The sequence below is a fragment of the Leuciscus leuciscus genome (genome assembly GCF_965113295.1).
Source record: "Leuciscus leuciscus genome assembly, chromosome: 14".
NCBI classification, from domain to species: Eukaryota; Metazoa; Chordata; class Actinopteri; order Cypriniformes; family Leuciscidae; genus Leuciscus; species Leuciscus leuciscus.
Window position 1 is genome coordinate 31520514 of NC_138738.1, and position 288358 is coordinate 31808871.

General features: G+C 38.6%; 8 protein-coding genes and 2 long non-coding RNA genes across 17 annotated transcripts in view; 4 read left to right on the forward strand and 6 right to left on the reverse strand.

Annotated features, from left to right (window-relative positions):
* Window positions 1–8697: 8697 nt before the first annotated feature.
* gulp1b (GULP PTB domain containing engulfment adaptor 1b) lies at window positions 8698–102341 on the forward strand. 2 transcript variants are annotated; one of them, XM_082136070.1, is made up of 11 exons: window positions 8701–8946; window positions 66024–66107; window positions 87628–87689; window positions 88250–88321; window positions 89163–89261; window positions 92444–92581; window positions 92672–92788; window positions 96455–96541; window positions 98788–98920; window positions 99292–99386; window positions 101618–102341. In XM_082136070.1, the coding sequence occupies exons 1-11, from the start codon at window positions 8892–8894 to the stop codon at window positions 101687–101689; spliced, it is 1014 nt and encodes a 337-aa protein (XP_081992196.1). In that variant the 5' UTR covers window positions 8701–8891; the 3' UTR covers window positions 101690–102341. The 2 variants fall into 2 exon arrangements, with proteins under 2 accessions (XP_081992197.1, XP_081992196.1); XM_082136071.1 differs by lacking the exon at window positions 66024–66107 and having other exon boundaries at window positions 8698–8946.
* LOC309513630 lies at window positions 63639–65556 on the reverse strand. The gene is made up of 3 exons (XR_014211496.1): window positions 64830–65556; window positions 64140–64204; window positions 63639–63881 (listed from the first exon to the last, which is right to left on the reverse strand). It is a non-coding gene; the product is annotated as an uncharacterized lncRNA (long non-coding RNA).
* Window positions 67515–72755, reverse strand: LOC309473862. Its single transcript, XR_014197122.1, has 2 exons — window positions 71086–72755; window positions 67515–70893 (listed from the first exon to the last, which is right to left on the reverse strand). It is a non-coding gene; the product is annotated as an uncharacterized lncRNA (long non-coding RNA).
* A 77-nt stretch (window positions 102342–102418) lies between the features above and the next one.
* Window positions 102419–135717, reverse strand: col5a2b (collagen, type V, alpha 2b). Its single transcript, XM_082136068.1, has 54 exons — window positions 135426–135717; window positions 126084–126296; window positions 125897–125913; window positions 125739–125771; window positions 125559–125591; window positions 125290–125343; window positions 125006–125095; window positions 124008–124085; window positions 123858–123902; window positions 123687–123740; window positions 123476–123529; window positions 123232–123285; window positions 121726–121779; window positions 121470–121523; window positions 121315–121359; window positions 121184–121237; window positions 120725–120769; window positions 120240–120293; window positions 120000–120098; window positions 119874–119918; window positions 119583–119681; window positions 119398–119451; window positions 119141–119248; window positions 118963–119016; window positions 118724–118822; window positions 118486–118539; window positions 118114–118212; window positions 117172–117225; window positions 116930–116983; window positions 116705–116758; window positions 116126–116179; window positions 115934–115978; window positions 115739–115837; window positions 115497–115604; window positions 115094–115147; window positions 114921–114974; window positions 114348–114401; window positions 114203–114256; window positions 114015–114122; window positions 113886–113939; window positions 113705–113758; window positions 113375–113536; window positions 112152–112259; window positions 111888–111995; window positions 111748–111801; window positions 111559–111666; window positions 110985–111038; window positions 109861–109968; window positions 109724–109777; window positions 109515–109622; window positions 108860–109184; window positions 105093–105280; window positions 104757–104999; window positions 102419–103249 (listed from the first exon to the last, which is right to left on the reverse strand). The coding sequence occupies exons 1-54, from the start codon at window positions 135514–135516 to the stop codon at window positions 103103–103105; spliced, it is 4500 nt and encodes a 1499-aa protein (XP_081992194.1). The 5' UTR covers window positions 135517–135717; the 3' UTR covers window positions 102419–103102.
* A 3289-nt stretch (window positions 135718–139006) lies between these two features.
* On the forward strand, window positions 139007–144208 carry pjvk (pejvakin). The gene is made up of 6 exons (XM_082136623.1): window positions 139007–139331; window positions 139947–140142; window positions 141065–141206; window positions 141296–141413; window positions 142680–142823; window positions 142916–144208. Exons 1-6 carry the CDS (start codon window positions 139121–139123, stop codon window positions 143215–143217), a joined length of 1113 nt encoding a protein of 370 aa, XP_081992749.1. The 5' UTR covers window positions 139007–139120; the 3' UTR covers window positions 143218–144208.
* Window positions 144209–146248: 2040 nt separating this feature from the next.
* Window positions 146249–156175, reverse strand: senp2 (SUMO specific peptidase 2). 2 transcript variants are annotated; one of them, XM_082136621.1, is made up of 17 exons: window positions 155693–156175; window positions 155109–155164; window positions 154881–154987; window positions 154700–154778; window positions 154427–154511; window positions 153787–153946; window positions 153599–153705; window positions 153431–153519; window positions 153199–153256; window positions 153025–153103; window positions 152246–152392; window positions 151623–151754; window positions 149553–149759; window positions 149237–149316; window positions 148958–149042; window positions 147754–147849; window positions 146249–147661 (listed from the first exon to the last, which is right to left on the reverse strand). In XM_082136621.1, the coding sequence occupies exons 1-17, from the start codon at window positions 155854–155856 to the stop codon at window positions 147596–147598; spliced, it is 1797 nt and encodes a 598-aa protein (XP_081992747.1). In that variant the 5' UTR covers window positions 155857–156175; the 3' UTR covers window positions 146249–147595. The 2 variants fall into 2 exon arrangements, with proteins under 2 accessions (XP_081992747.1, XP_081992748.1); XM_082136622.1 differs by having other exon boundaries at window positions 153787–153943; window positions 155693–156174.
* Window positions 156176–156633: 458 nt separating this feature from the next.
* On the reverse strand, window positions 156634–162127 carry cUnh21orf58 (chromosome Un C21orf58 homolog). Its single transcript, XM_082136624.1, has 10 exons — window positions 162037–162127; window positions 161017–161228; window positions 160803–160860; window positions 159706–159779; window positions 159175–159357; window positions 158834–158945; window positions 157884–158020; window positions 157605–157789; window positions 156944–156990; window positions 156634–156828 (listed from the first exon to the last, which is right to left on the reverse strand). The coding sequence occupies exons 2-9, from the start codon at window positions 161068–161070 to the stop codon at window positions 156945–156947; spliced, it is 849 nt and encodes a 282-aa protein (XP_081992750.1). The 5' UTR covers window positions 161071–161228; window positions 162037–162127; the 3' UTR covers window positions 156634–156828; window position 156944.
* A 290-nt stretch (window positions 162128–162417) lies between these two features.
* Window positions 162418–219902, forward strand: pcnt (pericentrin). 6 transcript variants are annotated; one of them, XM_082190251.1, is made up of 54 exons: window positions 162418–162636; window positions 166610–166783; window positions 168142–168336; window positions 169477–169626; window positions 170056–170151; window positions 170242–172185; window positions 172382–172570; window positions 173146–173241; window positions 173344–173487; window positions 174293–174548; window positions 174653–174732; window positions 174851–175085; window positions 176534–176634; window positions 176725–176836; window positions 177037–177283; window positions 178414–178492; window positions 178769–178985; window positions 179610–179815; window positions 180027–180460; window positions 182733–183336; window positions 183449–183691; window positions 184692–184844; window positions 189547–189693; window positions 191736–191896; window positions 192031–192212; window positions 192777–192994; window positions 194124–194286; window positions 194412–194603; window positions 195278–195510; window positions 195644–195763; window positions 196345–196365; window positions 197839–198075; window positions 198274–198441; window positions 199460–199612; window positions 200288–200449; window positions 201422–202417; window positions 203711–203881; window positions 204794–205294; window positions 206271–206373; window positions 206484–206656; window positions 206736–206930; window positions 208470–208640; window positions 208761–208944; window positions 209033–209255; window positions 209347–209497; window positions 210129–210827; window positions 211913–212083; window positions 214344–214499; window positions 214916–215077; window positions 215310–215536; window positions 217342–217427; window positions 217532–217679; window positions 217978–218160; window positions 219429–219902. In XM_082190251.1, the coding sequence occupies exons 1-53, from the start codon at window positions 162589–162591 to the stop codon at window positions 218153–218155; spliced, it is 12855 nt and encodes a 4284-aa protein (XP_082046377.1). In that variant the 5' UTR covers window positions 162418–162588; the 3' UTR covers window positions 218156–218160; window positions 219429–219902. The 6 variants fall into 6 exon arrangements, with proteins under 6 accessions (XP_082046377.1, XP_082046378.1, XP_082046379.1 ...); XM_082190252.1 differs by having other exon boundaries at window positions 217978–218108; XM_082190253.1 differs by having other exon boundaries at window positions 179610–179809.
* A 2667-nt stretch (window positions 219903–222569) lies between these two features.
* Window positions 222570–235527, reverse strand: atg9a (ATG9 autophagy related 9 homolog A). The gene is made up of 16 exons (XM_082190257.1): window positions 235390–235527; window positions 235026–235087; window positions 234462–234615; window positions 233578–233621; window positions 233382–233446; window positions 233093–233242; window positions 232838–232979; window positions 231850–232598; window positions 231534–231687; window positions 228580–228759; window positions 228218–228457; window positions 227767–228002; window positions 226555–226672; window positions 226131–226335; window positions 224542–224684; window positions 222570–223773 (listed from the first exon to the last, which is right to left on the reverse strand). Exons 3-16 carry the CDS (start codon window positions 234562–234564, stop codon window positions 223765–223767), a joined length of 2538 nt encoding a protein of 845 aa, XP_082046383.1. The 5' UTR covers window positions 234565–234615; window positions 235026–235087; window positions 235390–235527; the 3' UTR covers window positions 222570–223764.
* Window positions 235528–244571: 9044 nt separating this feature from the next.
* myo10l1 (myosin X, like 1) overlaps window positions 244572–288358 on the forward strand; it is a 60815-nt gene continuing 17028 nt past the window's right edge. The window contains exons 1-14 of the mRNA XM_082190143.1: window positions 244572–245260; window positions 265068–265166; window positions 273754–273912; window positions 280287–280474; window positions 281185–281319; window positions 281406–281544; window positions 282770–282854; window positions 282970–283076; window positions 283168–283297; window positions 284103–284221; window positions 284426–284572; window positions 284668–284768; window positions 288005–288071; window positions 288265–288357. Of these exons, the coding sequence (XP_082046269.1) occupies window positions 245240–245260; window positions 265068–265166; window positions 273754–273912; window positions 280287–280474; window positions 281185–281319; window positions 281406–281544; window positions 282770–282854; window positions 282970–283076; window positions 283168–283297; window positions 284103–284221; window positions 284426–284572; window positions 284668–284768; window positions 288005–288071; window positions 288265–288357 (1590 nt within the window). The 5' untranslated portion in view covers window positions 244572–245239. The remainder of the gene's footprint in view (window positions 245261–265067; window positions 265167–273753; window positions 273913–280286; window positions 280475–281184; window positions 281320–281405; window positions 281545–282769; window positions 282855–282969; window positions 283077–283167; window positions 283298–284102; window positions 284222–284425; window positions 284573–284667; window positions 284769–288004; window positions 288072–288264; window position 288358) is intronic.

The following is a 288358-nucleotide window of genomic DNA, read 5'->3' on the forward strand; positions in this document are numbered from 1 at the left end:
ATCTATCTCCATCCCAGCATATCAAATACTTTAGGGGTTTACTTGTCAGAGGAACTTAAATAAGCCAAATTAAATTGAATTACTTAATTTAATTCCATCGGTGTCAAAGTTTAAGATTTTAATGGAATATAGAGTTTGTCAAGATTAGTTTAGTATAGGATATTAATGTTTTCAATGTGGCTTTTGGGCCTACCAGTCAGCCAGTGAGACAAAACATGGTTTAAGCGTTTGGACGCAGCATGGCTTTAGCCTTTAGCATTAGCCTTGGGCACAGCATGGCTTAGCATTGACAATAGCACTTAGCATTAGCCTTGATATTTGAGTTTTAGCCTGTAAATCATATCATCCTGTTTTCCCAAAATGTTCTTTTCATAAACAATGCATCAATCTGCCTTTTTATTTATAAAATCACGTGTTTTCCGATCGTTTACAAACTTAGATTTGTAATTTTGTAATCTTTCTTTCTCTGTTTTCTGTTAGTTTGCTCATTCTCTTCACGTGTTGCTGGTTTCAACAATGGCCGGAAAACATGCGCCTGATTTTAAAACTTTTAGGCTTTACTTTTTTAGCTCTTCATCGATTATTAATTATTTGGAAGATTTTATTCTCACTTGTTTCGTTTCCTGTTGCTTAGGCAAAATAAGGAGATCTTTAAAATCTAATGCACAAGAGTTTTCATTCTTCATCTAGCTACCGCATCACGTTCTAAACAAAGGGCTTTAATTCCGACCCGTAAACAATGCAAACATTTCTTCAACACTTCTATAAAGGGCAGAAAAAGTTTACTTACCATCGCGGCGGAAGAAAGAGAAGATGTTCAAACCTCTTGTTGATTTTAAAATCCCAAATACTTGCTGAAAAGGACATTTCTTGTGAAACTGTTTTGATCTGTTTTGAGATCACGTCCGAGGTCACCATTTTGTAAGGCCCGCTATATTTGGTCCAATCTCCGGTTTGCCAATACACGGGGAAGGTATCACGTGTTCTGTCCTCACTCATGCAAAGTATTGGTTGGTTAAATTTGTAATACATTAATCATATGTATTTACTCGTTAATTCATCTGACTCCATAAATGAAAGGTTTTAATAATATCTGTGCCTCACTAAAAGTGAGCGAATGTTTGACTATTACTTTTAACCATTAAATAAACAATGTCAAACTCAGTTGGAATAATCACATTGTAGCAATTTAATATTTCAGATATCAGAGATCAATTCCACAATCAATTCAAATATCTAGAACATGGTTATACATTGGTTACACCAAAGAATCTTACCCAGCTTGTACCTGAGATAGAGAGAGAGAAAGGGAAATAGAGAGAGAGAGAGAGAGAGAGAGAGAAAGAGAGAGAGAGAGAAACCACCTATCCAATTCCATGTCCAGCCAAGAAGAAGAGACAGAGAGAGTCAGAACACCTTCCTTTATCCTCTGACCAGGTGACATGGGGGATGGGGAAGACCACCCTCAAATGGCTTCTATCCCACAGAAGGGGGGTTGCCTTATCTGGCCTTATCTCTAAACCAGTTTTCTATGAACTTCTATAAACCTTATTTCCCTTTATTTTATCTATCTGGATATGAGATATCTGTACCACTCACTTTGAGACATTTCAAATGACACCAAAAACATAACGGTCAATGTTGAATATTCACATTAAACCATGTTCTTGTGTGAGTTCCTAGTTTCTGAGAGGAAGAAAGGCTGTATTGGGGAGGTCAAATGTTAATCAGCCAGCAGGGCCCTTTTGTCTCATAAATCAGGCCTCAACCAGTATTTTCAGTCTTACAGTATAAAAACCATTAAGTCTATGGAGAGTCCCCACAAAGATAGTAAACCAGACGTGCGAGTGCGAGTGCACGTGCGCGTGTGCGTGTGTGTGTGTGTGTGTGTGTGTGTGTGTGTGTGTGTGTGTGTGTGTGTGTGTGTGTGTGTGTGTGTGTGTGTGTGTGTGTGTGTGTGTGGAGAAAAAAGACATTTCACACAGTAGACAGAACGTAAATTTGATATAAAATGAATGAAAATGTGTTTTGTTGATTTGCAAAAAATCTTTAATATATTTTAATCTGACTCCTATAGTGCTGCTTAGTGGAAACTTTTCTGATGACACACACATTTCCACATATGCACACATGCAGCCACACATACTCACTCATGGTAACAATAATTCAGTAAAGTAAAACCAATGCCAAGAGGGGCACACACACTTCCATAACTGTATATTGTGACAGGAGTGTGGCAAACACCCAAAAGGTGTTTGTAGAGCAGGTGAATCTTACAAATTTCAGATAAACAACAAAAATCACTCCTGATTGCCAGTACTAGGCACTAGGAAGAGATAACATTCTTCAAACCCGGATCTATAATCCATTTGATTCACTCAGCAGCGTTATCAGGCATTTATAATGAGTTAGGTGTTTTTTCAAAACTCATCTAAATTGAACAGTACTGGCTAATGATAATGAAATGCTCTATTGGACCAGGAGAGAAACGTTGGTGCAATTATTTATGCGTTTTTCACTTCCTGCTTTCTAAGCATACATTTAAGATAAGGGGAAATGAAATGCCAATGTTTGAAGGAGGTATTAATCTAAGTACTTGAGAAAGATAAAGTTGCTATTCCACAACTAGAACGCGACGTCCAAGAGACGACACTTCTAAACACTTTGTTTATGATCATTGAATAAATAGGCACAGATATGCATACACACAAACGTCAAAAGATCAAACCCCAAATACAAACTAATTCATATGCAAAACAGCCAGCGCTGTGAATTTATCTTCTTATTTTCCATGTTTCATTCTTTCTTTTGAAAGGGTAACCCCGCCGAGAATAGGTTTTGCTCAGTTATTTATAGAAGACTATGATGAAAAGGCTTAGGGCAAAAAATATTTTCTTCCATCTCTAAGTTCCACTAATACTGCTCTGATTGCACTATAACCGCTATCTGACGAAAGACGTGATTGTGATCTGGCTTCCTGTGTGGCCCTATAAAGACCAGAGGCTTTGGTGTTTTATCACCCCCTGTCTCATATAATTTCCCTGAAGCTCCGTTCCCACTGCCAGAGACAGATACACGGAGGAAACAGGAAGATGAGCGAGGAAAAGCGAGGACTGAAGCTAATGATCTTCCACAGAGTTTAAATGGCATCATTAGCAATGCAATGTGATGAAACTTTCTGACACCCTGCTGCCCAACTCCTCTGTGAAGAACAAATCGATTTTAACCTGACAGACTGATGCTTTTTGTACTGAGCTGAGAGTTAGAGCCATAACAACTCAAGAAATAGATTGGAGTCGAGGTGTAATGTGTGCTGACTGAATTCAACCAAGCTGCAATGGTAAAGTCATCACACAGCTGCCACAGAGAGATAACTACAACTTTGCAAAAGAGTTTGAAGTACTGTTGCATTCCTTGAAAAAAAGTGTGTTAGCTCACAAGGTTATGTATTTCAATTTAAATTATTAAATTTTCTGTATTCATTTTTTCCAACACAGTTGACCGTTCAGTGATGATTGACTTCGAATGCCACCTTTTGCCTAGTCATTGCTTTTCTCTGCCACAATAATGACCTTGAATTATCTCCATTTTGTATATTTCTGTCACAAACTGCTCTGAGACACGAAGGTTGAGGATCCAAATGCAGTGTTTATTGAACAGGGTAATCCAAAGTACAGGCAAGGTCAAACACACAGGCAGTCCATACAAACAAACACAACAAGGCAGGGAACACGGGCAAAAGAGTAATCCACGGAACAGGCAAGAAATCCAAAAACCAAGAGACATGAAACCAGGGAAAATTCTCGGGGAAACCAGGGAAAATGACTTCACAGATGATGAATGATAAAACCAGGCTTATAGGGGTGCACTAAACAAGATAATGAGACACAGGTGAATGTGATAATGGATGAAGAGTCCGGGCAGGGAGTTATGGGAAATGTAGTTTGTAAGGGAATGACAATAGTCTGATGTGGATTGCCCTCTGGTGGCTCTCAAGGCCGTTACAATTACTAATATGTGATTAATTTCCTTAATTTGATTAATTGATTGATACACCAACTAGTTATTCATTTTGATTTATAAAAAACTGATTATCTGTCGATAACAGATATGCAGAACCTATTGTATTTCTTCTTTATTAGCCTGTAGCAATAATATTGCAATAATAAAAAAATCCATGAAAGATAATTTGTTATTATTTATATTTGTATTATTATTGATATTAATAGCAATGTACGTAGTAATTATTGCATTTACATTTTTGTTGTTTGGCTATGTAAATTGCAAATTTATTTGTATTTTTGTATTACTTTTGAGCTTCAAATGCTACAGTATGAGTTTGACAACTGAGAATGAATAAAAGGGTAATTTATGCAAACAATGTGTAAATAAGCAAGTTTTACATGTTAAACAATGTGTCATGACCTTTATCGGTACACCCTATAAAATATAAAATAATCTATAAAAGTAATAAGATAACCATACTACTAAAATATACACATACTTATGAGTTTAGTTTAAAAAATATCCGTCAATCACTAAGCAAAATATCACAAACTAAAATGTGACTGAGGAAAATACATTTATAATGCAAAATGTCCATTATGAGTCATGCATTCATAATGAGATCTGTTGTCTCTCTCTGTTCTAATGATTATCACTCTGATGTGTTTTTAAATGACAAGCTGAGGCAGAAGAATGAGACAGAATCCTATTAGCAGAGTGTTTTAATGGACTTCTTGTTTATGAGGTCTGATACAAATGAAGAGAAGCTGTTAAATGAGGTTGCTCTAGGCGGATCTTTAGCGGGATCAGACAGGAGAGAGACTCATTATAAGACATTCTGTCTGATTTACTGCTGTCTGGCCATCGGCTAACACCAACTCTCCCATGCATGGCTGATTATTTACATCTGTGTCATGTCTGCTCATGTGAATTTATTCGCAAGCATGCTCATATGCATGAGGGATGCTTGATTTAGTTCTCTTTTTAGATGCGATGTGAGTCCATTACAGACAGAAGGATGTGATTATAATCACACATTGTGTTTTAGATGTACATATATTCATAGATACCTGTATGGCTGTGGCCTAACTTTGGCATGCATGAAATCAAAACAGTGAATCCTGGAAAAAAATGCTTAATTCTAAATCCAAGCATCTGATATTATACACATTGGATATGCAAGTCAGACTTCTGCCTTCTCTTCATTGATTGGTTACTTAAACCATGTGACACAAATAATTGATGCACTTGCTTGACAATATATTTGGGGCCATGGTTTAACACAGGGGGGAAAGAAGCACAGTTACCTATTAATTCCAATAAAAAAAATATTGTTGATATATTGTTGCATAAAGATATATATATATATATATATATATATATATATATATATATATATATATATGTATATGTATGTGTGTGTATGTATGTATATAGTTTAAAAATATATATGTGTATAATGTATATATGTATAGTTTAAAAATATGTATATATGTATGTTTTTATATAAAAACAAAAAAATAAAATAAAATAAATCTGCAGAAAAATTTCTGCATGACTACAGCAGACCTTGTTTTTCAGATTTAATAACAGATAAAATAGTTAATTAATTTGGATGGGATTGTTTTCTCCAACAGGCTTAATTGAAGGCAATAAATTATTAAATAAATATAATATTGTCAGTATGTTTATAGATTATCAGCAAAATATACTGTATCATATTGATAACAAAAAATAAATAATTGTTTGAGTGTACAATGTAAAAATTATATGATCAATAAGGTATGACAAGGTTTTACATTGCTTTAACTCATCAAAATAAGTTAAGCAATTTCTACTTTTTTCACAAGTCAGTTTAATGTTATTTAAGTTGAACTGACTTAATCGTCTAAGCTGATTGTACTTAAAAAAAAAATTACACTGTCATTTATTTTTACAGTGTAGCTTTCTCCACATTGATTTTGTGACATTTTCTTTCACAGCTGTTTACTTAAAACTATTTGATTCAAAAAGGGCAAGAACTAAGAAGTGTTAGAGATTGTGGGAGCTTACTTGATAAAAGTAAGATGGGAAAGGAGAAGAGAGGAGGCTATGATTTAGTCATTCTTGGCCCAACCTGTTAAGCCTATTCAAAGTGTCTGTATTTAAATGTGTCATTGCATGGTGAGCTTAGGAGAATTTTTAGAAAGATTTTGAGACTAACCGCACTTCAATGCTTTAAAATAATGAATGAATAATGATTTCCCTGAGCGGGAGTAGATTAGTTATTGTGATTCATTAAGGACTGTTGAAAAAATACAAACACAAAGCCAATACCTGCTGTAATGAAAATAGACCAGGAAACGAATAGAAGAAAAGAGGAAATCACAGCTCTGAGGGCTGTTGAATACACAATTTCATTTCCACGGCTTCAGATATTATACATTACATAACATATGCATTTAGAATTACACCATTTTATGTTTAAAGGTTGTACATGGATGAGTGAATCAGGATGGACAAATCAACAAAAATGCACATTTGCTATTACATAAATATCATAGTCCCTCATAGGCCGTCAATCACTATTTCATTCCTTAAATTGTACCTTTAACTGTTTATTTATATAACAAATATTTGCTTAACATAATTATGCAGTATAATACAAAAAAAATAAAAAACACAGTATTTCAGAACATAAACCGTTGAACATTTGAGTGTGCTGTGCATTGGTAAACATATGTTTTCCTCTCGGAGCGGAAAGTTAAATTGATTGCAAATATGTTGTGGTTGACAAATGACAAATGGAAACCAGGTTTTCGAACATTCTTCCTGAATGGCACACATTATTGATTAGACACACAAGAAGAGACAGAGATTGTTTATTCTAAAAATTAAGAGGCACAGATGTGCAGAGAGATCAAGACGTCACATAGATGCAGGTGAAGGGAGATCACGCACGGATTGCTTTCACACTTTCTGATTAGCAGCTGCACCTGCAAGCCAGTAGTGTTGCTGCTATTGCACCAGATGAACTGTTTAAAAATCTGAACAAAGGTAGATGCACTCTAATAAGTGACAGTTCTAATAGCTCCTAGAGAATGAGAGTCATTTGTTTGGGCTAATAATAATTTGAGCAGTTATATTTAACCCAAGGTGATGTGGTATTTTGGATTTTAAATCTCAGGTATTTGTTCTTAGAAAATGTTCAGGGCTGGTGATTTCTGTGACATTCATAGTACATGCAAATTAGTCCTCCAACAAACAAAAACAATCAAATAATTGTACAGTCTCCTGACGTTTTTATTATACTGCACATCTTTTATAGTCACTTAGTTTAATGTTGCATGGTAAAGTTTAATGTTTTAATGGTGTAATATTCAAAGAATAGATCAACCAAATATATCATTGTAAACTTATCTTCCTGGCGTCATTTTGAACCCCATATTATTTACGTTTTATGAAATGCAACAGGAGATACTAGGCAGAATATCAAAGCTGCTCTTGATGGTGACTAATACTTACTGTAGAATACACAAGTAATATGGAATATTTTATGATATTTTTATAGTGCTTCCTTTTTGGAGGCCGACAGTATAAATTACAGTCCGCATTTCTTATTGTCACAATCCTCAGTCACCTCACACTACATTTCCCAGAATCCCTCCAGGCTCACACATGCACACACTCATCTACATCACACCTGTTCGTATTCATTTCATCATCTCTGTGTATTTAGTGCCTTTATTTTTGGTTGTTGTTTGCTGTTGTGTATGCTATATGCACACTGTTATGCCTGTCTGCTGCTTTGTTTTATTTAATCCTGTTTATATTTGTATCCAGTCTTCGTCTGTCTTTTTTATCGACCTGATTACTGGCTATAATCGCATTGTAGAAGAAACATGGTTGGGAACTTTAAAAGTCAGTCCATATATGGTTGTTTTTAAACCTACCAACATATTTTGCATGCCTATCTTTGTTGAACTAAAACTTTTAATACTTCTTAATATAATTTTTTTTCTTCATTTAATCCTTTTTTGTTGAAATATTGGTTAGTAGCATATCATTTATTAAACTGTACATCTGCAGCTAAATTGTGCAGCATTATATCACAGCTTTGGACACTCTGAGCGCCTTACACCCCTAACCATTTACAGGTATACAGTTGGGCTATCAATATCAAACAACTAAAATAATATTTAGATGAGCTGGGAGGCCAATGCAAGAATTACTCTATATCCTAATTAAAGGACAAAGGTGGACATTGGTGTAAAGAAAATCAATCTGTAACACTTTATTTATCCTTGTTGCACATCATAAATACTGATATATTTACTCCAAACAGGACATATTAAAAGGCATACGGTAATAAAGTACACATGGGCAGGGCAGTGATAAACTCTATAAAGGTTAGAATCCAATACACACAATACTCACACATAAATAAGTAGTCATACCAGAAATTGGTCAATCCCCATTCCCCTTACACATGATCCACTTCACGAAACACACTGTTTCAATCGTTATGGGAATTATTGTAAATAAGTAAAACAATATTGTAATGCATTACTTTTAAAAGTAACTTTCCCCAACACTGCTTCTAAGTTCTAAGACACCATAGAACGCCCAGTTTGATTGAACAGCCCCTGAGGTCTCCTTTTCTGTTTGCACAGAAGATGGAAACTACACGAGGTGAGCAAACGATGACAACATTTTGTCATGTTCAACAGTTGATTATATGTACACTATTTCAGTGATAGTGCGCGGTCCCTTTAATGAAGACAGCACGTCGTACGTTCCTGTGAAAAAAGCGGCGTTTTAAATGCCCGGTTGACGTCATTAAACTTTTTAAGCGGCTCGAGTGCGCGCTGAGGGGAAGGCACACACGCGCGCGCTACTCGCTGCAGATGCGACTGGACGGGTTCAGGTTTGCGGGGAATAACTACAAAATCAACCTTCCTTGTAAGTTAATTTCTCTTTCTTTAAATAGATTATTATTGCGGTGAATATATGGTTAATTGATTTTATTATATGAATGTTTTAAAGAGAGCAGAAGCATAAGTAGTTCGCTTGAGTAGATCTGTTGCGTGCTGTTTACAAAACAGATGTTTTACGCGTCACATTTATTCTATAATTGTCATGCTATATTTCACTTCTGCTATAGAATAGATAACAATCAAAAGGAAACATTAATTTTCTAATATTTTTATGGTAAAACATGTTCATTTACTTTATAGAATGGCAGGTGTATTGGTGAAACTCGTGCATGCCATGCGCGTGTATATTTGATCGCCGTGTTATAAAGTTAACAGGCTACTGTTGTTCAGTTCACCGGGCTTAACTGTTCCGTGGTTTGCTGCACTTTTCTGTTGTGCATTAGCCAAATCTATTGACCCAGAGCTCAGCCACCGACCCCAGCAGTGACACAGACAGAATAATGTTCATAATGATATTGCTGACACTGTATCCCGCGTTTGCTGCCCTTGACAGAGGAAAACGAGAGAACAGCATAATGACATTCTGACATTCTCAGGCAAGCTAATGTTGTTGTGCTTTAATAACTGTGGCTGCCAGACTCTTTTCACAGACTGTAAATCCATTTGCTTCTGAGAATTTCAGTCAAATGTGAACGTGCTAAATAAATGCACCTTCATGCTCCACATATGATTTAATTAAAATTGAAAATGCACGATTAAACCAGGTGAACTAATGTGATATGAACAGTTCACATGAAATAAAAATTCTGTAATTTACAAACCTATTCCAAGGTAAGCTGCTCCTGTCCATACTCCCAATAATGCACAATAAAAGCATCCATTTAGCTTTGTGTAATAATAACAACAAGTCTTCTGGACCCATACCATACAGTAACCTGTATGCAGAACAGATTGAAATAGTTTGTAATTACCAGAAATCGATCCCTCAATTAGTCAAGATACAATAAATGCCGTTTGACATTAACATGCTTGACATGTGATGCATATTTGTGATGGTTAATAACTGTCCCCAGCAGAATAGTGTCAAACATTTGTGATGTATGACAGCTTTCGCATAGATCCAGAGAGACATGCTGCCACTAGCAACTCAAGCGGCCATTTCAAGCACATGATATGTTTATTTTATATCATGGATTATACATTATTTGAACTTATTTAATATGTCATCAGAACTCCATCTGGAACTCCATAACATTCAGGGTATTTACATGCAAGAAAGGTTCAACCATATTGGGCTGGTGCAATGCCAGGGAAGATTTTTAGTCTTTTAGTATTTTCTCCCACACAAATCTATAAATGGAAGTAGATTACAACTATACTTTTATGGTACTTTTTGGAGCTTAATAGCCACTGGTGACTGTGGTGCATCATTTCCATTTCGTAAAATATCTTGTTTTTTGTTTAACTGAAAATAGAAAATCAAATGGGTTTTAAATGGCATAAGGCTTAGTAAATTATAGCAGAAATATCATGTTCTGGTGAACTGCTCCTTTAATTTGCAAAGGTCTTTCGTGAGGATGCATATATTTTTGCCATATTCTTAAAGAGCCATGTGTCATTTACATAGGCAAGACATTTACATAAGGCTTTGAATGCATTTTAAATTCATTTGGAATGATTATCAGGACATGGATAAAAATAAATAAAAAAAATTATTAACACTGATCTGCAGGTGTCGTTCAATTAAAATAGATATTAAAATTAAGAAAATCACATAAATGGTTTAAGTTGTCTTGCATATGCATACTGTATGTAAATACCCTTCACAAGACACCAATGTCTTGCATTTCTTGGACGTGAGATTATTTATGAAATTCCAGTTTAATCTTAGGAGAAAGCATGAGCCCTGTCAGCGTCACATGCTTCAATATCTGTTTCCATACAGTATCTACAAAAATCGATGCTGTAATGTAATGACATCATGATCCTCAACAGGTATTTCTCATATAAGAATATGTGAAATCCTTCTTTGGAGCCATGTCCAGCAGGACATATAATCTACTCATAATCATTGCTGTCAATAATGGATTGCTATTGCTTGATTTGAAGAATTTACTTATCCTGTACTTGAGTGGTTTGTTTCCAATACCGGTGTTTGGTTCTGTTCTTTATTGGGTCTTATGGGATTCGGTTTTGGCATGGGATTTGGACTCAAGAATGGTTATAGTTTGGTCTGATGGCCTTCATCAAATGCTGTCCCATGGTAACCTGATTGCCTTTGTCTTAGGAGAACTGATATGAACACTGTACACTGATTACTTCCTGAAGGAAGCAAAGCACACACTTTTTAGAGAGCATATTCTTGTATAATCAAGTGCTTCTTCAACCCGTAAAAGTGTGAGAATGGTTTTATGAGTATGCAGTCAAAACGAATGAGGTTCAGGAAGAATTTGAGTAAGATTTCTCTTTTAAATATTAAGTGTGTAATTTTTTGATTTTACAACATTCTATGCAGAAACAATTATAAAAAATTGTATGTCTATTTCCCTTAAAAACACTGTGATGCTATCTAAACATTGCAGTGTTCGCTGCACCACTTTTTGAATCCATTTCATCACCTCAGTAAAAAGCGTGTCTGATTGAATGTGAGAAATGTGAATTGAATGTGAGAAAAATAATGCCAAGACAACATGACTTTCTCACAAATTCATGAACCAATGACTCTTAAGAGCTAGTTCTTTTAATGAATCAGCCTCACATACTCATGAGTTATCTGTATGAATCAGTTTGATAAACCATTCACTAAATGAACTGAATTGAACCCTTCAGAGAAGTTACTGCATTAAACATCTGGTTCAATGAAATCAGCAGCTACCATACATGCAACCAAATAATCCATTTAAAATTGGATTGATGGCTCAGTCAGACTGAAAAGTCATGTAAACGATTCAATCCGATTGAGCTTGATACGAATGAAAAGTCAGGGGGTGCATGGTGTAGATCTTAAAGGGGTCACGGATGGCCATTTTCCAAAAGTTGGTATGATTCTTTAGGGTCTTCGTGTAAAGTTTGTAACATACTTTGGTTAAAATTCATCAATGGTTGTGTAAAACACCCTTTTTACCTCCTCAAAAACATTTTGGGATTTTTTTCATTGTATGGTGTTTATCTCCACACACTGCAAAGAAACATTTATATGCAAACACCATATAAAAGTGAATTTTGCATCCGATGACTCCTTTAAATAACCAATTTAACAGGGAATTTCAGTGACAATATTGCTGTGACTTTCTGAATGTGGTGACCTGGCACTGCACATGCACTGAAGTTTTGCTCAGAAAATATGTGAATATATGTGAATTAGATTGCAAAGGTTAGGGTAACATATAAACAAAACTTTCAGAATCTGAAATCAGATTAATTCGGATTGACATAAATTACATTAAGGTGCACATTTGTTTTGTAATATAAGTAAAATAAAAAATAAATGAATTAAAAATGAATAGTAAAATAAATATTAAATGTATAAAAATTATAATAAATGTTACATTCTCACAGAGACATATATTTTAACCCTGCACAGGCTCAAACACTCATGATAAAGTACACCTCAAATGACACATAATTTGAATGACAAATAGGTTGCAATGTTTTGTCTAGCGAGATCTGAGCCTCTGAATTTACCCTAGATTAGGTTTGTTTTTCCTTAGTGCACAGGGAAGTATTTATTGTGTTTGTCAGCAAGTTTCACCCTGAGCATGAGCAAATTAGCAACATGTCCTTAGTTGCCCAATGGAAACATTCCCATGGAATACTAATTTAGCAAAAGTTGAGTGTTATTTCCTCTTTGATAACTACAGCTTTTATCACCACATGTTTTGCAACTTGCATGCAAATTGATATATGAAAATATTTCAAAAGATGACACAAATTCATCCTTAACAGATGTTTCTGGCATTTTGATCTTCAGAAACATAGAAATTACCATATATACGCATTCTAAGCTCTGCTCTTGTTTTCCAGACATTGATTACTAACTCTGCCCCTTAGTTGTAATTGTCAACATCACTTTTGCTTTCTCAAACAGCATTCGGCATGCACAAAATAGAAAAGAACGTGCAATACAAAGACTGAATGCTGAGCGGGTCCACTGCTTCCATTCAGAACATCCAGACAGAGATAATCACTCAATGGCATCTGATGCTTCATTTCCTGTCAGTGAATCAGCATCTGACTTCGTGTCTGCGTGCTGTCTCTTCCAAATTAGATTTGAGTTTTTTGAGCTTTAAATTGTAATTGACTGGAGCAGGTGCTGCATGAGTCTAATGAGTTGTCCATTTGATTCCACTGAAGCGTAGAAACCAATAGGCTTCCGTTTAAACTGAAAATGTGAATTTTAAGTAAAGCAACAAGCGTAAAGCTTTTGTATGAGGAACAGGTCCATTCCTGATTTAGCTCACAAATCCTATGATTCTTTACAAACCTGTCCAGAGTGGTGCCCTATCGATCTAAAAATAAATGAGTAAACAAGTTATGGCCAATTCTTCATTTTTATTTGCCTGCTTAATGTCATTTTGTTATTAGGAATGTTTGTATTGATGCATCTGGGTATGTGTGACTTATAACACAGCCATAATAAGAAACCGTAAGCTTGTGCTTTTACAGATGTGTGTGATTATGGTAATATGCTGTATAATTATATACGTGTGAGGTGAGGTGGCAGGCAAATGACCTGTAGAAAAAACTCTGTAACACTTTACAATAAGGTCTCATTTTTCAACTTTAGTTAATAAAATGTTCATGTTCCTTTTACACATACATTAATAAATGCTGTAGAAGGATTGTTAATTCTTAGTTCATGCTAACTAATGTTAACATATAAAACCTTATTGTAATGTGTTACCAAATTCTCCGAATTGAACTGCAAAAATAATGTTTTAAAAACAGTTTCCAGAACACTTCCCTATCTGTCATTGAATGATGACTGCAGAGAAATCTCTAACCTTAATTTTGGTCACGGCTAGTCTTGAAAAACGAAGACAATTTGACGGTCATCGTAGGAGAAGTCACACTGCAGGACTGTGAGTCAAATCTTCTGACACTGCCAGAATTTTGTCAGAGGTGAACTTTTATCGCAATGGTCATTAATCAGCTGTCGGTGAACATGTCAAACTAACGATCAAGGACTTCAGATTTTAGCCCAGGATCATAGGAGTCTTTTAGGATTTGCAAAATTTGTCTCAGACGGCCAAATCGTGGCCAAAATCGCACAGTGTGCACCCGGCTTTTGTCTCTTCAGCATTCTGAAACAAACAGTACCTCCGTCACTTTTTAGGGTAATCGACCTACGAATGCCTTACTTATAGTTAAGCTGGGATTGGACAAAACGAAATATTTTATAACAAGGAAAAAAAGCAGCACCCTGTAACCCGAACCGGGCCAAAATCCAAGCATGGAGCTCTTCTCCTCGGACAGCACGGCAAATATGCATATGTTATATCTGACAAATTTTATTTTGCAGCCAGTGTCGTATAGCAACTCTCCGTAGGCTTGCGAGGTGGAAAAAACAAACTCTAGTCAGGCCAATCATATCATGTATAGAGTCGGTGGGCGGGCTTAACATAATGACGGCAGAGTTGTGACGGTTCCACGTGATTTCCCTGCTACTTGGCTGCTGCTGCTGGCGAACAGCAGCCTTTCAAATCGACTTTGGCTGCGTCTCTTGAAGACTTGGAGTTAAGCTTTTCTTTGAGAAAAGAACAAAGAACGGCACTGAAGTCATTCTTAAAAAAGGAAGATGTGTTCTGAGTTTTGCCGACCGGATACGGCAAAAGTTTAATCTATCTCAACTAGCTCCACTGGTGGGAAAACGCTCTGGTTGCAGAGGGAATTTGAAAGACAACCGTTTATCCCGCCCCTCGGATTGAGCCCTGCCAATGGTGTGTTCCCAGACCCAACATCTTGATGTGGGTCTGGCTTGTCAGGCTAAAATGTACCAGTTACTCTTCAAAATGTATTTGAATGGAGAACTGTGGCTGTCAAGCTCTCAAATGACAAAAAGCACTACGAACTTGTCATGAATGTAGTCCACACAACTTGTGCGTTGCATTCCAAGCCTTCTCAAGCCATACAATAACTTTGTCTGAGGAACGATTGCATGTCACATGTCTGACCACTATGTGGCAAGTTTAAATACACAGAAGTGTGAAAGATAAATTTGAGCTACAGAAGAGGGGAAGATTAATTTTAGGGTTTGAAATGAACTTTTTCACTCAAAAAGCCAATTTCTCTACTAAATTTCTCTGCCAATATTATGTTTTTTTCCCCGTTATGTTTTACGACAGATACCATACAAATGAAAGGGTAGTCCCATAAACTGAATCCTACCAGTTGCAAAATTCTTTGCAAATATAGCCAAAAACTCCAAAATTAATGTTTAATGATAAACCCATTTAAGATTAGCGGACATGATGTCAGTTCATTCATTCAGATGTTTCTTCAAAAAAGTTTTCTCAGACCCAAGGTGTCTGATAAAGATAATGAAAATCATGCATGATGATAAACATCTTATGCCCTTCGCATCATTACTGTATTCTGATGGCAAATGGTTTCTTTGCTCCTTAATGTTTTTGTGTGTGCACATAGCAATCTCTGATCACTTTGTGTGAGCGATGCATGTGCTTCAGTGAAGACAGAGCATTAATATTGAATGGTGAATCAACTGACTGGACTGCATTCACTGTAAAAAATAAAATCTTTACAAAACGGTCAATGACTGTTATAAAAAAATAAAAAGCTGTTATAAAAAAATAAAAGCAGCTACGGCTGCCAAACAAAAACCGAAAAAATTAAGTAAAATATCCTAATTTAAATGCAGTGCAAAAAACCTTTTACAGAAATTTTCCTTAAATGTTTTACAGAAAAACACTGTTATTTTACAGCTATTTCCTGAATTATTATGATCAAACACCTTCACTGTAAAAAAAGTCAAATGACTGTCAGCAATGGCTGCCATGCAAAAACCGTAAAATTAATGTAAAATATCCTAATTTAAATAAGTGCAAAATACCTTTAAAGAAATCTTCATTAATCTTTTTTAACAGAAACACAGTTATTTCACATTTATTTTCTGAATTTTTTACTGAAAAACATGCAGTTAACTACATGCATGATTTGCTGTGACTATTTGTTACTGCATCAGCAACACAGTTACTGTCTGTTAAATAAAGCAACATGCAGCATATCATCGGTGTTTCTCTGCTCATCCTGGAGTGAAGCTCAGGCTCTACTCTTCAATACAATGGTGACACACAAAACACACCACACAGAAACACTTTACATCCCAACAGAACATTTAAACACTAACAGATCTCTCAGGATCTCAGCATCTTCACTTATTACAATCCAGACTTTATTTCTTTCATACTAACATTCTTATTGAGAATTAACAGTGGTTTAGAAGTTGAAGTTTTATTGAAAAGAATAAAGTTTGATGTCACCATGATGGAGATCAGTGTTTGCTTTAGTTGGGCTCTTGACCTTTTAGTTTTTTAACATAAGCTTTTCTCTGGCTGCTCTACCTGTGTGTCTCTGATGCATATTTGTTATGGTAGGAATCCAAGAGAAACTCAGATCAGGTGATGTTATTCACTTTTTAGTGATAATAGTAATGTAGTAGTTGCTTGCTTCATTAATACGACCTGAAGTGTAATATCTGATTAAGTCGTTAAATATTAGTTGTTCATTTTGCATGACAAAACTGCTATAGAAGATCCTGCAGTGCTGTGATACTCAGATTTGATGAAGTCATTATACAGAAAATGTTTTGACAGGATCATGTAGACTCACTCAGACATCAAGAATCAGCGTATGAATCGCAACAATGGTGACAGTGAAAAAAAAATCTGATCAACTCTGAACTACTATAAAGTCACAAAAAGGCTTTGTTGGTTGTCACCATTGTTGAGATTCATATGTTGATTCTTGATGTCTCTATACTACTAAAAAAAAATGAACCAGCCCACAACTTTTTCTGTATAATATTATTTTATTTTTTTTATTTCAGATTGTTATAATACTGATGCCACAATATTTCAAGGGTCATGTGAAAAATTATGACATTATAGACTTTGAATAAAGCTAAATTCCTTCTACATATTATATAATCTAAACCAATATATTCAGAGATTTGACTGTCATATCAGTGAATCAGATCATCATATGATGACTATAACATCACCAATGAATGACCAAGATCATCTGATAATTTCTACTGCATTTATTGCTATAACAAATGTGTATCAAATACACAGTTAAAGCAGCTGGAGAAAAACTAGAGTTAAAAACTCATGAGCCCAACTAAAGCAGACACTGATCTCAATCATGGTGACATCAAATTTATTTTAAAGTTTTTTACACTTTATTTAAATTAGCATATTTTACTTTAATTTTATGGGTTTTGTTTGGCAGCCGTAGCTGCCAGTCATTTGACCCTTTTTTTAACGATTTTTTTACAATGAAGGTATTTGATCATAATAATGCAGGAAATACCTGTAAAATAACAGTGTTTTTCAGTTTATTTAATTTAGGATGTTTTACAGTTTTTTTGGGGGGCTGACAGTCATTTGACCATTTTTTCATTTAACTGTTTTGTTGCTGTTTAATTACAGATTATATTTGTAATTTTACATACATTATGTAATTTAAGAAAACAGAAAAATACTGTATGAAAAATACAATACATTTCCTGTATAAAAAATGTGAATTACTGGAATTTGTCATTAATGTCACAATACCTCAAATAACAGCTGAACTTTTATTTTACAGATATTATTAGTAATTTTACTGTGTTTTGAGTACAATTTAAAATGAAAGAAAATGATCGTCAAAAAATCTGTTATTTTCTGTCAAATTTGTATATATATTTTTTTTTTACAGTGTACACGGTTTTAACGCACACCTTTCAGCCAATCAGTATTCAGACGGACCATGGCATGATTAATTGTATTGACTGATTTAGGAGAATTTTGGAATTCTTTATTTGGGAGAACACTAATGTGGTTTTTACTGTACATGCTGATTAATTGCCTTAGATGATCGTTTAGCTAAAGAGACAGGGATCTGTTTAATTACTTGTATGAACAGTCATTTGGATGTGATTCACACATCTGAATTAGAGAAAAGGGACAGATTTCATTAAGTCCCATTGTGTATCTCAAGTGGTCTCAAGGACCTGCATTAGTCTTTTTCTGTTTTCTGTGACTGATCTCATAACCGATCAACTGGAGTGAACAGCTGGTGTGGGTTGAATTATTTCATGCATTTATTCTTCAGGAGGACGTGATATGCCCTACCGGGAATTTACTGTTATTTTGATCATGGTTGTGGTCCAGAAATGTCCCCAGTTCTATCATAGGGCTGTCATTATTGCACCATAATTCTGTCACAGACTACATGAAAGGAAGTTATTAAAGCCTGGTGCTCATGGTCACAACAAAATATAAGTGATTTATACAGTGCTTTCTCTTCAGTGCTATAATTAAGCATTTTGACACTCACTGAACCCTCATGAAATTGTTGAATTAGCCTTTTGTTGGATAAATGTTACCTAAATAAACATTATATATTACACTGCTATTTATATTTCATTTTGAGAATGTTTCTTCACCCTGATCTTGAAAAAAAACTGTGTTAATGAACTAATTTCCATTCAGTAAATTGGCAGAAATGTCTCTCCTCCTTTGAAGCTTTGTTATTCCATTTCTATAGCATTAAGATAGATTAAGAATAAGAAGATATCAATAGCAGCTATAGGCATTGGGACTAAAATGGTAATGGTGAAGGGTTTGTAGACAGATAGTAGATTAGCTTCCAGAAAAATGATGGAAAATGGAAACAAAAGGATTATTGTAAAGCTAGTTCACTATACATAATTTATTTTTCAAGTGAAATCTGATCCGTTTGTTCAGGCAATATTTGGCGTATGTACATCGGTTGCTAGTAACGTAAGAGATTTTCTCAGAGCTGTCAGTGTAGAAAGAGAGGAAGGAAGACTGGGAATTTTCCCCTGCCCTTGTCTATCATGACATCTCACTGCATTGTTGAACTCAAGAGACACATGAAAGAACATAAGTGGTTGTTTCACACATTCATGTGTACTTTAAAACTGCTAACTCATTCACTCATTTACTACTCACTAGATAGTGAACATTGTTCGCTATATGAGGAAAGAGAGAGCAAAAATGAGTGTATTTGGTCTATATTGCACACTTTGCATTTTTGTTGTTGTTGTGCATTAATGTTTTATTTTTGTACTATTACAGTTTTTTTCGATTGCTAAACGACAGTGGGCACAACTGGAGTCACATGTGCAAAACTCTAACTACAGTCTGCACAGCAGCAGTTCATGTGGACCAAACTCTAGTTCGTTTTTCATTGCTTGAACACAGTTCCCTTTCGAAAGGGAACTCTACACTACGTCAGAATGACGCTATGGGGAACGCCTCAGGCGTGACAGGTGTCTGAAATCAAATATCAACTCACGGCAATCATGTTGACCGGCGACAGCCCGTGAATCATCAGCTTGATTAACGCGCGACCAGGATGTAAAAAAGGGAGCCTTGAAAACATGACAACATCTTTTCGTCTTCAGGGACTGTTTGTCTGTTTAAGAGAATATCGCTTTGAAGAGGCATTAAGAGCACGCACGGCTCTCGAGAGAGCCTCTTGTGCAAACTGTGAGCGTGTTTCATTTGAAGAAACGCTCCGCTCTCGTCTGACCCTTTTTTTCGAGGGAGGAGGGTCAGCATTTGAGCCCTATGGTGCACGCGATCTGTGAAATAATACTGTTGGGTGCGAGGCATTCACAGCCAGCTCCTGAGGGTGCTGGCAGTGTTCATTGAAAATATCTCTGCGCGCGTGCATCCGTGCACTTTCGGATGTTTCAACCTAGCACCTGTTGACTTTCTTCTCGAGGGATGAAAGCCAAATATATTTTACGGCTCGAATCTCGCGTTTGCCTAGGCAGTGTGTAGATTATGAGACCATAAATAATAATAATTAAGACAGTATTGTCTGGTGATTATGGCTGCAGCCTACCATCCAGACCGTGTTTCACTTATCCAGTGTTTTTGGCTGCATTTAATTCTGAGGAATTAGAATGATACACTGCAGGTGTACTGTCTGGTCTTTTTGTAAAATGTTTTTGTGCGCAAATAACATTGTCTTTTGTTTGTTTCTCTTACAGACCGCGTCTCCTGTATAGAGTGACGGTCAAGGAGTATTTTCCAAAAAAAAAAAAAAAAAAATTGATGTGGTGTTCAGGTTATCAGGTCAGAGGCTTCACCAGGCCTTCCTGAATATGAGCTCCCACATCCTGTGGCAGGCCTCCTCTCCTTGGAGAGTCATTCTGCTGAGGCCTCCATAAATACATGTTCCAACTATATAGTTTGGCAGTTTTGGTCTGTACTCTAGCATGTGTCAGGCTTCCTCTCCTTCGAGAGTTATCCTGCTGAGGCCTCCATGCAAACAGCATTACAGTCGGAGTTGAGGAGTGGCCCCTCCCTCTCTGAGGGGGTGCCTTAGGCCCTTCACTCCATGAGCTCTGATGGTCCTACTATCTGTCAGGCCTCCTCTCCTTCGAGAGTCATCCTGCTGAGGCTTCCATGTGTACAGATGTTGCAGGTAGAGTCTTAGAAGTGGCCCCTCCCCCTCTGGGGAGGTGATTCAGGCCCTTCACTCCTTGAAGCTCTGATATATGTGCCAGGCCTCCTCTCCTTAGAGAGTCATCCTGTTGAAGCCTCCGTATACATAGTTAAGTCTGTAGCATGTGGTAGGCCGCTTCTCCCTTGAGAGTCATCCTATTAAGGCCCCATGCAACCAGCTTTACAGGTGGAGCTGAGAGGTGGCCCCTCCCTCTCTGGGGAAGGTGCTTTAGGCCCTTCGCTCCCTGAGCTCTGGTAGTAAATAAGCTAGTTATCATAGGTATGTGTGTTGGTTTCCTCTCCATTGAGAGTCATCCTGCTGAGACCTCCATATATATACAGTCATATGTGTTAGGCCTCCTCTTATTCAAGAGTCATCCTGTTGAGGCCTCCATGCCAACAGCTTTGTAGATGGAGTTTTAGAAGTGGCCTAGCTATATGTGTTAGGCCTCCTCTCCTTCGAGAGTCATTCTGTTGAGGCCTCCATATATACAGTGGCCATCATAAGGATGTGTGTCAGGCCTCCTCTCCACTGAGAGTCTTCCTGCTGAGGCCTCCATATTCATAGTTAAGCTGTCTATGGTTAGATATGTGTTAGGCCTCCTCTCCATTGAGAGTCTTCCTGCTGAGGCCACCATATACATAGCTAAGCTGTCTATGGTCAGATATGTGTCAGGCCTCCTCTCCACTGAGAGTCTTCCTGCTGAGGCCACCATATACATAGTCAGGCTGTCTATGGTTAGATATGTGTCAGGCCTCCTCTCCATTGAGAGTCTTCCTGCTGAGGCCACCATATACATAGTTAAGCTGTCTATGGTTAGATATGTGTCAGGCCTCCTCTCCACTGAGAGTCTTCCTGCTGAGGCCACCATATACATAGTTAAGCTGTCTATGGTTAGATATGTGTCAGGCCTCCTCTCCACTGAGAGTCTTCCTGCTGAGGCCACCATATACATAGTTAAGCTGTCTATGGTTAGATATGTGTCAGGCCTCCTCTCCACTGAGAGTCTTCCTGCTGAGGTCACCATATTCATAGTTAAGCTGTCTATGGTTAGATTGTGTTAGGCCTCCTCTCCATTGAGAGTCTTCCTGCTGAGGCCACCATATACATAGCTAAGCTGTCTATGGTCAGATATGTGTCAGGCCTCCTCTCCACTGAGAGTCTTCCTGCTGAGGTCACCATATTCATAGTTAAGCTGTCTATGGTTAGATTGTGTTAGGCCTCCTCTCCATTGAGAGTCTTCCTGCTGAGGCTACCATATACATAGTTAAGCTGTCTATGGTTAGATATGTGTCAGGCCTTCTCTCCACTGAGAGTCTTCCTGCTGAGGCCACCATATACATAGTTAGGCTGTTTATGGTTAGATATATGTGCCAGGCCTCCTCTCTTTCGAGAGTCATCCTGTTGAGGCCTCCATATATACAGTTGGCTGTTTTTGGTTTATACTCTAGCATGTGTCAGGCTTCCTCTCTTTGAGAGTCATCCTGTTGAGGCCTCCATGCAAGCAGCATTTGAGTTGAAGTCTGAGAAGTGGGCCCTCCCTCTCTGAGGAGGTGTTTCAAGCCCTTCGCTTCCTGAGCTTTGATTATGGTTGCTAGAAATGTGTTAGGCTTCCTCTCCTTTGAGAGTCATCCTGCTGAGGCCTCCATATATACAGTTCGGCTTCACTCCCTAAAAGAGTGCAGTAGTTATATTCTAGCATGTCAGGCCTCCTCTCTTTCGAGAGTCATCCTGCTGAGGCTTTCATGCAAACGGTATTGCAGGCAGTAGTTTAGAATAAGGGCCCTCTCAATATTGGAGAGTTGTTTTTAGCCTTTCTCTGTCTGAGCTCTGTATTATGAACTTTTCACTTTGAGAATAAGTTCTGGAGACCATGTTGGTGTAAATGTGCAGGCTTCCTCTGCTCTCTAGTCGTCCTGTGGAGGCTGCCGCTTCCCTTAGGTACTAAACAGGTTGTTGGCTTCAGCATTAAGTGTGATAGCCTCCCTGGCATGGGGGTCGTTTTTGGTCCCCCCCGAAAGGGTCAGAGGCCTCAATAGGCTCTCCTGAGTATAAGCACCCACATACAGTGGTTATCAGGTTATAGGCCTCACCAGGCCTTCCTGAATATAGCTAACCCACATGTTGTGGTTATCAGGTCAGAGGCCTCACCAGGCCTTCCTGAAGGTGAGCTAACTCATACTGTATGTGTTTTCACTCAGCATGGTTTTCAGGTTGTAGGCCTCTCCAGGCCTCCCTGGAGTTTAGTTCCAACATATTTTGAGTTTCCACTTAAGGTGGTCTTCTGGTAACAGGTAGTAGGCCTCTCCAGGCCTCTCTGTAAGTGAACTCTCATGAACTTCCTTAGGCCCTCACAGGCCTCCGCAGTGGTTTGAAACACAAACACTGGGTAGATCCGTGGATCGAGTAGAGAAACTCCCCTCGCTGGCAAGGGTTGTAAAGCACTATGCTGAGTTATACTCTCCGGGATATCCCGCATTTCAGTCCTAGGTCCTCAAAGACCTCCTCAGTGTTTTGAAATACAAACACTGGGTAGATCCGTGGATCGAGTAGAGAAACTCCCCTCGCTGGCAAGGGTTGTAAAGCACTATGCTGAGTCATACTCTCCAGGATATCCCGTCTCTGAGATCCGGGCCGAGTGGTTCACTGCCTGCTCCGCAGTTCCTCGGGTTGGATGCCTTCCTAAAGGCGAGTGTCCAGAGGCTCTGTCTTCGGACAGACAGGAAGTGGCCAGACTGTAGTGTCCTATGTAGTGACACCAGGTCAGGCCTGCCTGGTGGCATTTCAGGTGGCACGTTCCCCTGAATAGTGACTGGCTGGGGTTCCCTCGGGTTCCCTAGCCACATTCCCTAGAAGGGACCCCTTCTAAAGAGTGAAGTTGTGGAAAAACCTATGTTTTTTGGAGGTTTTCTGTGGTATCATATAGCTTGGGCTATGACCGTAGGGAGTGCTGTCACTGACAGCCCAGTGTGACCTGAGGGTGAGTGGTTCTAGCGTTTCATTTGAATTTGCTGGTTCTGACAGTTGTCACTGCCATTTGGCATGCACTCCCCTTAGCATGGTGGCGTTGGTATATCGTTCCCCATAGCGTCATTCTGACGTAGTGTAGAGTTCCCTTTCGAAAGGGAACGTCTCAGGTTACGACTGTAACCTATGTTCCCTGAGAACAGGGAACGAGACACTACGTCTTCCTGCCATGCCTCGGGGCCTGCCTGCAACAGTCCCTTCAGACGATAGGATGTTGTCATGTTTTCAAGGCTCCCTTTTTTACATCCTGGTCGCGCGTTAATCAAGCTGATGATTCACGGGCTGTCGCCGGTCAACATGATTGCCGTGAGTTGATATTTGATTTCAGACACCTGTCACGCCTGAGGCGTTCCCCATAGCGTCATTCTGACGTAGTGTCTCGTTCCCTGTTCTCAGGGAACATAGGTTACAGTCGTAACCTGAGACGTTTTCAAAACTCTACACACTTATCTCATGACTTTAACCACAACCTGCACAACACTGTGGATTTACAGCACTTTGTTCAAATGCTAACACACTGCTGTCAAAACTGTGAACCACACATTCAAAACAGAATAGATTTCAGCCTTGTGCCTTTCAAACACTGCTGATTGTGGCCTGATGCTAGAGAGAGGCAGGATTAGCCCCTCAATTATTTGTTCGAATTACAGTATGTCCTTTTAGTTTCTACCTTATTTTTCTCATTACTGTAATTCTGTAAATTACTACAGACTATTGAAGCAAACTGCTCATTTTCATTTACCTTAAAGAATTATGTTCTAAAAATTTAAATAAATCATGTGAAAGAATGTCACTCTTTTCTTTGAAGAAAATATTACTTTGTATGAAGTCACTGAAACTGTTCAAACTGTAAAGATGAAAAATTAGTATTTTCTGTATTGGTGTTTGATGCTAGTGTTTTTCCTCAGTGTGTTCTGAGTGACAGTGTGTGTTATCTCAGTGAGGGTTGTGCAGTGTGTGTTATCTGACTCAGTGAGGGTTGTGTGTAGTGTTTGGCTGCACTGAGCCAGTTTTGAGCCATGTGTTAAGAGTTGTGTTCCTTGGAATGAGTTTTGCAGGTGATGTGAACTGTTTAGCTCAGGTGACTGTTGGTAGTGCAGACTGTAGTAAGAGTTTTGCACATGTAGCTCCAGTTGTGCCCACTGTCGTTTAGCAATCGAAAAAAACTGTAAAAACTAAATGGATTTGCATCAAATTATAAAAAAAAAATGGTATTGTCTGAACAGTGTCTTAGAGTTCTAAAAATAGTCCACCAAAATGACCTTCCCTAAAGGCGGAAGTATGAGAATTTAGTGTCAATCTAAATCCAGGACAGTGTAGAAGAAATATATTAGATCCACAATATAAAGATCCACAGTATGACAAACATGAGTTTTAAAAAATCAGAGGTGCTTATAGGAACACAAGCTGTGCGAGATGAAAGGCATATGGTATTGTCGCTTAAGAATGTACTCAGGAAGAGATTCAGGGAAGGTGAATAAGGTGTCCACCCTGAGACTTCCTGGGAGTGTCTCTCTGGGTGCGGTCCAAATAACATTGTAGACTTTGCCAGGAAAGTCTATTTTTCTCCTGGAGACGCCCATTGCCTCCTCCTTTAGAATGCACTCATTACACTGTTTCCTCTCTAGGAGGAAACAGGAAGCATAACTCTGGGGATAAAGAGAAGTGGAATGAGGCTGAGATTAGCAAAACTATAAACCCTCACAGTATTTGGGCTCTCGTGACAGATATTTTTCATTACTGTTGTTGAGGCAACTGTCACATGTCTTTACTGGGTCAGTTTCTCTTTTGACTTCAGCAGGGTTATTGGTGTTTGCTTGTTTGGTTCAGTTCCAAATGCTTTATGTTGAGGAAGTGCTGTGCAGCTGCTCTCTATTTAACACTTGAACTTATTGTATTTGTTCTATAAAGGGAAACTATGCCAACCACTTAACTTAATCTGCGTTATGCCTCCAGATGGCACAAATAATAAATTATGGAAGAATTATTACATACAGTTTTTTGTAAAACAAAAAGAATTGGACATCTCAAGGGTTATCACTTGTGGTGAGAAGGAGTGACATTTGATTGACAGCTTTGTTGTATAAATGTGTGTATTGTTTGGCTAAAATGATATTTTTGTGTGAACAATAAACTAAAATTGCTAGGCCATCTCTGTTTTCAACAATGCTTTTTAACTGTTTGGCCAAATTTACCTCGAAATGAAGGATTTATGAACCAAACCTGTATAAAAGAATAGGATGTTTGATGATTGCGGCAGCCAGGGACGTCGTTAGGCCTATTTTAGGGGGGCTGAAGCTACCCCAAAATATACCTAAGCCCCCCTAAATGATAATAAGAACAACAATAACAATTCGATTTATCAATAACCGTATCCTCATTCATATTTAGACGCAACAAATGATATCCAGCTACAAAAAATAGCCGAAAAGTCGGAAGTTGGACAGAAGTACAAGAGCTGCCAACTCTCACGCATTCATCGTGAAACACACGCGATTTACACTTTCCACACGCTCTCAGTCACACATCCCTTTTCTCACGCACAGAAAAATGGCGAAGCAAAGAGGACACGGAGACCGACAGACTAGACAGAGCAGGTTACTTTATGATAAAAGAATCTCAACTCTCAGTCAATTTTATTACGAAATTCAAACAATAAATACCGTTTTGGCGTTTGTAAATGTGACGTGACAGATCCCTAGCGCACGTGAACCGATCATCTCTACTAGCTAATAGTAAATAAACACGAACACTGTTGAAAGATACAGTAGTAGGCTACAACTTACCGAAATGTATATTCCTCATACATAATATCGATCAATCAGTTTTTTGGTTGTTTTTTTTATCAGCGTGAAGAGGTCAATAACATAGCTGGAGAACAATTATGTCACGTTTACCTCAGGAAAGCCATTTTATGAACATAATATAGGCTGTAGCACGTAGTTGGCAAGAAAAAAAAAAGAGCTATAGAGTATTTTGCTAAATATGTGTCCTACATATTTATTATATTTTTACTTGTATCATTAAATAAAGTTGTTATTATTAAAAAAAAAACGCATTATATTTAATTTGAGTTATTTTTAACCCCAAATAATACTAGGCTGATACGGCTCTCTGTATGTTTACAGCATTAGGTGAGATTTTTTTTCTTTTTTTCTTGAGAAACATTAACGCCCATCTTGTGTAGCCTACCTAATATTTATCCAAATGAGTGAATATTAATTGAATTGAAATTAATAAAAAAGCGTAGCTTACCAGAAATTGTACCATGCACCATAAAATTTACATATAATTTTACACTTATACTATACTAAAGCCTGAAATTGGCACTTTTTGTGACAGCAATCCCATAATTTTTTATCAAAGATGTGGCTTAACTTCAGAATTTGAACTAAAATCAGTATTCTTATGATTGCTCTGAACATTTCTGACTAAGTTCAACAACATTAAATTACTTATTCATAAACTTAAAAAAATAAAATTAATAAAAATGTAGGTGTGACGGGGTTGAAGATGGTAACGGGGTTGAAGAGACAAATACAGCTAAACATATACATAGTTGTTTTTTACTCAAATTCACTGTAAGATTTTCTATAAACGCAAGTTACAAATACCCTGGGGGCTAAGCCCCCCCTGTCTTCCAATCCTAGTGACGTCCCTGGCGGCAGCAGAATACAGCGTTTTTAGTCGTGGATCCGTGTGAATGGGGATTGTTTTGACAATGGTGTCGTCTGAACGCAGAAAACTCAAAGGAAAAACTTCTCCATTTTAAGCATGTAAACGTACCCTCAGTTTGTTCTCTTTAGTTACCTGTTTCCTTTGTTCTAGTTTCCCGCCACTATCATTTGTCATGGATCTTCATTTAATGAGCACAACTGTTTGCAATTAAATTTGTCACCTTGTGTATTAAAATTCCTCTGTTTCACGTTCATTTTCCGTTATTGTTTGTGCATGGCACACTGTTTCGCTTGTGTTCGTTGTTTGTGCACTGCCTAAGTTTACTTTGTTAATAAATAAATAAAAAGAGTTGTATTTGAGTCTACTTTTCCCTACCTTCATCCCTGGGATAAAACGTGACAATAATACTACTATGATAGACTGGCATGGAAAAAAACTCAAATAATGCCAGTCCCGGTCCAGGAAGAGCTACAGAAATTACATGGGGAAAAATAAAATTGATTTTACTCAGCATACTCTGCATACTCTTATACATCATTGATCATAACAGAATGGTCCCTTGTAAACCGTTCAGCTAAAATGTACAATTCTGTTGTCATTTACTCACCCCAATGACTTTCTTTCTTTCTTTTGTGGAACATAAAATAGATATTTTAAGAAATGTGATTTTTTTTTGTCAATACAATGAAAGTCAGTGATCACCAAACCTGTTTTGTGTGTGTGTGTGTGTGTGTGTGTGTGTGTGTGTGTGTGTGTGTGTGTGTGTGTGTGTGTGTGTGTGTGTGTGTGTGTGTGTGTGTGTGTGTGTGTGTGTGTGTGTGTGTGTGTGTGTGTGTGTGTGTGCGTGCGCGTGTGTGTGCGTGCGTGCGCGCGCGTGTGTGTGCGTGCGTGTGTGTGCGTGCGCGTGTGTGTGTGCGCGTGTGTGTGTGCGCGTGTGTGTGTGCGTGTACGCGCGTGTGTGTACGCGCGTGTGTGTGTGTGTACGCGCGTGTGTGTGTGTGTACGCGTGTGTGTGTGTACGCGTGTGTGTGTGTGTGTGTAATATGTATCAAGAAAGTCAGTTAATGGACTGTGGGCTGTCTCTTTAAAGTTAACTCAGACCTTTTGCTCTTCTGTCTGATAGAAGTCTACAGGTTTGAATGCAGGCACAGTCCAGTGATGTACAAGCCAGGGTTTATTCCAGGTGAACCTAACGCTATGTTTTGACTGTTGACAATCTGTTTAAGTTCAAGGTGTTCAGTTATGAGCTGCAGTGTGTTCAACTTCTGTATTGAAAAGATTAATAATGCATTGTTTAGGATTTGTCATCATGAAATGTATTGCATTTTTCATACATTTCTAATTTTCAGGTGCAGGACTTAGTCAGTGTATGAGATTGAGATGTAAATTCTGAACCAGTACAGGAAGTTGCTGGTCTTTTGGGATTTTCCTGTGTTCCATTAATATTTCTCTGGAGTAGTTTGTTTCCATTTTATGATTAATCAATATTCAGACAGAGACAGTGCATTATCGTATTATGCTTTGAGAGAAAGAAGTAGAGAGAGCCAGAATGCTGTGAGGTGAAGAGCAAATGTGAAATGGAAAAGCATAGAAAAGACAGAGTGCACAGTCAATGTGATATTATGGGAAAAATGTGGAGATAAAGAGCCAGCTGTGCAGTGCATCCATCATACAATAGACTATTATGAACATTTAATGGTTACCTTTAGATGGCAGGTGAAATGCACTACAAAATGTGCACTTTTCAGCTCTGAGTTACATTTTGTCTGGATTTTTTTTTATTTCTTTTAAAAATATTTGAAGGCAAACAAGCATTTCCCATACAATCAAATATCATTATAAAAGAACAGATATCACACAGGAGGAAAAGGTTTGCCATGCATGCCCCCTCATTCCTTAGCATGGTTAGATGCAACTGTTTTCTAATATACAACTATGGTGTTTATTATGACAAATAGTAACCTTAAGACATTTAAAAATGCAACTTGCACAATGTTTTTTCCGGTTTCCTTCCTCAATGCTGTTAAATGGATTTTTAAAATGATATGAAACAGCCCACGCATTCTTTAAATGGCTATTATGCTTTTTCACTTTTTCAACTTTAGTTATGTGTAATGTTGCTGTTTGACGAGGCCTGGTTGGGCTACATAAGAGAAGACAGTGTTGTCTCTATGTTGAAGAGACGCTGTTTTTTTCCACCCCATTTCCAAAGCTCATTTGTTTGACCCTCCTAAGGCTGATGAATTTCGAGTGTAGAGCCTCCTTTTGCGGCCTATTCAGCATCAATTCGTCTTGGGAATGACAGATACAAGTCCTTTACAGTGGCCAGAGGGATTTTGAGCCATTCGTCTTGCAGAACAATGGCCAGGTCGATGCTTGTGGAGGATAAACATTTCTGACCTGCACCTCCAAAATACCCCAAAGTTGCTCAAAAATATTTGAATCTGGTGACTGTGCAGGCCATGGGAGATGTTCAACTTAACTTTCATGTTCATCAAACAATTCGGTCACAATTCTTGCTGTGTGTATTGGTGCATAATCGTGCTTCTACTCGGCACCCCCTTCAGGGTACAATGTTTGAACCAATAGGTGCACATGGTCCTTCAGAATGGTTTGGTAGTCATTGGCAGTGATGCTCTCATCAAGCACAGTAGGGAATGTCATGATATTGCAGCCCAAACCATCACCGATCCACCCTCGTGCTTCTCTCTAGAGTCTAGACACACAACAGTCTGGGTGTAAAGCTTCTTTGGGGCTTGTCCACACCATAACTCCCACAGATGTGGGACAGACAGTGAAGGTGGACTCATCAAAATACAATTTTCACATTGTCCACAGCCCAAAATATGATTTTCAAAATATGATTTTTTTTTTTTTATCCATATCCCCCAGCCATTCTCCAAACCTGTGTGTATATATAATATATATATTTTTTTTTTTTTTTTTTTTTTTCTCTGCAGAACATAAAAGAAGATATTTTGAGGAACCATTTCATCCATATAATAGCCCCTTTCTCACAAACAGTCTTTACTGGTAAATTACCGGTAAATTACCTTTAAGAGATCATTTGTTCCGGGATCACCTGCTTAAACCTTGAGTTACCAGTCCATATGTTTAACCACTATGCCACGCCACCACCTTAATGAAGCACTCTGAACTCTGCAAACTAAGGGTGCATACCATTAGGGAAATTTCAAATTTCAACAAAATTTTGTGGGCAAAAAAGGTCCATTGTCAATAATAGCAATGTATGAAGCCACTTTCAAACCAAACAGCTTTTTGTTTGTCAGTGCTGAGAATTTGTGTGACCAACTTGAATACAAGTGAAATCTGTGTGGGGAACTTTTCTGTATTTACAATCGTCTGGGTTCCTATCGAAATGACTGGATTTCACCTGATAAATTTAGCTGAACAACAGTAAATCTGACCACACCATATAGCCTGTTAACTGTCAGTGTCCTGTATATGACACTTGGCACAACATTTTTATTTCCTTTTTCCTTATCACATATTTCAGTAATCATCATAAATTAGGTGAATAACATATTACAATAGCATTCAAAAGCTTAAACACTCAATTCATCCTGTGAAAACCATGTTGAAATTAGACATATCCTTACCATGGAAATGGTATAGAAACCTTTTTGCAGGATCATTTTTGTGATATCTACTTCAAATTTGGAACACAACTTAGACATAAGGCTTTGATTTTCTTGCAATTAGTCCAAATTATTTTGTAAAATATATTAAAAAAAATTATACATTTTTTTTTTAGTTCAGTAGCCTACATTTGCTTTACAATAATTTCGAACTTCTATAACTATTTTTTGCTTTCACTTCTGCAATAGTCTGCTGAGTTAATCCAGGTATATTCATCAGGCAGAAGTCAGCTTCAAGACTCACAAGGAGTTTGTAGGCCGCCCTGCTTACAGTTACAAAGATCAAAGCAATTATACCCTACACCAAGGTCTAAACTATGTCCTTGCTTCAGGTTGAATGATTGTGATTGGCTAAGAAATGGATAAACAGTAATTTTCCACATAGACTGAATCTGAGTCATCGATTATGCAGCTGACACTCGGACACTGAATTTAGGCACGTCGTGACCTTCCAGGTTGCAGATCTGGGTTGCTGGGCGCCAACATGTCGAAGAAAACAAGTCAGTCAATCTCCAATAATGCCACTTGTTCCTTTACCCTGTAACCAAGAATACTAACACACACTGACACACAGATTCTTCAAGGTTGGATTTGGCCATGTTCTAACTATAAACAGGAGAGTCTTCTCACAATATCCAGATAACATGATCTTTCTCTCAAGGAGAGGGCATTTTAATCTAACACAGTGAAGTAAACACTTTAACTAAAGAAATGGTCACTTAAACTATTGGTTCCTTATGTTTAAACACGTTGAAGACTTTTCTCAAACAAAACGAGCCGGGCTAAATGAGCAAGTACTGTTACTGCCCTTCAGTCAGCTCTCAGATATTTCATACAGACGTTTAAAGAATACATGAAAAGAACATTTTCGATAATCACACTAGTAACTTCTATAACAAAGTAAAATCTCCTAAGGCCAGAGAAGTTATTCAACTCATTTGATATTTAGAAGGGAAAATATTGATTAATACCTTGATTTATAATCACTAAATTGAAGCAGATTCCAGAATCCACCCCTTCACTATTCTTTATATTCCAGAGCTTGCTGCCTTTGTTTATGTAACCACTGGTGTCTTTAGTCAATAATGACTTAGAAATATTGTAACCCTCAGTTTTTATTCAACCCAAATCCAATGAACAGCCCACAGGGTGACTTTACAGGTGTTTTGTACTACCTGTGTAGGGAAGAAGGGTCTTATCTTTCCTGTACCAGACCTGCTCTAGAGAGAAAGGGCCATAAATATATCCCCACCCTCTGTTTTTCTGCTTCATTCACCATTGCCTATCAAGGCTCCACAGTTAGTTTAATCATGGTCTGTAGTTTATTGTCCATATTGATAATCTAAAGTCTACGTGTCCTCCGTTTTTTGGGTATGGGCGCTTTGTTCTCACAGAAGCCTGGGTTGTTGTATTTGGTTTTTGTTCACTGCTCAGCTTTCTTGTCTTCCCTCCGGGTCTTCTCTGAATTGGAGCCAGAGAGGATCTGGTTTGGATTTTGGACGACATTCTAATTTACTAGTGACATACTTACCCCACAAACAAATGCTTGCCCTTGGTATATCTGTATTAGGCAGCACTAAAGCAGAGGCTTTATTGCAGAGCATATGAAAATAAAAGCTGTTGCTTTTGATGTGAGCTGTGAAGTGGTTGAGCTGGCCTGGTTCATTGTCATAATGTCCTCTCCCCTGCTCTATCTATGCCACAGTTGTTTTTGTGTGTGTGCGCATTAGACAGCCCTTTATGTGGCTAGCAAATGCACTGACTTCACAGCCTGCCTTTGTTCTTTAGATGTGCCATTTATGTGGACAAAAATGCATTATTTCGACAGAATATCTCGCAGACTATTAAGTAATGATGTCCACTCTGAAATATATTAATTATACAGTCCCTCATTAAGTGCAAAATTAAACCAGCATTGTTCATGAAAACATGATTAAAAAGCTACATGATGCATTAAGATCATCAAGATGGTATCCACTTGGCTGTTGGGTTGACATAAATAGGTGCACAAACTAAGATGGATGGATATAATTTTAAACCTATTAGTTTCCACTCCCCCCCCCCCCCCCCCCCCCCCAACCCCCCAACCCCCCAACCCCTCCAGAAAATGACAACAACAGTTGGCACTGCTCATTTTAAACCCAGAAAATGGCTGCATGTTGTATACTCGCATGTAATAAAACGCACTGAAAATTCATTTTAGTAAATTGCTTCATTCAGTTGATTCATTTAAATAAATTGATTGAAAAAATTTATTGGAAATACTTGGAATTTTGTCTTTTTGTTAATATACTAAATGGGATACAATACAAAATAATAAAATTTAGTAATACAATATACAAAAAAAATATTTTGTTGAATATGAAACATATCTTGTTTTGGCATATTAAAAGGTTTCAATGGACAGGGCACATGTGAATGTAAGAATTTAAGATTAATAAGGCACATGTGAATGTAAGCTGAGTAAGATGTAAGACTAATTTCTGTTGATCTGTTTTCACTAGATTTGAATGACAGCACTTCTCATTCTTTACAACTTTGGGAACAGTGTCAAACAGAATAGCCAGTATAAGAATGACATAAGTATCCTTGAAATTACTGCATATCTGCACAAATATGTGGCTATACTGCATATCTGCACAAATATGTGGCTAAATTATCGCTTTCACTTCTTTTTGCCAAAAATAATTTGTGAGCATCCTTTTGAGTCATAATTGGAAAAAAAAATTCTCATTCAAAAACTCTTTGATACGCTGCAAAAAAAAAAGAGAACGTTTTACTGGCAAAATGGTTTCAAACATACACATCATTTGTGTTTTTTTCTTATAAAACACAAAAGAGTAGCTTGAGTTTTTAAGCTACTTAACATTGCAATTACTCTTTCCTTGACAAGCTACATGACTAGAAATGCCATAATATCTGAATTTAAGCTCATAGGTTTAGGTGGTTGACTCATTATTAACACATAAATAAAAGCAGAACACAGGCATGTACTGTACCATTTACATTGTGTTGGTTATTTACATAAATGAGATGATGTGCCGGGTATTTGGATGGCCTTTGTTCCAGACCACATTTTATGCTGGCTGATATTATTTTAGGAGCCTTTCATTTATTTATGATGCTAAATTATAAATTGTTGCAATTTGCTTTTTTGACGCAATGATGGTATTGTTGCCAAGGGGATGGCAGCATGCACAGAGACATTTATTGCTGTTTTTGTTTGTTTCTTTTCCTGTGTCACATTCTAGCATGTTTTAACAGTTTTTGGGGAGAACAAACATGCTCATTACAATGAGTTTGTTTCCCTGTTTCTGCCCTTCAACTCATCAAATGGTGCATTGCATACAACTGACTAAAAATACAAACCAACAGAAAACCTACTCTCTGTGCCTTGTTACAGAATGAGAAATGCATAGTTAAGGGCATACCAGGATTAAATGGATATTTATGATACAGTATATTCACTTCTTTTTTTTTTTCGCTAATAAAAATTAAGCAACATTTTATATATCACAATCATTTTAATGCTTTTTTAACTTGCCTATTCATTTTCCTAAAAATCATTTCATTAGTCCTTGTCTTGTTGCGCGAGTATGAGAGCATTAAAGGACAAGTTCGGTATTTTACACTTAAAGCCCTGTTTACAGATCGTATCTGATGAAATAGAATGGTTAAGATTAAAATTCATATCAACTATAGCCTTAGCGCACACTCATTTGCAGGGACAATGTATCTTAAGGGATTATATGCTCTGTTTAGTGTTCTGCTCCAAAAATGCAGCTCTGTGGGCTCTACCATGTTTTTATTTTATTTTAGAAAAACAAAAAAATCATATATGCACCTCGAAATCTAGTTGATTTTATAAAAAATAAAAAAACTATCTTGTGGTGAGAGAAATGAAGGTTGGTTCAGAATATCAACAATGCTGAAAATGAGCTTATATGTGCATGTAAATGGATTTTCATAAGACTGCTGTTGAAAGCAGCTTGGACATGCTCTGTTATTGATTACCTCCCTTGGTAAAGAGATAATATTACACCAGTATAATAAGCACTATTCAGAATGGAACTGTTTCTCAGGGGAAATGTAAAAAAATATTTGCATGGCTCCTTCATTATAAAACTTCACTGGGGTCGAGGGAGTTTTCACATAGGCAATAACACACACACTGTAGCTAAATATGGTTGTAAATATTCTTGTTGTTACATATATACAGTGGGTACGGAAAGTATTCAGACCCCCTTCAATTTTTCACTCTTTGTTATATTGCAGCCATTTGCTAAAATCATTTGTTCATTTTTTTGTCCCTCATCATTGTACACACAGCACCCCATATTGACAGAAAAACACAGAATTGTTGACATTTTTGCACATTTATTAAAAAAAGAAAAACTGAAATATCACATGGTCCTAAGTATTCAGACCCTTTGCTCAGTATTTAGTAGAAGCACCCTTTTGATCTAATTCAGCCATGAGTCTTTTTGGGAAAGATGCAACAAGTTTTTCACACCTGGATTTGGGTATCCTCTGCCATTCCTCCTTGCAGATCCTCTCCAGTTCTGTCAGGTTGGATGGTAAACGTTGGTGGACAGCCATTTTCAGGTCTCTCCAGAGATGCTCAATTGGGTTTAAGTCAGGGCTCTGGCTGGGCCATTCAAGAACAGTCACGGAGTTGTTGTGAAGCCACTCCTTCGTTATTTTAGCTGTGTGCTTAGGGTCATTGTCTTGTTGGAAGGTGAACCTTCGGCCCAGTCTGAGGTCCAGAGCACTCTGGAGAAGGTTTTCGTCCAGGATATCCCTGTACTTGGCCGCATTCATCTTTCCCTCGATTGCAACCAGTCGTCCTGTCCCTGCAGCTGAAAAACACCCCCACAGCATGATGCTGCCACCACACATACCGCTTGGAATTAAGGCCAAAAAGTTCTATCTTGGTCTCATCAGACCAGAGAATCTTATTTATCACCATCTTGGAGTCCTTCAGGTGTGCTTTCATGTGTCTTGCACTGAGGAGAGGCTTCCGTCGGGCCACTCTGCCATAAAGCCCCGACTGGTGGATGGCTGCAGTGATGGTTGACTTACTACAACTTTCTCCCATCTCCCGACTGCATCTCTGGAGCTCAGCCACAGTGATCTTTGGGTTCTTCTTTACCTCTCTCACCAAGGCTCTTCTCCCCGATAGCTCAGTTTGGCCGGACGGCCAGCTCTAGGAAGGGTTCTGGTCGTCCCAAACTTCTTCCATTTAAGGATTATGGAGGCCACTGTGCTCTTAGGAACCTTAAGTGCAGCAGAATTTTTTTTTGTAACTTTGGCCAGATCTGTGCCTTGCCACAATTCTGTCTCTGAGCTCTTCAGGCAGTTCCTTTGACCTCCTGATTCTCATTTGCTCTGACATGCACTGTGAGCTGTAAAGTCTTATATAGACAGGTGTGTGGCTTTCCTAATCAAGTCCAATCAGTATAATCAAACACAGCTGGACTTAAATGAAGGTGTAGAACCATCTCAAGGATGATCAGAAGAAATGGACAGCACCTGAGTTCAATATATGAGTGTCACAGCAAAGGGTCTGAATACTTAGGACCATGTGATATTTCAGTTTTTCTTTTTTAATAAATGTGCAAAAATGTCAACAATTCTGTGTTTTTCTGTCAATATGGGGTGCTGTGTGTACAATAATGAGAAAAAAAAAAAAACTTAAATGATTTTAGCAAATGGCTGCAATATAACAAAGAGTGAAAAATGTAAGGGGGTCTGAATACTTTCCGTACCCACTGTATCTTGTTTTGCCATTGTGTTCAGCATGTTAGTTCTGCCCTTTGACCTAGGTTTCCCCAGTCTGTTTAATTAGTAATTTAATTAACCTGTCGTGCATTAATTATATCATTAGTTCCCTTTGTTTGTCACATGTGTATACATACCCTGTTCTCACATATTCTCGGTTCGTCCTCTTTTGAGATAGTGTTTGGTTGTTTATTCTTTGTTGTTCTCCAAGTTTACTATTAACTATTACTCCAGTTAAATCTCCTTCATTGTGCACTTTGTTAACTCAACCATTCTGTAAAACACTTGTTTAATCATTTTAAACAAAAATGTTATAGTGCTTTACAAAATACAATGTTGGATGGTAATACAAAGAATGTCTACACTACTTATTGGTCAATATGAAGTCTGATACACCCATCGTTTACTTGCAGTAAATGTTTGTTTCCCTTAGAGAACATCAATGAGTCTCATTATTTGATGTCCCGTTGCTAAATAAAAACCAGCAGTTATTCCTTTGGCTGGATTGTTTAGCTCAATCAAATTGTACAGGACCACCTGAACATCAGATTCATTCAGTTTGCTTTTGCCTTCTCCTGTTGCCTCTTGCTCATTCAAATTTATTTGACGAAAAACAAGCCAAATGAATGAAATTGCTTTAATCTGTCCTTGAGCCGCTTTACTGCTGCTCATAGAGGAGAGAAAACGGCCCCTCAGAAATCAATGCCTGACAGTAAAATATGGGCATATTTTAAGTGACTGGAGAAGTTGCAGCATTTCACCAGGGAAAGTCCTTATCATGCAGAAACAGCCATGATGATGAGAGGAAAATTATAAAAATGGATTTAACGCATGCTCAAAGTCACCTGCTAAGATTTATGAACCTACTTCATTATTCCAGGGTGCTTTGTCTTGTCAAGTGTAGGCACTGCCCATGAGACCTGAGCAACGCTAGCGCACCTCTTGGTGTGTGTTCGATTATACACTTGGACCTAAGAAACGTGCCAACCAGTATAGCTCATTGATACACTGTTGATCCACTGTCCTACTGAACGATACACTAGGAGGACTACAGTAAAATGTTAATATGAGCCACGTTAGCTAAGTACACCTCTCCTTCATATAACACAAAGGGCCCTATCTTGCACCCAGCGCAATTGACTTTGTACACCGACGCATGTATCATTCCTATTTTGCACCCGCGCAAAGCGGACTTTTCCCTCCACAGAAGCACGTCGGTAAGTTAGGAAATACACTTGCGCTCCCGGGGGCGGTTCAGCGCAAAGAGGAGGCGTGTTCCGGCGCAAACGTTCTTTCATGCTATTTTGCAGGTTTAGAAAACAATTGCGCCACTAACCAGGAAAAAATAGTTTAAAGTCAGTGGCGCGTTGCGCATGTTTTTCATGCTATTTTAAGGGCGCATGCTTGGCCATAATCAATGTAGCGTGTGCACAACGCGCACTTTGATTCTCTCATCTACACAGAAGCAGCAGTTTTCATTTTTGCAAATCATACATTATTATGATAGATAGATAGATAGATAGATAGATAGATAGATAGATAGATAGATAGATAGATAGATAGATAGATAGATAGATAGATAGATAGATAGATAGACAATTTATTATAAAAGCATACATCTAACTTACACATTTACCCAAATTATCATACGCCTGTTTAACCGAAGTTAATTTGGGTGGGTTTCTCCATCCCCAATGTCCCTGACGAGAATGTCGGTCTCCTCGGCTGTGAACCTCTCCTGGCGCGCGCCTGACAAATCTGCCGTTATAATAGGAATCCGCTTTAGAACAAGCGCGTCTGCTCTTAAAGGGAACGTGAGATGACGCTCTGATTGGTTTATTTCACGTTACGCCCAAACCACACCTATGAATAATGAAGCTACTTCAGACCAACCCCTTTTAGATTTGCGCTGGGCGCAAGAGGCATTTATCCCGCCGGGAAAATAGCAACAGCGCCGAGACCCGCCCACAAAGTTACTTGCGCTTTGCGCTTGACACTTGCGTTTCAGATCGTTAAAATAGGGCCCAAAGCCTTGATATTCTGCATCCCAAGTCCAAAAGGCAAATTTCAACCTTTTGTCTATTGTATGGAAGTGGAACACAAACAACACCTAAAGGGACAGATTGCATCCTGAAAAGTCTTTGTCTGTACTGATTTTGGACGTTTTCTGTATTTCTGCCAATACAGCAAGACATCGTGCTGCATATTCAATGTTGAATTATCCCATCTACTGATTTACACCCTAATTGGCTTTCTTAATAGTCCTTATAATGAGATTATATGCTTCACGGAGCAGCACGTCCCTTTTGGTCTCCATATCTGTAATGTAAAACTCCTTTTCTGGATTAATAGTTTGGTAGCAGAAACTGAATGTTGGAGCCATCCATATCACACAGATGGTTATTTACTTGTTTTTACTTTCCCAGGCAAACAACTAGTGAATTGTGTTTGTCTTTTTCTATGAAATGGGTAATTTAGGACACCTGGTTTGGAGAAAAGTATTGAAACTTATTCATACATTAAACTATTTGCAGTGTCTAGACACTTTCCATCCTGGTCTAACATTTTACACATATATGAAATGATGAAAATAAAAATATTGGTTACCAGCAGATAAATATGGGCTTTAAAATAGGATGTAAAAACACTAACTTGAAAGTAGTGTTGTCACGATACTAGAATTTCTAACTTCGATACGATACCTTGAAAAATATCGATATTCGATACCACGGAGAAAAAGTTTTTTTTTTTTATTATTATTATTTAAAGCTAAATATAACAAGTCTAGAACATGACAATGAGGGATATTTTACATGAACAAAAATGTCCTGAAGTAGTGCACTTGTTCAAAAGCATTAATGCTGGTTAATACATTAACGTTATTTGATGAACAGATTTAAACACAAACGTGTGTGCATTATACGCGAAAACAATACTATTAGTGCTTTTAACAATACAGATTGTGTCAAAGCACTTAACAGTATCAAATTGGAGGATATAGTGTCAGTAATGTATAATAATAAGATAAAACATAACATTTTCAGTTAAAGGCATTTCATTATTGAATTCAAAGATGTCATTCAATAGCTCAGTTTAGTTTAATTAGTATCTGTCAGTGATGCGCGGGTTGATCCGAAATGAGCGGGTGCCTGCGGTCACCCGCGGTTACCCGCGGTTACGAGTCATCCAAAAATATTTTTAATGATATTCGGGTCGCGGTCGGTCGGGTCGTTTGAAATAAAGATGGCAATTAAACCTTTGTAATTTATATAGTAGTATAGAGAGCATAAGCGGAGTGGAGCGGTGAGAATCTTCGCTCATCGCTCACGGAACTGTCCACCCCTCCGCTCCCCCGCTCAAAGCTACATCAGGCCGCTCCGCTCATTATCGCTCGATCAGCGCTCAACGCAGTTTGATCCGCGCTCCACTCAAATCGCCCCCCGCCCGCTGTAGCCTATATCACTGTAGCTTAGACCACAGCCTTACCTCCTAAAGAACTAATGAGCAACAACAACATTTTTCAAATAGAAATGTTTTATTTCAAATGACAAATTAGGCCTATATGTAAGAAGGAATATAGCCTACACAAAGTCCTGTAAAATTAAACGAATAAATGGGCCTAATAATATGAATAACAATTATATAAACAAAAATATAGCCTACATAAAAATTTTAAAAGTAAATTTACTATTAGGCCAGAATTTTGATAAGTTAACTTTTGTGCAACGCGCACGATTAAAATTTAAATGGGCTTATATCCATTGTACACACAAACTGCTGTAAAATAAAACGAATAAATGGGCCTAATAATATAAATAAAATTTATATAAACAAAAATATAAAATAAATATACATAAACGTTTTAAAAGTAGGCCTAGGCTAAATTAACTATTAGGACAACATTCTTATAACTGAACTTGTGCGCAGCGCGCAGGATTAAAATTTAAATGGGCTTGTATCAATTGTTTGCATTTTACGCTGTATTTAATTTAGGCTACACTTTAAGTTACCGTATTCAAATTGCTAACCTTTTGCTTTCTTCCCAGCGTGTTCACATATCACACTGCATGTTTTCGAGAGATGTGTCTTTTTAGATTCCAAAATTAATCTTTAGGCCTACTGACTGAAACGATGTCGTTTTCTTCTACCACATAATAGTTAGTTTTACACCTGTATGACTTCTTATTTTCCTTTTTGAAGTAGCCTACTTTTTGAACTCCATTATTGAGCCGAGTTTTGACTGAAAATAGAATCCATCTTGCAGTCATCAACAGTAGACTGAGTCAGGCTTGACTGAGCATGCTTCAGAATCGTGGTGGTGTGCGCGGAGCGAAATTGGAGCGGGAAATAGGGCGACGCTCCATCCTTTTAAAAATGCCGCTCTGCGTTCTGTCCAAGATCCGCCCGCTTGCTCCCGCTCCACTCCGCTCACATGCAATTTTCTATGAAATACATAGGCCTACACTTTATTGGCTGAATAACTGGCGCGAAGATGACGCACGAGCTCAGTCTGCAGGTAGAGATGGAGGCGGCAAGAGAAAAGGTGAAGACTGGGGAGTGGAAGCTCCGCAAATACACAAACAGAAAGAGCAAAGTTGCCGAAATAATGAAAGATAATGACCAAAGTGCTGGCTTTGTCATGTGTATTTCTTGCTATGCATTTACTAGCCTACTTTTAAAAAATGCGGGTCAGGAAGCGGGTCGGGTACAATATTTTCTTTCTTTTTTTTTGCGGTCCGAGTTGCGGGCGGGTTAGTTGAAAACGTCGGTCGGGTCCGGGTTGTTTATACATTGACCCGCGCATCACTGGTATCTGTGTAATCAAATTGATGATAAGATATGAAGGCAAATTGCAGAATTAAATACTAATTTTTGAATAAAGTTAAATAAGCACAAGTTAATTTACATTTGACCACAGTTAAAATATTTAACGTTACTTGTCTAAGATTTCTCAGTCAGATTATATTAACTTTAAGAATTACGGTGAAAAAACGAGACAACACACACTCATATCAACAACAATACTAGGCCATCTTGGTTAATGTTTCAGAAATGTTAAAATGAGAAGAGTTACCAACCTCTCGAAATTATTTATATAGATCCCGGTGTCGTTCTTTCAGGTGCTTAGCTATATTAGGCCCCGATCACACTAACGCGTTTTTCAGGTTCGAAAACGCGAGGCACACAGCACTCATCACACAGAACGAGCAGTGCGCTGCGTTTGTTATGTTGCTCGGCAACCACTGAAACAGCTGTCCTGTCAGTCAAGTAAACGTCAAATCAGCCTTTTATTAACTTTATTTACTTTCTGTTAACATTTTGGTAGTTACGGTTCGTGAAGTCGTTAAGCTCCTGGTAACCCGCGAGAGCACCACAAGTTTATCCTCCATCATCGCACTCTCCGGGCGTTCAAGCAACTAGCTTTCATCATTAAAACGGAAGGCCCGCGAGGCGCAGCAGGCACATTAACAGCGCGCAGAACGCTCGCTGGAAACCAATTGAAAATAGGCGTCTCTCACTGCAAAAAAACGCGTCAAGTGTGATCGGCCCCATTCACTTCACTTTTGCTATTTAACCAGAGCGAATGAGACGAGTGTGCGTGTGGTGTTTGTCAACGCGCCTTTGGAGAGAAGTGAAAGTGACAGCTCGGCTAGTATCGATACTTCAGGAAATTAGTATTGGTACCGTTCAGATATTTCAGTATCGATATTTATCGAAAATATTTTTGACAACACTACGTGAAAGCATGAATTCATTGCGATTCTACAAAATATACAATGTAAAATGTATGGACCGGTTCCTAAAGCAAAACTTTGGAGAATCATTTCAGTGCTCAATACTTACCATAACGTCTTGAAACTTGATGAATATTTTGATGAACTGATGAATGTCTTCTCTTGGGAATTATGTTTGTTTTGGCTTTCTACCAACGTTTTTTGCCAGGCACCTGTTGCATATGCATATACAGTTCCCTTTCGAAAGGGAACTCGCACTGCGTCGATGACGCTATGGGGAACGCCCTCCACGTGAACCGGTGTCTGAAAAGCTATCCAATCACGGCAATCGATATTGACCGGTGACAGCCTATGACGTCACTACTGGTGCGACCCGGAAGTATAAAAGGGGCACCTAGAAAACATGTCATCCTCTTTTCGTCTTCAGGGACTGTTTTGTTTGTAAGCTTCAACCTGAAAACTTCAAAAGGTAATCATGGCTTGTGAAAAATGCTTCAGGAAGTGTGTGGATCCGTGTCTAAGATATTGACACTTGATGACACACACAACATGTGCGTTTACTGTTTGGGCTCAGAGCAAGCAAGATCAGTTCTTGAGGGAACTTCTTGTGCCAACTGTGAGGTTTTTTTTTTCCTTGAGAAAACTTTTCTCTCGTCTGGCCCTCTTCTCAAGGGAAGAGGGACAGACATCTGTGCCAGGCGATTCAGGTCCCACTCGCGCTGAGGCAGAGCAGAGACTAGAATCGTGTGGTTTCAGAGGGAGCTCGCCGAGGAGTTTGAGAGTTGTTTATCTCTTACGCCCTTTGGAGGCTCACAAGAGTGAGCTGCAGGATGAGGATGTGTTGTCACTAACATCCTACTCGTCACTAACAACGAGTACTCTGCTGACAGCCCAAGAAAGCAGGAGATGGCTGATGAGGGTGAAGAGGATTTACAACCCGAACCCTCACAGCCACCCTGGCCCTCGTATGATGAGTTGTGAGTGTTAGGCTTTGCTGCCGTAGGAGCGCATGAGGGAAGCGACCGCTCGTGGCAGACTTTACGAACAGTTTCTTTCCAGCCATAACGCTCCAACTCCTGTGAGCCTTCCATTCCTGTCCGATCTATACAATGAGATAGGGATAGGCATCTGTGGTTGAAGTTGGATGACATTGGGGAGAAAGAAAGCTTTTCTTCTCGATGCATCAGTGTCGCATTCTGAACTTTTCGGCACCTCTGTCGAGACGGTGATGAGAAAGTTCAGAGAGGCGAAGGCACGCTCAGCTGCATTAAATCTTGCATAACACTGCGGTCCGAATCTGCACACTTCCTACACCCCAGGTGCTTCTTGCATCAGCCCTGAGGCTGGACCTGTGATGAGTGATTCCTTCAATTTGGAACCCTTCTGTAGGTCTGGCGTCGGGTTTGGTAGTAAGTGCGCTCTTTCAAGCTCTTTATAGTGATAGGCCTCCATTATGTGAATGTCGTTTAAGGCCATCACTCTATGGGCAGCAGGTTGAGCTTTGTAGGTCTCCTCCCTTTACGAGAGTTTGAACAGTAGACCTTAGTTCCCTGTTAGAAAGTATTAAGGGGTGTGTTTGGTAGGATTTTTATATGAGTAGAAATAGGGCCCTGAAGTTCCCATATATAGGTAGGCTATGCATTCCCTTTCTATAGGCCTCCTCTGATTTAAAGTCGTCAGGCTTATATAGTGGGTAGTGCCAATCTGTGGTAGTGAACAGGTTGGCCATATTATACGGAAACATTTCTAGTCAGGCCACCGTTCATCGGAGCTTCAAACAGACATTTCTGCGTGAGATGGCTTCCTCCCTATCGAGAGTTTTCTACTGAGGCCACCGCTCTGTCAAGCTCCAGATAACACTACAAAATCAAGCGTTGGCCCTCGTCAGGCCACCTTGATAGCCACCTTATACTAGAGTAGTAGTTCTCCTCTCACTTTATAGAGTCTTTTTGAGATTATTGCTCTGAACTTCAGACATGTAATATTTGTGTGTCGGCCCTCATGGGCCCGCCTCGATATCTGGCTTAGGTTTAGTATCTAGGATTTTTGGTGGCGGTCTGCTAAGAATTCAAGCCTCAAGCCTCTCAGTATCTGAGTGCAGGTTTCTTAGACCATCAGGAACCATTTTATTCCTGTATATCTAGATTTTCCTTGTACTACTAGCCTCCTCTTACTCAAGAGTCATTAGGTGTAAATGCTAGTGGTGTATCAGGGTAGATAGAAAAGCCTCCCATGCAGATATTTATTGTCTGGCCTTTCTATCTAGAAAGTAAGAAGCAGTGTGCTCAGACCTCAGTACACATATAGGGGATAGGGAATGATTCAGACTAGGGATGGGCATTTTTCAAAAATATTGCTTTCGAATATTCGGCTCATAAAAATGTAATATTCGAATATTCGTTTATTTAAATGACGTTTAACGAAAAATACGTTATTTTTGAAGCTTAAGTTTTAAGCTTTTAAGTTTTAAGTTTTAGTTGAAAATTCCCTAACCCTAACTAACACTAACCCTAACAAAAAATATAAAGAACAAAAGCATTTAAGATGAAGCAGCGCGAACGTAAAAAAACACCTAATAAAGCAGACTGCGCCAGATATCGCACAGAACGTACACATACACTCGAGTCAGCATATGATTATCGTGTTTATATTGTTTCACGTTTATGTTGAGAAAAACAATAATATCCACATGCAGGAGCGCCGCCAACAATTTATGCTCGAGTGAGAAAATGTGCTGCGCTGACAGACGTTTCAGAGACTCAAAGATAACGGTGTTCTAAATTTCTAACAGCACTTTGCGTTTTCTGTTCTTCAACCGGTCTCCCTCAACGAAACTTAAATGAAGTACGTCTCAAAATCATTTTGCTATCAGATAAGTTATCATCTCTGATCACTCGCGCTACAGCTGCGCTTACCTGTTTGGATTTCATGTAATTTCTCTTTGTGGTGATGATATTATAACTTAGATTAATTAATTAATTTGATCAAAAGTAATTCCATATTGTAAGATCATTTAATAAGATCATTTTCAAGTAATTCCAAACTTCGCAAGGCAGACGACGACATTATGTGATCAAATACAAACAACTTGTTAACACGCTCCACAGCACCACCCAGTGCATTTAATTATAACTGCGAGTTAGTGCTTGGGATTTATCATGGATTCACTGCACTGCAGTCTGGTTTCACGTTGGTGTCACATGAACTGCCAAAGCGCACACACAGTCTGCTCTGGTCCAGAGACACGACAGCACAGAGCGGATCCTATGCAAGAGTCGGCGCAGACCACAAAACTAATCAGACCCATTTCTGCACAGAATGCTAGATTTTAAAGCGAAATGGAGGATGAGGAGAAACGGTTAGAGATTAGGAGGAAACTGCGGCTTTACCGAGCTCAACGGCTCTGGCCGAGCTGTGATATAAACACTATTTTTGCTATTTGCTATTTTAAAAAGGGTGATGAGCTGTTCGATATGTCCCGCCCTGTCTTCCTGTTTCAGTGGAAATTTACGTCACCACATTAAATAATGTTGCGTGTTTCAAGGCTCTTTGGTGGGCCTTTAAAAAGCCTGGTGCAGACTCCAGGATATGGATTTAAAAGGGATGTGAGAGCCTGCATAGATTTTTGCACATCTATCTGCTGTGTGAAAACATTTCTTGAGTGATGACCTGACCTTCATCTAGGTACTCTGGACGACCCCATACTTGTCCTATTTTAGTACTGGTTCTCTAGAAGCCTACAGTGTATGTAAGAATAAATGCGTGACTGATTGATAGCAATGTCCTTTTTTGCTTAATAGAGCTGCAGGTCATGCATTTTTGAGGCAATGCAGGAGAAATAGCTTGTCCTCTGTCTTAAAGCAGAAACCTGCAGTGATAAATGATAGTGTTTTAGCTTTATATATGAAGGTTATTCATAAACTCATATCTGATCATTTTCTTGTCAAAATAATTTATCTTTGACTTTGCTCAACCTGTACTCCTGAAAGTAGCCTACGGGCAGAGTCAGAGTAGATGTCATATACTGGCTGGCTACATAAAGCTATAATAAGATGATACATTCACTTTATATAGAATTTTCAGGGACATCTAAACAAAACAAGAAAACCAAAAAATATAATAACAATAACAATACACATGCTAAATCGAGGGTTCTCAACTCTGGCCCTCGAGGTCCACTTTCCTGCAGCATTTAGCTCCAACCTTGATCAAACTCAACTACCTGTAACTTTCTATTAATCCCAAAGACCTTGATTAGCTTGTTCACTTGTGTTTAATGAGGGTGGGAGCAAAACTCTGCAGGAAAGTGGACCTCGAGGGCCAGAGTTAAGAACCCCTGTGCTAAAGACTCAGCATATCAATGGAAGTCAGAGTGAGCAGCATGTGTACAATCCATCAGTTAAACAATGTATACGAGTGGGGAAATGTTCATTTATCACTGGGATAAAGAAGAGCCAGCAAAACTAAACCAAAGCTTATACCTTTAAGACAGAACTGTACTTTTATTCATCACACATAAGGGTACCGGGTAGTTCAAGGAACTTAGTTCTATGAACTAGCCACCAGGGTGGTTCCTCGAGAACTAGGGGAGAGCGGGGCACAAAGTAACGCTTTTTGACTTTCTCAGTTTGTGTAAATCTACTTATGGTTCAGAGTATTTATTTTTTCCCACATTAATTTCCCACATGTCTAGTACAATTATGTGTTTTTGTTTTATTAATACAGTATATACTTTTTTCTTGATATACCCCGAAAGAATGGAAGTGAAATGTGACAACATGCCCCATAGGTGGGGTACAAACATGTGTGGGGGCACATTGTAACATAACATATGACAGCTTAAAATGTTATCTGATCTAATAAAAAAAATATACAAAACAAACTAAAATATTTTCTAAATAAAATACAATTTAAAAAAATTTCATATAAAATAATGGCAATTTTTAATAATTAAATATAAACTCATTTTTGAGTTTTGACTACGAACACATGAAAACACAGCTATACAACATAGTTCAAAACAAATAAATAATTAGTCATTTTTGAACATTGACTCTCAGTCTTTATTCACCTTTTTCTCACGTTTTCTCAATAAAATTAATAAAAATATAGAATATAATAGCATATTTCTAATAGGGGCACATTGTAACGCAGTGTGACAACATGCCCCTGCCTGCACAAATGGGATTTAAACCCTGCTAGTGTCTTCTGCTAGTTAGCGATTGGAGATTAAAATAATATCAGATTTGTCTTATTTTAAATAAACACAAAAAATAGAGATGAAAAATTTACTTAAGTAAGAAATTTACTTTTGCTATGGTTTAATAAATGTCTATGGATATCTTCCAAAAAAAAAAACATTTTGGCGGATTTTTTTTTTCTATATAGTGTTGATATGGCAACTAGTACACAAAGTTTCGTCATCCAAGCATGTGCGGAAGTATTTAAAACAAGCGTGTTACAACTAGCCCCGCGTTAGGTTGTGCCCCGCGCTGGCGCGCTCCCCTAATGGTTCCCAAGTTAGGAACATTTCCCTGTTGCATTCGCAACGCCAGTAAGAACTTTGAAGTGACGTTGTTGTTGTTGTGATTTTTATTTTGACGGCACGGCGGACCTTTATTCTGACAGTGCTGAGAACGCCAGCCAGAGCCTGAGCACACAGTGCTCGCATTCTCCGTGTTCATTAGTTTACGATCTGTCTAACAGTCCTGTCTAATACGATATTAGATATAACTTTTATACATAGAAAGTAGACAGTATATGAAAAGGTATTAGCGTATGCCGTGTGGTTGATGTCCAGTGTTGCTAGCTGAGCAGAAATACATAATCATGCTTTGGTTGTGTTGGATTTTCTCCTTAGCGTAAAGTTTAAAACCATCTATCACTGTTTTCCATGTTTGTAGAGTTAGTTTCTGGAGTAAATATATATGCTATAATCTGTGTGTTTACACAGCTTTTTAAAAAATGTTGGGTGCTGATGTTTCGCGTGCGTTCGCCCAATCAGCGTACACTAACATCACTGGTAGTTCCTGTAGTGCTGGTTTAGACCCTACTCTGAAGTAGTAGCTAAATTAGTTCCTCCAAACGAAGTTCCTAGAACTAAAATCATTCCTAGTTCCTGCTGTGCGAACACGCCAAAAAGGGGTACTTCCGCCAATAGTTCTAGGAACTATGAAAAGGTTCCTCCGGTGCTAAAGCCCCTAGGTAGAGTTTGAGGGCTGCCCGGGGTGCTGCAAGGTAATAGTGATTTAGCTTATGTCATATATACAATATATATATATATGCTATCATCCATTTACAAGCATGCCATCCCTGCAGAGATTACCAATAAGGAGCATATAATGTGTGAAAAGATTGAACAAGTGCACCCCATTAAAACTTCATGAAGATTCAGGACTTCAGGCTCTCCCGGTCAAAATCTGATTCCTGTCACGGTTATTGGCATGTGTGTGTCTGTGTGCAAACCATTTCACTTAGGTCCTTGGGAATCACTACACTTATTTCCAGACCAATTTATAATCTGCAGCTAAATGTGATTTGATGTGTATCCTGAAATGGAATATGATTGGAATGAGATTGCTTCCTATGCTCCCTGCTACCCACCTCTATAGCATTTCACGCCTCAACTTTAAATTACTTTGTCAAGAGTGTTTTTCAATTTCAGGCCACGGAGCCGGTTTTGCAAAAGGAATATAATTGAGCCCATTATTTTACATTTGTCAGATCTCTGCGTGTATTTAAATATATAAAATCAACTTCAAACCTTATCCTTTACTGATAACACATTTCAAATTTGTCAAAAAGCTAGTGCAACACTTGGCTGAGACACTCATATAACGTCGGAAGCAAAAATACACTTTAATGGACTTGAATTGTGGTAAGGTCTTGTCAAGAATGCTAATGTGCTTAACTGAAGAAAATTATTTTTTCCTGAATTCTTTAAAATACCTCCTTTGTTAGCCTGTCACACTTGCTAAAATACTGTGGTGAATGGGCTGAACAATCTGTAATGGTGAGTAAGGATCATTGGGATCAAACTAATTTTTACTAGAATTTGTACAGAAACAACAGATTCTTCAACTTTAAGAAAAAACAGGCATATTAGTAATGTGACATTACTAATTACATACATTTTCTTGGTTATGTTGTGTGCACAAGCTGTGAAGTGAATCTTACAGAAGCCCTAAAAAGTATTTGAGTTCTTATGAATGTAACCATGTCATTACATTAGCAAGCAATGTATTAAAAGCAATTATTTGAAAAAGTTTTTGTTAAAGAAAAATAGCTGTAATTTTGTTTGTTTTTGTATACATTCCATTAAATGTAATCCATAAGAAAGAAATATCACAGTTGATTTATATTTTTGAAGTGTTTTTTAAATGTTTTGTCTCACATATCTGCTAGAGTTTCAGATCTCAACAGATTTAATAAAATCAAAAGTGAGAGATTTCATTTGAATAGTTTGAGTTTGAGATTGAATTGAATCGTATCATCAAATTTTTTCCAAGAACAAATTATATTATGCTCTCACTGCATGTCAAAAATAGTCTTGTGTGTCTTTTTTATTTCTCATTAGCCTTGACATCATTCATAATGACTGAGAAGTGCTATAACTAAGTCCTACCTGTTGCATTTTTTGGTGTAAACTCAAAAAATAGATAACCAATAGGCTGTTGATTAATTAAGTTATACACTGTTTCCTCACAAAAGCAGTTTATTAAGTTCCCAGTTTATTTAGGGAACTGAAGCCTTTCCTCCACTGACATCTATTAAAGTCGACATGAAATCAAAATTGACCCTATTGACTTTGTTAGCACATATTACTAGTCTTGTGGTGAACAATTCATCCGTGCAAGTTAATACACAGAATTTTTTTTTTGCCGTGGTAATCTTTAATCAAAATCTGAAAAGTTACTTCCGGTCTGGAATGGCGTTCCTTTTCTGATGACGTCAGTTTGACGGCTTGGGTTGAAAACGCTTAACCACTCCCCTCAAACCGTTAGTCTGCTACTAGCAGAGATGGAGAGGAGGAGCGCTATGAAGTAAAACCCTGCCCTCTGTTCAATATTCCGTTTCACTTGGAAATGCGTCACAACACTGGAGAAAAGTCGCTTGCAACTTCTGGTTCACGGGGACTTTAAGGCTCTGTCTGAAGACCTTGATTAGCTGATTCAGGTGTGTTTAAATAGGGCCGGAGCCCTATGAAATGTATATGAGATGTATATATTTGTAATTTTACATAGAAAATGTAGGCTATGTAAAATAGCCTATAAAATTAGTTCTGAAGGGTTTTCTCCATAGACATAAACTAACTAAATAATTAGGACCATGTGAAATGCGCAGCAACTGTTATTGGAGTTTCTCCTTTTAACAACATGTGTTGCCTTTAAACTTCTGAACTTGGAAAGGTCACCGTGCATCACATCCTCTCTGCCTCGTGTCAATGTTGTGAGATTATATGTGCCATTTTAAGACATAGGCTGTCATGCTCAGGCAAGAGTAATAAATCCTTGTGTCTCATTAAACTAATCCTTCCTGAAATGCACGAGTGGCATTTTTAATGTATAATTTCATGCATATTTTTAACGTTGCTTTTCCCTCTCTTTTTTTTTTTTCTAAGTTCATTCGTTTTTTTTCACATTCACCCTGAATGGAAGATTGTCAGAACTGAAAGATTAAGCAGCTCTTCAAGCAAGAATACTCAGGCTTAGCAACTTTTCTGAACGCAGGCTGTCAAATTGGCGTTCTGTCTTCTGCACATTCTATTTCCGATATTTTCTTACTCTTCCATTTTCTTCTCTGAGGACGATTCTTGATTGACAGCTGAAGTGCTAGCACAATATGAAGTATTTCGAGCTAAGGGTCCTTTGCACTGCAGTTCAGACAGAGCAAAGCTTTGACTCAGATAAAAGGCAGAGATGTGTTTCACTGTTGTTCAGGGCTTCATAGAAGCCACTTGACTCCTGCTCCTGTCATTGGCTGCGTTTACACTGGCACAAAACATTTTTTTTTTATGAATTTGTTGCACACGTGTCAACACAAAAATCCACACGATCACATCCTTTCTGAGCCAAATGTTTTTTTAAATTAGATACATATCCAATATCTGGACATCTGACCTACATCTAAAAACATATGTCCGATTCCCCTTGCAATTCCAAACCACTGCAAGGCTAGGGCGACAAGTTTGCCCACAAAGAGTTTTTTTTTATGTCGAATTATGAAGCAGACATGCCTGTATATGCTTGCACTAAAACTCACAGCTTTTTTTATTGAGGTGGAAACTTTATATATTGGCAAGAGACACACATAATCATTCAGGAGCATAGAAATTTGTATAAATATTGTATAAATAAAACAGTTTTGCTAGTGAAATCATAATGTTTCTCAGCAACAAGGTGCTAACTTTGTGGTTTTGTAATAAAACTCCAAGCTTCACTATTACACGGAGACACTGTAGTCACAGGTAATTCACACTCACAATCTCTCTCTCTCCCTCTCTCTCTTTCTCGTTAATTCATTTTAATTAATTAAAAAACATGTAATTACTGTACCACTTTATTTCACTTTATTTTTTAAGTGATTTGCCTTCTCTAAATTTGCCTTCTGTTGATTGATAGTTTATACTTTTTTAGAAAGTAAAAGGTCTTTTAGCATAATTGCCAAAAAAACTCGCTGTAAAATTGTTACAGATTTTTATAAAGTAAACATAAGAATAACTTTTAAATTGATTGTAATATTTCAAGAAGAACTTTGAACACTTACTGAACGTAAGAAAAGGTTCCGTTTTCAGGTTATCTATACAAAAGAAAAATCATGTTAAAATGTCAATACATTGGTACATGATACATTTATTTGTACATCTCTCAATCATTATAGGCATTGCATTATATGTTTTGCCCCCACTATAAAAACTACAGCGCTTTGATCATAAAACGTACTCGGTTACTAACGTAACCTCGGTTCTCTCTAGAAGAGATATCTTACGCTAGGGGAAAATCCTTTTTCCGCGAGATATTGAAGCCAAAAATTATCCTTAATTTTGTAATAATGCAAAACGCGTTGCAGCAGCAATGCAGACATAGGCGAGACAGCTCGCGCGCCTATTGGCTGCTCTGCGGCAACTGCGGCAGCCTATCGAGCGAGGCCTGGCGTGACGTCAGACCCAATCAGGGCACTTCGCGCCCGCTGCGTCACGTCCCGCCGAAATGGGCGTGGTCTAGGCCTATAAATATCGCTCGCAGGCAGCTATTATCTGGTTTTTCATCATCGAAGCAACCAGAGCGTGTGCATGCACGGCAAGATACGCAGTACTCGTTCCCTCTTCTAGAGAGAACCGAGGTTACGTTAGTAACCGAGTACGTTCTCTTACGAGAGGTCTCTCGTACTGCGTAAGATATCTTACGCTAGGGGACCCAGTGTAAAACGCCGTGCGTGCTGAGATCTGACACCAAAGACCCAAGGGCGAAAGCCCGGGGTACATATAGTGCACAAACACTCAGTGAACTCACAGAGAGTCCGGGAAGAAGGAGGGGTGCAGCCTCACTTTTCCACATAAAGTAGCGTCGAAGGGACGCAAATTTCATCATACAGACAGGGCGGGGTACGGCCTGAACAGATGGGAAAAAAAAATGTGGGTCTTACACAGTTTGCCCAGCTTTAAACTGTCGAAAATTGAGCTGTGCTCAGTAAACGCAGCATTCTGAGCTGAACGCATCAGGTCAGATGATACTGGTAGTCTAGACCGACAGCAGCCTGGCCTGCAGGGCGGGAACCTCTAGGTTATAAAACCTTATAAATGTAGACGGGGAGGCCCAGCCTGCCGCCATACAAATATCTTACAAGGCAATCCCACTCGACCAAGCCCACGAAGAGGCCATGCCTCTTGTGGAATGCGCTCTGACACCCAAAGGGCACTGCATGCCCTTGGAGGCGTATGCCAGCGCTATAGCATCAACTATCCATCTGGATAGGCTCTGTTTCGACGCAGCTAGTCCCTTAGAACGTCCGCTAAACGAAACAAAGAGCTGTTCCGTCTGTCTGAAAACAGACGAGCGAGACACATAAGCTCGTAATGCCCTGACTGGGCAAAGGAGGCTCGCGTCTCTTTCCTCATCAGGGACCGGTAGGGCTGACAGAGAGATAATCTGCGCCCTAAACGGTGTGTTGAGGGATTTTGGAACATAACCGTGCTTAGGTTTGAGTATAACTTTTGAGTCATTGGGCCCAAACTCCATGCACGCCGCGCTCACAGAGAGCGCGTGCAGATCCCCTATGCGCTTCACCGAAGCGAGAGCCAGCAAAAACACCGTTTTGAAAGACAGGTGTTTCAAATCGATTGACTGTAAAGGCTCAAATGGCGCACCTTTCATGGCTTCCAGAACCGTAGAAAGGTCCCATACGGGGACTGAGGGAGGTCTGGGAGGATTCAGTCTCTTAGCTCCTTTAAGGAAGCGGATGACTAAATCGTTCCTTCCTATTGACTGACCAAGCGTTGTTTCTGAGAACGCTGCTATAGCCGCCACATAAACTTTGAGCGTGGAGGGGGCCCTGCCCCCATCCAACAGCTCTTGTAGGAAGGAAAGCACCTCCGTCACATCACAATTTGTGGGTGACACACCACGGGCTGTGCACCAGCCCGAAAACACTGACCATTTCGAAGAATAGAGTCGTCTTGTAGACGGAGCTCTAGCCTGCGTGATCGTGTTTAATACTCCTTTAGGGAGTCCAACATGTACCCGTTGATGGCCCAGACATGAAGGGACCATAGATCCGGGTGAGGATGCCAGATCGAGCCGCGGGCCTGTGAGAGGAGATCTCTCCTCACTGGTACTGGCCACGGGGCAGTACTTGCTAACTGCATCACGGCTGGGAACCAAGGTTGGTTTTTCCAGAACGGTGCTACCAGCAGTACTGAGCATCCTTCTTCCCTGATCCGTTCTATCACCTGAGGCAGGAGAGAGACGGGGGGAAAAGCATAGAGCGGGCGGCGGGGCCACACATGGGCCAGCGCGCTCCTGCTCTTGGAGAAAAATTCTTGACAGTGAGCGTTTTCTTGAGACGCAAACAGGTCCACTTCCGCTCTGCCGAATTTCTTCCACAGCAGTTGGACTGTCTGTGGGTGTAGGGACCATTCGCCTGCCGGAACATTGTTCCTGGACAGTCTGTCTGGTCCTATATTCATGATCCCTGGCACGTGCGCTGCTCTGAGCGAGCGCAGGTTGCACTGAGCCCATACCAGGAGGCGTTCTGCCAGCCTGTACAGTCTCTCGGATCTGATGCCGCCCTGGCGATTTATGTAGGACACCACAGACATGTTGTCCGAGCGGACCAAGACGTGGTGACCTTTTATTTGGGGACAAAAACGCGTCAGCGCGTTGTCTACTGCCAGCATTTCGAGGCAGTTTATGTGCAGGAGCTTCTCCCGTTCTGACCACTGGCCGAAGAACGGTCTGCCCTCGAGCAGCGCTCCCCATCCCGAGGTGGACGCGTCCGTGGACACCACTTTCACCCTCGAGGAAGTCCCCAGGCTTACACCTGATTGGTACCAGTCGTTCGCTTTCCAGGGTTTCAGAGCTGTAACGCATTTCTGATTGACCCTGAGGCGAAGCAAACCGGGTGCCCACGCTTTGCGTGGGACTCGCGCTTTCAGCCAAAACTGCAGCGGGCGCATGCGGAGCAGACCCAGCTGGAGTACTGACGATGCTGAGGCCATGAGACCTAGCATCTTCTGAAATCTTTTGAGCGGGACAGACGCGCCGCAGCGAAAAGAGTTCGCTGTGCGTCGAATGTCTACCGCGCGCTGTTGTGATAGTCGCGCTATCATGGATAGTGAGTCCAGTTCTGTGCCCAGGAAAGATATTTTCTGACTGGGTGACAGGGAGCTCTTCGCCCAATTGACACTCAGACCCAAATCCTCGAGGTGATCGAGTAAAATGGTCGTGTGTTCTATGAGCACTGCGCGAGATTGCGCTAGAATCAGCCAATCGTCCAAATAATTCAGCACTCGCATGCCTCTCATTCTGAGGGGTGCGAGCGCCGCGTCCATGCACTTCGTAAATGTACGGGGTGCTAGGGACAAACCGAACGGCAGGACTGTGTACTGATATGCCTGGCCCTCGAAGGCGAATCTCAAAAATCGCCTGTGACGTGACGCTATCTGTATTTGAAAATACGCGTCTTTCAGATCTATTGACACAAACCAATCTCCTTGGCGAATCTGCACAAGGATTTGCCTGGTCGTGAGCATCCTGAACTGTCGCTTCACAAGCACTTTGTTCAGTTGCCTTAGATCTAGTATGGGTCTGAGACCCCCGTCTTTTTTCGGTACCAGGAAGTATCTGCTGTATAGCCCTCCTTCGCTCTGATCTTGAGAGAGGGGTTCTATGGCCCCTTTTCTCAATAGTTTCGTCACTTCGGCTCGAAGTAGATGTGCTACTTCTGTTTTTACCGTGGTCTCGACGCGCGCCACATAGCGGCGAGGGCGTCGGCGAAACTGCAGCGAATAGCCTCTTTTTATAATGTTTAGCACCCACTTCGAAACCCAGGGCAGCTTTGCCCATGCGTCTGCATGGATAGCTAGGGGTCGAATACGAAGCGCGCTCCGCTCGCTCAGCGATGGAGAAGCTTCTGTGTGCTGTAACACAAGCGTGTCGCTCGTGACATTTGAGGCATGGGGCGCGCTGATGACAGCGGGCAGATTGCCCGCGCTCGACTCCTCTACGGTGGTTAACCGCGAGGGGGAGGGCTGGGCGGTTCCCGTGGGAACTGTCATGTCTATGTGTGGATGTGGGCGCGGGACAGCGGGCACATTTATCACACCGAAAACATCGTTCGCTTGCGTGAAGCATTTTCTGGAACTGGACGAGCGAATAGCTTTGGTGTGAGTCCGGCCGCAGCGGGACTGGAACACCGTCGTTTTCCTAGCTGTGCTAGGACGACTTCGGGGCCTCGGGCTTCACCGTAACCTTAGGTCGCGGGCCGCGTCCTGCGGGGCGGCGACCGGATGAGCGGGAGCGCGGTCTCGCGCTTCTGGCCTGGCGGCGCTGTGAAGTGGAGGCGGTGGACGGTGGCTGTGGCTGTGAGCTCTGAGCAGACGGTTTCGCACGGCCTGCTGCAGAGCTGGAGCGCTTCGGGAGGAAGTGCTTCATAGCCTGAGACGCTTTCTGTACCTCTGCGAATCTCTCCGCGAAATCTTTGACGGAGGATCCGAAGAGGCCTGCGGCGGAAAGCGGGGCGTCGAGGAACGCGGTGCGCTCAGACTCGGCCATTTCCGAGAGCGTCAGCCATAGATGTCTCTCAGACACGGTGAGAGAAGCCATAGTCCGTCCAATGGCTTGCGCTGCGGACTTAGTAGCACGAAGGGCGAGGTCCGTGGCACTCCTTAAGTCCGGCACGCAGATCGCGTCAGGTCCTTCCTCATCCATCTTACGGAGGAGATCGGCCTGGAAGATCTGGAGCGTTGCCATGGTATGCAACGCTGACGCAGCTTGCCCGGCGGCGGAGAAAGCGCGGTGGAGCAAGCTCGACGTCGTGCGGCAAGCTTTAGAGGGTAGGGCCGGCTTAGCGCGCCGTCCAGCGGAGGGCGGGCATAAGTGGGCCGCTATCGCCTCTTCAACCGGCGGCAGCGAGAGGTATCCTTTGTTCTTGGCATCGTCAACGGCGGAGAATGCCAAAGAAACAGCAGGACGCACTCTAGCAGAATAGGGGGCGCTCCAGGACTTGGCGACTTCTTCGTGTAACTCAGGAAGAAAAGGCGCCGGTCTGGACACAGGTGAAGCGCGCTCCCCAGGCAGGAAAAAATCCATCCAGCCGGTTGTGAGCGGGCTGCTCAGGCGAAGACCACTCGAGGCCGAGGCTCGCCGCGGCCTGTGCGAGTACTCGCATGAGTTCCGTCTCGATGGAAGCTCTCTTGCCTGACGAAGTGCGGGCAGGGGGCGCGGGGTCCTCAGAGCCCGCCCAATCCTCACTGCCTGACGCCAGGATAGAGCAGGAATCATCCTCTCCCAGCAGGGCTTCCTCATCCACGATATCAACGGAAGCGGCGGCAGACGGCGGCCGCTGTCCGTCAGGAAGCGAAACAGAAGAAGCCGGGGAAGCAAGCGGGCGAACCGGCGAGCTTTGGCGGCTGAGGGAGGGTTCCGGGGCCCGCTGGGCACGGCGCTTTTTACGGCGCGACGCCGCGGCGGGCGGGGGAGCAGTCTCGGTGAAGACGGCTAGGCGAGTCCTCAGAGTCGCCATTGCCATCAGCTCGCAGTGAGGGCATCCGCCGTCAGCGAGCGCGAGAGCTGCATGTTCCTCACCCAGGCAGGAAACGCAGATCACGTGGCGGTCCCCGTCGCTGAGTGTGGCTCTGCACGAGCCGCAGGAAGGCATCTTTAAAAAGACGCTAGCTCTTTTAGAAATGTGTGTCGCGGCGGCGACACACACACACAGAAATACAGTGTAATAAAGAGAAGGATATAAGCGCCGGAAAGCGCAGCAGGAGGTCGGCTCTCTCTCGACGGCGCGGCTCCTAATCCAGCTCCAGCGATGCGTGTGCTTCGCTTGAAGGATGAAAAATCAGATAATAGCTGCCTGCGAGCGATATTTATAGGCCTAGACCACGCCCATTTCGGCGGGACGTGACGCAGCGGGCGCGAAGTGCCCTGATTGGGTCTGACGTCACGCCAGGCCTCGCTCGATAGGCTGCTGCAGTTGCCGCAGAGCAGCCAATAGGCGCGCGAGCTGTCTCGCCTATGTCTGCATTGCTGCTGCAACGCGTTTTGCATTATTACAAAATTAAGGATAATTTTTGGCTTCAATATCTCGCGGAAAAAGGATTTTCCCCTTGCGTAAGATATCTTACGCAGTACGAGAGACCTCTCGTAAGAGAACGACATATTATGGGGATATAGAGTAACAACAACTGATATTTATATGCTTAGTTTGCAATCACACCAGGCTCTCCCTCACTTTAGGGTATGTTTACATGACAATGATGTGCTAAAAACAGACGACAACATTATCAAAAAGATTCCCGTTTACACTGATCTGCGAAAATGACTAAAAGGTCTGTATTATGCATGCCACGCCAGTAGTTAGCGATGTCACTTTGTCAAGAAACACCACGCAAACACATAATACGCATGCGTGAACATGTAAAACACATGCGCATGACGTCACTGTTTTCACAAATTCACGTTTTTGTAGTTTACACAGAGACGGTAAAAGCATCTTTTCAAAACCTTGCACTTTGAAATCCATTTTCAAAAGCTTGCATTTTCAGGCCCCAAAAAAGTAGCATAAAAAGTTTTCAGTTTTCAATTGAAAACAGTGTCGTGTAAACATACCCTTACGTGGAGTATTGACCATTGACCTGACACTCATCTGCCCTTATCACCAGCACCATAAGTAGCACACACACACACTCAGTCTTTGTCTGGCCTTGTCTGATGCTACAGACTCACTTGCCTCACTACTTAACGGCTAGAATTTCCTGTGAGACTCTACCAACGTTGTTACCTCGATCCAGTCATCTAAGTCGTTATCTATAGTCATCCCACGTCTCCTCTTGTGTGTGTGTGTGTGCTCTGCAAACCTGTTAGACAAGCTCAACAAGCTCAAACTCTCATTTATCTTTCTATTGATCATCTTACCTGTTAGTGGACTGTGTTCCTGCCGCTTCACTAATAAACTCACCTGTTTAAATTGATCCGTCTCTCTACCGTCATTGTAGATCTAAGCCTGTACGTGATATTTGTAAAGATAGATATAAAGTTATAAAAATATCAGTAATTTACATTACAAGCTATTGATCTTACTTTTTGGTCATATAAATTGCAGCAACTGCACCAATTTGCATAATTTTGCTCCGTTTCTTTGTGTATGAACTCCAAATTCTTCTATATGAGCCAATCAAATGTGATACTAAAATATGACAATTAAAAAATAAATAAATCAGACTGTTATTTCATATGGCAAGCTTTACAGGGTTAAAAGAATAAGACAATGTGTATTGCATGGCAACAAGGTGAGAGATGTGTGTTTGCAGTACGTCAATTGCGTGGTGTCTCTGAGGTGTGTTTGTTCTATTGCAAAAGGATCGGCCCTTAGGAATTTGCTTTTTGATATTGAGTGTGTTTGGTTCAGCGTTTTTGACATCCTCAGCCTCCAACGTTTCTTTGAGGCTTTGATCTTGTGTATTTCTATGTCATCTCACTCATCGACTCAACATCAACCAAACACTTCACAGCAAAAGTAGGAATTTATACCACCTATATGACTAAGGGTGGCTATATTCTGAATCACAGAAATCCTGTTTGAGCAAACTCTGCCAGGATGCTTTTAAACAGATGTAAAATATTTTTAGTCACTAGTTTGCACAGGATTGTCATTCAGCACCCAAAGTGTAAGTGACATTACCACTCTAATTGGCGACCTACCTCTGATCCACAACCTCCTCAGGGCATAGTTCTGCCATGGTCACTGACGGGGACTAAGGGAACGTTAACACAACAGTAAAATTTTTCCTTTGCGATTTCACATACAGACAACAACGTTGTCAAAACGATCCCCGTTCACACGGATCTGTGAAAACAATAAAAAAGGCTGTATAATGCAGGCCAGTAGTTGGCGATGTCACTTTGTAGAGAAACACTAAGCACCTATAGACTGTAATATGCACGTAATACACATGTGCATGACATCACTCTTTTCACAAATTCAAATTTTTGTAGTTTAAACTGAGATAATAACGGTATAATTTTGTTTAAAAAATTTGCACTTTAAAACCCGTTTTCAAAAGTTTGTGTTTTCAGGCCCCTAAAACGCTGTTGTCGTATAAATGAACGGCCAAAAAGCGCAAAAAGTTTTCAGTTTTTAGTTAAAAATGGTGTAGTGTAAATGGCCCCCAAGTTTTCCACTTTTAACTTTTAAATTGTTAATTGTTTGGTGGTTTTGTATGTACTTGCCATAGTGTTAACATAAACTACAAGCTTGCAGATAAGTGTTGAAAGTTGAAAAGTTCAAGTTTGGTGAACTTTGACTTGTAAATTTATATGACGACCAATAGTGGATTTAAAGTAAACATCACAGACCTCTTGGCTGAATTCAAAGAACACAAACTGATTGTTGATGGTATATTTTTACAAAGAATTTATTATTTTTTTATTATTATTTGTGACATATTAAGGCCAATTCACACTGCAGTAATAGACGCTGACCAAATTGCAGACACTTCGTCAGGTTTTGTCTGATCAGTGTGTTACGCCTCGCCATCTGTCGCATTGGTCAGCTCATTTGTGTGGTTCTGGAATGTCTGAGAAGTGACGTACTATAATCTGGTGATTGTCCACGTTGGTCACCCTCTGTCGGTTCAGTGTGTGTTGGTCTTTATTTATTCTAAAAAGAAGCATGACATGACATCCAGGTTTGTTGCAGTGTCCAATGAAATTCAAATCCAAAATCTAGTGACCATGACCATGACTTTAATTTTAATCTTTTTTTATTTTTATTAAAAAAAACTTTAATCTTCATCTTTTGTTCTTTAAATGTAGTCAATATTTCATTGTCACATTTATTATTTTAGTAAATTTTACTTTGACTTAAACAACAAATTTATACTAAATATTTATGTTCCCCTGTACGTTCTTCATTGTCTGTGCAGATGTAAATTGTAATATTTATGTTTGAGATATATATATATATATATATATATATATATATATATATATATATATATATATATATATACAGTGAGGAAAATAAGTATTTGAACACCCTGCTATTTTGCAAGTTCTCCCACTTGGAAACCATGGAGGGGTCTGAAATTGTCATCGTAGGTGCATGTCCACTGTGAGAGACATAATCTAAAAAAAAAAAATCCAGAAATCACAATATATGATTTTTTAACTATTTATTTGTATGATACAGCTGCAAATAAGTATTTGAACACCTGTCTATCAGCTAGAATTCTGACCCTCAAAGACCTGTTAGTCTGCCTTTAAAATGTCCACCTCCACTCCATTTATTATCCTAAATTAGATGCACCTGTTTGAGGTCGTTAGCTGCATAAAGACACCTGTCCACCCCATACAATCAGTAAGAATCCAACCACTAACATGGCCAAGACCAAAGAGCTGTCCAAAGACACTAGAGACAAAATTGTACACCTCCACAAGGCTGGAAAGGGCTACGGGGAAATTGCCAAGCAGCTTGGTGAAAAAAGGTCCACTGTTGGAGCAATCATTAGAAAATGGAAGAAGCTAAACATGACTGTCAATCTCCCTCAAATAGAACTTTTTGGTCATAATTCCACTAAACGTGTTTGGAGGAAGAAGAATGAGGAGTACCATCCCAAGAACACCATCCCTACTGTGAAGCATGGGGGTGGTAGCATCATGCTTTGGGGGTGTTTTTCTGCACATGGGACAGGGCGACTGCACCATAGACATGTATAGAAAGGCTAGATAGCTTACCGGCGCTGAGAGCCAATGGGACCCGACGACGTCACACGGCGGCCATCTTAGGACAGGACCGCTCGTCCAGTTATAACATTAAAGTCTATTGTGCATGTAGTGCTGAAATAACTATATTTTGCTCAATTTTCAACCGATTTTCAAACGGCTTGGTGTGTCATAAACGTCAGGGATACGGCTATTTAACTGCATACTTGTGAAAAATTATAGCCACAAACGGCATCAGCACAAATCATAGCCACGTTAATAAGGTTTGTAATAAACCAAACCGTTTGTAAATCCGTCAAGAATTCAGCAAGTTACGAGCATTTTAGTTGGCGTATGTCACTCACCTTCCGTCCACAGCAGCAGGGAGCAGCAGCGCAGTCTCCTGACCTAAGATGGCTGCCAAGTGACGACACAGCTGACTCCGCCTTGAGCCATCTAGCCTTTCCATACATGTCTATGGACTGCACTGTATTAAGGAGAGGATGACCGGGGCCATGTATTGCGAGATTTTGGGGAACAACCTCCTTCCCTCAGTTAGAGTATTGAAGATGGGTCGAGGCTGGGTCTTCCAACATGACAATGACCCGAAGCACACAGCCAGGATAACCAAGGAGTGGCTCTGTAAGAAGCATATCAAGGTTCTGGCGTGGCCTAGCCAGTCTCCAGACCTAAACCCAATGGAGAATCTTTGGAGGGAGCTCAAACTCCGTGTTTCTCAGCGACATTCCAGAAACCTGACTGATCTAGAGAAGATCTGTGTGGAGGAGTGGGCCAAAATCCCTCCTGCAGTGTGTGCAAACCTGGTGAAAAACTACAGGAAACGTTTGACCTCTGTAATAGCAAACAAAGGCTACTGTACCAAATATTAACATTGATTTTCTCAGGTGTTCAAATACTTATTTACAGCTGTATCATACAAATAAATAGTTAAAAAATCATACATTGTGATTTCTGGATTTTTTTTTTTAGATTATGTCTCTCACAGTGGACATGCACCTCCGATGACAATTTCAGACCCCTCCATGATTTCTGAGTGGGAGAACTTGCAAAATAGCAGGGTGTTAAAATATTTATTTTCCTATATATATATATATATATATATATATATATATATATATATATATATATATAAACAGAACTGTGCAAAAATCTTAGAAAATGTTCACACCCAAAACAATTTGTTTAGGCCAGTTGCAGTTGCTGTTCCTTTAGCCATTAATTGTAATAAACCTGCAAAATTACCTTAAAATATGTTCAAGTGCACAAAGGACAAAGGCTGCTTTAAATGCAAAGGGTGGTCACACCAAATATTGATTTGATTTAGTTTATGGCAGTTTATTGATAAATAAATAAAATCTACCGTTTTCTGGCATTATATTTGAAAACATCCTCACTTTACAGCATTTTTACACAAGTGCCTAAAACTTTTCACAGTACTGTACAAAAATTTAACGTAAAATCAACAGTAACTTACTGGCAACAAATATCCAGCAAGCTTCAGTATTTTATTCCACGGTAAAATTACTGTAAATCTGACAACAGTACTTCACAGCATACCGTATAATAACTTACAGCATTTTTATACTGTAAAATTAATTACAGTGCTTGTTTTTGCACTGTATTTTAAAATACTGTAAAGTTACTATGCAGTATAATTGATTATGGTATTTTTATACACAACATATAACCAACTACAATCTGTTACACACTTAAAAAAAGAATGAAAGCTAAAGTTGTGTATGCAAAAAATATTTCACACAGTTACATTACTGATTTTTAGATGTTACGTCAATTATGACAACACACAGAAGTCAGTTTAAAATTCTTTATTAAAATTTAATTCATTAAACTAGAAACACTTCAGACTTGGCAGGGCCAAGCAAAGAGCAAAACTCATCCTCAGCACGCTGCAATCTCGAACAACTGTACACGCTGAAAGAAATGAAAAACATATTCAACACTGCACAGACGTACACAGAGAGATTACTTATGAATTTTAGTGCATTATTCAATAACTGAAAATGACTTACCTCTGTTTTTAATGGAGCAAAACTCATCCTCAGCACACTGCAATCTCGAACAACTGTACATGCTGAAAGAAATGAAAAACACATTCAACACTGCATAGACGTACACAGAGAGATTACTTATGAATTTTAGTGCATTATTCAATAACTGAAAATGACTTACCTCTGTTTTTAATGAAGGAGCAAAACTCATCCTCAGCACACTGCAATCTCGAACAACTGTACATGCTGAAAGAAATGAAAAACATATTCAACACTGCATAGACGTACACAGAGAGATTACTTATTTGAATTTTAGTGCCTTATTCAATAACTGAAATGCCGAGACGCGAGAATTCATTGGGCGGGACTTTCTCTGCCTGTGTATTCACTTTAAATGTGCATCGTACTGACGTTATAAAATGTATAATATGACTAATAACACTGTGGTTGTCCATTCAATTAGTGTAGAACATAACTTACCGGTAGGGTTATGTTATAACGTTATAACGTTATATGTTAACATGTTGTATGAGGCCTCGATCGCGACAGGCAACACACACACACACAGTGTAACGTTAACGTTAAGTTACACACAAGTGTTCAGAAACAAGAACATTTCGATTACTTTGTTCTAAACTTGAAAATAATAACTGACATTAACATCAAACCTTGTGATAACTAGTATTTGGCTAACGTTAACTGGCTAGAATGTTCGCGTTAAAAAGCTAACGTTACCTTAACTTTACCTTTCAAACTCACCACGATTAGGATACTTAACAGTTAATGGTAAAACGAATATCTTCACATTTGTAGTGGTGGAACATTTAGAAATACAAATTTTTAAGATTTTGAATACAATTTTACATCTTACCTGGCTAGTTCTTGCTGGTTCTGCGTGCTCCGTCCTCGAAGTCAGTCAGGATGAAATGGAAAATTCGAGTTTGACGGCTGACGGTTAGATGATTGGTTGCCAGGTGTATATCCCGTGCGATTCGCTCTTTATGTAATTAAGTGTGTAAATCTAAAGCAAAATAATAATAATAATAATAATAAATCATGGAAATCGATTTCTATCTATTTTATATTGCCTATATTATTGATCACTGGATGGGACTACATCTCCCATTCAAACATTTTAGGCTATAACCTTTGAGATTAGTTGGATTTGTGACCAAATCTGGCAACCATAAAGAAAAAAAAAGAAGAAAAAACACTCAAGCAAACTTAAACTTTTTTTTAACTATATTCTAAATGCCTTAATATATGGGTTACCTTATGAAACGATGTATTATAAAATTCCTAAGCTGAAATAACCTCAATAAACCAAAAAATGTCCTCTGTCGGGCTTGTCTGTTGGAATATACTGTCATCAATTTAACAGGAGTATAAGAATTACTGTAATTATTTTCTTCCCCCCACCAAAGAAAAGCATAAATTGACAGCAACTTTCCTGTAAATAGTTATACGGTGACAAAGCTGGAAATACAGCAAAAATAATGTAAAAGCTATAAAATTGACAGCAACTTACTGTAAACTGTTTCTACAGTAAACTTTCACTGAAAATACAGCAATAATACTGTGAAAACAACAGAAATCATTTACAGTGGATAGCTTTGCAGGTAGGTTCCTTCAAGTATCTTGGAGACATTGCAACTGTTCTTCTAGATTTACTCTGACTCAGTTTTTCCTGTTTCTTCATGTAATCACTGATGGACTTGATGATGTGAGATCTGTCATCTTTGTGCGGAGCATACCGGCTGTTGTCAGACTCCTTGTGCATACAAAAAATCTCACTGGATTATTACAATTAATGGCTAAATGAATGTTTGGAAATTAAATTGATATTTCTTACTGACACACTACTGCAAAAGATATAAATAACTGGCTCAAAACCATTTTTTGAGGGGTGAAAATACTAACTGGCCTAAGATTTTTGTACAGTAGTGTATTTTTATTGTTTTGCCTCTGTTATTGACGAAATCAAAAACCCTTTGACAGTGAACATTTCATTGAGAATAACACCGCTTTTTCACAATCATTCTGTTCCTCTGTGCTTTTTCTGCAGGTGGTTTCTCATTGGAGTCCGTCCTCACCACACAGGCACTTCACAAACTCTGCAGAATGAACAGGGCTTTTAACAGGAGAAAGGGTATGCAAAAAGAATAGATTTAATTCCTGCAATGTCAGCTGCCAATTTGCCAACAAGCCTGACTGACTGATGAAGATGAATGTGCATTTATGAGGCTGGTTGAACTACAATATATATATATATATATATATATATATATATATATATATATATATATATATATATATTTATATATAAACTTGTTTTGAGTGACAGAATTCACTGTTACATTAAATTTACCTGAAAGCAAAGTCATTGAAGAACATGTTGGCTAAATGTTGTGTATTTGATTGCTAATTACGTTCGTTAGGTGCACCATAAGGGATGGAGTTCCTAACATATTTTCTTTTGGAAAGTAATTACTTCCAGGCCCAAACTGCATTAAAACTAGCTAAAATCAAGTTTCACCCCCACATTTCAGGTTTTCATAGCTTCATTTCTGGCACTCATCTCTGTTTTTTGTTTTCAATTCCAAAACTCCTCAACACACACACTTTGGATACTTTGAACATCATTGACAGACCTGGATTCATAGGTGACAGGTTTGCCTACTTCCCACAGAAAGTGTGCCTTCTAGGCTAATGTTTTATTAATGGCAGTGACAGAAGAGCCTCTGGACTTGCTGGCATGGTCACAGCCCACGTTTGGCGAGTTTATCTCCAGTCACAGACACTGCACTAGTAGGTTGCTTTGAATATTTCATAGCTCTCTATTGGGATTTGCTCGTTCCCTGAAATTATCGTTAAGTCTAAACAGGCACTCTCACTCACGACTCTCTTTCTCAGAAGGTGATAATGCTGCTTAACGAACTAGAAATTACGTGAGACTTCACATTCATTGACCTTTACAATCACCGAGAGACAGTTTGCTGTGTGTAAACTGTTCTGCTCCATTTGCCCTATTAATGACAAACGATTCAAAAGGAATATAATTTATTTTAGGCATAAACACATACTGTATGAGTTTGAATGATTCATGCCTCCTTAGTACATAAAAGTTCTTAAACTGTTAAAGAATTTATCCATGTTTACGTACTTTTTCCCCCTGCAGCTCAGTTGGAACTCATATTGTAGAATAAAACGTTAAAGTCTCTTTAATATTATTAAATACAGACCTTATTATTTTCCCACCAAAATTTTAAATTGCAGTTCTAAAACCCAATGTATAAATGAACCTGGAATGTGCTAGTGCATCATTAGGCGATTATGTAACTATTGAAACATTTGTGACATTGTAACTGAAATATTCAAATCAGGTAATTAAATCAAAATGTAACTAAATCAGTAGTTTCCGAGTGAGAATTGAATCAGGAAGTGCTGATTTTTAAGGCGTTACTTTACAAATGAAAAAATACTTGCTTTAAATATTGAAAATATTCTGCAAGTTATTTTTATAAATTTTATAAATAATTTTTATAATTGTAACAACTTAAAAACAAGCATGAGGTTATGTGCTCTTGGTTGGTTAAGTGCTTTTAGCTGGTTTAAATCTCCCTGATGGACCAAAACCCCTCTAAAACTATCAAAATCAGGATGACCAGTGGAAACTACCTCGATGGAACCCAGTGTTTCTCGCACTGCGTCGATGATGCTATTGGGGAACGCCCTCCACGTGAACCGGTGTCTGAAAAACTATCCAATCCCAGCAATCGAATTTGACCAGCAACAGCCTATGACGTCACTACTAGTGCGACCCGGAAGTATAAAAGGGCCACCTAGAGGTCATCCTCTTTTCGTCTGCCCCCAATTGACAAGATGTTCGCAAACTATCTCGCAGCTGGAGAGGCATCAGCACTAAAAGCTCCGGTCCTGCCTTCCAAGCCACTCAAGATGACATCTTGATTGAATGGCAGGGCATACGCGGCAGCAGATCAGGCTGGGGCTGCCTTACACACGATGTCTGTGTTACAGGCATACTAAGCATACTTCAGAGAGGCGAAGGCGCGCTCGGCTCCATTCAAATCATGCATTCTGCTGCGGTCCGAATTCACGCCCAGACAGCCAGAGGGGCCTGGCCCATCCCGGTTCGAGGATCAGAGACGGGGCCAGAGGTTCAGCGTCGCCTCTTGCGCTCCTCCTCCTACAAGGAGTAGGTCGCAGAGGAGTTTGAAATTTGTTGGAGACGATTTGCTAGAAGCTTTTTCATCCAGAGTCCCTCAGTATCTGAGCGTAGGCTCTTTAGAGTTTAGATCATCTACAGCTTATCTCTGTAAGGTCTAGTTTTTCACTGGTACTAGCCTTTTCTTTCTAGAGTCGTGTAGGCTAGGCCCGCCTGTGCATTAGGCGATAATGCTAGTGGATGTTAAGGGTAGAATAAATAGCAGCATAGGCAGCAGGCTATTCCTAAGCCTCCCATGCGGGTATATTCTGGGTGTTGTCAGACCTGTCTCTCTGGGAGAGAGAGTTGGAAGCAACGTTAATCATTCAACGTTCTTGAATGATTAATTTATTAGATGTATACGCCAGTCTGTTATTGTAGGGACGTCGACTTCACATTTTCACACTAAACATGACGCGGAACAAAACAAACTATGATTGGTTGCGTTACATGTCAGTCAGTCTTTGGCTGATATTTGTATTCTTTAAATACATAAGTGAATGTGGTTTGTCATTTAAGAAACCTTTATAATGATCATTCATGTTAGTTGATCTATAACGCACAATGGACGCCATGTTAGTATGCACTGTATTTCAGAGAATTGTATCTGTCAACACGTCAATTCATCCACTTCTCCCGAAATACTTTAAAGTGGCTGGTGAAGTGTGAGAAGAATAGAGTAAATTTTATAGTTACCTACACAATGTGTATCTAAACATGTCATCAATTTATAAATGAAAGGATTGTTATTGCCGCTTCCATAGCCACCAGTGTGTTCCATAGCCAAACTATAAATGTTGTTTTGCTAATAATTATGTGTATTTGAATGTCTGAAACCTAAAATAAACCTTATGTGGTTGGAAACGCAGAATAGTTGTGATAGGCTATATAACAGCGCTGAGCGCGTCTGTCTCTGCAGCGCCAGCCAATGCGCGAACACAGATTTGAATTTAGAAGTTGATGATCGCACGATCTGAACGTTCTTATCACTGGTGTGAACGATCGTACAAAGGGTTAAAAGTGGTAAAGGATGGAGCTAGACTCACTGCAGAATGTTGATTGGTTGACAGAGTATCGTCACTTGCGCGTGCTACAAGGGGAATGACAACATAAGAAGCGCCATTTTTTTAATATACAGTTGAAACATAATACTACCGTTATTGTGTCACGAAATGTAGTTTTAAGAGTTTTTCAGGTGAGAATGTAGTTGTTTAAAGCTCAAATCTGTGGTTTATTTTTAAAGATTTATGAAAATTTGGTCCAGGTTGTGAGATCCATTCCAGGCGATCACCGGGCGCTCGGCGCTCATTTACCCCGCCTGGAACAGCCTTTCCTCGGCTGATCCTTCTGACGTTTGCCGCTGACTCTGACGTCTCTGTAGTGGTTAAACATGAGATATAATTCGTCTTGTGTAGACCTAACGGGCGATCTTTGGTCTCGTGAATCTATAATATTTTCCCTGGCCAATCGTTTTGGCTGAGGGCTAAGTGAAATTTCATAACTTTTATATTTAGGCTATTTAACTTTACCGTTGTAACGTTAGACTAGAGCGCTGACTTTGTATGTTTGACTGAATTGTTTGCTTTATTTCTTATTGTATATCTTGTACTTTTTACTTATAATTTTATAATGGCTATTACTGATAAAACTGAAATTTAACAAAAAGAGACAGGGTTGAGTTTTGTATTTTTATTTTTTTATTACAGTGAAGATGATCAGAGTACAAATGCACATATTGCCTGAACCATATTAATACGTTTAATATTTTTAAAATTTAAACGAAAAGAGGAAGGGTTGTGTTTTATAACATATTTCGTTTTATTGTTGCCTAAAATATACATACAGAGATAACCGGAGTAGCAGAGCGAGCTGAGTGGCGCTTTCAAGAACGTGCTGTTCCATTTGCAGAATTACCGGACGCGCGTCCTCGGGAGTCATCCTGAGCCTTTGCGCACTTGGTATTGAGAAACGCCTAATGTCGGTGCTTGATTTCTTGTAACAAACATGCTGAGAAGCAAGAACAAGATCTGCTGTGTGTCATCCATTGTTGTTTATGTCGCTTTCTTCTTCGCGCGAAAATGACGTTGATCGCTTCTTTCCGGCATAGGCTACACCACGCCTATCAAGTAGGGTACTGTTGGCAGTAGAGACGCTAGCCGATTCATGGTTTACCGACCCAAACCGTACCGTACTTTACTGTACCGTACCATACCGCTCAGTGGCAACGAGCCATTAGGTACCGGTTCCATATTAGTAACGGATTTCTGTACACAACCCTAATGATATCTGAGGCTAATAAGTATCGCTATCAAGTAGCAGGCCTTCACAGGCCTCCTTGAAGGTGGCTCCACCATGTTGTGGATTTTATCAATAAATAAGATCATCACGTTTTAGGCTGCTTTTGAGCCTCCCTGATTCTAGCCCAGAGCCTGGTCATCTGCTTGATCTAGCTGGAGGCGCTCCCCTTTTCTAGGGTCCCTTGTTAGAGTGCCCAGCCTCCATGTTGTTTCAAAGCACTGTGTAGATCCAGGATTGAGTAGAGTTACTCCCCTTGTTTGGAAGGTTTATAAAGTTCTATGCTGAGTTCTACTTTCCAGGATGCCTGTCTCTATGATCCAGTTTCACTATTGGTTTTGTGAGAGACTCTGTTTATGAAAACAGACAGGTTGTTGGCAAGACTAGGTCAGTAGATTTGATCAGGTCAGCCTCCCTGGTGGCATATGGGGGTTGACTTTATTTCCCCCTCAGAAAGTGACTGGAAGGGACTCCTTTCGGACCCCCAGGCCATATTCCCTTAAAGGAACCCCTTCCATGGAAGCTGTTGGTTTCAAGCCCTTTAGCAGCCATGGTAGGCTTTTCCTTTTTTGGAGGCCTCTTTGAGGCTTATAGCTTGGGCAGTGACCGTAGGGAATAATGTCACTGACAGCCTGTATGTGACCCGAAGAGGGAGTGTTTTCTTTGCATTTCAGGTTGAAACTGCCAGTTCTAACGTTTTGTCAAGAGCCATAATTGGCATCCACTCCCCTCAACATGGTGAGATTGTACTTCATTCCCCAATAGCATCATTGACGCAGTGCGAGTTCCCTTTCAAAAGGGAACGTCTAGGTTACGACTGTAACCTCTGTTCCCTGAGAACTGCGACACTGCATCATTAGCCATGCCTCTGGGATGCCTGCTGAACAGTCCCTTCAGACGAAAGTGGATGACATGTTCTCTAGGCGCCCCTTTTATACTTCCGGGTCGCAGTAGTAGTGACGTCATAGGCTTTTGCCGGTCAAATTCGATTGCCATGATTGGATAGTTTTTCAGACACTGGTTCATGTGGAGGGCGTTCCCCAATAGCGTCATCGACGCAGTGTCTCGTTCCCTGTTCTCAAGGAACAGAGGTTACAGTCATAACCTAGACGTTTTGCCACCAGGGATGACCTTTATTTAGGTGAAGTTTTGCTATTCTTTTGCAAAAGGTTGAAACTGAAATCATGTTCACAAGATAAATAAGGCATGCCTGGCATAATAATAACTTTGGTAACCGGTTGTATTTTAACATCTAAATGAATGCACATTAAGTGACTTCATCCATGCACTTGCTTTTCACCAGTTGTTTTGAATGCTTACCCTTTATGATTATTTGTGTTTAAACTGACAGTTAATCGGTGGGAGCATTACAAAATGACCTTTAGACCTAAGCTTTGGACAGAGATGTCCTGCGGTGCAGTAACCTTTTCATAGCTCAGTGAGGTACAGGGAAAAGCAAAGGGTAAAGCTAAAAATGGACCTGTCTCCTTTGCACCAAGATTATTATTTTTTAGTTCAAAGACCAATGAACTACATGAACCTGTTAATTGGACCATTGTGATTTCACTTATACTTGCTTTAATATTTAAAAATATTTAAATGACCTAGTAGATCAATGTTATGAATTTTGGAGGTCGCAGGACTTTTTAAGAAGAGACTCTGTACTCTAAATTCTGTGAATAATTATGTTGCTATGTTTTGCCGTAAAAGGTTGTGGTGTCCAGAGTTTTTCTTTTCTCAAAATGTGGTGAAGGTGTTAGGTGTTCTAATAATCGGATGAGTGAAGAAAAACACACTTATCAAGTTAAAGTCACCATGAAAATAATGAACACCATGAATCTACAAAGCTGAAAACATTTCCCTAATGGGATACAACATTAATTTAGGGAAACATTTAACCTTCTATACGTACCAGGCTTCAATGGCCGTGGTTTGCCTTGGATCTCCTTGATCACTGGATCAGTCCCAGAGACTGACCGCTAGTTTGATGGATCCTCAACTGAGGTCAGTGTGAGCAGCTGGCACACCTAACACCCAACCTAATTTACATTAAAAACTAACAATAACAAAAGTCAAAAAATGGCACTTATCTGTCAGAGGCCAAAAGTGCAGGTGCTTGAGCACCACTTGGGTTCTATCTGTGCATGTCCTAACAGAAACTGTTCCAGACGGTGTTGTGTGCTGTAATATACCAACCACCTAAATATAATAAGGATTTCATCAATGACTTTTCTGACTTTTTGTCTGGAATTATGTCAAACTATGACAGGATTTTAATAGTTGTCATGTGGTTTACAATGTTATTTCAGATCACATGCCTGTATTATTTGAGATCTCTCTCCCCTATTATTCTAAACCGAGTGGACCAGCTCGGCGATTTTGCATGTTTAACTCTTCCACTGCTGCTCAGTTCCCTATCAGTCGCTCACGTTTGACATAACGTCAACGTGACAACGTAATTGGGATCACTTCAGGGAGCCCTATCAACTTCGAGTGTCTACAGAACGAGCCAATGACCGTTGGCATGCGTGAATCGCATTACGCGCCCTGCCCCGCAGCGCGGGTATAAACAGGAAGCGGGCGCACACACACATTGTCTTTCACTTCGGAGCCGAGAGGTTGTTACTTCAGTGCTAGCGCTTCCCAGCCGGTCTCGCTGGCTCTTCGTACTATCAGACTCTGCTTTGCGATTCAGTTCACCCGGTGTCCCCCAGCCTGTTCACCCGTGTTCTGGCGGACAATGCCCCTGTGCTCAGGGCAGAGATTGCAGTTCTACTGGCGAAAGACGCAATCGAGCCGATCCCTCCAGCCGATATGAAGACCAGCTTCTACAGCCCGTACTTCATTGTACCCAAGAAAGGCGGTGGGTTACGACCAATCTTGGGCCTGCGTGTCCTGAATTGGTCCCTTCACAGGCTGCCGTTCAAGATGCTTACGCAGAAACGCATTTTCAAGTGCATCCGTCCCCAAGATTGGTTTGCAGCGATCGACCTGAATATCGCAATCTCCCTCGACACAAACCGTTTCTTCGCTTTGCATCCGAGGGACGGGCATATCAGTACAAAGTCTTACCCTTCGGGCTGGCCCTGTCGCCCCTTGTCTTCACGAAAGTTGCGGAGGCGGCCATTGCTCCCATGTGCGAGCGTGGTGTTCGTATCCTCAACTACCTCGACGACTGGCTTATTCTGGCTTATTCTGGCCCAATTGAGAGAGCAGTTGTGTGAACACAGGGACATGGTGCTCAGTCACCTCAGCCACCTGGGGCTTCGGGTCAACTGGGAAAAGAGCAAACTCGCCCCCGGGCAGAGGATCTCTTTTCTCAGTATGGAGTTGGACTCGATCAACATGTCAGCGCGCCTCACAGAGGCCCATGTCCAGTCAGTGTTGAACTGCGTGAGCTCGCTCAGACGCAGAACAACGGCACCATTGAAACTTTTTAAGAGGATCTTGGGGCATATGGCATCTGCAGCCGCGGTAATGCCGCTCGGATTGCTTCATATAAGGCTGCTCCAACACTGGCTTCACGATGGAGTCCCGAGATGGGCGTGGCAGAGCGGCTCATGCCAGGTCCAAGTGACCCCGCACTGTCGCCAAACTCTCAGCTTGTGGTTGGACCCTTCGTTCCTGCGGGCAGGTGTTCCCCTAGAACAGGTGTCCAGGCATTCTGTGGTCACCACGGATGCCTCTGTCACCGGCTGGGGGGCCACGTACAACGGGCATGCTCTGTGTTTAGGTCTGTGGACGGGGCCTCAACTGCATTGGCACATCAACTGCCTCGAGTTGTTAGCAGTACATCTTGCGCTGGACCGCTTAAAAACACCGCTACTCGCGACAGCCCCTCCCTGGCCCATTCCTCTGAGGGATGACCTGCTCTCTCAGAGATGGGGCACCCTATGGCACCCGTCTACCAGACCTCTGGAAACTCCATGTCTGGTCCCTGGACGGGACGCGGAGGTTCTAGGTGACCTACCCCAAGCGGTAGTTGACACCATCACTTCCTCTAGAACCCCCTCTACGAGGCGCCTCTATGCGTTGAAGTGGAACCTGTTCGTTGAATGGTGTTCTTCTCACAAGGAAATCCCCAGAACTTGCTCGATCAGAGTCGTGCTTTCCTTCCTGCAAGATGGGTTGGAGCGAAGGCTGTCTCCCTCCACCCTTAAAGTGTATGTTGCCGCTATCGCCGCACATCACGATGCAGTTGAAGGTAAGTCGCTGGGAAAGTACGACCTGATCGACAGGTTCCTGAGGGTGGCGAGGAGACTAAATCTGCCCGCTCTCTACACCCTCTTGGGATTTGTCTCTGGTCCTTTCGGCACTTCAGAGACCACCCTTCAAGCCTTTACAATCAGCTGAGTTAAAAATTCTGTCCTGTAAGACAGTACTCCTGGTTGCTTTGACCTCCATCAAGAGGGTAGGGGACCTGCATGCATTTTCGTCGACGAATCGTGCCTAGAATTCGGCCCAACTAACTCTCACGTGATCCTGAGACCCCGGCCCGGATACGTACCCAAGGTTCCTACCACTTCCTTCCAGGACCAGGTAGTGAACCTGCAAGCGCTGCCTTCGAGGAGGCAGACCCAGCCCTGGCTTTTCTCTGTCCCGTTCCCGCTCTACATCTGTACGTGGATAGAACGCAAAGCCTCAGGAACTCAGATCAGCTCTTCGTCTGTTACGGAGGCCAGCAGAAGGGAAAGGCTGTCTCCAAGCAGAGGATGGCCCACTGGATAGTGGATGCAATCGCCTTGGCTTACGAAGCCCAAAGCGTGCCCTGCCCATTCGGGTTGAGAGCCCAATCCACTAGGAGTGTTGCTTCTTCCTGGGCGCTGGCACACGGCACCTCGCTGACAGACATCTGTAGAGCTGCGGGCTGGGCGACACCTAATACGTTCACTAGGTTTTATAGCCTACGTGTTGAGCTGGTTTCTTCCTGTATGCTCCCTTCAATCAGCCAGTAACACCGAAGTTCCCGCTTTAGTGTCGGCTTACTGCGCCACTCCCCTCCACATGGAGCGGATACGTGCGCTTTTTTTGCTCCAGTCGAGTTACCCAATCAGGCGAACCCTGTGAGTTCCTCCGCACCCCTTCGGCGTCGGACGCTCTGCAACGTCAGGCCTAGTGCTTGTATGCTTGTGTAACTTATGCTAGGCTGGGTTCCATATGTGGTGATCCCTGCGGCGATCCCATATGCGTATTCTTCCACGATCAGCTCCCTGTGGTGAGCCTGTGTCTTTCCCTTGGCAGAGTCCGCTCTGCCGTCCCTGTCTGGTGTTGCCTCCCCTTCTTAGGCTGGAGCCACCCCAGTGACATTCCATATGTTGCACATCCCCTAATCGGCCAGTCCATAATGTGTATTCTCCACATGCTACCTCCCTTCGGGCAGGATGTGGCTTCCGCAGCGTCCCTCTCCCCTGGAAATATAACGGAACAGCAGTTGAACTCCTCTACACAGGCCTTAGGCCCCAGCCAGTGGCATGTGCTGCGCTGGATGTGGCAGCAACCGTGGCGTTTTCCATGGGATCCCAATTACGTTGTCACGTCAACGTTACGTCTTGGTTACTAATCTAACCCTCGTTCCCTGAAGGAGGGAACGGGAGACGTAACATCCCGTCGCCACCATTGCTGACCATCGCTGTACGGCCGTCACGATCTCGGCTCCTCAGTGAAAAACAATGTGTGTGTGCGCCCACTTCCTGCATATACCCGCACTGCGGGGCGGGGCGCGTGACGCAATTCACGCACGACAACGGTCATTGGCTCGTTCTGTAGACATTCGAAGTTTATAGGGCTCCCTGAAGTGATCCCAATTACGTTGTTACGTCTCCCGTTCCCTCCTTCAGGGAACAAGGGTTACATTAGTAACCGAGACGTTTTCTACTGTTTTCCAAAGTTTAGATGAAACTAATTTTATGCCCCCCTCCTGTTTTAATACCGAGGAGTTATCCTCACTGTTTGATTCTACCTGCCAAAGTGTGTTAGACATTGTTGCACCTTTTAAAGTTATGCGTTCTAAGCCAAAAAGTGAACCATGGTTGAACGATATGACTCGTCTGCTGTAGTATCACTGCTGTAGATACTACTGCTGTCTTTAACCAGTTTGAGCCTGTGTCTTTATTTTTTCTGAAAGATATCATTGATCAAATTAAATCATCCGCCTGTCCTACATATGTTGTCCCTCCACGTTTTTTAAAACAAGTTTTTGAAACTATTGGGCCTAAAATTCTAGGAATTATAAATAGCAGTCTGACCACAGGTGTTGTACCACTGGGCTTCAAACATGCAGTGGTACAACCACTAATAAAATAAATAAAATATAAAATAAAATAAAACCAATCTTAAGACATTAGTTTTCTCCAATTACCGACCTATTTCTAAACTTCCATTTCTTTCGAAATTATTATACAGAAAGCTGTATGTATTACAGTAGCAATCTTTTTTGGATTTACATGGAATTTTGGAGGTGTTTCAGTCTGGATTTAAAGCCCTTCATAGTACAGAAACTACACTTTTAAAAGTTTTAACAACCTCTTATTGGTCACAGACTCTGGAGATTCTGCTGTTCTAATGCTGTTAGACCTTACAGCTGCATTTGATACCATTGATCATAATATTCTGATTTCTAGGTTGGACCACTGTGTTGGTATCAAAGGTATTGCTCTAGAGGGGTTTAGGTCATATCTGTCTGATAGGAAGTTTTCTGTTTGCCTTGGAGACTTTGTGTCCCCATTGGCACCTTTTCCCCCAGGGGTCTATTCTTGGCCCAATGCTGTTTTCCCTGTACATCCTGCCTTTAGGGTCTAACCTAAGAAAGCATGGCATTTCGTTTCATTGTTATGCAGACGACACAACTTTATCTTCCATTGAAACAAAAGGATACCAGCTCTTTAAAATTATTGTTGGACTGCCTCACAGACATTAAAGCTTGGATGGCCATGAATTTTTTTATATTTTAACAAGAGTAAAACTGAAAGAATTGGGTTCCTTACTTCCGTACGTTAAATCCTCATTTAAAACTTCTAGGAGTAATGGACAGTGATTTTAAACTTGAAAAACAGATAAAGTATGTGGTTAAAGCCAGTTTTTATCAGTTAAGGCTCTTATCTAAAGTGAAACCTTTTTTGTCATTTAAAGACTTTGAAAGAGTTATACATGTTTTCATCTCCTCTCGATTGGACTATTGTAATGCCTCTATGCTGGTGTCAGCCATGCATCTCTCTCACACCTGTAGTTAGTGCAGAATGCTGCAGCTAGACTATTAAAAGGGATACGTAAGCGTGATCACATTTCTCCTATTCTGGCCTCCCTTCACTGGGTTCCAGTACGTTTTAGGATTGATTTCAATTCTTTTGTGTTTGCTTATAAATCCTTAAATGGTCTAGCTCCGACCTACCTTTCTGACCTTATACAACAACATGTCCCATCGAGGTCGCTTAGGTCGGCAGATTGCATGCTCTTGGCTGTCCCTTGAGTAAGGCTGAAACATAGGGGAGATCGGGCCTTTTCAAGTGCGGCCCCTAAACTATGGAATAATTTACCATTGTCTGTGAGGCTTTTACTTCAGTTTGAGAGCTGTGTGTTTTTGTCTTGTTTTTGTCTTGTTTTTGTTGTTGTTGTTGTTTATGATTTTGGATGTATAGCAATTTGGTCAACTTCAATTGTTTTAAATGTGCTCTAGAAATAAACTTGACTTTGACTTTGACGTGACTGCCTGCCTGCCTAAGTTTTGTTGACATCCGCCTCATAATTATCTATGCAGGAAAAACACTGGTGTCACATGATTATTCAAATGATTGTCATGACAATGAGACTGTCATAATCTCTTTGATATGTAAATAACATAGTATTAGCTTTTTTTAATTTGTAGTGTTTGTCTAGACAAGCATTGCTATTATTATTGCTGAAGAGACCCATATAAAAGCCCCTTGCAGCTTGTTGAACAGAGATGTACTTTATTATATTTTTTGCCTGGTTAGTCCAATAGTCAGAGTGATCCGACCTATGCACCTACTGTATGGGGTCCCCGGTTATATATTTTGATGTAGAGGGCCCTAAGGTATTTTTATTTAATATATATATATATATATATATATATATATATATATATGTATATGTATATGTATGTATATATATATATATATATATATATATAGTTAGGGACAATAATTTGATTGTATTTAGGCTACCTCATCTTTGTATACATTACATTTATTTCTAAATTGGTATATCTGAAATTATCTCTTAATTTGGCAGCAGTCTACTGAGGGCAGTAAGTATAAATATTGAAATTAATTGCTTTTTTCCCCCACATATTTAATAGTACTACCAAAATTGCTAATGGAACCAGTAAGAAAATTTTAATTGTAAAGCGCAATTGAAATCAGAACTGGAATTGTTTAATTCCTAATGGTTCCCAACCCTGATAATGGGAAAACTGTCAGTCCAACTCTTTCATTGTGCTAGTAAGTTTTGCATAGGCAAGCACAGGCATTTTCTTCAGAAACTGTTAAAATCAAGTTTCATAGGTAAAGACATTTGTGCCACCCAAAGCTGTAAGCAGTTGAGTTTTTCATATGACATTGCTGCAGCAGGGAATGCCTGAGCATTCGTCCTCTCTCTGTCGAGCATTAATTGGTGTGCGGTACGAGAGTTCAGCTGATTAATGTGTGTGTGTGTGTGTGTGTGTGTGTGTGTGTGTGTGTGTGTGTGTGTGTGTGTGTGTGTGTGTGTGTGTGTGTGTGTACCTGCGTGGTGGTGAATGCTGAAGAGCCTGTGTTATAAAGGTGTCAAATAAACAGTGAGAGAGCTGTCTCCTCTTTGGCACAGGATTAGACGGCTTGTCAGCTTCATTATATTATTGTTTTTTGTTGGCATCGCAGTTCTTATACTCTAAGGGCCATCTCTCTTACTCGCTGTCTCTCTTGGTCTCCTTTAGCCTCTATGCCCTTAATCTTTTATTCTGTCTCTCTCTCTTTCTCACCTACAGTTTTTTTAGTTTCTCTTCATTTTTCTAAAGCCGTGCCCTGCTGAGTCAGGTCTAGATCACGGCAGCATGCACTGACCATAGAGCCAATTCATCAACTCACAATTTCACTCCCAGCTCAAGGGAGAAAAGAAAGAACAATGAGGGGCTCTTCATCAACACCTACAAGGGCAATAGGAAATAAAGCACAACATGTCAGTCAGCCCTCTAGGAAGAAAATGATGCTGTCTGTTCAGGGTCTTCCCACCTTACCTAAGTAATATTGGCATACACTGAGGTCCCTGAAGTTCCAGGGGGACCCCTCAAGGAGGTCCATAATGAATAAACGGCCTATACCTTCCAACACGAGGACATGGAACAGCGAAACATGACAAAACTATACCAAACTCAAATTTCTTCACTTTCTGGCTCAATCTAGCTTCCATAAGTTGTGGGAAAAAACACATCTCTTTAACCTGGCATACACATAGAACATTATCAATTTCTATGACTCAAATCAGTTAAAGGATTGTTAGACTGCATAAACTAGGTCAGCCGGAACCGGGGACACTTCCTATTACACCCGATGTGCTCGATACATCACAACAAGAAAGGCATCTATGTTAATATTAGTCTCTCTGTCGGAACCGGGGACACTTCCTATTACACCCGATGTGCTCGATACATCACAACAAGAAAGGCATCTATGTTAATATTAGTCTCTCTGTTTATCCCGAGGTTTACTGTAGTCAGCCGAATCCAGGCCGTATCCACATCAGATGGTGGACCTGTGCCCAGACACGGCCACAACGCATGATGTAGTCAGCCGGATCAGGGCAGTATCCACATCAGATGGTTGACCTTGAACCAATACCTGAACTTAGGCCCTGTCCACACGGAGACGCGTTTCACTGTATACGTATACATTTTTTATCGTATTGGTGTTTCGTCCACACGGATCCGGCGTTTTCGGAGACTGAAACCGCTATTTTTTTAAACCGGGTCCCAAGGTGGATAAATCTGAAAACGCCGCCCTTGCGTTTTCGTGTGTACGGCCAATCCGTATATTTTGCGAAAAGATGATGTCATCACACCAAGTGTCAACTAGTCAGACACCGTTAAGTCACAGCAACTACATTTATGGTTTTTCATATTGTTGTAACGGTAAAAGATGAGGAAGCAATTGCAAGTATACTCATTTATTGAAGTGACAGAACAAGGAACAAATAACAGCTGAGACACAGGATGGTAACGCAGGGACCCCGATGGTCAGATGTTCCAGTGCAGACGGTGAAGTGGTGCGGTGAGAATCCCAGGTGACGAGTAATCCAAATCCAAGGGAACACAAACAGGAACAGGAACAGGGCAGGCACAAACTCGACACGAAGACTGGGAACACAACCGGGAAACCACATACAACGATCTGACAGGGGAAATGAGAAAGTGGTGAGTATTTATGGGGTGATGAGATGAGCTGCAGCTGGTGACGGGAGTGATGAGCTTAATTGTTGATGATCGCTGATCAGACGACCCGCCCACACAATCAATGCACAACACACACATGACAACAGAACACGAGACAAGAAGAAGACAATGGATTTATGAACCGTGACAGTACCCCCCTCCCTAGGAACGCCTCCTGGCGTTCCCAGGCTCCCTTACCTGTCGATTGTAATCATCGATAAGGGAGTGATCCAGAATGTCTCTAGCAGGTACCCAACTTCTCTCCTCCGGACCGTAACCTTCCCAGTCCACCAAGTACTGAAATCCGCGTCCCCTTCGCCTCGAGTCCAGAACACGATTAACCGAATAAGTAGTCTCCCCATCTACGAGTCGCGGCGGGGGGGGAACCGGGGCTGGCGGATTAATGCGTGCAAAAAAAACGGGCTTAATTTTAGACACATGAAAGACGGGATGAATCCTCCTGTACACTGGAGGAAGATTGAGGCGGACTGTCACCGGACTAATGATCTTAGTGACAGAGAACGGGCCAATGAATTTGGGTGCAAGTTTATTGGAAACGGAGCGGAGCGGAATGTCCTTAGTAGAAAGCCACACTTTGGAACCGACGACATATACGGGAGGCCTACGCCGGTGGCGATCGGCTTTGGCCTTGGTGCGTGCCCCCACTTGGAGTAGAGTCTCACGGGCTCTAGTCCAAGTGTGGTGACACCTCTGGACAAAGGCGTGGGCGGAGGGGACCGCGACTTCGGATTCCAGACTAGGAAAAATAGGTGGCTGGTACCCTACACTACACTCAAACGGTGATAGGCCCGTGGATGACACTGGCAACGTGTTGTGGGCGTACTCCACCATAGACAGTTGCTGACTCCAAGAGGAAGGATTCTTGGACACTAAACATCGCAACGTTCTTTCCAAATCTTGGTTGGCTCGTTCGGTCTGACCATTGCTCTGGGGATGGAACCCGGAGGACAGGCTGACAGTCGCCCCCAGAAGTCTACAAAACTCTCTCCAAAATTTGGACACAAATTGGGGTCCTCTGTCAGAAACCACGTCTGTCGGCAGGCCATGAAGCCGAAAGACGTGGTTAACGACAATCAACGCTGTCTCCTTGGCTGAGGGTAATTTGGGCAAGGGAATGAAATGGGCCGCCTTCGAGAACCGGTCCACCACGGTTAAAACTACCGTGTGACCCTGGGAGGGTGGGAGGGCGGTGATAAAATCTAGAGCGATATGGGACCAGGGTCTCGAAGGCACCGGCAGCGGTTGAAGTAACCCATCCGGGGGCCGATTGGAAGTCTTACCCATGGCGCAGACTGAACAAGCCAAAACAAAACTGTGAACGTCACGAGCCATACCAGGCCACCAGAATCGTTGCTTGACTAAAAATTGAGTACGATTAACTCCTGGATGGCAAGCCACATTGGAGCAATGACCCCACTGAATAACGCTGGACCGTAGACCCTCAGGCACAAATAAACGGTTCGGTGGACAACGAGTCGGAGGCGTTACCCCTTCTAAGGCCCTCTTGACCTTCGATTCGACCTCCCATGTGAGTGAAGAGATGAATAGATTCTCTGGTAAAATGCACTCGGGAGTAGACGGGCGTTCGGAACGGTCAAAAATGCGCGATAAAGAATCGGGTTTGATGTTCTTAGAACCCGGGCGGTACGAGAGAGTAAAGTCAAAACGACCGAAAAAAAGAGCCCACCGAGCCTGCCTGGAGTTCAATCTTTTAGCAGTCCGAATGTATTCCAAATTCTTGTGATCGGTCCAGACGATAAAAGGTACCCCCGACCCTTCTAACCAGTGGCGCCACTCCTCCAATGCTAACTTGACTGCCAACAACTCCCTGTTGCCAATGTCATAATTACGTTCGGCAGGGGATAAACGATGTGACAAAAACGCGCAAGGATGCATCTTGTCGTCTGAAGGAGAACGCTGGGATAACACTGCACCTACCCCCACCTCTGACGCATCGACCTCCACCACGAACAGACGTGATGGATCAGGGGTTATCAGAATGGGGGCTGAAACAAAGCAACCCTTCAGTTTGGCAAACGCAGCCGAGGCTGCGTCTGACCACCTGAACGTAGTACTGGGGGAGGTCAAGGCGGTCAGAGGTGCGGCTAGTTGGCTGAAGTTGCGAATGAAACGCCGGTAAAAATTGGCGAACCCCAGAAACCTCAGTAGGGCCTTACGGGAATCTGGGTTTGGCCAATCCACCACAGCCTTAACCTTCTCAGGATCCATGCGCATTCCCTCAACCGAGATGATGTAACCTAAGAAAGGAACAGACTGTGCATGAAAAACGCATTTCTCCGCCTTGACAAAAAGCCCATTCTCTAGCAACCTCTGAAGCACTTGTCGGACGTGTTGCACATGTTCCTGGAGAGACGAAGAAAAAATCAATATGTCATCCAGGTAGACATAAATGAACTGATCGACCATGTCTCGTAACACGTCATTGACAAGTGCCTGGAAGACCGCTGGGGAGTTGGAAAGGCCGAAAGGCATAACCAAGTATTCAAAGTGCCCCCTGGGGGTGTTAAAAGCGGTCTTCCACTCATCCCCCTCCCTGATGCGGACCAAATGATAAGCGTTTCGTAAATCCAATTTCGTAAAGATAGATGCTCCCTGCAACCTCTCGAAAGCTGAAGACATCAACGGTAAAGGATAAGTATTCTTTACCGTGATGTTGTTCAACCCCCGGTAGTCAATACAAGGTCGCAGCGACCCATCCTTCTTCCCCACAAAAAAGAATCCAGCCCCCGCTGGAGAAGAGGAAGGACGGATGAACCCCGTTGCTAGAGAATCAGAAATGTATTTCTCCATGGCCTCTCTCTCCGGAACAGAGAGTGAATATAACTTGCCCTTAGGCGGAGACGTACCTGGTAATAACTCTATAGCACAGTCATAGGGACGATGCGGAGGAAGAGAAGCAGCCCGAGACTTACTGAACACCTCCTTCAGGTCCAGGTACTCCGCGGGCACGTTAGATAACTCCACTGTCTCCTCCTGAAACACAGGGACAGAAACAGACGGACAGGCAGACACTAGACAAGACTTATGACAAAAGCTACTCCACGAAGACACAGATTGTGATGACCAGTCCACTCTGGGGTTATGACGGGTGAGCCAGGGATGACCAAGGACGATGGGTGCAAGAGGAGTGTCCATGATGTAGAATGAGATGGTTTCGGTGTGGTTGCCTGATGTGATGAGGGTGATGTCTTCGGTGGCAAGTGAAATGGTGGGGAGTTCTTGACCGTTGAGTGCGTGTACTGCAATCTGATGTGTGAGGGATCTGAGGGGAACTTGAAACTTGAGTGCAAAAGTGTAGTCCATGAAATTACCTTCAGCCCCAGAGTCCAGAAGTGCTCGACAGTCGTGAAGGTGAGAGGACCATCGGAGCCTTACCGGAAGGAGAGTAGATGTGGATGAGGTCTTCTCGGCAGAGATCCCACCCGACAGTAGCCTCATATTTACTGCCGGGCTGGGCCTTTTAACGGACAGCTGTAAGCAAAGTGTCCCGCTCTTCCACAGTACATGCAAAGGCCCAGGGATCTCCGCCTTTCCTTCTCCTCCCGGGAAAGCCGGGCTCGACCCACCTGCATGGGCTCGTGATCTTCGACGGGACTGACCGCGTCCCTCTCTCTGGATCGTTGTCCCTCGATCCCTCCCGGGACCCGCTGGGACTGCAGACGTCGATCAGCTCGAGAAAGACGACCATCCACTCTTATCGCCAGGGCAATGAGATCACTCAATCTGGCCGGAAGGTCCATGGCGTAGATTTCTCGTTGGACGCGGTCAGCCAGCCCATGCAGGAACATGTCCCACTGCGCCTCCTCGTTCCATTGGCTCTCGGCTGCCAGAGTGCGAAACTCGATCGAAAAGTCAGATACGGATCTTTCTCCTTGTTGAAGGTCGGCTAATACTCTGGCAGCCTCACGTCCGGACACGGAACGGTCGAACACCTGTTTCATTTCTTCGGAGAGCCTCTGGAACGAGGAGCAGCATTCTTCCTGATTCTCCCACACCGCCGTTCCCCAAAGCGCCGCTTTCCCAGTCAGAAGCGCCAGAACAAACGCGACCTTGGTTCGCTCGTCGTGGAAAGTACGGGGCTGCAGAGAAAAATGCATAGAGCATCTGGTCAGAAAAGACCGGCAGTAATTGGGTTCACCTGCGTAAGCCTCCGGAATCGGCAGGCGGGGCTCTGACTGGGATGGGTCCGCTGATGGTGGTGGGGGAATCGGCGGTGCGGGTGGCGCAGTGGGAACCTGTGGTTGTTGTAGCTGCTGGGTGAGCCCGGACACCTGCGTTACCAGAGCCTGAACAGCGCGAGCTGTCTCATGGAGATTCTTCTCCTGCGTGTCCATTCTCTTCATGCATTGATTCAGAAAATCCTCCATGGGACTGGAGGAACCACTCGCTGCTTCCATGCTTTTGGTCAGATCGTTCTGTAACGGTAAAAGATGAGGAAGCAATTGCAAGTATACTCATTTATTGAAGTGACAGAACAAGGAACAAATAACAGCTGAGACACAGGATGGTAACGCAGGGACCCCGATGGTCAGATGTTCCAGTGCAGACGGTGAAGTGGTGCGGTGAGAATCCCAGGTGACGAGTAATCCAAATCCAAGGGAACACAAACAGGAACAGGAACAGGGCAGGCACAAACTCGACACGAAGACTGGGAACACAACCGGGAAACCACATACAACGATCTGACAGGGGAAATGAGAAAGTGGTGAGTATTTATGGGGTGATGAGATGAGCTGCAGCTGGTGACGGGAGTGATGAGCTTAATTGTTGATGATCGCTGATCAGACGACCCGCCCACACAATCAATGCACAACACACACATGACAACAGAACACGAGACAAGAAGAAGACAATGGATTTATGAACCGTGACAATTGTTCAACAAAGTTCTTGATTAAAAAAGAAAAAAAGAAGCTACTGTGCCTAATATTATTGTTGTATACAGCGCGCAAGGTTTATTCGCGAGCTCCAAGTCTTCTTCTCCGTTTTTAGTGTATGTCTGAGGCAGAATTACAGCGCCACATACTGGTCTGGCATGTATACTACATCGTTTTGAGTCGGTTTCAGTGGTTTCGTGTGTACGCAGATATTTCTTGAGACGACGCCGTGTTTACGGAATTTTTTTTTTGAACGGGGGAAAAAAGATATCGGATAGGGAAAGCTCTGGCTTCGTGTGGATGTGGCCTTAGTTAAGCTGGACTATGACACTATTTTCTTCTAGATCTGCTGTACAGCCAAAACAAACTCTGTTGCATTATTTTCCGGTTATCACTGTAAAGCTGCTTTGAAACAATCTGTATTGTAAAAAGCGCTGTATAAATAAAGATGACTATTATTATGTAATTATTTAGAAAATATAATCATTTACTACTCTATTTTTTTCTGTCATTTTCTGCCTTGCAGCCGCCTGGGGGTCGCTGGACTCCCTGGACAGTATTAAAACCCCTGCTCTAATTAAACGTGATATGCATGGACCTCAACATTTAACACGTCTACAAGAAGACATTTAATTAAAAGATGAGGTCTGATTAATCATCACATGAAAATAATTGAAACTGACAACAAATGCAACAACAGCAGTATAAATAAAAGCAGAAGTAATCAGTTTAATTTATTCATGCTGTGCATTGCTTTGATCTCAAGTTCTGCATCACAGTGTTATTATCTTTGCATTACACACCTTTCTCAAAAATTCTCAGAAACAAAAAACATGAAAAGGCTTTCTTTGTGTTTGAGACTTTGGTGTGCTGATTGTTTCATGTTAAAGCACTGAAATTGGAGGACTGAAAGACAGGAGACCCTTATCGATGTTAAGTGTTTTAAGGGGTCTCTGAGGTAAATATGCAGTGTCAGCTATGCAGGAGAATCAATAATTAACTTTATAGTTCGCGATTCCTCTTTAACTACTGTACATTTTTGCTGCTTCTGTGCCTGTGGTGCATTTAAAAAGTTCAGGACAACCACAAAAAAAATTTAAAGAAAAAGAAAAAAGAATCTAACAAATGAAACATTGACTGACCATCTTTGCACAGCAATGCAGCACTGAAAGGATGCACTGACTTTTTAATCACATGAATAGCATAGACATAAATACATGTCAATAAATGATAAATGATAAATAATGTAAATGTACATTATAAAATATAAATGCTAAACCTGCATTAAATTGTGAGAGGCTCAGGCAATAATTATAGCTAAAATGTGCTGCAAAATCTGCATTGGAATATTATGGACCTTGTTAAAAATACTGTAGCCTTCAGCTGCCCGTTTCTAACAGTGAGAACAAAAGGACATGCTGACCGGCTGGTGAGACACGCTAGGAACAGCGCAAAATTTGATAGATTTTCCCAATTGTTGTTCAGAAACAAACATTATATTAAAAATGTATGAATTTACTTCAAGTCAGTAACTATAGGTGCATTCACACCATGGCGGAATTACCATGATTTCGAGAATTCATAATTACAATTTGTAAGCTCAGAATTTTCTGAGAGCTCCGACTTGTGACCAAGTGACCGCTGCATATACATTTTGCCATTGATAGTGTTGCCATAGAAATGCGTCCGACTTTGCTCTGAAAAAACTTCTTAACATTTCAATTTTTTAAATTTTTTTTTACTTACTGGAAATATCAGTCATCTGCCATTACACCTAAATTCTTCATCTTTATTCTCTTTTTACATCCAGATAAACCAAGTATGCACACACCTGAAGCCTTGGTGAGAAGTCATGTTGTGTATAATGCAAAGGTACAGTTTGAGACGTATTTCTTATGTGTTCCTGTGGTTCTCTCTGCTTCTTCAATATGTACTACACAAAAGGGGGTGGGAGCAGCCCTACACTGCAAATGCACACTATGTACACCATGTCTTTGACTTTGGGATGTGAGATGTGTGTGTGTGTGTGTGTGTGTGTGTGTGTGTGTGTGTGTGTGTGTGTGTGTGTGTGTGTGTGTGTGTGTGTGTGTGTGTGTGTGTGTGTGTGTGTGTGTGTGTGTGTGTGTGTGTGTGTGTGTGTGTGTGTGAAAGATGAGCCTGCTCTACTGAAGCTGTTGGTATGATGGATGTAGTGATGTTTAAATTTGTACTAAAGTGTGTGCGTGCGTGCGTGCGTGTGTGTGCGTGAGTGAATAGACTGTTATTACAGCTCACTAAAGTCCCCTTCTGTGACTGTCACCTTCATCATAGTTTTCATCAAGTACAGAATGCTACACACACATACTATGCTTATCAACCCAGTCACCATTACAAACAAAATATAGTGTTAATACATTACTTAAATCAACTGTGTCTGCTGTGTGTTTATGTAGTTCCTGGGAATCACAGATGTGGAGCAGCCAAAAGGGACAGACATGGTCCGTGTGGCTGTCAGGAAGCTGAAGGTAGTGTGTCCACAGCACTCCACCACCCTTCTGTGCATTTACAGACCATAAAATTTGCTCACAGTTCTTCATGCCTGTTTATAGGGCAGAAACAGCTGTAATAATTATATGTAAATATACAGAGATTTTAAAAGGGTACATTTACTTCCAAAGTTCATATAACAGACTCAAGCCTCATTTTAATGTTATGTGAGTTCCTATTAACACAAGGCAAAAGCTACTATATATATATATATATATATATATATATATATATATATATATATGTTTGTGAATGTAAAAGTTCTGCAAAGTTTCAAAGATCAAAGTGCACGACAAATGGAGTTATAATAATAATTGTCTTCCAAAAGAAAGAACTGATTCTGAACTTTAGGCTATAGCCTTACCTGTATTTTCCTCAGTGATATTTCATACAATTTATGTTATGTTAAGTGTGAAGGTACTATCCTTGATAGAACAGTTTCTGTGAAAAAAAAAAGTTTCAGACACTGTGAGAAAAGAGGTGATGCTGCACATTAACGTAAAAATCTTTTTGATACATCTTACTGCTTTGTTGTTATTTAAAAATAGAACTGAAATAGAACCTGGTGGGATTTTTAGGGTGACAGATTAAGGGCATGGTAATGATGTCATTTTCCTGGCGATATTTCTTTTGCCCAATTTATGTCCAGCTTTGGACTTGACTGTGTATTCCTCTAGAGACGCGTTTGAACACCTCATTTCACCTTATGCTCTACTGCTCTCCAGCAGCCTTTAAAAATAGTGAACACCTCCGGCTCTGTCTGCTTTTCCCTTGGTATGTACTTCCGCTGCATGTGCTGAATCACTTTTGCTTCCTCAGTTTCAAAGGCACATCAAGAAGTCAGAGGGGCAGAAGACTCCTAAAGTGGAGCTTCAGATCTCTATATATGGTGTGAAGATATTGGACCCTAAAACTAAGGTAGGTTTTTTCAAATATAAAATTGTCTTGTTCAGTCACAGGAAGTGCTGAATAAAGATAAAACCACTTGATGTGATTTCATGCATGGCAAGCCTAATTTAGATTCGAACAATCACAGCAATTTTGTTCAGCTCCATAAACTACCCCACTGTTATCCTCACACCTGCTCTGACAGAACAATGAAATGCAATTTAACTGAAAATTAAAGTGCCAACTTATATTTCAAACATTTACTGTTTAATACCAATCAAGTTCTGTTAGCACAACTGATAGAATTATCTCATTCCAATATTAAAATAATGTAACTAATTCAGCAACTAAAGTAACCAATTAGCACTTGATAAATGCAATAAGATGTGTTCAAAACAAAATAGCTGTAATAGCTCTGTCAGGATCTGAAAAGAGAGCCAATGTTTGTGAACAGTAGTTCTTAGAACAATCATAAATGGATGTTTCTCCCATTGTAGCCATTGTTTAGAAAAACAAAAATTCTAAAAAGTATTATGAATTATATAAGGATTTATATTATATTTTATATTATTTTAGTGATTACACATGTTCTTTCAAATGACATTACTACATGAACATCTAGGCTCAAACAATTAAAACAACTAAAATATTGTAAAATATTTTTAAGATATTTTAACAGAATTTTCTATGTTACATTTTTAACTTGTTAAGAATACAAAACAAAGATTTGCTTCAAAGACAAAACGTCAATTTCTAAAGAAAAGGTTGCAGGTTGTAAGAAGCAGAATCTTCTCACATGAGAAATCATTTATTTTGTTTTGTGTAACGTGAGATATTTTGCTAGATATTTGCTGCATCTGCGCCACCACGAGAAAACACAGCAATAACCAAGGGCGATCGCTTCTGGGCATCGGAATCGCTTCAGGGCTTTTAATTCTCAATGGGGAAAGACTAACACTAAGTGAATTTGCAATTGCGTTTGAAATTTTATTGCAATATCCCTTCTTAGACTTTAGTGAGTTTGTTATGCTTTAGCGCTTGTCAGTCTGGATGAGAGAGAACATACAGAGATCTTGAATGAGTCACATCAGCTGTGAAACCACCATTGTTCCATCAATATGTATCAATCATCATTTACATTTACAATTCATTTACCTCATTTACAATTAAACTTTGCCCTTTCACACTTATACTGCTTTTGTCCATGTCAAAGTTTCTGTCATTGGATGTTGATTTTGCGACACAATACTGAAATTGATGTGATTTCTGGATATTTAAAATAAAGCATTTCCTCGCAAATTAAACAGTAAAATGGTTTTCGGAAAAATAAAGTACTCACTAACTTGATCAAGATAGCCTTCATCACAAACTTGATTCTAATGAAATCTAATTTACAGAAAGGGGATCACACTTATATTAAAGTGGAAATAAACATATATTTGGCCCTATCTTACACCTGGCGCAATGCAGCGTCAAGCGCGACACAAGTGTTTTTTGCTAGTTTCAGTCCGACACAGTTATCATTTTCACGTTGCGCCACGTTGTTTAAAGGAGAACTCGGTAACTCTAGCGAACTCTTGTCACTTCTTCGCTGATTTTCCCTTTTGTTGTCGCATGTTTTCCCCACGAGCTCCCCCTACAGCTGTGGGGGGGTGTATATTTCACAACACAGTCGTAAAAAACTCATTTGCGGCGGCCTCCTCCCCCTCTCTACCGCTGCTCATGTGCGTTTGTTTTGATCGGAGCAAGCCAACTGTATCGCGTGGAGCTATGTCTACCGAGGTGGGTAATCTGGTAATACATCATACATGCGTGTGTGTTTATGTCGAATTGTGTAACAATGTTACACATTGATGGCCTAAGACACGAAACGAGCGGTTTGTGTGAGAAAACGAACAGTATTTATATCGTTTTTTTTACCTCTTATACGCAGCCATGTCGAAGTGATCTGATTTGTTCCAATGAACTGCCGTAGACAAGGCGACATCTAGTGTGTATATATCTATGCACACGTCAGATCAGATCACTCGGACATGGCTGTGTATAAGTGGTAAAAACGATATAAATACTGTTCGTTTTCTCACACAAACCGCTCATTTCGTGTCTTAGGCCATCAATGTGTACTTACGATGGGGAATTGTTTAATTTGGACGACAGGGAATTGTTTTAATTTGGACTCTGTGCTTGTGTTTTGAGATAATGACCATAGACCTGCATTATATGACTGACAGACAAGAACGGTTTGACCTAAAAATATAAAAATTTAAACTACTGCGGAAAAAAAGACACCTACATCTTGGATGCCCTTGAGGTAAGCTAAAACATACCAAAAATTAATTTCAAAGTGAACTATCCCTTTAAAGGGAATGTGAGATGACGCTCTGATTGGTTTATTTCACGTTACGCCCAAACCACACCTATGAATAATGAAGCTACTTCAGACCAACCCCTTTAAGATTTGCGCCGGGCGCAAGAGGCATTTATCCCGCCGGGAAAATAGCAACAGCGCCGGAGATCCGCCCACAAAGTTACTTGCGCTTTGCGCTTGACACTGGCGTTTCAGATCGTTAAAATACGGCCCCTTGAGTCTCTCCATCATTGACTCCGTTGACATCATCTGACTCCGGTTTGAACATAAAAGGCTAAAAGTTTTAGAAATTTTCAGTGCATGTCTGTGTGAGGTAAAATGACACAAGCTGTTGAAGCTCCAACCTCTGTGCTGGAAGCAGCAGCTCATTTGCATTTAAAGGAACAGACACAAAATGGTGTGTTTAACATGCTATATAAAAATATCTGTGGGGTATTTTGAGCTAAAAACTTCACATACACACTCTGGGGACATCAAAGACATATTTTACATCTTGTGAAAAGGGCATTATACCACCCCTTTAAAACTAAGTGACACCCATGAGTATGGTTGCCAAAATAAATAAGCACTTCTCATGCATGTGAAATAGGCTAATGTCAAAAATGTGACATCTTTTAATTTTGGGAGAAACATTCAAAAAAAAAGTAATAAACATAATTGTTGAAACATAACCGAGAACACATGAATTCGCCCAAGCCATGAAAGAGCCTTAACAATTTAAACCCCTGAGCAAAAAAAAAAAAATCTCCTCTGGGCTGTTTTCGATTTGTTGCTTTTTGCTTCAAAATAGGTCAGTCATTCCAGTGAGCCTTTCATCTCAGTTCAACTGTCCTTCTTTTTCCAGGAGATGCAGCATAACTGCCAACTTCACAGAATGTCCTTCTGTGCAGATGACAAAACAGATAAAAGAATCTTCACCTTTATCTGTACAGAGCCCGAGACGAAGAAACACCTGTGTTACGTGTTTGACAGTGAAAAATGTGTAAGTATAAGCTTGTGATATCTAACAAATGTTACATACAGTAGAAACCTGGTTTGTTTATTGATTGCAATGTGTGCAAATCTTGCCCAGGCGGAGGAGATCACTCTTGCTATTGGACAAGCCTTTGATCTCGCCTACAAAAAGTTCCTAGAGTCTGGTGGAAAAGATGTAGAGACGAGGAAACAGATTGGAAACCTTCAGAAACGAGTAAGATTATGTTCATGGATTACTGCACACACACACGTTCAAGATGCATATATGTGCCCAGAATTCTTCATTCTCACACAAACACGCTCATAGCAGGATGATTCTTGGGTACTTCTGGCCCTGTGGAAAATATGCAACTCTTTTAAGCCACACTAAACACACCTTTCACTAATTTATTTTGTAAAAGAATTTTGATACTTATTTCTTAATGCAATAAAAATTCCCAACATCTCGATTTTATATTGTGTTTTTTAAAAAATAAAATGGCTGACTCTTTTGTCCTGCTGAGGTTACTTTTATTGCTAGATTATGTGTATCCATAATTAAATTACAGTTTGACCAGAAATGACACAATAAAAATATGCTTGATCTTTATCTTAATTTTGTTTGTTTTCTTCAGACATCGTTTAAATCAGCTTAGTTTCAAAGTCCCCCTGTAGTCAATAATTGTATCCCTAAAAACGTATCTTTGATTACCAAAATGACATATTTAAATGTTTTTTCCTTGAAAAAAATTCATGCCTTTGAATAGCTTGAATGTAACTCTACACCCTTGCCTCATTTAGTATACGAGGCTATATATATTTATATGAAAATTAGCCCCACCTCCACTCACTCACACCAGCTCAGAGATCCACTCGTTGATGATCATACATTGACGTGATTGGTTACGAGGTAGTTTGTGACGTCAAAAAAACTGCAATTTCAAACCGCACTTTTCAAACTATCTTTTTTTCACTGCAATTTAAAGAGAATTTTTACTGTGCAATTTATGCACAGTAAGCATATTGAAAACACCACAAATAAACATTAAAAACTTGATTTTTACCACAGGGGGACTTTACAAATGTAATAATTAATTTTTTTATTACAGATTTAAGATTAAAGTTTAAGATTGATTGTAGGTCTGGGACAAGGGTAAAACAATAGAATATCCATCTTATTTGATGGATGCATGCGCAGTAGGGTTGCCACCTGTCCCGGTTTTACCGGGATTGTCCTAACCTGTCCCGGGAAATTTAGCCACTCTCCCGGGACACTGAATGTCCCGGTTTTCGAACGGCTACACAAAGTTCCATTTACTATTTTCTTTCCACTTGAAATAGCCTATGCGTTGTGCAAAGAGCAGTCTTGTATCTTGTGTGTAGAATGCACTATCATTTGCCTCTGTAGACAGGGAGTAGGGACGTGACCACCCGTCCCGCTTTGCGTTGCACCGCACAGCATTTTCACCCCTTGTCCCGCATATTGAGAAAATGTCCCGCATTTTCACCAGTCTGTTGGTTTTTAATGATCATATTAAGAAAACATGCATGCGTTCTTTTGTCTTTTAAGGAAATCAATTTATTTATTATTTTTGCGGCATCGTTTTTCACCTATTAACAGCGCTTCGTCAGAAGTATGCTACAGTTACAACAGCGTTTTTTTCAAATCCTATCCAATGGTTGAAAAGAAAGGAGTAGCCTAAACACGGTCACTAGTAGGTTGTGACGGCTGTCAATCAAAATGTGGAGCGGTGATTCGTTCCATGTGTTCCAGTCAGAAAAAAATTTGAAAATTTGGTAGGCTAAATTATTATTATTTTTATCAATTAAAAATGTAGGCTATCAACTGCAGTGGTTGTTTTAATTCACATCCTTTCTAAAAATATGAACGTTTTTGGTTTAATATATTCTTAATATGACTGTCAATGATCTAATTTCATGTTGTTTTATATTTTATTTGTTCATTGTTCATTTAGTTGGATTTTAGTTGGACTTGGTCAGAACTGTTTCAGAAATAGTTTCTGCATGATGCTGATGCTTTTGGGCTCAGTGATGTTGAATTAGTATTAGTTCACCCCAAAATGAAAATGTCCTGATTTTCTCACCCCAATGCCATCCAAGATGTTCATGTCTTTCTTTCTTCAGTGGAAAAGAAATTAAGTTTTTTTTAACTTTTCAGGATTTTTCTCCACACAATGAACTTCAATGGGAACCAGAATGTTGAAGTCCAAATCAATGCAGTTTCAAAGGACTTTAAAGTGCTTCAAATGACTCTGAACAATCCCAGCTGAGGAATAGGGTCTTAGCGAATCGATAGGTAATTTTCGATAGGTAAAAATAAAATAAAAATTGATATACTTTTTAACCGCATTTGTTTGTCTTGTGCTGGACTGCGACGCGCCAAGCATGACGTCATCACGTTGGAAAGGTCACGGGCAACATCATTAAACACCCTATTCCTCATCTGGGATCAAGCAGAGCCCTTTGAAGCACTTTAAAGTCCTTTGAAACTGCAATGATTTGCACTTCAGCATTCTGGTTGCGATTGAAGTCCATTGTGTGGGAGAAAATCCTGAAATGTTTTTCTCAAAAAACAAATTTCTTTTCCACTGAGGAAAGAAAGACATGAACATCTTGGATGGCATTGGGGTGAGTAAATTATCAGGAAATTTCCAGTTTTGGGTGAACTAATGGACATTTTCACTTGTGAGCAAAGCGGTCGGTCAGGTCATCGATATGTCCAGGTTTTTTATCAGACATGGGTGGCAACCCTAGCAGCCATTTGTAAATTGAATGTGTCTAGTTAATCCTCATCCAGTTATTTTGAACTTGTTATGCTGCTTGATATTGTAAACTGGCATTTCTTACCTTAATATTTTGATGTATTGTCATAATTATGAACACATTGTTATTGTTATTGTTCTAGTTATTTACCTATAGCAGCTAAGGAATCAGAAGTCTTGCACATTCAAAGAAAATAGCTTACTTCTGCGTTGCAAAATAAAGTGGATCCATAAAAGTCATTTGGAAAGTGGCAAAAGTAAATGATGAAAGCATGATAAAAAGTTTCCAAGATTTTGTTCATGTTGTCTTTGAGTTAAAAGTTGTCAGTTATAAAAATCAACCCCTGAGACATAAAAGGGCTCGCAGTTAAAGAAACACCCATCAATTTGAGAGTTGATTCTTAGGAACATGTCAACAAACAGCAACATGGAGGAAGGCTTGCGGTTGTTTTGAAAAAAATTATAAATAGTGGGAAATGTGGATGTGACAGTGCTTGGGGAGATAAGGGAAGACAACTTTTTGTAGACTGGTGCACAGAAGGATTTGGAAAGGGGGGTGGGTCTGATATTTGGGTTGTTGTCAATAAATAGGTTTCCTTTAAAAAGTTTAATTCTGGCTTACTACAAACTTTGCCAATTTCAATCTGTGAATCCACACGGCTTATGTGGCCATTTTGAATACTGTAACCTGTTAATATAGGTGCTGAAATATAAAAAGCAGAGCTCACATATGCAACGGGCACATGTCAACAATTATTTCTTTTTTAGGATAAATATCTGAGACAAAGCTGATAAACTTAAATGAAACATGTTTGTTCAACAACGGTCTTTTCCGACTGCTGACTGCTTCCCTGATTTTGATTCCAGTGTAAATACATTTAATGTATGCTGCATTACATCTGTAAAAATGCTCCTTTTCATAATATACTGTATGCTGCTTATATGCAGCTTTCTTTGAAGTGTAAATACGACTAAAGATAGACGAATCTAACCAGAATAATCCTGTGAGCAGGCTGTGGGTTGTCCCGAATCCCAAAGACTTATGTAAAATGTTTGCATGTGATTGACAAATGAAAATGTGAATCGTTTTATTCAATATGTGCTTATGTTAATTGAAGATTCAGGATTTGGAGATGGAGAACTCAAAACTGAAGAAGAAGCTTAAAGAGCTGGAGGATCAGCTGATGGATCCTCGCTGCTCACCAGTACGTTCAGTAGGAAATGAGTCTTGCTTATCATTCCAGTCGGATGCTGCTCCAATCTCAATGATTCTGCTCTCTTTTAGTTATTCAAAATGTTTGTTTTTCTCTCCTATCTACTTACGCCACATGTTTTCCCCTTTTCTCTATTCCAATCTATCTTTCGCTCTCTCTCTCTCTCCCCAACCCCCAGTGCCCTTTTTCAGCACCTGCATGTTAATGTGTCTAATGAGCCGTACATTTTGCAGAGGCCGTCTGCCTTGTCCTGGTGTGGTGATGTCACATCACTGTCCAGCCTAGAGATCTCCTCTGTCACTCTAACGCCTGTCAGCTCACCCGATTCCAGCCAATCAGCAAGCTTGCTCACCCCTCCTCCTGCTAAGCCCACCCAATTACAATCCACAAGTGGTTACATCATGCCACGACCTCGTGTAAATGTCTCGTACACAAAAATAACACAGTTCACTTTGCATGCGATTCACTTAGTTACTATACAATCTTACACTTTAATTTGAATCTTTAATTTGTAAAGGGATAGTCCATCCAAAAATGAAAAATCTATCATTTACTCTCACGTGGTTCCAAACCTGAATGGATTTTTTTCTTTGATTGATAGACAGATTGGGTTATTTTTCAGAATGTCCAGGCTGCTCTTTTCCATATAATGACAGTGAATCATGGACAATCCATATGATTCATGAAATATAGCAATGGATGAACTATTTCTTTAATGCAGTGGTTCTCAATTTTTGGGGGGTGACACTCTCCTTTTAAAGTAAAAACCTCTACACCATCCCCCTCATTATCAAATGTTAAATAATAAGAAGAATTAGAAGTTTTGTTTAATGTTTTCGTGAAAAACGTTTAGACCTTGATTAGCTGATACCCCTTCAAAATCTGTCTTTTAACGTTGTGTCATCGATGACGCTATGGGGAAACACCTTTCACCTAGAATACTGAAGCCTGATTGGCATAATGACATTGAATCGCAATGTCCAATGGCGTTCAAATGTGCGAATCAGGGACAGGAACGCGCCGTAATGCTGTGCTGGTCGCCAAGGCCGTGACATTGTCATAATTTCGTCATTGCCGAAAAGTGGATTTAAGTCTACGAGATCCTCTTGTGCGTTGCGGCGAACAAACATGCCCTTGAAGCCTTGTTCCGTCTGCGCGGGACCAATTAAACTTCCAGATTAGCATGAGATGTGCGTTTTTTGCCTGTGCCGTACCCACACAGAAGCGACCATCAAGGGCTTTTAATTGCCCTCACTGTGAGGCCATAAGCGAAGGGACTCTCTGGGTTCAGATTTGGGGTTTGGAGCTAAACTTTGCAGGACAGTGGCCCTCCAGGAGCTGTATTGCACTACCCTGTAGTAGGTATTATTTTGGGGTTATTTCACGCAGTGAAAAATACATTGCAGAGTAAAGAGGACACTGACAACAGGCCGACAGCCAAGACAGAGTAGGTTACTTTTGGTATGAAAAGGGCCTTATTTTAACGATCTAAGCACATGGTCTAAAGCAGAGGGCGCAAGTGCACTTAGGGCTTGTTCGAATCCACTTTTGATAGTTTAACGACGGGAAAAATGGTCAGCACGCCCGGCGCATGGTCTAAAAGGATTGTCCCTATTCTCTTAGTGAGTAATGGATGTGTTTTGGGCTTTACGTGCAATAAACCAATCAGAGTCTCATCTTCCATTCCTTTTAAAAGCCAGTTGTGCTTGTGCCATGGCTGATTGCTATTTACATGGCGTAATTTGCAAGCGGAAAGACTGAACGCTTCTCCAAAGAGGAAACAGATCTGCTCGTGCGCAAGGTTAAAGCGCACAAAATGAATGAACATCAGAAGGTATGTTGTTTCAATCACGGAAAGACGTCAATATACACAATTTTCAAGTTAAAGTCCACCGACGTTAATCTTCTAACTCTCCTGATTTGTTTGTCGTATAAAATGGTGGATTCAACGTTATGATTGGTCAATCAAACTCCCAGCGAAAGTTGAATTTGTTTACATAACCACTACTCAGTGAATGCCATGCATAGAAGAAACTCGCACAAACCTCATTTGTTGTCTAGGGAACTAGGGAAGTCTCCCGACCTTTTGAGAACCACTGCTTTCTTTTTTCTTGCAAATAAATAAATAAATAAGAACTAAATACAGTTAAGTGCTTATCACACAAACGAAGTCAGATCTTACATTTGGGCTGGTTCTGACGCCTTTATAATTATATGTTTGTTGTCAATGTTATTAGGCTGGAAGCATGCAAGCTAGAGCGCCCTCCACTGACATATTTGATATGGTTCCATTCACCCCTGAGTCTCCAATAACAAGACGGTTGAATTGTAACGGCATCTCATCTCCGTACCTGCTTCCAAAAGACAGAGGTAGGGGGCTCCTTCTTTGTGCTGTCTCACTTAGATGAATGTGTCCCATTTTCAAAAACCTGAAGGCAAGATCCATAATTGCTAATGTCATATGCTTCTCCATAAAATGGTCCATTTGAGTTGAAAACAAATGGAGCCATGGTGTATAGATGTTGTATGAAGACATTTGTTTGGTTGTGAATTTCGCTTTCAGTTTCAATGCACTGACAGATGTTTTTAGCAATGAATTAATTATATATAATATACATTTATAATATTCTATTTATAAATAGACATTTCGGGATTCAAATTTTTCAAGGGGTGATCCATGAACTATTGCACACTTCTGCTAAATGACAAAGTATTTACTACTTTGTCTGGTTGTGCTGTAGATATAGACCTGTTTGGAGCAGAACCATTTGATCCGTTCATTTGTGGACCTACTGTCTTCACCCCAGACATCCAGTCCAAACTGGATGAGATGCAGGTAAGCACATTTATTTAGTTTTTAATCTGTAATTTACATATTCAACAATATTACAATTCTGATCAATATGATGATTATTTTCATGTTATATTTAAAATATATATATATTGTTGGATAATGAATATGGTACCAATAAATTATGCATGTTTATATTCTGTAAAAGTTATTTTATTTGTATAATATCATGCATCTACTAAATATTGTAGAATTCAAGCACAATCTTTATATTCTCTATAACTCTACAACAGCACTACTTGTTTATGTATCATAAGGTTTTAATTTGGTCTCTGATGCAATGTGCAATATCTCCAAATTGAAATGCTATATAAAAAAAAAGTGTGAATCATTTTGAACATGTTGCTCATATGTTTTGAATAGGATTATGATAGAATTCTAGACATGGGAGAGAGAAATGTCAATAATGTATCATAAACAAAAACAGTAGAAGCAGCTAACATGATTGTCAGACTGTATTAAAAGATCAGAGCATATGAGGAGTATTTGGCAGCATTCACCCCACTGTACGATAGACCGTTTTTAATTCCCATTCCAATAATCCAAAGGATTATGGAAGTTTCCATTTATGAGGACATCCCACCTGTTATGAGATTATTAGACCCGTCACCCTATCATTTGCACTCCTGTCTGTAAATCCTGTAATCCTGAATAATTCAATTATCTTCATCTCTCTTTTCACCCTTAATGCCACCCCCAACCTCTCAGCGGCAGAGATGGTTTGTACACTTTCATTTGTGATTTCACCTCACAGTGGATCCTCTAGTATTTTAATATGGTTTTACAAGATTTACAAGCATGAATTTTGCTCTATCTATATATGGTATTTTGCTGTGTCTAAATGGTGTTGTATGTCTTACTGGGTTAGTTCACCCAAAAATAAATATTCTCTCATTAATTACTCAACCTCAACCTCATGTCATTCCAAACTTGTAAGATTTTTATCTTCTGAACACAAATGAAGATCTGAGAGCTTTCTGTCCCTCCAATTGACAGCTACGCAACTACCACTTTGATGCTTCAAAACGTTTATAAAGAGATCATAAAACTACAGTAATCCATATGAATTGAGCGGTTTAGTCCAAATTTTCTGAAGAGACACAATCACTTTAAATGATGAACAGATTGAATTTTGGCTTTTATTTACATATAAACATTCATCAACTCACACATTAGTTGTTGTAAATGGAAGCTAAAACATGTTCGCTTGACGTGCAAGAACCAATAAGGTTCATTCTCGCGTGTGTAGCAGATTCAGTTGTTTCTATCTGTTTATGTTCGCTGATCAATGTTTATATGTGAATAAAAGCCTGAACTCAATCTGTTCATCATATAAAGCGATCATGTCTCTTCAGAAAATGTTACTATGGATTAGTTTTACGATCTCTTTAATGGACGTTTTGAAACGTCAAAGTGGAGGGACAGAAAGCTCTCAGATTTCATAAAAAATATCTTCATTTGTGTTCCAAAGATGAACGAAACGGGTTTGGAACGACTAGTAATTAATGACAGAATTTTCATTTTCGGGTCAACTAACCCTATAATATGTTAAACCAACATGCTGATTTTTTTTCTTTCCCCAATTTCTGGACCTATTTTGTGAGTGTGCAGAATTGAATTTATGGTCAAATATATTAAAATTGAGCTGAGAAGGGCTGGGGTGAACTTTGTCAATGACAGGCGTTTAGTTCTGCAGTTGCGGATTCTTTGTGTTGCTGGGTATTGCATGCATGCCATCTCATTTTTGTTTACACACACATAAGCAGTACCATGCTGCTGGAAGTTTCAGCCCTAAGCTTATTTATTCAATGTGTAACATGAAGAAAAATCATTGAAAATGTGCACTGATAGAGACTCATTCCTATTGGCTGCATGCATTGAGACTGCATTCATGAAAGTCGACATTTCACAACCACAGATGCAGAAGAACGGCTTAGAAACAAAATAAAGAATTAACACTTCAGTGCTGCTTATGTGTGCAATGTGAAGCCGGTTTCACTGTAGTGGTTCATTTTAAAGATAACAATTTTGAATGTACATGAACTACTGGTCTGTTAGCATTAAACAATGTGATGATGTTTTGTTTGTTAGAATGTTAATAATGAAAGTTATTATATAGTCTTATCTATACTTGAATTATCTTTTTCATTGACCTTGTTACATGTTTTTATTGATCTCACAGTTTAGTTCATATTTCACATTTGTTGTTTCGGCAGGAGGGGTTCCAAATGGGACTGACTCTAGAGGGGACGGTGTTTTCCCTGGATCAGGTGGACAGCCGATGCTGATTTTGGAAAGACATTTTTATATACGCTGTGATTCTTGACCTCAAAACCCTAAAAAAAAATCACATATTTAATATTTGTATTTTGAATTGAGTTTGAAAGAAATGTAGCAGGAGCCTCAAAAAGGTCTGTAGAGGTCATTTCTATTTTTATATAATAAAATCAACATTAAGATTGATGATTTGTGTATTTTAACTTCTTAATCCTGAAACAGAAATTGTTAAAAGAGAGATTGACACAAAATGTGCTCTAGCTCTTTCTAGAATTTTTCTAGAGTTTGGACCAAATTTAGATGGCGTTTTGAAATACAAAGATGTATTCATTCATGGCCAAGTTGTGTTTAGAATCCTTGCCAAATTATAATAATTTGTGGTTGCAGTTGTTGCTGAGGAGGTTGCTCATGTTGTAATGGTGCAAAGACTAAAAGGTTATATTATATCTAAACTATTAATATACTAAACATCATCAGGGTTATAGATTTATCAAAAACTGGTCAGTCTTTCATATGTTCAGCAAAATCATTGTTGAGGTTCTCCATTTATATTTCCAGATGTTCCTATCCTTTTCTCTTTCATTGATGGCTGTTTTAATATTTGTTTAATGCTTATCACTTGCTCTTTAATGGCGAATAAATGAAAACTGATAGCACACCATATTAGCTTTGTGGGGTTTTTTTTCAACAGCAGTAAACCGTTACTCTACTAACATTTATTCATGATAAAACTCAAATGATTCCTGTTGAAAAGGATTTCAAATATTTAATCTGGAATTCATTACAAACAATTGCTGCCCATCTCCCCTCTTAAGAGTACAAAAAGCTGGATAAAGAGTTTCTTTGTGTCATGTATTGTAGGCTAATGAGTCTTTTAATGAGACCAACATTGGCTTCTGTGAGAGTTTTCATTAATAATTAAGTATAAATTAATCATCCATCCAACAGTTTGATTTCTCTCTCGTATGGTCAATTGGGATTGGGAAGAGAACTGTTGGGGAATTGAATGCTACCCTGAATAAGATCCTACTTTAATACTACACAAACAAACTCATCTATCTCATCCAGATTCACTTAACCTTCAAAATCCCCTAGAAATGACTGCAATTTAAGGGTGAACAACATCAACAAAACATCATACATGTTAGACACTCAAGGCTGTCAAATTTGTAAAACATGACTTTTTGAATTCATTTCAAATCAATGTTTTCACATACTTTAATAACACATGGCGTATAAAGTATAAATTAAAGGGTCCATATAGTCTCTCATGCACTCATACACCACAGGCTAGTGGAAATCATCATGAATAATCATGAAATAAAGGTCAGAAATCCCTCAAGGCCCTTACAGACGGCGTTTGACAATAAATACTGTATTGGCTGAGAACTCCAGTCCAAATTATGATGCTTTTATCCTTGACTTCATGAGAAGCACACATGGCCGATATCAATGCCAAACTCCTGATCTTGGCCACCTATATCCACTGGAGCCAAGTCCACAATCGGGAGCCGTGAAAGGGTTTGTGTGCGGTACTCAAAGACAGTCCTGCCCCATTCGCCGTTGGGTTTCTGGAGAGAGGAACAAAGAGGGAAAATTGTGAGTTTTTCCATTGGTAGCATTTTTACATAAATGAGAACACTTACTGAATGCTAATCTTGACATTGTCATCAGCATTGGGGACTAACTAACTTAAGGACCATTCACACTGATTCGCAGCAATTTGCAGCAGCGAAATGACCGCAAGTCATTCAGTGAGATTAGATAATTTCAAGCAACAGCGATGCAACAAAGTTTAACAGAGTGATGATTTTATGCAAATGAGAATAGAATGTGATGTGGAAACTACCAATGAGAATGCATACAGTGATCCGCTGTGTGATAAAGTTGGATACTTAAGTCATGTAAGAACACCTACTAGCACAAGTGTAATCAGAGTGAACTTATATAGCAAATATAATAGTAACTTTTACAGTAACAGCTACATTTTTCAGTATCACTGTCTCAGTATTAACTCAGTATTTTAAATTAGTTGTATTTATTAGAGTAAATGTACACTACAAGAATTAAGGTTTTTTTATGCTTTTAAAAGAAGTCTCTTATGCTCACCAAAGCTTCATTTATTTATTTTTGAAGTACACTAAAAACAGTAATATTGCTAAAAATTATTACAATCTAAAAGAACCATTTCTATTTTAATTTATTTTAAAATGTAATTTATTCCTGTGATGGCAAAGCTGAATTTTCAGCATCATTACTCCAGTTTTCAGTCTCACATGATCCTTCAGAAATCATTCTAATATGCTGACTTGGTGCTCAATTATTATTGGTACTAAATTATTAATAATGATTCTAATTATTATCAATGTTGAAAATCATGACACTTTTGATGATGAAAAGAATGTTTAAAAGAGCAGCATTCATTTGAAATAAAAATATTTTGTAACATTATATATGTCTTTACTCTCACTTTTGATCAATTTAATGCATCCTTGCTGAATAAATGTCTTACTTACCCCACACTTTTGAATACTATTGTATTGTATCACAATTTCTACAAAAATATTAAGGGGCAAAAACTGTTTTCAGCTTATACAATAATAAGAAATGTTTCTTGAACAGCAAATGAGCATATTAGAATGATTTCTGAAGGATCATGTGACACTGAAGACTGGAGTAATAATGCTGGAAATGCAGCTTTGCCATCAAAGGAATACATACATTTTTAATTAAACAAATGCAGCCTTGTGAGCATAAGAAACTTTTTCAAAAAAAAATTGTTTTTAATTATTATTCCAAACTTTTGACCAGTAGTGTACACTGTACAGTATGTGTCAGCATAATTGAGACAAATACATGTAATTGTTCAAACAAACTATATTAAAATATAAATATGCCTACTTAAATAGTTTTTAATGTACTACTCTTTTAAATGTTATCTATTAGTTTAACTACTTAAACGTATGATTAGCTTTTACCCAAACAATCTAAAATTGGAAAAGTAGCTTCCCCAAAACTAATTTCCATTTTATGTAGTAAATGTTGCCAAACAATACAAAGTCAAAAATCGAAACATACAGAGCATCCGTCGGTGATGACGGTGTACTTCAGACGGTTGCTGCTATATGCCTTGATGTCCTGTCCATTAGAAGCCTTTAGGACTAAAGCCTTCTTCAGATTGCTGTTCCTCTCATCTTTATAGGCCACACTGTTTTTGCAGTGGTAGGTGACGGTCTGTGCTGCTTCTTTTGACAGAAGGCGGAGAAACCTTAACTGGACTGATACCATGTTAGCTGATGCCTCTTTGTTTCCATAGGTGAACTGAAGAGGAGTAAAATAAGAGTAGGAAATATACATTTAAGTGACATATACAGGGCAAATATTTTTGATGTTCACCATTGTACTTATATTAACCTTAGTTCCCCGGTTCATGGTTGCTCCATACCAGACTGGTTTTGGTAAGCTGGAGCGTGATGTCCACCAGTTCTTACGTGGGATACTGGCAGGGTTGGCAGGTATACAGGTCTCCCCCATTTCCATGTTACAGTACACTTGGATGGCGTCTCTAGCGCTGCCCTCATTCGGGTCTATCCAATAATCACCTGGGATACATTGAGAAAGAGAGATGTACTTTTAAAACAGTGAGATCCTCACATATACAGTATATCATTGATTATTGCATAATACAGTATATCACACTGGATTATAATGACTCTTGTGTGGCCTTTGTCACGTGACCATCCCAACATGTATACGTCACGCAAGAGGTCGTGAACTCAACTGTATCCTGAACGAGCTTCGCAGAGCTGGACCAAGGCGAGCATTTGTAGCTGAAAAGTATTTTTTTAATCTTTTTCTGAAAATGACTGATTGATTCACTAGATTCATCAGCTGGGCTTGTGTGGACCCATATGAAGCTGCCTACATATGGATTTCGAACCATCAAAAATGGTCTACGTTGAGCACCCTTCACTTGCATTAGATGGAGAAAAATCCTGGAATGTTTTCCTCCAAAACCTTAATTTCTCTTATTTTGAGGAAAGAAAGTCATATACACCTTGGATAATCAGGAAATGTTCATTTTTTTATTTTGTTGGTGGGAAATTGTAAATAAATCTGTAAGTAGGTTCTTATTCTTCTATCAAACTTCTTGCACACAGCATTTATGTGGTTTGAGGTCTGGGCTAGTCCAAGCAATCTGGATCATGATTCAGCTCATTGACAGATGAATGCACATCTGTTTTCTGATATGGTACAACCATGCTTACTGTGGGCAGCTGTGTTTGTTTTATTCCTGACATAATTGGATCTTGCTTTGAGGTCGGGAATCCTGCAAATATATCCTGTCAAATATTACATAACCTATATATATTGGTTAGTGGCTGTGGTTTCTTTATTCTTACACTCCATTTAAGGGCAATTCCTGTAGATTTCTGATAAGGAACACTGTGTTTAATTCAATGAATCTAATTATTCATTCACTGAATGAGCAGAAGATTATTTTCTCACACAATGCCTGCTGGTGTTGCATACTTTTGTCAATTATATAAAAGATGTTTTAACCCATAACCCTTTACCCCCAGACTATTATGTGGTTGAAGGCCTGTAGTATTTATGTTTCTTCCATGATATTGTACAAAAAAATATGAAAAACCATAAAGGTTTAAACGGGTTTAAAAAACAGTTTTTAAAATGGTGGTCTAGGACAACTCAGAACAGTTGCAAAGACTTTACAAAATGTATTTTGTAGGACAGTCACAATAATTAGCCTAATTAATTTAAGATATTAAATATGTTTAATACAAGATTTAACACTGAAATGTTCATATTATTATAAATAATGAGATTAATCATAATTATTTTATTCTATTGTCAACCCTAGTTTAAAACAGTACGAAATAATAACTAAATAACAGAATTATTTTGGAGTGTCAGGGAAGCTCTTTTTCTTACAATACACATTCACTGAAGAAGAAAACATAATAATTTTATTAATCTGTATTTTCCAGTCAAATATCTAAACATCCTTATTACAAAATAATACATTTACCTGAGATGGAAAACTGCATATCATTTTAAAAATTGTTTTCAGAAAATCGATTTTGAATAAAATTTCAGTTGTTCTTGTTTACATTTTTTTACCCAAATTTTTCACTTTTACATTTATACTTAAAACTAGTAAAAGAAAATCTGCCAGTGCAATGAGACGAAATACACTCGCATTAAAAACATTCACTAAACAGACTTTAGATCTCATGCAGTTTTGCATCACTTATCAGGTAAAATGATCTTATTTTGGATGTTTGAATAATATTAATATTGCAAAATGAGACAAAAAAATATACACTGAACAAAATTCTAAACGCAACACTTTTGTTTTTGCCCCCATTTTTCATGAGCTGAACTCAAAGATCTTAGTAACAAAAGGCCTATTTCTCTCAAATATTGTTCACAAATCTGTCTAAATCTGTGTTAGTGAGCACTTCTCCTTTGCTGAGATAATCCATCCACCTCGCAGGAGTGGCATATCAAGATGCTGATTAGACAGCATGATTATTGCACAGGTGTGCCTTAGGCTGGCCACAATAAAAGGCCACTCTAAAATGTGCAGTTTTATCACACAGCACAATGCCACAGATAACGCAAGTTTTGAGGGAGCGTGCAATTGGCATGCTGAATGCAGGAAGGCATTTCTCTACCATAAGCCGTCTCCAAAGGCGTTTCAGAGAATTTGGCAGTACATCCAACCGGCCTCACAACCGCAGACCACGTGTAACCACACCAGCCCAGGACCTCCACATCCAGCATCTTCACCTCCAAGATCGTCTGAGACCAGCCACCCAGACAGCTGCTGCAACAATCAGTTTGCATAACCAAAGAATTTCTGCACAAACTGTCAGAAACCGTCTCAGGGAAGCTCATCTGCATCCTCGTCGTCCTCATCGGGGTCTCGACCTGACTGCAGTTCGTCGTCGTAACCGACTTGAGTGGGCAAATGCTCACATTGGATGGCGTCTGGCATTTTGGAGAGGTGTTCTCTTCACGGATGAATCCTAGTTTTCACTGTACAGGGCAGATGGCAGACAGCGTGTATGGCGTCGTGTGGGTGAGCGGTTTGCTGATGTCAACGTTGTGGATCAAGTGGCCCATGGTGGCGGTGGGGTTATGGTATGGGCAGGTGTATGTTATGGACAACGAACACAGGTGTATTTTATTGATGGCATTTTGAATGCACAGAGATACCGTGACGAGATCCTGTGGCCCATTGTTGTGCCACTCATCCACGACCATCACCTCATGTTGCAGCGTGATAATGCACGGCCTCATGTTGCAAGGATCTGTACACAATTCCTGGAAGCTGAAAACATCCCAGTTCTTGCATGGCCAGCATACTCACCGGAAATGTCACCCATTGAGCATGTTTGGGATGCTCTGGATCGGCATATACGACAGCGTGTTCCAGGTCCTGCCAATATCCAGCAACGTCGCACATCCATTGAAGAGGAGTGGACCAACATTCCACAGGCCACAATCAACAACCTGATCAACTCTACGCGAAGGAGATGTGTTGCACTGCGTGAGGCAAATGGTGGTCACACCAGATACTGGTTTTCGGACCCCCCCGGACCCAATACAGTAAAACTGCACATTTTAGAGTGGCCTTTTATTGTGGCCAGCCTAAGGCACACCTGTGCAATAATCATGCTGTCTAATCAGCATCTTGATAAGCCACACCTGTGAGGTGGATGGATTATTTCGGCAAAGGAGAAGTGCTCACTAACACAGATTTAGACAGATTTGTGAACAATATTTGAGAGAAATAGGCCTTTTGTGTACATAGAAAAAAAGTCCTAGATCTTTGAATTCAGCTCATGAAAAATGGGGGCAAAAACAAAAGTGTTGCGTTTATAATTTTGTTCAGTGTGTGTGTGTGTGTATATATATATATATATATATATACACACACCTGTATATATACTGTGTATACACACACACACAAAATAAAAGTAAGTCGTTTGGGTTTGGAACAGCATGAGTAAATGCTTAATTTTTGGTGACTTGAGATGAATCAAATACAAACCAGGACGTACTGTTTCATACTGTAGCTGATCAGGGTCAGTTCAACTAAAGCATTCTGAGCTACAGTTATTCTAAAATGTGTGCAGGTTCATCTCACTCACCGCTCTTCTTCAGAGGATAGCACTGTTTCAGGTCCTGGCACGTGCGGGCAGGATACTGGCGAGTGCCATCAGGACTGCGCATGCTGTCCAACTGACTTCCCAGACTCTTAAGAGACAAGTGAACCTCACTGTCGCCCCGAACTGCATCAGATCCGTTATTGGGTCTTGCTTCATCCTCATTGAACTCTGGCGGGGGAGGTGGGGGTTCCTCTAGCTCAGCTTCGACATCAAGGTCGAAGTTTGTACCAAAAAGGTCATCTACAGCAGCTGTTGGGGGGCCAGGAGCACCTGGGGGTCCAGCTGGGCCAGGTTCTCCGGGGGGTCCCTACAGACAGATGGGTGAATACTGTTTATGCTGAACATTAGTGTTTAAACATCTAATCACATCTGATCATGATTATGAATCACAAAGTACAATGTATCTGATTATGAGTCATTAAAGATGGAAAATTTGCCAAAAGAGACAAGAAAAAACGTTTTGTATAAATTATAGACAGTGATTAGATTTTTCCTATGTGAAAAATGGCCAAACCTCTCTAATCCAGCTAAGACCAGCAAACTTCCTTAGGCGGGTTTAAGTTGTTTTTGTATCAACAGGAAGATCTCATCTCATAATAAACATAAAATGCATCATACACATGATCTCATGCCTCACCTCTGGTCCAAAATCTCCTATGTCACCTCGAGATCCAGGAGCCCCCAATGCTCCAGGTAGACCGACATCTCCTTCTTTTCCTAGTGGTCCAACAGGACCAGGGGCTCCCTAACATTGACATATTTCAAATTAAAGTCTGTTCAACATGCACATGTATTGCTGGTGATTTGTGAAATCAATGTTGAGTGACATTTCAATCTCTCGCTCACTCTTTGCCCACTTGGTCCAATGATTCCTATAGCACCATCATCCCCTGTAGCACCCTGAAAGGAAATGATTGACAGATGATTATTAAGGGATGGATATTGTATTGTGTGACAGGTGACATATTGTCAATTATACGTACTGATGCTCCAGGTAGCCCATGGAGTCCAGTGAAGCCACGGTGGCCCTTCTGACCTCTCTCACCCGCGTCTCCTTTGTCACCTTTGTCTCCCATCGGTCCTTGTGGTCCCTAAGGTTGATTAGAAGATATTTTTGCTGTGGGTTGTTCACGTACCCTAATTATGAGATTTTAACTTGTAAAAAGCGTTCACGTCCTCATAGAGCTCGTAATTTAAATTTGTAAGCTGGGAATTTTCTGAGAGCTCCTACTTGTGCCACGTGACTGCTATACCACCTGACCGTTGCAGATTCATTTAGTGTTGCCATCTAATGCATAATTATCCAAGGACGTGAACATCACATGATGTCATCTCGAAACTACAGTAATTACATGGCGTGAATGTAGCATAGGTTCTCCTTGTGTCATTTCCACAAATTGTATTGTCTGAAGTGTTCATGTCTAATTTGCTTTTATTAAATTGTATTTAATATATGAAAAGGATAATGTATAGTTAGCTGTTTATTATCATTCATTATTCAAAGGACATTGTCGCAACCTGACTGGATCATCAGGACCCCAGTGCAGAAGGGTCATGCATGTTTGCCAATAACTTATTAAATAAATAAATGGAAATAAAATGTAGACTGAGGTTTAAATTATTTGAATACATGTAAAGAAAGAGACTGTGTGGAGTGACATTAAAGACATTAAATCTCAATGATGGGGGGGGAAATAGTTCACTACACAAAACATAGTATAAAACAAATATAAATAAATAATTGGCCACAATTGACTAATCAGAATTGAGTATTCCAAAGTGACACGTAAAAATATGTATAATTTTATTGGGCCTTGGCCACCCTGCAATCTAGACAAGTGTTTAACAACCAGAGGGCTGGAACCCATAAGAGGGCCAAAGCATGACTTATAATGACAAATTTCATATTTTATTATTAATACAATAATAATATATGAATATATTAATAACATTATTTATAAATTAAATTAAAATCAAGAAATCATATTTATTCTTTCCCCTTAAAAACTATTGTTTTATTTCCAAGATACTGTTTATATATATTTAAAAGAGGAAGATTTACGATGCTACTGAAGTTGTGTACCAATATGTGAATAGGCGGACTTACTTTTTTCCCTCTGATTCCTGCCTGACCATCAGGACCAGGTGGGCCTCTTGCACCCTGTCAGCAAAATCAACAAATAAAACAGCAAAGCTATATAAAAGGCTACAAGATTAAAGACATTGCTTCATTGTATTACATTATGCAAGGATTATTTCTTTAAATAATGTAAGTCTACATGCTGTTAATAAAAATAAATGGGTCACACTTTTATCTTTGACAACTATGTCAAAAAATAAGTACAATGTACTTATTGTGTTCATGTTGTATTGAAAAACATGTTTGCTGCTATTGCGGTGGGATACGGGTAGGGTTATGGACTGGTTTAGTGGTATGGTTAGGTTCAAGGGTTGGTTAAGAGGAAAGGAATCAACAGTGTGATTACAGCTGTAATTACATGCAGGTATTTCTTAAATATAAGTACAATGTAAACACATGTATGTCCACAATAAGTGCATTGTATCTAATGATTCATTTAAATGTTAGTACATAGTAGTTTAAGAAACCTAATATAAAGTGGGACCAATAAATGTATTAAACATCTACTTTGAAGTATCAGCAATGGATACAGGAAACAAACCTGATCTCCTCTCTGTCCTGGACCTCCTGGAGTACCGACTGGTCCTGGGGTTCCTGGGGTTCCCTGGCCACCTGCAAGACCCTCTGGGCCTGGGTCTCCTCTGTCACCCTAAAAGCAAGTTAACACATCATGTGAATTTGGCCATATTTGGTTATAATTTTTTATGTCAAATGATGAATGGGTTCCTACTCTGGCTCCAATGATGCCATCAGCTCCTTGAATTCCATCAGCTCCAGCCAAACCCTAATTTAAGAAGGAAGTAATTAAGAATGCTTTGTATAAATGTAACCAACCGTCTCCACTGTGTTTCTTACACTAACATCTCATACCTCTGAACCAGCATCTCCTCGGGGTCCGGCTGCTCCTGGCAAACCAATAGGTCCAGCACCACCTTTGGTTCCTTGGGGACCTGGGGTGCCAGCTTTTCCTGGTGTACCCTTGAAAAAAACAAATAGATAGTAGATGGGGTGTCAAATCATCTTTGACTAATAAAAAAAATAAAAAAACAAAAAAAACAGAGGCTGGGAAATTTAATTCTAAAAAGACAAATTTTGATTCACTTGCATGACAAGATGATAGAAGTGATGACTTACTGCAGGTCCAGGAAGGCCAGCCATACCACGCTCTCCTCTCATTCCAGGAAGACCCACAAGTCCCCTCTGTCCTGGAGTTCCGGCAGATCCTGGTGGCCCATCTGGGCCCTAAGAAAGTTAAAGAAGAGTATGAGTTTTGGAATAAAGTATTAACTCTTTCCCCGCCAATGACGCAAAACGGGAGCAGTAACAAGCGATTAAAGCATTGCTTATGCATGTTGTAGTCTTTGAACAAATTGCTAAATTTCTCAGCTTTCTGTTCAAAATGTTGCTTTTTTATGACACTTTCCCACATTCAGAATAGAGTAAATATATTTTTTAAAGCAGAGGCTGTTCTTTCTTTTGACATATGGCATGTTCAGATATTCAAACAAAAAAAATATTCAGGGGGACATGAAATTTGTGATAAATGATCAAAAACACTGTACAACCTTTTTTTTTTACGCGGGAAAAGAGTTAAAGTGATTTCATTATAATTCTGTATACTGAACACATGAGGGCTTTTCACACTTGAAATAGTTAACCCTGGTTCATTCTAAACCCCGGGACAACAGAATCCTGGTTATCTTGCTTCACATGGTTAAGAATTAATCCTGGGTATTTATAAGCTGACGCTTAACATTGTACATCCCTTAACCCTGGGTTAACATCCTTAATTGCATATTTCTGGTGTCAGTGCAACTGATTGGATGAACGCTGCAAGCGACCTGTTTACATAAAGGCTCTAGCGTTGAACATCCTCATATTATATTGTGCCGACTATACTACAATCAAGTTTATCCTGAATGGACTTTTCAGACTTTTCAGTCTCTTCTTCACTCCATTTGTCATGTTTTCTGTCACCATTTGATATCTGTGCCTTCAAACGCTGAAACTACTATTTATACAATGTGCTGTCTTTCTGTGTCTAAAGTGAATATGAAGCACACGATTGGCTGTCTGTTACTAAACATCAAGTCGTAACTTTCTAACACAGCATCATTTCACACGATACACATTTGGCACCACAATGCAGGGTTGACACAGCAAAAGCAGGGTTTCATAACCACGGGTAAAAAGTGGTGCAAACCTCGCTTCTAAATTACAAGTGTGAAACGTTCCTTTTCACTGGGTTAAAAGCAGGGTTAAGAACAATGATATCCTGGGGTTAAGTGCAGTGTGAATTTGTGAAAAGCCCTTTAGTTTCTTTTTTTAGTTTTATATAGTGAAAAGGAATCACATACTGGCAGTCCGTCATCTCCTGGTTCCCCTTTGTCTCCAGGGTTACCAGCAGGTCCAGGGTTTCCACGCTCCCCCTGGCGGCCAGAACCTCCAGGTTCTCCCAGAAGCCCAGGTGGGCCCTCTTTTCCGGGGGCTCCGATAGGACCAGGCTCGCCAACTGGACCCTGAGAAATATATCAGTATAATCAGATTAGAGTCCATATGTGACATGAGAAGCCAAGTGTCTTAATTTATTGGTCAAAAAGAATCAAACACATTGCAAATACTATTTGAAGGACTAGCTGTTAAGCACTGCTTTGTTGGTTAAATCCATATTAGGGATTGTCACTCACAGCAGAGCCTGGTGGGCCGACACCTCCTGGGGATCCTGGGAAACCACTGGGACCCTTTTAGCAAAAGGAGAAAGCCAAAGAGGATTCCACAAAAGAGAGAAAGAAAAGCAGCTAAAGGATTCAGCAAATAACAAAGCAATTTGATAAACTTGATTTTGATACCATGATTTTTGTAACTTACAGCTGCTCCTTGAGTACCTCTTCCACCTTTAAGGCCTGTAATTCCAGTCACTCCCTAAAAGAAGTACTATATTTATACATGTTTTTTAGTCTATCAACCCATATACATTTGCATATATATATTGCTCACCTGTGGTCCAGGTTTTCCTGCCATTCCCCGAGGCCCTGGAGATCCCGTCTCTCCCTTTGCACCTTCCTCTCCAGTTTCACCTTTAACTCCAGGCTGACCATCAGGACCCTAGCACAAAAAACATATGTTTACAGCTTATGGCATATTATATCAAAGAAATATGTTTTATGATGGATGGATGGACTTACGGGAGGCCCAGCAAACCCCACAGGACCAGTAGGACCTGGTTCTCCAGGTGAGCCCTGAAACACAATACATCAGTGGAATTGTGAATCACATGAGTAAAGAACTTCAGCGAACATCGGTTTTCTTCTGGTAAACTGCTCTACTCACAGCCATTGCTCTGGAGCCTGGAGATCCAGAAGGGCCTTTTGGGCCTTGTTCTCCCTGTAATTGAACAATCAGTTCTGAGTACATATAAGTAGCAACATATGTAAAATGTACTTTTTAATCAGTACTTCTAAAGAACAGAAGAAACTTCAAAGTTTCAGCATTGTAGAAAAAAAAACACTACGAGGTAGTGCAGACAGGATCAATTAACCACTTATGAATAGTTTAAAGGAAAAGTTCACCCAAAAATGAAAATCATTCCATCCTTTACTCACCCTCAAATTATTCCAAATCTGTATGAAATTCTTTCTCCTGCTGAACACAAAAGAAGATATTTAGAAGAATGTCGGGTAATCAAACAGTTGATGCACCCCATTGACGTCCATAGTATGGGGTCAATGGGGTCCATCAACTGTTTGATTACCCGACATTCTTCTAAATATCTTCTTTTGTGTTCAGCAGGAGAAAGAAATTCATACAGATTTGGAATAACTTGAGGGTGAGTAAATAATGACAGAATTTTCATTTTTGGGTGAACTATCCCTTTAATTTATATTTTTATTTTTTAAATCAAACCTTCTCCCCAGATGGACCGGCTGGTCCAATAGGTCCAACAGGTCCGGGTAATCCCTACACACATAAAATACATTTTATTTAGTGTCTTTGTAACCCCTGTTGTGTTAAGAAATGGGTCAGAAATGAATTATTGACTGGTAGGTTCAGTTCTTCCTGTATTACAGATCACTCACTCGAGCCCCATCATTGCCAGCCGCCCCTTCAGCCCCTCTGTTACCCACTGCGCCCTGAGAAAACAGATAAAGAGTATTAAAACACAAGGTTTTGAGCAAATCAATAAGAAAAACATAGAGAACTCTGTATTGATGTGTTACAGATGTGGTTTCCTTTGCTACTTCACGTCACCACACCGATAATGTTTCACAGATAATATTAGAGAATATTAACTTCCTGCCAAAGGATATTAGAGAGTCATCTATATGTCAGCCGTCATCCCTAACAGAGCCTGACCAACCGAGGCATTTAATATATGCAATATTGTTGCACTGACTGCAAAGCATGAAACTAAAATATACTGTATTTGTTATGCACGTGCAAATGTTTAACATGTGCCAAAGCCTCTGATTCCACACTCACACTTTCTCCTTTAGGCCCAGCTGGTCCAGTTATCCCTCTTTCTCCTGGCATGCCCTGTAAGCCTGGTGATCCTGGTTCTCCTATAGTTCCAGTTGGACCTGGTTTACCCTGCACAGCCATTATTGTTGTCATGTTGATTATGTTGATTATGTTGAATTATATCATCTTTTTGGAACTAAATGTATGCATTGCACCATGCAGCATTCTTGATGATTATTAGTGAGTAAAAATGTGACTCTAACCTTGGGACCATCAGGTCCAGGGGTTCCTGGGCTTCCTTTGGTTCCTGGTAACCCATTAGGCCCTGAATCACCTCTCTCTCCAGGGGTTCCACGTTCACCCTACAAAAATGACAGATAAAAATACTGGGATATTTCTTATGTGCACTGATAAATGCTGTGCTCTGATACGCTGCAGTGCAAGTACAACAGGCTCACCCTTGGACCAGTCTGCCCTGCACCACCAGCCTCTCCATGGATACCCTGAGGGGGAAAAAATCAAAGCCATAGAGTTCTTTAATAATTCCCATTCTCAGTCAGTTTGTGTTCTACCTGTCCAGCAGAAATGACAAGAAGAAAAGTGTGGAATATAATGATCAAGTAAAGAGCACAAAGAAATTATCAACCCACCTCATCGCCTGGTTTTCCCGACTCTCCTGGTGGGCCTGGGGGTCCAGGCAAACCCTAGACATTTAGCATAATTAATAATAGATTTAACTCTAACAGGGACAAATCATATCAAGTTTACTTACAGATATGTGAATTTTTCATTTTTAAAAGGGTCATATACATTTTTATCTTATTTTATTTTTTGTCTTCGAGGTCCATGTATATTGTTAGTCAAGTTTACACCAAAATGATTTGTGTGGTACACACAGCACTAAGTTTGACAGATTACAGTACCCCACATTTTAGCCACGTTTTTATGTTCTATATCCTTGAATGACCTCCTTGACCTCCTTGACCTCCTTGACTGAAGTGAATAAATACCATTGTTAATCCTAGGATTCAGAAATCACTGGTTTTGCTTGATTTTGATAGATTGTCTTTTGGGACTAGGGAGGCAGCTTTGAGTTTTAAAACTGGCAGTTTACAGCTTGAAAAGATCAAGGACAATTTCTCATGATATGACCTGTTTAAGAGCATTTGAACATTGAGCATTCAAAGTAATCTCTGAATAAATGCATAAACAAAGAAAAAAGAACATACTTGAAAGCCAGTTAGTCCAGGAGGTCCCTGTTCACCTCTCTTCCCTCCTTCTCCCTGAAAATAAATAAAATATACTCAGCCAATGCTATGAGCTCCACTTCTTAATATTTTACCACAACAGACATATTGCTTGAAATACCTGAAATAGCTAAGTCGACCAATCAGAATACACCAAAAATTTAAACAGACATAAATGTGCCATAAATTACTAATTGGAAGACTTACGGGAGGACCTGGAGTTCCCGCTGGACCTTCTTCTCCATCTTTTCCATTAGGTCCCTGCAGGAATCATAACCATCATATCAAATCATACTGATTCACTTGACTCTTAAATCACTATGCTATACAATACCAGCACTGACGGTCTTTACACTAGAAGTCTTTTATAATAGCTTGTTTTGAAATGTTACAGCTTGTTTTAAGCTTGCCATAGCGATGTTGCACTATAATTGTAAGCCAGGACTCACTCTTTGTCCTGCACCTCCTGGAGATCCTGTCTCTCCTGCTTTCCCTGGATCACCCTGAATATTCAGAAAAACTCATTTCATTACAGGAAAACAGAAGGGAAGAGGAAATCATCACATTTATAACAAAAAACTCATTATCATTGACTCTCTATTCTTTTTTAGTAAACATTTTAACATGTTTACTACAATATAAATAGGTAATTTGTCCATTAGAGGCATGTTTGTCTACTGAAGCGTCTTCAAATAATGCTTCATCTATATTAAAACATTTATAACATCCTGGAAAAAAGATCTGATCAATAGCCTTCGTCATCCTTCAAGTGGCTTTTGATGTAATGTCTAATAGCATGGAATTTTGACACTGTGTGTGATGGTAATTGTATGTGATGGAAATTACTTTTTTTTTTTCTTTTAGAGAAAAAGCAGAATAACCTTGGACTTAAAGTACTAACCCGTCAAGTTTTCTAGCAACTAATTATCTTTAAAAATTATAATAATAATAATGACAGAAGTATTGAGACAATGATTCTTTGTTGCTAAAATAGCTACAAACTGTACACATACAGTACATACCAAATTAATTAAAAATATAATTTCTTAGCAAATATGAGTTTAACACTTTTCTGTTAAAATGTCAAGATAGGAGACAGTCCGAAAATGTAACATTTCAACACTTAAAAAAACTCTGTAAAGTAAACTGTTATAATCTATCGTTTGAACTTAGAGTGATGGGGTTTTTTTTTTATAGTGTTGTTCTAAATATTTAAAATCAGTAAATCTAGGGGACAGAAAAGTCCCCCTAGAAGAATCACCCTTATGTACTTTTTGCTCACACAAGGTGTTATGAGATACATTTTAATAGACAAAATGACACATATCAGTAAAATTAAGAATATAATCTTATGGCTTTTTTATATAAATAAACATATATTAGAGAATTACACTGAAGCCTTTAGGTCCAGGTAGACCCATTGGTCCTGGTGCACCTCTTGTTCCCGTAGACCCGGCTGAACCTGGATTCCCATCATCTCCTGGTCCTCCCTAAGGAAAAAGAACACCACTCTTCATCAAAAGATGTGACAAAACTCACAGAAGTGTTATTTTAAATACACAGTTGCTTAGAGCTTTTCAGCCATAATAGTAGGCTAATCCAGAAGGCTAATTCCGGAAGGATGTGTTATTGTTTACATGTGTGTAGTTTTGAAATACGTTAATGTCAGAGTTTAAAAATCTACCTGAAAGTTTGTATGTTTTGTTTGATCAGACACTTTAAAAATAACAAGATTATTTTAAGGTAAAAAGTGCATATATTACCTGTGGCCCTATCTTCCCCTCTGCACCTTGCATTCCCAGAACGCCTGTTAATCCCTAAAGAGACATGATATAAAATATGTGAACACCTTAAATGAAGTGGACGCAATACCATCAGAGATCCTTATTTAGCAAATTAAGAGTTTACGCCTATAATTGCATAGCATACAGGGTGTGATACATAATGTTATAAAATGAGTATATTACAGTATATACCAATACAGATATCTATTTTACCAACCCTTGCTCCCGGAATTCCTGTTTCCCCAGGTCGGCCAGGGTCTCCAGTTGTACCCTTAGGCCCTGATGAGCCTGGGACACCACGTTCACCCTGTGCACCCTGGGGGGATTAGAAAGAGAATAAAGTTTAGCATGGAATTGTATTAAATTGAGAAAACAAATGAGTGGTGATGATGTTGCTGGCATTGTTAGCAGCATTTAAAATCTTATTGGCTGAGAGGCATTTAGCATATTTCTAACCTTTTGACCAGGCAAACCATCAGATCCTGGAAAGCCACGGTTACCTGGAGCTCCCTTGAAAAAAATAAAACATTAAATATTATTGTAAAGAACAAACATGTAAAGCAGTCACTGCAATAATCACTTTGGATATATAGGCTTGCATGTTGGTCGTTCACAATAACGTAATGGCACTAACTCTTTCTCCAGCCGGACCTGGGGCTCCAAGGGCCCCTCCGTCTCCTCTTGGACCTCGTTTTCCTTCTTCTCCCATCGGTCCCATTTCTCCTTGAACTCCAATTGGGCCCTATAACAAAAGATATACCATTTCATCTAAATCATTGGATGAATGTTCTGATTACATTATTTCAAACAATTATGAGCAATAATAACAGTGATGCATCCAAATAAATTGTTTTATTACAAGGCACTGTCCTGAATGTTGTCAATACTTACAGGCTCCCCTTTAGTTCCAGGTTCTCCTTTAAACCCATGGGAACCTAAATCCCCCTATGAGGTACATGAAATATATAAATGTGCACAATATGAGTAATCAACATATCCATCTTAAATATAAACACAGGAGAAAAGTTATTCCCACTATGGTGGTTATAATATTGCAATTTGCATTGTGTCATTACCAGCTGGCCCTTGGCTCCTGAAAGTCCAGTTGATCCTTGAGATCCAGGTGGACCAGGCTGTCCAATCAGTCCAACAGGGCCCTGCACACCTGGGATCCCCTATGATGAACAGATGATGATATTGCAAAACTGTCTGTAGCACAAATTGTAAAGTATGATTTAAGTGCTGGAGTCCCTCATCCTAAAAATGATCAATAATAATAGCAATACTTGCCTTACAGTAGCAATATTATTCTGCATTATAATAAGCACAAATTGTAGTATTCTTTGATGAGTGTTTATGGAGCTTACTGCTTGTCCTCTAAGTCCAGGAGTACCATCTGTTCCTGGTGGTCCCTAGAAATGACATCAATATTATGGAAATAATTGAATACACAAAGCATAAGAAAGTAGAATGTAGGACAGGTAAGACAGCACCTGGTTGCCCTGTGGTCCTGATGAGCCCTGCCGGCCTGGTTCCCCCCTTTGGCCTTGAGGTCCACTGGTACCGCGTGGGCCTGTGGGTCCTGCCTGACCCTGTACAATTTTTTAAAAGAATAATTCTCAAATTTTTTACACCTGCCATTAACAGTGGTTTATAAATAAAAACTATAATAATGTACATTTTGAAGGTGCAGCAGATCAACTGTTCTAACTATATCCATCAATCAGACGTACCTTCAAGCCTGGACCACCAGGGAATCCTGGGGCTCCAGTAATTCCCATTGGGCCCTGTAAATTAAATTAGTGTCAGGTTAGATAACACATCAGTCTTTATTAATAGAACATACTCCACATCTTTGAAGATACAGTAAAGGCATATATATGTCTTTAAGGTATGTTTATTGGGTAGTCACATGTGAACTGATAGAAGAGGGACAGTCATGCACATATCAGTGTTGTTGTTATATATAAATGAAAACTTAAACCTAAAAAAAACACCTTACATTTTTTAAATAAATAAAAAGTACTAAAATTACTAAATATTAAATATAAATATATTAAAAAAATTAAATGACAAAATCATATAGCAAAAATCCTAAAACTAAAATAACTAACTAAAATAAAAAACTGATAATATGAAAAGAAAAGAAAAAGAAAATTTTTAATATTGATAAATACTATAACAGTATAAAAAAAATGTAAAAAAAACTTGCACATACCAATGGACCTGGTTTTCCCACATGTCCAGAAAGACCACGTTTTCCCTACAAACAGAAAAATATATATATTTACTGATGAAAAGCAAATTAAAGCAAACTACTCTCTAGTAGTTTTTGTAACTAGAGAGTAGTCCAAATTTGTAAAACATTAAAGCCAAAAATGAAAAAGTTGTTCCAAACCTCTATGAATTTCCTTCTCCTGAACACAAAAGAAGATATTCTAAAGAATATCGGTAACCAAACATTGACTTCCATATATTTTTTTATTTTTTATTTTTTTATATACTATGGACGTCAATGGGGCCCATCAGCTGTTTGGCTACCCATATTCATCAAAATATCTTCTTTTGTGTTCAGCAGAAGAAAGAAATTCATACAGGTATGGAACAACTTGAGGGTGAGTAAATGATGGCAGAATTTTCATTTTTTGGTGAACTTTTCCTTTAATGGTTCACTTACCACAGGCCCTCCTGGACCGATGCGTCCTCTCTCACCAGTCATACCAATCGGACCCTTTGAAGAACAATATTTGTATCAAAAAATTGCAGTTTAGAAAAATCCAATAAAGTGCAGTTTAAAGTGCTCCATACCGGTGGACCCACAGGTCCCATGGTGCCAGGAGACCCAGATTCTCCCTTTTAGAATGAAAAGAAAATGGCATTTACTAATACAGTCAAACTACAGGGACACAGGTTCAAGAAAATGTTCACATGAATTTATTGTCTCCAAAAATGTGACCTCTGACCTTTGACCCCACAGCACCTGCTTCTCCTTTAATACCCTGCAGACCTGGATGACCCTAAAATGGGAATGAGATTGATTGCTTTTACACGGTTTGTCAAATTGTCCTCAAACACAGTTAAACCATTACATGAACTTATGTATTTGGTTTGTACATTTTATAGTAATAAATACTAATAAATATTAAAAAGTAATTCACGATCAGTGCAAAGAGTAAACAGTGATCAGTGTATTGGAAAGGAAGTTCTAATCTAACCCACCTTTGGACCTTTCATCCCAGACTGACCTGGTAACCCTGGAAATCCTCTGGAGCCCTATGAAACAAATCATCACAGGTAAGGATACACCGTGACTAAGCATTTAATGTGCAGTATTTATGGAAATTCTAATTATAGTTTTTGCCCCTGTCAGCACCAATCTCGTTTTTTATAGAAATTGCATTCCTCTGGTGTTTTGATTTGTGTAAGCATTAGCACAGCACAGTGATTCAGTCTGTGAGCCACTAGTTGGCACCATGGCGTCTTGCATTCTGGGTTAATTGCTTCTAGCTCCCATGAATTAATTAGTCATTGTTTACATCTGTGTTTAATTTGTCATTGTCTGCCACACTATTTGAGTTCCACTCTTTGATTACATTTGTTTCTCTCTCTGCTCACTTGTTCTTCCTTGTGTACTGCTTGAGTCATCTTGTAATTATTATCAGTTGCGCTGTCATTAAAGCCTTTGGTTTATATTTGAGTCTGTTTGACATTGAGGTCATCTGGAACTCTTTAACATTACTCTATAATCAGAAAGAGCATGTTTTAGAATTTTAGTCCATTTAGTTTAGTTTAGTTTTCACTCAATAGCAATCCCAGACATGTGTGGAATTTTACGTCGACTTGTAAAGATCGCCAGAAGATTGTGGAAAAACTGATTGTCAAATGTTACATTGTTTATAACTTAAAGTCAGGGTTTGGCTGGTTAACATGGCCCAGTTACCCAGGCTAACAGTCTGGCAAGGTTCTCTCAAAGTTATGAACTAAAGTTCTTCCAGTAACGTTAACAGAATGTTCAAAAGTTATCTGGTCTTTAATAATGTTCTCAAACTCTTTGCACAAAAACATTATTTATAAGTTTTCTTTCTATAATGTTAGTTGAACATTCATCGCAACGTTTTTTAAATGTTACTACTCAGATAACTTTTAAAGTAGCATTCCCATAATGTTGAAGAACGATAAAATTGGAATGTCTCCCTTAACGTTTGCTCAACCAAGAAAAAAACATTTAAAAACTAGACATTCACAAATAACGTTTTCATCAGCCAAATGGGAACACTAGCAAAACGTTCTTTGAACATATTTATGTTAGCTGGGTCGCCCATCCTGGTTGATGCTGGCTAAAAGCCTTCTCTGCCGTTCAAAAGTAGAAGTACAATATTGATTATGACCCCACCAATTATGCTTAGAAGCCTGGAGTGGATCTTAAAATGTGGAAATCTAAGAGGAAACTCAAACAGACTGTATTGTATACGTGCATTCACAAACAACTAGATGCATCTGTTCCATTTCTTTGAGATGCATTTTTAAAAGCTCTACTTCTTTGATCCTGAATCGCTGGGGAAAAAACAGTGAGATGCATCACATTAGTCTGAGACGTCTGTCTAGGGCAGATTTGGTGACGTGTCCAGATGATGTGAATAGCCCATCTATACTGCACATAAGGAACATTTCAGCAGCGAAGTCTATAAAATGTCCAATATAATATCAACAGCAGCATTGTCTTACTTGAGAGCCAGGGAATCCTTTTTCTCCTGTATTTCCAGGGGGTCCAGGCTCACCCTGTTACAGAGAGGAACAAAACTGTGTTATCATAAGCACAGGGAAACCCATCTTACTTCTGTTCAGTGTATGTAAACTTTGTAACATGTACATGACAGCATTTTTTAAAGATTGGACTCCATACTGAATAAACTGCTTTCCAATGATGTTTAAATAACGAAATCACTGGGTGAATTGTTGGTCTACTCACATCTGGACCAGCTTTTCCTGGAGGACCATCTGGTCCCCTTGGACCAAAAGAGCCCTACAGAGAAAAAATATTCTTTATCGCACAGTAAGTGACACAATTGTTTTTCTTGAACAGTATGGCATGGATGAATATTAGAAACCTACAGGCACATTGTGTTAATTTACCAGTAATTGTCAGAATATTTATCATGGTGTAAAGGCATTAGTCTTACCATGGTCCCAGGATCACCCGCATCTCCTGGCGCACCTTGTGCTCCTGTTGGCCCCTGAGTGACACAGAGGGAAATAAATTTGGTGAAAACATGCAGTGTGGAAAAAAGAAAAAAACATTGAAATGATGACATTCATTACATGTAGACAGCACCAAGCTTGAGAGAACTTACTGGTGGACCAGGCGGGCCTGGTTGACCTCTTGATCCTGATTCACCCTGATCTCAACAAAGATGTTATATCTCAGTTTAGTGGTTCTATATGGCAAGCCAGCTAAATATTTATTTTTAAAAAGTCATTATTAAATGTGGAAAGATCCTTACCGGTGCTCCAGAGACCATCCCCGCCATTCCGTGCTTTCCATCCTGGAATCCAGAGGCCATTTGAGAAGCAAAGTGACTCTGTAAAACATACATGTCACCATAGATTTACAGATAAGCAGATTAAAGTCACCACGAAATCAAAATGGACTATTCTTGTTTTTTAAAGGAATATTGCAATATTTATCCGTGCACCTCATTATTTTTCAAAAATGCATGTGCCCTTGTAATCTTTAATCAAACTTCCCCTCCTTCTTTCAGCAACATATCTTCTCTTCTCTGATGACGTGTTTATTGACATGAGGGCGGGACAACCGGTCACTCATATGAAATCCATCAATAGCAAACCACAACCATCCAACCATCCTATCAATTCCAGATGGAAAAAATCATGACCCACCCTACCATTTTTCTTGTTAGAGAGGCCGTTTCACTGGGATATACGTCTCAATAGAGTGGTGCAGGCTTGACTTATTTTAGTAGGCCAAAACCCCAGAAAAGAGTTAAATTACCCAGAAAGTACTGGGTAATATAAGGTACATCGGTTAAGGTTAGGTTTAGGGGTAGGTTCAGGGTTAGTACATAGTTATTACCCAGTTTTTACAATTACTATAATGAGCACATAGTACATGCGGTTACAGGACTGTAAAATAAAGTGCTACAATGATTTTCACAGTCGGTCACCTTATAAAACACTCAGATCAAGCACTGTTGACCAGAAACACTTTTGCTCAGTGATGTAAGGTCACCATGAGATCAAAATGTACCATTTTGTATTGAATATTGTTCCGTTTATTATAGATGACTTATCCATGCACTTAATTAAAAAATGAATTTGCCCTGTCTAATCTTAATTCAAAAACTATACATAGATTCTTTTTTTTTCACCTTTTTTCCCCCACACTTTATCTTAATTTAGTAATAACATGCATTACGTATTCAGATCAAAGTAACACATTTTATAATTCCAAAACCAGAACAGATAATAATCACCAACTCACCCCAGGCAGTGAATTGCCCACAGGACCAGGCTCACCTGGCATGCCTGGGACACCTGGCTCTCCATCAAAACCAGGTGGACCTGAGACACCCTTCACAAAAACACATTGCATGTCAAATTTGAACAATTTAGCTGTAATTTACTACTTTACACTATGTATACACTCAAAGTAATTTTGAATAACCATGACTTCCATGCAATAAGAAAGTCTTGGATGTTTCTGAGGTGAAAAAGCCAAATAACAGAATACAAATGACTTTATGGGTATTGGTAAATGTCACATACTCGTCTTCCTTTGCTTCCTGGATATCCTGCTCGGCCGTCTGCTCCTGGGGGACCCTGTTTGATGTGACACACAAGATAATGGACATCACTTTGATTGACAGGGAAAGAGTAGGGATTTAAAAAAGAAAGAAAAAAAAGATTAGAGGTGCGTGTGTGTGTGTGTGTGTGTGTGTGTGTGTGTGTGTGTGTGTGTGTGTGTGTGTGTGTGTGTGTGTGTGTGTGTGTGTGTGTGTGTGTGTGTGTGTGTGTGTTTGTTTTATTTTTTTCACCATTGGTCCTGGACGCCCAGGTACTCCCACAATCTACAAAAAAGAATAAAAAAAAAAAAACATGAATTCACAATAATAAAATAGTATAACAATTTTAACACTATACTGTCATATTATTATATCTGGCACAAAATAGTGCATGGACATATGATGGACAGAAGCATAATCTTATAGACTCACATAAGGAATGTCACCAGGTTCACCTTTTTGGCCCTGAAAAAAACATGCAGGCCTAATCAAAACTTTATATAATTTGTGATGGGAAAAAAAACATTACATATAGGCCTAACAAATGTTAATCCATATGCCTGAATTTTAAAAGTATTCACGTAGCCTACCTTAAATGCAATTGTTTCTGCAAAAGAAACACAGAATAGAATTAAATTAATTCAAAAACTTAATTATAATAAATATAGCCTAATAAATGATAAATAAACGATTTCAGTCCCCTCCTCATCTAAAATAATTCCCTTTCCGAATCTAATTGACGTCTGCCCTCTAGCGGCCGTTTCGTGTAAGACTCACCGATCCTTCCACGCGCACTGGCGAAGGTTTGACACACAGGACAGCACTCTCCCTCTGGGATGATGAACTGTTCGCATCCCTTCAGGTCCTCGCAGCGGATCTCCTCACAGATTACCTGGCCTTTATCACAGACACAAAGTCTGCACGGCTCTGGCTTCCAAATCTCATTTTCGGAATAATTCTGATCACCGTCTTTACAATTTTTCGAGTCCTCTGTTCAAAGACGAAAATAAAAACAGACATAAGGATTTTTCAAAGATCAGTCATATATCATACACAAACATTACATTCTTTTTAAATCACATTATCACATAAAAAAAAATGAAAAGCGTAATTATGTAGCTATTTATTTAAATTGGTAATATTGTTACTCTTAGCTTCCAAAATTGTAGCTTCCAAATTATAGCCTTATTTATTTATTTATTTATTTATTTATTTACTTACTTACTTACTTACTTACTTACTTACTTACTTACGTATTGTTTGTGGTGAGACCGTGAGATTGGTTTATGTGAGATATATTGCTGAGAAAAACATTTTTGGCAAAAACAGCAGCAATTCACCCCGCCAGCAGATGGCGTCAAGCGCCAAGAATCATTTTGTTCCCATTAAATTAGTTGCTTAATTCTCATTTTGATATTTTCATCCTAAAATTCCACTTTGGTTATGCTTACTGCTAATATTGTGGTAGAAACTCACAGATTTTCCTTTATGTCTTCGTATACTGAAAGCTAACAGTCGTTACAAAAACTTAGCATGCTAACCACAATACCCACAGTGCTACAAACATTCTTTGTTGTTGTTGTTTGTTTCTACAATTAACAGTAGTAACATGGTATCAACTACTCTCATCAAGGGAAAAAAGGTAACAAATAAAAAATAAATCTCAAAGACTATGAATTTTTCTTACATTGTTTGATGGACATGCCAAATCTGCACTATTAGCAGATAGCCCAAACTCTTGTGAGTTCTGATAGTCTAACTCACGCGGACCGCGGTCAGATTGATTGATTGGGCGCACCATGAATATAATACATTGCAAAAGAGACTATCATTTACTGTACTTTCAGAGGGCATTGTTAGTGCTGAGGAGGTACCAGTGGATAACATTTGTAATATCTTCATTTATTTCACATTGTTGTCAGTCAGAGCCAGAGGCACACATTCAAGCTGTTTGTCTGTCTATATCAACATATAAAGGAACAAGTGTCTGGGCATCACAGACCCCTCAGAGGGAGCCTCATGATAAACCACTGGTCTGGTCCATAATGTGTCCTTGACAAGGACATGTAAGTAGCTATAATTATAAGTTAAGGTATAAAGTAGCCTACAATGATTTAGACTCAGACAGAACTAGAGCAATGCCACCATTCATCCAGTTGTGCTTGCCCACATTTAGCTGATCACATCAAATGCCACCACACCCTGTAATTGAGGTCTGACTGCAGCTGGAGACCTTCAGCTATTTTTTCACTCAGGCTTTTGAGGATGCACCTCTCGTGTAGGCTACCACATCAAGAACCACATATTTAATATTTTTTTCTGTTCTTTTTTTTTCAAAGTCAAATTATGGGGCTGATCCAGTCTATACAGTACACCTTTCTGTCTGACCAACATTGCTTTAAAAAAAATTAATCTGTGCTTGAATGGTTTAAAACTTTCTTCACTTTTATAGATTATCTTGTCCTCCCATTTCTGCTTCATACAGTATTAATATTGTCAGACACAATCAGCACCAAAATTCTGTTCCTGGCTACAAGCCAATTTGCACTGTTAAACTTGAAAACTTTTAAACTGTTAAACTCTAGTTCAAAACATAATGCAAAACTGAATAAGACAGCAATTTGCTACATTTCAGTAATACCATCTTGAAATATACCAAATCTAAAAAATAAAAAAAAATAGATACTATCAAAACAATTTTTGATACAATTTTGATACAGTAATGTTTTACAATTACTAGGACCAGTTTCTTAATACTTGTCACTTTTTCAAAACTCTTCACACGCTGAGCACAACATGTGGGCTTTACCACAAAACGCATTCAATGACTTCTTCTTTCAAATGACCAAATGACAAAAATTATTTTCTCACGATACAGCCACTACCAAAACTATACAGAATAATTTTCGCATTACAATACTCTTTTCAAAACTATTAAACTCTAAAAACCTAACATAATACAAAACTGAATAAGACAGCAATTGGCTAAATTTCTACAGTAATACCATATCAAAATAGCCTATATTCTGAATCTAAAAAATGAAATACTATCAAGTAATTAGATGTAGCCGAACACATACACAGGTGTTAGTCTTTCAGTTTCATTACCATCTATACTCTACAAAAGGCAGGGTAGAAAAGTTTTTACAAAACTTAGAAAAAAATGTGTACTGTAATGTTAACATAGGCCATATAATATGCAGCAGTGAATTCTAAACATTAAAGAGGTTTAAAGAAAATGTACAAAAGAAAACATACTGTAATGCTACCTGTTGTTAGTGTTTTTAGGTCATTGTTTTATGAGTGACAAAGTGTGTTTGTTGGGTGAAACATCTGCTAGTGTTATGGAAGAATGGCTTGATTTGAGACATGTATGAAGGGTTTTGGTAGTCTTTGTGCATTTTACATGTAAAATGTACTGCTGTGTCAAGCTGAAAGTTATGAGAACTGTGTGAAAAGTTTGGGGTCCCAGCAAATGTAAAATACAAAAACTGTAACACTTTCACATAATTGTGGAGGAATGCATAATAAATGACCTAATATATCAGCAGTCAGAATATTGACCACAGTTTTAAAATAAACACACCCGAGGAGATGCCGAATTAATTCTCTTTTAAACCCTCTCATGTTGTCTGTGTTGTGTTTGTCTGTGGCTCTGAGCGACAGCTTCAGGCTGAGTAACTCTTCTTGATTAGATGCTGTAGCTAGACAGAGACGGTAGACAGAGTAAATGCCGGTTCTGATGCTCAAAGTCTGTCGCATTAGAGTCTATACTGACGGCTGGCTTCTGCTGTAATCAAGCAATAATGTGTATGACTATCTGAAAGCCTTTAATACAGTGCGTCTAGTGCAGAAACACAGTGGAAGTGCAGACAGCTTTATGGAAGGGAAGAATTATTTTAGGAGACATTTGTTGCCCCTACTTTCATCAAAGGCGTTTGTGACAGCTGTAATTGTTTCAGTAAAGACCCAAATTATGTCATAAAGACATTCCAAGCAATTATGAAGACTAAGTGAAATTTCTCTGCACTTTACTTTTCAAAATAATAGACTTTGTGAGCAACAGCTAAAAGTCCCCATCTTAAATATCTGTGACCAGGGCACTCTTGCCAATGGCCAGTGACTTATAGGAATTCCTACAGACATTCCTAAAATATACTGTATAAAATAAATATATTTTACCATCCATGAAACAAATGAATCCTTATTGATGTTACAAACATTATTCAGTCAATAGCAATGAGTGATTGTTCTTTATCTTTTGGTCTTTGATTAACATTAAAAACACAGACAGCAGGAGGAATATTAGGTTGGTGTCACTTTAAGAGCTAATGCACAGATCCAGTATTGTTAAACGTGTTTTATTTCTCAACTGTTTATGTTCAGATAAGACATAACTGACTATGTAATGTTTAGAAGGATACTTGCCAAGACGGGCATTTTGACATGATTTTGTTTGAATATGTCTGTTCAAGCACAAGAAGACTTGAAAGGAGCTCAATTCAGTATTTGCGTGCTGAGACGTGGATTTCTGGGCAGGCGTCTGATGTTTGGACAGAAAACTTCTCACACAGCAAGCGAGTAACAAATTGAGTTCCCTTTCACGTCTTCTTGAGCTTGAATATACAGTGAGGAAAATAAGTATTTGAACACCCTGCTATTTTGCAAGTTCTCCCACTTGGAAATCATGGAGGGGTCTGAAATTGTCATCGTAGGTGCATGTCCACTGTGAGAGACATAATCCAAAAAAAAAATCCAGAAATCACAATATATGATTTTTTAACTATTTATTTGTATAAAAAAATTAGACCGTCGTGAGACAGGTTAGTTTTACCCTACTGATGTCCGTTTCGTTGCAATAGCAATCCTGCTCAGTACGAGAGGAACCGCAGGTTCAGACATTTGGTGCGTGTGCTTGGCTGAGGAGCCACTGGTGCGAAGCTACCATCTGCGGGATTATGACTGAACGCCTCTAAGTCAGAATCCCGCCTAGAAGGAACGATACCGCAGCGCCGCGGGACTTTGATTGGCCCCGGATAGCCGGCCCCCGGGCCGGCGAGGAAGGCCGTCCGTGACCGGAACCGGGGGGCGGCCGAAAGAGCGTCGCCCCTCTCCCCCTTATCGCACCTCAAGTTTGTGGAGAACCCGGTGCTAAATGACTCGTAGACGACCTGATTTACCTCTATTACAGCTGCAAATAAGTATTTGAACACCTGTCTATCAGCTAGAATTCTGACCCTCAAAGACCTGTTAGTCTGCCTTTAAAATGTCCACCTCCACTCCATTTATTATCCTAAATTAGATGCACCTGTTTGAGGTCGTTAGCTGCATAAAGACACCTGTCCACCCCATACAATCAGGAAGAATCCAACTACTAACATGGCCAAGACCAAAGAGCTGTCCAAAGACACTAGAGACAAAATTGTACACCTCCACAAGGCTGGAAAGGGCTACGGGGAAATTGCCAAGCAGCTTGGTGAAAAAAGGTCCACTGTTGGAGCAATCATTAGAAAATGGAAGAAGCTAAACATGACTGTCAATCTCCCTTGGACTGGGGCTCCATGCAAGATCTCACCTCGTGGGGTCTCAATGATCCTAAGAAAGGTGAGAAATCAGCCCAGAACTACACGGGAGGAGCTGGTCAATGACCTGAAAAGAGCTGGGACCACCGTTTCCAAGGTTACTGTTGGTAATACACTAAGACGTCATGGTTTGAAATCATGCATGGCACGGAAGGTTCCCCTGCTTAAACCAGCACATGTCAAGGCCCGTCTTAAGTTTGCCAATGACCATTTGGATGATCCAGAGGAGTCATGGGAGAAAGTCATGTGGTCAGATGAGACCAAAATAGAACTTTTTGGTCATAATTCCACTAACCGTGTTTGGAGGAAGAAGAATGATGAGTACCATCCCAAGAACACCATCCCTACTGTGAAGCATGGGGGTGGTAGCATCATGCTTTGGGGGTGTTTTTCTGCACATGGGACAGGGCGACTGCACTGTATTAAGGAGAGGATGACCGGGGCCATGTATTGCGAGATTTTGGGGAACAACCTCCTTCCCTCAGTTAGAGCATTGAAGATGGGTCGAGGCTGGGTCTTCCAACATGACAATGACCCGAAGCACACAGCCAGGATAACCAAGGAGTGGCTCTGTAAGAAGCATATCAAGGTTCTGGCGTGGCCTAGCCAGACTCCAGACCTAAACCCAATAGAGAATCTTTGGAGGGAGCTCAAACTCCGTGTTTCTCAGTGACAGCCCAGAAACCTGACTGATCTAGAGAAGATCTGTGTGGAGGAGTGGGCCAAAATCCCTCCTGCAGTCAGAGGTGGACGAAGTACACAACTTCCTTACTTGAGTGAAAGTACAGATACTACTGGTCAAATATTACTCCGTTACAAGTCAAAGTTGTAAAGACCTATTTTTACTTAAGTAAAAGTACAGAAGTACTCGTTTTTAAAAATACTTAAGTATCAAAAGTAAAAAGTAAATGTCAATGCATTGTTTTATTATTGTTGCATTGTTGTATGTAATACTTAAAGTACCGTATGCCTCTGAATCTATGCCTGCATACCCTCATATCAATATCACATTTATTTCTAGAACACAGTTCCAGTAGTGGGATTGAATGTGAGATTGAATAAGTGCACTCAATAACGTCCACAATGGTTTCGGACACCCAAATGGCTGTTCCCTCAAATACTGCCCTATTTAAAGTTTTTTGGCTTTTAGTATGAATATGTTCGCCTTACTGTTATCTATAAGCTAGTGTGCAAAAAAGTGACAAAATTCGCATTTAGAAAATCAAACCCAACGTTGAAAATGAAAATCAGGTTTATGTCAGAATCCAATGTCAGATTGACGTTGATCTCCAACATTGGACAGACGTTGTATTGTGGTTGAAAATGAAAATCGGGTTAACGTCAGAAACCAACATCAGTCGAGTCCCGACGTCAACCCTACTTTTATTTTCAATCAATATCCAACGTCAATCTGACGTCGGGTTCTGATGTCAATCAGATGCAGGGTTCTGACGTCAACCCGAGTTTCATTTCCAACCAAAATGCAACCCCTGCAACCAAAATCATCCACTGACTGATGTTACTTTCTACTCAAGGACCTTGACAGAATTGTAGTGGAGTAAAAAGTACGATATTTGTCTTTCAAATGTAGTGAAGTTAAAGTAAAAAGTTTCCAGAAAAAATAATACTCAAGTAAAGTACAGATACTCAAAAAGTGTACTTAAGTACAGTACTCAAGTAAATGTACTTTGTTACTGTCCACCTCTGCCTGCAGTGTGTGCAAACCTGGTGAAAAACTACAGGAAACGTTTGACCTCTGTAATTGCAAACAAAGGCTACTGTACCAAATATTAACATTGATTTTCTCAGGTGTTCAAATACTTATTTGCAGCTGTATCATACAAATAAATAGTTTAAAAATCATACATTGTGATTTCTGGATTTTTTTTTTTAGATTATGTCTCTCACAGTGGACATGCACCTACGATGACAATTTCAGACCCCTCCATGATTTCTGAGTGGGAGAACTTGCAAAATAGCAGGGTGTTCAAATACTTATTTTCCTCACTTGTATAAATTGGCAAGGATTAAACATTCACGACGATGCAGTGCTGGCCTGTCAACTGTCCCGAGCACCGTTCACGTTTGTTCACACTTAATGTTCTCACAATTTTGCATTGTTAGAATTCATAAAAATGTTACTGGCCAACTGGCGATTGACACCATTTCATTTACTCGCCAACATTCTATTACTTGCATTAGGCGAGTGTTCATTTTAGGACCTGTCGGTGACCATGTAGATATGCTGAAGGCCTGAAATAATAGTAAATGTATATTATTTTTAGTCTTGTCAATGGCATTGGTGCAGTAAAACTACTACCAGAAAGACACCTGCTGCTACTCAGCTGTATGAAACTGGCCTTTTTTAAAGCACGATTGTGAAAAGACAGCAAGTACCAATTTAGTGGAAAAGCACATGGGTTATTTTAGGGAAACCACAGCGGCCTCTATTATAGGTTCTGCTTAAGGTTAGCCTGTTGGCAACTTTTATTTCTGTCGAAGCGAAAAGGCACGCCCTCTGTCTGAAGATTTTAACAAAAATATCCTCTTTGGAATGTACTTTTCTTTACTGTATACTCATGTATAGAATGGACATTGTATTTGTCATTTTGGTGCAAGCAATGTTTCTCTACAAGTCCTGTATTGCAGACCCTGTGATTGACATAATATCCTCCCAGCTCATAAAACATTACGAGCTGGCTCTCATGACGAGTCACCATGGATAATTACCCTGGTAGGGTCACACACGTTGTTTTATGTAGTGTATATTAGACTAGACCGATGTACATCAGACTAGGGTTGGAGTGTGACTGCATGAATTTACCCTGCAAAATGAAATATAATTTTAGACTTGATTCTTGCTGAGCTACCCAACAATACTGATCAATAACTTTAACTGAACTGGATGTCTAACCTAAATGAATGTGAAAAATTCATATTCTTTTTGTATTTTATTTTAAGATTTTAGGCAAATGCATTCCCCACATGATTGGGTGTGTCTAGGATCTCTTTTGGAAAGAACTTTGACCACAATTGGTGGCTTGCTTTGGTCTAGAAAAACCTCACATCATTACACGCAAGGCCATGAAATGCTGTCTCCAGCCCCGATAGAGCTGACAAAGCAGAAGATCAGGACAATTTAGCTTTCACAATTAAATTAGAAATTAGCAAAAATGTGCTAATTAGCAAGGAATGATGCTATTGAGATAAAAAATAAGCTGTGCAGATAACAGGGAATGTTCTCAGAACGTTCTGGGAAGGTTCACTCACACGTTATGAACAACATTCCTTCAGTAACATGAATAGAACGGTTGTTATTCTCTGGTCTTTAGCACAAACATTGTTTATATCATTCATTGAAGGTTGTTTTCTGAAATGGTTTAGTTGGTTGTTTTTTTACTGCTTGTTTAAGAATCCTCAGAGAACATTCAAAAGTAAAATGGTTCCCAAAATGGTTGAAGATTGATAAAATGTTTCCTTAACATTCAAAACCAAGACATTTTTTTTTTTTTTTTTTTTTGACAAATTTGGACGTTTTGAACGTTCAGAGAACAGTCAGAAATAATGATTTCATTACTTAATACAAACATTAGCTAAAAAAAAAGTGGGAAATGCTTTCTACATCTAGCATTAACTTTCTTCAGCAATAGGCCTATTCCATCACCTCGTTTTTTTTCATTGCTGTTCATAACATAAATGGACTAAAACAACATCTTTTCTGTGGTTTGTTTCCCACATCCATTATTATTGATTAGGTTTAATAAGACGAATTAGGAATAGTTTGCCAAAAAAAAAAAAAAAAAATTCTGTCATAAATTACTCACACTTATGTTGTTCCATAACTGTATGACTTTCTTACTTCCATGGAACACTAAAAGAGTTTTTAGGCACAATGATAGACATCACTGCCTTCCAATGCCTCTTTTTCCATAATGAAAGTGAATAGGGAATTAGTCACTTTAAATGAGGCTAAATAAATTATTTCTAAACTATATGGTAAGACATTAATAGCCAATTGGATCTTACTTGCTCTTATATTATCATAGTGTCCCACTTTACCTGCATTCATGCTACAAAATAACATAATTTTACTGCAATAATACAAAATGAGGCTTTATTATTTAACAAACAGTGGAAGAAATTTAGTTCACAGTCATTTTAATCTACAAATAAAGCACCTTAAGAAAAACTGTTCAGACTTTTGCTTTTTTTAAACATAGGGTAAAATAGAAACAGCAATCATTTAAACAGTTATGAAACACAACAGTTTTTTTCTGTAGTGACATTTATGTGTGGCATATGTTTCACCTGAATTGCATAAAGTATTCAACATGATCATTTACTAAGCTATTAAACTGTTCAGACTTTTGCATTTTTAAACATAATCTCACACTGTCCACAGATGCATGAAAAATCAGCTGAATGTCATATTCAAATGCCATGATAAAAATGACATGAGAGAAGCTGTTCTTACTGATATACAGAGTATGCTTCACCTGCTCTGTCAGGTTAGTAAAGTATGAGGCAGGTTACTCACCGGTCTTAACATCCTGGCACGTAATCAATAACACCTGGGCCAAACAGAACCCCAGCCATACAGGTATCCTGAGGTGATGAATTGCGGTCATTTTCACGACGGGGGCACAAGCCTTGCCTGTGCCTGCCACAGGAGGTAGACTGTTAAAAAATCACAGCTTCAGCATGCGCTCCACAAGATGCCCACTGTACCCGAGAGAGCGCAGCTGCCAACCTCTGCGCAGACGTTCCCTGAAAACTCCAGGCAGCCTGTGCACCCCCGCCCTGTGGTTCTCCAGCCTCTCATCTAGCTGGAGCAAAAATAACTCGAGCCTCCAGTTTTCTTTAAGATCATGCACACTTGTGAAGAACATGAAGCAGAATGCATCATGTATCACTGTCATAACACTACAAAGCTCTCCAGCATCACTCAGCAGACTCCATTTAATTATAGGACAATGTGCAGTGGGTTTACTTCATTTCTTAGATGTGTAGAATAGGTAAAAAACACAATCATTTGGTGTGTAGATTCTACAGTGGATAATTATGCTAACCTATTTGTTCATATTAGACACTGTAGAGCTTGACAAACTTCTTTTTTTTTCTTTTTTTTTTACACTTTATTTTACAGTATGTGTACTTACAGTGTTACCCAAGAAAGTACTATAAGGTAACTACATGTGTGAAGGTTAGGTATAGGCGTAGGTTCAAGGTTAATATACCTTTCCATATGTAATTTCTATAATAAATATGTATGTATATGCAGAACAGGACTGTAAAAATAAAGTGCTACCGCTTTTCAGTGATGTTGTATAGGACAAAAAGAAACAGCAATCATTTAAGTTATGAAACACAAAAAAAAATTTCTGTAGTGGCATTTATGTGTGACACCTATATGTTGCACCTGAATGCATAAAGTATTAAAGATGATCATTTGCTAAGCTAGTAAACATGAATTAGTCAACACTGTCATTAATATTCATGAGTTAAAACTCATTAACATGAGATATTCCTATCAGTCTTTCGCCTTGTAACGCAAGAATCTGAGATGAAGATCATGATCACAGTTTCATGAAAATGTATATGTGAATGTAATTTAAATATTGTATAGCCCAAATGTGCAATAAGGTTTTTGTTTTTACTTATAAAATTTTAAAACATTCAAAAGTTTGGGATCAGAAAGTTTGGGCTTTTAAAAAACGTATTAATTTATCAAAAGTGACAGTAAAGACAATTATACTGTTAAAAAAAGATTTCTGTTAAATAAATAGTTGTTTTGAACTTTCTATTCATTAAAGAATCCAGAAAAAGCTGTATCAAGGTTTCCACAAAAATCTTAAGCAACACAACTGTTTTCAACATAATAATAAGAAATGTTTCTTGAGCAGCAAATCAGCATATTAGAATGATTTCTGAAGGATCATGTGACACTGAAGACTGGAGTAATAATACTGAAAATTCAGCTTTGCCATCACAGGAATAAACTGCATTTTAAACTGTATTAAAGGTATAGCGGAGGATGTTTTACTTCCTGGTGGGTAGTCTAAACTATTGGTCCTCCTAATTGTCAATCATTCTGGTGAATCAATCAAACTTTTCAAAAAGTGGAGAGGGCGGGTCTTATCTAAAATTTGGAAAGATCCTCCTCTATACCTTTAAAATAGTAATACAGTATATTATAATACAGTATATAGGCCTAATACAGGAATATTTTAATTGTAATAATATTTCACTGTTTTTAATGTATTTTTGATTTTAGACTTCTTTCAGAAAGTCTAAGTTTACATATATAAGAACAACCATGTTAACGTGCATCAATCTTAAAGCCAATTGAATTTACTGTAACTGCATGGACAAAAAGCACTTTTCAGTTTTCAAAATATCTTCTTTTGTGAAAGAACGTCATACAGGCTTGAAACGACAAGAGTAAATTATGACACAATTAAAATTTTGGGGTAAACTATCTCTTTAGTAACAGAATGTTACCTCTAAAGAAACTTTGGTGGGTGGGGGTTCATTTTGAAACCAGTACAGGATTGGTCATTCATACTCGGCCTGCCTAATTGCACAAGTCTTTCGAGACAAATAGAGGTTGTTAGACTGTTTCCCTCCAATTCATGTCATACAGTTGTTTGTACAATTCTAAATGAAGAAGTTTATTCCCATTGCAAACATTCTCCCACCTTATCGTCATAATTGCCTGAGTAACAGGGTGACTTCAGGATGTTCTTGGCTGGCCTCACAAAGTATTACTGTACATGCGTACATAGACTGTGTTCTATAAACAACTCTTTACAAAAGCTCTTTTTTCCCATTAATGTTTTACCAGTGTGCCTTCAACAGTAACGGACCTCAGTTCTCTCCAGCCATCAGTGGACATAAAGAGGAGCCACATGAGGTCATGAGTGAGTGAGCCGTTCCGTAAATATTCTAGCCAAATGAGCCTTGGACACTGCAGTATAGACATATTCTAACAAATTACTTTATGCAGACTCAAAAGTGCACTTTCTTTTCACAGTAGAAAGTATCCACATGTTTTGTTAGTGTAGGCAAAGGAATCTTGGTTCAGTTACGAGGTGAGAAACACCTTTTAGTTGTTTTTAACCACAGTTTATTTCACCATCTGTGAATCACTGCAAACATTTAACTTGTCCTAAAAATGGACATTACACATCATCACAGATTGTAAATTTACCAAAACAAGTTAAACTCAAAGAAGAAGTTGCTAGGCTATATTCTGGTAAAACATAACATATGATTTATCTCTTACATGTTGTTTCTGTGCTACTTTGAAGTAAAACTTCTCTCACTGAAGCTGACAGTATATGTAACAAGGAATAACTGAAACAAAACAAAACAAATGGTAACACTTTACAATAATTTCTTAACATTAGTTAATGCATTGACTAACAACAATGCGAAAATATAACTGCTAAGGTATTTATTAATCTTTGTTAATATTAGTTAATAAAAATAGGCCTACAACTGTTCATTGTTCATGTTAGCTCAGGTTAATTAAATATGATTATCATACAACTTTTGATTTTAATTAGCCCTGTATTAGAAATGTTGAAATTAACGAACTAAAATGACTAAATGGTTTAGAAGTAGGCTATTTTTCATTGTTAGTTCATTCATGTTAACTAGTTAACTAAAGTTAACGAATAGAAATGTATTGGGTTAAGGGTTGCCAGTAAAATAAAGTGTTCATAATTAACCACAAATATTCTTCGAGTAAACTAGTTTGACCTTATTATGCTATACAAAAGAAGGTAATCAGATATGCAGTGCGGTCTAATGTATAAACTTAAACCTCAAGTTAAGTTTATATGTTCAAATTACAAGCAATAGATAAACTACAGAATATTTAAGATAGGCTAATTATATTCTGTTTGCAAATTAAGTGAAGCAATAATGAACAAGCATTAATAAGGTCATTATTCTCACTTTAAACTCTGGAGGGAGTTACTTATTATAACAGAAGTGATGGTGTCAGGTCTATTTTTTTAACCCGATAAGACACTACACATATGGCAAAGAACATCCTGATCAGCTTACAACCCCTTTATTATTTATGATCTGGTTGGACAAACCCTAGCAGCACCTCTTCAATATCATTTGGCGATGTTTCCACACAGCCAGTACCAAGTCAAAGTCAGACCACTGTGAATGAACATAGAAAGAAACGAAATGCTCAAGCTGCGGTGAACTACAGTCATGTTTGCGGCAGCAACTAAGAACTTTGTGAAGCAGGTGGGGAACACTGGACGGCTGGTCCCTGTGCCCAGTCTAAGTGAAGCGGACCGATATCAACCCCTCAGCCTGGTGACGAGGAAGAGGAGACGACATTTCTGGAAGAAGACCAAATATGCCACAACCCCCTTCTCCCTGAAAGACATACTCGTGGGAGAGAAAGAGATCACAGCAGGTGAGGAAGAAATGTTTCATAATTTGAAATCAATTAAAATAACTTGATGGGTATAGGCCTACTAGATGAACAAACACTTGATTATCATGCCTTCAATTTGACATTCATAAAGTATTGTATGTGCATCGTTGCGTAATTTGTACAAAATGCATAAAAACAGTTATTATATAATGTGTATCGAAATTGTTTAGCATTTTATGCGTTAGGTTATAAATGAAGGTAGTTTCACATTAAAGGGATAGTGCACCCACAAATGAAAATTCTGTCATCATTTACTCACCCTCAAGTTGTTCTAAACCTGTATGATTTTTTTTCTTCTTCTACTGAACACAAAATAAGATATTTAGAAAAATATGGGTAACCAAACATTTGATTGACTTCCGTAGTATGGAAAGAAAATACTATGGAAGTCAGTGGGGCCCATCAACTGTTTGGTTATTAACATTCTTTAAAATATCTTCTTTTGTGTTCAGCAGTAGAAAGAAATTCATACAGGTTTGGAACAACTTGAGGGTGAGTATATGATAACAGAATTTTCCTTTTTGGGTGAACTATCCCTTTAAGTGCATATTGTGTAAGTGATATCAAGGGAGTGTATTTCTCTCTGGTTGACAGGGGTCTCCTCATATCAGCTCTTGAACTATGAAGACAAGTCTGATGTTTCCCTAAATGGGCGTTTGGGCAATCATCTGATCCACGAGGTGGGAGTAAACGTGAGTGGTTCAGACTCTGTGGCGGTAAAGGCCTCATTTGGAATTGTGACCAAGCATGAGGTGGAGGTTCCTACATTACTCAGGGAGCTCAATGCAAGGTAAAGGACACATTGTGTATATATTTTTATACAGTTAGACAGTTCCGCACCTCAAAATTGGATGAGAGCTGATATTTAGTCTAGCAGCACTAGGACTTGTCACTGTATCACTCACTTTTTGCACGTCACAGACAGGCTGTCAGTCTGTGCATTTAGTGAAGATTTTTAAAGTGATTATTTTTACAGGTTACATTGTTATGGAAGTACAGTATGTGTGACAAATAACTGTATTTATAAGTGAGTCAGAATCATTCACTTAACCGATTCATTCAAAAACATTAATTCAGGAACAAAATACAAATGTAATGCGCAAAGGTTGATTTTGCTTTGACTCAATCAGGAACTATTTTCATTGGTATAGCAAAAACTAAGGAGCCCCTAAGGGGACATGGTGATGGGAAACTTATGCCTTGACTCCTGAAAAATATTGTGTTTGCTTGCAAAATTGTGCATTCCTCCAAAAAAAACAAAAAAACATTTGGTAACAAAACTTTTGCGTTCTCTCGCAAAATGATTGCATTCCCCCGGAAAATTAGACCTTTGTGTTGAACACTTACAAAATGTTTGTGTTCCTCTGAAAAATGTACCCTTTCTCACAAAACATTTGCATTTTCTCACAAACCTATTGAATTCCCCTGAGAAACTTTGCCCTTCATTCATAAAAGCATTGAAATATAGTTTTTCCTCCCATATCATATTATTTCCATCATCATGTCCCTAAGGGGCTTCATAAATATTGACAAAATAACAGTCATAATTGGGTCTCAAATTTAAGTTTACTGATAAGTTATTTCAGCGGCTGTGATTATTTGTGGCAGCACTCTTGCTCATGTACTTAGATTAAATGAATCAATACATTCTCACATTCTTTTTCTCACAAATTTTTCTGTCTATTCTCCTCTCATTTCTTTTTGAATATCAGGAAAGTGGACATTGATCACTGTTTGATCCGTCAGTCCAAAGAGAATGGACGCACTGTCCTGTGCATTGTCATGGAGAGTATTCGCACCACACGACAGTGTTCCCTCACCGTCCACGCTGGAATGCGTGGAACGACCATGAGGGTAAACTAATGCAATTGTACCCCCGGGCCAAACTATATACGTGGCTGTGAAATCTGCTGTTCTCTGATGCTTTCTATTATCCCACACAGTTCCAGATAGATGACGGTCGAAATCCTAAAGGGCGAGATAAAGCCATTGTTATTCCAGCGCACACGACCATAGCATTCAGTGTGCTCGAGCTTTATGTGCGTCTCGATGGACGTCTTGGTAAGCATTAAATGACTGCATAATTCAAGTAATGTAGTCAAATTCTGACTCTATCATTCTATTTACACTAAAATACAAAAGTTTGGGGTCAGTAAGATTTCTTTTAAAAAACTTCTATTCAGCAAAGGATTCATTCAATTGATCAAAAATGACACTAAAGATATTTATAAGAAGAACCCTAAAAGGACATGGTGGTGGAAATAGCCTATGGGATGGGAGGAAAAATATATTTCAACGTTTTTGCGTTGTCTCGCAATAATTTTGCGATCCTCCAAGAAACTTTGCATGAGCTCACAAAACTACGGAGCCCCTAAAGGGACTTATGGAGGTGGAAAAAATTTGAGATAGGATGACAAATAATAAGTCAATGCTTTTGCGTTCTCTCACAAATGTTTTGCGTTCCCCCGAGAAACTTTGTGTTCGCTCGCAAAACGTTTTGCGTTCCCACGAGAAACTTTGTGTTTGCTCGTCGACCTTTTGAGCTCTTTTCTCTGCAGAACGCAAACGTTTTTGCGAGGGAACACAAAAGCATTGACAAATATTTTTTCCTCCATCTCATATTTTGATTCCTTCATATGTCCCTTTAGGGGCTTCGTACAAAAGTTTTGCGCAAACTCAAAATTTCTTGGGGGAACGCAAACATTTTGCGAACGAATGCAAAGTTCAAAACATTTGTGAGAGAACGCACTGACGTATAATTTTTCCTTCCATCTCATATTTTTTTCTTCACTATGTCCTTTTAGACGCTCCGTACATAATGTTACAAAAGATTTATATTTCAAATACATGCTGTTCTTTTGAACTTTCCATTCATTGAAGAATCCTGAAAAAATGTATCACGGTTTCCACAAAAAGAGCAGCACAACTATTTTCAACACTGATAATGTTTCTCGAGCAATGATTTCTGAAGGAAAAACTTAAAACTGGAGTAATTCAGCTTTGTAATCACAGGAATAAATTACATTTTAAAATATATTACAAAAGAAACCAGTTATTTAAATAGTAATAATATTTCACAGTATTACTGTTTTATTGTATTTTTGATCAAATGAATGCTCATTCAAGTCTTGGTGAGACTTTCAAAAACATTAAAAAATCTTACTGACACCAAACTTTTGGGTGTATATCTATGGAGTTATACTGTATATGAATCATAGATGTTTTTTAGATTTAAACATTTTCAGAAATTAGTTGATTTTCAGATTCAAGTAGAGTCTCCATCTGTTTTTTTATTTAACTAATGGCCTTTAATGTAACTTTGGTCAGACATATGTGTAGCACCAGAGTCAATGGGAGGGTTTGAGAGGGAACAGATACGTGACCAGCTCGGGGGATTCATTGGCCGCTTTTCCTTTGGAAGACTCAGGAGATTCCTGTCGGGAATCATCTATGGGAATCCTTTCAGAGCAGGTGATATAATTTCTGTTGTCAAATATATCTGTAAAATTTAAAAAAATCTTGAAGAAGTGTTCCAAATATGACTTGATTTATGCTTGCTGTAGATGACAGGACATTTGAAGAGCTCACTCACTCTGATATGTACATGGACGATGTCGTGACGGACTACTACGAGAAGGCCGCCAGCATGACTGACCTGTCCACGGCCTACCTGCGGGATGAGAAGCACATACGTGTAAATCTGCTCAACCATAACATACCTAAAGGACCGTGCGCCCTGTGTGGCATGGGGCATCAGAAGCGCGAGACTGTCTATGGCTGCCTGGAATGCTCTTCGGGGGGACACAAATACGTCCGCCTCCACGCTGTACCATGTTTTGACCTCTGGCACAAAAGTTTGAGGTGAGAAATGGCTTGGAGGAACTCCCAGGGTGATTTTCACGCAGACCTTGTGCAATATGACCACAAGATGTAAAACCATCATCTTTAATTTCAGAAAAACCCAAGAATGTTCTTTGCTCAGTGTTAGTGGCACTGACATTGTAAACCAATGATTTGTAACCCAACAAATGATTGTAAACCAACAAATTCGAAAGATTTTGACCTTAATCTGATTATTTATTACGTGATTAGTTTAATGGTTTATGTATTTTTTCCTTGTTTTGTCACAAATTCAGCTGTTTGAATGAGAGGATATTATTATACCCGTTGCATCTTAATTGTTAAATAATAATTAGGTCACACTTTACATTACATTACATTCTTTATAGGCATCTATATGTTCCATATAGAATCTTTAACATCCAAGGAACCTTTCCATTGCACAAAAGGTTCTTTATAATGGTAAAGCAGTTCTTTAAGAGGCGTTTACATGACACAATTTTCAACAACAAACCCTCCCAGAAAACCTCTTGAGCGTTTTGGCCATTCATCTGCGTTTTGGGGGCCTGAAAATGGAAACTTTTGAAATGGGAAATTTGTTGAAAATTATACCGTTATCTTCTCTGTGTAAACTACAAAAACACGAATTTGTGAAAAAGGCAAAGCCATTTGAAGGCAAGCCTGCAACCTTAGCCGTAAAAAGCTTAATGCCTGCTAATGCTGCAGTACTCAGGGAAGGAGACAAGAAGCCGTTTTTTTTAATGGATGTCAATGGAGGAGAGGCTTCACTACGCTAAATAAATCGCTTTTGTGAGGAAATAGCTTATCGACGGCCATTGGCTAATTTTTTACATGTTTGCTCTAAAACATTCATTTTGGATTGATCTATTTTTAAAGTTTACACCCCAAAAAAAGAGAAGTCACGGACAGTTGTGCAACAGGTATGATTCAGTTTATGGCACTTCTCATTTATTTCTATGGTATTCGCAAACAGTGATTAACTGTCGCACAACTGATTATCAAGGCACACGTAATTTAAGTTACGCTTTTACACATTGCGCTTTTTCCAATGGTAGAGCCTTGAACCGACGATCTCTGGAGAACGTTAATGTCATACACGTGTATTACGTAATCAGTCAATAGGCGGTGTGCTTTCTTACAAAGTTACATGGCCAACTACTGGCCTGGCATGCATAATACAGTATTTTATTTATCATTTTCACATATCCATGTGAACGGGGAACGCCTGTACGCAAAAAAAACGCTTCCATTTTTAGTACATCGTTGTCATGTTAACCTTCTCTAAGATTATTAAAAAGGTTTTCACCATAATAATAATATTAAAAAAAAAATTTACTGAAAGGTTCTTTGGGGACCCAAAATTGGTTCCTCTTTGGCATTGCTGCAGAAATGCCCTTTTGGAACATTTATTTTTAACAGTGTATGTCTTTAACTACTATATATTTACATAATTAGGTACAATGTACTTATTGTGTTCATGTTGCATTGCAAAACACTTTGACTGCTATTGCGGTGGGATACTGGTAAAGTTATGGGCAGGTTTGGTGGTATGGTTAGGTTTAAGGGAAGGGTCAACAGTGTAATTATAGATGTAATTACATGCAGGTATTTTTTTAAATATAATACAATGTAAAAACATGTAATAACTGCATTGTATCGAATGATTAATTTAAATGTTAGTACATAGTACTTACAGCTACTTAATATAAAGTGGGACCAATAATTATTATCTATACTGAAACATTTTGAGTTTCATAATTGTAAGACAGAAAAACACATAATACAGTATATCAATAATACAAACGGAAAGAGACTGATCTTAGACACAAAACCTGGTGCTAAATTATGTATTGCATTGTTTACATATTGTCAGTAATGTTCATTTATATCAGTTTTGAAATGGCGCTTCTTACCCATCCAGATACAAATGGGCAAGAAAAGAGATACGTTAGGGCAAAAAGCTAGGGCAGATATTAGTTTCATCACGTACAGACCATCTGCTGTGTTTTCGAACACACTGGGCCATCTAAATAATTCAGGCCATCAATAAATTAGCCTGTAGATCACGTGATGGCAGAGCAGGAAGTGCATCACTGACAGTTGTCTCCTGTGAACATTACACCATGGAACTGTTTCCAGATAGTGTGTGAAGTGAGGGCAAGGATAGTGCAAGGTTACATTTGTGTGCTTATTTGACACCTGGTGGCCCTACTGGTTAGAATAGTGTAATGGATGGGGAAAAATATAGGCCTACTTTAAACTGTTGATTGTATAGCACACATAAAAAGACTGCCTCCACAAACTCATGTGCTGCCTGTTCTTATCTGTTTACAATGTTTACAATAATAAGAATTAAAAAATGATTTAAAATGTTAAAGTGAATATTACACTATTAAATAAATATAAATGAAAAGTTTGGAGTTGATATGTTTTTTTTTAATGTTTTTAGAAGTCTCTTCTGCTCACTAAGGATGCTTTTATTTTATTAAAAATACAAGAAAAACAGTAATATTGTCAAACATTATTACAAGTTAAAATATCTGTTTTCTGTTCATATATATTTTAAAATGTAATGTATTCTGGTGATTTCTGAAGCTGAATTTTCAGCATTAATACTCCAGTCACATGATCCTTCAGAAATCATTGTAATTTACAGATTTGGCTCAAGAAACATTTCTTATCAATGTTGAAAACAGTTGCTTACTAATTTTGTGGAAACTGGATAAAATAGCAGCATTTACTTGAAATAGAAATCTTTTAGTAACAAAATAAGTGTTTTTTTTTTATGCATCCATGTGGAACAAGAGTGAACAAAAATGACACCTGTAAGACACCATTAGCTCACCATATGTAACTAAATTGCAAATCAAAACATTAATACAGTTCTTTCACTGCACGTGCTTTGATTACCATCTGAACATAAAACAGTAGCAACTATTAGAAGATCTTCTGAATTATGTTGCAGTTGTAGTGACTTCTTGTGACAGGAATTTGACTTTACTTGCTGTATTAGTGTGACTAAGACAGATGACATGTTTCTTTTTCACTTCTTTATTACTTACAAAAATAAGTACCAACACTCTGCATTAATGACAAAAACATATGCAGTGGGGCCTTTTCATTTTCTATATTAAAGCTTGCATCAGAACTCACTCACTGCCAATCGAAACGCTCTCCATTCTCACAAACAATTCCACTTCAGGATATGCACTCAAGCTCAAACCAAATCAGAAGAGCCACATATACGAACAAATAAATATAGACCTTTTTTCTTCTTTTACACTTCAAGTCAGAATTAAAGCACTTTTTGATCCTGTATTACTGGATGAGAGAGGAATATTGCAGAAATTAACCACAGAAATGTCAGTTTGGCACAACTTCACTGCTCCACAGTTCCAGTTCAATAAGAATGTCTAATACAGCCATTGGGATTATGAATATAGCATTTAGAATCAGAAAAATGAGACCAATGCATTCCCCCTCCCCATCATCTAGCTCTGGTTTTTACTTGTGTTAAGCTCTGTTGCTTCCCCACACACAAAAAAACAAGCATGTCGGATGCTCCAGCAAGAGATGTAAAGCCAAAATATTCAACATTTCTATTTTACGGCTTTCAAATATGAGATGCACCCGGATCAAGGCACTTGGAGGCCAGGACTGTGTAGAGACACAAAAGAAACAAAACAGATCCACTGAATACTGTTGCTTTCAGTGCAAGTACCATCATCATATCATCATGCACATTAAACCTTGCTAGTAAGATGCTCTGAGACTAATGGGTACGATTGTTGGTTTTTAAACAAGTCTTGACATACTAAGCTGACATAACTGAATATCATTCAAACTAAATAAATATATTTATTATTCCTTATTAATCCAAATAGAATGTAAAAAGATATATGTTAATGCTAAAACATCCCCATGCTAAGAAACTCTGAAAGCTTATTGAGAATAAAGTTCATTTTGTTTTAACCCCCCCATCGTAACATCAACAGCTACTTCTGTGAGTTGGGAACTGCTCACAGTATAACCAGTAGGGGGCGATAAGACTACATTCTTGGAATGAAACGATTCCAGCCTCACAAAAACAACTGCTAATGAGGCTTCCACCTGCTCAAATCTATTCACACCCCAGTCCAGTGTTCTGCTCCTTGAACCATATTTGCGCTTCTAGTGTTTGGATTAATACAGCAGGGGTTGGTTATTTGTGCAAACAAAACTGTCCGAGAACCAGCAATCCAGTCTGTTAAAAGAATTGGGTGGAATTTTGCAACAGGCCAATATAAAGCCAAAAGTCTCTAGAAAAGAGCAGGAGGGACAGACATATAATGATCCTGTGCTTTGGTCATTCTGATTCAGTCAGTACGACATTCCCAACACTCCTACTGCAGCAGCTTTTGGTTGAGGATCTCCCAGATCATAACTTTCCTGAAATACGGCATATGATTCTAGAGAGAGAAAGAATAAATAGTAAATCTAATTCTGCAATAATTATACATAAGTATATACAGGTAATTGTGTGGGTGTAAATAAGCAGTACCTGTCTGAATGTGAGGTTGCGTCCTCTGGAGATATAGTCAGCATATTTGCATACGAACACACCACAATCACTACCATTCTTCTGCTGAGGGATCTCCTACAAACAATAATTAGAAATGAGCTTATAGTGCAAGTTTCATTCCTGACCCAGAATGAAACACTTCTACAGCTGTCAAATTAAACTCTTGAACTTTGAATTCGGGTTGCATTTGAGTGCAAAAATAGTGTTTGGCAAACACAAAACCGAATGCAGACTTATACATGATGTCTGCAGACGATAACTCAGTGCCGTTTTGTTTAAATTTATTTGTTGCACCCTCTTGTGGGCTGATGTGACAACATTGATTAAAAAAATATGATCACTGAGTTCTTGTTACTTTTACCCTAAAATAATATTAAATTCATTTAGAATTTTGGTAATATTTAAGTAAAAACTTTAAAATACATTTTCTCAGTCATGCTGACAGGTGTGTTCAAACTTGTAGTTGGTTCTCTTGGTCCAGACCAAAAAAGAAAATAATACATTTAGTCCTGGTTCGCTTAGCGGTAACACTGTCATTTTAAAGACCGAACCTAAAGTAAAAAAAACAAACAAAAAAGGCTTTTATGAACTATATTTTTTACCGAACATCCAATACAATGCTGAGTTCTGACCTAAACGCGCTTGTCGTATGTGCGTACCTACATATCATGGCATGTTTACCAGCTGAGAATTCACGAAGAGCTTATACAATGTGTAAAGGAGTCAAAACAGCTCCAGGAATTCTTCAATTTTACACAAATGAAGATCTGCTGCAAGGAGATGCCGTTTCCAATGGCTGTACTGAACTGATAGGCAACATACATCCTACGCCGTGAAGAGAGAATTCTTGAGCACTCTGTCCTTTTTAGGGTCACATCTTGTGACATCACACCCTGTTTTTGGTTTGTTTAGATGTCTTTGGTCCGTCATATATCAGTCGAACCACACCACAGTTCGCTTGGAAGCGGACTGAGACTTACCTTTTCAGGGGTCTCAGTCTGCTTGTTTGGTGCGCACCAGGTTTTAAACAGCAGTGTCCACACTTTTTCAAAGGAACTGCACTAACAGAGCAATTGCACCAGTTAATTTTAATCAAACCAAACTTTCCAAGTGTGAACACACCCTTACAATCTTCTTATAGGATTTAATGAAATTAATGTTATGTAATTATACAACTGCTTACAGAAGGTCGTAAACTGCTCAAGGTCCATTTTGACATGTCCAAATCTTTTCCCTTTTTCACCTTGAACTCTTCTTTTAGATAAAGCCTGATAGACAGATGCAGTCATTAGGTTAATATAAATGTGTACAGTCGCCTGTGAAAAACAAACTATGAGCACAAACTTTAACATGGATACATTTAACCTCATCAGCACAATTACACAAACTTATTTTAACTGCAAAATGCTTGTCTTAAAAATATAAGCATTGAAGTATAATGCTCCACAACATTATCACTTACAGAATCATGTTGCAGATGTCATCATGCCGTTGACCCATGGAGTCGTAAGATAGTACAGATTTCGTTTTTAAGTCAACAACCTACCGTGGAAAAAGGGGGAAACATTACACACAAATCTAAACGTCATCACACAAATTAAATAAAAGCTAATAAAATATTCAAATCAACCAGCCAATCAACAGTCCTGTAAAACTATTCATCAGGCACCAAACAGTGAAAGCTTGTGTGTCCTTTTCATTGTGCCGCAAAAGACTGCTACTGTTAATATAAGGGTTTCTAATGTTTGAACCCATGATAGTTATGGTTAAATACTCACAGCAAGGGACCAGTGAACACCCAGGTGAAGAGGCACCAGAATGATGTCATACAGGAAGAGGTCTACAGCCTTAGTCCAGCGCCGTACTGAAGCATGTCCACCGCCATGCAATTTGGGAAAGAGGAAAGTACTGAAAGAGTAGACCTTCCTGCCTCCTACTTCCTGCTCACTGCGGGACATCACGAGATTCATGTAGAAGTTGATCACCTGAGAGCGACAGGGTTACATGTTTAATCAAAGGTAATGTTTCATAAGAACTTTCAGATTATGTCTATCATTATGTGTCATATTAGAGGTCAGGTCTGACCTGCATTTTGATTTATGAGTATGACAGACATCAATTATGGAAAAAACATGTTATGGCCAATAACCGATAAGTGGCTGAATAAATTCTATACTATTTTGCCTAAATGAAAATGCTATTAAATACATTTAAAATGTAACAATATAGGCTAAATTCTAGAATATTGATTCTAAAATTTGCTAAAGATTACATTTAACAAATTAATTTAGTACAGTTTAATCAATTTACTACTGTTTCTAAGTTTTGGCGAACATTAGATGATGGCAAAAGTATTGTAAAAATAGATGGGGGATATAGAGGATAATATCCATTATCAGCTGATGACTGTAATGTTACCAATATACGGTGCAGGGAACTACACTGAGACCAAAATGGTCGCATATGCGACCTTTTGAAATGCCATTGCGACCACATTTTTTAATGGGTCGCAAATGTATCACTGATTATTTTTGTACCTATGTTTTAGGCAATATTCTATGATTTACTATGAGCATTTATTAAAACAGAAATGTGTATTTTAAAAATACGTTTTATAACGTGCTCTGAGCATTCAACACATCAAGTTGGCTTCAGCCGCGCGACCGTTACTTAGATTAAAACGTACCATTGTATCTGTTGCGCGAGCTCTCTCTCTCTCACACAAATACGGACGCGCGCGCACACAGAGAGAGAAGATAATTGTAAAATGAAAATTGACGGGCTATAGTTTGAATTTTGTTCTTGCTTGTTTTTTTTCTGTCAAAATGTCGGAAAGCATTTTGTATTATCCATCCGTGTTTTTAAAATTCGTTAAATGACGGACGTTTTACAACACAGCCCTCGTTATATGTCGCATTCGTCTAACTTAGCCTACTTGATATTATTTTTAGAATAAGTGATTCGTTATGCTATTATTGGACTCCTGTCTATTCATTGTCAACTGTTTTCTATAAATATGTTTGTACTGGCTAACATTTATGCAGCTAATGCGTGTCCTGTTTAAAATGTGCAATGTTCAAATGCAAAGACAGCACGTCACAAATAGAAGCCCTTTTCCCTGTGGTATTTAGTATCATATTTGGTTATTGGAATAATAAATTAAGTAGCCTATCTTTATTGTAGGCTACACCTGTTTTTTTGTTGTTGTTTTTTTTTTTACTGTTTTCTAGGGGTTTCTTAATTTTAGACAAGTTGACCAGCACACATTATATGCAATGCAGTATAATGCATGTGTGTCCTATGTGTGACATATTTTGCACACAGGTAAAGGTGCCCAACATAAGTCATTTCTAAAGTAAAAAAGAAAAAAAGAAAACATGTTTTGGAAAATATCTCTTTATTTGATTATCAGTAAATTTGTTTTCTATACAGAGATATTGGCCATAACAGCAATATTAATATCGGTTATTATCGGTGCATCACTACTTAAGAGTTCAGGAGTCTGCCCATCTGTGCCAACCATAGCATGTTGAAATCCATTTTGCACTTTATTGTGTACTGTATTTTCTATTGCAGTAAATCTATCCCAACCAATGTTAAAGAAAACAAAAACAAGGCGGCATGTGGTTTAAAAGATGGCAAGTAAAATAAAAAGCACATCTGTATGCAATACAGTTTCATTATTGTTCATTATTATCCAGAGCGGCTTACTATAAATAATTTGTGCGACCAAATCATGTTTTGCGCCAGTAACTGAAAAAGTTAGTAGCGCAAGTGCCACCAGTGGAAAAGGTTAGTGTAGTTCCCTGCGGTGCATTCCTAATAAAAGTCTTTTGAAATGACACTACCTCATCGTTGAGCCAGCTGCCTTCTTGCAGGGTTGCCAGATCCCTCTGTGTGATACGCAGTTTGAAAGCACTGCACAGAACCAGGTTTGGATCACTTTGAGCAAGAGCAGCACTCACTTCCTGCTGCATCTCCTGTTACATGATAAACAGACAAAAATGAGACTCAATCAAGAAGGAACCAATGTGACAGTGAAACAAAACTGAGAATTTGCATGCACATCATTGTTCAGTTAAGGTCTATTTTCTGATAAAGCCTTTATTCCAGAAAAAAAGGGTTTACACTTCAGATATTGAAATATCCCTGTTTATGTGGCACTCAAAGCTACCCAAGCAAAGAAATCATACTTTCTCTTTCCCCCACAATTCTCTTATTGAAGATGTTCGCTTTTGTAATTTATTGTCAGCAATTTATCACGCAGTAATGAAATGAGACCAGAAATGTAATTTAATTCATTAAAGGGTGATGTGGATTTTCACCCAAAATTGAAATATCTATCATTAATTGAAGCAACAAGAATATGTTTTTTGGGCAAAAAACAAAACAAAAATGATGAATGCTTTTCACGTGAGCACCACGATACACGCATGTGATGCTGAGGCTGATTTTTTTTTCAAACACTTACCTTGGTCAGTCTGGGAAACTCCTCACTGCGCCTTACTGAATCTGTAATCAGTTCAGATCTGGATGGTAGCAAGGGTCCTGGAGCGGCGTCTTTCTCCTTAAGATTCAACCTGGCTTCAACCTCAGCTGACAGATCCACGTCTACAGGCTAGAGAGAGGGTGAGGAAAACAGAACTACACTTATAAAACGGACTATACGACGACATTAAATACCATGTTGCATTGAAATGTGATAAAATTACAGCTACATAACACTGTTTTCAAAAAATAATTAACATCACAAATCTCCAAATTTCATTTGTAGACAGCAACACTTGCATGACATGAATAAGACACTGAAATCATTCATCTTCCAATCATTCCTTTTTTTATTTAATATTGAAAGCAGAAAAATAAATAAAAAAACAGCACCAAGAATTCAGCTTGATTTTTTGTTTTTACATTCAGGGGTAGAAATTGTATAAACAGCTTGAATATTCAATCTCTACATGTGGGCTGGAATGAAACACCCCTTTCTGCTGATTGGTCAACCAAACATCAACAGAATCATAATCATCCAAGAATCCTTACAACTGTAGCAGAGGATGACTATTTTTCTGTTGATATTTGGTTGACCAATCAGCAAAAAGGGGCGTTTCATTCCCATCTACATGCAGAGATTGAATATTCAACCTGTTCATTCATTTTCTACTTTTGAACAAAAAAAGGCACCATAAAAAAAAAATGCTTTCAATATTAAATCAAAAAACAAATAATCGGAAGATACACGGATGCACTTACAATTTTTCTTGCAGTTTGATTATCCAAGGCTCGTTGCTTGACATCACTTCCTGGTGTGCTTCGATTAACATCTATTGTTCTATAGCAGATTTAAGAATTAAAGAAATTTGAATCAGTAAATGTAGACATGGCATTTATAATCAATAATGTTTATGCAACATGTTAAAGTGTTACCTGTCTTTATTTTGCATCAGTGATACTGGCTCCCGCCACACAGACATGTTAGGGAGGGCTATTATAAAAAAAATATAATACAATCTCTTCATTAAAAGGTTAAAACCGTTTCATAGAGTTATAGGAAAACAGCACAGAAGAAAAGCAGTTTATTAGGGTAACGTTATCATCAACAGTCATTTGGGATGGGGCTCATACTGCTGGGTGTATATTAGCTGTTAATTAAGCTCACCTCTTACTGGAGCAGGTCTGCTCACATCAGTAGTGTAACTGTGGGATGTGGGTCCATTAGCCTTGTGTCCATCAAGAGGGAAATTTGAGCTAAAAATGTTTTAATAAACATAGCGTTAATTTTCTCCAGCAAAGCTACAATGATTTCAAAAGTGTTCTAAGGACTTACATTGGAGGCTTCATCCGTCCAAATGGTAATGGTTTGCTCTTTGAGTATTTCTCCGAAGCCATCTCTACTAGCTTCCTGTAATGCTCTCGATCGCTCTCTCTCAATGCCTACTCGAAATAGAAATGCTCAGGAAATCAAAGACATCGACGCACCAAGCTTCCCAGTACATCAAGATTGAGTTTTCCTACCTCCTCCACGGTCAGGCAAGGTTTGTGTGTGCGGCTCGGGTGCTCCATCTCAGGCGGTCTTGTGCTCAGCCCGTGGGTGGTGCAAGACGGCACTAGCTTCAGGGATCTGCGCATCTCCCTGCCTCTGTCCTGGCTTCCCTTGTACAGCATTGCTCCACTGCTCAAGGAGATAAATACAGACTGTTACAGAACATATAAAGGACAAATCATTTTAGTATCATCAACCTTCCAGAATATGGTTTACAGTTACAAAGCAGAAGTATTTATCTCAAGCCTTGTTTTGACACTTCTGTTAGCACATGGTTCATCTTTCATGAATGCTTCTTACTGTTTCCATTATGCATGTTTATTCATAATTGCTGAGTGTTTATTGTTTGGCTGAATTTCACTGGATGTGGGAATATTTAGAAAAGAAAAAGATCATATGTGGCTCTTTTTATATGAATAGAAGTTTTCAATCTCCCCTTTAATCATGTAAAAATGATAAACCATTTCAACTGGATATTTATTTCATCAAGAAAGATAATCATTAAAACGGTGGCAGATAATAAAAACAAAAAGATTAAAAAATATATATTAAAAAGACAAAAAAAAGCTTAAAATTGAGAAACACTTCAAAAATGGACTAAATGATACTTACTCAGGTTTACGTAAAGCCTGGACATTGTGGTGGACATTGGTTGCTGTCCTTTCTTTATTTTTAAGTCCCATTTCAATCTGTTTATCTAAATAGAGATTTAAATCATTACAAAACTGACTTGACTACGCAAGTATGAAATACGCTTTATGCGCTATCGTTTAAATGTTTGGGGACAGTATGATTTTATAGAAACTGTGATACATTTTTTTCAGGATGCTTCTATATGTAGAGAATTTCACAGATCACAAAGACATGCTGCTAGGTCACGCTCACCCATTCCGTCAATCTCAATCCATGAACTCAGGCTGTTGCTGTATATGTCATCAATACCCATAAAGGCAACATTGCCAACCTGAGGCACCAACAAGCACAAGAAACAAGACAATGTGCATGAAACCAAGGCTGTACAAACAATGCATGTTTTTGCATGTGCTTAGTGGTGATACAAACATACCTGCGTAAAGCCTTTCTGCTTTTCATGTTCGTCCTTCCAGCGGCGTCTCGAACGGAACAGCCCAGCAATCCCTGCAAAAGTCTTCTTGACAACCCTAATGATCACATCTGTTGACAGACAATGATATATTTTGGGGGGAAAAATCTTGATAGCAGATAAGTGAGAAATGTTCTGCGAAGTTGCATTAGGCAATGTTGTTTACATGGAAGATATGGTCTAAATATTTACCATGTCTTGCTCTTTTCACCTCTGGATATTCTGCCACACCATCAGCAGAGTACACACTGAAACCCAGAAGAACACTTCAAGTCAGTGCATCAGACGGATTAAGACAAAAAACCTTTAAAATAATACCGAGCATTTAAAATGAAAATCACTAAGTCTCCAGAACCAAATAGCAAGTAGCAAACTATCTCAGCTATCTCAGTAGCAAACATACAATATCCCTTGGCAAAGAACATGCACTTTTATTCATATGAATCAACAAAATAAAGACTAGCATAAAGACACAATACAAAATTATCTACACGGTTCATTGAATGACAACCAAACCTGTAATAAGACCAATTACGACAAACAGTTGTTTGCTGTGAATAGATTGTCTATTGATGAATTGTTTACATTGGACTGATTCCTGCCCCTAATAGACAACTGCTAATACTACACTGCCTATTGTTCATGTAACTTAAATGAACAAGACACAAACTAACAGCAGCCAGAACAAAGCAAGCAAACTGCGTGTTACCAAAAATAGAAAACAATACAAATTCGGTTCATTCAGAAATGAGGAATACAAAAGACTAATACTACACCTTTGATAGTTGCGTTTGGCGGGCCTGCTGTTCTCCTGCCGCTGGGTGTCTGTGCCCGCGGCTCTTGCTACACCGTTACCGTGCTCACTAGGCCAGGCTGCGGATTTCTCACCAGAAAAGGGCACGAACAGCGACGATAATCCGTCAACTATCCATTCATACATCACAAACCACCACGATGAATAAGACTCTGTTTCGTTTGTTAGTGCCAGGTCTCTATACTAAAGATTTTGGAACCAAGAAACGGACCCCCTCATGTGTTTCAATAGCCTTCCGTAGCAGTTACGCGCTTACTGCGTCACTTATTTGTCAACCGCGGGGCCCTCCCACTATCCACTGAGATTGACGTTCCATCACAAACGAAACGATGTTTTATTAAAACCGGCACACAATTTAATTACTCTTTTTTTTATCCGTATGTTCCGTGAATGTTTGATTAAATAACTGATAAACGATTAGCTGTACTGCTAAACATTTGGCGTGACAAGGAATGGAACCAATAAAAAAATTAATAAAAATGGAATGTAACCAATCAGATGCGACACTGAGCATCACATGTCTCAAAGCGGAAGAAAAATATCGAGTGGATGTGCTTTTACCTGTTGAATGTTCTATCTCTGTTAAACCTTTTACAGCAGAGAAGGCGTGTGTGTGTAGTACTTTAAACAGCATCATTACTTGACATGACACCCTCAGTTAGCCAGACTTATGGGGTTAATCTTTGTGTTGCGCAAGCACACTACTGCTTGCTGTATGACAACAAGTAACCCTAGTATGACTACACTGCAAAGACAGGAACTGTTCTTTTTAAAAGTGTGTTGTATGCACTGATCTATATTCATATATTCTATATAGATAAGTGGTTGTATGGCAGAACAGCCACGACAACTACATACCAGTGACAAACATTTTTATTAAACTGAGTAACACAATTGAAGCTCTTTTAAAATAACACTGTAATAATGTTTAATGAATCCATAATTTATTATAACAAAATTAAAATCACAAAAATAAATCCCTAGGAAAAACAAAATGCCAGCTGTATTGAATATTGTAAATTAAATATATGTCATTTATGTCAATGTGTTATCTGTCTCTGAAGATGAGGCAGGATCCGTCTGCACTTGGCAATTTGGCTGGAAAAAGGAAAGACGAAATAAGATATTAAACTGTCTTCTAATATCTTAGAGAGAAAAAATATATAATATAATAATACAAAATATGGAGAAAGGGGTATTATTTTATGTTTACCTCAGAGACCAAGTGGAGTCCTGGAGTTCACTGCATCAATTCCCATTCTTCAAGGCAAAATAAGTTCAAATGAGTAGCTATATTAGGCCTATATGATTCACAACCACTGACAAGTGAATGTTTTAAACCAAAAGTACCACAAAACACTCATAACTAACGATGAGGCTAATTTTAAAATTATGTAGTGATTTTTATGTTTCTGGCCAAAACATTTGTACAGTACACTCAGTATGTGAAACATCTCACTGCATTCATATATGTATGAAAAACATATGTTAACAACACCAGGTTTTGTAAATGATAAAGTTGAGTTAAGGTCCTGCAGGGGCCAGTTGCATAAACACAGTCACTAAGACTGAGTCTTAAGAACTAGTCTGACCAACTAGCAGTTAGCCAAGGAGAAATCAAGTCTTCTTTTTCTGATTCAAATTAGACCGATATGGTTTTATGTAACTGACTTTACTAACGATATGACCAGTCTTAAAGAAAAAAATTAGATGACATACTTATAAGACACGTCTATACAGTTAATGAAACCGGCCAACCAGCTTATAAAGTATAGAGACAAAACTTACAAGCAACTTTTCCCAAAGAATGTCTGATCCATTTTTAAATGTATTTTATTATTATTTATTGATACTGTTACACTGTTGACTCTTACGTGTTTAAAGGAGGCAGAGTTACAGGACCAATCACATGCTGCATTGTTGGCTGATAAGTCCCGCCTTGTCCTGCTGACATCATAGAGGGCCAAACAGAGTAGCCAATTGGAGGGAGAGGTGGTCCATGGGAGCCGTAGTGATGATGATGATGGACAGCCCCTTCTCTCACTGTTGAATGAAGTTCCTGAACAATTTCAAATTAGCATTGTAACTTAATACTACATTGTGAAATGAACACATATCAACTTTATGTATATTGAGCACTCCCTGATGGTTACCTGCCCTGAATGTGAGGCTGAGTTATGTGTGTTTCCTCCTGGGAACACGGCCATTGGTGGAAGAGCCTTCAGCATCATATTGTGCATGATGATCTGGTGCATCTGAGCATTCTGCATGAGCATCAACTCCACCATATCTGTTGTCATGAGAATAATGAAGTGAAGAACTCTCTGCCTATAGCTTAAATCTTGAACTGCTGTTTAAACTCCATTTATTTATTTAGTGTGTTATACAGACTATTGATGTTTCAGGCATGCAACTTGAAACACTACCGTTCAAAAGTCTGAGTTCAGTAAAAAAATAAATATGCTTTTCTGTTCACCAAGACTGCATTTATTTGATCACAAGTCAAAAGCAGCAATTTTGTGAAATATTATTACAATTTCAAATAAATGGTTTTGAATTATTGTTATTATAATTCAACATGTCTTATTATTAGTTGAAAATGTTTATGCTGCCTAATGACGTATTGAAAGTATGCAAGAGCTTTCTTCAGGGTTCTTTGATGAACAGAAAGTTTGAAGAAAAGCATTTATTTCAAATTGAAATCTTTTGAAACATTATAAATTGTCTTTACTGTCACATTTGACCAATTTAATGTGTCCTTGCTAAATAAAACTACTAAAAATGTTTTTAATTCTGACCCCAACATTTTTTATTTGTTAAAGAATAATCTGAAGCACAATATATTTTCTCTCTTATAAGTTGCTTTTTGTTGGGAAGTACCTGTAAGCAAGTTTAAATGTCCTGTAGTCACTATTTAACTAATATTACTTATTTACTTTTTTGCTTAGTACATTTACATGTATTAATTTAGCAGACACTTTTATCCAAAGCGACTTACAAATAAGTATACAATAACTGTTGTTATAGTATTCAATGCTATAAGGTATAGTATACGATAACTGTTGTTTTTTTCTGTATTTGATGTATCTATCTGTATATGCACCTTCTTTAATACTTCCTGATCTGTAAGGAAAGGTTTGTGGGGGAGGGATTTGTGCTATGAGAGGCTGTTGCTGTGGTAACTGCTGGATAATGGTGGCTGGCTGTTGAGGAACCTTGTGGAAGGAGAAATATAAGTTATTAGAGGATTGCCAGCAATATATCATTGTTATGGACACATATACACAAATAGTTTATATGTACTTGTATATTTTAGAACAGCTATAAAGTCATTTAAATGAACTGGAATAGTAAATGTAGATATTCGGTGCAGGATCGGGCCAGTATTAGGTGCTTGAAAGAGAATATAACAACTGGAGGATAAGAAAACATATATTTACATACAGTGTGTTGAATGATTTGAGGGGGCTGAGGGACTAGAGGAGGGAGGGGAGCAGGTGGTGCCCTTTGGTGGACATGGATGGGGGGAACAGGCTGGAGTGGCCCAAGAAGAGGTTCATAATGATATTGCCTATGAGATCCACCCCATGTGTGTGGCCTTCCCAGATCCTCCATCATATGCTGTTCCTGTTACATAAACATACCCAAATGTACACTTATATTTGTGATTTAAGTGATTAAAAGTTTCTATTTATGACACTTTGTTCAAGATGAGAGGCTTCTTACTGCAGAGCCAATGTGTGGAGCTTGACTTTCAGCTCCCCATCTCTGGATGTAATGGGTGGAGCTTGAAGGTCCAGCCACACCCTTCCCTAAGCTTACCCTATCCCTAAATCTAAATTAGGTTAAGCTCCACCCATTAGGTCCACACTACTTCAAGATTGTCTGTTTTAATCATCTTGATAAGTTTAACAGAAACTCTTCTTATAGTGTGAAGAATAATCATTTTAGTATCATTTCTGTGAAACACTATACCCTCAGTCTCTGTAGGAGGTTTCTCTTCCGTCTCAGAGCGCTGTGTAATGCATCTGCCTGACCATCATAACTCCCTGCGGCATCAGAAAACAAGGAATTAGTCATATATGTTGTATTCTGTATTTTCAACATCCTCATTTGCTTTTGTTTTTATTCCTTGATGGGTTTTATTTAGGCTTAGAAAAAACCAATGAGATACAAAACAGGCATTCTGTCTGGCAACTAGGGCTGGGCGATTTGGCCAAAAAGTATTATGATATTTTTTTCCATATCACACAATAGGCTATCTAGATTTATCACCATTAATGGGAAAGGAAATGCTTTCCACATATTTGTTAGACCTTGAGAATGAAGGTAAACAAGTAAACTAGTTTGTTCACAATTAAAGGATTGGTTCGAAGTAATTTCAACCTAGGGTCCTTTGCACACTGACCTCGAGCCAAACACACCCCAATAAGCTTTTTTTCCCTTGGTCGAACAACATTATTAAAGTTAAAGCTTATTTAGAGATAACAGCCGAATGGTTTAGTGCAGGCGCTAATGGATCCAAGGTTGTATCTCGTAAATTACCCCACTAATAATGCCCAGAAGGGTATGGGCGTCGTTACACTACATCCTTATGCATCGCTTTCTGCTAGGACTTTTACGGGCTTTTCCCAAATCACGGAGTTTGGGAAATGTTTGGCTGGAGCTCAAGGACCCTAGGTTGAAATTACTCCGAACCATCCCTTTAAACTCAGAGTAGCTACCTTTTAATTTAGGGAATCATGAAATTAATTTGATCTTTCCCTAAATTCTGTATTTTCTATTACATTTTTGAGAGGATTCTGTGGGATTCAATACAAATTGATATAGCTAAACTTCAACAATTTAATCAAGCTTTGGAAATGTAATCAAATGAACACATTACATTTTATTTTTGTCAAATAAGATGCTGCACAACAGAACCCAGTATAACTGTATAAATATAGTATACATGAATTATTCGAAAAATTCGAAAAACACAATAATGCAGTACACACACACACACACACACACACACACACACACACACACACACACACACACACACACACAAATCACTCTTATCTGTGTACTTGTGGAAAGGGCTGAACCCTCTCGTTCAATGTTGTCATTTCTCTCATTCTCCAGTCTCTAAAGAGGAACAAATAGATGATATAATAATGAAGCATCATAGTCTCTTCATAGACAATTTTAGCCTCATGATAGAAAGTTATCAACAATAAATAAAGAAAACCACGTCAGTATATATAACAGATAACTATTTATCACATGATCAAACCAACTTACCTTTTCCAGCATTTTCAATCTCAACCTTGTTATATGGTCAACCAAATCTGCCATTTTAAAAACACCTTTTAGATAAGTTTTAGTTATTGTCCATGCTTGCTGTAGAAAGATGTCCGTTGTCAAAAACAGTTCTGCTCTTTGCCAACCCTCACGTTGCTTAGTTACAGACCGAGGCTCTTGTTTACGCTATGGTAGTCCAATCTTAGACTGCTCTAAATTAAATAAATAAATAAATGTAATAACATATTACAATTGTAAACAAACTATTTCAATGTGCACTTAACCATAGAATGCATAAACAAACAAAACCTACATAAATGCATAAAGGGGGTCAAAATAACCCATTTTGAAATTAATAATAGACAATAGGTGACTATTAATAAATTAATAAAAATAATTGATGATACAAAAATGTCTTAATTTGTCCACTTTCCTTGTATATATGCATTACAAAAGATGAAATTGGTTATTTTTCAAATGCAGGTGTACTTTTTCTAAACAAACTCTAAAGTAATTTAGATATAATTGTAAAGTATATTCTAATCTAGTCTGAACCTGCACTCCACACATTCTTCACAGACCATGTGAAAATGATCTTTTCAGACAGAGGCAGATTTAAAAAAAAATGTTTTACATAAGATTCACAACTTTCAAAACATAACTTTAGGGCAGAGTTTGCACCTCTTCCTTTGTTTTTTATGTGTTTTGAGCATTTACAAATTGAAGTTAGTTGAGTTATTTATACATTTAAAATACGTTTTCTTTATAGTCTTTAATACAACATTATCAATATGTCATAATTAATAAAGATAATACATATAATAATTACATTTTTGGGGAATTAACATTTTTATACCTTTATACTCCAAATAAAAGGTAATGATGATATTTGTTCTTTTTTTTATTATTCCATATTTATAATATTATATTATCAAAGGTGTGTTTAAGTGGTTAGCATTTATAATTTATGAGACTAGGCCTTATATTATCGAGATGATATAAGAAAAAAAAAAAAAAAACTTTTGTTATGTCGTTTCCGAACTCAGCCTTTGTTACCTACTGGTTGATCTTATTTACCCGGGCTTTTACCCGCGCCTCTCATTTGTCAATCACTATGGCAAGCACATACTATCGGAAACGAGAGTACCACAACAAATTCACAACCTACAGGGATGTTGTTTCTCTCTATCATGCTCCGCGATAGGCTCTAGAAGTTGTCAATCAAGGGGTCATGCTTGCAAACGCTTTTTAATTGGCCATTCGGGCCCAATGCGTTTAAAGGAGGGCGTTTTAAACGGAGCAGGTGCATTTCTGCAACAAGAAATGTCATTGGCTGGCAAGTTCACGTCCTTTATTCTAATTGGTTCTTGCAGACTGTCAATCCGATAAGGGCGGGGATAAACATTCGCGGCCATGTTGAAAATTACACTGACAGTTACTCCTTAGGAAAATCACTCAACTCACAAAACATTGCGAAAAATTTGTTAGGAGAGTTTTACAGAAACATTTTTTTGTCTGCTTGCCGCCACTTGAGCTTTTCCTTCATTCCCATGAAACTCCTTGATCCAGGAGATGGATCAGGATGAAAGGCAGAGGAAATTAGAGGCCGGACGAGCAAAGGTACGCGCTAACATTAGCAGTAACTTTACATAGCCTAGGCTTGTTTTGAATTTGAATACTCTTTGATATTGTTTATGTCTGTAATTACATCAGCTATTACATTTAATTAAGTTTTTTCCCTTTCATTTGAGATCCACCACTTCTATTTCGCCTAGCCACAGATATCACAGTCACTCATATTGTTCTTGCTGCACAATGTCTTATTAAAAAACATTTTGTATAATCAGCCCTTATCTAGTTGTCAGCACATCAGTGCCTAACGTTAGCTGTCTCACGATCCATTGTGCTGAATATTATAGTAATATCATATTATAGTGATAATGGACAAAGTTAGGCTTAAACTCTAAACTCATTTCCTCTGAGTATAGGTTACCTTTTCATTTGCTATGGTTCTCAAATTCAGAACAATGTTCCTTTGATTTGTATTTTTACTTTATTACTTTGTTTAACCTTTATATCGTTTTGGGTATTTATTTGGAGTTTGAATTTGGGGTAAAAAAAAAAGAAAAAAAGAACAAGAAGTTTTGTATGTGAATTGTCTTGCTTTGTAGCGGAAACTTTATTTGCTTATGGTATGTTTCAAGTTGCACATAGTTATATTTGCTGTTGAATATGAGTGGAAACTGATACAGGTCTGTCTCCAGGCAGGATCAGTGCAGTTCACAGGTATCTACAGTATATATTTAGCTCGAGAGCTTTTAAGGGAACTGCGCTTTATCCGCATTGAGAGGAAAACCGAGATGAAGTGACCGATCTTTTAATTTGCTTTTAAAGGTCAAACGCTTCAAATGATGTGAACAACACGATATTGACTGAATTACTAGATGTTGAATGACACTATTCATTCCACAGAAGAATTCAACCTGTTATTTTTAAAGAGACCTGTAGGAGGCACCACACGATTAAAATATCAACACTGCAAGGATGCGTTGAAATTGTCATAATTTGCTCACCCCCATGTTGTATTTATTTTTATGTGCAACATACAAAATTTACTTTTATTTTATAGGGAAAAGTCCTCAGTCGTTTGTGTTCCACAAAAGAAATTAATTACTGATTTTGTACTATGAGGTTGAGTAATGACATAATTCACAAATATCATAATTTGAGGCAACATTTTTAGTCACAAAAGAGCTTGTGTTTCTCATTAAAAGTTTATTATTAAAATGGCGTAACCTTACTGGTTTGTCAATACTATTCAACTCATTCCAACTTCCAAACGATCAAGCATTTTCATCCACTCATCCAGCTAGATAATATCCCTGTAGTAACTTAATTTTGCACAATTCACAACCAACTTGAATACATGCAATTCAAATTATTTAGTGATTGGTGTATAAGTTTACACGTTCATAATCAATGTAAGATGCCCTATCAGAGGTGAGTGCTGCATTGTCAAGCATATCATCTGGCCTGAATCTCTCTTGCATTGGCTTTGGGTCATTGGATCCATACTGTTAAAGGGATAGTTCACCCAAAATTGAACATTTTGTCATCATCTACTCGCCGCTTGTGTTGTTCCAAACCTGTGTGAGTTTCTTTCTTCTGTTGAATACAAAAGAAAATATTTTAAAGAATGTTGTTGGTATTGGTAACCAGACAGTTTATGGCACACATTAACTTCCATAGCAGGAAAAAACTATTATGGAAGTCAGTGGTTGCTGTCTTGTTGGTTACCAACATTCTTTAAAATATCATTGTTAGTGCTCAATAGAAGAAGGAAACTCATACAGGTTGGAACAACTCAAGGGATAGTAAGTAATGACAAAATGTAGATTATTATTATTATTATAATTTTTTTGGGTGAACTTTCCCTTTAAGCATTTAATTTAATTTGTAACTTTAGCCTCATGAAAGGCATGAATGTTCAAGTATTTATCAGTTGGTTATGGAATGTGTCTAGACGTGTGTTTTTAGATTAATTTAGCTCAAAGATTAACCTGTTGCAGAGTGGCTTGCTGCTTACCATGGCATTTGTTAAAAAAATAAAAAACATAGGTTTTTATTCAGTCAAAATACTTACTGTTGGTTAACGAGTTAATGATGAGCATCCCTGCTTACAAGCGAGCAAATTAGGACAAAAGTATTGTGATCTCAATTTATTCAGAATCATGCAGCTCTAGTGTGAATGTAATGCAGGCTGAGACACTGTAAATGTCCAACTCAATTCGAATCAATTCACATTTATTTGTATAGCGCTTTTCACAATACATATCGTTTCAAAGCAGCTTTACAGAAAATGCATGTCTGCGTTACAATTTAGAGTAATCTGTTATCGGAGGTGTCTGTTCAACGAAAAGACTTTGTTCAATTTGTACCCTGGACATGGGTTGGAGGCTTGGAGCTCTTAAATTTGAACTCAAAGTGCACCAAATTGATACCATTTAACTTTAAAATATACATTTTCTTATGGGGGACCAGACCCAAACTCCATTTTAATGTATGTTACAGAGAGTGGCCTGAATATTGCATGTAAGCTGCTGTTCCAGAAACTGTGACTTGTCGTCCCCTAGGCTTCAGATCAACATCTTATGTGATTTGACATTCAGTGGGCGAAAGACAAAACGGATTTCCTACATGTTTATGAAAGCAGGTCAAAAGTAATCCAGCTGAATACCCAGTTCGTTGGATTTTTTTCAGGTGTATTCATACTAGGGCTGCACGATTTGGGAAAACGTCATATTGCGACTATTGAGGTCAATATTGCGATATGCGATATAATAAATGGTTTCATGAGTCAACTTGCTTGGTTCTCAAGTAAAATGCACACACAGATTAGAGATAATTCTGAAATGTGTATTTCTCAACGCAAACTAGCAACAACTAAATGCACAGGGTTTTCAAATTAAAATAATATTTTTTACAAAATGAAATAGTGACTTGCATTACTGCAAACTTGTTATTGTCTCAATAGTACAATAGTATAAAATAAATGTCATATTAACCTGTGCCCTTACTCTCTAACAGGTAGGACATACAGAAATTGAACAAAGTTATCAAACAGTCTGCACGGCATAAATTAAAAATTAAATATAGACTCTTTCTTATAGTATAATATCAACTATAATATCTAATCTTTATTAAAGCGTTAACGTTGACAGCCCAAATTTATTTATTCCATAAAATCGCAGCATTTTGCGTCATATAATCGCATAGGCTTGACATCGTGATTGTGAAATGATTAATCTTTCAGCACTAATTCATACTCAGATCTGGGTTAGAGGTTTAGTCCAGAGGGTACTAGGTCCAAGTTAGGTCATAGTATGTGCATTTATGTGAATGGGTTGCGTGCATTCGCTCCTCCCCTTTCTTTTCCTTTTTCATTTGTTTCTCATTGGGTTCTGCAGAGAACATCTCTTCACTTGGTGGTCTTTAGTTCTCATAGTTGCAGACTTTCACAGGAATCATAAGGCGTTCTTGTTTGTTTGGTTGATGGATTGCTGTCATGTGACTCATTTAAAAGCCTTAGGGGTTGTGCTGGTGTTTGTTCACAGAAGCACCATTGTAATATTTGGTCCAGCAGGGCTCATGTCAGCTTGCTTTAATCTGGAATAAGCTTCTTAAGGCAGCTGTGAGTAATGTTTCTTGCAGAATTGTGCGTATTTCAGGCGTCACCACATTTCCATGCTTGAGGATCAGGGATTCTCCCAAAAAGGAAGAGGATGATGGTTTTAGAAGATGAAGAACCCATCATTTTTCCTGCCTTAAGAAATACCATCTATTTGGATACTGAATTTTTCTAAAACCTGTTTTTCTTGCTGTTGTCTTTCATATTATGAACTAAATCATCCCTTAAGAGGAATTTGCCTTATTTTGTTTGGTCTAATTAAGAGACATCAGTCATGCAGGAGATGCATTCATTTGACCTTTGACATGGCTCATATTTCAAGCCCAGCAAAATGCTGCTTCTATGTTCTTGCTATCTCATCCTGATGTACGTTTCCCTCTACCTGTCCCTCAACCTCTGGCGCAGCTTGCTCACTTTAGACAGCGCCGGGCGAAAAGCGACAGTTCGAGCACGCAGAAAAAGACGGCGAAGAGGAAGGGCCCGACTGTCCAGACGAATGCCTGTTCCGTGCAAGAGCGCCACCTAGAGGAGCCACAGACAGACGCTTGTCATGGAGAGATCAGCAAGGAATACTCAGAGGTTTGCTCTTAGTTTAAGTGTTTCTTAAATTGGCAAAATTGTCCTGTTTCTTTGTTACAGCTGACAAATTATTAAATATACGAGCACAAAATGGCAATAAAAAAAGTTTGCGACTTTGTGACATCAGTCAGATGCAGCCACACATCAGTCACAGTAATGCAATTAAGAGAAACCATTATGTTTTAAACAAGATTCCTTATCTTAAAATTCTCTCTCTCTCTCTCTCTCTCTCTCTCTCTCTCTCTCTCTCTCTCTCTCTCTCTCTCTCTCTCTCTCTATCTATATATATATATATATATATATATATATATATATATATATATATATATATATATATATACACATACACATACACAGTACAAGCCAAAAGTTTGGACACATTACTATTTTTAATGTTTTTGAAAGAAGTTTCTTCTGCTCATCAAGCCTGCATTTATTTGATCAAAAATACAGGAAAAAAAGTAATATTGTGATATATTATTACAATTTAAAATAATTGGTTTTCAATTTATTATACCCTAAATTATCATTTATTTCTGTGATGCAAAGCTGAATTTTCAGGATCATTACTCCAGTCTATCACATGATCCTTTAGAAATCATTCTAATAGGATGATTCATTATCAAAGTTGGAAACAGTTCTGCTGCTTAATATTTTTTCATGACCTGTGATACTTTTTTAGGATACTTTGATGAATAAAAACTTTAAAAAAAAAAAGAATAAAAAAAAAAGCAAATGTTTTAAAAATAGAAATCTTTTGTAACAATAATATACACTACTGGTCAGTAATTTGGGGTCAGTAATTTTTATTCTTCCTTTTTTGGAAATAAATCAATACTTTTATTCAGCAAGGATGTGTTAAATTGATAAAAAGTGATAGTAAAGAAGATTTATATTATTAGAAAATATTTTTTTATTTTGAATAAATGCAGTTCTTTTTAACCTTTTATTCATCAAATATATTAGGCAGCAGAACTGTTTCCAACACTAAATAAATAAATACATGCATGCATACATACATACATACATATATATATAAAATGTATAGAAGGTTGTAGAAAATATGGCACTAAAATTTTATAAAATATATCTAGGCATTGGGGGGAAAATAATGATTACGAAAATTTAAGAAATGGGTCAGTTGATGCTTTCATTTAATTGAAATTAATGCCTAGTCTGCTTGACAATATTAATGTTAAGCCTTTCACTGTTCATTCTATTTTCAAGTCTATAGAAGGTATAATTGTTCTCCCTCCCCATCTGACAAAAAGTAGGTCAGTTAGCATAACATGGCTGGGGGGAATGTAGTCATGGTAACTCAAACTGTGGAAAATATGCATGTTTGTCTAAACATTTAGGCGTCACTCAGACCTGACGGCAAAGAAAGCAGTGTTCCAGATGTTCATCAGTGCAGCAGAGAGGCCGATGAAACCAATGCCCAGGAACAGAGCTCCTCATCTGGGTCTCTGGCAGAGTCAGAGCCGCCCGATCAGGAAGAGGGCGAACTTGCAGAAATGGTTATAGTTCCACATACTGGCAAAGAACAATTGAAGGTAAACCTTTATGGAACACACAAGACAGTCCAATACACTTGAAGTTATGTTTTCCAATGCATTTATTCACGTCTGGTAGTGTTGTCACGATACTGGAATTTTTTTTAATTTCAAAACGATACTATATAGATATTTGATCACGTTTTCGATACCACGGTCAAAACTGCCATGTAGATATTTTTATCATTTTTTGATAATTTGGGTAGTTTTGTTGCAATAGCTTTCACACAGCAAAAGAATGCTTTATTTGAAACTTTAAACTAAATTTACACAAAAGACAAGTTAAAAGGTCAGTAGAACTGATAAATAAATTTCAAATGATAGCGCTAATAAATACAATAGAATAAAAATACAAATGAAATAAACATGGCTTTAAGTTTTTCAGGTGATTAACAGTAGTGTTCATGTAAGAAATACTACAGAAATTAAAGTAATTTTTACAATGAAGATAATAGTGTTATTTTACATTAAATGCAGATTAATGCTTACAACAACCTTTGCAACCTACACACACCTTTGCAATAGAATGGCCTTTGGCTAGTAAATTTTTTTTTAGTGTACTCGCTAAACGTTTTTCTTTTTTTTGTCAAGCTAATCCCAACTGTGTGAGGACTATTAACACTCTTTTCTCAGATATTGTTGTGTTGAATAGCTCACTTGAAATCTGAAGGAAGATTTCAGTGTGGTGTACAGCCATTATCCTGAAATTGAAATTAGAAAGTCTCTTCAAACTGGGTTATCTGCCCATTTGACTGGACTAATTCATGGTTATGAATACATCTAGTAACCTGAGGCAGAGTACTGCTTTCTGGAGCATAGTGTTTACCATATTTGATTTGCTTGCATTTCTGATGGTGTAGAGGGAAAGAAAGAACCAATTAGATTTCATGGATGAGGTTAAACGTATCCACATTACGGGTGTTCATTGCATTCATGGATTTAAGGGTTATGATTACTTGCTCCAATCACGTCTTTACTTACTCTTCCTGAGGAAGCCTAGATTTTTAGGTGCCAAAAAGTGTTTGTGCTTAATCTGTAAAATGTAACTTATTGTTTGGTGGAGTCCAATTTAGAAATAATATGGTTTTGGAACTTTTTACAGAAGCTTTAAAAATACTGTTTTTAAAATTCTTCACACAGCAATTACAGGCTGCAGTTGAGAAACGGAATGAGATCATATCACAGCTTAGTAAGAACCTGCAGGTGGCGCTGCAGAGCAGAGACCAGGTGCAATTGGAGGCACAGGAGCTCTCGGGTCAGATTCAGGCACTACAACAGCAGCTACAGCAGGTAAACTTCATGCATTAAATAAAAAACATCCATTAGTGTATCTCACTCCTGCACTGATTATTCAAATACACCCAATACAATTTTTTGAGTGCTTTAAGTGATTTTGTCAGATTTGTACGCCTAAAATGTGTATGTTTGGGGTTGGAAAGAACCAAATAGAGACATGCTAGTTTCTTTTTGGCATAAAAAAAGAAGATAATTAGTGGTGACTTTGCATTGACTTTGACTTTTCGTGACTTTCTGACAATGCATCTAATCCCTTGAATATTGATGGTCTAATATGACTGTTTGGTCTCATTAATGTCTAAATGAACAAAACCCATAAGTTATTTGTCCCCATTGTGCAACAAATCATTTCTTTTTTTTTTCTTCACAATAAAACGCAACAGTAAAGGAGGCTAAACAAATAAAATGTAATACTCTTTTCAGGCTAAAGAATATCTACGTAGCAAAAGTCAAGGGTGTGTGGATCCGACCCAGACTGCTCCGAATCAGCTGCATGAACAGTTGGAGGAGTCACAACAGGTCAGGCCACCTGTATCTTTTTAACAGTTAAGCTTGTCAATGAAGCAAAATATGCATTTTTATTAGTAACAAAATTCATTTGTTTTATAGGTGACTAAGGAGCAACAGTGCCTCTTGGCCCAAAAAGAAGCTGAGATCACAGACCTGCAACAGAAATTGTGTCTCATGGAAAAATCCCTCTCTCAGCTTCAACATGCCTTTACCCAGAGAAGTGCTGATCAATCAGATCTAAGGCTTGACCAACATGGTGGTTTAGATTTATCCAATGTGAGCCCTCTGCTCCCAGAGAACAGTCCTGACTCAAACTCTGAAACTTTACTGCAAAGCCTTAGAGCTCAGCTAGAGGAAGAGTGTAAGAACAGCCAGCGAGCTCAAGAACAAATAGAAGCGTTTCAGAAGAGGGTACAGAGTCTGGAAGATGAGAAGACCCAGATGGAAGCTCATCTGGCTGCGTTTGTTGAAACACAAGCCCAGGAAGCCCAGCATTATAAAGCAGAGAAAGACGAACTGAACCAAGAAATGGCCAGATTAGATAACCTTGTCAAGGAGCTTCAAAATCGTCTTCACGAAGAGGAGGAGACAGGGCACCATATGCGTTCCAAATATGAAGCTGATATTTCCAATTATGATCTCAGGCTTCAAACTCTGGAGGAGGAAAGGGAGTTGAATGTAGCCCAGCTTACCGAAGCTCACCAGGCTGCATTTAGGCGCCTGCAGGAGGAGCACTCTGACGAGATCCATCGCATCAAGGAGCTTCTGGACCAGGCCCAAAGTCAACAGTCTGATTCTCATCAAAACGTTTCCAAAGACAATGGTGCAGATGTACCCTGGAACATAATATCCAAAGAGCACTACAGTGAGGAGACAGTCATTGAGTGTACTGTGAGAGACAACTATAGTTTTGATGTCTCTACAGGGGGTTTCCAGGATGTTTTGATGGAGCGATACTTGGCTTCTGAAGCGCCTCAAGAAAGTTCATTACTTGAAGGGAGTCTGGAGGAACGTAGCCTGATTGAGAACTCTGAGACGTCCAGGTTTGAGCTTGACAGTGAGGTCATATTTCATGCTTCAGATTACCTTAATGTCACATCTGATGGTGATAAGTCAGAGCCAGGACTGCCCGTAGTTTCTGCCATTGATGCGCACCAACCTGATGAAATGTCCTTCAATGATGCCCAGTGGCAGACCTCAACCTCAGCCATTGAAGAGCTGAATGAGAGTGCAGGCACTGTGGACTTGGCTAAAGAGCTTCTGTTCCAGCAGTGCCAAGACCTTTCAGAGCAGTTAGAGGATCGGGAACGGCAACTCGAGGTTCTTCAAGAAGAGGTTCGGCGCTCTGCAGAAGAGGTCGAGGAGGCGCGGGAGCGTTGGAGCAAAGCTTCGGAGGAACTTGAGGAAGCTAAGTGGGAACTGGAGATTGAACGTGAGAAAAGAATTCAGTACGAGGAAGTTATCAGCCAGAAAATGAATGAAGACAACCTCAAGAACATACTGAGTGACCTGCAGGTTCAAGGCAATGAAAGGATAATGCCACATAACATTGATTCTAATAAGACCTCAATCCCTTTGTCAACAGAGGTAAAGGAACTAAGGGAAGAAAATGCTCAATTGGTGCTACAGCTCAAACTTCAGCAGCAGCTAGTAAAGGATGTCCATGACCAGAAAGCAGCTGGTGACCCTGTAAGTAGTGAGTTTTCCTCTTTGCAAGCTCAGAGAGATGAATTTCAACTTCAGCTGGAGCAACAAAGGGAAAAACACCAAGCTACTTCAGTGCTGCTTGGTCAAAGGACGTTACAGCTGGATCAAGCTGATAGAGAGCTTCAGCAGCTCAAAGCTGAAGTAGAGGAGAAAGCTGGAAGGTTACAGGACTTGGAGGAAGAGAAGACCGACCTTGAGTCTAAACTATTGTGCCTTAAAGAGAACCTCACCAACATGGAAGAGGAGAAAGCTACCCTGGAAAGACGTCTTGATGTTTTGGAGGACCAAGCAAAGAGCATGGAGAAGGTTCTAGAATCAGAATTGAAGAACTTTGAGGTTTGAATATTAATTGCTCCTTTTTTTTTTCTTTTTTTTTTTTTGCTCTTATATATAATGTAAAAGTTGAGTAATAAGAAAGAACAAATGTATACATTTATGTGCCCTTTGTTTTTTCAGAATGTGGAAAACCTGAAATATATTATTTATTTGACATGAATGTGATCCTCCAAGTAACTTGTACCTTTATTTTTAGCACCAACTTGAATCAAAGGATACAGAGCTCAAGGAAGTAAGGGAAGCACAAGAGAAGGCAGAAGAGGAATACATGGAAAAGGAGAGTGCCTTAATGAAAGAACTAATCTCAGTCAAACAGAATCTAGAGGAAAGACAGAAACAACATGAGGAGGAGCAGAGAATCCTGGAAGAGAAACACCAGAAAGAGGTGAGTGAAGGTTGTGACAGTCACTGGGGAGAATTTCCATTTAAAAAAAAGTAAGTAAAAAAGCACTTATCATTAGGAGACAAGAAAATTGCACACTCAAGCCTTTTTGGTCACTCCCCCTAACCTTAAAAAAATTCTGCCCCCACACACCTCGGACTACCAAAAAATTTCACGAACAATTATGAAAATGTAAATCATTATTTTTAGCAACCTGCAATGAAAAACACCTGCAATTGTTTCACTTTGTGTTGCATTTAAAAATGTATAAAAAATATAGAATAATAGATCAGGACTTTTCTATTCACACAATTCCGTCCGCTGAAGAGGTGCTGTTCTACGGCAAGGATCTTCTATATAGGGCTTGTTCAGATGGTGCGAAGCCAATGGTCTGAAGAAGAAAGATTCAGAGGGATTGCCGTTTGGAGCGGCTTATAAAGGCAGAGAGCCAGCTGCCATTCACGCACTCAAATGCCTTTGCCATGGCTGTTTTCTTTTTTTTTGTGTGGATCCCCCTGCATTTGCATCAAATGCTGTACATCCATAACCATTGATCTCTTATCTTTCCCTACCTCCAGGTTAAATACTTGAATGTTCGATTTGAGCGGGAACTTTCTGAGCAAAGTGCTCATCTGGAAGATGAGCAGAAAAGACAGACCAGCTTGATCAAACAGGTTAAACAACTTACTATTTACCTATTTATTCTAGCCATGTGTATATCACCCATTCATACGAGACCTGTCCCTTGAAGCATTTTGTCAACTCTGCTGTACTAGGTCTATGAACGGGAGCATGAGAGGGAGTTGACGCAGCTGGCAGCCCAACAGAGTGAGGAAATTGCCAGATTTAAAGATGAGCTTGTCAGGGATCTTCAAGATGGGCTGGAGGCTGCACACCAGGCTGAGCTACACCAAACACAAGTACCTTTTTGTTTTTGATCTCATTTGATTTTAAATTGCGGGGGATGTTTTGGAATATAAGGCCTGACATGCTGCAATTTGTTCAAAAGCTTGGGGTCAGTAAGATATATTTTTAATAAATAAATACTTTTATTCATCAAGTGTGCATGAATTTGATCAAGTCATGGTAAAGATACTTTTAATGATGGTTTTCACAAAAATATTAAGCAGAACTGTTTGTTGATAACAAGAAATTTTTCTTGAGTATCAAATCAGCATATTAGAATAATTTATGTAGGATCATGTGACTCTGAAGACTTGTGTTATGGCTGAAGAGTTGACTGAAGAGTTATGGCTGCTGAAAATTCTACTTTGCCATCAGAGGAATAAATTCAATTTTAAAATTAAGTTATTTTAAGTTGAAGTATTTCACTGTTTTTACTGTATTTTTTATTGTAAACAAATGCAGCCTTGGTGAGCATAAGAGACTTTTCAAAAACTTGAAAAATCTTACCAACCCCAACCTTTATGAACAATGGTGTGTATTTTTTAATGGTATATGGAATGGAATTCAATTCAGTATGCAGCTACTTAAATAAGTCTTCCATGTAAACATGTAAGTGTAAAAAAAGAAAAGCTGTAAATGCCTTTTTCTTGGCCAGTTGCCTACTGCTCTTCATGAGCTCTTCATTCAGCATGAGCACAGGAATTCAACAGCTGCCTATTTGTACAGAATTTTTAATAGCAGTACAGCAGTGTGCTATTCTAAACATACTCATTCCCTCAATTCCACTCATCAGCTAAAATGTTGGTTGATTTTAATCAGAGCAAGCACAACCTGGAGCTTGAAGCCTTGCGTCTCAGCTTGACCAACTTGCACACAGCCCAGTTGGAGCTTTCTCAAACCAACATGCAGAAAGATAAGGAGGTTGCCCTCAGCGAGCTGCAGACCATGTTACGAGAGAAATGGGCTCAGGAGAGCGCCATGCTTCAGACGCGCCAACAGTTTGAGCTGGAAAGAGTTCGGGAGCAGAACCGAGAGCAGGAGCAACGAAACCAGCGACTGTACCAACAAGAGATTGGTGAGGGTTTGCCCTGTAGTTTCATTCAAAGTTTATTCTTTTTAGTGTTACTCTAGTACTGTGAAGTATATGTGTGTGAGTGTATTTGTTCATTCACTGTATAGATAATCTGAATCAGGAGTGGGAGAGGAGAGTTTTGGAAGAGAAAAGCTCTGTGGAACAGTTGCAGGGCTGTAAACTGGAGGTGAACTTTTTCTTTTTTAATGCGCTGATATCTTGACCCACTGAAATATTGTTGCTTGCCTAGAATTAAGTGTGAAACAGGCCTGTGTAGTGCAATTTTATTTTTATTTTCACTGCAGGATCTAAAAGCCAAGTTGCTATCGGAGGCTGAAGAAGCAAAAACTGAACTCCAGAGTCGATTAAATGATGCCCATCATAAACTGAGTGAGACCCAGAAGGCCCTCACTGAGGCTGAAGCAGCTCTGTCTGAGACGCAGTGTAGGCTAGAAGAACTGCAGCGTTCCACAGATCAAGACATCAAGAATCAGGAGAAAGAGCTCAACCAGGCCTTGACTGACAGAGATGCTGCTGCTTGTGAGTGTCTTTTAAACCCCTGTATAAACTAAGGGTGTACTCACACTAGCCAGTTTGAACCGTGCCCGAGTGCGTTTGACCACCAAAGCGCGGTTCGTTTGACTAGTGTGAGTGCTCCGAACCGTGCCCGGGCGTGGCTCGATTAGCCGGCCCTGGGCCCGCTTGGAAGAGGTGGGCCAGAGCACGGTTCAGTTGGACTCGGGCGCGGTTCGCATGCAGTGTGAGCGCTAACCGTTCTGGAGCACGGAACAGGACGCGTGACGTAACGGTTTTGCGACGGGAACTGTAGTCCGTAATCAAAGCTGCAAAGTCCTTGCTGCACTTCAGCTGGTACCTTGCAAACCTCCTCATACGAGCAGCACGATTACGTGAAAATTTTCGTGCCACAAAGGCGATAGATCTGTTTAACAACAGGCTGTGAGAGGGCTGTGGACCACCGTGGACCAAACGACTCAAAATTATCCACAAAGTAAACAGAGCGATGGACTCCATTGTGTTCAGTGAGAGCGCCGCTCTTCCTGTTTATCCCGAAACCGTCGCACCATAATGACGTAAGCGTGCTCCGGCACGAATGCTGAAACCCTATGTGAGTGCAGGCCAGAGGGGGAGTGGGGAGGGGGGACAATCGTACTCGGGGCCCGGTTCATGGCAACCGTGCCTAGTGTGAGTACACCCTAAGCCATATTGGCAGTAATCTGTTTACTTGACCAGTTTAAGGTATTTTGTTTACTTGCACAGTATTTTCACACCTGGCTCACTTGGAGCATTGGTTTCAGAACCTGGCACATTTTCTTGCTTAGTTTGGTTTTAGGCATATAGGAAGGAACACAGAAATCCGAGGTCCAATTTATTACAGGTCCGAGATTTTCAAATGAGCCCGAAACAAACTCTGGAGCGGGTCGATTGTGGTGAAAAACGCAATGCAACCCAACAGGCCAACAAACCAACAGTATAAAAATTCATAATGGGAAATGCGTTACGCAAAGAGCAGCAGTGTCAGATTTTGGGAGTGAAAACATTAGAGTGCCTCTTCATGTTAAAATAAGTAAATTCTCGAAACCGGAGCATTGCAAGAATGCTGTCATGAAGAAGCTTTGATTTCCACTCTATGCAATTACATTAGTTTGAACGGGAATGAAGGCTTGTATACATTTGTATGTATATATATGTATGTGTGTGTGTGTAATGACATCTACAAATAAAGCCACAGTGTCATCTATCAAGATGGATAGAGCAGAACCTCAGAAAATAAACGTGTGCACTCTGACCAATGAGAAGACTAAAATGTGACTTGCATAAATGGCATGCTTTGAAATGTTGTGCCTTGTGAAGTGAACCAAACCAATAAGAAAATACAACTTTGTAACAATTCGAGTCCCTGTTTCAGATCAAACCTAACTGTTCTGAAGGTCTGAGAATGCCCTAAGTTCCCATTCTTTCTTCTGCAGGTGCAGTTGAGGAGTTGATTGCATGTCACAAGGCAGCACTGCAGGAGAAACAGGAACATGTCAGAGCCTTGGAACAGAGAGAAAAAGAGCTGACGCAAGAGGTACCATACAAATCGTGCATTTATTGCAACATAATTGCAATGCAAATGTTTTCTTTTCGTTTTGTACTGAAGCAAACATGTTTGTGAAAGGTTGACCGTCTGCAGTCAGAAAGGGAGGAACTGAAGGCCAGTTCAGAACAGGAGATCTCAAACCTCTGGTCCCAGCTGGAGTGCATGAGAACCAACAGACAGGAGCTCGGAGGCACGCTGGGCTATTTCTCTTTGAGACAATTTCCTCTTTTGAATATCACTATAGGCTTCAGCTGCTGTATTGTTTTACTCATTTATTATTTATAATAGAACATTTTTATTTTCTTCTGAACTGATGTTTGTGTTTTCAGCCAAGTTACTACTATTCAGTGCTTGCGTGAATTACAAGGAATTGTAATTTTGTCTCTGTAGAGCTGAAAGAGCAGCTGTTAGCACGCTCATCGCGGGTTGATGACATTGAACGACTGAAACAAGAATTCGCTCAGCAGAGGCAGGAAATCAAAGAACTGAATGAGACAGAGCTGGAAAACCTCCGCACATATTTCGAGCGTAGACTTCAGGTCACAGAAGAGAGTCATCGGGAAGAAATCGCACTCCTGCAGCTGCGCCTCGTAGAGGGAGCTCTTGAGGACTCTGTTCTTCAGACTGGAGATGCAAGGTTTGCTTGGATTTCTACATTTTAATATTGATTCTGTAATTTTAAATCTTGGCTTAAAGGTGCTGTATGTAACTCTTTCACTCTACTAAAGCATACAAATACAATAATATGTTTGCAGATATTTAGGAAACATGCTAAGTTCACATACTCTTTTTCTCTGAAAAACACTTCTACAGCCAGTTATTTTACTTTGAAATGTGCGCGTTGCCAATTTGCCAATTTTCATTGTCCATTGCGCTCGTTCATGTTGCGTGTGCTCAAACCGGCAACCTGCGTGAGCCGCGTCGAGTCTGAGGTGCAGGTGGCGGGAGAAACGACGATCTCCGATATTTTGGATGCAGTACCTATTTCGACCACTAGTTGTCATTCTTACATACTGCACCTTTAAGCTTACATTTACATTTTATCATACAATTGGAAACTATAGGCACCATTTACACCTGATACACCTGGTATGGTCACCTGAGATTGTTGTCTGTATCAAGTGTAAACATGCTAAGCAATGTACAAATGGGGAGTAATACAATACCAGGGATTCATTACCAGGGGTGCCCAATCTAGGGCATACAGGCCAAAGTTGGGTCTTTGTTTTGGCCCAACATGCCATTTCACAAGAGTGGGGAAAAAGGTGGAAAAGTGCCATTTAAAGGGTTAGTTCACCCAAAAATGAAAATTGTCATTAATTACTCGCCCTCATGTCGTTCTAAACCCGTAAGACGTTTGTTAATCTTCGGAACACGAAGAACTTTTTGATGAAATCTGAGAGCTTCTATCCCTCCATTAACAGCTATGCAACTACCACTTTGAGGCTTCAAAAAGGTCATAAAGATGTCATATAACTAATCCCTATGAATTGAGGGGTATAGTCCAATTTTTTTTTTTAAGAGACCCTGTCGCTTTAAATGATGAACAGATTGAATTTAGGCTTTAATGTAGAGAGAGTGAATTCAATTAAAACCTCTATCATTTTTATATTGGATATAATGAAATATTTGATGCACTAATTCTTGCAGAACAAATAAACAAATCATGTGTACGCACATACACTCACAACAACATTTTACATACAAAATAATGAAACTACATGAAAGGACATAACACAGGGTGACAAAATATATTGTGTTTTGTAGTTTTCTCTCCGAAGGCAAGAGTGAAGATGACAGGAGTGAAGCTATGGCGGAGATCACAAGACAACTGGAGAAACACAAGGTGAATTGTTGTAGTTGGTTTTGTTTGAGTTTCAGTGATTATAAACTTGAAATCAAATTTAACCTAGATTTACTTTCTGTTTGTGTTGTGCATATTCACATTATTTTTAAGAAAAATTCTCTTTCTAATCTTTCATCATCAAAACACAGAAACTAGCTCCATTTGAATTCACTACCATTGACCAATTTATTAGTAACAGAATGAGTTGGGGACAAACTAATGTGTGTGCGCAAGTCACTGTTCTTTGTGAGTACTTATCTGTGTTTTTTTTTACAGGAGGAGCTGGACTCCCTTCAGCTACAGTTAGAGGAGAGACACCAGCAGGAATTGGATCAACTGCGGTCCAGAATGACTCTAGTTTATAAAGAAGATCTACTCCAGGCTCGCACTGAGCTCACTGATCGATACTACAAAGACATCGATCAGCTCAACACAAAACACGCCCATGAACTTGAGCAGCTCCGTGCCAAACTCTCAGACAACCATATCAAAGGTGAAGCTTTGTTCAGTGTGTTCTAAAGTGTTTGTCGTTTTGAAAAACCCTGGCAACCACTCCGAACACCTCAGCAACCGCACTTGCACACTTAAGAAAACACCCTAGCATTATGGAAGCAACTTTTACATGGAAACACCATTCATGGTTTCTTCAGAAAATACACTAGCGTTGAAATTTTGGGGTCAGTACAAATATATATTTATATATATATGCTAAAATTAAATATCCTTGCTAAAAAAAAAGCATTAATTTCTTTAAAAAAAAAGTGTATGTGTATATATAATACATAAGAAATGAATGCTTTTTTTTTTTTAGCAAGGATCAAACGTGACCGTAAAGACATTTATAATGTTACAAAGATGTCTATTTAATATAAATAGAAAGTCCAATAAACAGCATTGGTTTTATTTTATTTATCAAATATTGTAACGTCCACAGAAATATTAAGCAGCTCAACAATGCTAATGATGCTGAAAATTCAGCTTTGACATCACAGGAATAATTAACATTTTGTATAATAAAGGGGAAAATGATTATTTTAAATTGCAATCTTTCACAATATTACTGTTTTTAACAATAGACTTCAAAAACAATGTTTTAATTTTCTCTCTTTCTCATAAGAAATAAACAAGTTGCGGTTACAGTCTGCACAAGACGTAGCGAGGCAGGTGGAAGCTGAGGTGAAGGAGAGGACTCAGCAGCACCAGGCCAAGGTGACCCAGCTGGAAACCCAGCTATCTCAGCTCTCCCTAATGCTCTCAGGGGAACTGGAGAAAGTGGCGGAGCAACACCGTGAGCAGCTCAGACAGATGGAGGAGACCGTAAGAGTGCGCATGAGACCAGGCCTTTATACTTAAGACAAAAGGGCTTTGGTGAAGATTGTAGCCATAGGCTGGTACCAAGCACTGTCATAAGGCGTAGAAATAGTGGTCATGCTGTAGACAGATGAAACTAATGCTGATTATTATAGACCCTTTAGCAGTGCTGTAATACCGTTATCAATGGTGTCTTTATGAATAATTTTTATTTTTTTTAAAGCATCAGAAAGATGTTGCCGAAGATTTGAGGGTGCGCCTTGAGGAGGCACAGAAGGCAGAGAGGAATCGTGCGAGTGAGGAGTTGACTGAAGAGCAGGCCCGACTGAGGGAGCAACTCCAATTGCAGGCTGAGGAGCGCTTGGCTTCCCAGAGAGAGCAGCTTCAGAGATCTGCCCTGGAAGAGAAAGAGGAGTTTGAGCAGAGGCTTCTGGAGGTCCAAAAGCTGCTGGATATGGAAAGGCAGAGCCTTCAAGCACTGCAGAAGAGTCTGGAGTGTGAAGAGAGCCCTCAGGTGGTGGCGTTGAAGCAGAAACTTCAGGCTCAGCATGACAGAGAGATGTGCACTGCAAGGAGTACCATGGCAGCAGAGGTGAAAGAACTGAACGCTCTACTTCAAGATCAGATGGAGAGCAAGCTACAAGAGGCCCTCTGCAGGTCAGAGACTGCATTACACTGAAACGGCATACAATTTTAATACTATTGGCAAATTCAGTCTTGTGGCCTTTTGTACAAAGCCAGTTTCAGTTTCTACTCTGGTAAGTTCAGGATTCGTTTTTAGCAAACTCTGGTTTTTCGGGCTCAAGACGGTGGCATTGTTTTTTAGTGGGTTTCATTGCTATGGCAACTTGTGCTACACGGCTAACCTGCTCCGGAGCAGGTTTAATTTTGGGTTATTGCAGACCAAAACTCGACCAATCAGCTGAGATGCAATAAAGCCACTCCTCTTGTATCTCTCACTTCAAATTAAAGCAGTTTATAGTGAAAATATTTTAGAGACTAAATTGCTAATCTTATGCTGCTAATTATTTATATTATATGAATTATAATTGTATAATTCATATAATATATTCATATGATTAAATTATTTCACAATATTAAACTTTGCTTTTAAATTAAAATAAATATAATATATGCTTTAATATATAAAGCTTTAAAACCGATTAAGCTTACGTGTTTTCCTTTGAGCTCTTTGTGAAACTGTATACATTATTAGGCATATTTGTTTGAATCACATGTATTGATATAGTAAATAATTTATTTTCGCTGCTGTCTCAAGCTTTTGCTGCTGCAGCAGTGTTTATTTCTGCCATGTAAATGCTTTTAATTTCATGATATTTTTTTCATAATGATCTTCAGCAGACAAGTAAATTGCGCAGCTCTCACGAGAAGTGAATCAAACTGACGCTCTCCATGTTCTGTGTGATTGGCTATTCGCTGCATGTGACACACTTTCAGCTGCACACGAGCAGAAAAAATATATATATATATAATAATCTGCGCCGCGAAGCGGTTTTCTATTATCTATCATTTCACTGTGTGGGGAATTGGCAAATTTGCGCCCCCTGCAGCTGCAGGCGCCCCTGCTTGCTGAGAAGATACCGTGCACAGAAGCTGTTTGTTTGAGAAGGGGAAAGGGGAGGGGGCGCGGAGGTGCGGGCGCAGATGACAGTTCACCTCTGGGTCTCTCCCAAATGGAACGGACAAGGGGGGGGATGGGGGATCCATATAGTTATCTAAGTCAGTCACACCTCGACTTTCTTCACTTTCTTCCAAATAACGCACATTTCATTCATAATATTATAAATACAGGCCTCTATATTTCCTGCACATTTTTGTTTTTCTGAATTGTCTGAATGGCTAATAAAAATAGGTAATACAAAACGATTACTTGGTCACCACCACCAAGGTAAATTGGTTTAGTCTTGACTTCTGGTCGTGACTCGTCGTGAGTGACAGTTGGTATGGGGGGGATCAGGGGAAATCTGTTGATTGTCGATGTCGAGTCCCAAATAAGAGATGGACAAGAAAGGTCAAAGCCATCAGGTGCCCAATTTAGAAACGAGCGAAAGATAAAGGTATGCAACTATGTTTTCTCTGTATGGTTACGATATCCATGTCATGAATGAAGGGGCAATATTAACTGGTGGGTATAACTCTTATTTGTTAGCCTTTTTGCTATGGGGGGCGCTCGAAGGGGGTCTCGCCCAGGGTGTAATTCAATGTAGAACCGCCACTGGGTGTGAGGACCCTCTTGGAATTGCTCCATTTATTTATTTGTTTGCTTATTCATCTCCAGGTTTGCTGTGCTTTTGTTTTGTAGGATTGCACAATTTGGCCAAATTTATTATTATTATTACCGGTATTAACAAAATATTAAAATAATAAATATTACTATTATGTTTTACTGTACAATAAAATTGCAATGCTAATATTTGACTCTTAATTTAGTCACATGGTCCCTTCTTCCTTTGAGAAGCTCTTCTTATTACAAGTATGAGAAGATGCTGCATATTGCATTCCCAAATGCATGTAATAAGCAACCTAAACTCGAGATGGATTTTATGTGGAACAGGATTTACTGTGAACCAAGCTGCTCTAAAACACTGAAAGCACTGGATCGTGAGCTGCTCGCATGTAAAAACATGGTGCCGTGCGTCACTCTGATACACATTGTGCACGTATTAAAATAATTTGCAGCCTTTGCTTTTTGATCACTTTGTGGTATCCTTTTTATTTTGATTAATTGTGCAGCTTTAGAACAACCCCCCTCTAAGTAACTCTTACTAAACTTACTACTAACTTTTTCTTTTGCAATAAAAATAACAAAATAAAATATTTGTATTATTATAACAGAACAATGTACAGGTGAATGTTTCTGGATGTAGTAAATTTGATCATCAATATCATCTGTATGTCATACATGTAGGCACCAAGAAGAGCAGAAACAACTGGAAGAGAAATTGACCCTTCAAAGAGATGCTGCCCTGGGTCAACAGAGAGAACAGCATGCCGTGGAGCTGCAGGCCCAGAAAACACTCCTGGACCAGCGAGCTGCACAATTACAGAATCTTGAAAAGGAGTGTCAGGATCTCAAAATACACCACCTGCAGGAACTGGAGTCCCTGAGGACCAATCACAAGACAGCCTTAGAGACCATGGAGATGGAACTTACAAATAAACACAAGGCGGAGCTCGACAAATTAGAGGCCGTCCTTCAGGAGACCAACCTGGCACAGCTTGAAGCTCAAGAGGCAGAGCTTCAGGCACGACACAAACAGGAGAGTGAGGAGCTTGAGGAGAGGCTGATGGCAAACATGGATACACTGGAGAGCACATACTTGAATGAAATTCAGGCAGTACGGGATGAGAAGGATAGAGAACTGCGTGACCTTCAAGAACACTATACTCGAGAGATTGAGAGAGTGAGAAAGGAGGAGGAAACCATCAGAGAGGACCACAGGAGGGAGCTTGCTAAAGTCCATATGGATAAGTTCAAGGGCATGGCAAGAGAATTGCATCAAGCCCATCAGGTGAGCACTGTGATGGATGGAAACAAAAAATGCTCAAATTTTTAAGCTTAGTTAATTTGCCATGTATAGTTTTTGCAGGAGCAACATCAAGTGTGTTAACTTGCTTATGCAGGCGGAGATGTCTGAAGCGGTCTCCTCTCAGAGGGCTACTCTGGATGATGAGCATCTTTCTTCTCTGGAAGCTCTTCAGCGGCAAGTAGTTGCTTTAGAGAAGCAGCATAGCGCCGCCCTTCTGGAGATCACTGATATTGCCACTGCAGAGAAAAAGCAACATGAGCAACAACTGGATGAGCTGGCCACTCAACATCAGCAACAACTGGATGAGCTGGCCACTCAACATCAGCAACAGCTACAGGTGTGTGTGTTCGGGAAGACAAGGGTATGTCATTTCGTTTAGATGTGTTCAGCCTTTAGCATGGATTTAGCATGGTTGGGTCTTGTTTTGAACTGTAAGAAGATAAGAGCTTCTTACCTTAAAGGGATACTCCACTTTTTTTGGAAATAGGCTCATTTTACAACTCCCCCTGAGTTAAACAGTTGAGTCTTACCGTTTTCAAATCCATTCAGCCGAACTCCGGGTCTGGCGATACCACTTTTAGCATAGCTTAGCATAGATCATTGAATCGGACAGGACCATTAGCATCTCTCTCAAAAAAATGACCAAAGAGTTTCGATATTTTTCCTATTTAAAACTTGACTCTTCTGTAGTTACATCGTGTACTAAGACCGACGGAAAATGAAAAGTTGCGATTTTTTTTAGGCTGATATGGCTAGGAACTATACTCTCATTCCTGCATAATAATCAAGAAACTTTGCTGCCATACCATGAGTCCAGCAGGCGTAATGATATGACCCCAGCTCGGTAAAAATAGTCCCCAGCACGGTAACTTCCAACATGACCGAGACTAAGTTTGTCTAACCTATTAGACCTATTTTCAGGTGCTGCGTCATGTCATATTACGCCTGCTGCACCCATGGTACGGCAGCAAAGTTTCTTGATTATTACGCTGGAATGAGAGTATAGTTCCTAGCCATATCAGCCTAGAAAATCGCAACTTTACATTTTCCGTCGGTCTTAGTACACGATGTAACTACAGAAGAGTCAAGTTTTAAATAGGAAAAATATCGAAACTCTTTGGTCATTTTTTTGAGAGAGATGCTAATGGTCCTGTCCGATTCAATGATCTATGCTAAGCTATGCTAAAAGTGGTTCCGCCAGACCCGGAGATCGGCTGAATGGATTTGAAAACGGTAAGACTCAACTGTTTAACTCTGGGGGAGTTGTAAAATGAGCCTATTTCGAAAAAAATTTGGAGTATCCCTTTAACTCTCCTCTCTTCCTCTTTGTTGCTCAGGAGTTAAGGGTAGTGTCAGCCAGGGAGTTGGAGACTCTTCGTAGGGAATTAGAGGAAGAAGCGTCAAGGCAACGCCTCCACTTCCTGCAAGAGGCAGAACTTCTCAAATGCAAGTCTGAGGAGCAGCTGCAGCAGAGAATTGCACAGTTAAAGGTGAGAGGAGGTGGTGTTAGTTTTAGAGTAGCCATATCTCAACTCAACTCAACTTTATTTATAAAGCACTTTCAACACCACAAGTGGAACCAAAGTGCTGTACAGAAGGTATAAAAGAGAAAATAAAACAAAACATAAAAACAATGCAAACATTTGACACACAACTTACAAAGCATTATCAAATGCTAAAGAAAACAAATAAGTTAAGCGCACTCTGAAAAACACCCAATGAAGGACACGTTTTTACAGACAGAGGAAGGTCATTCCAGAGCCTAGGAGCTGCAACAGAGAATGCCCGATCACCTTTACATTTTAAACGGGATCGCGGAACCATGAGAAGCAATTGATCATTTGAGCGCAGAGATCTACTGGATTGACAGCGGCTGATTAAATCAGTAACATACTCAGGTGCTATGCCATGCAGAGACTTAAAAACATACAACAACGCTTTGTATTGAATTCTGTAGCGTATAGGTAACCAATGTAGTTTAATTAACACCGGAGTAATGTGCTCTCTTTTCTTAGTACCGGTTAAAAGTCTAGCAGCTGAGTTCTGAACGAGTTGCAAACGGGAGAGAGAAGCCTGACTCACACCCAAATACAACACATTGCAATAATCCAAACGGGATGACACAAAGGCATGAACAACCTTCTCCATATCGTCAAAAGAAAGGATAGATTTCAATTTGGATAGTGATCTAAGATGGAAGAAACTATTCTTAACAACAGCATTGATTTGCCGGTCAAATTTAAGCTCCGAGTCAAAAATGACACCAAGGTTCCTCACGCTAGACAGTTTTTTCCCAGGAAACAACCCCAGGCAGTCATCATCCACACACCCCTTATTTCCAAATAAAATCATCTCGGTCTTATCCTCATTTAATTGGAGAAAGTTATTCGCAAGCCAACACTTAACTTCGGCCAGACATGCCTGAAGAGACTGAATGGCAAATTGATGCCCATGTTTCAGTGGTAAATAAATTTGAGAATCGTCCGCATACAGATGATACTGAATCCCAAATTTATCAAAAATCAAACCTAGAGGGAGCATATAAAGGGAAAATAAAATTGGTCCCAGTATAGAGCCCTGTGGAACCCCACACACAAGAGGTGTAACGGAAGAAAAATAATCACCTAAATTGACTGAAAAAGTCCTATTCTTCAAATAGGAATAGAACCATTTCAGGGCTAAGCCCTGAATACCAACCTGATCCCTAAGACGATCAATGAGAATGCTATGATCAACTGTATCAAATGCCGCTGTAAGATCTAACAAGAGCAAAACAACACGGTTTCCAGAATCAACACCTCGCAGGATATCATTAGAGACCCTTAAAAGAGCAGATTCGGTACTATGACCAGCTCTAAAACCTGACTGGAATCTATCGGAAATGTTATTTCTCGTTAAAAAATCATTAAGCTGTGCATTCACAATTTTTTCCAGTATCTTAGAAATAAATGGCAATTTTTAAATCGGACGATAACTACTCAAGTCAAAGGGATCTAAGCCGTTTTTTTTAAAAAGGGGCTGAATAACCGCATGCTTAAAACTAACCGGAACAACACCAGATGACAAACTAGTATTCATAATAAACAGAATACTTGGGCCAATTGAATCAAGTACCTTCTTAAACAGAGAAGAAGGGAGCACATCACCAGGAGACCTGGTGGGCTTCATATAAGCAGTTATATCATTAAGCTGCTGCAAAGAAACAGGCATAAAACTGGTTAATTGGTTCGGAGGGTCAACAGAAGCAATAAAATCATTGCCAACAGATGAAATCTGCGATCTAATATCCTTCGCTTCTATTTCCCGATAAAGTGTATGTTTATTGGTCATGGTTTCTTGCACCAAAAACAATGGTAGAGTTTTTTTTAATGTTCTATACAACAACCAACAGAGTTCCTGCAGGGCATTAAAAAGTCTTAAGTCTTAAATTAGAATCTCCTGATTTTAAGCCGTTCGTCTGTTATAGGACAACTTAGTTTGAGTAAACGAGCAGACACTGATTAGCTACTTGCTCTACGTTTATTTAAAAATTAACAGCAAGACAACTAGCAGTGAATGTGCTTTCCATTAAATGAATCACACACCGTAAACAAATCCTTAAAAAAAAAAAACTTTGCAATGAACATGCTTTGTTTTAAATAAATCCGGTATTTCATCCACAACCGCATCACAAAACTCATCATCCGCAGCAACGTTTTTGGACCAAATTTCAAAGCCGCACCCGCCTGCCAACCGCTGATTGTTTTGCGGTTTATGGCCGATGCAATGCTCTGCTGATGCGAGCCGCAAGAAAGCCCTTGTCTGTTCTAGAAAGGATGCAGCAAAGATATTTAATGCTAATGTATGAGGCATAGGCCTACGCTGAGTTTCATTCATTTACGATGAGATGCGCTCTAGTTCACAATGCAATGCAAGTGAACGCGGCTCACCGGCGCCTCCATGTCACGGTTATTATATTGTCTGCTATATTTGCTTTTTATTTATTAAATACATGCAATTGGTTGATGAAACATTTATTAAAATTAAGATACAAAACGAATTTTGCTTTAAAGAAAGGCTTTCTACAAAGCAAAACTTAAGGAAGTGGTAAAAATCATGTCTGACGATTTACAAAACAAAACTTCATTAAGTGGTAAAAACCATGTCTCCCGATATATTGCGCATCTTATGATCCTATCTTTTATTACAATTGTTTTTGAGCTAAAATGTAATGCACATCATATAGGCTATATACACACTGTATATGTTTCTTTTATCAAACATGTTTGGGGCCAGTCAAGGGGTAATTAAATTGCACGATCAGTTATCGGTAATGATACGTTGTTTTTCATTTGTTTAATAGTCTCATAATGATGGCACATCACTATATCATAGTCATAGCTTTTATTTCTATCTCAAATGATTGGCGGTCGGTCAGGGGGTACTTGGCAAAGAATCAAAAACAGTTGGAAACGACGTAGACCATTAATAACACAGACTGTTAACAATTGTTTTTAAGTAGTATTTAAACATTCTCTATGATTAAAAAATTATAGAGTTCTAATGACGGTGTTCAACTATAACCGTCAGTCTCACGGTTATATAATAACCATCACACCCCTACCAGCCACGGCAGCCAATCACCACTCCAATTTAACGCATATACCTCCCGTTGGTTAAACTTTGCTTTTTAAACCGGGAGAATGAAGTGGCTCCAAAAAAACTAAAAAATAACCACAATAAACGTAATGAGTACTATAGTTGTTTTAATTAATGTGCAACCTGTACATATCTATAAAATAATCAAAAGATCTTAAAAATGTGTTTTAGGGTTTCATGACTCTTCAAACGCATTGTATTAGCAAAATCCAGTATCGATCGACCTCTAATTCGGATGTATTATATTAGTACATAAATCAATTTCAGTACATATGTTCAGTTCAATATGTCTTGAGTATTTTAAACTTTTGCTTTTGAATGTGTGTCTCAGCCTGTTTAATTAGTGTTATTTTAGTATCATTGAGATCTTATTGTAGTTTATATTCATATTTTGAATTAGATGTTCATAATTATATTTTCTGTTTTCATTTTTATTTACTAAACTAAATGAAAATGAGAAATGTTGAAACTAGCTGAAATAAGTTTGTTAACATGATTTTTTTTTTTGTGTGTGTGTTTCATTCATAATATCCCTGTATTAAATAGACATAAATCAGGGCAAGTTCAGAATCAACATTGTTTAATAACCAATCTTGGAATAAAACAAAAGGGGAACATGGTACTATTTATTAATTTTGTTAAATTGAGGCCTTTAAATGTCATAAATTCAAAATTAGTAATTTGGGGTTTAAGTAATATTCATGAGAAACAGTAATCTACTTCTCTACACTTAAACTTTAATAGGCAGTAACTGTAACAGTAACATTGGCTCAAAATTACGGCTAAGAAAGAGTATGGCTCACTTTACTTACAAGCCTGCTTCTCACCCCAACTTATTAAATCAGTATTTATTCATCATATTAAATGTGACTCGGACAAGTCACAGACTCGGATAATTTTTCAACATTTTTCCTTCGACTTGTTCTTGTTGTCATTATTGCTGTGACTGTATTGTTCAGTATGAGAAAGTGTATTTGCTACTCTCACAAACACTGTTATAAACAATAGCTGAGCTTATTGGGGGAGGGAGTTAACATCTGGAGTTGGGGGACGGTCCACTCTAAGCTCAAATTAAGACTAATCCCCACCGTGTACTGTACAATATAGCTTCCATCATTCACAGAAAACCTTTTCTCTGGATTGGATGCTGTCAGACTTTTGCATTTGACCTTGTAGAGCTGTTCTCTAGCTCAAATCTCTCTCTGCACGGGGACTTTCTGACATTTTACACTGGTTGGTTTGTCAGTTGGCCTCTTTCCCTTTTGGAGCATTAGAGAGGACCTCTGACAGCATTAATCCTACAGATGGGAGGAAGTGTAGGGACACGTGAGTGATGGCTGACTGAATGTGGATGTGAGGTTTGTGTGGGGCTTTTTTTTGTGTCAATGATCATTTTATTTTTGTTCTTTATAGAGATCACTGGGTAAATTTTGATCCATTACATTCAGATAGTTTGGCTTATGTTTGTTTGAGGGGAGAGTGTGAGGCTGAGAGTGAAATGTGAGTCATTGTTTTTCTGCAGTGTTGCTCATGACGTGTATGTGTGTGTTTCAGGAGGAGAGTGACCAGGAAAAGGCTGTTGCTCTTGAGGAGCTGGAAAGGGCTTTAAGACAGCAACATGAGCAAACTGAACTCTCCTACAGTGACAAGATGAGCCAACTTACTGCACAACTACAGCAGCTGGACACTGTAGTGTCACAGGTACAACACCCAATCAGTCAACTCGTCACACAGCTACAGCAAAAGAGCAGTCAGCTCAGTGTAGCATTAATATTTACTTAAACTTGAAGCAGTGATTTGAAATATTAAAGTATCAATATTAAAGAATTAAAATAATATTGAACAAAGAAAGACGAGACAAGCAATAGAATATAATACTTGAAGTTTTTCAGTGTTCCTTTAATTTGTATATAAAGGCTGGAATACTCTACACACATTTTGCACAGATTTTTGCCCTGGTTTACAGTCTGGATGAGTTGATGCTAGTTGACAGATTTCACAGAAAATCAAGTAGTGTATGATGGGCACACAGACTTTGAGTCCAGTATTTTGAGCTGATTTTAGAACACTCATTGCTTTCATCCGACTGACTTCTAAAAACAAGGTGCACGTTTCTGCGCACGTTTGATGTTTTTGCTGTGACTTAAAGTCTGGTAGTGTGTATGACTTAGTCATTTAGTGTATTATGCCCAGCTGTTCTCTGCAACCATTTACAAATTCAGCAAGCGTATGATGTTTAGTGTTTTACAAATCTGTTTAAATCGATATTTAAAAGTTGTGTATTCCAGCTAAATAGGAATTATAATAAAATGGAAGAATCATTTAAATTTAGTAGTAGTAATAATATTATTAATTAATAATAACAAATATTTTTAGTATTGAGATTAGGTGGGACGGCAACAATGGGTCTTGGTCACATGACTTAATCAAAGCAGGGCTTAAAGCTAAATCTATATATATTTTTTTTCTACCTGGCCAGTGGTTCAAATTTGAATTTGCTCTGCCAAACTTTTCACTGGTCACTTATTTAATACAATAAGAACAAATAATAGCAATAGCACAAATAAATACATCAGAGCAAAGATACAAATAGATGGGTAGATCTAACAGTAGGCTTCTAGTACAGAAATTAAATAATCAAATGTAAAATAACAGCATTCAGTTAAGACCAGTAGGTGATTTTTTTTTGGGGGGGGGATTTTTTTTTTTTTTGCAGTGTTGTTTGATTTAACATTAAAAACACAGACAGCATCAGGTATATTCGGCCTCTGTCACTTTAAGACCTAATGCCTGGATCCCATATAATGTTACACACAGTTTTATTTCTCATTTGTTTGTTATGTTATGTAATGCCCAAGACGGGCATTTAGATTTTGTGTGAATTTGCCCACTCAAGCACAAGTAACCATGAAGGAGAACTCAATTCAGTATCCGCGTGCTGTCTGAGAAGCGGCTTTGTGGACATCCACTTTGGATGTGTTCGCGCACAAAACTTCTCTTTTGTGTCGTCTTGTGCTTGAATATTAAAACTAGCAAGGCTTAAAAACATGTGCAAATGCTAAACTTTCATTACGATGCAGCACAGGCCCGATTGGGCAAGTGACCGTTCCGTGAACTGTCCCGAGCGACGTTCATGCTTGACCCCGGGCCATCGGGCAGTCCTGATTGTCGAGCCCTGCAAAGAGAGGTTTTACAGAATCCAGGCTTTGTTCATCTGTCTTTCCTTATAGTTGAGTTGCTATTTTAAGGTGGTTTGGATGCTGGTACACAACAATAATCTTTTACATAAGAAGTGGTGGGTGGAAATGGTAACAAAGGGCCTAGGTAAGCTTTGGTAGAGCTGGGTGTTTTGTTTCTTGTTTTTAGATTAAAAATAATAATATTTTTTGGGTAGAGCTGGTTGTTATGGTTACATCTTTGCATGCTGGTGGTGAAATACGCCACACATTCTTACAGGAACCTTATTTAAATGCGTGCTACATTGTCTCATCTGCTTTTGTGGCTGTTTTCCCCTCTTTTCCCTCTTTTTGGCTTTGAACTGCTTGTCCTGTTTGAGCCTGAAGGATTCGTTCTGTAGAACTACGGGAGCATCCACAGACAGGAGTTGTCTATTTACTTTGGCAGAAAGCTTATTTTATGATGCTTCTAGACGTTAACCTCTTCCTCATTTGTAGTTAGTTGCGTTGACACCTCTCAGGCAAACACTTTGTTGCCTATGTGATGACTGTTTTCCTGTCTCTCAGCTGCGATCGGAGGTGAGCGGGCTGCAGGTGGAGCTAGAGGGTAAGCGGGCAGAGATGGACACGCTGGAGACTCTCCTGCAACGCAGAGGCCGGGAGAACCAGGAAGGAGACAATCTACTGGCCATGCTCAGAGCAGACCTCAACACGGCCACACAGGAAAGGTCAGCTGACCCGCAGAGATGCGGAAAGAGGGATTTTGGGGAAACTTTAACTGACAGTTTGCATACTGGTTGTAAAAAAAAAAATCAGCATGTTTTTAGCTGATCATTTAAACATTTATTTTTGTCCCTATCAGACAAGACCTGCAAACAGCACGTGACAAACTACAGCGGATGCTCATGGAGATGCTTCGGATCACTTTGGCAACGGATGAGCACATAAGCCGCAAGTTAGGAGCTTGTGTATCAGGTGGTCAGTCTGGAGACAAAACGCCAATCTCTATGACCGCTAGGAGTAGCCGTGATTCAAATGAAACTGGTACGTTTCTTTGAGTTTGCTGGGTGAAAAATCTGTATTGATCAATGACTATTAAAACATAAGTTCAGAAGGTCTTCCAGGTTTGTGGAATTGCACACACAGACCAGCCACTAGTCATGTGCCTATCACTGAAAACTGACCCAAAGCATTTGATCACTGGATTTACAGAAATTGTTTCACTTTAAGAAGTGTTTTCTCAACATTGCGTATCTAATCATATCTAAACTTCTGACGAACACATACATTTTTAATTGAATTATCACTAAGTCTTTGGTTGGCTTTTGTCTTTCAAACACATTAAAATTTACAAATTAATGATTCAAAATAAATTAATTCAAATATATACATATTTTATATGTACGAATATTTTATGATGGCAAATTAGAATAAATTACATGCTTACACACAGTTGCTCAAATTAGCATTTATTTTGCACCATCTTAATATTTGGAAGGAAACCTTTGGCTAATAATCTCAATGTTCCATTATCGTTTAATATTTGTTGTTGACTTTCAAACAGATTTTAACAATTAATTTATCGGTCTGTTTTTTGTGTTTTTTCAGGAGAGGTGATTGGCACGGAGGGAGAGGCTGATTGTAGTGTGTGGTCTTCAGCTGTGGACGAGGGGTTGGAGTTGTCTCAGAGGCTGTGTGAGAGCGTGTTCTCTGGGCCGGAGGGGGAGATGGAGGCAGAGGGAGAGGAACTCATGCTGGGATCCTGTACACGTCTGCGCACTGCTGTGGATAAACTACTGGAGCTGCTCTCTGAGTCCTCACAGCAGGTGCCGTGCTCAGAGACACTTCCCTATCCTACCCACTTCTGACTTCTGAATTTGCATACTGTTTATTGTGTAGACAGAGTAACTAATATTGGTGGCCACAAGCATGTGGAAGTGCAAGCATGTGGAAGTGCAATGCTAGGGAGGAACAGTTAGTGATCCATTATATTTATGCACATGTATGTGCACTAAATGATTTGTTATCAGTTTTGTGGCATTTCCTCATGCTTTAATTTAAATAAACTTATTTCCAGCTTAGTATGTACTTTTCATACTTGAGTACATTGCCGTTCAAAAGTTTGGGGTTGGTAAATGGTTTGTTTGTTTGTTTGTTTGTTTGTTTGTTTAAAGTATATGATGCTTACAAAGGTTGCTTTATTTATAAAAAATACAGTAAGACCAGTAGTAGTGAAAAATTATTGCAATTTGAAATATCAGTTTTAAACTTTAATATTTAAAAATTTAGATATTTAATATTTAAATGTATTCCTGTGATGGCAAAGCTGAATTTTCAGCAGCCATTGCTTCAGTCTTCAGTGTCACATGATCCTTTAGAAATCATTCTTATATGCTGATTTGGTGCTCAAGAAACATTTCTTGTTATTATAATGTTGTTCTTCTGCTTAATGTTTTTGTGGAATCAAAAATGATGATAGTAAAAACATTTATAATGTTACAAAAGTTTCTATCACAGTGTTATTTTCGTTTTTATATACTATTAATTGTTTATATTTTCAGATTTAATTACATTTTTAGTAATTCTTAATTTTTTTTAAATAATAGCACTATTTAGGTTTCATTTATTTTTTATTTTTTATTCATTTCCAGTTAGTAAATTTTGTGCCTAAACTTAGTTTAGTTATTTACTAATGTTTTTAATAGTTTTAGTTTACAGTAACAACCCTGCTGTCACGTATGATGAATTTAATGCATCCTTGCTGAATAAGAAAATAAACAATCCTTGAAAAATCAAAAACTGGCCTCTAACTTTTGAATGGTAGTATTTGAGATTCAGACCATAATTCAATATGATAATATGATGGATTTGAACAAGTTCTTTTTAGGAACTGTTTAACCCATATTCCCATTAACCCATATGTCTGTCTTCTCTCTTTGTCTTTTTCTGCTGTAGTTGGAGCAGATGTGTGGTCTGCAGGCCGTACTAAATGAGCAATTCAGAGACGGAGGTGAGGCCGGAGCATCTTTGCTGTTTCAAAACTCTCAGCTCTTGGAGCAGCTGGATCATGAAGCAAGTCTGAAGAGCCAACTGCAATTGGAGCTGCACAAGGCCGAAGGTCAGGACTTCCGTGTTTACGGTCTGTTGTTTATGAATGTTTAATATTTGTGTATCCCTACTTCAATGTCATTCGCTTTCACAACTTATTTGCTCTCTTGTGTGCATTTACATGTGTGGCTCTAGGTTTGATGGAAGGCTACATAGCTGAGAAAGCCATTTTGGAGGAGGCGCTTCAGCAGAAGGAGACGCAGGAGCAGCGTCTGGCAGAGGAGCTGGAGAGCACACGCATCCAACTGCAGCAGCTCAATGAAAATCATGCCCTCCTCCTGCGTCAGAGAGAAGCCCTGACGGCCAGCCTCGGAGACACGGAGAAGGGTGAGAGAGGAAGGGGTGTGATTTCGTTTAAGATGACGTGCTTTAGTTTAATTCCCAGATTGAATTACATAACATGCAGTTATGTAACATTTGTTTTGTCATTTGGTTCATTGCCGAATAGTCATGGCCTGTTAAATATGCGTGTTACTTTGCACACAGTGACATTTTAAGGTTGTGTGCTTATGATGGAAGGGTTTAGTTTCATCCTACAAATTCTTTCTGCTCTGTAGGCTTCCTCGACGCAGAGGAAGAGACAGGTTTGTGATGATAATCTGCGGCTGACGTAAATGTTTGAGTTGAGAAAATAATAACTGTACATTTTTGGACACTAAATGCATCCATTTCAGATGAAGTTTGCAGTTTATTTATTTTTTAATTTGTGGTTTATTAATGCTCTTGCTTATCCTGTGATCTTTTTTTGCAGTCTAACTTGTTCTAAACCTTTGGTTTTGAAGGTCCAAGTACTTTTAAATTTTTTCTTATGAATCTTTCTTTGCCAATTTCTTCTCGATCCAGTTTGCTGTGCTTTTATTTGTGCATTGAGAATGCACAAATGATCCGGAGCTCCTGTGCATGTTTGCATCTTAATTTGCATTTGCAGTTTGTGTGAGTTTTGTTGACATGAGATCTGTTGTTGCACGTTTTATTCATTGGTCCTCCTGGGCTCTGTGCAGCTCTGCTAGCGGAGGCTGAGCGTCTGGGGCAGGAGTGTGTGGAGGTACAGCGGCAGGCGGAGAAGGACTGCGGTGGGTTGGCGTCCCGTCTGCAGATGCTGGAACAGGCCCTGGAGGAGCAGGAGAGCCGTGGACATCAGCTGGAGGAACAGCACCGCCTGCAGACTGAAGACCTGCAGCAACACATTAATGCTCTGGAGAAACAGCTCAAACATAACCGCCAGTTCATAGATGTAAGTGTTTCCAACAGTTTGTCTTAAGTTCTTTGTACCAAAACTATTCACACCTTGTCTGGTGCTGAGAGAAAAATGTGAATATTTTATACTTGGCGTAAGCTTAGGCAAATAAATGACTATGCTTGTACAGGAACAAGCAGTGGAACGGGAGCATGAGAGAGATGAATTTCAGCAGGAAATCAAGAATCTGGAAGCTCAGCTGAGACATCCATCTAAAGGACACGCAGGAGGGGACAGCAAGGGTCAAAGGGTAAGGGGCAATGTCTAGAACTTTAGATGTGTCATTGTCTGAACAGTCTGACACCGTTTTTTTGTGAATATTGGATAATCTGTGACAAGAGTATGTGAGCAAATTTTTGTTTTGTTTTATTATATCTTAATTAATTTATTCCTGTGATGGGATGGCAAAGCTCAATTTTCAGCATCATTACTCCAGTCACATGATCCTTTAGAAATGATACTAATACGCTAATCTGATGCTCAAGAAACCTTTCTTTTCGAAGGTTGTGCTGCTCAATATTTTTATGGAAACTGAAAGTGATGCTTTTTTCAGGCTTCTTTGAATAGAAAGCATTTTATTAAAAAAAATTAACTGTTAAAGACTTAACATGCCTGTATTTATCTTGATGGTGTGATTTACAGACTGATCTTGAAGCAAGAAACAACATAAAAAAATTCTATGCTTCACAGGCAACATTTTTAAAACCCACTACCCTTCTGTACCAGATTGCTCACATACTCTGTGACACAAACTATAACCTTGACATCTCTGAATGATTTGAATGTTTTCATGTAGATGCTTTTTTTTTTCTCCCTAACTGAATGATGTAGATTGAGGACTTGGTTCTTCAGGTATGTTATCCAGCTGTAGTCATTAATGTGCTGGGCTTGTAGCAGATATGCATGGCTTATGCAGCGATTAAAGTAGTAGAGCATGTGATAGTTATTTTGCGTTAAGTTGTCTTGCTTGTCAAACCTTTTTTCAGCAGATATGCAGTACATCAGTTGCATCTGTAACTCATGTTATTGTTTTTTCCACTTTCATCCACCCATTGAAACTCAAACACATGCTTATCCTCTTTCCTCTCAAATGTCTTTGCTTACGTCCATCTTGGCTCATCTTTATCTGTTCCTTTTATGATTGTCTTGTAGCCCCTTTAAAAGTCTCCATCCTTGGCAAAACTGTTGTTTTATTCACTTATATTCCAACATGACCTTTTTTCCTGCCAGTGTAAATACATTTTGTTAGAGGTCACACTGGTGCCACCACTACTTTGCCCAAAGCCTTTCATTAAAAATGAAAGACATGAAATTACTACTACAGTATAACCAGTAGGTGGCTTCAGAAGAGCACTTGTTGACTTATTCGCCATTTACACTTCCTGGTTTTGCTTTTGAATTTACATTTAGACATTATGAAATCACTATTATAAAATAATCAATGTATCAAGAAATCTTTTTTAAAAAATTTTATTAAAGGAGGTAAGATGTTTTGCCCCAATAAAATTCTTAATTGCGACTGAATTACACAGAAAGCAAGTAATAAGTGCTCCTTTTATAACCACTAAAGCTGTCGCTCAGTATACTATAGAATACTATAGATACTGTATAGAAAAACAATGGTAAATTTAATACGGTTAGGATATTACAATTTTTCCCTGTAAATTAGGTTGTTAAACATTACTTTTGTTAAAGGGTTAGTTCATCCAAAAATAAAAATGTTCTCATCATTTACTCGCCCTTATTTTGTTCCAAACCCGTAAGACATTTATTCATCTTCGGAACACAAATTAAGATCTTTTTAAAATCTGAGGGATTTCGGTCCCTCCATTGACACAACTATCAAGCTTGTTCGCGCAACGTCCGCTCTCGCATCAACAACACGCGTGCACCGTGGTGCTCTGAGCAGCGCGTGTTGGAGAGTAATATTTTGTTAATAAAATGGTTAAAAAAAAAATTGTGCGTGTGCAAACAAAGCACTCGTGTAAAGTACTTTCTGGGCCTTGAAAGTGGTAGTTGCGTAGCTGTCAATGGAGGGACAGAAAGGAAAGCTCTCAGATTTCATTAAAAAGATCTTCATTTGCGTAAACGAAAGTCTTGCGGGTGTGGAACGACATGAGGGTGACTTTAATAAAAGTTCATTTCATTTTAATCTCAACTCCAGCTCATAGTCAAATGTGTGCTACCATATCAGGCGCCACCATCTGTAGAACTTAGTGGCACCAGTGCTCCTGCTCTCAAATGTAAGTCTGGAGCCCTGATTTGTATTAAAATATTCACACACTCTGTTTAGGTCTATATTCTGTATTTGTGTGATTTGTACAGGTGGAAAACCTTCAGGCTCTGATCAAAGATAAGATAGAAGACTATGGTATACTGTTGTCAGCAAAAGAGCAGTGCCAGCTTGATGTGGAAGAGCGTAATGAAGAGATTGAGAAATTGGCAACTCGTATCCGTGAGTTGGAGCAGGCGTTGCTGAGCTGTGCGGAGGCCAGCCGAACTGTCACACAGCTGGAGCAAGAACTTCAGAAAGCACGCAAGAACCTTCAGGAGCTCACACAGGTGCACAAAACTACACATACAAGTTCAGATGTGCCTTGCATGTATTCTGATTTTACAAAAAAAAACCTGCCACACATTTGGGCCCAGAATTAGGTTCTCTAGTAGTCACTGCTTCAGTTAATTAATTCAATTAATTTTCCATTTTGCACCAATATCTATAGTTCTAACCCATTCTGATCTGTGTGTTCGTTCTTTCAGGATAAAGAAGCTTTGCAGCAGCAGCAGTATGCTAATAAGCTCCAGATCTCTGCCTTACAGTCCAAACTCGATGAAACCAGACACCGCTTCCCTGATGTGACCCCTGACCCTAACCTCCGAGAACAGCTGGAAGCCACTCAACAGGATCTGCAGACCAAAGAAGAACAGGTGTGTGTATATCAAGCGCAGGATTAAGCAGATTGAAAGAGATTTGTGGAATGTCATGATTGAACAATCAAGAGTAACAGTATCCAAGTAACAAGTTTGCATTTGCTTTACAATGAGTATAGAGGTCTTTAAGTTAGTTCTCTAAACAAAATACTTGGTTCATTTTTATTCTTAGCTTGTGGGTAAAAAGTTTGAAATACCTTTGCAGTGGTATTCTGCTAGCAGACATCCAAAAACTGCTGAGAGTGTCGATTAGATGAATATGGAAATATGTGCAACACGCTTCACTCTTAATTACAACAAAATAAGCGCACAACAAAAATGACAGTGGTGAGAAAACGGCATTTAAGAAAGCATTTGATCATGGATATGTTTGCACAAGCTCTGCAATTCGGCACTCCATTCAAGCTATCTATTTTATACACCATTATCTCCATCTCCAATCTCCAATATGCCAGTAATTCTAAACAATTTATCCACACACTTGAGGCGGATATCTCTATCCGATAAGAAGATGTGCACATAAACTATGATGGAAACACATTTACCCAATAAATCCCTCGATGCGCAACAAACTCAAGTGACTTTGCCTCAACAGTGGATGTGGTTTGGATAACTGGACTAACCAGCGGAACCAATCACATCGCACAGCATCTCAATTGTTGGTTTGACCGTTCTGAAATGCCTGAGCCAAGTCTGTCATCAGAATGATTTGCTTTGATTTCCTCCCCAATTGCAATCAATTGCAGCAACTTCCATATTTATTACAGCTATTTTTACAGATATTCTATTTTTTTGTGCTGCGGAAATGAGAATTGCAGCCAATGAGAACATGTTTGATTTTAGCAGTAACATTACACTGTATGGCTTACCACCAGGCATTGTCAGAAATCAACTGTGAACATTTGTATGGTTTCTATTTCTAAGACAAAACCTCAGATTTATGAGTAAGATCTAATTTTGTTTCTTGACCACTTAATGTTTTTTCTTTGTTACATTGAAACTTTTTGTCTCTTAGGTGGAGTTGCTGTCGGAGCGTATAAGTGAGCTTGAGAAGGATGTAGTAGTGAGGGAGGAAGAGGTCGGACAACTAACACTACAGCTGGAGCTCAAAGACAGAGAGAGCAGAGCAACGGAAGAGCAGCTCCACGCTCACATCACACACCTGCAGGTAAGGCTCTGGCTCCGTATAGTTGTATAATGACTGTAGTCTGGTAGTCTTAAGCCCCTTTCACACAGAGATTCCGGAAAATACACGGATAAAGTAACCCGGGATTTAACCCGGGTTCGTTTGATTTTGGTTCATTCACACTGCCAGTGATTTTCCGGAATCAGAGAGTGCGTTCACACACAACCCGTAAAAATCCCGTAAAGACACGTGACATCGATGTGACTTGTGATGTCTCAGCAGCGTCTTAAGTTTGCTTATGACCACGCTTGTGCATTTTTTTTTTCTCTGATTCGATCATAAACTTGCGCATTACGTACCATTTCACAGCTGGCGAACGATCCCGCGCTTCAGCGTCATCACTACGACATGGCATTATTACGGCTTTTGTTCACACAGCGCGCGTTCCGGGACTGAACACGGCAATGTTACTAGGTCCCCAACCCGGCATCAATCCCGGGTCGTGTTTGCGTTCACAAAGAAGGCACTCTGGCAATTTGCCGGCAATTTCCCGGGTTCAAAGCGCTGTGTGAAAGGGGCTTTATTGTGGTGGCCTGTGGCCAGTATGTTCACGACCTTGGATAAATTGTATTCATAGCACAGTACCTTCATAGAATATGCTTGGGGAGTTTTATGGAGAATGTGAAAAGGTCCTCATCCTCATTTGTCTGTCCTTAGGAGACTGTGGACGCTCTGACAAGGCGGCTAGAAGAGGGCAGTGATGAATCCATCCTTCAGCTACCTTCTGCTCTTCTGGAGGAGAAGAATATGGAGATCGACCACTTAAATCAGCAGATCCTCCAGCTGCAGCAGGAGCTGGACATGACCAACGATAATAAGGTACGACAAGTGTGTCCGATTCCTAAACATGAGTTTTAGTCATCAGATCTTCTTAGTGAATCAAAAACATAAAATCAGTCAGAGCTGTTACTGAATAAGTTTGACCCAATAACTTGACTCGACCAAGGATAGTTACTTTTATAGAGTTATGTAGCACTTTAGGTTTATAACTAATTAAAAGCCTAGTAAAGATATTATATAATAATAATAATAATAATAATAATAATAATGGTAACAATGTTTTAGTCGTTAACATTAATGTAACATGAACCTATGAGCAATACCATTTTTACAGTATTAATCTTTCTTAATGTTAGTTAATAAAACATCATTCACTTTGTTCATGTATTTGTTAACATTAAAGCACTGTGAACTAACTTTTGATTTTAATAATGTTATGCACAAGTATTATTGAGGTCAGAGGTTTTTTATGAAATTGATTGAAAAATGTTAGCATGTTTTATTAATTGTTTTAGTATTTATTTAATCTAGGATTCATTGAATAATGTTAGCACATTTTATTCATTGTTTTAGTATTTATTTAATATAGGATTCATTATTTCGTTACATCTGTGAAAAGCTTTGTGTAAACAAACCTTTTGAAAATTATTACATTTGTCATTTATTTTTTATATCCCAACCCACACACACAAATTCTTCAGAAATACAGAAAGAATTGTTAATGTAACTAGAATAACGAAGAATCTAAAACATTCCTTTAAATTCCCATACCTAATATTCAGGAAGTGGGCGCATCTCATTTCATGTTTCTAAAACTTCATTGATCTCTTTCTGCTTCTTTTAATGTATATTTTAGCTTATTCTATAATCAAAAGTGACTTGAAGTACAGTTATCACAAGGAAAGTAAATCTAAGGTTTAGTGTCTTGCTTAGTTTGAAGACTTCCGTAATTTATTTTGTACTGATTAAATATGCTGCTGACTTGTAACTTGTCCTCATTACCATTTTCAGACACTAGAGGAAAAGCAAGCTGAGATAGAAGAGCTGCGCTCTCAGGTCGAACGTCTTCGTTGTGACCAGGAACGTTTACGGCAGGCAAAGGAAGAGGAGACCGAGCAGCTCCATGAGGTTATTAACAAGCTTCAAGAGGAGTTGAGCCAGCTTGACCCCAACCATCACGAGGTCAGTGACCCTAGCACTGATAGCCCAGAGTCATCGGACTTTCCCTGGTCCACTCTTCCCCGCCAACAGAGGGCATCTGAGGAAAGCCTGTGCCAGGAGCTCAGCAGCCACACGCTGCAGTCGTCTCGTGCTCGCTTGCAGGAGTTAAAGATTGAGCTGGAACGTGCCGTCGCGGAGAAGGATTCTCTTCAGAGGCTGTTGCTCTCCCAGGAGGAACAGTATGGAAGTCAGGTGGAGGCGCTTGGCCGGAGTCTTGGAGAGGAAAGGGGGAAGGTGGTCCTGTTGGAACAGGAGGCGAATGAGCTGAAAGTACAGCTAGAGGAGAAACGGACAGAAGCTGAGCGATTGGCGGCCCGTGTGGAAGAGTTGGAAGATACAGAGCGAGCTCATCAGTCCAGCATGAGAGAATCTGAGCTCCAGTTGAGAAGGGTGGAGGAGAGAAAAGATGAGGTCCAGCAGGAGCTTGACATGCTGCAAGAGGAGGCGAAGAACCAGCGTGTTGAGAAGGAGCTTCTGGAAAGCCAGATCTCAGAGCTGCAGCACAAAGAGGAGCAGTATGAGAATGATCTGGCCGCTTTACAGTCCACACTCACAGAGCTTGAGGAGAACGTCCAAGAAGGCAGAACCAACATCAGTGCCTTGGAGACCGGCAAAAAAGAACTGTACATGGAGAGAGAGGCTCTGAGAAAACGGGAGGGATATCTCCAGGAGGAAATAGAGCACTTGAAACAGGAAATGACATCAAAGATAAACTACATAAAAGAACTACATGAGCAACAGGAGGAGATGGTGGCTAAACAAGGGGAAGCCCAAAAAGAAGTACTGGTGAGATACTTGTAAAAAATAATAATAATTAATTAAACCTGGTGTGTGTGTGTGTGTGTGTATGTATGTGTGTGTGTATGTATGTGTGTGTGTATGTATGTGTGTGTGTATGTATGTGTGTGTGTATGTATGTGTGTGTGTATGTATGTGTGTGTGTATGTATGTGTGTGTGTATGTGTGTGTGTGTGTGTGTATATATGAAGAGTTCAGATGCAAAAGCCTCTAAATGCCATTTGAAATTTTCTTATAGAATGATCATTTTTATCAAGCATGTATATTTAAGTTCAGTAATTTCACTTAAATGATAATTAATAGGTCATCTTCATTGCCATTTAAGTTAAATTATTGAATTTAAATATACGAGCTTGATAAAAATGATCATTCTACAAGAAAATTTCAGATGGCATTTAGAGGCTTTTGCATCTGAACTCTTCATATATATCTCTATCTCTTACACACACATAAACACACATATATATATATATATATATATACACACACACACACACACACACTTGTTTATTTATTAGATTTCATTTCTCTTTGTGGTGGAATTTGAGGAACACAGCAATACAAACAAACTGTAATTGATATGAACTTGGACTGTAAACTTTAAACTTTCCATGTGCTGTGATGTAAACACTGAGTTATTTATGAAGTTGCCTTTTGGTTTTAAGCTTTCCAGAGCCTTTAATTAGTCGCAGATCAACTATGTTGTGTGTGCGGTCTCTGTAGTGCCTGAAATTATAGCAGGGAAAAAAAAAGGGGAGGAATGAGAACAGACTGATTTAGTCCAGCCTTCTGGCACACAAGAAGAGTTTCACACAGGAAGTAAATTTACAAAGAGGAAGTCTGTCTGAAGTCTTTTAAACGGTTTATTTTTAAGCTTGATCTAAATGTTGGATTGGTTAATCACAACGTAAGGTGGAGAGACGCTCTATTTATATTTGCTGGGTTCAGAGTACAATGGAGAGGTATTTTATCAAATAACTGTTTCTTGCTAGTGAGTGACAAGTGTACTTTTTGTTGTAATTGAACAGGAGGCAAAACCCTGGTTGCTTTAACTTGTAAAGTTGGACATTATCTATTTTGATTCTTTCATGTTCACTTGCTAGCTGGGAATAGTTTGTTTACAAGAGACTTGCTGCACATTTAAACTTTTAAAAATGAGGTTGTTACTCATTTTTCACAGCATAGCTTTAGCTAAATGAAGTGAGTTTTAAACTGCTGATGTAATGCATTTTGAGTGAGTGGTGTGAAGGACTGTGACATTCAGTGTTTTTGTGTTTGCAGACATGTGCTGAAGAGACCTTGGCTAAAGCTGAGACTGCTTTACGTGAGAGGGAACAGCAGCTGATCCACCTGAGGGCGGAGCATGATGCTTTAAGGGCGGAGCTTACAGCAGTGAAGGAGGGTCTTAGTAACAGCACAGAGAGAGCTGAGAAGCTACTGGAAGAGGGACAGGTATGTGCAGTAGTTTATTTCCTTCATTGATCCACATGTTAGGATATCTTCTGGTTCATCTGTTAAAATATTTATGTATTTATTTTCAAATTTAGGACTTGCCTATTTATAGACAAAGGTCTTGTCTTATCCCAAGTAATGTATTATCAACCCTGATTTGCAAAATAATGAGTTCACTGGCTAATTAGTTCACTAAGTAAGGGAAAATATTGTCAACCGGTCCTGAACCTGATCGGATGATCAGTCAATGGAGGTTTAGTTTGCAATTTGTGAGTTACACATTGATTTTTAGTTCAAAGTAATTGTATAATCTTACCTGTATATTATCTTTTATCCACATTACTAAGCAATCAGCCTAGCAACAAGACAAAACACTTCAACAATATTAGTTACATTAATACTAATATTAAAGGGTTGGTTCACTCAAATGAAAATTGTCATTACTCACCATGTTGTTCCAAACCTTCAACACTTTCATCCATCTGTTTATATTTTTAATGAAACCTGAGAGATGAGGTTGTAAAAGTAATCCATATATGAGCAAACCATGAATTTTTGAAGCACCAAAGTTTTGGTGTAATGATCTTTTAATAGAGGGACAGAAATCTCAAATTTCATTAATGTTAATTTGTGTTTTGAAGATGAACCAAAGTGTTTTTGGTTTGTAACGACATGAGGGTGAGTAATTGATGACAGTATTGACTTTATAAAATACTTTGATAGAATTGAGTAGTCCATAGAGCCATGTATTTCCATTATGCTGCCTGCTTTTAAATTGTAACAGTTTTACGTAATTTGTGGTATAATGACACCCTAGTTAGATGTGTAGCATTAAACCTGGCACTGACTTTCAACACCCCAGCAATATGGCAGCAAAAAATCAAGTTTTCTGTTTTGATCTTTCACCTTCAGACGAAAGATCGTGCGTTGGCTGATCTCGAGGTCCATAACCAGCACCTGAAGGCGGAGCTGCGGAGTCTGCAGGATGACCTGGCTGTGCAGGAAGAAGAGTTGGCCTATCAGCAGAGGGAGCTAGAGCAGCTCCGACAGCGCTGCAACCTGCAGGACCACCATCCCAAACACGTCCACTGCTTCCTCGAAGGAGTTTCCCGTGACCCGTCCCTCTCCGCCTCCCTGTCTTCCCCAGAAGTTCTGCGACGGTTGGACTGCAGCGAAGAGCGCCCCTCTCGTCTGCAGGTATCTCATCTCTCAGAGCTCAGCGCACTACACAACGCCAGCCTGGAGCTCCACAGCAAGGCTTCACCCATGGAGCAGGACAAGGAGAGACCACACGGCAGACACATGTTTATCCCACCTTCAGAGGAAGTCCAACCCATCGCACACTCTGCATCCCCATGCTCGCTTTCTTTGTCCGAACACCTCTCTGTGCTCGACTCACTGGATGCAGAAAAGGTAAGCATGCATTTAACTTTTCAAAAGAAATGTACCATGGCTCAACAGTAAAAATATTTTTACCAGCCCACCACAAACATTATTTTTTATTTTATTAAATTTTTTAAAAAAAATTTTATGTGTCTGATAGGGCTGGGGATAGTATCACAATTTTTTTCCCTCAATATCATTAAATATCAGTATTTTTCATACTATTAACGGGGAAGGAAATTCATTACATTCATTATTGAGGTCTGACAAACATGTGCAAACAACTTGTTTACAAGCCAACTCCAAAGAATAAGGTAGCCTACCTTTTTAATTTAGGACCCCATTACATTTTCTGGTTTTTGATTTTAATATAAACTTATCATCAGAAATGAATTAAATGAATTCATAAATCTTTACCAATTTCACCAGTCTTTTAAAATGTAATCACATAAAAATAATTAATTTATAAATAAAGTGCTTGTATACAGTATATATCAAAACAGATGAAGTGTAATAAATAGTAATAAATTAAATATTTTAATAAATATTGTTTTGATTGTTGTTGTTATTTCTCTGTTTTTCTAATTTCTCCAAGTTCTCAAAACTTCAAAGTTTTATTTTGCGGTTTTATAGTGAAGACATTTTAGGGTCTGTATCATGAACCTTCTTTCTTTCTTTTCTTTCTTTGTTTGATTTAAAAATATTGATTCATAGCCCAACCTTAATGCCTGAAAACAACATTTGCCATTTCAATGTTAAGTTTTCTTACAATAAAATGTCACTTCATGGGTGTGAAACCACACACTTTTCTTGCTAGGTGAATTTTATTCGTTTTTCGAACAGGTCTGAAAATTCTCACACTTTGGCTCCCTATGATTTTTGTAATTGTAGAAAGTGTCCTAAACAAATGTCAGTAGTTGGAGTTGGTGCTACATATGCTATTTGTTCTCTCAGTTGACATCATGTTTGGCAAGCGATTGGTGTCATAATGGGGCTATTTTTTAAGGTTCATGAATCGGACAATTCGGATGTAACGCTATCTCGGTCTCCACTTGGCTCCACCTCTCCCGAGTCTGTGCCGGAGTGGGTCAGCGATGGATACGGCAGCAGTGAGTTGTCTATGCATGAGTTTGTGAAAGAGAGACTGTTTGTTTAATAGGTTACTTTTTTTTAAATCCTGTTAGTTATCTGAAGTGTATTTGTGTGTGTGTGTGTGCAGACGTGAGCTCAGAATTAGAGGCCATGCTGAAGCTCGAGTTGGAGAATACAGAGCGTTTAGATGCTCATTTTGTGGAGTATCTGCGCTGCAGAGGAATGTCACCTGCTCAAAACACAGATAGCGCTGCAGGCAGCATGAATGAAAGCCATGATGCCCTCACACCTGAGTTACAGGTAAACGGTCCTCACAATGCTGCCCTCACTCATACATCAAGAAATGAATTGGTGATTTATATTTGTGTCTGTACCATAGGCTATGTTGAAACGTGTCTACCAGGAAAGCTGCAGAATCCTGTCTTTGTCCCATCGCCCTGCTCCATCTGGCCAGTCTCGGCCAGATTCTGAGCCTGCTCCACCCCCCTCCTGGCAGAGGGAGAGACGGGCCTTACAGGAGACCATCCTATCGCTCAGAGAGCTGCTCTGCAGGATGGCTGACAGGGAACCCAAGGTGAGGCTCATCTGTGCATTGCTTACCTGATAGATCCTTAAAGTCGTGATGAAACGGAATTAGTGATAGTATTGTGCCACGTCCAAGTGAAACAGCCTAGAAAAAAAAAAAAAAAAGTGTAGGGTTTGGACTTGGTTCCATCTATTCGTTGCTGGTTAGATCAGTGTTTCCCAACCTTTTTCTGGCTACGGCACAGTTTTAATAAGTAAAACATCCCACAATACAGCAATAAGCACTAAAATAACAAAATTGCACAAACATGCATTGTTTTAAATGGCATATTAAAACTGGATATTACATTAAAAGTAGTTCTTGCTTTAAGGTGAAACCTGAGTTTAAGTCAGGTTGGAACTTAAGGTCATATATGTAGCTATATGATGCTGTTGATGATGATAAAACAACAGATTTACAGATTGTCGCTGTTGGGTGGAAACCTCATATTTTGTCAAAGTTGGTATTGTGGCTTTGTATATGACCAGACACTTGCACATGTCATTTATAATATCAACATTTGATGAAGATCAAGATCAAATGGAGTTACAAGGTTTTTGACCAGTGAATGACAGATGCGCCCGTTCTAATGCATCTGAGGCAATAAGTGCATTACATTACATTTTCATCAGCTTGCAGGTTATCTTACAGGTTATAAAGTTTATTGTAGCTATATAGGTGCTCAGTTTTTCTTGTTGAATACATTTGGCCAAAAGATCAACATATAAAAGATAAAGCGCTATGCACAGGGTATTTTAAACCATATATTGTCTACAACTAGACTGCAAATACCAGACTAAGACTCTTCTCCACTCATCAGAAACAGAAAAAACATTAGCCTTTATAGCCATAATGTTTCTTGAGTAAATAAAATGCTGTACTCATTCAAACATCAGTTATTTATTTACCTTTACATTGCAAACAAACTGCGATCTATCTCCAAACTGCGTGCGGCACTTCATTCACGATAGAGTCGGGTGGTGTTATGAGGTTTCGCCGACAGTTTGAGCCAATGGAGTTGCGTGGTTTATTCAAAAGCTCTTTTTAATACTTTTTTAATAACAATGAGAGATGTACAAATAAAAATTCCTCAAAAGCCGGATTTTCAATATTTGATACTCAGATTTTAACATGATTTTTCTAAAAGAAAAAAGAAAAAAAATATGTATAAAGTACACCTAGGTTGCTTCAGTCCAGTAAGTGTTCATCTTGAAATATTACTAACAATATAAAATGCATTCTTATGTTTACTTTATATAAATCTGTAAAGATTTCTCAGTAAAAAGATGTGTATCCTGACCTGAAGGTGGACAGGTTTAGAATTATACTAAAAGCCCTTTTACTTGGCTAAAAAAATAAACTCAGTCAGATGAATAAAGGCATAAAAGATTTTTCAGTAAAGTTTTGATCATGTTGATTAGACTTTGTAGGGGTAAAGACAACATGGAAACACAATTAGCAGATCTAGAGTTCACAGTCTAGAGTTATGGTCTGCATCAGCATGTGTGTTATATTTTAATTTTTGTGTTTGTGTGTGTACACATGAAGACTGACAGTGGGGACGTGGACTGGAGGCGCGAGCTGTTGCATGCGGTCCGCAGTGTGTTTGACAGTGAACGCGAGTGGCTTCACTCTCAGCTTCAGGCTTTCATGACATCCAGCACTCAGATGGACCTCACCCCTTTGCTGGACCAGTTGAAGAAACTGTTTCAGAAGCAGGTGCTGAGCAGCCCAGCATGTGATGCTGTTTCCACACCATTCATGTTCTCTCATCTATATCTTGACATGGGTCAAGTGAATTCAAGTGCTTTTGTTATTCATTAACCGTTTCTCTTTCAGGAGGAGCAGCAGTGGAGATCTTTAGAGCAGCTGTTCAACGCAGACCGTCACAGTCTATTGGCTGAGGTGCGTAACCTGCATGCAAGCAGCCAGCAGAGTCAAGAACAGCTGCGACAACTGCAGGATTCACTGCACTCCGCAAAAGAACAGGGCACGGAAACACAACATCAGCTGCATAGAGATGGTAAATATTTCAGTGTCATCTATGGTCAAAGTGGAAAAAACAACAAAATTGGTCACCAATGTAGATTTTAACTTTGTGCACTGTTTAGTTGAAGAGCTTCAGCTGCGGCTGCAAAAGGAACAGACACTGTCAAATGATCTGCACTCCACTCTTGAGGCTGAAAAGAGTAGAGGACTGGAGCAGCAGAGACAGTTAGAGGCAGAGCTAAAGGCTGTGTCAGTGTTGAAGGTGGAGCTAGAGGAGACTAGACTTCAGCTTCAGTCAGCATACAAAATTCAAGAGGAATTAAAGAGCCAAATTCACAAGCTCAGGTACGGCAAACTTGTGCATGGACCCCTTTGAAAATTAATGATCACTTAAGTCTTATGCTGTAAACCTTTTATTTTTTATATTTGCCTTAAGGCTGAAGCTGGAAAATGATGAGGCTGAGCATCAGGCCTGTCTACAGGCAGTGGAGAAAGAGCAGGCCAGAGTTCAGGAACTGCAAGAGGACCTTCAACAGCAGAGACTCAACAGTCAACAAACAATTGAGCAAAACCACCAAACTCAGGAGGTAATCCACATTTTTGATGTACTAACCTTCTTTTGGTGGGGCTTTAATTCATCTCAGTGAATAAATCTCAATAACAATTATTTAAATAATAGTAATCATTGCTAAAAGCCTGATTATTTTCTGAGTATTTCACAGTACACATGGTTTCAAAGCAGCTTTACAGAAATTCATGCTAATGTTAATAATATTTTAATATCTTCATACCTTAGTTGCCTTTAGCAGATTATATTTAATATATTTTACGATGATATAAACTATCAAGCAGTTGAGATTTACTAGAGTATATGGTATATTTTACTTTATCCGTATATAGTATACTCTCTCAAAGATGGATATTTTATATAAAGAGCTATATACTGTATCACTCATCTGAGATTTGCTATATAGTATATATTAAATTGCTTGAGTATAGCGTATGTATAAATGTATCGTAGTTATATAATTCATTATTAATTTAACTTTGTGAATTATATGGTGATATTGAGGATGATGTTTTGAGGTTTTGTTTGATGCAGTGACTAACCAAATTACTATTTGATGACGTGTATCATTGCCGTGGTTAAATGTGTATAAATGGCAGTTAAAATTGATAATTTGCCCTTATGCGTTTTTTTGTATTTATTTAAAACAGTCTTTGCACCAGGCTTTGAACGAGCAAGCATCACATGTCAGTCGGCTTAACTCCGCTCTGAACCAGGAGAGCATCACATGCAGTAACCTGCGCTCTGAGCTCCAGATCGAGCAGTCTCGCTGTGAGGCCCTAATAGCCCAGGAGCGAGAGCGCACTGAACTTGTACTTTCCCGCTTGGAGGAGGAACGCTCTCGATCGGCGGAGCTCTCGGATTCACTCTCTCGCCAGGCCCAGGAACACGCACAGCGTTTAGAGGAGGAAGCCCGCAGACAGGAAGCGGCCAGTGCCCACGACAGACAGTTCATTCAGGACCTACGGGCACAACTAGAACACGAGAGGCGTCAGGGAGAAGACCTGGCAGCCATGTTGGAACGTTTGCAAGGGCAGGTCCTGGAAGGAAAGCGCAGGCAAGCGGGGGAGGCCGAGCGGAAGGCACACCAGGAGCAGGAGGAAGTGAGGAGGCTCCGTGCTGCTCTGGAGGGCCTGCAGACTCAGAAGACGGAGGTCGGGCGCACTCTAGAGGCAGAGCGAGAGAGAGCCACTCACTTACAAGTGGAGCTGGATGGGATGAAGGAAAAGATGAGAGTGGTGAAAGAGAGGGAGAGAGTGAGGGAGGAGGAGATGGAGAGGAAGAGGAGACAGGAGAAACAGGAGCAGGTGGAAAAGGAACGGCGACAGGAACGCACCAACGAGAAACTGGTGATTAATTCTTGATATTTATCATTTATACCCGCAGTACTTAACAGAACACCCAACACTAATTTAATTCCGTACCCAACCTTTTTGACATAAAGGCCGCAACCCGAACTGCACCCGCATTAATCAACTACATCAGGTTGACAATTATTATAATTTTTTTTCTCATGTAACATCAAACCAACATTAGGCATTCTCAGTTGATGCATTTAAGAAAAAGAACACAGAGAACGCAGCCCAACATTATTAAAAGAAAAAAAGGATGAGAACATGCATCCATTGTGTAAATGATACAGAACCTTTGCCTATATGTGAACAATCTGCCCATATAGGCTATTTTTGAATTGTCTAAGACTATACAGATGCTTAGAGGTCTCCATAAATTAAAAGAACATATAGCCAAATAATAATATCAGGGATATTTCACTCTGCATTTAAATGTGGTTGTCTCTCCTGATACTATGCCGTGCAGCCTATACGTGGCCGTTGGTCCTCTTAGCAGCATGAAAAATACAACTTTTATTCAAAATACAAATGGAGTCATATTGAGTCAAAATAGTTTTGGCTATTGGACCCGCACACGCACCGCAAATGACAACGCAAATATTATTAAATATTGGCAGCAGGAGTCAGATTTCAATTACGAGACTGAGAATGACTGACAAGACAATGGCTGAGGATTTGGTGTTAAAGTAAAAGTAAGCGCAACATATCCTGAGCGCCATTGGAAAATATATTTTCTCTATCTGATGTTCATTCATGCACTACAATGATCTGTCAAGCCACATTAAAGAGTGCCAGAACAGCTTTCAAGTTCTGCCAATTTTATTATGAAATTCAAATAATAAATGCTGTGACTTTTTCATATCAGAAGTAACAAGGCATAAAGCTTGGATGGGAGGCATGCTACTACTGAGATTTGTTCACACATTATCTAAAAAAACGCACATGAAAAAAAAAAATAGGAATCAATATCAGATCATCAAAATGAAATTCGATTTTTTTTAATTTTTTTTTTACCTCAACCTTATTTGATATGTACGTGAGCATAACTTCAGTGTGCTAAATTCTTTTTTTTATTCTCTCAGATGGAGTTGGAGTTGTTGCGTCAGAAGGATCAGCAGAGATTGAGGCAGCTGCAGCAGACGCTTGCTGACCTGGAGCAGGAAGAGAAACAGCTCACATCAGAACGCCTGCAGAGAGACACGCACTCCAATGGCCTGACCTTCACCCAGAACACACTCGCAAACATCTCTCAGGTAACAATACCCATACCAAATTTAGGAATGAAGAATAAGAACCCGTGCGACAGTGTGTCAGACCTGTACTGTCAGATTTTAAACCCAAACCTAACCCAAAAATACTGATTCTCACAGGCTTTCACTCAGATGAAAGTGTATGGCATTTATGAGTTGTATGACATTTTAAAATAAGGAAAAATAGATTTGTGGTACTGTGTTAGTACGAAACCAACACAGATGTTCGGCACAAATTCAGATTTTCGCATGTGATTTTGTCAGTTAAAACCAATGCGGGAGGAAAAATATCAGACGGGTTGAATGGATGTGTGAATTCACTCTCTTGACAGTAGGTGTTGCAGAAAAACCCTGGGTACCAGACAATAGAAAGAGTATGATATAGAGACTGTGGACATACACTCACCTAAAGGATTATTAGGAACACCTGTTCAATTTCTCATTAATGCAATTATCTAATCAACCAATCACATGGCAGTTGCTTCAATGCATTTAGGGGTGTGGTCCTGGTCAAGACAATCTCCTGAACTCCAAACTGAATGTCAGAATGGGTAAGAAAGGTGATTTAAGCAATTTTGAGCGTGGCATGGTTGTTGGTGCCAGACGGGCCGGTCTGAGTATTTCACAATCTGCTCAGTTACTGGGATTTTCACGCACAACCATTTCTAGGGTTTACAAAGAATGGTGTGAAAAGGGAAAAACATCCAGTATGCGGCAGTCCTCCTGTGGGCGAAAATGCCTTGTTGATGCTAGAGGTCAGAGGAGAATGGGCCGACTGATTCAAGCTGATAGAAGAGCAACTTTGACTGAAATAACCACTCTTTACGACCGAGGTATGCAGCAAAGCATTTGTGAAGCCACAACACGCACAACCTTGAGGCGGATGGGCTACAACAGCAGAAGACCCCACCGGGTACCACTCATCTCCACTACAAATAGGAAAAAGAGGCTACAATTTGCACGAGCTCACCAAAATTGGATAGTTGAAGACTGGAAAAATGTTGCCTGGTCTGATGAGTCTCGATTTCTGTTGAGACATTCAGATGGTAGAGTCAGAATTTGGCGTAAACAGAATGAGAACATGGATCCATCATGCCTTGTTACCACTGTGCAGGCTGGTGGTGGTGGTGGTGTAATGGTGTGGGGGATGTTTTCTTGGCACACTTTAGGCCCCTTAGTGCCAATTGGGCATCGTTTAAATGCCACGGCCTACCTGAGCATTGTTTCTGACCATGTCCATCCCTTTATGACCACCATGTACCCATCCTCTGATGGCTACTTCCAGCAGGATAATGCACCATGTCACAAAGCTCGAATCCTTTCAAATTGGTTTCTTGAACATGACAATGAGTTCACTGTACTAAAATGGCCCCCACAGTCACCAGATCTCAACCCAATAGAGCATCTTTGGGATGTGGTGGAACGGGAGCTTCGTGCCCTGGATGTGCATCCCACAAATCTCCATCAACTGCAAGATGCTATCCTATCAATATGGGCCAACATTTCGAAAGAATGCTTTCATCACCTTGTTGAATCAATGCCACGTAGAATTAAGGCAGTTCTGAAGGCGAAAGGGGGTCAAACACAGTATTAGTATGGTGTTCCTAATAATCCTTTAGGTGAGTGTATACCCGTGTATATAATACATCCATGTGTATTTATAGGCTAATATAAATGTATTAATCATATAAATTGTCATATATGAAAGTGCTAGACTGAATGATAAATATAATTTGGATATATTAAATGTCTTATCTTATTTAACCAGAATCATGACTGTAACTGTCATGTTTTGCTTACTTTATACCCGTAAACAACTGCATAAATAATACCTGGGACTCAATGACGGCTGAGCCTTAACATCATTACCACCGTGTTTTATTTTAGTCAGACCTACAGTACTATAGTGATGTGAATGACAGGTGGGAAAATTTTCCTCTAAACTTCCTGTGAAGTGATGTAGTGATTACTCACTTGTGCCTTATGCTGTTGTGTTCGCAGTGCGTTTCTCTCCCTCCGCTGAACTCACGTGCATGATCTGCCATCTATAGGGGTTTCCCTGAACAGTCACACAGCTGTTTTTTTTTTACTTCATGTGATGGCAGCTAAATGATTTCAAAAGCGATTATTTTCGATAATTATTATTTCAGTTCAACCTATGTTGGTTTCATTCATTGTTTTTTTTTCTTTGTGTGAACTTTGTGACAGTTGTTTGTGTTTGTGTAAGCAAGCATAACAATGTATTTGATCCGGTGTTCCATAGGACTCTACCTCATTTACTCCCTCTCTAATGGAGCGTTTGCTGAAGGAGAACTCTGAGTTCTCTGAGTGTCTCGCTGCTCTGAGTGAGGAGAAGATCTCCCTCAAACACACGATATCCTGTCTGGAGAGAGACCTGCAAAGCTTGAGTCACCAGCAGGTAATCTTTGTTTTTGTTTTTTTTATTTGCTGAAAACGCATTTTTTTTTCTCTTGTGCTTTTAATCTACCGTAATTTTTCAATTTCTTGCTCTTAGTTTGTGTTTTGTTTTTGTTTTTCTCTTACTTTTCTGTACAGCACTTTGGCCAACCATGGTTGCTTTATAAATAAAACTTGATTTGATTTATTAAAAACGGTGGACTGTTTCAAACAGCAAGCAAAACACAATGCAATCAATTACAAAATGTTTGCATGAGAGTGTGTAATGGTTGAAAATGGCAGAAAACTGCAGTTCATCATTTCTATGGGGTCACACATCTGCATCTCTGAGGGAATGTGTATGTGTTCATGTTTAGGATGTAAATGTTTTGATTTTAGTTGTGATGGTTGTGTGTGCATTTCTGTCTGTCCGGTCAGGTGAAGTCTCCTGTTGCAGAGCAGTGCGTGTCATCGGAGAAACTGGCCTGGCAGAAGGAAAAAGCGACTCTTCTGACTGCGTTACGAAAAGCAGAAGCTGAACTGTCAAGAGTCACAGCTAGCAATGAGAACAGACCCATCAATGATCTCTCAAACAACAAGGTAAATCACAGCATACTATCTGTCCCTATGAAGTCGTAGACCTATCTCTACTTTGAATAAAAACATCCCACATGTTACTTTACCAGTATATTTTAATGAAAAAGCTTAGGCCATTAATTGAATAAATGTCAATTAATTAATGTTTCAAGAAATTAAAGCTGACTTTATTTTTATTTTATAAATATGATTCTAAACCGTTTGAACTGCTTGCTTAATGAACTTGTTCCTGTAGGTGCAGCGGCTCTATGAGAGATACCTGCGAGCAGAGAGTTACAGGAAGTCGCTGGTGTATCAGAAGCGCTATCTGCTGCTGCTACTGGGAGGGTTTCAGGAGTGCGAGCAGGCTACGCTTGCGCTCATAGCTCGTATGGGCGCACAGCCAACGTTAAGCCAATCGCAGGTCTCCAGACCTCTAAACCGCTTCAGAACGTCTGTCAGAGTAGTCATCGCTATCTCAAGGTAAAAAAGAAAATGCCATCATGGATTCCCAACTATGTGTCTGGCAGGGTTAGTATGATGTTTGGAAAATGCTTGGGTGAAAATTCACCCCATCTATTTGCTAAATGCATGTGAACGGTGTTTAATCAGCATGTCATTGCTGGACCTTATGGTGAAAATAAACTGAAAACAAAGTTCTGACATGCAGAACTTCTCCAATCATTTAGTCCATTTGAACCTGCAAGTTAATGTTCATCTGTAGATTTCAAAATCCCAACAACCGATGGATGGATAGAACCAAGCTTCCTTACTTCCCTACCCTACGTTTTACTTGGATGCATATCAAAATATGGGAACAAAATCTGATGCTGTTACCATTTCTCTGTGACTTTAAAAGTTTAAATTGTGCTTTAAGTTTATGACTCAGGAAAATTATAGTTCCGTTTCTTAATCCTTCAAAACAAGGCTTTCCTCCATTGCCCACCAGTTATTTTTACAATGTTTTTACTGAGTATTTATGTTGTAAGACAGTTATATTAAAAGAGCAAATTCAGTATACACCTTATTGATGATGCATCATTGTGTACAGGCAAGCAGATGAGCCCAGAATATAAATGCATTTCCTCTTGTTAACGGTTTTTCCAAAGAAAACCATTATAAAGAAAATGCTTAACCATTTAGTGTGTTGCGTTCATCTGTATGTGGTATGTAACATCAATAAGGTGTATACTCAATTTGATCTTTTAATAAAACTGTTATGTTTTTCACGTTAAAGCGTTAGTTCACCCAAAAATTTACATTGTCATAATTTACCTCATGTGGTTTCAAACCATGAAGAATGCTTTCATTCATCTTCGGAACACAAATGAAGATATTTCTAATGAAATGTGAGAGATTTCGGTCCCTCCATTGACAGTATAAGCAACTACCACTTTGACGCTTCAAAAAGTTCATAAAGAGATTGTAAAAAATAATCCATATAAATTGAACTGTTTAGTTCAAATTTTCTGAAGACTCACAATCACTTTATATGATTAACAGATTTATTTTAGGCTTTTATTCACATTATAAACATTCATCGACTCACACATCAGTTGTGGTAAACAGAAGCTCAAGGATGTTCGCTTGTCCTGCGGGAACCAATGAGGTTCATTCTTGTTACGCAGCACGTTTGACCTTCCAGAAGAACCAATGAGGTTTATTCTCGTGTTGCGTAGCACGTTTGAGCTTCCACAAGAGGTTTGTTCTCACGCGTTAACCAGGTTCGGTTGAGCTTGTGTTTGTTCGCTGATCAATGTTTACATTTCAATAAAAGCTATTCAATCTGTTCATTGTATAAAGCGATCATGTCTCTTTAGAAAATTTGGACTAAACTGCTCAATTCATATGGATTAGTGATACAATCTCTCAATGAACTTTTTGAAGCGTTGTGTAGACTGTCAATGTAAGGACAGAAAGCTCTAAGATTTCATTAAAAATATTTCAATTTGTGTTCCAAAGATGAACGAAAGTCTTACGAGTTTGGAACGACATGAGGGTGAGTAATTAATGACAGAATTTTCATTTTTGGGTGAACTGTCCCTTTAAGCGTTTTAGAATGTTCTGGTGTTTTTAGTGATTGAAATACTTGAGCAGGAGCTGTATATGGATCACAAGTGTGGCAAAACTTTTTTGTTTTTGTTTTGAGAGGTGATTAAATATTTGTGGCTTGAAACAGATGAAAAATTGGCAGTTGTGTGTATGTTTTTCTCTGCAGGCCTCTGTGCTAGTCACGTGACTGAAAACTATGAATTGGTGATTTACTTATTTTCTTACCACTTTTTTAGACTGAAGTTCCTGACCAGGAAATGGCAAAGAGCTACAAAGAAAATCTCAGGCAGTGCCACCGTTAACGGAACAGGACCAAGCACAGGTTAGCAGTAACATGATTCACTTATTCAGCTGGAGTATTTAAAAGGCTTGATTTGGTAACTTAAATCATTAGTCATTCGTGTGCCGTCTTTCCTTCTCTCTTAGCTCCTGCTCTGAGGACTGAAGTGCTGAGGCCGCAGCAGACTGGAGTTGCGTTCAACTCTCCACCCACCCGTGATCTTGCCTTCGCTCAAAGGGGTGTGGTCTCGCCTCTAGTCCCACCAATCAAATCACCCTTCAGGCTGAATAATAGGTGACGTTTCTTACTACACACAATAGTGTTGATCTACACTGAAAGAAAAATCGGTGTAGAAACAATTTTCACTCAGATATTGCTGGTAAATTTCACAAATATTTACAAAGAAACGGCACATAACTTTGAATTGAATACGAAAATTTGAAGTAGAAAGAATGAAACAGTATTTTCTTGTAAAACATACTCTAATCCGTTTCATTCACAACTTCAGATGTTGTAAATTGTAGATTGTTTTTCCTTCTAATAAGCAAATAGTTTTAGTAACTTAACTCCTCTCCTATTCTCTTACTCCAAGAATGTACACAAGTTCTGTGCCGGGACCAGCTGAACGCTCCTTCAGCTCTTCCCAAGATCAGGAACGTTCCCTCACAGAGTATATTCAACATCTGGAGACTGTCCAGCAGCGTCTGGGAGCCAGTCATCCAGGTAGGATGAGGCCAGTGGAAACAATACTGTCACCATCTCAATCTTAACTGCTGTAAGAAAATTGCAACTAATAAGTTCATTCAAAAGCACTTGTGGAATCATGTTGATTACCATAGCAAACAATTTTCTGTACATAAAAAAAAAAAAAAAGGCACATTGACAAAAGTCTATACATTTTCAAAAGTGCATTATCGTTTAAAAGTTTGGGGTTGGTAAGATTTTTTTTTTTTAAATGTATTTGAAAAGTATCTTATGTTTACCAAGGCAGCATTTATTTGATCAAAAATAGGAAAAACTGTAAATATTGTGAACGATTACAATTTAAAATAGCTTTTTTCTGTTTTAATATTTTGAAATGTGACTTATTCCTGTGATGGCGAAGCTGAATTGTCAGCATCATTACTCCAGCCTTCAGTGTCACATGATCCTTCAGAAATCACTCTAATATGCTGATTTGCTGCTCAAGAAACATTTATTACTAATGTTGAAAACAGCTGTACTGCTTAATATTATTGTGGAAACCGTTCGTTTTTTATGGTTTTTTGATGAACAGAATAAATAAAAAAATAGCATTTATTTGAAATGGAAATCTTTTGTAAGTCAATTTTAAATGCTGTAAAAAATAAAATAAAATAAAACAAATAAAAAACTTACTGACTGCAAGCTTTTAAACAGTAGTATATATTTTGAATTATGTATTTATTGTCTGAATGAACCCGGAATATTTCAGAAGAAAAAATTGCACTGACCTCTACTGGACAACTGAAGCATGTCACTCTATAATTGTGGTCTTGCATTCAAATGGTAGTGGAATTGACATATAAACAAACTTAGACCTTGTTTTTGAAACTGATTACACAAGACGGTTCGTTTTTTTGTTTTACTATGATCCCTATTAACACTGATGGTGAAAGGATCCAAAACGTTTAATGAAATAATGGCCATTTGTGACTTCTGACCTTACCATCTTACAGTCCCCAGAGCGGACAGGAGGCATAGCCTCCCCGATACCATGAGCTTTCGGCAGAAGTGGTTTCTAGAAAATAGAACCTGGCTGTATTTGAGTTGTTTGGCACCGGGGTCCATGTGGCCTTTAGGTGAGTGACGGTCTGGCCTGATTTCCATATTACCCAGTCACAGGAGTTCAAAGACAAATTCACCTTCTTGTGTGATCAGTCACGTTCTGGATATTCTTGTTTCACAGAGGTGTGCATGCCTGTTTGTCTGCACGAATACTCCATTGTGTTGCGGTTGGCAGGTTAGGCATATGCAGTGCTGATGTCATTTCTAATCATGTTTTTATTTTATTCATTTTTATAGGTTCACCACCAATGCTTCCATATGCCAGAAAATCTGACCGATGAATGAAGAAATCTGATCACTTGTGCCAGTCTGTGTTTAAATTAGTTGTATTTTTTTTTTTTTTACATTCATAAATGGCTTTTAATTGCTGTCTTTGTGTTGTTGTTGTCATACATTTCCATTTTAGCTAAAACAATATCACCAATAACGTGTTATTATTATTGTTTTGCAACCAGTGCTATTTAGTTATTTTTTCACTTTTTTTTTGTTAACAATTTTGATTGGTCTGTAAATGTTCAGTTTATATTCTTTTTTTTACATGTTGTCCACAGAAAGCATTTAAGACTTTGCACTTGAATTTGTGATTTTTATTTTATTTTAATGGATGTCACTGTTTAAATGCACTTGGTTGGACATGTTTTGTAAAATGTTTTATATTGCCTTTTTTATGGACGGTGTTTCTATAAAAATCAATAAATATTTTAATCTAAATTGAGATTTGTGTGTCATTTCTATTAAAATACTAGGAGTAATGTTAGCTCTTCTAAAGTTATTCATTGTATTTGTACTAAATTTAATGTGTGCTTTCAATTTTAACCCTCTGTTGCACCTCTTAGTAATAAACCATTTTTTTTTTTGCTTTGCAAGCACATGATGCATATAAAATGGTTAATAATGAAAGGAAGACTGAGTAAACCAATGAGAAGCGCTTTTTTCTGTATGTAAGTAATGAAGCCAGTTTTACGCATTAATTTTGTCTGGACTTTTTCAGTAATGAGGACTGTTTTATGCAAGTTGTCACAATGCACAAATATTTCGCGTGTCTGTAGTAGTTGTCTCCAATTACAATGACAAATAATTTATTGTTGTTATTTTACTCTAATCGTAAAACACTTTGACACATCGTTTTTTTCCATAATTACTATTGGTCAACCTTTACGCCTGTCTGTGGGTTTTGCAAATAATTAACCAATGAAAAGTATGAACAAGAGCTTGAGACTAAACCTCGTAACTCCATTGGATCCTCAAACTGTCGGTCAAAACCTCAAAACTCCGCCCTGCTTCTGTGCCGCACGGACGTCTCTGCTTGCTTACAATGCAAAGGTAAACGAAAAACTGATTGTTTGAGTAAGTACGGGGTTTTCTATACTCAAGATAATGTGGAGGATAGTTTCTTAGTCTAGCATTTGTCGACTCACAAGTAATGTCTTAAAACAGCCTAACAGAAAAAAACTGAGCACCCACATACATAGCATAGCTATTCTAATGACGAACAAAACTCGTAACGTTAGGCCTATGTCCGATGTTCGCTGGTCAAAATCCTCGTTACCCCATTTGAACTTGATTTTGGTAAAATGTTAATAATATAATGACGCATGCAAGTGTCTGACCATAAAAAAAGCCTTTGACAACACGTGTTCAATTATTTAAAAAGTGTAAAGTGTTTTTTGTTCCCATTTCTTGATTTTGCACACGAGGTTTATAGGCAGGGGCATCGGACTGGGGGTAAAACCAGTTCTGATTACCAGGGCCCCAAGGGGAGAGAGGGCCCTTGAAAAGTCTGAAATATATTTTATTTTACCCGGATATTTTCATTTCCTAATTAAATTTCCTAATGGATGTCAGATGAAATCTAAAATTGGTGTATTGGCTGAATAACTTGGTTGAGTGACTGATTGGTCCCACCCTTTGCTAATGCCCCAAATGGTTTAGTCCATCTGCACGCATTTTGTTTATGTTAGTAGTTAGTTGAGCATCTGGTGGAGCGCAAACTTCTGCTGTAGAAATGTCTTTCTCAAAGAAAGCCAAATCAGACCACCAAAAAAGAAAGGAAAGACAGGAGAAGGAAAGAAAACAAAATGAGAGAAAACAATTGGTAACTGACTTTTTTTCAAAGAAAGGTGAGCACAAACTAGAACACGAAATCTATAGCAGCTAGGCGCTTGAATCGATCGCGATCGTTAGTGCTAATAATGAACTGAGACAACCCATTGAAAGAGCAGAACATGATAATTTGGTTATACATGTAATCTGAGATAAAGGCTAAATAAATAAACTGTACACTAACAATGTTGTTTGCATACAACACACCATTATAATAGTCTAAATTGAAACCTGTTTAATTTTAAATTAATAGGCTATAATATCTCAAATTAGCAATAATTAGCTATTTTATAGCCTACATTGGGAGTTATATATACAAATTGAGGAACATGGGGGCCCATCAGGACTGCCTATGCATAGGGCCCGGGATCTTGTGCTACGCCCCTGTTTATAGGGGGTCCCAAAAATGTATTTTGCCTGTCACAATGTGAGGTAAATCCGGCAGAGTGCATGAACGCCATCTGGATCCGACTGAAAAGTGAGTGGTGTTTAGATCATAGATACACATTTGCTAATACAGTGTGTGTGTTAAGATCAATTTAACAGAATTCTGAACACCGCGCGGCGACATGCCACTGCGCATGCGCTGAAATTACGTTCTGAATAGATGAAATGCAGACGAATAACTAATCGAATTGCGACGTTTAAGTTAGGGCACATACTTACAGATATTTTCAAAATCTGAAACCGGATTGTGGTTATTGTTATTGATAAAAATTAGGAAACATGTTTTTTATACTATATTCTATAACGTTAGTGCTAGCTGTAGTTCATCTCACGTTGAGCGTTTGATGTTGTTCATACCCCACCTTTTCACTACGCATTGTAGTGTAGCATATATCATTTCTTTGTTGTTTACTTAAGAGTTGTTTTGACAAGGTGATATTGATGGAGAAAATAGGGGGCGTTCTACTCACTCTACAGAGCCCGGATAGCTCAGTCGGTAGAGCATCAGACTTTTAATCTGAGGGTCCAGGGTTCAAGTCCCTGTTCGGGCGGAAAAAATTTTCATCGCTTTTATTAACGAAAAATGTATGTGGTCGTTTGATTTTCAACCCTTTAATTCTCGAACAGTTGTTCTAAAGAGGTTTGCATTCAAAATCATATCTATTTCTTTTTTTGAATCCGTTATGAAACCATTCTTGAGCAGAAAATTACATAATGGCATCCCTAAATGCATTATTTACCCCATGGATGATTTTATTTTTGCCACAGTATTTGCACTTTGACACTTAAAAAAAAAAAAAAAAACTGTCTGAAATTAAAATATACACAAACTATTAAATACATTTATTGATGCATTTTAAACTGTACAAAATGTAAATATACAACAGCCTAAAAACTGAAAACGAAAGAAAATGGAAAATGCACAGTTGCAGTTGGTAGATTAGGTAAGGGCACAGAAGCATTTCACAGGCCAATTATTACAAACACATACCAGTATAAAGGTCAAGGGTCATGCACAATTTGCACCTTGAACAATCTCTATGCAAGCACAATGTAGCTCACAAGCAGTGGGAGATATGAGAAATGGTGTCAGTTTAAGTGAAACAATGTACACTTTTGCCATTTTATGCATTGATGGTCTATGAACGAGATCCAACATCTTTGCAGTCACACAATATTACACAAAGGTTAGTCAACTTCCTTTTAGCAGTTATGGGTTTGAGGATGGAAGGTGCAGCTGTCAATCACCCAAAAAAGTGTCATGCACTTTTTGGGCAACTTCAGTGCCAAAAACAAGCCGGTCCTGAGGTATCTGGAATATATAATGCTTATCCTATAGACAGAAATATACAACTTCGTTTAAAACTGCATGTTTATAAAAACAAATCTGGTTTGCCCACTGCCTTTGTGTCATCCTTTGCATCTGAAAAATGATAAAGTGCATTCTTGTTTGATATTGTGCAAATAATAAAACTTAAAGAGCATGCATTATTTTTACAGTGCCATGCTTGAATGATCTTCAGTGGTTTTCCCCCCTCACAGATATCTGGGATTGACAATAAAATCTAATTTTGCAAAGCGTTAAAGTTCATAATGGCACATTGCATGTTATAAATATTTCTTCATCCTATCAAAACTATTCAAATTAGCTCAGAAATTCTAAGCACAAACTTCTTGCATCAACACCGACCTGTACTTTTTGACGAGAACAGAAATGTCAAGGTCACAACTGAGTGCAATATAATGGCAAAAAAAAAAATGTACAGAATCAGTTTTGCACCTTTAATCAAGTGGATCAATATGTAATATGTATGAATCATATAATATTTTGATGATGTACTAAGAAGCTCAAACCATTGTAATGCATTTGAAATTTTAGTACGATGCCACGATGTGGCATAATGATTAAGCTTGGAATCTCGAGTTCTATCCAGGAGGAAATAATTATGACTTTTGTGATCAGTGTCCAAAAGAAAATGGATGGTGCGAGTCTCTCTTGTATACTTCATTGACGATATACCTGTTAAGTCACCTAGAAGAAAAAAAGAACACAGAAATAAATATTAGGAATCCAACGCAGATCAATGCTGCTTCCAAGTGTGCCACACAAGCAGGGTTGCCAGGTCTGCGCAACTAAACTAGCCCAATGGCCAATCAAAATTAGCCCAGTGTGCATTTCTCCCAAATAACCCCCAAAAAAAAAAAAATCAAAACCATGGCAACAATTTAAAAGTATCCCTGAAAACCCTGCAAGTCCTGAAAGGGTAGCCAAAACATTTTGATCGCCCCCTGGTGGCTGGCTGCAGTATAGGTCATAAACCCCACCCTCTCCATGAAACGAATCGGACGTGAGCCAAAAAATAAAATGACACTTGAAATAAATTTTTCCCAAAGACATTTTCTGTCATTTTAGGAAGTTCTTATCGAACTGACGTATGTTCAAGTGTTTTTGGTTTTAGCTAATTATGTGATGCTATAAAAAAGGGGTGTGGCATCATCACCAGTGGAATTCTTTCAGGAGTTTTGGTAAGAGATGAGGTTTAACAAGGTGTATCTTTTAATTTTCCATAACTGATTTTTTGTTTCGTATTGACAAAATGAGTTGTTTAAAAAGTTCAGGGGGGTGTGCTTGCAATTGAGTCTGTGGGAATATGGGCAAGACCTTGATACTGTGGCTCCACTGCCCAATCACTACTGTGCAGACTTTGCCTCCAAATGATGTCATCAGCACAAGATGGCAGTGGCTATTTCTGTGATATTTTGGCTTCATTTTTCTACGGTTTACAGTCTATGGTTATACCTTATGGATGTGTGGCGGTTGATCATCCTCAGCCCCCTCCTCGGGCACTGGGTCGTGATGCCGGCCTATTTGGTTCTCCTCAGACCAGCCGCCCATAGGCATACGAGGTGTCCTCTGGACTCGAAAGCTTCCAGAAGCAGGATCTGCGGGAGACAGAGATTGTCGCTCATGTAAAGACTATGGCAGTGTTGTGCCTGAACGCGTTCATTGAACGATAGTTCATGAACTCGTTCATATTTTGGGCGAACGTGAACTGAACGTACTCTATTACTGCCTGATGAACGTTACTGTGAACTCGTTCATTCTGGTGTCTGTGAACGGCACGCTCTCTCAGTTTAACTTCGTTCAAAAGGGTGCAAGATTTCTATAGAAATGTATTTGTCCCGTTCGGAACCTCCGTTGTCCCGTTTATTGACGCTGATCTAACCACTGATGTATGACTGAATCTGATACAACAGCAACACGGCACTTGATCACGACACCGGTCATCATCCAATCACAGTTCACACTCACGCGCATCAGACCATACGAATAACAAACTCTAAATTGAGAATTAATGATTATTTTGGGACAAATCATTGTTTGATTTGCGCACAGAATCCTCCGCAGTCTGGTCGCTTCGATCCGGACTCGCGCTAACGGCAAATCCCTTTCACTGTCCGACTGGGTTTTGATTTCGGCAAATCAGTTTTAACCAATTCAAACAACGTGATTATTGTGAGTCCAACATACACCCAGCCACGCAAGAAAGCATGAAATCGTCCTGAGGGAATAATATACTGATGTGATTTTCTGCCCAAGAAACATTTCTGATTATTATTAATGTAAAAAATAAAAATAAAATCTGGATTCTTTGATGAATAAAAGGCTCAAAGTAAATTTATCAGAAATAAAAAAAACGTAACCTTATAAATGTACTTGCTGAATAAAAGTAGGCTATTCATTTCTTTAATTTCTTTAAAAGTAGTGTATAATTACACAAGCGTTCTATTTCAGATAAATGCTATTATTTTGAACTATGGTTTGTGTGTAATATGACTTTAATCAAAACAAATGTGTTGTCTGAAAACCTTTTAAACACATACGAACCTGAAATGACATAGGCCTACTGTGTTATGTTGGCCTAGCCTATAGCCTACAAATATTTTGAGTGTCCCTCATTTTCCTGTAAAGAACCATGCACGATTGTCCCGCATTTGTTTAGTTGGCAACCCTACCCTCAATGCTATGTAAACCCTGGTTGGATAAGAATTTTAAAATTGGAATGAAGATGAAATCTGACGCATAGTTTCAGTGTTAAAACTGATAACATAATTGCTGTCTGTGGTTTTATATGGGCAGTGGCAATAATTTTGAAAAATAATAGCTCGCAGCAACTTATGGAAAAAAGAACTGAACTAGTTCATTTTTTGGAACTGTGAACTTTAGTTCAAAATTTTGAAGTTTGAACTATGAACTGAACTAGTTCATTTTAAAATTTGTGAACTGAACTTTGAACTAGTTCATGTAGAAAGTGAACTTTCCCAACACTGGACTATGGAGGGGTCGTATTGTCGTTCTTGTGATCTGCGAACAGTCATTTCTAGTACCTGAGGTTCCGTCGAAGCGTCGCTGGCTGCCGCTGTGATGTGCTGCCCCCTGCTGGTGTGAGCTGGTGGCACTAGGGAAAGTACTGGAACGGGGGAAGTTGCGAGCAGCTTCCATGTCTTCATTGACACTCTCACTGCTCTCGTCACTCTCCTGTCTGTGCCAGGTGTGTCGAGACAGCTCACCTCGCGATTGCTGCTTATGCATCTACATACACATTCAATCTAGTTACTAATCTTCAGGTGCAGACTGACATTTTTCAACAGAACCAGACAAAACATCACTAACGCTTTTGGTTAATTGGTTGATTTGGATGGATTAGAAAAGGAATAGCAGATAACAATGCGAATTGTAGGTAGTGGGAAAAAAAGCTTCTGCTAAATTCCATACATGTATAGTAGAATCAATAGATTTTTGTTGCTTTACCTCATGAATGTAGAGAGCATGGATGCTCATCTCTGTGGAGGCGTATTCTGATAGGATCATACTGGTTAGCTGGCCTTCCCAGGCACTACTGCCAGAGCTGATGGTACGGGCATCAGTGCTAGACAAGGACAATCCAAGAGTTACGAGGGAGAACAAATGAACGGTATAATGATAGTCAAATAATTTTTACACAGACAGGGACAATTTAAAAATGATTCCAGCTATACAGATCAATATACTGCCATTAAAAAGGTTGGAATAGATTAAAAAAAAAAGTTTTTGAAAGAAGTCTCTTGTACTCACCAAGGCTGCATTTATTTGATACAATTTTTAAACGGTAATATTATGAAATATTATTACAATTGATTCTATTTTAAAATATTTAAAAATGTTACTTATTCTCGGTGATGCAAAGCTGAGTTTTCAGCATCAATACTGCATCATTGTCACATGATCCTTCATAAATCATTCTAAAATGCTGATTTGGTGCTCAGAAACATTTCTTATTATTGTCAACAAACAGCTTAATATTTTTGTGGAAACCATGATGCATTGTTTTTCAGTATTATTTGATGAATAGAAAGTTCAAAAGAGCAGCATTTATTTGAAATAGAAATCTTTTGTAGCATTAAAAATGTATTTACTGCCACTTTTAATCAATTTAATGCACCCTTGCTGAATAAAAGTATTTATGTATTTATTTATTTTTTAAATAATACTGACCAAACTTTTGGACAATAGCATATACAGATCACCAATTCTGAAGTTGTAAATGTGTGGTTGTCATTGTATCTAAATATTTTGTCAAAATTGCTATTTAAAAAAAGTATGTGATTCTATCAAGCTGTATTAATTTGGCTTCCCTCTTAATAAGAAATCTTTAAGAAAAAAAACCTTAACCGGACTCAATCACAAATAATTGCGCACACATTTTCTCAACAGGTGTGTATGTACATAAATTTTAACTATCTAAATTTTTATTTTAACATAAAGCGCATTCCGCACAACAAAATGTCTAGTGTGCCGTTCAGAAAATCAATTAAAACACAATTAATGTCCTTAATTTAGGCTTAGAATACACAAGAAAAAAAAGAAAATTAAAACTGAATAAGTATATAATTATTAATAATAATATTTTATAACAACACATGACTATTAGTATATCATATAGGGTATGTTAATGATTATATTACACTTTAATTGAATCATTACCCAGAGCCTGTCATTGCTCGCCCAGTCACCACAGCTGGATGGTCCTGTCGTGGCAGTCTGGCGGATGGGTAGCTGCCTCGGAGGTGTAGACTCGTACTGACCGGAGAGAGGGATCGGAGGGCAGAAGCTCCCTCACTCACTCCAATGGACACAGGATGGATGGAGCCCTCTCGACCCAGATGAAGCGAGGCCAGGGAAGGGGGTCCTATCAGGAGATTTGCAATAAGACTGCGAGGCTGAAATGAAAAAATAACCAAAATTAGACCTTTTAAAAAAAAAGAATCCATCCAGTTATTTGTATAATCATATTGTATTTTAACTTAAAAGTGGGTTTTCTACTTGGTCCATTTTTCAATCATAGTGACTAATAATATGAAGTAATAATAAAAGATAATATATCATATTAAATGTAATAATCTGATAGCTTTTGGCAGTCCAGTCATTTGAATACCTCTGAATCAGACTGTAGTGAATGGGTTGATTGAAAGACAGGATTCTCTGCTATGATTCCCTGCTGTCCTCCGGCGGCCTCGCGGTGCACCTTCTCTTTCAGAAGACTGATGAAATGTGTGCTCTCCCGAGGGGGCTGCCAGTGTGGATTTGTGATCGCAAAGTGCATGAGTGACAGTTCTGTCTTCCCGTCTTCTGCCTGCTGATAGATGGAGGCCTCTGTTTTCCCAGCAGACATCCACTGTAGTGGACCAAAAACAACATCAGAGTCAGCAATAAAGAGAGAACTAGGATGATACATCTATCTATTAAAAAAAGTACAATAATGAAACTAAGTGGAAATGTAAAAAAGGTTTCACTTACTGCAGGATGACCATGTTGACGGACATCCATCTGTGCAAAAGAGCAAGTATCACCCACACCGACCACATCCACAGTAAAGTTTCGGAAAAAATCTATGATCTCCAGAGATTTGCGGCGCAAGCAGAAAATGAGAATGAAGGGAGTGATGACAGGACTCAAAAGCTCCTCAAGAATAAACACCTACAAAAACAAGAGATTAATGAAATGAAAATCTATTTTCTAACTGCATGTTGTTGATTGAATTGTGAATAGATCACGATTTCATTTTTTTTTTTTTTTTTTTACACAATTTTTTATCAAAATGTCATAACTCAATCTTCTGGTCTGGTCTTCAATGATTGCCAAAGTTAGTGTTAACTGAGGTTAATTTATTAATTTGATTAATTATTTAACTGCTTGATTATTGTTTATTTATTAATCACATTCAGAAGGGGACTCAACAAAACTCCCAAAATGTAATTTGCTAGTCTGGCTAACACCAGACCAAGCTCAATCTTTCAAGAACATTAGTCTAGGCTCTAGGGAGTCTGAGACTCCGGTCTGGGGAGTCTGCTATGTATTTTCTACTGCACAAGAGGCGTGATCAATGGGCATAGTTCAAATGACTCTGTATGCAATTGGATAGTCCTTCAACCAATCAGACCAACGATCCAGGTGACATACTTTGCAGCTAAAACTCCAGGCAGGAAACGTGGCAACAAAGTGTTGTTTTGGAGCATTGATCAGCGGTTTGCAGAAGCTGCAATGGCATCAAACGATTTTTGCAGGTTGTGCAAAAAAAAAACATGAAAGTGAGTGGCATTTACACCCACTCGAGCGATTTGTTTGCTAAACTAAAGCCACTGAGCATCGTCGAGAGGTTAAAAAGAATTGGATTGGATTAAACCCGCTAATAGCGTGCCAGGTGGATAAGCCAGTTTGTGATTGGTCCCCGCAAATTATTTGTAACGGAAGCAGGACAGAAGAATGTACAGGTTTCCAGCCTGAGCTGCAGGGCGAAATCAAATCGCCAGCAGATCGGGCTGGGTTTACCCAGTCTAGTCATTTGCACTATTTAAATGGCATTATCGTCACCATAATCATGTCTTGATTCTGTAATGTATAGCATGTTGTGTATCAAAAACTAAAATGAATTTTTTGGTCCTTTTGATTTTTATTTTAGTTACAAAGTTATAAAACTGTAATTATGTTTCTCCAAATGTAATTTTTATTTCAGTTAACAAAAATGTTATCGTTTGGTTTTCATTAAGATGCTTCGAAAAAAGGCACTGGTTAATATCGGGAATACCACGGGAATACCACAGACGTTAGTAACTATCGACCAATAAGTCTAGTTCCGGTAATGTCAAAAATACTAGAAAAAATTGTTTCAGAACAGCTAACTAAATATTTAGAAACACATCAGTATATACACCCTCAACAGTATGGTTTCAGACAGAACCATTCTACTGAATCAGCCATCTGCGCATTATTGGAAAATATAGTGCAGCCGCCTGATAAAGGAAACATCGTGGGTGCAGTATTCCTGGACTTAAAGAGGGCATTCGATACAGTAAACCATAGCCGTCTTATCTCAAAACTGTCATCTTATAATACGTCACACCAGGCATTATCATGGTTCGAGTCATACTTACAGGGTCGAGAACAATGTGTAGTTATTGATCATGTAAAATCTGCCCCATGTAAAATTAAGACCGGAATCCCTCAGGGAACCATACTGGGGCCTGTTCTCTTCAGCCTGTATGTGAACGAGCTGCCTGAAGTTGGCCTTCAGATGTATGCCGATGACACTGTGGTTTATGTGTCCGGCAAAAACCCTATTGTTATCGGCAGTACACTGACCAAAAGTCTTGAGAAAGTATTTAATTGGCTAAACAAATCATGTTTAACACTTAATCTGAGGAAAACTAAATCTATGTGTTTTTCTATAACAAGAACGCGGATAATAAATGACCTTAACATTAAAATGAATGGTGAACTCATCGATCAGGTAGAACAAGAAAAATATTTAGGAGTGAGTTTAGATTCTCAGCTAAATTTTAAAAGAAAAATAAAGGCCAGTATGAACTGTTTCAGAATGACCAGGAGCGGTCTAACATTTGAAATGTGCTCATGTCTTTCTGAACACTATGATCCTGTCCCACCTGTCGTACTGCACCACTGTTTGGTCCCAGACTAGCCAAACTACCCTAAAGCCTATTGAGAGGCTTTATAACCGTGCCCTAAAAATTTTAGATAAAAAGCCCATTCGATTCCATCACTGTTACATTTTAAGTAAACATAAAATCTTAAACTTTGTTCATTTTGTTAATCTTAGACACAAAGTTGTTTTTTAAATGTTTGATTGGACTTGCACCTGAGCCACTTTGTAAATTGGTGAACAGGCTGGAATCCTCCAGATCAACAAGAGCTGCTACATGTGGAGACTGTAAAGTTCCATTTTGTAAAACATCTTTTGCACAAAATGTTTTTTCTGTGAAAGGAGCCAATCTGTGGAACTGGCTTCCTGCAAATATAAAGACTTTAACTAAACTGTCCACCTTTAAAAAACTGACAAAAGCCTGGTTCATACAGCAGCAGCAGTGTGATCATGCCATATGAGATGTATAGCTGTGTGTATGTGAGGTGTGCATCTGTGTGAGTTCGAGTGAATGTGTTTATTTACTACACTTATTTGTATTGGTGCTAACTGGTTTCTGGACATTTTATTGTATTGACTGTAAAAAAATAAAATAATCTTTTTTTATTATCTTAACTGTTAAAAGCCCTTCTAAGGACAGGTGTTGCGAATTAGCCATGGCTATAAACACTGTGATACAGGCATCGGATTGTTCTTTATGTAATAATCTATGTTTTTTGTATCTGTCCCTATTCAAATAAACAACAAATAAAAATAATAACACACTGGTGTTGGGTGCAAATAGAAGAATTTCTTTAACTGCTGCATGACTTACAGCCTTGTACTGAAAGAGCTGTGCGAACTCGTCTCTGGTCTCATAGCGGTGGGCATTACCCTGCCAATGATCAGGCATGTAGTGAATCTGTGCCAGGATCACTTTAAGCAGCTGCTCTGGACAGAACACCATATGCTTGTCTGGGATAAATGACCTGGGGCAGAAAAAAGAGGAAAGAATGAGCACAAAACTGTTCAAAGTCAAATCTCACCAGTAAATAAGATGTACAAAAATGTCCAAAGGCTTAGTTCAAGTGATCTCTTAAATCTTGGTCACTCTTAGCTGTAAAATACTATCTTTTCCTCTCTTTGCGCACCTGCAGACTGTGATGCCGACCCCAAGTAATGTGATACTGCTGAGCACGTGCTCCACAGCCAATACATCTTCATCATAAATAGTCAAAGCAATCAAAACCGCAAGTATGGAGCCAGCAAAGAATGCCACGTTCTTGGCCACCACCGTCAGTAATGGTGACATGAAGCAGTTCATGTACTTCGAGGAGGCCTTGTAGCCCTTGCTGAGGCGTGACATCAGCTCATGGTCTAGTTCATTGAAGTGTCTGAGGTAAAAACGGCCATACAGAGACCAACATCGAGCACCCAGGCTTCCCGGCTCACGCTTGATCACCTCAGTGTAGCTGAAGAACGCGTAGAGAATCTGCCAAATCAGGATAACTGGACACAAGAGAAGGTTGGCGATTCCAATCCACAAGATCCGTGAGCTCAGACGATCTGCTAGCTCTAATCGGTTCCCTCCACGTTTGTACTCTGATTTCAAACTCCACTCGTTTTCAAAAAGAGATCCAGGGCCCCAGAAGAAAATCAACTCAAAGTTATACTTGAGGCCACGGGTGTAAAAAACAGTGTCGCCCAGCAGAGGCAAACGAAAGCGCACAGGAAGAAGTGACTTATTGACCATAGCGACCATGTAGTTTTTGAACCGCAGTATGCGATGGTAGATGTCAAGCTCTGTCAGTTCTTTTTTGTGGATGCAAATCTGGTGCTCCTTCTGTATCTCAACAATCCTTGCCTGCACCTCCTGCCAGGTAAAATAAGGAAGGTCCGCCTACCAAAAGAAAAGGGCTGATTAAACATTTAAATAGGTTGAATAATAGAATTTCATCAGTTCCTCTGGTACGTTTTCTCTGAAAATTATCAGCAATTTAAGCGGCTCACTGGCATCAAGAAGACAGCAAGAACTCATAAAAGTGGAGTATGCATGCTTTCTTCCAGTGCTGACTCAAACGTCTGTAGAACCAAAACATTTTAGAAAATGTGCTATAGTGAGTTAGCAGAAAAGCTCACCGTGGACATTTTCAGGGCATTAATGTAAAACGATCTGATCTCCCAGTAGCAACAGATGTTGTAGAAGAACTTGATGAGACGGTGGAGCCAAAAGACCCCTGATATGATAAGGATGAAGATGACCGAAACATTGTCACGGATCCTAAAACATACGTTAACAAAGGATGGTTTGATTTATGATGGATTATACTGATACAGTAGTAAGAAGCAATAACATTAACACCACATTAGTGACATTTAATATATAAAATATACCGAGCACTGCACTCGTCCACTGGTAGAAACGCATCGGGCAGCGTAACCTTTGAGGAGTCAGTGTGATTAACAAACTTGTTGGCAAAAAGGATGTCATAGTCCACACAGTTAGCCAGGAACACTGTGAATGCCACCACAAACACCAGTTGCCTAGAATAATAAGTGGAAAAATGACATGACAATTCAGAAGGGTAAATTAATGTGATCACTGATCTGTTGTTAACAGACAATACTTATTTGTCCTATCACTACAAAAAATGTCATGTTTAATAAATGAATTGATACTTACACAAGCTCAAATATTTCACCCAGCAGCATACAAGTAAATCCATTCTTCTGGTGTAGATTATAGACTTATTAAATGTTAAGAAAAATATAAGACATGTTGACTGCAATTAATAATTTGAGGTCAATCTACTTGATCTAACATTTGAAAATCTATTTAACCCATAAACAAGCAATTCATTTCAGTGTGCAAAGGATATTCTCTGGAAGAAAAGGTCTAGATTTTCGATGTGGTGCCACGGAGCTGCAATAAACAAATGTATTTATGAAAAAATGGAAAAACAACATGGAAAAATGTAGTTATGGTGTCTATGGTAAGAAACCTGTGCATATCCATTGCTCATTTAACCCACATCAAGGGTTAGTTCATCCAAAAATGAAAATTCTGTCATTATTTACTCATCCTCATGTCATTCCAATCCCTTAAGACTTCCATTCATCTTCAGAACACAAATGAAGATCTTTTTAATGAAATCTGAGGTATTTCTGTCCCTCCACTGACAGCCTATGCAACTACCCCTTTCAAGCCCCAGAAAGGTAGTAAAGACATCATTAAAGTAATCCATGTGACTCCAGTGGCTTAATTTTATGAAACAACGCAAGTATGCGTTGTGGTTCTCTCGTGAACGCGTGTTGGAGATTAATATGTTGAAAATAAAGTGTAAAATTTTTTTCGCACAAATAAAGCTCTCGCGTTTTAAATTAATATTAGCAATCTGCCGATTGTGTTATATTGTGTTTATACTGTTATATTAAAATTTTATTTATTTTTATATTTTACAAATGTAATATTTTGTAATCAAAAGTATTTGTTTATTTAAATCACAATTTATTTATTTGTTTATTAGTTGAAACTTTTTTTTATCACTTCTTTATCTTTATATTTTTTACACTACTTTTCTCTAACCTCTTCCACAGACCCCTAGCACTCCATTGTGGCTCCCTGGGAATCCCCAGACCCCAGCTTGAAAACCTCTTATTTAAAGCAAGGTTGCCAAAAGAATAAAAGCATATGATTCTGTCATACAATAGACATACACACTATATGGCACTGTTGCTTTATTTAAATTATTGTGGATCTTACATTTGGATCCCTCTGGAACATGCACCAGTAGATTCTCTTCTCCGGGAGGGGAGTCGCTGTAGGACGCCTCCAGGCGCTGGTACTCTGTATCAAAGTGGGCCATCCCGCTGTCAGACCCCAAATCTCCTGTCACACACTATCCCTTCTAGTGCCTCTGGATTAAAAGAACACTTATTATAAGCAACCTACTGGGGTATGACACAAAACATGATAGAATAAGTGTGGTCTAATTTGTATTTTCAGGTCATTCAAGTATATATAAACGTGACAGGCTGTACTTAAAAAATACCCAGCCCACAAAAACATCATTGCACAACAGCAGTGGGCCCACGCTCATTATATGATTCACGGTATAATAAACCAATAAAAGAACACACTCACCAAAATATATTATGTTTAAATCACTGGATTTTGTTGCCATTACATAAGCAGTTTTAAAAACAAGTGCTGGACTAGTTTGACAGCTTTGTCAAATATGCCAACCTCTCAGAAACAAACAATGCTATCTGAAGGAACGTCTCTGCATTTAAAAATATAACACGGTTTATTACAAGATCATCTTACCTTGTGCCTCCCTCCATTTCATTTATGAAACCAAAACGACTACGGGACCAATTATGCTCTTCCTATAGATGAAAGCGCAAAAAACATAAACACATTCAGTCCATTCTTGCAAGAGGCACAAAACAGAGCACAGTCGCATAGTCTCCTTTAGTAGGCTTATATATTATCCTTAAATTACTTTTAATACTTTACTTAAAATAACTAATGTGTGTTATTATCCTTGACAGGAGGCAACCAGCTATTTATTTCTGTCAACAGAAGCCTGAGGAAAATATGAGATGCGCGTCACATTGAGAAACACCTACCTATGCAGCAACAAACAGGCGATTCGTTATTCAGAAAAATTATTTAGATGAAATCTTACCTCACTCGAATGTGAGCAGCGGTGATTTATGATTCGCAACCTGCTATAAATGGCAAGTTCTCTTTTGTTTTCCAATTTGAAGCATTTTTGGTTTCGATTCTTGACGCACGGTATGGAGGCCGCGTCCACTGTGTGACACATTTGCTGTCCAATCAGAAGCAGGTTTTCGGTGTAAACGAGCCAATGGCATTAGGAGGCGGTTCTTCTTTTAGATAATACCGCAAACAACATCCATCCCAATAACACAGAATAAATACACAGAAATAATTAATCGTACCTGAATATTTAAATTACACTGAGGGTTAAACATTAAAAAGTGATTAATCACAGATGGTTGTATTTTACAGGACAACAAATTAAAGGGATAATTCACCCAAAAATGAAAATTCTGTCATTTACTCACCCTCAAGTTGTATCAAACCTGTATGAATTTCTTTTTTCTGCTGAACACAAAAGAAGATATTTTGAAAAAATGTCTGTAACCAAACAGTTGATGGACCCCATTGACTTCCATAGTATTTTTTTTTTCCTACTATGGAAGTCATTGGGGTCCATCAACTGTTTGGTTACAGACATTTTTCAAAATATCTTCTTTTGTGTTCAGCAGAAAAAAGAAATTCATACAGGTTTGAAACAACTTAAGGGAGAGTAAATTATGACAGAATTTTCATTTTTGGGTGAACTATCCCTTTAAGCACTTTGCAGAATAATATTTTGAGGGAACAAGAAACAACAGAGATGATAAAGTTATCAAGCAGTTCAAAAGGCCAAATCACGACATTGTAGTAATGTTTACACCCACCTGTATTATACAATGGCTCCACCTTGTGGCTAGTTGTTACATGAAAAAATAACTGAATGGTACAATGTCTGCTTAAATCATTTTAAGCCTGCAGTGTTCTTTATTGGCTCATTGCTGAAATTGAGGATTATGGTACAGAGGATAATGGACAGAGTCGGAGTATAAATATGTTTTGCACTCTCTGTTATGATAGGCTATACATTATGTATTCAAAAGGACAGAACATAATTAAAAATAGTGTAAGATAGTGGTACAATTGAAAAACAATTCAAAATCAAATCAAAATGTATTTATAAAGCACCTTAAAAAACACAGAGTGTACCAAAGTGCAGTACAATTTCAAAGGAATTAAATAAAACACAATTGTTACTTTTGATATAGGAAAATATGTTTTTGAGTAGGTGCTAAATAACTGAAATAACATCCCCATAGTGTCTGTAAATAGTAAAAGTTTGTGTGTTTTTTTTGTTTTTGTTTTTGTTTAGCAAATCAGAAGACGCTTTCAGTTAATAATTTTGCATCTAAACTTCAGTATTTTTTAGCTAATCAGAACTGGCCGGTTATTTCTCCCTGTCAATCATTTTGCGCGTTGACAGCGAGCAGTCCATATACGGCAAGCCGGAAGTAAAAAAAAACAAAAAAAACGCGATGAACTTGGATGTGCGGTTTTCATGAGTTTGCAGGGTGCAAAATGTTTACGATTTCTCATCTGTCAACAACCGTTTATACAGCCAAATATTCATTCAGGAAAATGAAGACAGTGGAAAACAAAGAGGCCAAAAGGCGTCAAGAAAAAAACAACAACAAAAAACAAGACGAGTACCCTAAGCCTACATAAAGCTTTTTATCGCTGGAGGGAGCTGAGAGCTTGTAGCAACTGGAAACAGATGCTCCCTCCAAGCTTCCTTTGCTTCTGCTTTACAGGTAAACTTTTATTTTTATTTTATTTTTTTATACCATGGTTATGCGTAAAAGCTGTCTGTTTCGTCAGAAATCTGGTCTTCATCAATTTTCAGTACACACAAACAACAATAATTTGAAATATGCATATAATTTAAACCTAAATATAGTGCATAATAAAACAAATTGGACATAAATCAATTCTTTAAGTTGATAAACTGTTAAAGTCGGCCAAAAAAATGGAAGTTGCGATAGTATTTTCTTCCCTATATTGTGTATCCGAGTGAAATGGCAATTGGGCGGGACTTGATTTTGTCCATCGGAAATTGAGTGACAGGTTGTCCCGCCCTCACGCCAGTAAATACGTCATCAGAGAAGAGACGTCATTTCAAGGGAAGGGCAGAATTATGAGGGCACATGAATGGCAAGTACTCTATAAAAACTCAACTGGGTCAGAAAAATTGCATTACTTGATAACCTGTAGTGGTTGCTGTGTTTGTAGCAGCACCAGTTACCAACATTTAACACGCAAGATGAAAAACAGGATTTATTTCAGCATGCTTGCCCATGTTGACCTTTGCATGCATTAGTGATATTGAGGACTGATTCAGATGAAATTCTGTCATACTGGGATTGACAGGAGGAAGGAAGGGAAACATGAGTAAGTGGAGACCCCTCTTACTCAGAGATGAAGTCATTCCTCTGGGGATCCTTAATTAAATTGAACTGCTGCTGGGAACCATATTCATCTATACACACACATTCTCTTTCCTACTGCCTCTGTTGTAAACCATATATAGGAGCATTGTACAGTTTTTCAATATTTTCTCTAAGCATTAAGAAGGAACTTGTAAGACTGCATAAACATTACGTTTCAGCCATAATATATCCTGTGTGTTTTTATGTGGTATTACTATATTCATGTTGCCATATAGAATGATATGATTATAAATTACTTTATAATGCACAAGGTGCATAAACAGCACATCATAAAAGAACATCAAAAGTTAGTGAAAGTGTCATGAAAGTCCCATCATACACTAGTCTTAACTGATCCTCACAGTTCTTACTTTTGAGTTTTCAGCTGATATAGCAAATATACATTTATGAATATGGTACAGACTAACAGAAATAATATGTTTATACAGAAAACAATGCCATTTTCATTCCGTATTCAGGAAAATCAATGTAAAAGCAAAATTGTTCACACAGCACTGAATTTATAAATGCATGACCAAAGTGTATACAAGTTAGTGTATATACAATACAAAAACAAATAGATTTCGTAAAAAAAAAAAACTTCTTTTAACAAAAAGAGAAATTCATGTTTTCATCTTCATCAGGATAAAATCAATGGATCAGCTAAAATGTTACTTTTTTTACATTATAATTTATGATATAAGGAACCATCTTCCAAAGAACATCTTAAACCATTCTCATAATTTGTTCAATAACATCTTACATTCTGCACAATCTCTATCCTGTCTCTTTCTACTTTATCTCATCTCTCTTTTAAGATGCTGTGTTGCATCAATATATTAAACATATTATTTGCATATTACGTAAATATACATGTACTGATTTTGGGATATTGTTGGTCTTAACAATTATTAGAAATTAAAAAATAATTGTCTTATTTCTTATAGTGAACTGTAACAATGAATATGGACTAGTGAAACTGAAAAAAGAATACTACTACTGCATCACTTAATAGCAAATTAAAAATAAATGCTAGTAACATGAAAATAGACAGTACTATCTGGTTGGATGCCCTCCTCTCTGATGCAGGTCTTGAAGAGGCTGGATCTGAACACACACATGTATTCATTTCCTGTAGTCCGTGCTTCAGTCCGGAGAGCAGTGTGTGCATGTTTGTGAGGGAGAGATATGCTTTATGGCACAGGGCTTTACTGTGTTATGCTTCAGACATTTTCATATTAAGGATTGTAGAGGATCAAGGTGCACACATACATTTATAGGACAAGCATTCATTTCTGTATTGAGGGATAATAGAAGAGAGTGTATGCTGGGGGGCAGATTCCTTTTTTTTTATATATAAATTTGAAAGATTGGATAATCTTGGATTTGGCATGGGAATGTGAGGGAAGCCATGCTGAAGTGTGTGTCTTTATTTTTGTAGTTATCTTATAGTTGTGGATTATAACAATTTGAAGATGGGAAGCTTCAGCATCTTTAATGGCAAGAGCTGGAAGGGAATGTATTCTAACATTCCCAATAAATAGATTAGAAGGTTTGTTGATATATTCACAGCGGAATCACACACTCTCTGTGTTGTTCATAGTGCTTCATAAATTAATGAAATCATAAATCCGTTCACTTTCTGTTTGCAATCCTTTCAAATCTTGTGATGATCCGAGGACTCTCAACTTGATTCCTTTCTTGTAGCTCTCTGTAAACACAATAAACATATTCACTTTCCCATGGATGTTCTTCCGGTGGACCGGTTATAATTTCAGATCACACACATATTCTCTAATGCAACCCAAAATTGAGGGCAGTGAGACTTCTAGACCTTTTGAAAGTTACCTAAACTTTTGTGAAGAAAGTAAAAGTAGAAAAATATATATTGAGTTTTTTTTTTTTTCGCAGTTAAAAAAACAACCATTTTAATACCAAGAATTAAGGTAAAAAAAAATTAATATAAAAACACTGTCTGATTTTTTACAGACTCACCAGCGATCAATGAAAATGATTTCTGGCATCATAAACTACACCCTCCCTGTCCATTGCAGAACCATTATTATGCCTCCAGACACAACACCCAGCACTTAACTACAGCATTAACAGTCTCATGGCCGTCTAGCTCAATAATGGCTATTGATTGATCTGAGATCAGTGGTGAAGATGTGCGCTCACTTATTTCTCTAAAACGTGTACCATTCCATCAAAATACCTAAACATGGCTGTTTAGCAAAGAAAGTGTCACAGTTATTATTACTTATGGGTTTGAACAAACTAATCCTAACCCCCAGTGTTAAACTTCCCAAGTGATCTGCATGTCTAACTTGTTGAACATTAAATATGTGAAAATGTCCCATAGATATACATTGAAGGAAAGACCCAAGCCATTTCTTGACTCCAGAATATGATTTGGGCTTTTTTTTGCCTGTAAACTCCAATATCGATTTTTGTCTGAGTGCACATTGTGTGGACATTTGATTTTAACCATATTTCTGAAATCACCAATTTTGATAAAAAATACAATGCTTTTGCTTTCCTATACATCTATTCCACTATGAGAAGTGAGAATTGTCTTGACAGCTCTTTCTCAATTCTTTAATGCTGCCACCTAGTCTCATGTATATTTGTCATCTTACCCAAGACTCTTGTCTGTCTGTCTCTGTTCCCATAAACAGTTACATAGAAATAAGGTAAAAAACATAGTTTCTTTTTGGGCCATTGCCTGTTTTTTCTAATAGGTAACTAAACATCAACTAAGTTACATAATTACGTGCATATGAACAAAACTGGGGGAGATATACCATATTGCTAGAAGCACTGTGAGATTTTAATCTGTTCTTACGCTTTAGACAAAAGGAAAATCTCATTACGTTAAGGCCTCTGTTGGTTCACTGAATCAGGGGGATTTATGGTGATGGCTATTGGCTAGTGCCTTTGATTGACAGTAATCTGTTTGTTTCTCACCCCAGTGATAACAGCAGTATCGACCAGCTTTTACTACTATCTGATTCGGCAGTAAAAACACCAGACTGCAGAGAGGAGAAAGCATATTCAAGTGAGAAGATCAAGCCTGAAAGTATTTAAAAAAAGAATAGAATTGAAATGTGCCTGTTTAACTGTTTCACAACTTAATGCGGGTATATTTGCTCAGGTGGCTCATTCAGATGCCACTATTTATTTGGAACAGTTTAAGTTCTAGCCCAGGGGACTCAACTCGATGGGGGTGCAAAACTAAAACTAATAATCCATCCCTGCAATGACTCGGGGACAGTTGGACAGTTAAATGGAACAGAACCGTGCATACATACTCCCTTAGACAGCACTCCTCAGTTCATCAACAACCTCTCATATTTGAAAACTGCCCATGTGCCATCTGACGTAAGCGCATCATGGCCCTATTACAAAAAAACATACTTCTTTTATTGGCATGGCAACATGGTTGTTATAGTTTCAAAACTTGTCAGTGGTGCCAAAGATGCTATGACGATTGTCTTTCTTTCATCTGTTTCTCCATATGTTTGGGCAAAATAAAGAATAGAACAATTAAGACAATAGAACAATTAGGAGCCAATTGTTCTATTCGTTATTTTGCCCCAAAATATGGAGAAAACTTTTCAGGTGCCTGCTGTTTCTGTTAACTAATGTATTAATTGAGTTGGAATTTGAATGCAGTTGGCCACGCCCACAGGCTTTTGAATTCGAATTTGAATTGCAATGACAAGAAGAGGGATGAATTTCAGTTCAAAGTTAATCAATCATGCAACATTGATTTATGCAACGTGTTTTGCAATAAATAATTAAATAATTCTGAAAATATGTCGTGGCTATATGGTGTTGGAAATTAGAAATTCTAATTAGAATTCTGCATTCCGTTTTTTTTTTATTAAAAAGTATGTTTTCAGTTAAATAAAATATATAAATGTTCTTATTTAATATGTAACTATGCAAAGGTGGCATTTCAAACATTAATTAGCCTATCAAAATCATCAAATGTTTCTGAAATGATGTGTATATATATTTATGGTGTTTAATTTTAACATGTATTCTGTTTTCTTTAAACTTGAAAGTATATGGTAAATATAATCATCACATTGTACATTGTAACCCATTTAAATTACACAATTACAATTCTAAATTTGAATGGAAGTGGGATTTAAAAGAATTAAATTTTGAAAGGGGCACTGCCCTTTTATGTAATCTGGTCTTATTGCACAAAACCAGTTGTGCAGAAAATCTATGATGGTCCGACCGCAGGGCTCGTCACATAGTATATCACATTCTTCTCATCTGCCTATCCATTTAAAATGACATCACCCTGTGAGTCCGATTGATGTCACATTAAAATGACATTTGATTCTGAAGTACACTTTTGGGATATGGCTCTCAGTTTTCTAGTTCCCTTTCAGTCGGCCACGTTCGACGTACGTCTCCGTTCCCTCCTTCAGGGAACGAGGGTTACATACGTAACCGAGACATTTTCTCTGTCTCTTGCTCATCTATTAAACCTGGAACCCTACTGGATCTTCCTCTTTTAAGCCTGCCAGTGTGTCACTTTATTGTTTTACTGTTTTAGGGGACTTTATGAGCATCATGCAACACATGCTTGTTGAAAGCAAAGCATCAGGTGAATGATTAAGAAGCCCATTCACGTTTAATTGAGTTGTCACAGTAGGAGAGTGATGTTAGTGAAGGGGGGACCATGTGGAACTGCCCCAACACTTAAAAATAAAGCAGCTCCATTCAGCAAGATGAAACAAAAGAGACAAGCTTCCTCTGAACGTGAGGCTCTGTTACAGTGGTGTGACCCCAGCTCACATCCCACAATGGGAGGCAAGGGATAAAAGCTGGAGGAGACAAAGAGGCGACTGCAATACGGGTGGTGTGCTGCAGGCTGCACCGCTTACTGGGGGGCCCCTAAAACCTTCAGGGCCTCCAGTGACGGGCATGAGCATACAATAGAGAGGCCTGGGTAGGGGAGGCCGCTTCTGGGCTCTATAGTCTGACCGTCTGGAGCACAGACGAGCGTGCTTCTTGCCATCACATGTGGATAGATTTGTCAAGCATAAATAGATGATCATGAATATTATTTTGGTTCTTGTTGCCAGGAAGCTCGATCGGTGTCGCTACTAAAACAATTTGACTGCCTGAAATAAAGTTGCAAAAAATTATGTAACCAATCCCCCTCACCTTGTCTCCCAAAAGACCGCAGGTTAAAAGCCATAATGGAACAGGTGGTACCACTCGCATAGCTGATACTCATTTTGACAAAAAAAGAAAAATAACCTAAAAGGTCTGTGTGTGTGTGTGTGTGTGTGTGTGCGTGCTTTAGGGTGTAAAATGAGCATGACTTGCATTTAGTTAATTCAGTGATTTGTTTGTCAGATGATACAGTCATCAATCTTCAATGTGTGTCTGACTCAAACACACATGCTACAATGTATTGACACTTTGTCTTGCATGGATTACAATGCATGCTTGTGCGTCATGAATATCATCTGAGACTTTTTGGCACCTTCTGAAATGTATTTAACGTTCTTTGGGGGCGAAGTTACGGTTAGCTTGAAGCAATGAATAATCTTTTAGCTTTCTGATGACTCGTCTTCAAATAGGGTAAAGAAAAAAGAAGAAGAAAGAAAGAATTCCATTATCTCAAGACATTTATTTGGACCAAAAGAAAAAAGACGGAGGTTGTACATTTAAGACAGTTAAGGATCGGAACAACACAAATGTTAAAAGTTCAATTCCTAAAAGAGGTAACCCAGTTCTTATCATAATTCTGCTCGATAAATACAGTATTTTAACTCTGAGAATGACATGCAGTCCTACTTTGCTCCAGGGGAGCTGTTCCTTCAGTTTAGTGTGCTATTAGGTTCTGAATGAAAAGTGTCTATCAAATGGCTTGTAAGTCCTCAGGAAAACCTGCTCTTTGTCTCCCTAAATTGAAAACATCACAAAGATTTACAACTCTATAGAGTCACAAGTTACACTAAGGCCGAGAGCATTTACAGGTTTGTACTCAAGTGTCTTACTTTTTCTTTTGTTGTTTTTGGACCTCAACATAAAAACAAAAACAAAACTCACTAAAAAAAGTTTTTTCATACAATAACTAGAATATAGTTCTTGATTAAAATGTTAAAAAACCCTCTTTTTTTTAAGGTAACCTTCTTCACTGTGTTTAGGTCAGTCTCCTAAAATATCATTTAATTAGCTTTTTTAATGACATGGTTAGTTCTGATTGCCAAACGGTATAACCACAAGTAAATGTCATAATGACTTCAGAAAGTCAAGCGATGTTTGTAAAAAAGCAAACAATGCTTTTACATAGTAAAATGTTTAAAAAACTTCTTTTAAAAATGAAAATAATGATTGTGTCTTTATGTATTTGCATGTACATGTACAACTATTAAGAACTTCTTTAAAGAACAAATTGTTTAAAAACATTGCTCATGCATATAGTTTTTAAAAATGGTCATCTTGGACAATTATTTATCAATGAAAATGTTAAATTACACTGTTCTTTTTGGGCTAATAAATCCGGATTATATTTTATGGGGTTGGGGAGATAAGAGTTTAATGATTTAATACATCTACCATCTGCTTTATATTTTACTTCCATGCAGAGAGCGACCAAACTGGCTTTTTTAGTTTGAAGATGTTGCAAATATGAACTTGTTTTCAGGCTAAGCCTGCCCTGCAGACACCGCAACACCTTCTATAAATGTGAATTGATGAGTGAATCTGCTCCACCCCACCCACTGCATGGCGCATGCAGAAATATGTGTCAGTAGTGCTACCATGGAAACCCATCTGAGGCGCAAGCAGTAGCACATCCAACACATGGGATTTCTGATCCTTCAGATGATGGGATCTCGCTGAAGCCTGTTGTACTGTATTTTAACATATAACGCTTTCGATTTCACTTCATATAGTGCATCAATAACGCACTAAACTGTATGCTGTATTATTGATTCGGAGTATAGCAGTAATTTCTGTCATATTTATTTCTGCGGAGCCATATTTTCTTCATTTTACTACCGGTATGCACGGTAAAAAGGGCACACTTAGGGGGTTGTCTTTGCGCGCGGTGCGCCGCCCAACCGGAGATGCGCGAGCGGACACTGGCTCATTTGCTCTGGTGCGGACACCGGAGTCAGAGAGGCATGTGTTTGGACACCGGCGTTTCGAGTAAATAGAAAAGACACTTACAGAAACGAAACACCTGAGCGTTTTCTTTTCCCCACCGGCTGTTATTTGCCAACGGCCGTTTCTCGCGCCATCAGTTGTTCGAATTGCCACCTCACGCAGGACTGCAGCTCCCCTGCTCTTCGTAAACATTCGTGAATGGAAAGCAACTGCAGAACAGACATACATCTTGTCAAACGTTTCTCGAATCCTCTGCAGTTTTGTGACTGATTAGCTGGATCCTCTTGCATCCTCTGAGGGAAGATGGAGACCTTCTTTGCAGAGGTGGGCTCATTTTTGTTGGCTAATGAAGGGAATGTGTCATTTCATCTTTTGTGCTTTATGTGTAATGCAATAACAATAGATTATGTGCTATATTTGTAAAATAATGTCCTCAGTAGTCTTATGATGTAAAGACCGGTGGATAATTATCCTTGGCTGTGCCTCAGGGTGTTGCATGTAATGCCGTCTCCTCCTATAACAGTGTCATTCCGTTTACATATACATACATACAAGCGTTTTACTGTTTGTCATTGAAGTGTTTTATAGAAAGCGTCCAGTTCGTTATTTCACACGTTGACAGTAGTCTATGGTGATGTCGCATGCATAGGTGTCTCGCGCTCGCCTGGGCTGTGGCGCGCGTGAGGGGGGAAGGGGCTCGCGCATTGAAGCAGAGGCAGGGTCTCTATCTGATATGATGCTTCTTCAAGGGTGCTATGCAAGGTTTTCTAAACCTCTCACATTTTCCAAATAGTTGATTTTCATGCATCTACATTATTTGTTATAAATCAATGACATGAAATCTCTCCAAGCCAGCGTGTGACTGTGTTGTGAAGGCTGTCCGGACATATTTGGGATTATTACCACATTCCATATTCAGAGCATTCACCTTGAGCCTGATAGGAATTGTTCAGGAACATATATACAAGGGCTTATAAATTATAATGAACATGCCACCCTGAGTGAATGCATGGTGGTTTTGTTTACCTGATCTGAATTCTGCAGAACAGGCCTCACAATATCATTTTAAACAATTTGTTTCATTTCTGCTTATCTCCATTTGCTTATCTTTTTCATTTACAGTACAGTTAGATTGGGATGCCCAAATCTTACTTGGTTGGATGATTTTGTCATTGCTCCTTCTCTCTGTCTTTTAAATGATACAAACTTTGCACATCATACAAACACCTTCATTTGATCTAATACTGAATTACAGCATCCCCATTAAGCCATTTATCCTCTTGAGCACATGCTATGTTTCAAATGGTTTTAAGCAGTCAGCATTTAATCTGTGTCAGAGTGGACAGCACACAAGGCTTAGTGAGTAAATTAATTTATGATGCAAACACTGGATATTGTACTAACTTGAGAGAGGAGTTGGAATCCATGTTTTTTGATATGCTATAAGAAACTGCAAAAAATAGGCTATATGATGGCCGATATGGGAAACTTCCCTATGGAACAGAGCAGGAGAAATTGATCTTTGGATCCTTCACAGATCACTATCTGGAAAGGCTATTAATTTAATTTATGGGGCATTTATGGTGAAACTTGTCTCTGTATAGGTTCTAATTGCTGGTCTTTCCAAGTGGTTCAGATAAATGTGATGCTTGTGATACATCAGCTAGCATGAGTACAACTAGATAGATGGTTCTTACCCATGCAAAAATGGCTGCCAAGATGGGTGTTGCAGGTTGGCAGTTGATTCCAATGGGGTTTCTACGGTGTTTTGAGTGGTTTTTAGTGTGTTTTTGTGCGGTTGGTCTCTGTGTTTGCAAGTGCATTGAAAGGTGGTTGTTTACTGGACCAAGTCAACAGCAACTTATCTTTTGATTTTCTGGTCCCTAAAAATGGCTTGCATCCATTAGTCCATAAGTCCAAAATAATAAGTCACAAAAAAAAGTAATAGCCTTTGCAAGTGTTAATGTAGGGGTCAGAGGTTAACCCCCCCCAAGGGAGTTGTGCGTAAACTGATCTTTTAGATTATGTAATACATGTAAGATGCAGTGGAGCATCTAAGCCCCCCAAAATACACGCCTGACCCACCCACTAATATCCTTATCTCAGCCCAACATCCTAATGTGTCAGGAGCCCAGGGGTGTTTTTTAAGATAGGCTACTGAAAGCTCAGTGACCCTTTAAAGCACAACACAGAGGCATATACTGCTCTCTTTCTCTTTTTCCCTCTTTCTTTCTACCTGTTCTGCTGTCTGCTCTGTGGTGACAGTTCAGGTTATCATTTTGGTGACTCAACAGTCCACACCTCCAGTCCCCACAGCAACATTAGAAAGGAGGCATGCTTTATTTTACTGGGTCACCCCATGGTCCTAGTGCCTGAAATGTAATTTTGGAATCATAGCATATATATGTATGCATACAGTTTATATATACTCTGAATGAATGGTTTAAAACAAAGTGAACAGCATCAAAACATCTTTTTTTTTTGTGTGTGTATATATAGTGGACTTGCTTCCTTTTCATAGCAATTTTCTAATGTAGACCAGAGATTAAAGTTTTAGTATACTGACTATATAATAGATGAGACCTGGATATGAAGATGTGAAGGCCTACTTCTTTAGAGGAGGTTTTATTTCTATGCACATGATTTTTAAAATCTCAGTTCAAACTACAATATCCTCAAACTCTGTCTCTTTAAGGTTAATACATTTTTTTTATATATATTTTTTATAATAAAGCAGATTTAGTAAAGCATATTTTATTGGAAGACTTTTTTATCCAAAGAATACCATTCCATAATGGTGTTGGGTGTAACAGCCAAATCAACTGTGACTGAATTTCTCCCAATCTGGCATCTGTGGTCACAGCAATATGGCAAACCCAACCTTGACCTTTGATGTTGAGTACCAGAGTTCCTCACTTATTCTTGACCTTGATGAAATGTAAACACTGTGTGAGAGTAGGTCTAAATCTTAAAATCATGGATGGATATTCCTATTCTGTTAAAGAAAATATAATTTTTTTGACAACACTCAGTACTGAAAAGAGTGTCCAATTGAGAGTGTATGTGTGTAAAACTTGGGGTTTGCATTAAATTTGGTTTTGTAGTAATTTATAAACATTTTTCCATGTGCACACAAAATCACCTGAGCTGTGGGAATTGTCCTGGTCTTTTCTTTTTCAGGTCAAATTCTGGCTTTAATTTAATTCCTTTATAAAATTGTTGAGTCTCTGCATTTAGAATTACTTAGCCAAAAACTAATACTTGCAGACACAATTGTGCCACATTGGCTTGTCCACAATCTGAAGCAACATCAGCAGTGGTTAGTGGAGAGTGCCAACTCAAACTGTTTCTCACCAGACACAGAGACCTATTTATAAACATGGGCTGGGGGGTAAAGCAGAAAAGGACAGGAAGTCAGAGAAAAGAGTGCTGAAGGATTGAGGGGGAAAATGGAGAAATAAAGAACAAAGCTAATAGAGCAAACACTGACTATTTCGGAGCTTCTGAATGGAATGGATGTTGGCATGTCATTTACATTCTTATGGCTTTTGGCTATTTTTATAGAATTATTGTGTAGGAAATTTAATATAAAAAAATAGGAACTCATGATGTATTGGTACCAAATTTTATTTATCCTTTATTGCTTTTATTTGGACATTTATTGCATCTAATTTTACCTATTTTTACATTTACATCTAACACCTACTAATCTAGTTGTTTTAATATCAGTTACATGATCTCAAAATTAATATTCAGTTTTCTTATTCTTGTGAGGTTTCAGTTGAAAGTTCACCTTAATCTTTAATGGCGACACATGATGGTGGATTGTCTTTTTTTTAGGTTTCATTTTGTATATTATAATGTTATCATGCCTAAATTAACTTGTAGCCTTTTCGTCTTTATTTTTTTTTTTTTTTTTTTTTTTTGATAATTTTGTTTAGACAACTTTCAGAATTTTAATATTGGCCATTTGTTGGTTATCTTTATGGTTATTTTCAGTATCAGGCACAATTTTAATATTGGTGTTTCCATATATGAAGTTGTTGGTTAGATAAATCGTGATAAATTTTATGTGAAATGAATGTGATATGTTGACAGGTGGCAGGAGCTTCAGCAGATGTTTGATACAGAGCAGAAAATAAATATCATTTGATGTGTCATATGATAAATATGTATCATCCTCTATTACATGCCTTACAGAGACTGTATGTGTGCGTGTGTGTTCTTCCAGGTCAGAGCAGAATTCATGTTTCATGATGACATGAATTGGGTGTCCTATCTCGCTCTCTGTGTCGCTGGTTCTGAGGGAATCAGCCACTGGAGATGTGTGACCTATATTTCCTTAGCAGCTTCATTTGAGAGCGAGGGCCTTGATTCGTTCCAGTGTGAATCTCTCTCTCTTTCCCTCTCTCATATCATTCTCTCTTAACACAACATTATTTTACTGCTGTCTCTCTTCTCTTTTGAGTCATCCATTGCTGCAATGCACTAATTTCAGGTTGTTTGAAGTAGGGGGCTCTATATGCACTGGCTTGTTATCACATACTGTTGGGCTTTGGAAAAGATACCATCAATTTCCATTTCACTTCATCATTTTCTGTCTTCTTTTTATTTATTTTCCCTTGCACTTGTTTGGTTGCTGTTGAAAAGCCTAAATGTGGTATGATGGTGCATCAGAGCTACATTGTGTGTGTGTGTGTGTGTGTGTGTGTGTGTGTGTGTGTGTGTGTGTGTGTGTGTGTGTGTGTGTGTGTGTGTGTGTGTGTGTGTGTGTGTGTGTGTGTGTGTGTGTGTGTGTGTGTGTGTGTGTGTGTGTGTGTCACCTCTCATCCTGGAAAGTTTTCTTTCCTTAAGTATCAGATTCTCAGTTTCAGATTAGAAAAGGCCTTTTTCATGGATTCTTGTGAGGAACTGCCCATTATTTTCCAGTAAAAATATATATTAAAGTAAAAATGTATATATATTAAATGTATATATATAAAAGTTTAATGCATACTTCAGAATATCTCCAGAACCATTACATTTGGAATTAAATTGAATAAAACTAGAAGTATTTTATTTACAGAGCCCTCCACTAATATTGGCAACCCTGGTAAATATGAGCAAAGGTTGCTATGAAAATAAATCTGCATTGTTTATACTTTTGATCTTTCATTAAAAAAAATTCACAAAATTCTAACTTTTCATTGAAGTAAAATATTGAAACATTATGAAATAAATGTTTTTCTCTTTTTCACGTTGGCCACAGTTATTGGCACCCAATTATTGCAACGTCCTTTTCCCAATATAACATCTCTGATTCTTCTTCTTTAATGCCTGATGAGTTTGGAGAACACCTGACAAGAGATCAAAGACCATTCCTCCATACAGAATCGCTCCAGATCCTTCAGATTCCCAGATCCATGTTGGTGGTGCTTCTCTTCAGTTCACCCCCTTGGTTTTACTAATTTTCATGAATGATTAAGGGAATTTGGCCTTTTGTGTTTCCTCATATTTAAACTCCTCTGGAACAGGAAGTCATGGCTGGACAATTTCATGCTCCTATAGTCACCCCGATGTGCTGAGATTTTTTTTTTTTTAAATATGAATGGGATATTTTTTATATGAATGAAAGATCAAAAGGGTACACAATGAAGATTTATTTTCACAGCAGCCTTTGTTCATATTTACAAAGAGTGCAAATATTAGTGGAGGACACTGTGTCTTACCTGGGATTTTAAAACTATTAATTGTTCTCAGACATCCAAGGAAAATATTTCTTGTTTGTTTTTACAAAAGACATTTGGTGGTCAGATATGTTCATGCAACATTTGATAAATTGTGCAATTTACTTTTTTCTACATTGCTGTGGTTGTTTCAAGTCTCTCGTATATCACAAATAATTTCAACTCAAATCATAAAAAGTAAAACAACTGCATAATTTATTTAAAATGCATCTTCATATTGGTCCAACTGAAAATCGTGATTCCAGGTTTAATCCTGATTAATCCTAAAAGCAAATAATACTCCCCATAGAAAACATTAAAAGTAAAATTATTCTCTCTCTTTTTTTTTTTTTACATAACAGAATGCACATTATAAAAAGACTTTTTTCCTTGAATATTCCTGTGTTTATTTATACTAAGTAAACTAATTAAAATTAAACAATTACTAACTAAATGTTTTTAGTTTTATCTTGAGTGAAAATTCTATTTTCATATTATAACTAATTTAGCTTTTGTTTGGTCAAATTAAGTTGGAAAAAAATTACATTGACATACATTAAGTAACATTTTGGCTTGTGTATAAGAAAATATATGAAGTATGGTATAGTCTTTTTAATAAATAATCTTTTTACTTTGTTTAAATGCAAAGCTTTGTCTTTGGGAAAATATATATATTTATATTAATATAAAATCACAACAAATTTTTTTTATAATTTGGTCCAAAACAAAATATATATGTTGTCAGTGTAGGTAGCCATAATAAGCAGGATGTCTCCTGATACACCCTGTCAGGATTTATTTTGCGATAGTGATGGTCTGACTACATTATCCCTCCCTTAATATATTGTAGCCATATTTAGTTCCAGTTCATCCACATAACCGTATTACAGGATATGCAGTGACTATGAAGGGCCTCAAAATCATGATGGACACAGAGACATGAAAAACTGAGGTCTACTGCATGTGTGCACACTTGTGTTCTCAGTTAGAGAGACCAGCAGAGAGAAGCACTGAGCAAAGTTCTCTCTCCTGACCCAGATCAGCCGCCTCCGCCTGCCTGTGAAGAGCAGATCTGACAGACCGCTCCAGGGAAAAGTGCAAATCTCTTTCTACCACAGCTGATGCACGTGTGCCCCTTTCCTGTGTCTCCATTTCTCCTTTTCCTCTCTCTATCTCTGTACATTCATGGCATCATTATATGGTCTAGTCATTGTTCTGGTCCCTTGTGTATAATTAGAATGGTCTCCTATAAAGTCTCACTCGTCTGGAGTAATAGACTTTTCTTTTACTCAAGTTATTGTCTTTGAGGTTGTCAGAATATGATCTAAACCCCATGCAGAGAGAAACCAGGGTGCCTCAATCCCACCATTTAATTTCAGTCTCTGATCATTACAGGGTTTTAACCCGGGCACATTTTAGAACCAGAGGCCCTTTAGCCGTGGAAAATAAGGGACAGACTTATTTTCTTAGATTAGAAATGTCTGACTGCAAGATAAGTAAAAATACACATTGTTTCAAATCAGCTTTACAGACAAACATGATGAATCATGATACAAGCAATCAAGCAGTTGAAATTTGCTATAGTATCGCTTTGAGTGTACTGTGTGAATGTGGATGAAGTTGGACACACTTATATATCCAACTTTATTATAAAGAACTGGGTGATAATATAGTTACTTTTTGTAAATAATTGACTAATTGACTAAATAAAAAATCAAGCAGTTTAGATTTGATAGAATAGATAGTACATCCAAAAATAAAAATTCTGTCATCATTTACTCACCGCAATGTCATTCCAAACCTGTATGCGTAACACAAAAGAAGCTAAAATGCTGGGAACCAAATAATTTTGGTTCTTATTGACTTCCATTGAATTTTATGTCCATACAGTGGAAGTTATTGGGAACCGAAACTGTTATCAACATTCTTCAAAAAAAAATTATGTTCCACCAAAGGTAGAAAGTCATACAGGCTTGGAACGACATGAGGGTGACGCGTGGTGCATGGTAAATCATAGATATTTATATACATAGATGCCTCATTAGCTGCTGTTTATATAGGCCGTGAACCCAGAACATTGGAGAGCAAGTTGATTGTCTGCAACCGTTGTTATACAAATCTGTGAATATCTAATGAAATATCTAATGAATATCTAAATAAATGTTGACCATTCCAAAATGGTGGACATTTTGGAGCAGCTGACATTTTGGAGCAGTCGATGTGTGGAGCAGCTGAATTTGGAATCTAGGTTTAAATATGACTGCAGCCCGGGTGGTTGTGGAGGCAAAAAATCTGGCCTGGGAGGAGTTCGGTGAGGCCATGGAGAATGACTATTGGTTGGCCTTGAAGAGATTCTGGCAAACCATCCGGCGCCTCAGGAGGGGGAAGCAGTCCCCAATCAACATTGTGTAAAGTGGAGGTGGGCAGCTGTTGACCTCAACTGGGGATATCATCGGACAGTTGAAGGACGGTTGATCCGACCGACACGTCTTCCATTGAGGAAGCAAAGGGCTCAGAGGGGGACTCGTCCATCACCCAAGCTGAAGTCACCGAGGTAGTTAAGAAGCTCCTCAGTGGCAAGGCACCGAGGGTGGATGAGATCCACCCTGAGTACCTCAAGTATCTGGATGTTGTGGGGCTGTCTTGGATGACACGCCTCTGCAGCATTGCGTGGCGGTTGGGGACAGTACCTCTGGATTGGCAGACCGGGGTGGTGGTCCCTCTTTTCAAGAAAGGGGACCGGAGGGTATGTTCCAACTACAGGGGGATCACACTTCTCAGCCTCCCCCGGAAAGTCTATTCCAGGGTACTGGAGAGGAGAATTTGCCCGATAGTCGAACCCCGGATTCAGGAGGAACAGTGTAGTTTTCGTCCTGGTCGTGGACCACTGGACCAGCTCTATACCCTCTCCAGGGTGCTGGAGGGTTCATGGGAGTTTGCCCAACCAATTAACTTGTGCTTTGTGGATTTGGCGAAGGCATTCGACTGTGTCCCTCGCTGCGTCCTGTGGAGGGTGTTCTGGGAGTATGGGGTCCGGGGCCCTCTGTTAAGGGCTGTCCGGTCCCTGTACGACCGGAGCTTGGTTCGCATTGCCGGCAGTAAGTCAGACTTGTTCCCGGTGCATGTTGGGCGGTTTGGGGACCACACGATTTCATCTCTGCTTTTTGAGGATGATGTTGTCGTGTTGGCCTCATCAGACCAGGACCTTCGGCATGCAATGGGACGGTTTGCAACTGAGTGTGAAGCGGCTGTGATGAGAATCAGCACCTCCAAGTCCGAGGCCATGGTTCTCAGTCGGAAAAGGGTGGCTTGCTCGCTTCAAGTTGGTGGAGAGTTCCTGCCTCAAGTGGAGGAGTTCAAGTATCTTGGGGTCTTGTTCACGAGTGAGGGAAGGATGGAACGGAAGATTGACAGACGTATTGGTGCAGCTTCTGCAGTAATGCGGTCGATGTACCGGTTTGTCGTGGTGAAGAAGGAGCTGAGCTGCAAGGCGAAGCTCTCGATTTACCGGTCCATCTACGTTCCTTGTCTCATCTATGGTCATGAGCTGTGGATCAAGGACAAGATCCCGGATATAGGCGGCCGAAATGAGCTTTCTACGTAGGGTGGCTGGGCGCTCCCTTAGAGACAGGGTGAGGAGCTCGGTCTTTCGGGAGGAGCTCAGAGTAGAGCCGCTGCTCCTCCACATCGAAAGGAGACAGCTGAGGTGGCTTGGGCATCTGTTCCGGATGCCTCCTGGATGCCTTCCGGGGAGGTGTTCCAGGCACATCCCACCGGGAGGAGACCCTGGGGAAGACTTAGGACACGCTGGGGGGATTATGTCTCCCGGCTGGCCTGGGAACGCCTCGGTATTCCCCTGGAAGAGCTGCAGGAAGTGTCTAGGGAGAGGGAAGTCTGGGCGTCTCTGCTTAGACTGCTGCCCCTCGCGACCCGGCCCCGGATAAGCGGAAGAAGATGATGATGGTTTAAATATCTATGGAGTAAATGATGACAGAATTTTAAATTTTTGGTGGCTAAGCAATCATTTTAAATTGAGAAAAATCTAAAAGGTATGCATCGATAAAGTGGTTTGTTGCAACCAGCTGCTGGTCCACAATACAGGTCAGTCTGATCAAGAACTGAAACAGAAAGAGACAGTCTGACCTGATGTGACCATGCCGTTTGAGGTTGAGGCTAGCTGGCAGGTGCTAATTATACTGACAGAGTTGCTGTTATAAGAGGTTTTTCCATATAATAATATCATGTGGCTAATACTATAACTATTTAAAGTTAGTTTTGTAATACTGTGTAATGTGATTGTGTATATACACTACTGTTCAGAAGTTTGGGTTTTGTTTTTTTCAAAGAAGTTGGCAATAAAAAAAATATGATATTTATAACACTTATAAAATAACTCAAGATTTCTGTTTCAGATAAGTGATATTCTTTTGAACTTTCTATTTCAGGCATTTTATGTATGTACCAATTTATCATGGATTCCACACAAAAAAAATAAGTAGCACAACTTTCCCAACATTGATAATAATATGAAATGTTACTTGAGCACCATATCAGCATATTGCAATGATTGAATGATCATGTGACACTGAAGACTGGAGTGATGAAAAATCAAAAATCAGCTTTGTCATCACAAGAAATAAATTACATTTTAAAATATATTAAAATGGAATAAAGTTATTTTAAATTGTAATATTTTACAGTAATGCTGTTTTTGTTTTGTTTTTTTACTAGAAATTGTGCGTGCAGCCTTTGTGAACATAAGAGACTTCTTTCAAAAACACAAAAAACTGTTTATAAAACAACCCCAAACCTTTAAACAGTACTGTACAGTATATGAACAGAACTTTCTGTATGTTCAGGAAGATGAGCTGAGTAAGGTGAGAGGAAGGCCTTAGCACATGCAGAAGAACCAGTGTGTATGGGAGAGGGAGAAGTACCCGTCAGAAATGAGGTTAGGTGGTTTACGTCGACAGTACAGACACAAACATGCAGGCTAAAAATATTCCCATGCTGCATGTGACTTTTCCCTGCAACCTGAACTAGAATATTTTTTTCTTGATCCTCTGCACAGGCATTCAATAATCAGTCCCCGTGTTAGTCATTATCCATCTGTGCCTTAAATCAGTCCAAATTCCCAATGCAATATTTCAGTTTTCATATATAACCTACTGCCCGGTCCACTCCACTGTTGCCCTAGTTCACACCCAACACCTGCTGCCAGGACCCTGCCCCTCTGTTGCTATGGCAGCCGTGTGCTTGTGCTAAACCCTCAGATGGAGAGGTGGCAGCTTGGTGGGATTATAGTAACACAGTGGGTTATTATAGTGATTATAGTACCTTTATAATGCTTATAGAGGCCAGGGTCGTCTGTCTGAATCTTCCTTGGGAAATATTATGGGAAATTATGTGTTCTGTAAAAAATCGCACAAGCCTGCGTGTAGCCTTTTGGTAGATTCCCAGCTTGTGTGTTTTCTTTCATGCTGGCTGTATAGGCCTATAATTATCAGAACGCAAACAGCTAGGCCTGCGATGTAATTAACTCCCTTTGCCATTACAATTGCAGCTTTGGCTTTCCTGATTTAGCATTGTTTCCCCTGTGATTTCACCCTGCTGAGATTAGAGCCAAAATGGATGACTTCACGGGTGTACCATGTTAACCCAACACTTTTTTAGAACACTTATTATGAGACACTGCTATGCTTTTAAGGATGAATCTCACAATTTGTCCACGTTACATTTTTTCATGAATTATAAGCACATTATTCCCTAGATTCTCATGACTGTAATGCATCTAGATGTGTTACTTTTTTTTATAATTACATTTATTCTCAATTGTGATTCACTTTATAATCTCATTACTGTAATACTGTAATGTTTGGATGTTTCTAATCAATTTAGGTTCAATGCATAATAAGTATATGACAATTGATGAGAAATTAAAGGGTAAGTTCACCCAAAAATTAAAATGATCCCATAATTTACTCACCCTCAAGTCATCCTAAGTGTATATGACTTTCAGTCGAACACTATCGGAGATATATAAAAAAATATCCTGGCTGTTCCAAGCTTTATAATGGGAAAGAATAGTAACAGAGATTTTGAAACCCAAAAAAGTGCATCCACCCATCATAAAAGTAATCCATACGGCTCCAGGGGCTTAATCAAGGCCTTCTAAAGCAACGCGATGCGTTTTTGTTGGAAAAATATATAATTATAACTTTATAAACTGTAATCACTAGCTTCCGGTAACGGCCGTACTGAATCACGCATTCACGAGAGAGTCAAGTTCCGCCGTATGACGTATAGACGTAGCGTAAGCTTAGGTGAGAGTAGATGCCTCTCGCGGTTCAAACAAATAAGGCTGGGCAACAAACTCAAGCTCCTCCAACATTACTCTTTCAAAATTCTTGTTTTAGACCTCTAGGCTAAGTTTTGTTTTGCTCTATCCTCTGCAGCTTCTACGTTCGTCAATACGTTGTGTCTGGTCAGAGTTCAGTCTTCGGGCCAGTGGTTCTAGTTTATAAAGTCATAATTATGTATATTACTCTTAAAAACGCATCACTTCGCTTCAGAAGGCATTTAATAACCCCCCTGGAGCGTATATATTACTTTTATTACTTTTTTTTTATTTTTGGTATTTATACTGTTTTTATTTCTTTGTTCAATTTGTGGAAAGGAGTTAAATTAAGAGGTCACACACAGCCTCAATCAGAAGTTCTGGAAGCTCACAATTCAGTAAGGTCCGAAGAGACTCATGTGCAATCACAGTCACACAGGAGAAAAGCCAGTGTTTGTGGCAAAACCTTTTACAGTGCTTGTATATTGTTGTCTTTTAGTGCATTTGATACTCATAAAGTAGAACTGAAATGATATTCATTACAAGATTATTAGTTAAAACATTTCAAATTGCACCTACAGACTATTTTTCCAATCATGAATTTTCTCATTGAGGATTTCTTTAATATTGTGCAAAAATCTCGTCTCGTTCTCGTGAACCCAATCTCGTGTCTCGTCTCGTCTCGTGAGATAAGTGTCTCGTCACACCCCTAGTACCTGTAGTCCATGAACACACATTCCCACTCTGTCCAGCAGAGAACATATATCTGCCCTTGATGGACAATTAACTCCTCTACTGCCATGGTGAACCGCTTGACCGTTTAGATCTCTGTCTCGCTCCTTTTCCAGATGTATAAATCTGTCAGCAGGTCTTTAAAAAAAGACATACTGGCTTGGCAGGGAGGGGGTCTCAGAAGGGTGTCTCATTTCTTAGTCTTCAGTGTTCTTGCTTTTAAATCAAAATGGGGCATAGGGGTAAGAGTGAGAGAGACGTGTGTGAAGGACAGTGTGAGAAAGGATTTGAGAGAATTAAGAGAAAAGAGTGTGGAGTTAGAGACTAAAAACAGCCTGTGCCGGCCCATCACAAACCAAAGTAGATAATCCAGCACTATATGTTTCACATATTGTATAAATATATTGATGTCTTAAGTATTTAAAAAAAAATTTTTATTGAAAATAATAATATTTTACACACTGAAAGAAATTATAGTTTGGACCAACTTTTTTGGACCAAACTGTTTTTACAGCCAAGTTTATTTGTGTTTCTCAAATTATATTTATATACATTTTTATTTAAAATTTAATCAAAAACATGTATTTTTCCAAAGACAAAACCATTTATACAAAGTAAAAAGATTATTTATTATGAAGACCATATATATACTTATTCAATATATTTTCTTTACACATAAGCCAAAAAATTTACTTAATTTAGGTCAGTATAATTTTATTTTGGCTTTTTGCAACTTAATTTCACCACAAACTAAAAAGCTAAATTAGCTATAATATGAAAGCAGAATTTTCACTTAAGATAAAACATAACATTTTCTTTGTCAATGTTTAATTTTGTTTACTTACTATAAAATACAACTTTATTGTGATGTCTTTTTATACGCGTCATATTTTCTGTTACTTATAAAAAAGAAACACCAGAAAAATGTATAAAACCCACAATAATTTCTGCAGTCAGTAAACCAGTTAGTATGTGTTCTGCACATCAACACTCTGGTGTCAAGCGAAATTATGTAAACAAAATTGGTTTGCACTTTATTTTAAAGTGTCATTCTTACAGTGTAATTATATATTGAAGTACTGAGTAATAATAATTAAAAACATGTACTTTACTATAGGGTTAGGGTAGGATTAGGTTTTGGTTCAGGGTTAATTGCATGTAATTATGCATAATTTACTCTTATTACTATGGTAAGGACATGTAACATATGTAAGAAGGACACTGTAAAATAAAGTGTTACCCAAAATTGTGTCTTAAATAATTTTTTTCTATGGGGAGTGTTATTTACTTTTAGGCCAGTAGGCAACCACCTAGCAACCAAATATAAACATGCTTAAAATCCCTCAGGACATAATAACTTAACCTTAGCACCGCATGTTTCCTTCAGAAAATCTCAAGATCCATTTTGGACTTGTATCTCATCTAGTCTCTTGTGTTCTAGTTTACTCCTGTTAACATCAATGACCTTGTTCAGGCTGAGAATAAAATGCCCCATAAAACCAGTGTGTCTTAAGTGGGCGTTAGTATGTAAGCCGTAAATTAAAGGAGGAGGGGAGAGGCGTAGTAATGTGTAGCAAAGCCTCCTCATCATCTCTCTGTTTTCTTCAGTATGGTAGGAATCTCTCAGGCACAACTTTCAGCCTAACAGCTTCATCTATCATTAATTTCTCTCACTCTTTTTCTCTCTGACTCTCTCTCTCCTTCTGTCATGTATATTTGATAGCTGCACAGGAAGTGCAGTGTAATGGCATTTTCACACTTCTACGTGTGAACATCCATGAGGTTAGGAGACGAGAGTGAGATAAAGGAGATATGAGGAGAGGAAAGTAGAAAGGAAAGAAGTGGAATATGTCTGTATGTATTAGCTAGTCATCGGTATAAGACATTGAGCAGTTGTTTATTAACAACCACAGAGTCAGTTATGTCCTGTCAATCAAAAGAGGGAGGAAAACAGGTTGGTGGGAAAATAACAGAAGAGTTGTGATTTGTAGCATGAAAAAACTGTTACCCACTGAAAGGGAACAACTTGACACTTTCACAAACCAACAAATCTTTCTACATTGCATTACACTGAATTAATCTCTAATGGAGACTGTATTATTGTTGATTATAATAATATACTCCTTTAAACTCATTAGAAGCAGTTATCATTATTGAATTCAATTAAATGCTTTTGATTATTTATGCTTCTTAATATATGGTGCTTTTCATTTCAGTGTTTCCTTTACATTTTCTGTCACCACTATATTTCAATCTTCCAGTTGAGAAGTTATAAAGCACTTTATGTGTAAAACATATTTACTAACAACAACAAACACTTTTTTATTTTATTCAAAGCTGTGTAATTAATAACAGTGTTTTAAAAGCAGCAGAAAAAAGCAGAAGCCACCAAATTATCGGCAGATGTCGTTCAAAGTAACTGATGTAGGTATTATCTCTTGATACCTATTTTGTTTTTCATTTATTTAATTTCTTTGGCTTTGTTTGAATATTATAGTTTTTAAAACAGTTTAACAGTTTAAAATTCCCTGAACTGTGTAAAAGTTCATAATGATATTCTTGCAGACATTAAGTATTTTGGAGAACTGTAGAACTGGGTAAATGTGGTTATTACACTTTTTCAGCTTTTGCGTTCTTTCAGGCTTCATTTTAGTGTGCAGAGCTGCTGAAATGAAATCCTGAGAGGAACTCACAGGCTGAATTATAGTCATCTGTGTCTTCAGGGCATTGTGCCTACAAAAAGGACAGAAGCTGCTTTTCAGATCACCTAAGCAGCTAAAATTCTCCCTGCAGGGCAGAAAGATGGGCAGAGTTTTGCCATTATAACTGAGTGATGTCTGAAATGGAGCTGAAATATCTCAAAATGGTCATGTTGCAGTAACTGAGACTCCACTGGTGAACACTGAAATGTCAGCATGTTTAGGGCCATAGAGGTGGGTGATGGGATGCAGAATTTTCTTTGGGCTAATGAGTTTATTTTCCCTTTTACAGTCAATACTCTCCCTCTTTCTTTTGCCATTTCCCTCTCTTGTCCAGCTGTATCACAATATGCTTCTACTCTGTATTTCTAACATGTTGCCAAGTGTGCCACTTCCCTAATGCTGTATTAATCCTCACAGAATCATTCAGGCTCTGTTCCACACGCCCTCTGTTTCTCAATGTGAACGCTATTGTCTGGTAGAATTGGTAAATCCCCCCATTGAAGGTTGATGAGAGGTTAAGAGGCTTTCTGGTGATGAATTACGTTGGTCATTAGATAAAGGTTAATCAAGGCAAGTATCTGTGCAGGGAGGTTTTGAAAGCCATGGTTGTCAAGGTTGTGTAGATGTTCCATAACAGTTACTTGATGGGTTCTATGAGTCTCTGTTTTATAATGTGGTGAAAGATGACACTGGGTGGGGGTGGTGGCCATAAAAAATAAAAATAAAAAAATAATCTGGTTCTTCTATATACAGTATATATATACTTACTTGATTGGTTCACATTAGCTCAAAATAATTTGCTCATTTTAGAGAATAACATTATTCGAAAACGAAAACATAGAAATTTGTGTTAGTTTAGAAGAAAAACACAATTGTGTTGTGTAGATAGCAAATAATATGTTTGAGTAAATTGGACAATAAGTGTTTTCCGGTTTTTTTCAGTACATATAGACACTCTTGCATACCTTCCCCATAAGAGCATGCTCTCCTTATTCTCACATATGGGGTATATGTGAGTGGTTGAGTGTTGCTTTTATATTTTCCAGCAGTTATAACTGTTTTCTGACAGCTGTGCGAGTGCAACAGCAGCGAGATCTGTTGATGAAGACGTTGAATTCTTTCATCTGTGTTCTGTTTATGCATGATTACCCGCTCCTGCTCCCCATAGGGTCTGAGGCTGAGCTCTCATTAATGATTCGTTCGTTCAGATCGGGGAGCAGACCTGCATCTGTGCTAATTAGCGGCTCTTGATCCCTGTTCTGCGCCTGTGCAAACTTAAAGCCAAGAGATAAGAACATGAAGAACACTTGAGAGAAAGACAAGTGAAACATCGCTAAAGTCATTTTCAGTTTCTGAACTTCTTCCCATGCATAATTGCATGCGTGTGTAGGGCTGCACAATTAATTTAAACAAAACCAACCGAGTTTGCTAAATTGCTGAGTGAAGCATGGCACTGTGTTCATTTACGCACTGGCTCAGTTTCCAGTAAATGGTCTAAACACATCTGCATCTGCTTTGAGTTTGAGTCGCTTATCACGTGCATTTTTGGATACAGCGTGCGCCAAACATCTTCCCAAACTTGTAATGATGCATGCTTATAAAATGACTTTTGTCAACAAAAGAGAGGCTTTAAGGGCTTCCTGTCATTTCCCACCAAAATTAAAGCTGGTTTAATGTTGGGAAATTAAGACATAATTATTAGCAGGGCTTAAAAACTAAAACTAAAATAAACTGGTTCACTCCAAGCAGAATCAATGTTTTAACGCTTCTGTTCATGTGTTCTTTCTGTAATATTATCGTTCCGTAAATGGTTTGATTCGAGAAAATATCAGTTAATAATGTTTTTTGTAATTGTTTTAATTTTATTTGCCTATACTTTATACCAGAGCTTGAATTGAATTGTATACTAAGTGCCTGTGACTAAACCTCGTTACTCCAGTGGATCCTCAAACTGTCTGCACACATTTTGGATACTGTATCTGCATATTTGCAATGCAACGGTAAATAAAAAACTGGTTCTTTGAATAAGTACATCGTTTTCTTTCATAGTCATATTGATATATAATCACAAAAAAGTATGCATTTTAAATTGCAATCACAATTTATTTATTTTTTTAATTGTGCATTTCTGCAACTTTGTTTCAATAAATATCCTGTACTGTGTTTTTTCCCTCAAAAGAGCAGGGAAATCTTGTTTTCCATGATGTGTCCCCTTTAATGTCTTCTGATGGAAATGGAAATGAAATGTGTAAAAGTGTTTTGCCCAGCTGTCTGTTGTATGTGTTTTTTCTGCCTGGCTTGGTTCCTTTACCCAGGGGCAGAGCAGCCTGCCTTTTGTTTTCACCACTGTAGTTCCTCTGACTGGAGGTGGGACGGCCCGTCACAGTCAACCATCTGTTGACAAAGAGCAGCTTCTGTTTATCTGTCTGTCTTTCGGTCTGCCTGTCTGTCTGCCTATTTGTCGTCTAGAAATAGATGTGGCGTAGAGGAGGTCATCCTCTTCAGAATCAGTGTGGCTAATGTCCATGTCTGGGAAACTCAATCTCATTGTCTAGTTTGTGGTTTGGGGTGAATTCACACATTATTCTCTGTTTGTTTGTTGGGCAGGAGTGAGTATGTATGTCAAATTAGTCCAAATGTAAACTGCATGCATGCTTGTGTTCACTAGCAGTGTTTTTTTGTGTTGATTTCAAACACCTATTTCAGTAGAATAATACTTTTGAATTCTGTCTTCCAAGATAAACTTCAATATCATTATATACTGTATTTGTAATAGCTGATGTGCAAAAAAAGTGAACACACACTATCATACATTGTAAACTTACTGGTTAAACAGCGTTTTCAGGGCAAGGGTATTTTTCGCAAACTTTGGGTTAGGGCAAGTTGTCACTGTACATTTATTCAATTTATTAATTTCACTTTCTCTTTTGCTTTGTTACCATTTACATTTTTGCAGATTTCTGAACTGTTTTGTGTCTGAATAGTTTTTTGTTACATTTTATTTAATAGCATGTCAGTTTATTTAATGGCATTGTAACAACCTACCTCATACACTGCAATTATTAGGGCATGTTGTCATAAAAGATCAACATGTTTTAAATTAATCTTTTTTTGAATGAAAATAAAAGGTGGATGTTTCTTCTGGGTCATTTAATGCTTTGGAAGTAATGTGGCTTTCTGCTGGAGCTGGTGATTGTGTATTGAGTTTCCCCTCTGAAGCTGAGGGCTTATCGATCCATTTCCCAATTATTAGTGGTTAACTTCATAGAGCTGGCCATAATTCAGTCCGGCCCACACATGGAACAGCACTCTACCACTGTGGAGAAGAGCAGGAGGACACATCTGAAATGACATCAGTGCTCATTGTGCTGTGTGTTATTGCATTTACAAACTATAATGTGGGAAAATTCAATAAAGCACAAACCTAGTCTGAATCTTTCATGCTTCATTTGTAAATGTACATTTTTGTAAGGTTTTAAATATTTTTTGTGTAAATTAATTGCATTGTTGCCATTTCAAGTTAAATTAAAATATTTTAATGTCAGACAGAATATAACATACACTGAAGAAAAATGGTGTAAGATTTACTCAGAAATTGATAGGAAATTTCACAAATAATTTCCATGAAAAGGCAAGTAACACATTGAATTAAACTTTTTTTCTTCTTTTTTTAAGTAGAAAGAAATTATATTTTCTTGTAAAACATACTCCAATAATCTTTGTTTTATTTATTGGGGAAAAAACTGTGAGAATATAATATAAATCCTGTCAGAAAGGTAACAGGATTGAAGATATGAGAGTGTAACAGCTCATTTAAGATCATGAAACTGCCAAGATGTTTAGAAAGAGAAATTAATTGTGAAATGTTGTACCTTATTTTCAATGGTCAATTGTTGTTTGAAATCATTGTAAAAGGGATGGCATTTTAAGATCATAACCTTGTTCGTACATGTGATGGTATAACAATTTAGACTTTTTATTGTTTTTTCTTTTTGATTTTTTAAATAATTCATAGTTTTAAAATGGGGGAAATCTTTTGGTATCAGATCAGGGTTGATACTGTATGAGTCTTTTGAATGTTATATTTTCTATACAAGCTCATTTTTATTTTATTTTTGTCTTTTATATACAGACAAATTTTTTTATTAGTTTTCATCAAGATGTGCATATTTGCTAATACAGCCAATCGAACAGGCCTAAAAGATATCTTCATGAAAAAAAGAAAAAAAATTTTTTACAATACTGTAGATATTTGTTGATATTTTGGGAAAAAAAATGTGTATAATGACCCAGTTGTTTCTTTGGGGAACACTGTGGCTGTTTCTTTTTATTATTTTCCCTTATCTAATGTGCTCTGAGGGTATCAGTTTGGCCTTCACTTCAATGCTCTGGAATAATAAAAGGTTAAAAAAAAGAAAAAAAAAGAAATGTGACTCAGGCTGTTTTTTTTCTTTCTGAGCTTGTGTGTGGGCATCTGTGAGTGTTTGTGTCTGAAAAGCCACCCATAGTTCACCCTGAAATTTGCAACTTTCAATAGTGAATGGCTACATGAAGATTTTGTGTTTTATTGTTCTGTAACTCTTACAAGCAACTGGGACATATAATCTGGGATTGTGCTGATTTGTGTCTGACTGCTTTTTGTGTGTGTTTTGCAGGGTTCTCGAGTGTGGGTGAATCATAAAGATCAGCTGGTTCCGTCTACAGTGAACTCCTGTGGAGATGGAACCGTGGTGCTCACCACCGACTACGGAGAGGTAAGACTCAGCAATCTGTCCTAAAACACACACACATGCAAACACACAGATGTTGCCCTTTATGGCTGAATGGGTGTTGTGTGAGTCAGAGATTACTCTGGTTTGGTATTGTGCTCTGAATGTCATCATAACAGAGCTGAGGAGCTGTGTGTGTGTGTGTGTGTGTGTGTGTGTGTGTGTGTGTGTGTGTGTGTGTGTGTGTGTGTGTGTGTGTGTGTGTGTGTGTGTGTGTGTGTGTGTGTGTGTGTGTGTGTCAACTTCACATCTGAGGCTAAATCAATACATTCACCCTCCCATAAACGTTCATGTGAAAGAGACTGTATCATATAACCCTAATGTACTCCACCATTCTACATGAGATTCTGGCCTGTCCTGGTGCAATATGATGCAGACAGAGTAATAATCACAGAAATCATGAAAGAGAGAGAGAGTAGAAGAGAGAGAACACTGCTTTTTACTGCTTTATAGTTATACACTAATATATGTTCTCATGGTAACAGGGTGTTTCTTTAAAAGGTGATGCAGCTGGAGAAAATTGTACCAGACCTGTCATACAATAAACAACAAACCAGCTGGTATAAGTGGACATGCAATATCATACAATATCACTGAAAAATACCATAAGCCATTGCAGGATAACAGTGTTGCTTGTGTTTTAACTTTCAGCTATAAGAACATGCTGTGTCATGTTTTTAAATTAGATATATATAATTCAGTTGTCCTCCATAGATAAGCAAATTGCGTTGTAATTTACAAAAAATTAAAAAAAATTGTAAAAGTTGAAAATATATCCAACTTTATCTGCATACATACTCAACTCTCAACTGCTTGATTGCTTGTATTATCTATATTATCGACCCGCTCTAATCTGCTAAAAGGCATGAATCCAGCTAAGAGGGAACATTCTCACAACTCTCTAATGTTCTGGCAAGGTTTTCTCAAAGTTATGAACATTATTCTAGTAACGTTAATAGAACGTTCATTCAAAGTTATCTGGTCTTTAATAATGTTCTCAAAACATTGACATAAAAACTTTATTTATAGATAGTTCATGGGATGTTTTTTTTCTGAAACGTTTTAGTTGGAAGTTCATCTAACATTTTACTTGTTTCAGAATGTTCAGATAACATAAAAAAATAACGTTCCCATGATGTCTGTAAAATCAAATTAAATGTTCCTTTAACATTCGCAAAACCATGTTTTCATGTAAAACTCACCTCATCAGTTTTAGTTTCTTAGAAGTTTTATGAATGTAATGAAGTCTGTGCACCAACCCTTTAACTTACCGATGTCTGTTACAGTTGAGTGGGCAGAACTGCCTCTGCTTGATTATTTAATTGGAATCAAACAATTGTATTAGCAGTTAGACACACACACACACACACACACACACACACACACACACACACACACACACACACACACACACACACACACACACACACACACACACACACACACACACACACACACACACACACACACTGTGCTGACAGAGGTAAGTAGTTTGTGATGGCTGTGAGTTGTTGGTAGAACTGTGATGCTAATAATAACAGCTGTGCTGGCCTGGATTCAACTCTGAGGGAGAAACTGCACAGCAGGGAAGGGTTATCTGTATGTACAGATGCATACAGGAAGCCTGTTTGCATTTGTGTTTTTGTCTACAAACTTTTTTTCTTTCTTTTTTTGCATGTGTGTGGCACATGTATGTTCATTCATGTGTGTGTGTGTGTGTGTGTGTGTGTTTGTGGTGGTAGGGGGGAATGTCATATCATATCATATTTCTTTCAAGTAGGATCACGATCCACAATCTCATCATGATTTTTTTTATGTTGGACTTTAGGATTATTTTTTCAAGTTTCTGAGCGGTACAGCCAAAGTAATTTCCATATTTACTAAAAGGTAACAAAACATAAAAGAATGACAGACAATTGAGTCGAAATGACCAATGGTAGAATGTACTGCACTCCTACATCTGTCATCTAGAATGATTCTTAAATATGACTCTGTTGTTAAATGTTAAGGTCTTTCTGATGGAGATGCACATGCAAACAGGGGGCAGGACTTCTGTTTGACCAACTACTTATAGATGGAGGGAGTGTTGGAAAAAACTATTATTTTTGCAATTACATTGGTGATGCTGGTGATGCAGAAGATTTAGCTCTAATGGGACAGTGGAAAGGGAGCCAAATACGTAACCAATACGGTGTGGTTTAATTCCAGGCTGCATCACAAGTCAGACTGTGGATTGATATCATTCAGAATATTTCATCCAGTTCTTTCTGCTGGAGACATCACGCCAGAATGTGGAGAGAGGATGTGTATCAGTGTATCTTTTTTCCCACCAAATTAACTGAAATGAACATTTAAAAAGGACTGAATCACTACTGATGAACCCAAGGTGGATTCCAAAAGGCTACATTTTCCAATATTTCCTATGTGCTGGTAACCTTGATGATTCATGCCCTGAACACCAGAGTGCTTGTGCTGACAATATTCAGTAGCTTTCTCTGCAGTAGTCCAAACCCTCCTCCATAAATCAATACATAGATCTAGCTCTCTGCTGGGTCTCAAGCAGCTTCTCCAGGAATTCCCAACACTTTCTCCCTGGAGGTCTTTCACCCATTGTTTTAGTCCAGAGCTAATCTGAAGGATTCAGGTTGAGAAATTGCATTCCATTTGTGGGGGATTCATTTGAAATGGCAACCCAGTTGGAGAATGCTGAATTTTTTATGTAGATTTAAATGCATGTTATAGTACAGGGCTGGATGTTTCTGATTTGGTTAATAATTTAGTTAAGTATGGTTGTAACCCCACTCCTGCAGTGCTTCTGACCGAGTTACTGGGACAGAAAGCATGCTATGAATACATGCATGATTGTGTGTATTGTACATGCCGAGTGTGTTTTTACAGCAAGCAGAAAATGTTTTCCTAACATTGCATTTCTATTGCAGTTAGGTTCTGTCCCTTTTTAATGTTACGTTAAAAATGTTGCCTAAAAAAGCAATGCATGGGCTTTTTAAGGGAATTGTGTTATCATAACCTTTTCATGACTTATGCTAACAGGGTCTTCTGACTTTGTCAAAAGGCCTTTGTCATTGTGTTTGATTCCGTCATAGTAGATTACATTGTTGGCCTTGTCCTTTCAGGTTGAATTTGAGGATGTGAAAAAGGTCACTTATAATGTTGGTGATCATAATGTTGGCTTTGTCCATTCAGGTTGAATATGAAATTAAGTGAACGAGTTTGTATATATTTTATCAGTATATCTGTAAATCTAGTGTGTGTTCCTATATTTCTCTGTGTGTGTTGTGTGTTTTCTTTTTTTTTCTTCTTTTTTTTTCTTTGGCATGTGTGTGCGTACCCTCCGGAACATTGGTCAGTGAGTATCTCTTTCCTACCATTCACGCTGAGGTGAGTCTTCTGCTTCAGTGCGTCAGTGTGTGTGCACGCAAGTTCACCTAAAGAATTCACAGTTTTGTTATAGGATTTAAGAACTCTGAGGCACACATACGGACTGTGACCTTAATTTGTGAAGTTAACTAAGAGTTCACAATCAACTCTGAGCTACAGCGCTCAAAGGCTTCTCACCCACCCCCTCCTGAGATCTCCTTTCTGTGTGTCATCATGTATGTGAGAGCTATTTCTAATTCATTTCACATTGAGGCACAACATATCAGCAGAGGTTCACTCGGTTGATGGGATGAAAATGTAAAAAGATTAAATCATGCTTTATTGGAGATGTCAGTCAATTAAAAAGTTTAATGAAATTAATTGCATTATATGCTGAATAATTATTAGAATTTCAAAGTTCAAAAGTTTGGGGTCAGTAAGATTTTATTTTGAAAGAAATGAATACATTTATTCAACAAGGATGGATTCAATTTATCAAATGTGACAGTAAAGACATTTATAATGTTACAAAATATTTATATTTCAAATAAATACTGTTATTTTGAAGCTTTCTATTCATCAAAGAATTGTGAAAAAACTGTTTTTGCATTATAATAAATGTTTCTTGAGCAGCAAATCAGCATATTAGAATCATTTTTGAAGGATCATGTGATACATGGCTATGTTAACATACAACCAAATAATCCATTAGTAATCGGAAATGATGGCTCAATCATACTGAAGAGTCTTCATGTAAACACCTTAATGATCGATCCGATTGAGCTCGATCCAAATGAAATTTCGATCGGATTGAAAGGGGTGGTTTATTCCTTTTCTAAACCAATCCATGTGAGTCTCCTACTCGAATCACGTAGTAAACACAGTGCAGCGCTTCTGGGTTTTACGCCAGAACGCCGGCTCATTATTGGCCGACGCTGTTCACGTGATCACCACGACACATGCGTGTGATGCTGACGAAGGAGCTGGCCAATAATGAGCCGGCGTTCTGACATAAGGTGTCCATGTAAACTTGGCCACTGAAGACTTGGAGTAATGGTGGCTTTGCCATCACATGAATAAATTGCATTTTATATCAATATATTAAAATAGAAAACAGTAATATTTCACAATTGTCAGGAGTATGCTTTGTGAGACCTAGTTTTCTAGTCTGTGTCATCCTCATTTATTTCACCTGTTGTTAATCAATTAGCTCATTAGTTCCCTCATTAGTTCTGGTATTTGTACCCTTTTTTGGTTCAATCCTTTGTCATGAGTCATCTATGATTTAACGTGGTTGTGTTCTCCTGTGTTGGAGTGATTATTAAAGACGGTTTCCTTGGACTATTCCTGTCATATGCTTCACTCAGCACTGCAATGTTGCTCTATATTTACTACATTTTTGATCAAATAAATCCAGCCTGGGAGAACTTTTGAACAGTAGTGTAAATATTTGGCGCAAAAGCTAACCCTAACCCAAATTAAAATAATTCAATCACATTACATTATTGTGACAGGATGAAAGCACTGAATAGACATTGCAAAAATGGCTTTAGAAATCCATATATTGTTTGTTTTATTTTCATATCACTGAACATACTGTCCTACAGTCCACAACAATCTAATTGATCATCAATCTGTCTGAGGTAGATTCAGAGGTCATTCACACAAGACACGTTCTTGTTTTCATTCTGAGATGTATAGTTGTTGGTCTCTGTGCACATGCAGGCAGATGTTTTTTACCGTAATGTCACATCTCGCTGTTTTTCAGTGTCTTGTGCCATGTGGGCAATGTTTTTAATTCATATTTAAAAAGTGCATCTCAAGACCCCCATGTTGTTCCATTCTGCTGCTCTTCTGTTTGTCTATAGGTGTGAATGTAGGTCACTGGTGCTTATAGTCTCTCTATCTCTCTCTAGCTTGTGCTCTTTTTTTCAGCTTTCGTCTGAATCATGCAAAGCAGCTTCAAACATCAAACAGATTTGCAGGAATATCCATGTGCTGAGGGGAGAGAGACGGAGCGGCTGTGTGCTTGTGTGTGTGAGTGGGTGGGTGGAGAAAATGGAGCATGAAGACCTCCTCATCTCCTCTTTTCAGCATCTAAACTTAAAATTGTCACAGACTCACAACCAAACACACACACAAGCACTCTCTCTCATATGATGCCTCTCTCATATGATGTTAGGCGATTACTGTCAAGCTCCAAAGAGGTCAAAAACACCATAAAAGTAGAATACAAGAAATCAGTAGTAGACTTTTGTACATATATATATTAAAATATATATTAAATAAACCATATGATGAATAAATGGCATGTAGATTAGGTCTTCTAAACATAAGAGTGATATATGTGAGGAAACTATAATAAATACACGGACATCTTTAGAAGCTAGTTCGTATTTGTCACTTGCATACATTAACTTTTATACACTAAGGGCAATTAAAACGTTCTTAAACAAAGTATAGAGAACAATGTATTAACAGACTGCTATTTTCTTTACAGGCACGCATACAACTTTAGCAAAAATAAATCGCTACAGTATAGCTTGCGTCCATCTGCTTTCCCGATCGGTCTGACTCAGCTCAGGCGGGATCACTGACCTGCGCGTCTTGCTCGGAGCGCTGATTGGCTCGCTGGATGGAATATAATCTAATGAACATAATCCTAATAGTGGCCTTTTTTACAGTAACAAACATATTATGTCTCTAATAACACACACTCAAATATACTGAAATTATGATTTATTTAATTCTAAATCAGCTTTGTTTCTATATATTTCTAATGTTTGATTCTGATCAGGATTCTGGGAGGTCAATGTCATTACCGTCAGTTGTATTGATTAGCAGCAACTTGTCTCAGCTCATAAACGTTGACCTTTCCTTCCTTCCTTCAGTCTGTCGACCCCAATTTAACAGCATGTAACCAAGGCAAACATAATTCTCTCTGTCTTGCCCTCTAATGATGGTATATACCAGCCCATATACCGTATTGTTCCGAATATAAGAAAAAATGGGGGCGTCTTATATTTAGGGTCTGGACTTTCACGTCAATAATACACCTGCAACAATAGGGAGCGCCAAATACGTGTGAAACAAGTGTGCCCCCCAGGACTGATAAACACAGATGAGTCATCATACAATGCAGCCAAGAAATACAGTGTGTAACGGTGTGTATCCACTGGCGCGGATCAGAGTGAGCGTTTTCAGTTAATTCCTATGGAAGTTTTGCCTCAGGCTCACGCTCGAGCATGAAGTTCAACTTCAGTAGGAATGAACTGAAAACGCTCACTCTGACTCCGCTCGCTTCACGCCAGTGGACACGCACCGTAAAAATGATGTGGCGCAATGGATTAGCATTACGCCGCAGAACAAGTCTTTCTCAGCGCCTGCCCTCCGACTTCAGGGAGAAACTGCTGTCATTTCAGCGCTTTGGAAAAAAACATTAATATTCCCTGGATCAGATAGATAATGTGGATCAAACGCCTGTGTTTTTTGACATGCCAACATCTGTCACTGTACATAAAAATGGTGAGAAATCAGTCATTGTGAAATCTACTGGGAATGAGAACTAGGTTATTTTTATGGTATGCCATAAAGTGTTTATTTTTGTGATTGTAGGTACATTTGATCAATATTTACCATACTTAGTTTCAATATAAAAATGAAAAATATGCTAAATGAAATTTATTTTCAAATAAAAGCATTTTCTTTATAAAAGACAAGATTTGTTCCTCAAAAGCCTTTTTTCCAAAAGGTACATCTTGAAAAAGGGGGGATCGTCTTATAATCAGGGTCGTCTTATATTCCGAACAATACGGTATGCACACGTGCATGTGTTTTGTCTGTGCACTTAAAATGATTGTGGCTGATTTAATGGGTTTGAATAGTAACAGCTCATAAATCCATACCTGAAGTAAATGGCACACACACACACACACACATTAGTGGTTGCATTGATTTTTAATCTATCAGACTCTCAGGTCTCTCCTCATGAACTGGGCTGTGCTCTGGTTATCATGGCAACGGGTGGCACAAGAGTTAGGTTTCAGCAGGAATGAAATAGAATGCTGAGAAGAAGAGAAAAATAGTCTCTCCCTTTTGTGTTGTCCACTCAAATAAAGCAGAGAACCTTTTAGCAAAGTACATGTGATGTACATGGATATTAAAGTTGAAGTGTGTAATATCTGCAGCTAAAGCATCACCAAATGGAGTTTATAATAATGACTGTTATTGGACAGGTTTCACTTCATCTGTCTGCAGACCCTCAGTGTTTACATTTTTTTATTTTTAGGAAATCAACGTACAAATGGCTTAGTTATAGTTGTCTGCATATTAAAGTTGCGATGTAACTGAAGAATCTTCCATATCGTGGCATACATCCAAGTGAAATGGATTATTGGAAAAGAAGAAAACTATGTAGGGCAGGGACTTGGTTCTATCCATCGGTTTTTGATTGGATGGAGGCAGATCTGAATGTGAGTTTGCAGTCGATTGTAAGAAAGGGTGGGGTTTAAGAGTGCTCAATAATTGGAGAAGTCCAGCATACTTTACCAGAGAGAAGTAAATAAAGGCAAGCTCAAAAAAAAGAAAGAAACATATACACGGATGAACCGTTCACAATAAAATCAATGACATGCATTTAGAAAACAGATTTCCATTTAATGCCAACTTTAAGCTGTTATTGGAGAACTTTATAACTGAAGAAATATATAATTTTATAGTTTATCATTTTAAAATGGAACAAAATTACTTCAGCTTTAACATAATTCCTGTCTCAAACACTGACAATGATAATCGGCATATTACACATTCAAAAACATTTTTAATGCTAACTGTGCACCCAGGTACACAGGTTTACATTTATCTCAGTTGTTAAGAGTTACATTTTTGCTGAGTTTAAATAGGCCAGACTGTGCTCTGCTTGGCAAAATGTCTGGTGTTTTTGTCAAGAAGTGCCTGTTGGGTATAAAGGGTAAAGAAAGGCCTCAGCACGCTGAAACTCTGTGGAACAGAAATGCGGAAACCCTGCTGTCTGACTAATGCATTATTCAACTGAGGCATTCCCTTAAAATGGCCCAGGCAAGATCCTCTCTTCTTTTTTTGATGTACTACTCATGCATCTGTGTGTATATCAGCGGTTTGGGAATGTGAGAGCTCTGTTATTTTGTTTAGCCCACTCTTTCTTTCTGTCTTTCAGGTGGTGTACCTGCAGCAGGCGGAGGTGAACAGGGAGAAGGTGTCCTTAATGGACCAGAGCAGCATTGATGGAGTGCAGGACATGTCCATGTTGGCAGAGCTTCATGAGGCCGCCATCATGCACAATCTTCATCAGCGGTACCAGAAAGACAGCATCTATGTAAGAATCTTACAGACACTTGACCCCACAATGCTCCATGAGACCTCTTATTATTGTATGCAACAAAAATTACTTAAAAACACTTCTATTAGTTGAATAAATTAATTGAATTTTATAGGTTTACAATAATTAATGTGTTTCAGAGTCTTCAGTTTACGTCCTCTTAAAAACAGTAAAAGCCTCTTAGATATCTTGAAATCTCCCCCACATTGAAGTTCCCTATGATGTTCTTCTGCTGTTATCTGTCTCCCCATTAAAAATGTTTTCACTTGCTAGAGGCCAAAAGTCAATGAGTCCTCTAAGGCCCTGTCCACACGGAGACGCGTTTCGCTGTATACGTATACATTTTTTATCGTATTGGTGTTTCGTCCACACGGATCCGGCGTTTTCGGAGACTGAAACCGCTATTTTTTGAAACCGGGTCCCAAGGTGGATAAATCTGAAAACGCCGCCCTTGCGTTTTCGTGTGTACGGCCAATCCGTATATTTTGCGAAACGATGATGTCATCACACCAAGTGTCAACTAGTCAGACACCGTTAAGTCACAGCAACTACATTTATGGTTTTTCATATTGTTCAACAAAGCTCTTGATTAAAAAAGAAAAAAGAAAAAAAGAAGCTACTGTGCCTAATATTATTGTTGTATACAGCGCGCAAGGTTTATGCGCGAGCTCCAAGTCTTCTTCTCCGTTTTTGGTGTATGTCTGAGGCAGAATTACAGCGCCACATACTGGTCTGGCATGTATACTACATCGTTTTGAGTCGGTTTCAGTGGTTTCGTGTGTACGCAGATATTTCTTGAGACGACGCCGTGTTTACGGAATTTTTTTTTGGAACGGAAAAAAAAAAAATCGGATAGGGAAAGCTCTGGCTTCGTGTGGATGTGGCCTAAATGTTAACAGTGCTGCCACAGAGGTCATCAAACTGGTAAAATCGCAAAAAATGACACAAAATACTCTTAATTTAAAACAACAATGCAGAACATCTTCCACACAGAGAGTCACTAGACCCAACTAAACTTTTGACTTTACCACTGATTATTTTTATTTGTTCTCTAAATAAGTCATCTAGAGTCATCGTGTCAAGCCTTGACAAGATTAGTATGGGCCATTACAATGACCTGTTAATTCCTCAATTGATTCCTTATCTATACATTCTAAAACTGAAACTGAAATACACTATTGTTCAAGAGTTTTGGGGTCAGAAGTAAATTAATATTTTTATTCAGCAAGGACTGTTCTTTTGAATTTTCTATTTCTTGTGATTCTATCAAAGAATCCTGGAAAAATCTATCACGATTATATCAAGAAATGTTTATTGAGCATCAAATCATCATATTAGTCTGATTTCTGAAGGATCATGTGACATTAAAGACTGGAGTAATGACCGGAATAAATTACATTTTAAAATTTGGCCTATTAAAATAGAAAAAATTTTTTTATTTTAAATTGCATTAATAATGATACTTAATATAATGCAATATTGGTGAGCATTAGACTTTTTAAAAAAACATAACAAAATCTTACCAATCTCAAACTAAAAATATAAATATTTATTTACGATGAAAATGCTGGAAATAAAACAAAACTGAAAGGTAATATGCATTTGAAATTAGTAGAAAAATAAATAAACGAATTTGAAAATGCAAAATTATCTCCTATTTGAAATTCATAAGTGGTATATATGCATATTATAATTTTATTGTATTTCAATAGATTTTGTCTTCAGACAAGAGTAAAAAATGAATGATTAATCAAAGCTGTAGAATTGTGTTTAGGACTCATCATTCAACACATTGAGCTGTGGTTCTAAAGTGGGCACTGTTAGTTTGAGTCGAGCTTATCATTTCCTGATCTTGTTTCCCCATCACATCCTTTACACTCTATACATAGGTTACAGGCCAATAAAAGAAAAAAACAAACAGGGATCTAGATATTCTACATGAAAGCGTTACATTGATTGTCAGTATCATTGATCTCAGCCTATAATAAATCATTACAGGTTTGCACATTTTCACCAGGGATTCTTTCCACTTTTCTTCATGTCAGTACTTTATGAAAAAGTAGGTCAGTTAATGCCTAAGTGTTCACTCCGTGTTTCCTGTGTAATCAATCCTGTGTTGTTTTGTATTCTGAGTTTTAGGGTGGACAGCTCTCTGACTGACTATGAGAGGAACTGGAGTTTCCTGCCTTAGTTTAACAGAGTGATATTAACGCAAAACATCTCAGCCTGAGACTGAAAGGAAACCCTGTTTGATTAAGGAATTTTCCTTCTTCAACAAAAACATCCGAAGCCTAATACATCCCAAACTGGGTTTTCAGACAAAACTAATGTGTTGCAGGATTTATTAAAATATGTACTGTAAATAATAGCCATAGTAAATGTTCCATTGTTTGCTTTTATTTCCATTGTTTAAAGTGAGTTTATCAGCTTAGATATCAAGATATTTATACAGTATTTATATTACATCAACAAAGACTATTTTGTATTTTCATTTGCCACTATTGATGAATGAGGTTCTCGTGTGAAATTGAATTTATGTGAACCATAAATCTAGTGTATTTTTTATTTTATTTTTTAACAGAAGATTCAAACTGCACACTGCAGGTGCTCAATGCAAAGGTTTTTTGTAATTAGGGATAAGAATTTATGCAACAAAAAAAATACCATTAAGTTTTAGTGTACAAGTGAATAACCAAATCCAGAAGCCGACTATTAACGATCAAACAACCTTACATTTTTAAAGTCAATTGTGACCCACGATGCACTAAAGCCCAAAGTACTTCGACCATCTGTGTTCCGTGATGGTCTGCGCACTGTGTGACGTAATTTGGGGTAATTCAACTCACTTTTATCCTTCATTATCCTTCCGGGACATTTTTTGGATTGACAGAAAAAAAAGAAGGAAAAAAAAATAGCGTTCAACAGTGGCAACAACAGCGTTCGAGTGTGTGAATGGCGATTGGCTCTCTGCCTTTTTTTATAAAGCGGCACCGAACGACAATTCCTCTACTTCCTTCTTTAGACCGATGACTTCGCACAGCCTAAACAAGCTTGACACAGAAGACCCTTGCCATAGAAAAGCACCTCATCAGCGGACGACATCACAAGCTGCTATTGTGTACTCACCGCTCCCCTTCAACAGCAGCACAAACGTCAACACCAGAAGCAACCGTTGCCATGTCGTGGCATGGGGCAAAAGCTAAAAGCTGTCTACACTGGGCGCGAAAAAGCGACCTTTACAAATCCATTTGTCCTTTGTGTCAAGTAGCGCAAACACTTGGAGGATGACATAAATAGAACAGGGCATCAGTTTACTATCGGGGATTTGTTGTGTCGTGCCAGATCCAGTGTAGATAGAATCACTGAGTGTGTTTACATGCACGCTCTTAACCCAGTTATGGTTAATAAGCCGACAATGCACGTGGTCATGTAAACACGTTAACCCGTTTTTCTTTATCGGAGTAAAGTCATAAACGGCTTAAGAATAAATGTCCCCTTACTCCAATTTCGCCCAGCATGTTAACTCATTAACCTGATTTCTGTTGGCTTATTGAAGTGCGCATGTGTGATATGTAACAGCGCATCCAGACAGAGCGAGAGTTTTGCAGTAAGGGAGGAGGAAATATATCTTTCTTGACCCAAAAAGTTACAGCCAACATAACAAATTAAATACTCGGAGTCAGATACGGAAATTATTACGTTTTGATGTCACTACCGGGAAATAACCTGATTTATTAATTAAGTCTTGTAAACACTATTTATTTGCGTTGTCAGGTTATTGGTTTGCTTGTAAATCCGGAAAACAGGTTATTTCAAGCGAGCAGCGTTATTTTTAGTTAGCAGCGAATTGGTGTTTATGTAAACGTGCTTATTGATTATAAGGGGTTTTGGTGTAGACACGATGAAAGTGAAGTGTTTTTCATTGCCGGTTTTTCAATTTAAAAAATCTTTCAATCTTTGAAATGATTTGGTTGTCAGAGGTGAGGTGGGGTGTTGGGGTGCCACAGTTTTTTACAGGTTTAAAAGGGGGCATGACCAAAACAAATTGAGAACAGTGCTATAGAGTCTGTTGCCAAAGAGAAGGGTCATGTGATCGGGTGACTAGGACTGGAACTGGAACCTCATTTGTCTAGACAGAGCCATACGTCACAGACTGCTGGTTTAGAGTTGTGGTCTGGAGGAACTGGTATGACTCACAGTCTGAATTATGATCCAAACATTCAAGCTTGACCTTTGCAAAATCCATAGAAAAAGAGTCAGTAAATCCCTCTTTGTAAGGATTGACTGGGACAGAGTCAAGTATATTGAAAGTTTTCAGCATGATTACAACACTTTTATTCATCAGATTCTTTTTAATCTTCTATCATGCGGTGTTAACAAACCCAGAACAAGTGATAAAGTGAAGCACCATTTATAAAGTATCAGTCCCAGTGTCAGAGGTAATTACTTGCAACAGTTGTGAACATGACCTGCCCTGTTTAGTTTACTACAGAGGGACAACAGCATCAGACAGTCATCTATACCTCAAACACATCATGCCATTCATAGGATCATAGGTCCAATAACCTGCTCTAACAAGTCAGATAATAACTGTATTGTTGTTTATCTCTTTATATTTGTGCTGGTAATGAAATTGCAAGCCTTACGAGACACAGTATGATGAATAGCTCTAGTTCTCATATGCAATAGAGGATATTATGTATGGATTTTTTTATGATTAGCAAAGGTCAGTGTAATGTGTTTTATTAGAGCTTAAATAACATATCTCTATCAGTGTCTGAAAATAGCTTATACATTTCCTTGTTATTTGAATATAAAATTAAAACAGCATGCAAGGCTTTATTTTATCAGCTATATTGTTGATCTTGCTTTAGACTGCAGATTTGTGTCATGTTGTGCTAAATGGAGTGAATGTGATGGTGCTCTTCTGCTCTCTTATCCCATCTTGGTAAATGGAAACTGTAATTTACCTTTCCCAGGATGCATGTATTGGGGTTGATGACTGATAGCAAGCGGTTATCTGATTTATCTTAGACACAGAGGCACAGCCGACCTGAATGTGAATGACTCCCCTCTTGGGGTGGTAGCGACAAAATAATTTTTGCAAGGACAACATTGACACACTTTTCAGATCCATTCTGATTTTTGTACAGTATCACCATCGTTTTTTTTTTTTTTTTTTTTTATTGTGTGTTTTGCTTCTTAACAGGTTTGAGATTTTTTTAACACCTCATAAATAGTTACAGTAGATCAGGGGTTCTCAACTCTTGCCCTCGAGGTCCACTTTCCTGCAGAGTTCAGCTTTAACCCTAATCACACACACACACACCTGAGCAAGCTAATCGAGGTCTTCAGGATTACTAGAAAGTTACAGGAAGGTGAGTTTGAATCAAGGTTGGAGCTAAACGCTCCAGGAAAGTGGACTCAAGGGCCAGATTTAGCGTTACCAATTTAAAAAACCTTTAAAACCTTTAAGATCTTTAAAAAAACACAAAAAAAGCCGACTAGCATCTTTTTGGACTGTTGGTTAACGTGTAGTCAGTCTCTATATCATACTCTTTCCATTGTCTGACAGAAAATATGTAAATGAGAACAGCATTATTGGACATTTGGCTATATATTGTATAAAAATACAGTATGTGAGCACAGATTAGGTGAGATAACAGATGTAAAGTGCCAACAGTTGGTGCATTACGTTATCTAGTAGTGACATTTAGCTACTTTTTGAGCAAGCTTCAATGGAACTACTTTCCATTGAAAAGAGGAGGCAACACTGGCCAGAGTTGATAACCACTGCAATAGATGATAGCCATGTATGAAATCAGTGATTATTACAAGCCTACAATAGATTTTCTTTTTTAATCCAAGCTCCCCTTGTGTAGCATCCACAGTGTTGTGTTTGGCTCCTCTCCAGTCATCCAGGAAAGTCGCAATTTAATCTTATCACTGCGCCATTGTTAAGATCAGCAAGTCATATTACTGCTGGTGGCCAGTGAGCATGGGTGTTGTTAGCCTCAATATATAAAAATTGCAATCACACACCTGCACATAAACACATTACAAAGACCAGCATGTCCTGATGCATTTAATATTAAAAGAGATGGATTTAATTGCGCATTGATAAGGAGACACTTCATCCACAATCCTCCCTTGACCGACCCTGACACAACCAGCTTCTAATGTGAAATATGACCTGATCACATACTGATTGTTAAAGTTCCCTTTACATTTCCCTTCATTTGTGGATATAAACTAAAATGTGCACTGATCACAAATGTGTACATTTGTCTCAATATGCTGGTTTTATTGTTTTACTACCTGCTGGCTTTCAGTAGTCCTTAACTTACTGCCTCTCTTTTTCTGTCTCTCAGACTAACATAGGTTCTATCTTGGCGGCTGTGAATCCTTATAAGCAGATCGGGGGGCTGTACGATCTCTCCGCAGTGGAGCTGTATAGTCAGCATCATTTGGGCGAGCTGCCACCACATATCTTTGCTATTGCTAATGAGTGTTACCGCTGCTTATGGAAGAGGCATGATAGCCAATGTGTGCTGATCAGGTAATACAAATACAACTTTTTTTATTTGTTTGGTCAAGCTGACAAACCTGTAGAACAAGCATGAAAATAAATAACTTTCTGTAAAATCTTTTGAAATGTAGTGTCAAAAGATAAAGCTTTATTAATCATAAAAAAGTAGCTCTCCAATAATAAAATCATTTATCGTCAGTAACATCAGTGTGTAATCAAGGGTTGCAGTGTTGTAAGTGCTCAGAAAAACAAAAACAAAACACAACACAAACAATGTCCCAAACCTGTCCCCCATTGGCTCAGTTGGCAGTCTCTTTTAAAGAAGCGTCTGAACCACTGCGAGAGGTATACCCAATGGACTGCAAATTGAAGTAATTTGTGGGCGGAGCAACCAATCACAAAATCCCGAAACTAAACAGCAAGGGTTATCACACTCTATAACTTCTACCTGGAAAAAATCAGTGATGCTTTGTGTCACTTGTATCTTGTTTTAAAGCATGTAGATAATGTGAGGAAGGTTTGGAATGCTTTAGGCCTTATTCACTGACTTTGAACTGATGGGTATTCATTATTAGATGTTATCTCAGTGTACTAATCTCATTTGTGTTGAGTTTGAGCAGTTGTGGTTTAGACTTTTGCCACAAACTGCTATCAGATTTCACAGCATTGCAAATTCAATCAGGGTAACACAAATGTCAGTGAAGGTCATAAATGAATGTGTGTATGCATGTGTTTAACAGTGGTGAAAGTGGAGCTGGGAAAACAGAAAGCACCAAACTACTGCTGCAGTTCCTGTCTGTCATGAGCCAAAACTCTGCTGGGACACCGCCTACGGAGAAGAGCACGCGCGTGGAGCAAGCCATCGTACAGAGCAGGTATAGCGCATGCCTCAACACACACAGCCTAAGTATTTATATGCACACTCAAATGCACAACCTTTATACTTTTCTTTCTTGTGCAGTCCCATCATGGAAGCATTTGGGAATGCCAAAACAGTCTACAACAACAACTCTAGTCGTTTTGGGAAATTCATTCAGCTTCATTTCTCTCAAAGCGGGAACCTCCAAGGAGGATGCATCGTCGACTGTATCCTCCTCACTGTATTCAAATACATAGTTTTTGTATACAGAGATACCTTGACCTTCACAGATGGTACCTTACCCTTGTGAAAAAGAAGTGAGCTTAATTGTATTGAATGTACAGTTGTAGTGTACTTTAAAAAAAACTTGCAGATAAAATAATAATATATTACTGAAATAAAACGGCACTTAAGTGTACTTACAGAGAGTAAACTTTCATGACTGTGTTTAACACACTTAAGTATAATTTAAAAAGTGCACTTTGTAATCATTTCAAATTAAGTTTTACATTAAATTACATTTTTAAAATGATGTTTTAATAATATTTCGCCATGCTTTAGAAAAGTACTGTATACGTTGATGTGTTGACTAACATTCTAAAGCACATGAAAACTACTTGATTATCATTTTATATATAATCAATATATTTAAATACATTATAGATTTCAATCAAAATTAAAGTGTATGACTGCTTGTCAATACATTTGGCATTACATATTAATAATATTTCAACAACAATACAAGTAATTAGGAAATTACATATAAAGATGTATATAAGTCCTCTCTAAGTGTGTGAAAAATGCAACATGCAAGTTCAAGAAATTGCATTTAATATAAATGAAACTATAAAACTATAATATATTTTTATGTAATACAATCAAGTGTCAGAAAAAACTACATTTAGTTCACAGTTAAGTATTCTAAAAGTATATTAGTATACTAAAGTGTACTTCTTTTTCCACAAGTGTATGTCACCTGTCCACTCATTAGGTAAAACAAATCCCAGTTACCATAGTTACCCATTCATTTTTACTGAAATACAGTAGAATGACGCACTTCAACCATTTCATGTTTTGCCTGGTATAGTTCAGTTGTTATAACTCCCCCCCACACACACACACATTTCTGCCATTGAGTGACTAAGGTAACATGCTTAACCATGTTCACAGTACAGTTTACTACAAGCACAGTTTCATGCAACTGTATTTCCCTTAATTCTTGCCCCTTCAGATTTGCTTGAAAAGGTAAACCTTGCTGTCTCCTGTGTGACTCACCCCTAACTACCAGAAATCAATCTTCTGTGATCAACTGTTCACAGTATAAAACCCCAAAAAATTCTGTTGATACGATTTGGCACTGGATATCTTGTCAAAGGCAGAATCACTCCCCTATTTTGCAGAGAAACAGTGTCTGCCAAAGTGAGATTCTCGCCCACTCATCATATGTGATCTGATCTGTGTTCCAGAATCGAGTGGTTAGGCAGAATCCAGGGGAGAGAAACTACCACATCTTTTATGCTTTGCTGGCTGGGACCAGCAAAAGCCAAAAGGGTGAATAAACACACATGCATTTCCACAACGCAGATGATGCTGGCATATTAGTATCAACTAGAATACACACTCATGTTGACAGACTGAATGATTAGATATGTCCCTCTGTTTATAGAGACATATTTTCTTGAAGACTCCCCTGAGGTTTTTCATTACCTGAGTCAGTCAGGATGTGTGAAGGACCGCAGTCTCGATGACAAGCAGCATTTTGATGACGTCATGGTATAAAAAAATCAAGTAGATTAACATTCTTAAGGTAGACAAAAAACTAAGAGCAGAATGATTAATTCTCTCTTTCTCTTTTTGTCTTCAGGAGGCTCTGAAGGTCATGGAGTTCACAGAGGAAGAGATCAGAGATATGTTTAAACTGCTGTCTGGAGTTCTGCAACTTGGCAATGTGGAGTTCATGACAGCAGGGGGCGCGCAGATCACCACCAAACAGGGTGAGAGGTGTCATTCATCTGTTACTGATAGATATACCATGGTCTGTCAGAATACTCGATTCTGATTGGCTGAAAAGTGGGCATTCAAACTGTATAATGCACAGGTAGTTTCAGTCAGTTTAATCACTGTTCTATATTAATGCACTGTTTTCATTGAAGAACACATATACACACTTATCACTCGCACACAGAGATTGGAGAATGCTCTGAACACACACAGAAAAATTCAGGAGCAAAGAAACTTGTCTATTCTGCCCCATGCCTTTTATTAATAAATTAGCTTTGCTACATTTATTATATTACTCAGCAACGAGGTGGTAATTTTGCTGTTTTTAAAGTAATTAAACTCAGAGCTTCATTGTTAGTAAAGACACTGCACAGATGCAGGTAATTCACACGCACATCTCTCATCTCTCTCTCTCTCTCATCTCTCTCTCTCTCTCTCTCTCTCTCTCTCTCTCTCTCTCTCTCTCTCTCTCTCTCTCTCTCTCTCTCTCTCTCTCTCTCTCTCTCTCTCTCTCTTGCTCTCTCAATAGTTTATTCAAATAAATGTTATAATTAAATTAAATAAATGTAATCTTGCCACACTACTTTATCTCTGTGTCTTATTTAAAGTGTGCAGATGCTAAATCTAACTAGTAGTAGCTGACAAAAATAACCGGTAACCCTCCGATTAACGTTGGGTGGTTCTTTGCTTCTACGTAGTACATTAAAACCATGTAATGCACACCTAGCCGTGGGTTATCCATTACATAGACGTCACTATTACGTGTTTGTTAGTAATTCTCTTCTCTACTTCCTGTAGTTGTCACTAATGTGAGCGAGCTCCTGGGCCTGGACAGTTTTCAGTTGTCTGAGGTTCTGACCCAGCGTTCCATGATCCTCAGAGGAGAAGAGATCTGCTCTCCACTCACAGTGGAACAGGTACAATCATAAATGTATATATATATATACAGTATATATATATATATATATATATATATACTGTATATATGTATATATATATATACATACATGCACACTTTCTCGTAATGACATGCTTTTATAAAAAAAAAAACTTGCATAGTTTGACAGTTATTCTCTTCTGACTCCACTTGTCCATTTTCTTTTCTCATTTTTGATTGACAGGCAATAGATTCCCGGGATTCAGTTGCCATGGCGCTTTATTCTCAGTGCTTCTCGTGGATCATCATGCGAATTAATCAGAAGATAAAGGGCAAAGATAATTTCAAGTCTATTGGAATCCTGGACATCTTTGGTTTTGAGAACTTTGAGGTGTGAGGCCACTGCAGATCACATGTTCATTCACACAGATAGACACACATAATATTTTTACTGAGCTCTAACACAAGTGTTTCTGTGTTCTGAAGGTGAACCGTTTTGAGCAGTTCAACATTAATTATGCTAATGAGAAACTGCAAGAATATTTCAACAAACATATTTTCTCTCTGGAGCAACTGGAGTACAACAGGTAAAGACTGACATCCGTGAGTGCATGAAAAGTTTGGTCAAGTCCAGTCACCTTTATTTATAGCGCTTTATACAATACAGATTGTTTTAAAGTAGCGCTACAGTGATAAGCAGGACAATAACGATTCAATGATGCAAACAGTATTTAACTGCTGTAAAGCAGCTCTGAAACGACAATAGTAAACAGTCATTATTCAGTTGAAATTAGTTCAGTGTTGATTCATTTCGGTTTAATAACTGTGTAAAGTACATCAATTATGAAATGAGTTCAGTTCAGCTATAAAGCAGCTCTGCAGAAAACAGTGATGTCATCATCCAGCTAAGTTGAGTTCTCATCCGATAGCATCAGTGCAGTCAAATCAGTAATATTGCTGAATATTAAGTGTCCCCAACTAAGCAAGGCAGAGATGGCCGTGGCAAGGAACCCAAACTCCATCAGGTGATAGAAATGGAGGAAAAAAACCTTGGGAGAAACCAGGCTCAGTCGGGGGACCAGTTCTCCTCTGGCCAACAAACAAACACGGTGTGATTATGATTCAGGCTGCATCACAAGTCAGAAGTCAGATTGTGGATCAATACCATTCAAATATTTTTCATCCAGTTCCTTTTGCTTGAAGATCGGATTCATCACGCCAGTAAGGAGACGATGCTGGCCATAGGGGTCTGTGCAGAGAACTTGTCTGGTTCTTGTGGTCTTTGCTGAGGGTCTCTGGCTATCATGTCGACGAGGCCTTCTCAAGGGATTGTCTAGTAGACATGGTCTCTGCTGACATTCAGTGCTGCAGTGAGGTCGTGTCTAGGTGCAGGTCCACCATCTGATCTGGATACGACCCGGATCCGGCTGACTACGGTAACCTTTGGATAAGGATGAGACAGACAGACAAATGTTAGCGTTGATGCCATTCTTCTTACGATGTAACAAGTACATCTGTGGATATGGGAAGTGTTCCCAGTTGACCTAATTTATGCAGCTTAACAATCCTTTAATGGATTTGGATGCCAGGTTAAAGAGATGTGTTTTTAGTCTAGATATAAACTGACAAAGTGTGTCTGATTCCCGAACAATGCTAGGAAGACTGTTCCAAAGTTTGGGTGCTAAATGGGAAAAGGATCTACCGCCTGCAGTCGATTTTGATATTCTAGGTTTTATCAACTGGCCAGAATTTGACCGCAATAGACGCAAAGGACTCAATTACTGAGGAGCTAAACGATTTAGTGCTTTGGAAGTAATTTGTAATATTTTTTAATGCAGTGTTGACAGAACTGGGCTAATATGGTCATACGTCCTGGTTCTAGAAGGAAATCGAACTGCTAAATTTTGGACTAGCTGGAGTTTGTTTATTAAGCGTGCAGAACAACCACCCAGAAGGGCATTACAATAATCTAGCCTTGAGATCATGAATGCATAAACGAACTTTTCTGCATTTGGCATTGAGAGCATATGTCGTAATTTAGATATATGTTTAAGATGGAAAAATTTGGTTTTACAGATGTTAGAAATGTGGCTTTCAAATGCAAGATTGGCACACCCAGGTTCCTAACTGATGACAAAGACTTGACAGAGCAGCCATCAAGAGCTAGTTAGTATTCTAGGTTATTACGTGTTGAGGTTTTTGGTCAGATATTTAAAATATCAGATATTCAGGTTCAGATATTTACCAGTCATCCAATGTTTTTATATCAACTATGCATTTCGTTAATTTTGTGAATTTGTATGTTTCGTCAGGGCGTGAAGATATATAGAGCTGAGTATCATCAGTGTAACAGTGAAAACTAATGGCATGCTTCCTAATGATATCTCCCAAGGGTAGCATGTACAGGGTGAAAAGCAACGGAGCCTTGCTGTACTCCATACTGCACTTGTGATTGATATGACACCTCTTAGTTTACTGCTACAAATTGATAATGGTCAGATAAATATGTTTTGAACCATGCCAATGCAATTCCACTAATGCCAACATAATTTTCGAGTCTATTTAAAAGAATGTTGAAGTCGATATAAACAAATGCAGCACTAAGATCCAGTAACACTTATAGAGAGATACAACCTCGATCAAATGATAAGAGCAAATCATTTGTAATTCTAATAAGAGCAGTCTCAGTACTATGATACGGTATAAATCCTGACTGGAAATCCTCACAGACACAATTTCTTTCTAAGAAGGAACATAGTTGTGAGGATACTGGCTCACAAGTATCTGGCTAATTTTTGACAGAAAAGGGAGATTCGAGATCAGTCTGTAATGAACTAATTCTCTAGGATCAATTTGTGTGTTTTTTTTTTAAATGAGAGCCAGCATAACAGCCAGCTTAAAAGTTGATGATTTAATAATGATGAATTAACAATATTAAGAAAAGTACTTCTGGAACTTCTGGACTTCTTGTGGACTTCTGGACTTCTCTTTCAGTAGCTTAGTTGGTATAGGGTCTAACATACATGTTGTTGATTTTGAAGATTTGACAAGTTTAGACAATTATTCCTCTCCTATAGCAAAGAATGAATGTAATTGTTCATCAGGGGGTCTATAATTTAGCCACTGTATCAAATAAATACCTAGGGTTGTGTTCTAAGAGTTGAAAAGTAAGCAGGTCGGACAACGTACAACATTCGCTGGCATTATGCAAATGTATTTTCTAGTGACGTAGAACCTTACGCAGTGGGATTCGAACGACTCGTTTAGGCGGTTCTGAGTCGATTCTTTCTTTTGGGAGATAATAACTTTATTTATCGTGCACTTTTGACTTTACAACTTTGCAGAACGTTTACATTCACAAACAGCTATTTTACACACTGCATGAAAGGGAATATTTGAGAAACCACAAGCTTTAAGCGCAAAGGAGCAACCTTGTCTAAAGTGCTGGAAAAGAGTGTCAATAGTTTCTCTTGCAACATTGAGATCTTCTAAGCTGTCTGGTATGTTGAGGAGTTGAAACTGATCAGGAAGATTATTTATAAAGCAATCTTTAGCGGTAAAGGTGATTATTCTACCATATTTGTAACAGGGAGATGGTTTTGCAGCCTTGGCTTAATGGTGTATACATGAGACTAGATAATGATCTGAGATGCCATCGCTCTTCTGCAGAACACCATCAACATCGATTTGGTCTGCTGTTACATCTATTCTTACATGTGTATTGGATCTCTTAAGTGCCAGATCACCTGAAAAATTATTACAAATATAATTTAAGCATTTGAAAAGATTTTGTATAATATAACTAACAAATTCTGTCATACAGGGAAGGGATTCACTGGGAAGCCATTGATTGGATGGACAATGCAGAATGTCTGGATCTAATTGAAAAGGTAATCTAATCATGGTTAGCTGTTGGGAACAATTTGGTTTAATTTAGTCTGACTATTTATGCATTCATTCAATCAAAGTTCAATTTGATTATTATAATTTACGTTTTCAGTATTATAAGTATTTCATTATTTATTATAAGTAGGTTTTCAGTTTTGTGTTAATTAACACTTATCTAATGTTGTGTTTATACAGAAACTGGGCATGTTAGCTCTGGTTAACGAGGAGAGCCGATTTCCCAAAGGCACTGACTTCACCCTGCTGGAGAAACTGCATGGACGACACTCTG

Coding starts and splice junctions, on each gene's coding strand:
- senp2 (XM_082136621.1), bottom strand. CDS start 155,856: ATGTATGAATGGATAGTTGACGGATTATCGTCGCTGTTCGTGCCCTTT. Junction 155,165..155,692: donor GCCAAACGCAACTATCAAAG/GTGTAGTATTAG, acceptor TCTGGGTTTCAG/TGTGTACTCTGCTGATGGTG. Junction 153,520..153,598: donor GGACGGATGAAGCCTCCAAT/GTAAGTCCTTAG, acceptor AAACATTTTTAG/CTCAAATTTCCCTCTTGATG.
- pcnt (XM_082190251.1), top strand. CDS start 162,589: ATGGATCAGGATGAAAGGCAGAGGAAATTAGAGGCCGGACGAGCAAAG. Junction 169,627..170,055: donor TACAACAGCAGCTACAGCAG/GTAAACTTCATG, acceptor TACTCTTTTCAG/GCTAAAGAATATCTACGTAG. Junction 183,337..183,448: donor AATTGCATCAAGCCCATCAG/GTGAGCACTGTG, acceptor TTGCTTATGCAG/GCGGAGATGTCTGAAGCGGT.
- gulp1b (XM_082136070.1), top strand. CDS start 8,892: ATGCGACTGGACGGGTTCAGGTTTGCGGGGAATAACTACAAAATCAAC. Junction 8,947..66,023: donor CTACAAAATCAACCTTCCTT/GTAAGTTAATTT, acceptor CTTTTTCTGCAG/GTGGTTTCTCATTGGAGTCC. Junction 92,789..96,454: donor TTGGAAACCTTCAGAAACGA/GTAAGATTATGT, acceptor TGTTAATTGAAG/ATTCAGGATTTGGAGATGGA.
- cUnh21orf58 (XM_082136624.1), bottom strand. CDS start 161,070: ATGGCAGATTTGGTTGACCATATAACAAGGTTGAGATTGAAAATGCTG. Junction 160,861..161,016: donor GATTGAAAATGCTGGAAAAG/GTAAGTTGGTTT, acceptor GTTCCTCTTTAG/AGACTGGAGAATGAGAGAAA. Junction 159,358..159,705: donor ACCTCCTACAGAGACTGAGG/GTATAGTGTTTC, acceptor TTTATGTAACAG/GAACAGCATATGATGGAGGA.
- pjvk (XM_082136623.1), top strand. CDS start 139,121: ATGTTTGCGGCAGCAACTAAGAACTTTGTGAAGCAGGTGGGGAACACT. Junction 140,143..141,064: donor CTCAGGGAGCTCAATGCAAG/GTAAAGGACACA, acceptor TTTGAATATCAG/GAAAGTGGACATTGATCACT. Junction 142,824..142,915: donor TGGGAATCCTTTCAGAGCAG/GTGATATAATTT, acceptor TGCTTGCTGTAG/ATGACAGGACATTTGAAGAG.
- col5a2b (XM_082136068.1), bottom strand. CDS start 135,516: ATGACCGCAATTCATCACCTCAGGATACCTGTATGGCTGGGGTTCTGT. Junction 126,297..135,425: donor GTGCCAGGATGTTAAGACCG/GTGAGTAACCTG, acceptor GTCTTTGAACAG/AGGACTCGAAAAATTGTAAA. Junction 121,780..123,231: donor AAGGATTCCCTGGCTCTCAA/GTAAGACAATGC, acceptor TTTGTTTCATAG/GGCTCCAGAGGATTTCCAGG.
- atg9a (XM_082190257.1), bottom strand. CDS start 234,564: ATGGCCCACTTTGATACAGAGTACCAGCGCCTGGAGGCGTCCTACAGC. Junction 233,447..233,577: donor TAGACCTTTTCTTCCAGAGA/ATATCCTTTGCA, acceptor AACATTTAATAA/GTCTATAATCTACACCAGAA. Junction 232,599..232,837: donor ATGCCCTGAAAATGTCCACG/GTGAGCTTTTCT, acceptor TTCTTTTGGTAG/GCGGACCTTCCTTATTTTAC.